This window comes from Xiphias gladius, chromosome 11 (assembly GCF_016859285.1).
Source record: "Xiphias gladius isolate SHS-SW01 ecotype Sanya breed wild chromosome 11, ASM1685928v1, whole genome shotgun sequence".
In the NCBI taxonomy this organism is placed as follows: domain Eukaryota; kingdom Metazoa; phylum Chordata; class Actinopteri; order Istiophoriformes; family Xiphiidae; genus Xiphias; species Xiphias gladius.
In genome coordinates this window covers 17981976-18264636 of record NC_053410.1, presented here as the reverse complement: position 1 = coordinate 18264636, position 282661 = coordinate 17981976, and the positions used below count along the sequence as shown (strand labels likewise).

Below are 282661 nucleotides of genomic sequence, written 5' to 3'. Positions count from 1 at the left end.
CTTCATGGATACCAATTACCCTTGTAACATGGATTGTTGGGCAGGGCAGGGTGGTGCTGGAGGAATGGGAATCACATAGATGTTTCCCTGACTTGATAACAAGGATGCTGAGTTTTTGGTTTGAAAGCCTGGCATCCTAATGAGTTCCCTGATGTACTTATGTCCAAGCAGATGAAAGTGGGGACACCTTAGGTTGTCCTGCAGCTGCACAAACCCAAATTCAGATTTCCAATGAAAGTTAGTTTTATTTTTCAGTACTCTTCATATTAGGCTGGATGTTCAGTTTATTCTTTCTCAGATTGAAGAGAAACATCATAAAGTAATTGCATTTTGATCTCATGCCTGCTGCAGCGAGTCGCTGAAGGGGGCACATGGGAGTTGCTCTCTCCTCAACAGAGCAATAAAGACCTGTGTTACATCCATAAGGCCAATAAACTGATCTGAGGTAGAAGCCCATCCCAGATAAATTAGTTACCAAATTAACCCATGTAGTTTTCACACTGGACATGTGATTGATGTGATCCCAGGTCTGAATTCTGACCCCCTGCTGTAGATAAGATGTCTACCTCTCACCAGCAGACAGCCAATCAGAGGGAGAGAGCCAGCATCAGCCCCCGTATAGCTGAACCTCATGCTGAAACAGCATGATGGTGCTTTTATTAGTTTTTAACGGATTATAATTGTCTGCTAAGTACTAGTCTGTCCGTCACACAGATGGAAGTTGAACCTTAATCCTCATTCTGGAAGCTTTCCTACAGTTTTAGGTGGAGAGGTTTTCACACACGTTTTCTTGTCTTTTCATGAAACGACCAAATCCTCTTTTCCACTCACAAAGCCCTACAGAGTCCAGTAAATATCTCCTGACACCTGGATAGCTGGGCATTTTTATAACAGGCTGTAACCTGGGATGTTTTAATGACACCGTCCAAAGCACATCAACCATCAGCTCTGGAAATGCCTTACAGATGTATGATTTTTATTCTCGGGAATGTTGGCAAGTGAATCCACTAAACGCCAAGGTTGAACAACTCTGAAGTGTAAAACATGTGAGACGATTTATTATTCCTACAAAACACACACAGTCTCACATATGGGCTCGTAGCCTTGTGCCAGTGGGACATCCACAGCTCTTTGCACTAAATCTGAGCCTCTCATATAAACCAGCTAATTAGAATTTGTTTGACTACACTTAAGCTTGTGAAAAGCATATCATGGACGTTTATCCAATGCTTAATTGACACCGTAAAAGAAATACATATTCATAAACACACACCACTGACTGCTCAAAGCTGCCTCATACAGAATGTCAAATTTAATTGGGGCGTGCTGAAAGATAGATGTGCCTGCTAATTTGAAATATAGTATATCCTGTGGTTGTTTTGTTCATTCATATTCATACAGTTGCCACAAATTCCTAAACTGTACCAATTATAGCGCACCATTGTGAAAAGATGAATTTCAATAAGTAAAAAAATGTAAATTTGTGTTATCATTCTAGGTAGTGGCAATTTATACTGCTTCAGCACTAGTGCATTTTCATATTCATGAGATAGTCGAGTTTTTTCTTCTCCCTCAATTTTCAGATCACAAACGCAGCCCTCCACAGTGCCTACAGTATATAACACAGCAGGGGTTACTTTTATCAATTTCCTCTTGGTCTTACAAATACTACCTCACCTATTTCTTTGTAAATTTTATGTGATTTATAGGTGTTTTACTTCTTCAAAGTGAATATTGTAAAGAAAGCAAGGATTTTTGAATCTCTGCTGAGAAGCACAGAGGAAGAAGAGAGACATTATAGTTTTAAAGATAGATGAGAAACTAAATTCCTTCCTGATGGTTGCCCCCCTGTTCACAAAAGTTCAGTTTAATTTTGCAGTAGGCTGGTGCTACAAAAACAAGAGGACAACATGTCATACTGAATCTTAATTAGAAAAAATACAGCAAAAAACAAAGGGATGTTATCCACCAAAACCCATTAAAGCTCAATCAAATGAAATAAGCAAGTGACAATAATGAAAGTGCTGTCAGGCTCAGCGCCTTATCTGTGTAAGTGAAAGCAGGAGAGATATACCTCTGGGTCTGTGTTCCCCCTGTGCCGCTGTGATCTTTTCTCAACTGCTTTTTAAATATGTCTTGGTCATAAAACAGTGACCCACTCTCTTCCTGTGTGCGCAGCATGGGCTGCAATTCTAAAGCTGTCTGTTGACCCTCCCAACCTGCAGTCACAACAACGCAGGAAGTGAGGTCTATTGGAAATTCTCACATGCTGCCATCTGCCTCGATTTTTAAATGCACCTAACCCCACCAAACCATCCTACACCTCCATATCAGCACCCCTCACCCTTCCAACCTTCCATCCCCACGTCAGACAGGCAGCCACCAGCCAAAACACTGCAAGGACCCAGCACAGACACAGCACATGAATTAAAGATTTAGTCACAGCGCACAGGACAGGATGCAAACAGGACAGCATGTTACCGCTGTGTGCACTACTCTCAACATGTACCTCTGTATCTTTAGGTCGCCAAGACAGTAGGACACTGATATCCTGTATGTCAGAACACAGCCACAGCCACATCCCTGTGGAGAGAGAAACATCACAACACGCCACTGTTACACTGAGCTATAAATATCTGATAAAGAGATCTGCTGCAGTCATTTAATGCCTATCGGAATTCCACTGTTTATTTAACCTTCTTTCTTTAAGTTTTCTAGAAACGTGGAATTGCGTTGTGTTCCCGTCTTGGAAGAATTAACAATAATATTGGAGTGGAGATGAGCAGATGAGATGGGGCAGGCAAAACAAAACCATTCCAGGAGAGAAAGGATATCGGACTGGAGATGCATTTGTCGAAATAATTCCATTTTCCTAGCGCACATAGATAAAGGGAGACAGTGTTTAGACCTAAAATGTGTCACAGCCCTCTCATTAGCTTGCCATGCTTCGAGTAAGTATCTTAATTAGATTATTGGAGGAATTATGGGGAATTTGTGGCTCTGTTTGCCTTGGGCTTCTTTACTCTTGGGTACACAGTATTTCCAGCTAATTGTTTTGTTTTGTATCTAAATCAGAGCTGCCTGATATGATTTTGGCCTCTTCCGTGGTCAACTGTAGCTTAGAAACAAAAATTATATTGTATTTTAACTTTTTAATTGGTGAAATTGCTGTGCAATCAATCCCACTATATGCTCTTGTGTACTTACGTGAAAGTGCTCCACATTTTGAAGGAAGTTATGTTGAACATGGACACTGAGGCTCTGTGGCACTGGAACCACAATTGGCAGTCAACCATATTTATTCACAGCACACCAGGATATTGAGCTGGGGACTGACAGTAGGGTTGCCTCTTAGGATAATTACTTCACGTAAGAATATACAGACGGGTGACAAATTAAAGGCAAAAACAACATTAAGTGTCTAAGTAAGGTGTTGTGCCATCACGAGTCACCAGAACAGCTTCAATGCACCTTGGCATTGATTCTACAAGTCTCTGTAACTCTAATGGAGAATGGACACCATTCTTCCAAAAGATATTCCCTCATTTGGTGTTTTTATGATGATGGTGGAGAGCGCTGTCTAACATGTCGGTCCAAAATCCATAGGTGTCCGGTTGGGTTGAGATCTGGTGGCTGCGAAGGCCACATAATATGATTCGCATGATTTTCATACTCATCAAACCATTCAGTAACCCCTCCTTCTCTATGGATGGGGGCATTGTCATCCTGGAAGAGACCACTCCCATTGGGATGGAAAAGTTTCATCATAGGGTAAAGGTGATCACTCAGACTCAGTGACCCTTCCCTCTATGGGGACAAAGTGGACCCAAACCAAGACAGCAAAATGACTCCAGCAGCATACCAGAGTAATGAGAGCCCCTCACTGAAAGGGTGGAGTATTCAGGCCAGTACCATTCTCTTGGTGTATGCCACACTCAACAACTTGTGGAGAATATGGTGAAGAATGACTCATCTGACCATATCACTTTCTCCACATCTCTGTAGACCAGTTCCTTCGGCTTTTGCACCACTGAACTCTCAATCTTGCATTCATCTTTGTGATGAAGGGTTTATGCACTGCAACCCTCCCTATCCCTCTCTACTTAATCGACTGACTGTTCTTGCTGACACCGTCTGATCATCTCCTGCATTGACATTCTCAGTTACCTGAGGAAGAGTTGCTCTTCTGTTTCTCTTCACTTATCGCAGTAATGCACAAGCATCACGGTCATCAAATGTGCCTGTCAACCACAATTTCCGACCCTATTTACTGATATCTTTCCAACTGATCTAAATGCACATGTCACTGTAGTCACTGGTCCTACTGACTCACAAGCCAGGTGAACAGTCTTTGTGACTGAAGCTCCTGCCATCTGTGCCCCAACAACGAACCCTCTTTCGAAGTCACGTAGATCATTTTCTCTTGCCATCCTGATACAAAATTAGAATCAACTGGGCCTGCTTAGTATTTTTAAACATTCCACAGAGCATGATGGGATGTTAATTGCTTAATTGTACCATGCAGTGTACCTATGTGGAAGCATCTGCATTCGTTCTGTTTCTCCACTCATTCATTCAGGTTTTTCCTTTAATTTGTCATCCATCTGTATATTTCTAGACTGTATGGTTAACCATTCATTGTTGGCTCTGCTTTTTCTGGTGCCCCTGTTATTCCAAAGACCCTCATTACCTGCCATCTTGACAGCTTCAGTCATAATCTGAAAAGATGAAAAACCTGGAGGCGGAAAGGTCATGTTCTCAGTTTAGACCCTCAAGGTTAACCCTTTATCCCCAGGCCTTACTTTTGGCTTGAGTAACAATCTTGCTGTCAGTACTTTAATGCAGGTCTTACGATATCTACCTCTAGAGTAACAGATCACGCTATTTTGATAGAGAATTTTGCTCTTATTGAAAGAAATCGCTCAAAAAAAGGTATCAGTTTGAGAGAATATACATTTTATTTCATGAGAAATAATTAAAAATGCAAATGTAATAAAGAGTGATGTTTAAAAAAAACTGATACAACCCCTCCTCAATCAGCGACCAGACTCGGCCTGTAGTAGCTCAGCCCTGTGTTTCAGATGGCCCAGCAAAGACATATCAGAGACTGATTAAATTTTCAGTGGCTCCTGAAAACCATTTTCACCTCTCAAAGCAACCAAGCGATAGGCTTCCTTTTCAGAGATCCCTCTAACCAGTCGTGCCTAAAAAGCTTTTCAAAGTGCTGAGTGGAGGAGCACTTGAGTTTGAGGAAGGGTTATGTTCTACATGCAGCAGGTAGAACAGAACGGTGTGGAAAGCAATGATAAATATGGTTCTTTTAATACAATAGCTTTGTAGGTCACTCTGTGGAGAGGCGAGGTGCGCTCACTCAGCCAGCTGGTCCTGCAGAGCCTGCGCAGCCCACAGACACAGGAACATGCAACCTTTAAAGGGGGATTTGAAAAGGTCAAAGCACAGGCATGTAAAATGGTAATATAGGACTGCGCTTCCAGAGGTCACAGGGTCAGTGTGGGCTTTATTCCTCCATCTTCCTCTCATCCTGGAGAGATGGCTTAATAGAGTATGATAAGATTTTATTTTTGATTTTAGCGGCGTTTGGCAACGTTGTGGTAGATGGTCACAAACATTACAGCATCGTTCTCAACTGCATTATATTATGTATCTCCTTGAGAGTTTTTTTCCTCTCTTGTGTAAGTTGACCCACTTCTTAGAATCTGGGACTGAAGAGAGAGTATGAGTGTCCACCTGGACCTGGTTAGAGGTTTGGTTAAGACAGGCTTACTGGGGGCTGGTGTGTCCCAAATAACCACCCTGATGTTTTTCTTCACTCCCTCAAAGGCCCTGTCCCTGCTCCTCTTTATAGCTCAGATGCTGTTTTAAGTGGCCGTTTGCCACAGAAAGACGAATCGCATTTCATTATTTTACATCTGGTTTTTCCGCTGGTTGTTACTTATGGATCTCAAGGTATTATATTAGCCCTTGGTTTCCTCTTGATGGAGCAGGGAGGATTTCCTTAAGACTGAGCCAGCTGGGTCTCCACCACATGACAGAGTGGGTGCTCTCCCTCTTTACTCGACAGTCCCATGTGATATCACTGCATGCTTAACGGCTTTTCTTGCACTGATCTAATTAGTCCCTCGGCACATTTTTAACAGTGCTTATTTATCAGGAACATTAATTAGTACCTAGACTGGATATATTACTTTGAAAATAGTGAATGTCCTTGTTTATTAAAGTATTAGCAACAGGGGGGAAATACTCTCTTATCCCCCTGTATTAGTCACTTAGTGAGCCTGCTCATTCATCATACCCTTTTTGCATAGGGTTTTTCTTCTCCTACTTATCCTTGTTTGTCTTTTTCTAAGAGCACATATAAAGTGATGTTGGATTAGCATTATTAATTACAGCAACACTCTTTGCCCCATGTTGCACAGTTGTCACATTAACAGAGTGTCACCAATCTCATGTAGATAGTCACTTAGCGACGAGGCTGTGAGATATCTAGTTCTTGCTTTGGTTCCAGTCAGGTTTAAGGAGGCTTACAAGAGACAGAGTGGAAAATAGTGCTAGAAGTGGGGAGGCCATTGATTTTCTAAGCAACAGCTAGACCAAAACAGATACTTTATTGATTGGAGACTTCCTTGGGATAGCTGTAGAAAACTGGAGGAGAGTTTTGAGGCTGAGAAACAACAGTCTGTGGAACTGTGCTGTATAACCGTCCATCATGCCTGACACAGACTACCTCAGCACCTTGCCCTAATGAGGTTACTACATAGAAATGAAACATCCTTTGCTATACAGCTCATTTCCTTCCAGTAAAAGCACTTTGTTATACTGTAGTTCACGTAGATGATTTTGACCTGCTGAAACTCCCAACATGACAAAAATTGTGCCATGTCCAACAATTCTGATTAATATTGTTGACTACTCTCAGCGCATATCTACAGCAGCTCACATCTCCTTGTTTATTTTTTCATAGTAACCCACAGTTATCACGCTAAAGTCAACAAGTCATTGGATATTTTTAAAATTTTTGATGTTTTTATTTGATCTGCCAACAAGTGAAACGGTTTGATTCATATTCAAGAGTTGAGCACAGAGCTTTCTTCTACTAACCATGCTAATTAGACCCACTTTAGCAATTTCACTCTTACTCGGGGGGATCTTTTGAATGTTTTTTTTTGTTGTGGATTGGTGTTTGAAAAGCACAGTGCTGCCTATTTTAGTAACACGCCACACTTATGAGCTCTCTGATCAGTCTGACTAAATTGTGTCCCTAGCGTAAATGACCTTAAAGGCCCTTGTAGGGATCCAGTCTTGTTTTTAAATAGCCTTTGCTGTGGGTTAGGAGCATCTAGCTCTACCCTTAGGTCCAGCACAGCAAACATACATAAGGACACTGACACTAATATAGATATATTACAGTCTTTCATCGAAATCATGCAAATCAGGGAAACTGGAGAATTACCTCTCTCCCCCCTCCCTGCTGCACAGTTACAACTGTGCTAGAATGTCGATGATGACAAAATCCTTGCCTTCATTTGGCTTCTTTGCAGATTTAGCCATAGATTATTTCTAAAAGACTTTAGATTTAGATTGAATTTTGTGTTAAACTCTTCCAGCTCTAAGGTCACGTAGTACAGTGGGATGTGTTTTGTTCCTATTAGTTCCATTAAACCAAAAGCTTTTTGAGTTCTTTAGTCTTCTTTTATACGTAGTTAAAAACTGAGTTTGACAGCACTCTGGTCTCCTCTTGGCATATAACAAAGCTGTTGTCATAGCAGGGCTTGGCTAATTAGAAGTCTTCTTCCTCCCACTACAAACCCTAATCCTAAAGTAGATGATCTTCCCCATGCATGTTTTTGGATCCTCAATGTACCTAGCATTAACACCAAAATGGGTAATCAGATTGTATTTGGATAGAGCAAAGACGCAGCAAATCCATGGATGAGATGAAAATTGATCTAGAGGTTGCCAGTGACACATTGACAAGAACCTCCAAATGACAATTAATAGCACCTGTTTAAACATAATTAAGCTTTCAAATTTAAATCAACAGGAGGCAGGTAGCATGGACAGTACTGTTGGGAGGAAGGGAGGAAGCAAAAAGGACGTAACGAGTAAATATTATCAGAGGAAATCAGCCTACAGCAATTCAGGTTATGTTAAGGGAAAGATATATCAGATTTAAGTGTATGTGCTGGAATAGAATTTTTATTCAGATTTACTATACACATAAATTGAAGCCAGATATTCAGATGTGAGATGTGTGTGATAAGGCCATCTGTAAATGTAACAATTATGTCGTGATAATATAGCAGTCCATGACTGGGCATTTGACTACATCTACTATTACACAGCTGTTTGTCATCAAAAAAAGAAAGACTTCAGTGGGTGACGCTCATTTACACAAATCTCCATGGTTTAACTCTCCTTTAGTTGATTAACGTACTATAAACCTTGTGAGCCACTTAGATGTACAATATCTAATCAGCCCCCCATCTCCTGAGCAATCCCCTTCAGGCAGCTCCTATCAGTCTGCTGCTGCAAGTTAGTGCAACACAGAGGAAACCAAAACCAGACAATATTATCTTAAACACTGCTTTCAAAGACTCGGATTTCCAGCAAATAGTCTGCTATGTTGTCTCTGTATATTAATGATTTATGCATCATGTAATGTTTAACTATTTTCTCTACTTTCGTAGTTATCCTAATCCACTGGCCCCTGAAAAAGCATTTTACCTTGTGCCATTCTGTCACAGTAAATAAATAGCCCTGACACTCTGTACAATTCACAGTGAACGAGAGACTGTAAATTTGCTTGATGCATCTGACAAAGTCCAGATCAGATCGTCATTCCACTTTGTACGTTATGTCAAACAGCACCTCTGCTTTGAGGCCTGCTTCCCTGTTTGAAGTCGCCCACACAGCCATATGGTATCGCTCTCAGGATCAGTTTTTCTGTTTTTTATTTCCTGCCATTACACTTATCCTGTGCTCTATTCAGCAGTGTGTAAATCTGCCATAACCCCACAATGGCTAAAGTGGCATTGTAATGTGAATAGATACCTCTTTTGTTGTAACACATGTTAATTGATATTTATCTATTAATTTCCGGGGTGTTTATTATCCTTTTGTTTTACCCTGTAAGGCACCTAAAGACACCTAAACCCTCCAGTTATTATTAATATATCAATCATTGATATAATGAGAGGATTTAAATTTTGAGTTTGTCTCTGTATGTCAAAAAAATAAGTCCACCCCTCAACTTGAGATGAGCACTACTCAGCTGATTGTGTCGCTGTTTGGTTTTGAAAGCAAAAAGGGCATTAATTAACCTTTTCTTGGAGGGTTCGGTGCCAGCTCTAATGCATACGGTGAATCAGCAGGAGGAAAAGGAAAAAATATTAATATTTCTGCGATCTTGCAGCCTGAACATTATGTTGGCATCGTGTATGGGCTCTGTTATAAAAGAAACAAGCGGTAATAGCTTAAGGTAGAAGCAGAAGCATGTGAAGCAGAGTGCTTTCTAATGTATGTTCCTCGTGACCTTATGGCATTAAGCTCCACATGAAAAAAAAACAAAATGCCACGTGCAGGTAAAACCTTACAGAACCGTACAAAGTTTTGAGCATTTCCATGTAGCAAGGGATAGCACAGCCCACACACTTTCTCACTACAAGTTACAAGGTTGAAGACCATGCTAAATAAGAATGAACAGGACGAAGACATGGCTTGACTGCTAGCTGCTGCTGTTTGTTAGACAAATTGCAGGTAACCGGTGCCTCCTCTGTGTCTTTCAATGGCTCCTGTATGGTCTTTACATACATGGCAGCCAGCACCAGGCTTATATGCAGTTCAGGCATTTTTGCCTTGGGAAGCTTTCGTGTAATACTCAAACTGGAGAGGACTCCAGGAAACCTCCCAGGAAACCTCCCCAAAACCCGTCAGGCTCAGACAGGGCAAACATGCAGCTGTTGTTTGAAAACTTTCTGACAAAAAACACACATTGTGTAATGACTTCTTCAACATGAGCTGGGCGTAACAGGGCCGGCTTAGAGGATGTCTATAACTGGCTGCACACAACCAGCTTTCCTCAGAGAGGGCTGAGTTGTCTCTTATTGGCCTGCTACCAGAGACTGAGCATGTATTGACTAAACAGAAACGGGAAAAATGAAAATGTTAGTGGATTTGACAACCAAGCAGGATAACCCTGGCATTATCCTGGAGAGCAGATGGCCAGACACATAGCCTGACACATCCGCACGAAGCACCAATCCTTCAACTTGACATGTAATTCTGCCTACTGGCGGTCAATATGGGAATCGGGAGTGCAGCTAAGGTGTCAGAGGCCAGTTGTTTGTTTGAAGGGGCTCAACAGGAGGGATAAACTCACGCAGAGGAAGACTGCAAGATCGCAGTGTGCAGAAAACACTGTGAGGCAATGGCATACAACATTTCTTGTTTGAGTTTATTTTAATGATATGCAATAAATTGACGTTTCTAGAATTATTTTATGGTTCTTGAGAAATTGTTTTGACGAGGGGGTCCCCATATTGCCTGTATCTGAAGTTTTACCAGCAAGTGCAAGATGACACACATGCACACCCTGAGCACGGGATGACATGCTAACCTGCAGAGGGACATAATGTATATTGACAGTTGGTGGGCCGTAAAAGCCAGCAATGAACCAATAAAGAGTAGAAAAGGACTGCAAGCTTTTAGAACATCCTAGCAAAGGTTTTATCAGGTAGGTAATGTATTCAACATGTTTATCCCCTTAAGGAAACAAGAAATGCATTTTAGGGAGAAACGCTGAATGTAAACAAAACTAGGCCTGTTGAAAACGCCACAGGACACTTTTAACTAAAAGCAGACAAACTCAGTGATTACTTTTTCACGTCTCTGTGTGCAGTTTGACGGTAGGTATAAACTTCAATAGCATGGACATCTATTAGATCAAATAGAAGATGTCTTAAAGGTAAGAAACACATCATTACATTTCTCTGCAATTTGAGGTCTACTATTTCTGGACTTTAGAGGATTTCCTCGTCCGTCTAAAGACACCCATTAGCTGAGCTGTTGAAAGATAAGTTAATTAAGCACAGCATTCAGCATAGTTTTGAGATGCTCACAGAGACATAAGAAAAGAATCCATGAGTTTTTCTGACTCTGAGCAATAAGGAAAATACTTCATTTGTATTTGTTAAGTTTTGAACTTAAATGTCTTGTATATTTGAACAAGATATCACATTAGCCCTCCAAAGATACGCACATCCATGCACACACATACAAACCTACTCTGTCTCATCAGCAGAGGTTGTTACAGACCAATGGCTGTCCAGAGGTTAGATCATTACCAATGCAGCCATGGATCATAGATACAGCCCTCATATTAGTCCTTTCTTCATCATTCCCCGCTGACCTCGTCCACAGCTGCACCACCTCTCATCTTTATGATTAAAAAATGGCCCAATCTGTCTCCTTCACACTCTCACTATTCCCCATAGACTCAACACAAGTATTCAATCATTATAATTATTTGACCATCCATATTAATTGACAAATCTGTCAGCGGAGTCTATTGCATCATTGGTCATATGCCCAAAAGATGGTGTAGTATTGTGAACCTCAAATCTCTGGAGGCACTGGTGGGGCTGACATTTCCCTTATAACTCCTCCAAGGGACTTACAAGTCCTCTTGTTGGTTGGGAAAGATTTTCATTACTGTCATTGGTTACTAAACATTTAGCTGCAGTCAAGTGATGTCAGTTACTGCTCCTGTGGGAGGTTATTGACATTTTCCTTTACACTGGTGGGGCAGAGCGTGCTGCGATAAAACAGGTGCCATCGAATATTTTCAGCCACTGTGTTTGGTGTTCTTACTGGCAGAATTTACTGCAGAATTTAAAGTCCATAAAGCCTGCCCTTCTCTTTCGGAAAGATTAAATATGAAAACCATACAAAATACGAGGGATGAATTATGAGTGTTTCCTGCTGGAATTGTGTCTGTCTTTTTTTTCTTCCTCTTCTTTTTTTTTTTTTTTTTTTTAATTTTATTTAATTTATTTATTTTATATCAGATAGCACAGTGTTTCCGCTGCTGGCAGCAGAAGCACTGTGGCTGCACTGGCTGGAACACTGGCTGGAACAGCTCAAAGCCTGTGAAAGTCAAATTCTGTGTCTTTCAGTTTGAGAGAACGTTTTTTGAAAATCTGAGCTAAAATGCTAGATGCCTCCAGCATGCTGCACTCCAATTTTTGTCTACAGTGCCGTGCAGCAATAAAGCCTGAATGATACAGTAAGAACTATTTGTTCAGCTCTAATGTGTATAAAATGTTAGGCACACACCGCATTTGTTGAATTAACATACAAATTGCTGATATATTAACTTATGGATTTTTCCAAATCTAGCAAGACAGCATTTTTCTGTCAAAATGTTTTATATTCTGCACTGCATACAGCTGTGGAAGCAGCATGGTGATGTTTACACTGATGAAATAACCAGGTCGCTTACCAGAATGTTATCACTTCTGTTTAGTCACACTGTGCTGAGAACTCATACATAATTGTGTACATAACCATTTACTAAAATTTGTCATCTCTTTTGCAATATTAAGCTGACTCCACTGACTCTTTTATTGCTCTCATTATGATATACTGTAGTGGGAATCTGATGTCGACCGGCTTTGGAAAGTAAGAATATGAGCTCAGCACTTTCTTCTGGGCTTTGGTCGTAACCATGCCTTCTCAAAGTCCAATGTCAGGCTTCTCCTTTGATGTATGGATGGAGGCGTTTTGTTCAAAGGGATAACCTTTTCTGGGCACTTCTTTGAAATGATAATTCACCAGCTTGCTGCAGGTGGAGCTGCAGCTCTCTCGGCAGACAGGGTCAATCAAAGTCAAATGGAGGAGCTGCTCACAGCTTCACCCGAGTAGCAAGTGCCAGTGCCTGGCTGCTGCTGTCCGCCCTGCCACCAACATAATCTCTACCTCTGGTAAATGTCAAAGTTACGAGCACACTTTAGGCAGCACAATGTGGACTGTGTAGCTGTGCTTTCCTGGTCATGAAGGATCTAGGAATGTTTATGTGTGTTTAATTGTTTACATAGCTCTGTCTATAGATACCTGTCACACCCAAGCTGAGGTTTTTGCTGCTTTTCCAAGCTGCAGACTCTGTGTACTAATGGTGAGGGGGGCGCAGGTGTGTGTAATTACATCAGTAATAAGGCCTGGATATGGTCCACCGGCCTTCGAATGAATCTTCTATCCAATCCAGCGCTGCTGACAACAAAGGAGACGGGCGCTCGCTGATTATGGCTTTGATGATGCAGCTAGAAAGCTGTGTTTTATGGGGAGATATTTTTGGCTCGGGAATAATTCGCTGGAATTATTCAATCTGTCTCAAACAATGACATCTACTATCAGTGTATGATCACACGCAGCAATCATGTCATCTATGTCATGTCACAGATGAGTAAATCCTAAACTAAACTAACAAAATATATATTTGCTTTGTGTATATGTGAGTGTATGATATACACAGTTTGTCATGCCCAGCCATTGTGATGGATTTTTGATATGCCCAGGTTCCCTTCCATCCAGCACCATACTGGTGTTTACTCACTATGTGAATGAATGAATCATTTCAGCCAGTGTTAATATTGTATATCCGTCTCCTGTCACTGTTGTCCATCTGGATGCAACCGTTCAGGATTCTACATCAGCTGGTGGCTCGGTAACGAGGCAGCACAGGATACGTAGACACTGATCTCCCTCGGGTTCAGGCTCCAGCTGGAGCAGACATGCTAGGGCAACCTGTCCTTATTATTGTTTGTGACAGAATCAAGAAGGAAATGCAAGTATAAGTTGTGCCTGCACGTCAGATTCTGCTGGCAGTGCCCCCAATGTAATTATGGGCATGGGTGGCCGGCTATGACAGCTCATCTGTTAGCCAGCCAGTAGGAGTCTGGGGCACCTGGTGAGCTAGAATGATGAGCCACAGATAAACACAAAAGACTCATACAGTATTTTATTAAACAAGAGATGAGTGTAAAGGACACTTTCATATGATTTCATGCTGCTCATTAACACTGTGCCACATGCTTCTACCACAAACTGAAAGAACTAGCCACTCCCAAATCTTGTTTCTCTGCATTTCATATCTCTTGCAAATTACTTACAAAGGCGTAGGTTGAACCCCTGGCATTATCATTTTAATTAGTCTCATTTTATCATATATTCAGAACTCAATTAAAACTAAGAGGCATTGGTTTTGAATTGATAAGGTTAGATGAGCAAAGTGTTCTGCAGAGGATTTCAGTGATATAATTGAAATGAGATCTTTAACCTGCATCATTAAGTATCACAGCACAGCATGAGTGTTGACAAATAATGTCGGCACCGTAAATGAATGTCTTTACAGTGTAATTGAAAATAATGTATGCTCTCATCGCACTAGTGAAACTCAGCTGAAGGAGTGAGTTGCTCGACTCATTTGCAAGTTTTAACACACTGTATCTTCTAGGACTCACCAAGGATTAAATAATTAACATGAAATATTTTAAAATATCACTTTGATTTGCACTTACATTAATTAAAGGAATGCATATTTTCCCCAAAAAATCATATTACAATAAGCTCATGCACAATGTCTAAATAAGGCTCTTTTTATATTTTAATGTCCATTTTTTTGAGGAGACACACTGTTTTTGTCAAAAACCTTTTGAGTCCGCTGAACTCTAAAGCTTTTCCCAGAGTTGGATGGGTTTCTGCCAAATACAGCTCAAAGAGTACATGTCAAGCCAGCTACAGTCCCACATCTTATTGTGCAGAACACGTTTCTGTCAAGGCAACCATCTTTCCCATATGCAACCAGGGGACCCGCTCACATTGTCCTCACCCTTTGGCAAAGGCCCTCCAATCAGGGATGAGTAATGACTAGGCAGGATAGCATGCAGTGATCCCAGCTTTCTAATTAGTCTTCCATTAACTTTTTCAACCTTGGCGGCTGCAGGGTGCACACTCAACCTATACATACACACACATACCTCACGCCCTCAGACCAAAATATTTGGCCTCCTCTCCAAAATCAAAAATCTAGAATCAAGTTTTTAGAAACATTTTATACTTTGCAGTGCTCATTTAATTCATTGTCACTTTCATGGCCAGAAGAGTGTTGGGTTTTTTTTTCTGTATTAGTAATTTATATCTTCCACCTTTTAAATATAATTATGCTCCTACAGTATAATACCATTTTGTGTATCATCTTTTCTCTTGTTTTGTATGTTTAATCATGCAAAAATTCATCAATGGAAAGCAGATGGGAAATATAGTGATTTTGTATGTCATCACATGATAACTAACAGTGTATTTTAAAGTATAAATGACTAAAAATGGCTGGTGCATGTGAGCGTGGTTCAGACTAGGTTCACTGGCTCACTGGTATTTCTGGTTTCATTTGGCATCTTGGTCTGGCTGGTATGTGTCAAAAACCATACAATGTGTGTCTGATTTGTAGAATAAAAGAACTTGCCCAAGCCTTCTGCAGAATGTGCAGATGCTGAAACAGAGACTAGACAGAGAGATTGACGGAGAGGGAGAGGGAGCCAGAGAGAAGAGTCTACATGACATGGAATCTAAGATTTTCCATGTGGTTTTGTTTTAGCACAAGTTGTCAGTTAAATCAGACTGATAGTTCTTCTTTGCTTTATCACATCAAACACAAAATAGAAATGTAATCAACAGCATTGGTATCTGTGTACGTATGTGCACATGTGCACCCACCCTGTGTTTCAATGCATGGTGTGAATTCATGATTCATCCTGTTTCAGTGGGCAGTCGGTTTTAGAATGGAGCTCCATAAAAGAGTAATGGAAATTCCTGGGGACCTGCTGTTCTGTGGCCTTCCAGCACCCAGTGGTATGCACTATCTTGGCATATTATCACTTTTTGCACAATCTGTTTGTCACCAAGCCCATGACTTCAAAAGAGACGTAAAGCTTTCTTTCATTTTCTGGTAGGGTTGAGAGGTTGAGAGTGAGTCTACATTTTATGAACAAAGCCCCCCCAAGACATCTTGCAAAATGAAATGTTACCGTCCTGGATTCAGCTCCTAACATTTAGTCCAAAGCATGGATCATAAACTATTAATAGATATATGTCTGTATGAGCACCAGAAGGGTGCCATTTTGAATCGGAATCCTTGTTTTGAGCAGGGTTAGGAATGGGGCTAAAGCTGTTGAGCTCCCTTTATTCCCCCATAACATCACTATCCTGCATGGAGGAGGATGGTGGGTGGATAGCTACCATTAAGGCTGTTGTGTAAAACTGCCATTATTCAGTTAAGCGATTATCTGCTGCCGTGTTATGTAATGCATCTCTGTAACTATGACTGATGTCTGCACATCTAAGACTCCACTGAAGAAGAGTCAAAGTGAAAGAGGTGACCTCTTTTTTTTCTGCAATCTTTCAACAGCTCAGTGTATGACTCTTTTTAGACACATTATTACTGTATGGAAAGTGTATATTGCTAATAGACAGCTTTATATCAGTCTTCAAATAAACCAAAAGTAGTGTACAGTATAAATTACAATACAAAGGGTTAAAGAAAACAACAGGTTCATGAATTCAATCTGTATTATTTGGTTGGTCGTTGTTGGTCATCGATTAAATGAGTGACATGTTTACAAGTCATTTACATGTTCAATTATTTGGCATATGTCTGAATAACTGAAAACACTACAGACCATGATGGTTTCCAGTTTAATCATCCTTTTGTACATTACGGCAAAAATAATTACAAGGTGAAAATAAAATGGCTGTCAAATTTCAACTGAGCCAAAAAACAGACGTAAAATAACTCAAAAATGCTGGAAGTGAATTAATATGTAATAATATGTCATTATAAACTCCTTGTCAAGTCTAAGAGTTTTTGTTTTAAATTACTGTTTGCTATGTTCATCAAACGGAAAGACCTTTTTCACAAATGTAGTAGACTCTTGTCGTTTTAGCAGCTGTCCAGTATACAGTACATAGATTTATTTTAAACAATAAGGACTGAACCCTCTATCACAAGCGTCTGTCATCAACATATAATACATCACAGCTGTTGTTTGGTGTTGACGTCTTCACTTGCTCCAAAGTTGTCATTGACGTAACTGTCACACTACTACACAGCAATGGAAACGAGATGTCAATATAAGGTCATAAAATTAGAATTGGCAAGCTATCTGACTCCAAAAGCATAAAGATATATTATTCCATTATTTGCATTGGTTTTTACCCCACTGAAACAGAAAATAAATCAATTTTTTGTTTTATATTGAAGGTTTTCAACTTCATGAATTGTCTTTTCATGATAGTTGTTTGAGGATTCGATATCACATTTACTTATTCCACCTTGTTTTTCTTTTCAATTTAATTCTGGGTTTATTATCCTTAGGGGTAGGGTAAAATCATTTATTTGCTGATTTTTGTAATTTTCAATTTGGGTGAAACTATGTTCCATTGCTCGTGTTTAAAGTTGCAATTTCATGTCGCTGCACTTTGTGTCATACTGAGGCATATTACTCTGCTCTAACCAATGCATCCATTCAATAATGCTTATCCTGATGTAACGTGCTGTAATATTCTCTAGAAGCTGTGTCAGAGGGTATTGTTTGGGTGGGCTTGACTGGGAGGGGTAATTAGATTTTTTAGATTACTGAATGGCTATGACTGTGTCCTGCTGATGCAGATTGCTACTGTCAGATCTAAACATGTACTGTTTGTTTTTCTGTCATGTAGTTCACCAGAGAGACCTTTTTGCAACGAGCTTGTACACTAATTGCTTTTCCATCTCTTTTTTTCCTGTGCAGATCACACGGGTCATTTTCTGTGTCTTCCTCGAGACCGACTTTGCCATCTACAAGAAGAAAATGTCTGTTGTTTTTCAAGGTATGTGTGTTTCCTTCCAGCTGACTCTGCCGCACATCATTAATACTGTATCATTACATTTCCTCCGTTACCCTTTGCTGTTATGAGCTGAACTAGCTAATGGATTGATGAATGATTAATATACTGTGTTTCTCCAAGGCCTCCTTTCAAAGATTTTGATTATTTTGTGATGTCACTGGCTTAATGACCATCTGTATAGAGCTAGAAAGCATTGCTACCTTGTGTATCCTAGGAAACATCTGCAGCAAGAGATATCTTGTTCCTGGAAACAGTAGTTTAAGGACCTGTCAGGCTTGGATGACACCTTCAAATGTAAACAAATTCAATGCAACCGCACAACCATTTGGGAGATTAACAGTGAGAATTTATGCTGACAGTTTGTAAAACAAGTGTCAGGTTCTCTATGGATTGCCTTAATAGGATTGGAATAGTTAGACGTCTTGTCGGTGAACCAGCAAACTCATATTTAACATAATTGTTGATATTCTGATTTAAAAGACTTTAAAATCAGATTTGATTGACTGTAATAATGGCCCTCAGCAGTGAATTTCTTCTGAACTAAAAAATTCAGGGATGCATAGCAACTACTGATCATTGTTGGTTACTGCTCCTCAATTCTGTATGCAAAATAAACAAACATCCATTATGTATCTCTCTCTCTCAATTCCCTCCCCCCTTTCACGCCATCATCTTTTTTCGGGGGCCAGGAGTAGTCACGAGCTCTGATGGGGGCTCCACGGAGGATTGAGTTGAATAGCTGAAAGAGGCTGGCTGGCTTTACCATCCTGGCTCCCATTTACCTCACTTTTCCCTCCCTACCTCCCCAACGGAATACTGGCTCTCAAGCCTTCATCTCGCTGCTCCCAGATGGAGAGTGTTTTGTTCCCCCTGTGCTCCCGTCATCTGTCCCGCTGCCCGCCCAGGCTCTTCCCTGAAAGATTACATTCTTGGGAGAGACCTTAATTATATAGCCTGCCCCCATGCACCCAGCACCCGTCTCATCATATTAGTGCTCTGAGATGAGAGTCTGGAGCTGTTGTTCTCCAGTTATCACTCTCGCCATTTACAAGTGCTGTCAGTGGATAAATGCCCTACATATCTCCATGACTGGGAACTGGGAGGAAACAAAACAACTGGCTCTGTGTGCGTCACAAAGGGAAAGCAGAAAAGTTTTGAGAGTTACATTATCAGAATATAACTCTTTAAAAACTACTGTTTATCAATATGCAATGAGTTGCTAATGAGGATGCAGAGGTCAGTCTTTGTTTAAATGTGGGGTCATTCCAGAAGGCTACCACAGCACACTTTGTGATGCCAGCCAAGTGTTTTTCCTCATGACAGTGTCTCACCTGTCACGTGCCCTTTGACCTCTGGAGTCAGGACCACCTTTATCATTACTGTGTGTGTATGTGTGGGCTAGAGACGACATTAATTCCATTATAGACCAAGTTGCTAAATAAGTATGACATTACTGCTCGGGGTTGTTGTCTGCAGTGAGGCAGATCTGTTTTTTTTTTTTACACCACACCCGCCTACACCAGCTCCAGTCTTTCACCACATGTGCATGTTCAAAGCTTTTACTATATTCTGTTCCAAAAGGAAAAATTTGAAAATAAAATAATTACTGGTGCTGTGATTGTAGAGTAGACACTCAGACAAGGGAGTGAATTCATATGTTTTATGCACCTAGGCTGCACTGTGTAGATGAGTGTTACAGTAGTTGATAGATGTTCTTTAAAGAAAGAAATACTGATTGGTATTGGGATTGCACCATGTAGAGAATGCATAACATTGCGGTGTGAAAAGACGTGCATTTAGCCTGCGCAGAATGGTAGTGGTGAATCAGAGGCGATGAATTAGCTCTGCGGGTGTACTCGAGCTCTTTCAGAACTTCTCATCATCCTCACTGCCAGAGACAGACAGTCAGATAGATTTTGGGGCAACATTGAAAGCACCACACAGAAGCCTCAGCCCATTCTGTCTCCCGCAACATCCTATCGCTTTCACTGACCCTTTGTCACGTCGACCCTCCCTATTCTCTCTTCCTCTCTTCCTCATTCATTCTCACTTACACCTCTCCTTGTTCCCATGCCACTCATTACCTCATCCTTCCACTTTCTATCATTCTTCCTCATTACCACCTCCTCTATCAGCAGGCTGTTATCAAGCTGTTGTGAATAGTGGCCTTGATCTTTCTGTAATTTGTGAGTGTTTGAGAGAGAGAGAGAGAGAGAGAGAGAGTGTGTGTGTGTGTGTGTGCGTGCGTGCGTGCGTGCGTGCGTGCGTGTGTGCGTGCGTGCGTGCGTGTGGTCGTGTGAAACTCAGGATCTTCCATGTTACATCATTTCAAGCATGTCTAGAGCTGAGAATGGGCACAATAGATTCTTTATTGAAGTCTTACTATTCTCATTTTTCATTGCCTAGCTGCTTTCCTCATATTCAAGCAATCTGTCAAGTGACAAAGACTGGAGCAGGAATGTGTAAACAGGACATTTGCATACAGGAAATTGCTTTATCACAATGTGCAGTCCCACAAGATGTCCCTATGAGAGAGCCAAAGTATGGTTACATCTCTGCAGAAGGAGGAAACTGAAAAATAGCTTGTGTTGACAAGAATACTCATGCACACCAGCACACACAAACACACACATATAAAACGGGAAAGTTGCACCTTGTGGAGTATTAAATATTAGAACATAGAAATCACGGCGAAACACTAAAACAAATGACTGCAGATTTTTTTTGCAGTGGTAGGTGCCCAATATTCAAACAGACTCACCAGAGGAGCAGCTGTTTGATGAGTAATGATGGAGTTCTCACAGACAAACAAAGGTATTTTTATGTAACACCAGCTCAAGGAGCACTTCAGTTTTTTAGAGTCATACATTTTGTAAAGGAGGCCTCTCAAACACACATATGCAAATAGACTAACTAGCTAAAACACACAGCAGCTACACGTAAAGAGTTTTTGTCTCTGTAGTACAATTCGCCATCCATTCTTCTAACCTGCCAACTGAGCTCATAACCAGTGATATAATGACCTATTCATTACTTTGAAAAGCCATAAACTGTACACATCTCAAAAGTGCAGTGACAGTCTTGCTATCTGGTTAATAGGACCATCAGTGTTTGCATCGTTTGTAGGAATACACACCCGTAGAAACAGTAACCAGAAATTTCAAGAAATTACCATGGTTGTATTTTTAAAAATATAAATTAAGTAAAACCATTAATTGATTAACATATAGATCTTAATCAAGGCAATTAATTATTTGACATGATTCTATTAAGTATTCAGATTGGTTCATTGATCATGATTGACCACATGCTTGCCCTGGCACAGATTATTTGCGAGCATGGAAGCAGTCAGGCTGCTGTGGTTGTAGAGAGTAAAAGCATGTTGAAATTGATTCTGGGTACACTCCTCCACTAATATGATCCGGGTGGCTGCCCACAAGCTGGGCTCCATCTCTTCTTCTCCTCAATCAGCCACAGTGCTGACAATATTAACACAACCCACAGATCTGCAGGGGCTGCTGCATTCTCTCCAACTGTTTCACTAACTTTCCAATTGACATTTATTTACATGGCTCTTAATACGCTCCATACTCCGACCCCACAACCCACACACCTACCACCAAATGCATTCCCTCAACCCCCCACTGCTTACAAAGAAGTAAAGCTGTGGTATGCACATGCTTCTATCAAACACATGTAATTTGTTGACAGACGATATGAAAGGCTGCAGGAACCCTATGAGGGGTGAAAATGAAGTCTGTGTTGGTTTCGCGAGGCTATCCCTCGGGGCAGGGAAATGAGACCATGGTGTGTTAGTGATGTGATTGCTAGAAAGCACACTGGCTCAGAGTCTCTCCGTCAGCTTTGGCAGACAAAAGGATCAGATTTAGCTCGTCATGTGTGAAAATGTTCACATGCTTGTGTATAAATCACAGACATGTAGTGCAATGTGAAAATACATGTCCTGACTACCTGTATATCAGCATGTGCAGTGCTGGCTGGACATAGTTACTTTTCGATAATTTAGAGGTTTAGGTCCAAACCACCTCTGACATAATAGCGAGCTATTACAACAAGTGCGTGAAAAATGTAACCCAAAGGAACAGTTCTTTCACTTTCTTGTCAAGACTTTAACGAAAAGATCAGTACTTCTTTCCAAGAGTTAGATGAGAGGATTGATTGAAGTTAATAAATAATAATAATCTTTATTTCATACAAAACCCCAAAACCAAGTTATGGTTTTACAGGGGTTTGTGAGCTGGACCATTTCTGAGTCAGCTGGAGAAGACTCTGGTTCATATAACATGTTAATTAATAGGGTTTAGATCAGTGCTGGAAGGTGGATGTTTTTACCTTTGGACACTGTTCCCAGTCTTAATGCTAAGCAACGCTAACCATCTCTGGGATCTAGTTTTGTATTTGGCGCACAGACATGAGAGTGGTATCAATCCTCTCATCTAACCCACAGCAAGCAAAGAAATAAGCATATTTCTCAAACTGTCAAACAGCTGATAGTTTCTCATCTGTTTTATATAATAAGTTATTAAAGAATCCTTTGTGTGAATGTAACCATGTGATTGTGTTGTTTTTACCCCGAGAAAGAAAGGAAAAGAGTCATATACTGTATTGTTACTCTGAACTAAGTCACATAAGTGTCCTGGGTTGACAGCAGTGTTGAGCGGTGGTAATAATGTTATAGGATGTGACAGCAGCTGATACTCTCCATGTTTCTTGCACTATTGTTACACTGTATCATTGGGCCTTCTTTTGTTTCCCCAAGCAGGGTTAGATTAATGCACTGTACCCTTTTATTCAGTGTTGTACAAAAGAAAAGCCTGTCGCTGGATCCACAGGGAGCACTGATGGTTATACTTCTACAGAACAGATGACAACAGCCTTTCATCAACTCTTGCTCTTGCTTGTTAACCACAGTGCAATCATTGCTCAGGCTCATGCACAGCCATACACACATATGTATCATACACGTTGCCACACTTATACTGAGTATTCCATCCATACAGTATGAACCATGCACATTAATATGCAAGCACGCACATACTGTATATACTGTATGGTGGCATGACTCAAAGCATCTTGAGGAATGCTTAGCTGTTCGAGATCTGAGTGTGTATGAATGTGTGTTTGCATGATGGGAGCTGGGAGCCATGAGCAGGCATCCACAGTTCCTCTGTCTCCATCTCTCACGCTGCAGTTCCTCCTGAAGCAGCATCCAAAGCCTCCTTCTCATCTCCCAATGTGCAACTCAACTCATCCACCCAGAAACACCTCTAGCTCACTCAGTCTGTCTCATGCAGTAAGACCTATAGAGAAAAGAAGAGAAAATCAAAGTTTTTTTTGTTTTTTTTAAAGGCGCAGTTGTCCAACACAGCCTGCAGTCTTTGTAATTTTAGGAAATGGGAGGTTTACTGTCATTTATGCTGAGCATACCAGCATACATTTAAGTGAAAAAGAATGTCTCATGAAACATACACCCACGTACAGTCATTTGGCGTAATAACTCACTAGATCCAAGGCCGTCTGGTGGGGAAATTGAGGCTGTGAGGGGTTGTTGGTATGATTTCAGAGCATAGCATCTGGTGTGATGAGGAGGGAGGAGGTGAAATGTGAATAGGATTCGATTTTTTACAAAAGAAAACCTTTGCAGTCGCATTTTGACGAAACACCGCATGCTCTACTTTCATTGTTGAATGATTTACGCAGACAAAGTACACAGCAGTATGGCATCAAAATACTTTGCTCTAACATTATAATCAAGGAGACAAGTTGTGATGACTCGTTGTATCATGCATTATAAAATACAATGGTTTGACACAATGTCTTCTTCCCCCTCTGCCAGACAATGATGTGGAAGCTACAGAGGACCAGCTGAAGGGAGGTGAGTGACAGAATATTTCATGGTTGCCCTTCACCTTAACACCTCATTTAAAACACACAGAGTCTGAGTGAGTGGCGTAACTTCAACTCATGACAGTGATTTGCTAGGTTTTATACAGCAGATGAAATTTAATGTTTATTCATTTGGTGACAAGTTGAATCCCAGGCCTGACACATGCAGTTAAAAATACTTAATGTCAGGTACATTACATTACAAGAGCTTATATCCACAGCTAATTCCCAACACCATTCTCCTCATCCGGCTTACAGGCACAATGCCTTCAGACCACCTAAAGCGAGTGACAAAGAAACAGCAGAGCAACGTCCCTCGGCTGCATGCGCCAGGCGATAGCAAAACACAACTGTCAGCGCATAATGTTTTTATCACCGCACCATCTTGGCACACGGCCTGAAACTCCCAGATACTGCTTATCGGGATAAACTATTGACATTTGTCTGTGCAGTGATGTCCCGAATAAGGAATGACACGAACAGAAAGCCTCATGGAAGTGTGTATATTGTTTGAATAGCAGGAACAATAGATCCAAAAGAGTTTAGCAGCAGTTACTTTTTTTTTTCCTTGGTAGACAAAAAATGTCATTTTTATGAATGTTTGATGAAATGTACTGCCTCTAGCCGATTTCTCCAAGGCACAGTAGGTCTTAGAAAGCACTTGATGGCAAGTTTTCTTTCCAAGTACAAGGGGATTCAGAGCAGGGGCTTTCCAGGCCTAACTGCTGCGTCCCTCAAAGACGTCAAAGTACACGTGTAACCAACTAAGCAGAGGACAATGTTAGTTTTACTGTCTATCAAAGGAAGTGTTCAGATTACCATAGATGTAGAACCCAGGGTGCTATCAAAATGTTTTTCCTCCCAAAGTCACCCCAATGATTTGCCAATTACACGCATCTGTGTTTTCAATGAGATTTTATTTTAGTTGAACATAAAAGGGTTGTTTTATAAGTGCACTGTAAAATCTGATATTCCAGAGGGAAACAATGTACACATAATGGCTAAATCATAAAGTCTTGGCTGAGAGGAACAGCATTTGAGAGTTTGTCCTATTGTTCGTGCCTGAGTGACTACATTATTTTCTGTCATGTTCCTCACCAGCTATTTTACTCTGAATACAGTATAATAACATAGCACCAGACCATATCAAGCCCACTGAAATAACCCCTGATAATTCCTAGCTCTATTGTATCATCATGCCAGCCCTGCCCTGGTCCAGTTTGGCCTTGTTTGATGGCCCTCTGCACCAGTGCCAAGAATTAGCCTTTTATTCTGCGCCATCAGCCAGAGTTTGAATCAGTGCAGCCTGGAGCTTATTCAGAGGTTCAAATGACTGCCATTCTCACATGGAATAGTGCTTTTGTCCCAGACTGTGCTCTGGAGTTGTCCTCAAAGCCTCACATTCTTCCCTTTTCTCTCACAGGATTCATTTTTTTGTGAGGCAGGTATGAAACCAAACAACGGAAGAGCCATCGAGTTCTCCCGCAGGCTCTCGTAGTGTGGTCAGCCGAGTTAAAATAATCACTGCAATGATGAGTTTGGCTTGCCAAAAGCCAGCTTTACTCACATCATCTCTCATCTAACAGTTCAAATTGACAAGACGTCACGCTCTTTGCATCCCGATGGTGCTAGGGGATAAAGATGTGTCACTCCTATGGCTCTAAATCACCATTTATTCTTTTTTATTTATAGATAACACACCACCATCTACGAAATCCACAACCAAGGAAGAAAGTGAAGATAGCAACAGAGGTATGCCTATTTTTTGAGTGTGTGTGTGTGTGTGTGTGTGTGTGCGTGTGTGTGTGTGTGTGTGTGTGTGTGTGTGTGTGTGTGTGTGTGTGTGTGCTTATATGCGTGTGTTTATTTGAATTCTAATGATATTAATGACAGCTGCTTGTTTAGAGCATGCCAAGTGCCATTACTGGCTGAGGAAACATTGTACAGTGAGTGTGCATGTATGTACAGACAAATTTGTTTTGTGTGTATGAAGTAATGGAGTGTGTTCTTGGTCAGTAATCTCTTGCTCTCTGGTGCCAAGTTCCTCTTTGGGGAAATGAATACAAGATGAAGCTTGGTCTTTTTTAAAATAATGTTTTCTTAGAGGCAAACTTGTTTAAGAAGCCATTATCTGGCTATTCTGCAGTTTCAGCCCCTTTGGATGTGTAATATTGAAACAATTATAGGCCTCTCCGATACGATGGACCAAAGATAATTAGATTCTTACACTGGAGGGTGTTAGTAGGCAATTAAAATCGTACACCATCCATTTGTCTTCAAGCCTTAAGGTTGCAGGGAATTTCTGAAGATAGCAGTCATGGTTGTTTCTTTAGGGAAACGGTTCCTCTCGCTGATTGTGAGAGGCTGGACTAGATAGCGCAGTCACTTCAAGGGCGTCAATACATTTTGTGTTGTTAAACAAAGCACAATAAGTCATTTCTCTCTTCCTATTCGACATACCTTTCCATAATCCACAGCAGTAATTCAATATGATTCACAAATTCAATCACCAGCATTAGGAGGGCATAAGTATTTTGTAATAATCTTTATAAATCCTAATTTATCAGGCCCAGCAGCTTAATAGTAACTAATCCATTCACAAAAGGCCTTGGCACAGCTTTCTAGCATGGGAACACTCAGTCCTTGAGACAACCTCTCTCACAGGAAGAGAAAGAAATGATTTTGTATTGCCTGCACTGTAAAGGTTAGGTGTGGTGCAATCTAGCACACAGGATGGATTAATCATAGAAAACACTCAGATGTCAAGATAGCACAGAGCAGAGGGAACACGAGCTGCAAAAGCAGACGATCAGTGATGTGAGACAGGCATTGTAAGATGCTTGAGAGTCTCATACCACATCTGTACATCTGTGTAAGATCTTCTTTCAACAAAAACACACCATATTCCACCATCGTGTCTATAGAGCCAGCAAAGCAGGTCATCTATTTGGGATAGTCAATATGTGGAGCACTTTTTAAAATAAATTACACTCTGCAGCAGAGTTGGTGGAGTGTGTCTGTCAATATGCCTGAGTGTGATCCATCACATCCATCAAACTCCTCAGGGGATTCACTCTCCCCGGTCCATGGGTCAGGCATGAGGGGCTTTTAGCCATGGCACTGATGAAGAGGAAACATTAGGGCTTTCCCCACTGTTGTTCCATGATAAATACAATGGTTAGTGGACTGGAAATAATTATAGGGCTGCTCAGTTTCACACACAACAACTGCTATATTTACAGTTGTTTTGTCACTGTATGAGCACAATGCTTCTTCAATCTCTGTGGGCTGAAGGAAGAAGACAGTAAAAAGCACAAACTTAACTCAAACCCCCAACTGTATAAACAAGCACATAACCTGTGGTGCAACAAAGCATTCAAACAAGACATCAGCTTCTCGTCTTCTTTTGAACATCAAAACACATCTCACATCTTACTGTGTGTGACTGTATTAAATTTATTTTATTTTATTCTATTTTTAAATGTTATTTCACAATTTTGTACTTTTATCCCTTTTTTTTCTTGTGATCCTATCTAAGTACTTAATGTCTCATAAATGTCTAACGAATGTTTCACAATCTCGACGCTCCTGTCAGTGTTTAAATGCTATATAAATGAAGTTTTAATTTTATTTACTTGAAGACCAACGCATCTGGTGAACAAGGGAGTTGTTCAGTGTTGGAAAAACAGCATTTCAACTCTTGTTCAAAAGAAGCCAAACAACAGTCCCTCGTCAACTACAAATAACCCCGAAGTGTATTTGCAAAAAAGGGTCACAGATTAACTGTGTGTGCGTGTGTGCGTGCGTGCGTGCGTGTGTGTGTGTGTGTGTGTGTGTGTGAGATGAGCTATGCTGTGATGTAATCCACATGAAACAGAGGCACAGCATGCAGATGCTGCGAGAGGGTGGATGAGATACAGAAGTGAATGCTGGCAAAGAGGTCCAGAGCAGAGGATTGCCTTTTCAGAGCACACCTGAGTTGGCAAGCAGCCCCCCAGTGTCTATTATTTGATATCAGATTGGTATTACTGAGATTAGTGGATGTCACAGGGGACAGTAAAATGTGAACATTAAGCCAGAGATCAATGCCTTGGCTGGGTCTGTTTGCCTGGCGTGCTTGTCCTTTTTCCGGGAAAGGCCTGAGAAAGAGAGGGAGATGCTGAGAGATGGCAAAGAGTGTGGATGGACATTCAGATTAATAACGCTACGTGTGGACAGACAGTGAGCTTCTCTATGAGCTGCCATTCTTGACACTGTGGCACCCTGTCAAGCATCGCTCACAAAGACACCTGCACTTTGCTTGCAAACACACATTTCAAATGCAAAAGGTCTTGGAATGATACCTGTTGGCAGTCATCTCAGAGCCCTTTTTCCTTTACACGTATGTCATGAATTTTTCAAGTTTCCCCCGTTTTTTATATGTCCTCTGTTCCAGTTGGCTTCAACAGAAGAAATAGGAGAGACAGGGCTGGGGGAAGGGATAGAGGATAGCTAGACTGTGTGAGTGTGTCAGTGGTTGTGCAAGTTAACTTGTTCACATTTCTATTAATCCCTGAATAGGAAATACTGCTTTTACTTCCTTCAAAGTATCATCTGTAGCCAATGTTTACTCAGCGGTCATGCAAGTAGGACACATGGGGCAGCTTGTATATCAGCTTCTGAATTGTTTATGATCTTGTGATACTGTACCTCTGAGTCTGATGATCACATAAAAAAATCTTAAGTGTGTCTGAGACTAAAAGTGTATTGAGTAAAACAGCACAGTGCTGTCACTCATTCAACTCAAGTGCAGGTTAAGACCTGAAATGTCTTTTGTTGCTAGATTTCTGAAATTGGAATTCCTGGGAGATTTGACACTAACAGCGTTGAGGTGTGGGCTTTGGCTGGAGCCCCTCTGTGCGAAGCATGTCAGACCCAGATTCATGGTGAAGATAGTTTAGTACAGTGAGTATCAGGAAGGAAAGCTGTGGCAATGCTGCCACCTGCTGTTGGCAGCATATGAGTGAGCGGTCTGGTGGAGATGCTGGCTGGGTTCTTACTTTGTGGAGAGAGAGTGTTCTAATCGAACTCAACTTAAGCTATTATGATTCACATGTGCCCTACATAAAATCTTTTGTTGTCCGCTTCGTGCGCGTATGCGTATGTTTGCCCACACTCTTTCCCCTACCATCCTTTATCACAAATTGAATACTGTTCCATTCAATAAGCCAAATACGAATGATCAAATAACCAGGAGGAAATTGCATTCAGCTTTTTGTCATATCTGATATATTGTTGTTTGGGATCACTTTAGACAGATACAACAGCCACACATAATTTTTAAACGCAGAAGAAAGATTTAGGGTGGCCTCATGGCCAGCTAACCATTCATCTTAACCTGTTTTTCCCAATGAAGTATTCTTTTCAGCCCTCTGTCTTTGGCTCCATCTCAAAATGCCAGTCATGATTAATAGAAAGGATTGCCATCTACTGTGTGTCACCAGCATTCTGTGTGATGGACAGAGGCACTTGAGACAAACATGCAGCACTGGTAGAACTGGCCTTTTTCCCATTTAATAGAGGCTGGCATTTTTATTGTTCTGAGTGCAGGGCAAAATTGCATAGATATGAAAAAATGGTTTCTCTCTGCAGCTTGTTAAAAAAGCAATTATGGAAGCTGCACAATGGCCATTGTAGAGCATGTTCTCTTATTGGTGTCATGGCTTTCATTTACTCAATTTGTCCCAAATGTCATTGGTTTGTGTGTCTGACTGTGTGTTTAAGAATTTGTGAGAGCGAGAATATGGTTGAGGAGGGTGGGGGTAACAAATATGATGCAGGGATTAGAGTTGTTTTATGTCGCTTCTAAAATCTGTCTTTTGTGCATGTATTGGACAATTTTTGCCTCTGTGTTGTACAGTAGGTATGTAGTTGTAGTTGGGCAGATGCTCTCATGACTCTAAATAGGAGTGTGATAAGCAATTATGATGTCTGTATGTACACGGTGAGTTTAATACTCCAGTGATATCTGTAGAGACCTCCAATACCTATTTCTATACAAGTTTTTTCATGGATCTCACTGAAAAGATGAAGCATTTTACTTTTCAGTATCATGTTTCATAATGATAAATACTCAGATATACTATACAGCTAAACTATACATATACAATACTGTACTATAGTATCATTCTGTTTTTTAGCCGTGCTTGCTACAATTTTAATTTGTCCAATACTTTGGTTTATGACCAAATAGCTACAATTTAATGGCATTCCCATCAGGCTCAGCTAACACTGTAAACTATAAACTACACTGTAAACTACAATGGTTACCATGTTTAACATAATACTTCCTTTTAACGTCAGCATGTTAGCATTGTCACTGTACATTAGCATTTAGCTCAAAGCAAAGCTGTGCCTACTCACAGCCTGACGGAGCTGTTAGCATGACTATGACCTCTGGTCTGGTCTGGTTCGATGAGTGTCCACCGCTACACATTTGAGACCCCCCTCATTTAACAAAGATATACTGTAACAACGATAAGTCTTTAAGCCTTAAACGACTGACTCTTCAAGCTGATTATGTCACAGAAGCTAAAAAATTAGCTGTTACATTTTAAACAAAATAAGGATTGGTCCAAATGTTATTCGCAAGAGCCTAATAGGTTTCTTTACCAATAACTTTGAACATGGACAGAAAAACACTTTATCACGTTTGAGCGTTTTTTTGATCGATAAATGAAAGAAACCCTCTATGTATAGTCACATTTTGAAAGTGAGGCTACTGAAACAGGAGCTAGACAGGACATTTCTGTTTTAAAATGTGATGCCGGCTCTCACAAGACGAATCTTTTGCCTAGAGATGAACAGTCTATGATCATTAGTATGACTGATAGCTTTGTTTTTTAGAATGAATGACCGGTATTATTCCCATGCATGCTTGTGTATGGCTTATGATTCCTTTCCCTCCCTTTTCAGGTAAAGAGGAAACAGGTGATGAAGAAGAGGGTGACAATGGTAATGTAGCTCTACGGGCCATTAACACATGTACTGAGCCTCTCGGCTCTACCAGTGCTTCTTGATGTCATTTGTCATCAAAAATTGAATTTTCTGTTCGCTCCACTTCAGTCTTTCCATCCTGTGTGCCACTACTCTAAAAAGAAAAAAATTCTCTTATCATAGAAGCATGGAACAAAGAAATCCCTCAATTATGCATGGCTTTAGAAGTGACATTCTTTTTCTCTTCTTTTCTGTCACTTAATTTATGCATGTCTTTGTGGTTCCATTGCTCTCATACTGCAGTACAAAGACAAAGCTACACAAAGAGATGGAATGAAAAGGCTGTTTGAGGTGATATCGAAAGCCAAGTCAATTCAACTCCAGGCTCTAGCACTGAACTCAAATGTTTTCCAGTCTTTTGAATTCCTCTTCTGTTTTTGTAGATGCTTGGGGAAAAGAAGACATGGAGATGGCAAGTCAAAACCCAGGTACAGTACAGTTACAAGTCAAGGCTCCAACATGGATTGGGGTGTGATTTTTGGGTTACTGTTAATGTGCAGATTGCCACTACTCACTACACATCGCTCACTGAGAAGGATGGAGTGCGCATTGATCTGACTATTAGCTCTAGAGGAAATGGGAATTGTTGGAGCTGAGGGACATGCAGCTCATTGCTCTGGTTTTCACTTCAGCTCTGAATTCGATTAAAGATCTGATCAGTCTTGTTAGCAGAAGAAGAATAACTAGTATACAAAGCTCTAGATGCATCTGTATAACAGATCCCGAGATTCTGGTGTGTTTTCTTGTGCTGACAGAGCGGCCCTTAAGTGAAGTAAGAGTGTATGTTTGTGAGTGTGTGTGTGTGTATGTGTTGCAAAGGGGCAACCATTAACTTCAAGCTAGAACAATTTCTCTTCCTCCGAATATCCTCTATGCTGCTGGTATATAATTAGGATTCTGCATTTGCATACTGGCAGTGAGGAGCGACTCGCCTCTCTTCTGTTTTTGTTTTATTCAAATCCCATCCCATTGACAAAGATTTGAAAGATAGAGCCTCTCTGAACATGAATTTTGTAGATATTGTATGAGAGAGTTAAAACAAATGCAGCCTTGGGATGCTATCCAAGACCTGAGATACTATGTAATTACTTTCTCGTGAGACACAAACAGAGAGGAGGAGCATAGACATACGGTGTAAAAACAACACCTGCAGTGTGTGTGTGTGTGTGTGTGTGTGTGTGTGTGTGTGTGTGTGTGTGTGTGTGTGTGTGTGTGTGTGTGTGTGTGTGTGTGTGTGTGCTGCAGCGTGTGTCGTGGCGTGGTGGTGAGTGAAAAGACCTCCAATCCATAAATTTATATGTTGTGTATCTATGTTATTTTGTAAATTTTTTGTTTTATATAAGCTTTTGTTTATATTTATTTTTATGTTTATTTACAGTACTCCTTTTTTTTCTTTCTTTTTTTTTTTTTTTTTTTACATTTTTTTTTTTTTTTTTTTTTCCATTAACTACTAATACTAGACCTATTATAGTTCTAGGACTAGAATTTCCCTTCAAACTTTAGAAACCACACCCTGGCAAACACTTGTTTTTTATAACACCCAAAACCCTTGTAACACCAACCACCAAAATTTTTTATCTCACAAACACAAAAACACAAGAATTGTTGTCCAGCTGCTGTACATTTTTAAACTTTACTGCCTTTTTCAGAATCTTTTTTTTTTTTTTTTTGTTTTTTTTTTTATTTGTTTTTTTTTTTTTTTTCTTTTTTCACTGACAATGACAATGCCTTTAAAAAGTGGAAAAAGAACAACCTATGAAAATGTTTTTGTTTTCTTTCTGAGATTTCTGTCAATATAATTTTCTGCTTCTTGTTTTTTTTGCCTGGCAAATAGCTTTGACTCCCTACGTTTCTGTGCCTACAGAGGAAAATTTAGGAAAAGAGGAGCCAAATCAAGAAAAGGCTACAGAGAAAAAAGAAAACCAAGAGCAAAAGGAAGATATGGACATCAACAACGACAGAGCTGAAGACAAAGGCATCGGCTACGATAAAAATAAAGAAGGAGACAAAGGTATTTACATAAGGGTACATGTGTTTCTTTTATCCCTTTAACATCAAAATCTTTGAAGTACACAGATAATGCCCTCTGAAAAAGATTCAGGTGATTGTCTGATTTCCTCGTATTTAGTTGTATTTTCTCACTGTATGTGGCTAAATATCCATGGGGCACAGAGGCAGACAGATATGAGTAAGTCAGGTTAATGTATGAAACCCCCATGGTTGACTTAATGACAGCATAACTGAAAACATAGATGTTTGCGTTCTTTGGTTTACAATCGGTCTTAAATTACATGGTTGCGCGGTGGAACACGATAAATACACAGTAATGGTTTTCCATGCTAGAGTGTTTATTTCTTCCTGTCAGTGTTAGAATCTATGCAAATTTATCTCTCAGCACAAAATAAGCAGAACCAAGAGAGGAGGAATTGGGGCTGAGATTGTGTGCAGTATTACATATTGGACGTACAATAGTCTATAACTGGAGCCTCAGTCCACACACACACATTAACAACGCTGATCTCACTGAAGACAGCAGGTCGAGCGTCTTCATCAGACATGTGGGTGCGATCACCTGTCTGCAAAGACACTGATGTCAGGTAAACTTGTAGTGTAACAAGCATCACAGCTTTGCTTCCTTTTTCCAGCAGAGGAAGAGCAACCTGCTTCAAAGACAGAAGACGATGACACAGCCAAGTCCACTGTGGAGATGGAAGGCAAGATTTGATTTACTTGGATTTGATATGATTTGGCATGATTTGATTTGACCTGATTGAGAGTCTGACTGACTGGCTGACTATCTATGGGATTTTTCTCATCCAGTTTGGTTTATTTGTATACTTTTGTATTGAATTAATATGGTCACCCTTGTTTTTCTCGTCTGCTGTTTGCCAAGCTAGTTTTCCTCTGGAATCAGTTTCAGCCTCTGTAAAATTTATTTCATCTCCCATGCATCAAAGTGTACAGGAAGTCAAGTGGCATAACTCATCTTAGAAGCCATGATGGAGGTGCAGAGGTCAGCCAATCATAGCAGATTCTAAAATGAACTTTTTTGGCATATGCGCCCACTGAAAAACTTTCATAGGACTGAAAGGGGGACCTTCTTTGAACGCAGTGTCCATTTCCCCTTAACACATCTATGCTTGTACATTTTAACCCAAATGGGCCAGTGTAGCTGTTTTCCTCACATCAAAATATTGTGTGGAGTTAATCTTTAATTCGGCTGATTTGCACAAGAACTGGCTTAACGTAGGGAGTGGCTAGGATTAGTAGTAGCTGTTTGTGCTTCAAAACAGCTTTGTAAAGAATAAGGCTGGAAATATATTCTATATTTTTTTTTTTATTGTCAACAAATGCCTTGAAAAGCGTTGCTTGTGTATCCAAAGCCTAACATATCCTATTTCTCTGTGCCGTAGACATCCACTGTTATCAAAGACTATTAAAAACACATCAACGAGCCAAACAATTGCACTGGGTGACCTGTTCCTTCATCACAATGAATGTGGGCACTGTAGTTTATTTAATGTCAATCCCATATACTCCGTCCTGCTGCTGTAAATACTCACTGTTGCACCAAATCTCTGTTAATCAGCAGCTAAGAAATAGTCCCCATCAAATACAGTTTTTCTAATGTGAGTGTTGTGTGTTGAAAACTGAAGTTCCTGGCTGTTGTAGGAAATTACTTTGCCCTTTGCTTTTTCAGTTACACTGTATATTTGTGACCTGTATTTAAAAAATTACAGGGTGGGGAAGTTGGAAGGCATTAAGATATATGTACTTACACATTGTTGGTTTTGGTCTTTTTGACAATAAGAAAAGTATTAATAATAATAATTCAGGCTAAAGAAAAGACCTTAAGACGGTCAGCTTTAAATTATTTTGTACTGATCTTTTTTCCCCCCTCACTTTTAGCTGGGCTGTTATATATTCAGCCTTTATTCATATTCTCTCCCATTTTGTTACAATCCAACCTCTACTCTTGCTGCCATCATTTATGTTTTCTGGTTGATCGGATGGGACAATCCGTCTTTATTTATCCACATTTTCCTCCGTCTCACACGGTCACTGATTAAGGATATTCTCTGGAGAAGTTGAGGGTTAGATTTGCGAACCCCAGCCTCTCCCACCACTGCACTAACACAAAGGTCTGAGTCACTCTCTCACCTCTATTTCACTTTCTCTTTGACTGACATTCAATTAATTTAGGGTGAGAGTGAACATTCCAGATAGATCTGTCTGAGATAGCCTTCTTCATCCTCTGTGAAAAGCCATTGGAATACGTCCTACAAACACTACAAGCTTTCCATCACTGGAAAGCTTCACTCCAGCCTGTTGATTGTGTCTTGCCTGTGCCCGCCAGTGCCTGTCACTGTCTAGGGTTACCATGGGCTGTGTGCTGAGTGCTGGCACTGTCGAGCGGTAAGCAGCAGTGTCATTCCTGATTGCAGGCAGATTGCATTTTGAATAGAGGAGCAGGGCCATGGACAGAGTGTAGACCCAAACTGTCTCAGATATTGAATCTCATGCAGGCCAACACAGCGGAGCTTAGCCATGCGTATCCTGTTATTCACAGGACAAGACCAAATGATTCCAGAGCCAATACCCTTTATTAAAAATAATAACTGTAATCAGGCTGCCTGCTTGTGGCCATAAAAGTTAAATCTGCTTCATTGAGAGGAGTAATAAAGGAGTAATAATAAAGGAGTAATAATGGCTCGTAATGATGGGAGGAATAAGTAATGAATCAAACAATCAGAGGACACTTGATATGAGGTTGCTACACACATACAAACACACAAATGCATACACCTACTCATGAGTCAGAGTGTGTGCGTGTGTGTTTCTTCTCCACTAAGTCTTACCCACTACCTTATTTTTCATGTTTTTGACGTACTATATTCACAAACAAGTAGTAATTTGCAATCATAAATAACTGAGAGATGGTGGTATATGTTTTGGATTCATTATTTCATTTTGTTTTCTTCTCTTCATACCGTCTTGGATGTCTGATGTTGTCTTTACAGAAACAGGAGAGGGGCTTGTTCTGATTGCGGGCAAAAATGTATACATTTGAGACAAATCTTGCCAATCATTTTATTAAATTATACATTTTTGATATACTGAATTATCTTTCCCTTCTATGCCAAGGACAGACACCTTGCCTCGAACATTAACATTTTATAAATGGGCTAACATTGCCAATATGCTAACAGTGGCAAGAAAGAAAGATAAATCTGATGCTATGATCTGAGCAAGGAAAAGCAAAGAAATCATTTGCTGCCTCTTGTAGTATTTTCTCTTTAATCCTACGGTAAATGATGTTAGATTAATGCTTTCTAATTTGTTATTTGGTTAATTGTTCAGTCATGCTTTCATAGCCCTGTGAGCAGGGCAGACACCAAAGCAGCTACAGTATACTGCACCTGTGGCTGTGGATGCATTTGATTAGAAAATTACCAGCTTGATACTTTCTAGTCCTCTGACCACTGGCACACACAGGGCTTCGCTGATTAACTTCGTAATGAACAGGCTATAGTGTACATATTAGTTATCCCACAATGCAGGATGTGTTACTGACGGCGATGCCTCTACATTGTTCTCAAAAATCATCCTTTGCATTTGCAGATTCATATCCACTCGCTACCAAGTGTCAGCAACGTCTCTTGACACCCTGCTGTTCTCACAAAGCTCAGTATTGCACATATGGAAGTGTGTTTCGCAGCTAAGCATCTCAGTCCCAGCTCAGTCACATGAATAACACAAAGCTAAAGAAAACAGCTTTGTCTTTTATTCATTTTCACTCTCGCCATCATTATAACTTGTTATTGTAAGAATTTACTCAGTCTACACACATTGCCTTGTATTAGATAATTTATAGTTCATATTAGCAATATCTGCCATCTGTTGTTTACATTGCAGGTCTCTTCATATAAATATGCTAATGTTTAAGCCTTTAGTCCTGTTGTTCTTAGTTTTACAAATAACTTAGATTTAATGCATCATTATAAGCAACCACAAGCCATAAGATCCAAACAATATATAACAAATATTATACTCTGGAGATTTAATTTAGCTCTCTAGAATATCTGGATGGAGTAGATGATATGTTAGGAGGTAGGCAGGGGAGATTTTGTATTTTAAATCAGGCTGCGCCTCCACTATATGAATGATATGTATTAAATATCTCCCTGCACAAGCAATGAGATTCTCAGTCTGATATTTGGGATGTTATCAAGGCTCCCCAGATTGAAGTAGGAATCCAAGCAGCCTTTATTTATGAATATTCATAACATACTTTAAAATGGAAATGGAGGCTTCAGTATATTGTTATTGTATTTGAAATATCTTCCCAGTGAGCTTTTTTCTGGTGACTTGTGAGAGTGGGCGCCCGCTTCAGTAAACTCATGGAACACCCATAAATTAAAATAAGACTGTCTTTGCCTAAAGCTAGGAATAAATAAATCTGAGTTGTGAACAGAAATTGTTTTTCCTTCATGCAGTGTGATTCAGGAGTCGATAGCTATTGTCTTAGCTCCAAAGGTAAGATTTAATGGCTGCACAGATTCAGTGTCACTGATTAAAACAAAGCTCTTCCTTCTCTCCAATCAAACTTGGAGTAAGTTTTGACTGTTAAGCATTTGCGATGTCATGCGAAGCACCAACACAAACATGAATAAGGTTTGTAATGTGCACGACTGCACATGTGATAGGAGTTATTATTCCACTGCCAGTCAGTCTAGTATGTGCCTATTATCGACACAGCCTTTTTTAAATGTGAGAGTCCTGTTCCTATAATTCTGCTCTTTGATATAAGCCTAATATAAAGCACAGACAACCTTGCAACTTAGGGAGCCTGAATCTTCAGTATATCACTTTTCCTTATATGTTTCTGCCTTTGATAAAGCCGGCCCCCGCTAGACACTGACTGTGGGATGAAAGCTGCTCCTTGACTACCGAAGGACGGTACAGAGAATACTTTAGAGGGCTGGCCTCTACCTGAGCGTGGCTGGGTGCAGACCAGACAGACGAATAGGGGACAGACTGTAATAGCATACTAAAGCCAGGAAGAACAGACCCTGCAGGGGAGAGAAAGAGGATAGAGAGACAGACAGACTCAGCAGGCCATCACAACAATCTCAGTCTCAACAAAGCAGAGAGACAAGCCACCATTACATCAGCCCAGAGGCTGCTGGAGCTGACATTCCCACTGCTCATCTCTTCCTTGATTTTTCTTTGTTTCCTTTTCTCTCTTTAGACCTGTTGTGAAAAAAAAGCATCACAGTACCTCCAGTAAACTCCAGTTCATCCTCATTATCCACAACTTTTCACTTCTTTATGGTCACGTGATTGTCTCCTAAATTTCATGACTTTCTATCGTCAAATGTTTTTTTTTACCGTGGTAGCCAGGATGTGTTAAGTATTGATGGCTGCAACTGCTTTATTTAGCACCGTGACTCTGCCGCAACTGCTCGCAGCTCACTGTATGCGAGGCTCTGAGCAGAAAGCCCAGCTGCATCCACAAGTACCATCTGGTGCCCAAAAACCACATGCACATCATGTCTCCACCTCTCTCCCTTTTAAGCACCACAAACAATAAAAAAAAAAAAATGCATCAAAATGAAGGTACACAGAATCCCCTTTTAACAGCTGTCATGAGAATTGGTTTTATTCTCTTTTTTGCGAGTGTTATTTAGGGGATGCTATTGATTTCTATGTATTTTACTCTCCCAGTGGTACAGCCTGTGTGTACCAGAACAACAGCCCGACACAAATGGCTCCTCTGAAATCCAGCGGACCTGCCACCGGCAGCGTGACACACAAAACCATCACAGCACAGTGACCCTGTGTGGTCACTCTTTTGTCAAAGCATCAAGTACAAAGAGGGGAATTTCTTAGTAGTCCATTCCAAATCAAAAGAGAGTTTTTTTTCTTCTTCTTTTTAGCATCTTGAATTATTTCTCCCACAATTCATTAATGTATTCTTCTCAGAATTTGTGCAATTTGCATTTATAATCTTTAATCTGCAACAGCAACAAAGATATGAAGCCTTGCTTAAATTGGTTGTTTTGTGCTCTTTTGTCTTGGTCTTTTGTGAACAATGGAATACTGGTGATGTAAATCTAATTCTGGACAGAAATGCGGTCTTTGCTGTGGCTATGAATTGTCAGCACACAATTAACTTTTGGCATAACATTGTACACTGTAACACTGAGTAGCTCCTCAGGGAACAAGCTGCCACTGGCTGAAGACATTAGGCTGTGCTTGTGTTTTATGGCTTTTTACACTGACTTAAAGTCCAGGAACAGCAGCTACACCGATCACAGCCCTGCTGACGCACTGTGTGTAAATGCTGTGAGGAAACTACCCACAGTCTTATCTTTATCTGTATTAATGCAGCTTTTATTGTTTAATTCCATTTGGCTTTGCTCCTCATTCTTAAACTCAACTTGACTCCTTGTTCTGAATTTCTTTGTTAATTTTAGGTCACTGGATATCAAATCGAGCCTTTTTCCTGGCAATTTCAATACGAAAAAGTTTCACTTTTCAAAATAATAATCTTTTTCCAGTCTGTTGATTGCCCTAGAGTCTGAGTGAATTTGGTTTCTTTGCCATCATTCCTCAGCACAACCGCACTCTCCATCATTCTGTAATGACTTCCTACTGATGAGAAACACAGAACCCTGGTCATTTAGCTAGAGATGGAGAATAGACCAACAATGTGCATGATGTCCATTACGTTGGTCACCTCAGTCCCAGAGGCCTACTTCGGGGGTGTGTGGGGGGGGGGTCCTCCAGCAGGCTATAAGGGACAAACTTTTTCTGTCTTCCTCCTTTTTCTGTCCTCCTTTAAAGGTCCTCTTTTGATCAGCTCTCTTATCCTGTTTCCATCCCTCTCTTTTGTTCACAAAAAAAAGCAAACAAATCAACTCTGAGCAGAGGGAGAATTTGTCAGCCAGCAGACATGCAGCAAATGTGTGTGTGAGAAGTCTCAAACACATTTTAGTCTCCATAGCACACACATACAACCTTTAAAAACACACACATACATGGCACTGTTTGAGTGATATGTGATCTCTGTACGGGTTGTCTGTCTCCCTGAGGCAGTGAGGAAGATTTGACGGCGGCGGTACTTCAGTCAGACACAGAAATAAACTGGGACTTTTCAGTCTTTAACCCTTTCGACTGCTAATGTCATTGTGCGCTCAACTCGCTAGTATTTTTCAAATATTGATCTTTTCTCTCATCTCTCCAAGTTCACTCAGAATCCACAGAGTGTATGATGCAATAATAACAATACAACAACATATTAGAACTACAACAAATAGTCCATAAATTGATTGGCAGATCAAAAAAAAATTAATTGGCAACTATTTTAATAATTAACCGATCACTTAAGATTTTTTTAACACAAAAAATACCAAATATTTTATGGTTCCAACTTTACGTTTTGTGAAAAGTTTAAAATAATCGTTAGTTGTAGCTCTAACAATATGATACAATTCAGTATATTATCTCATGCTATGATTAGAAAATGATACATCAGAATAAGTCATCAGAGAAAACACTGCAATTTCAACTTCACTGTACAAAACCGAGCAAAACAACAGCTAACACAGGTGAAGTAAAATCATTTAAACAAGTGTCGTGACAGTAATATCTGATGCAACTTCTTCATTCTCTATAATTACATCTCCATTAGCCCTACAGCACACTGCTGGCACACACACACAGTGCTTCTGCTGAGGTCTACCAATCAAGCTGCTCCCTTGCTGACCTTTAAATAACAGACAGCTGCTCTGCCAGGGCTCCTGGTTTTCACTGCCACCTGGATCAGCTCTGTGGACATACTGACCAGTCCAATCCATGATCTGCTGTGGAAGACCTTCAGCAGCCCAGAAGAAGCATCACTTCATAACTGTTAATCAGTCGGCTAGCCTGAGCCGTGTCCTCGGTGGCACATAAACATCCGGGCATTCCTCTAAAAAACACACTGTTTCTACATCTCCCTCGGCTGTGGTCTGTCTCATTTTTATGGGTTGTGGGGCGTTAGCCGAACCACCGTGTGTCAGATTCACCAGTCCCCTGCAAGACGGTCTGTCTGTGCTTTGATATAGTAAACCACAATAGGTATTGAAGACAGCGGGGCAGCTTCCTGCAGGAGGCCCGCTAGCAGCACAGGGAGCGTCTAAAGATTATGTAAAGTAATTCAGCAAGTGATGAGAGAGGAGCAGGCCACTACTGACAGCAGGTTTAGCAGGTATGTAGGTCACACAGGGGGAGGCCTCTTTTGCATTTTTTCCCTTCCATGTCTATTTTGTGTTGTCTCCCTCTCTCACTTCTTAACTAAATCAGTTATTCACTTGCTGCTTTCATCTCTGTGTATATCAGGGTTCTTGCTCTTTTTTTTTTATCTTCTGAGAGACCACTGTGACTCTCCCACACTTCTTTGGACAAAGTGGGGAATAGAAAAAGACTAAAAAGATAGATCAAGAGTGAAACACGTTGCCAGTGGAGACAACATTTTTTACTGGCTTTCCGGTTTCTTTCAACCCTGTGTCTTATCAAAGGTTTGCCGGTGGTCATTTCCCCTTCACTTTTTACAACATATGTTGTCAGCTGTGCCCTCTCTTTTCTCTTGCCATCTCTCTCTGTCTTTTAATCATCTTCACTGTCTCTGAGTTGTAGCTTAACCCCAAAGCAGATGGTGTCCTGTTCTCTTTTCAGTCTTTCAGGGTACTTTGTGTTTTCTCATCTTGTCAAGCATGGCCTAGGACTGTGTAATGAGCTTGGGCCTTTTCAGTCTGTTTAGAGGACCCTGACCCGACTCATAGCTGCCCCACCACATCCACCACTGCAAGGTTACCCAAACCGGCAGGGGAGCACAATGCTACTTAGTGTCCACAACCCCTGGGCCTTTTCTTAGGGAGAAGAAAGGCGGAATATTAATGAAGACTCATGGCTTTTCAGGAGGATAGCAGTAGAGAGGGGCGGTCATAGTGTTTACTGAGCAGGCTTGTTTTCATCTCCCTAGCCTGCAGGTCACAGCTCAGTGCTCTTTAATTGGTTCAGATTGTCAAACACTGTTCCATCTCATAGCAAAGAAAACCCGGCCATCAAATGCTGACCGCCCCCCCCCCTTCACAAAATCCCTTTTTTCCTGTTTTTAGAATGGCAGCATATGCAGCTAAGCTATTTCTACAAGCCTGCACTATAAATTTGACATTAACATATGAAAATGGGCTGCTTTCCACATTTACCATCTCATTAGTTCTTTTGGTCTGGCACTTGTTGAGGTCCACCCACTCTTGTTTTGCTTGAGCAGGGAGATGTCTTTAATTATCTTTGCAGTGGGCATATCAGTCCTAAAGCTATTAGTCCATGCAAAGTTCAATAGGGCGCTCTTTGATACTTGTTTAATATACATGGCCCAATGCAGACCAAGTCCCTCATAGACCACCCAGTTTGTATGCTGAAATTAATTCTGCTCTCATCTTCTGAAAGGAGAAGGAGCTTCTCAATAGATACTGGTACTGGCCTTGACATTCTCTTATCTTATTCTCTCAAGATGAAGTGCTATTGAGCAACTAGTGGCCCTCTGTCTGCTTCATAAAAGCCACAGAAACCAAGGAGCTTTACCAGATACTGAATTTGATCAACTCAAGTAACATAGAAATAATTTATGCAATCAGCAAGAGATCTTCAGTCAGTAAATGTTTTTCTTTTGTGGTGTATTTAATTAGAGCATACTTTTGTGTGCCTTTCGTAGAAGATACTGTGCAGTTGTTTGGAAGTAAAAGTAGGGTTTTTTTGCAGTTTTCAGCAGCTCCTGGACAGAGATTGCAATAGGTCATGTCCACTGTTTGAGTGAGAGAAGCTGGACACTTGTGTGCGTTGGCTGGGATCAAAGCTCCACGAACTGTTCAGACACAGCAGACCAGCTCACCACGCCATGGTTTGGGGATCAAATGAACAGAAGAAATTCTCCTGGGGAACTGACACTGTAGGGCACAGACACTTCTACACCTCCACACCTCCATCGATTTTCAGTCTTCCACTGCTCAAGAAAAGAGCAGTTGAATAAAAGACAGTGAGATGTCCTGCGGCTGAGGGAGAAAAGGAACCTCCTGTTCTGCTGAAGGCTCCTGTCTGGAACATTAAGCAAGGACGGTTCCCATGCTGCCATGTGGATGACCCACGGCGACTACCTCCCCCGTGGGCTGACGGAGCTGGAGTGACAAGAACATTAAAAGTGGTGTGGAAGCAGAACTGCCGCAGATCGTGACAAACACTGTTCAAGAATGATGCAAAATAATGACAAACCTTATCATACAGAAAATACAGCTAATCAAATGTATATTTCTTTTATTTATATGAGGTTAAAAATCGTAGTTCAAAGACATTTTCTATTATGGCTGAATATTGTGCTGCTGAACACTAATGCTGACCAACAAAACGCTAACTACCTCTTGTCTAATAAATGAATGGAAGGTGGGGGGATGTAATTTTCTGCTTGTCTGCATATGAGGGTGACTTATGCCCAACGCTCTTCCTTCCTTTCCCTTCTCTTATGTGTGTTAATGTGAGCACACACGCACTCGTGCATCCTCCCTCTTGATGGGTTTTCTCTGTGGGATGTTTTCGCTGAACGTCTGAAAGGCTGAAGTGATGGGAAAAGTTAAAGAATGTGAAAGTTCAGCAAATGTTTTAAATGTTTTTGATCTCTTGCATGACCTCTGTTCACTTGTAAATTAATCTGTCGCGAAACCTTCACTGAAATATTATGAATTGACAGATAACAAAAAGATAAACAGATTACTGCTTTCAGATGCAAAAAAAATACAGATTAGATACCCCTTTAAAATTCTCATTAGCATTCAACCTTGCTGAGGTTGCCTAAAGTATCTTCATCGAGAAATATGCACACTTTTGTGTGAGACAGTTAGGTTCGAGTATTTTATTCATTCTTTCTCTAGACCCCCACAATAACCCATACCATATACAAATTTTCTTACAATCATACTGGTAAACTAAACACCAACTTGGAGGGTGGAAGACACTGTCAAGGACCCCTCAGGGTCCTTGGTCCTGGCTTTAAGAACCTTTGGTGTAAGCTGTCTAGTTTCCTGCTGAGGAAGTCAATTCAGTCTACTTTTTTTCTCCTCTTTTCCTTATCAGCTCTCTGTGGACTCTTTCTCTCCTTCAACAGAACCTTGAGAGAGGGCCATTTTTCTCTCTCCCCCCATCTTGTTTATGTGTTTACCACAGCACATCCTCCCGTAAATGATAACCCCTCTACTGTCAGCACACAGGAGTCAAATTAGAGAGCGAGACAGACCAATGTTGCTGTGCCCTCTGAGCTTCAGGCAGGCAGGGGAGGCTGGGGCTGCAATCAATTGAAATTCCGAGCTTTTGGCTTTGTTTTGATCAGTGCTGGATATCAGAGGAAGAGGATGATACCCAAGCACCAAGACTTTGTTGTTATTACCTGAGAGAGAGGAAGAAAGGAGCCTACTGGAATGAGGCCAGTGCTTCAGTGAGCTCCTGCTGCTGCACACAGCCGTGCTATGCTAGCTCATATAAAAAGGCAGGCACGATGAAGGCTCACTTCCAACACGAGTCGCAGCACTACCCACATTCCACATGTCCCGCCATCAGCTTCAATACCCGTAACATAATTACGGCTGTATGCATAATTTTTTGTATCAACATTGATGGCATACGCCTGCCTGTCATACATATGTGGTAAAGTGTGTGTGTGTGTGTGTGTGTGTGTGTGTGTGTGTGTGTGTGTGTGTGTGTGTGTGTGTGTGTGTTTACTGACATTTTTATTCCATTACAGTAAAGAAGTGAATGTGGTGTTGAATCTGCTTCCTTTAATTCATTTATAATAAAGCAGAGGACATTAAAGGATAATTCCAAGTTATTAAAATGTAGCTATTATGCTCGTGGTTTTGGTCATTTCTATCGTTTATGATAACACTGTACTGAGAGTCATTGCTGAGCACACAGTGACATCCCTGCAACAGTCGGGCAAGAAACACAAATGTTAGATAAATTATAAACAAACTGACTTAAGACAGATTATCTAAACTGATATTATTTGGAGGTAAAAACAAAAGTCAGCACAGTTGTTGGTAATAATCCCTCATTGCACAGGAAAACGAACAACTGAACCAAGGGACAGTCTGGGTATTTCTTGCTCCTCTGGATTTCCTGTAGCGATGTTGGCATGTTCCTAGATCTCAGCAATTAGCTTGGTGAGGATGTTATTATTACTGATAGAAATCAATATAAGATCCAATTTGTAAATAACCAGAATTATCCTTTAAATGGTTTTACATTAAAAAAAAAACATTATTTGTAACATTATTTCATCCCCCTGGACAATTCCATGCCTCAGATCAAAAAGTAAAAAAATTAAAAATGAGCAACATTGCTCTTGCTTCATCCTTCCTGCTTTGCACCAGCCCTTGAGTCCCAGTGGTGTCTCAGGGAGGAAAAATGTTCTTCCAAAATGTTGCAACAGATTAAATCCGTTTTATGTTGAAGAAGTAGTGTCACAAATGTTCTCCATAGGTGGCAGCCCACAGGTCCAAACTGTCAGGGATGCAAAGTTAATATGTAATGCCCAAGCTGTCTATATGAAACCTGACATGTATCCAAATCTGCAATTACTACCAGGGAACTTGCATTTCTGTAAGGGGATTAAATGACCTTGGCTGCAGAATTGTAAATATTCCACACGGTGTTCTATCATGCCCAAGCAGTTGTATTTGTTTACATCATCTCTGGACCACCTGGGGAGAGCGGTTATTTTTATTGTGTGCTTTGTTTGGATGATTGTTGTTGCAAAGTGGGGAGTGCAGAGCTTTGCTCAGTGAGTGACGAAGAAGGAGTTGTGTGACTATGGTGGGGGGAAGGGGGGAAGGGGGGGTCTCAGGCTGCCTTTCAGGGCTGGCAGTCTGTAATTAATTTTGCATGCGTCTCTCTCCCTTCTCACATTTATTTGTTCTTTTTTGAAGTATAACTCTTTAGGAAGGCGCCGTATTTCCAAGCATGAGAGCCTGTTAAACATCACCACAAATGTAAATGTGAGGCCACAAATAGGAAGTTGCCTAAATTCCTGGACTTGTTTGGGGATGAGCTACTTTTTTGAGCAGCATGTAGTTTGATTTAAAAAACAAAACAAAAAAACTACCAACCCTTTTAGATAATGCATATGCATGCATGAATTGACTTTCAAGATGAGTAACATGTCTATGTCTATATGTTCTCCACATTACAGATGTCTCTGAGATCAACGACACTGGCACCAGCAATGGAGGTGAGTGTTTTTTTCCTCCATGAACTACCCTCTCTGGGCACTGGGACACATCAATGAAACCTGCCCCCAAACAGAAACCTCCACACCGTCTGTTGCCGTCATCCTTTCTTCCATGTCTTGCTCTCCTGCTTCTGCTACTCACGGGCCAGATATTTCTGTCAACATACCTGCATACATTCATAAAATATCACAGTACATATTAGCACTTTGATTATGTGTTGAATGCACTTCAGTTTCAGTGGTAAGAGCTCCAGCCATCATCAGGGACGTAATGTAGACTCTTCCACTATTGTTAAATAATCAGATGTTCACATTCAGTTTAATCCTGATGTCAGAAAGTTCTTGTTAGCTAGTTTGTAACTATAAACCCACTTGTTTAGGTAAACCGATGCTCTCCTACACAGGTTGAGGAGCAACAGATTGCTTATCATTGTCTCTTCTCATGTTTTCCCCTCATTCCCTCTCTATTCTTCTCTTTTCTCTTCTCCTACACTTGTCTAGAGGAGATGAAAGATCATGTCGAGAGCTCAGAAGAACCTAATTCAATTCCAACTGACAGCATTCAGTCCAAAGGTAACGCCTTGGAGGAAGCACTCACACCGAGCGCTTATCTCGCACTCATCTCTATTTATAAGCAGATTCTTATTAGTACTCACAGCTGCTGAATTAAAATTCACCTCATCCGGAGAATCCTCAGAGCTGCGCAGCCGAGTGTTACCCAGCTTTGCCCTCCTCGTCTCGGTTTCTCTCGTCTGTCTCCATCTCCTCGTCTCTGTAGAGGCAGGTGGCAGGCAGGCAGTTTGTACGTGCTCCTCCAGGGCCAAATGCATTTGTAAATCCTCTCTACCCATTTCAGGTCTGCAGCTATGACCCTGATATTTTGGTATTAACGTGTCAGCGTGTCTTTGGAGATTGAGTGTGATGAATTACCCGCAAACTCAACTATCAGACACTTAATAAATCAAGTATGCAATGCATATTATTTTAACATGCAGCCAACACAGACGCTAGCGGTAATAATCATGCCAATAAATCATATTTGATAAGGATACTACACTGTTGTTATCCTCAGGTCTCCGTTGAGATTTAGGGTAATAAGACGGCATGTAATTTGAAAGTCGAGGAGAGTGCTATGTCTTCATTTGTTCTGTGTGTAGCTCTATATAGTTGTTGAGCCAAACAATGGGATTCAGATTTGGGCATCATGCAGTTTCCAGGTAGAAAAAAAATTCATTAAGCAACTGTTGTGAACAGATTGTCGGGGTAGAATAGATAGGACAGGCTAGCAGCATATGAAATAACTTGGCAGAGACCAACGGGTTGGTGTAGAAAACAGAGAGCTTAAACAATGCCAGACAAAGCACCAGAGAAGAAAAAGCTTGTTGTCGAACAGCCGCGTGGCTCAGGGCTGGATGTAGGGATGTCACAATACCAGGAATTTGGGAGTTGGTACCTATACTGCTGAAATTCCATGATTCTTGATGCACAATTCGATACCACAGCAAAAAATTGAAAACAAAAGAGGTTGCTGTACACACAATGTGCTACCACACACACACACACACACACCTCCATGTAGTCAGTGTGCAAGCATTAGTTTAAATTGAGTGACATAGTGTGAAAATATTGATTTAAGAAGTCGTGTTATATTTTGACTGGCAGAGTTGATGGTGGTAGCCTGCTAACGTTATGAGCTATCGCTACATTAGCCTAAACAAGATAGCGCAAGCGTTTGTGAATGTTGTGTGTGGAGATAAGTTGGAGGTGTTTCTTTCTTTCATTTGAAATACTGTTGTGACACTGTTTGCATGGTTTCCTGTGGTTGTCTATAACTTGTCCCTGATGATCTGCTTCAAAAAAAAAAATCTCCATTCACAACTCTTGGCTTTTTTTTTTTTTCCCCCCACGAGTCAGTACAGACCTGTTGCTGCACCAACACTTGTCGCCAAAATTCAACATTTTGTTACAGTTGTTATAGTATATAGCTTTTCTTCTTTCCTCTTACCTTTGGTACCTATGGTTACTGTAGAAAAACAAGTACCGTCACGTTTTCTGAAGTTTGTCACCAACTTGGCACCGAAGTATCCGTTCTCATGACATCCCTAGTGGGAAAGCTGTATAGGGGAGCTGGGTAACACATAGTGTGCCATTAAAATTAGCTAAAGTACAGTATCGGAACACGTGACAATGGGCAATCACAACAGACTGCTCTGTTTTCTGAACAAAGATGGTGGATTATTTTAAAGATTTACATGGCTACTTGCTGTTCAATTACAAAAGAAAAAATGGATCAGCCTCATTGTCCAGATGTATTTTCAACCTCTGTGTCACATACAATTTCTTGAACATCACAGATTGATTTTTGACTAAATAAATGGGTTATAATGCATGTCACTGCCCTTTATTGGCTTTTATATGTAGATGTTACAAGTTCTGTTTATTGTTAGATACTTACTAAGAGGTGCTGCGGTTGCCAATCTGCCTACTCAACACTATGGTCCAATGCAAAATTTCTTGCTGTGGACCAAATTACGACTGATTAAATTGCCATTAAATTTGGTAAAGATATTTATTTGTCCACCGGCTAGAAACTTTTTGGCCCAAAGTCAAAATCACTTGAGTTTAATGAAATATGTTGTAGATATTCATAATATTCATGGTCTTCAGAAGGACCATTTCCGATGCTTTTAGCATTCTCCCTGAATTTTCCTCTACTGCGAGCATCACATGAATATTTCCACCTCTACACTAGAACTAACGCCACCCTCAGTCAAAAATGACAACATTGCAAATTTCCTGTACTATAGAATGATTACTGTGAAATATCATGACAGTATTCCTATTTCCAACGGGAAAAAAATCCCTTTTGATTAATGACCCCACCATCTTTCTCTAAAGCCAACATTATAATAAACTCTACATTGTACCATTACCATTACTACTGGAGATAAGGCTCTGAGAATAGCAGGGTCATATATTGTTTTATTCTAGGACTGCAACTAACAGTTATTGTCATTGATTATTCCTTTAATAGTGAAAAATCCTCATCAAAATTTCATAAAGCCCAAGGGGGGGTCGTGATATTGCTCTTTATGCCTTACCAGTAGTCCAAACCTTTAAGATTTTCAGTTTACTATCACATATGACAAAAAAAATTAGTAAATCCTCACCCTTTTCCTTTTGTGGCTGCAATGATCATTTCAGCCTAGCAGACCTTGTTCTAAATGAAAGTGCCAAATCTTCATTTCACAGTCATCTCCTCTGCAGCAGTCAGAGAAATGAGAACCAGTCACATACAGTGATATTAAAGATACAGTAATGTGCTCTGGATGTGATTTAATTCTTGAACCAGTAATTCAGCAGGACAAAATCTAAATTCAGACTGTGGATTTGTTTTCCATCCAGACACTGTTGAGAAGAAAGAATGACCAGCTGAGGGAAAGGACAATCAACCTCATCTGACAGCCAGCAAACTGTGCGAAGGCCAACCACACTGGTGTCAGACTGGCTCATGTCAGTATGGGCTCTGACACTGGCCCAGGGCAACCAGTTACTCACAAGATGCTCACATTCCCAACTTTATTTAGCCTTTTCCCTCTTTGTTAAGAAACTACTCATCCCTGAAGTATGTATGTACTGTATGAATATGTATGTATGTACAAAACCTTACTATAGGACTTGAACATATCAACCAGAAAAGATGAGCCATACCTCACTGTGTGTTACAGTCATACATCATTTTTTTAGTGGGGTGCGACGAGATGAACCAGGTTCAAGTCTCTTTGTTTGATCTCAACCCACTGTGAGAGCATGTTGAAGCTGTCACAGGACAACAGCCACAGCACCTACATGTTGACACTCCAGGCTGGGTGATGCTTAACATCAGCCATCCTTTTGTTCTTACAACTCAAATGCCACCGCCACAGTCGCGATGACATCAAACGGTGGAATACCCGACAACACCATGCATTTGTAAGCCTCTTTGGAGTGCAACACACTGACACCTGCCGTGTCTCCTCACACGCTACTGCAGCTCAAGCTCCATTGTTTAGTAAAATCAACCAATACCTTGATTCAGTAAGGCGATGTGCCTCTCCCAGGCCTTTCATCTATGAACATCCCCGATAATGTCTCATCTCCGCCGCTGCTGTATCTGCAGCTTAACCCCTTTTACCAGGAAACTGTTCATCAGCAACCACGCACACTAAAGAGGATGTGTGTCTGTTAACAAATCAATTACTTCTCTTTTTCCCCTTTTTCTTTGCCATTTCCAGTGCATGCCAGAAAATTGCTTTGAACTTCACCAACATAAACAGCAATTACAGTCCTCTTCGCTTTCGCTTGTCACCTTACCAGATTGTCTATAATTGTATTGAAGGAATCTGCCTTATTTCATATTAAACTATAAAATCACAATCACAGACCTAAGGAGGGGGTCCAAGTATGAATTCTTGGTTGTATATTGCTTGCTGATGATTTCTAATTTTAAGCACATCATGTAATGGCTAATACCTGTTGTTAATGGTTTCTTTATTTTCCCTCAGTTGATTTAAAAAAAAATGGTTTTGGTTTCTTTTAATTGTTGGTATGATTCATGAATTATTTTCAGTGGTGCCATACTACAGATCAGATGAATTAAAGTTCTATGAAATGATGCCTTCATACTTTGATGTTTGCTTTGCTAAACTATAACAGAAACAACTAATAAAGTTTAAGGTGGAAGCCATGTCTCAGCTTTTAATGTACCTTGTAGTGTGCCTTGTTTTTACTTGCGTCATGACAGTAGCTAATATTTTATTTCATTTTAGTAGAAGCTCTTACAGTTAATTTTCCCTCAGTTCATATGTGTGAAATTGAACAACTGAAACACAGCGGTCAGTTGCGTGACGCTGGGTAGACAGAAACAATTAGTCTGTCCTGTGATCTCCAGCATGCTGCTTCTCTGGCCCTCAGGCTCCCTCCTGTATCAAATGAGAGGAGATATCTGGCAGACCCTCTCACCCCAAAGCCCTCCCTCCCTCTGAGAAACTCACTAATGGCCAGACACCAAGATGTCTGGCCATTAGTGTTATCGAAGACTCGTCAGCTCTGCAGACCAGAACCTCTCTATCAATCACCTACCTTATCAGTGAAGAAAAATTTTATCCTATTCACTTTTTAAATCACTGGTAGATGTTTACTTGTGTTCATAACTCCTAAAGTCAAACTTCATGAGCAGAACTGCCACATGTCACAAAAATACCACACATATTTTAACAGGGGCATGGATTTTGCATGTTCTCCGGCTTCCTCCTACCGTCCAAAGACATGCGGGTTAGGTTTGAATGTGAGCATGAATGATCGTCTTTATATGTCAGCCCTGAGATACACCACCCACGTGTCCAGGTTGTACCCCATCTCTCGCCCATTGTCAGCTGGGATTGACTCCAGCCCCCCCCGCTGCCCTCAAACGATAAGCAGTATAGCTAATGGATCGAATGGTATAGAAAAGTTGCACCTTTGGCACCCCCCGGTGGCAGTGTTAAAAAAAACTGCTGAATGATGAGGCCAACATGGTGCGGGCAAACAAAAACGTATATATCGGAATAAAAGCTGGAAACAAACCTGGAGACAAACCAAACCCAATAAAGACTTGAAAAACCACAACTTTTTACACAGATAGATTTTTTTAGTCTTTTTACAAACAGAAAGGGGCACATATTTAATGTCTGAAGTAAATGCCAAGGCAACACATTGGGCAGAATGTAGGCTATGATTACAGTCATTTTGCCAGGCAACCAACGTATTCGTGAAAGGACAAATTCTTGCAGGATCATTTACCAAAAAAGAAATGGACATTCATCAAAAAGAGTTTGCCTTGTTAATTTACACAAAAAACACAATTTGGATGTGATGGTGAATGGAGAGATGAGGGCAACACAGGCTGTAAACTCTAAAGGGAGCTGGAGGTGAGATAACTTCATCAGAGTGAAGAACGCTTCAGGTGAGCTGCAGTTCTGCACCAACACCTGAACTTAACTTTAAAACAAAAGGCTCTCTCTCCCTCGCAGCACACACTGAATTGCCAATTGCTCAGTGTTTTCTTCCAAGTATGTTTATATAATTATCTCTCCCGCTAGAGCAACTAGATCAGAAGGCAAACAATCAGAAGCCTTCACCAACACCAAATGACCCCGATTGGAAGAGGCTCGCTCCAACTTGGTCCCGTCAGTCTTCATACCCAAATCATATTTACAATCGGCACAGCAATCATCATGTTTGGTCCCCCCCTTCACTTTTATGATGCTAGAATCACTTAAAATTCCTACACAGTGTTTTTTTTTTTCCTGAGCCTGCTTTAGGGCAAATCAAGTAGTAAAATTTACGCAGTTGTTTGATAGCTTACAGTGTAGAGATTGTCAGGTAACGTGTGCAGAGAGGGAGAGTGGTACAACATGCGCCAAAGGTCGAACTGGGGGAGTTGTGGTTAACCATAAGACTACCAAGACAGCCCAAAACTTCTAATTCATGCCACTACAGGAACATTAGCAACAAGTATCTTTTCACCAGAGAAACATCTATCAAATATAGGAACATGGTGTTTTAAACTTTACCATGTCAAGTGAGTTGTTTATAATTGGTTTATAAAGAATAATATTCAGCCATTGTTATCATTTTTGGTCAACGTAACGGCAAAAAAAACATCAACAGGTTTCTCATCTGTTCACTGTGAAAAGCCAATGACAAGTTTCACATCGCTTTAGCAGCCAACATGTTTACGTTCCATTAACTTGTCGCATGCCAAGTGGATGTCAGGAGTGATTGTCCCTGGAAGGCAGACAGTTTAAATTTTAATGACTTCATTTAAATGTTGCACGTCAGAGCACTGGGTTCCCTGAACTTGAGCATTAGGTAGTGTCAGGGGAAACATCTTCATCGCACAGGCTTGCTGCTATGCACCGGATCCTTGGCATACAAAAACACTTCAGTGCTAAAATAACACACCGCCTACTCCACAGAAATAGCCTGGCGTCCTAATACACCTATCCTAACAATGATGGGGATGGAAAGTTATGAGGCTGAAATTGTTCCCCCACATCCCCGCAAAAGCATCTCACAGACACTGTATCTGTATCTACAAATGAAAATAAAATACATGATAGAGTATTTATGTATCTGGCAGTAGTGTTGATTGACCTGTGTAGTAGCCATGTTTTTGTCAGTTTCTATCCGACAGGTCTTATCAAACAGCAGTGGGCTGATAGGATGCGATGTGCTCCATTTATTCCATTTCCCCGATTGAAAACCCTGTGGACCCCTTCGTATATAAACATGCATTACCATGTTCTCTCTCCTTCTTTCAGCCTTTCCCACTACTCTCCTGCTGTTTACTCCTCCCACTTTCTTCACCCTCCTGCCACACTGCGGCGACCCCGGTGCCACATGAGCTGTTAACACAGCACAAACAAATTGGAGAAAAAGAATTCCAGCTCTAAAGCTTTAAATCCCAGCGCTAGATAAGCCTTTTTTATCTGAGGTACAGTGTTTGTCCTTCATGAAAATTCATCTCCCCCACAAGAGGCAAAGGCAACACTATAGGTGAACTAAACCGAGATAAACACCCTAATTGGGATGAAAATTGACGCGATTCATTATGGATGCCTGTCTTCAAAGGCAGTGAGAGCCACTGGAATGTTGAAAGGAAATTGACTTGCAGCCTTGCTAGTTTGCTTTGAACAAGTGAGAATATGTCGATTAAACTCCACCAGCACAAGACGGTTATGCAGATTACGTTTGTTGTTTGACTAAAAAAGCCCGTTTGTCTCATGCCGATGGCCCCTCATGACAAGAGAACTGAAGAGAAAGAGGATTAATAAACTACTTCTCTCTCTCTCACTCTCACTCTCACTCTCTCTGTTGTTGCTCTAATTATCAACTTGATAGTGTGATGATTCAGGTGATATGGCAAATTCTCTCCATTACTGTAGCTATAGTACAGATAAGGCCAGATGGAAACAGTTTATTGTCTCTAACATACAGTATAAAGTTATCAAAGTTTTCCTATCTTTGTTTGTTTGTTTTGTTTTCTTACATTTTCTGCTTTTTGTTTTTTTTAAATGGCTGAGCGGTAACTTAGGGGTTGAGGTGAACTGTTCTGTAATGTTTTTTCCCTTCAGCTTCCTCAGAATAACAATTTAGCGATAATTCACATGAGTGACATCCACACCTGAATTCATTTCACTGCTGTTTTCAAAACAAAAAAGGGCTTGGTTCAGTGTAAAGTAAGAAATTTCGGTGGGTTATGAAACTAATGTGTGCGCAGTGGCTGTGTAGCAGTAAATTTATCTTGCTGCTTTATGGGTTGAACTGCTTACCACCAAGACTGATAAGGAGCAGCTGGGACCAATAAAAGGCCCTCTTTTTATTTTAATTGGAAACCCATCAACAATATCTGTTGATAAACCTCAGTTAAATTGGCATCGTTAGCTCTGACTGTCCTCGTTATTTATTATTACAGGTCAAAGCTTTTATGCGAGTGAACAAGCTTCCATTTGGATTACATCTGAATAAATGCATGCAGCGTGTTTGTGTGCAGTATGCCCTTTTAGGCAGAGATAAATTGAAACAGAGATTCAAATGATAATATCTCTTTATAGAACACTAATAAATTAAGTGCAGTTGAGAAAGGAATGAAGACTCAATGTGTTGCTCCCCTTGTTAATGAATTTACTTCAGAAGCCATTACATTTTTTCCATGCTGTTCTTCCAACAGGAGAAAACACTCAGAAAGCCTAATGAAAGAAAATGCAAAGCAACGGCTCTAAAATGCTCCGTAATTAAATTGGACATTAATAAAAGCATTAGCCTTATTTAGCTGTAACTTTGTGAGCATTTCGGTTATGGTGATGTTGCCTAACGAAATGTCACCTGGATCTTTAGTTGCCAGGGTTTCCGGGAATGAATAAGCAGTGCATTTAAAGATCAAGAACTTACAAGTCAAGCTGAGGGGAGTGCAAGGTTTCTCCTGGAGCCGTGCTGCTTTTCACTCCAGCCATCTAATGTGAATGCACTTAACTACAAATACTGAACAGGATAGAACACTAGCAGAGCAGCAGGGAAACTGGGGTCAATTGTAAAATAGTTTTTCAATTCCCCCAGTTTTTATAAAATCAGTGGGAGACTTTTTTTTAAAATAAATAACAGATGTAAAGATAAAAAATAAAATATGTATTTGTAAAATTGGTTTCAGCATTATAACTTACCAGAGGGTGACTGAACTTTTCTTAACACATCACCAGGTACAAATTAAACTAGATCGCTATTACCTGTAAAATGATGCTTAATTCTGTCTTACAGAAAAGTATACTTACCCACTGTTGTTTGCAGTAGCTCTCTCTGGCTCTCTCTCTCACACTGCTGATATAGTGTTGAAAGACATGCCAACAGTTTGGGTAAGATACCACTTGAAAAAAGGTTAATTAAGAAGTTTATTTATTACTTATCAGGGCGGGGAACTCCTCTTTAATGCTTCCTTTTGCCCTTCTGTGATGAAGTTTCTCTACCTATTTCTAGGAATGCTGAGAATACGTTCAGTTTTACAGTGTCAGCCATGATAAATCATGTGCTAGCTAATCAGTGCACATGGCACACGCTAACTAAATTAGCTGTCTAATACCTGAACTTGAGCAAAACTTACTAAAACACTCATATCTGCCTCTTATACTCTGATATGCCTTGACATGCTCATGTCTGTCAAAGGGCAGCAGCAACTCCACTCCTCATCCACTTAGTTTTCGGCAACTAGTAGTACGGCAGTGACTCGGTTGAGGGCTTCACCTGTGATCAGGAAATTGGTGTGAGCTGGAATGAGCTATAACATGAAACGTGGCCCAATAACTGGAAATGATGGGCAAGTGCTTCTCAAGAAATTGACTTCAAATTTGATTCACATCTACAACTCAATATACTCTGCAAAAAAGGCCACCATGATCGATTTTTAGCTAATTTACTGTTAACTGCAGTAACATGACATCTACATTTTGGATTTTGACTTGATCAACACCAAATTTGGTATATAGCCTTGCAGGACTGAGATACACAATTCTAATGTAAATGGGCAAGAACGGTCAGAAAACATCAAAAACTTTGCAAAGGGAGGGGTTTAGCAGGAAATTGGCTATAACTCAAGTTGTCTTAGAGCAATCCTGATTTAATTCAGTGGGGGAATTAACTCCAGTCCAATTATTTACTTTTGTTAATTCTCTTTGGAAGAAAATATTAATGAACAGCAGCGAAGTAGATTTTCTTCGTCATTGAGCTCCCCAATGCATTTACTGTATGGTAGAGAAGATAAGATGTTATTTACTACATGGACACGTTGTTGAATTTAGAAATTTTTTTTCTACATACATCGTGATGATGAAACAAGTGTTATTGGTCTCACTCCTTATTCAAACAGAATTAAACTAGCTGAAGTGACTTTGCTAAACTTTAATTTTGGGCGATTGAACTGCTTCGTATTAAATTCAACAAAGTGTCCGCAAACTGTCGCCTGCTTTTTTATTTTGATTTTCTCTTACAGGCTTTGTTTTCCAATATCTCTGGTCCAACATCATAATTCTACTCTCCTATTTTGGCCCTCTGTGCATTTGTTTATGTGTATGTGCACTACCACGAAGCTCAAGGGAAAAACAGTATGAATAGACGTTTACACATGTGAGTCCAGTAATTTGAGTCTGTGATTGTCATTCATGGTCATCTGTGAGTTGCAGCACATACACAATGTTTTTAGTGCCCTTGATTTCAGGGTTTTTTTTAATGGCAAGCCAAAAGTAGTCAAAAAGTGCCATGAGTATCATGGGAAATTAATGCCATCAATTTGGGCAAAACTATATTCCACTTAGTGTTTCTCAACCGTCACAAGTTAAGAAATGGGTTTTTAATGGAACATATGTTTGCCAAAGCTCCAGAATTTGCCAAGAATCTCTAGGAATGGCTCATATTTTCCTAAGCTCCATGAGTATGTTTAATCAAATTAGTGTTTGCTGAATGATCAGTGTCTTTTATATACTGCGGTCATATGTGGTAAAGATTCTTAAGAAAACCTTTTGATGCAGTGGCTACGTTGAATTAGTTTCACCAAAAGAATGAAAATAACATCATTGGTTTGACTGTATTAGGTGTTTCATTGCAGAGAAGCAAACTCACAGCACTAATCAACAAAATGAGTTACTGTCTTAAGAACTATTCAAATTAATCCTGGCAGCAAGCTCTGCCTGTGTGATTAACCTAGACACTCTAGGCAACTTCTTGGCCACTGTTACTAATCACTGTTGCCAAGAAAGTTGCCACAAGCTAAGAGTAACAAACAAACACAGATTCCTGCATGTCAAATAAAATCCACTAGTAATCTGCTGGTAGGTTTGTAGCCTTTTTTTGATGTTGCTGTTGCTGATTGTTGATAGGGCTGTGAAGAATTACATTTACTTGATTATTTTTCCAAACAAATTTGAGATCACATCTTCATGAGAAAAGAGATAGATAAGCTTGATTGCTTTTGCATTTCAGCTTCTTGCCTGTCAGCGCTGACGGAGCCTTTGGGGTGTTCTCTAGTGCTTTGGAGGACTGTTGCCGTAGCAACAGGCTGTAGTAAGTGAGGGCCTTTATGCATTCACAATAAGGTGAATGAAGTTTAGCCACTGACCAGAGTTAAGTGAATGGACAATCCCAACGACTGTCCAACAACTACTGTCCCATTGTGCTTGGCCCATTTCCTAAGAAAATGTCTGGTCAAGTTATGATGAGTTGATTCAATAATAAGATAAAAATATCAGCACAGCTGTGATGGTGGACTACTAAATTTTCCCATTTCACAGGTAAGCTACGGTGCAGTTATGTCCCACTGATCCTGGTAATGGTGGCTGCTGGTTGGTGGTCTTTTTACTTAAGCTATTCTGATTTGCCCATTGTGAAACGCAGAGTAGGGATATCAGACCATTAGATGGTTAAGGTGACATGCTCCTTTCAGAATCCCCTGCCTGCAGACCACCTTTCTCTATTACATATGTGCCATTACATTCATTTCTCACCGGGGAAAGCCTTTAGTTAAGAGTGAGGAATGGCCATCAAGTGTGGTAAGCATACGCCGGAGTGTACAGAGTGTGACCCTTAGTTGCATACTGTATCTGTATCTATTAATTCACAGATAAGGGTGGAGAGCGCTGCTCCTTCTCACCAGGATTCATTATTTTCTGTTCCGAACTCCTGCTGGTTATGTTAATGTATCCTGAATTTCCATAACAAAATAGGCATCAAGGTAGGCAGGAAAATCACTTCAACACAGCATGCAATTTAAACGTGCCATTTCGCAACCAATCATTCAGCAATGAAGTTTGTTCTGGTTCTGGTTACAGATAGACACGCAAGTCATCTCTGCAAGCTAGTGCGGGGCAGGTGGAAGGTAAAGGACAACATGTAAGGAGATTTGCTTGACTGTCAGTAGTTCATCTGCTTTGTCTTCTATATACCCTTCATTCTCATTAAGCTCATTAAGTGTATTCTTCACAATTCATTAAAACTGAAAATTTTCACTCTTGTTCACTACAACAGTAATGGGAAAACAGTTCAGGGTGCAAAATATCGGTGTTGTTCATGTTGATAATGCATAGCTGCATGAACTCCATTAATAAATATGATTCATTTAGCATCATTTTCAAATTGCCTGAGCTTGCTAGAGATGTAAACAACTGTTAACAACTCAAACGAGGTGATAGAGAAGATTAAAATGACACCAAGAAACGCTTTTTAGGCTTTCCTGCCACAGAATGCCACAGCTTCTCTGCAAAATGCAACTCACAAAACACCTAAAACTGTAACATACACGGAGATTTTCTCATTCACTGTTAATTGGCTCATTTATTCCTGCGTGCAGTGGGGGGAAAAAAAGCTTTGTGGAGCTTAAACTTGACTAACAAAGTTTTAGAGCATGTCTGAGGCAAGTTGTGTGGATTGGAACAGACACTGACATTAATGGAGAGAGGCTAGAGCGTCTGCAGACAGTCTATGCCACCCGTCTCTCTCGTCTCCAGGCTAAACGCCTCTTGTCACAGCTGACAACTCCTGCAATTGATTAAGTCAGTCTTGCTGACAGGAAGACACAAGGTCACAATTATGATGAATGCTCTGTTGATTCTTTTGATATTATGGAGCCTGGAAAAAAATACTTTAATTTACTTTTGTTGAGTTTATAATAATTAGATTGGTCAGTCAACATGGGATAATACTGATGACTCAGAGTCAATATGAAAATGAATTTCTGTGAGATACACTTGGATGAATCTCAGAAACGTCAATGAACATTGCAGCAACTTTTCCCATTGGCTGTAGCAAAAGGAATGAAAATTCAATTTCTGGGGCTGAATCACTTTATTCATCATACCATTCCATTGTGCATCTAACAGCTCACCAATCTATTAATGTAACCTGTCAGATCTAAGTTTAGGTCCTTCTCACCTTCAGCATCAGAGCGCCTCAATATCTCCCATCTCTGAAGCTCTTCACGGCTCAACACTCTCTGCTCTAATATATATGACCGATCCTTTCAGAAGCCAATTCATAAGCTAACCACCACATTCCGGGCTTCTATCAGGCCCCGATAACGTGAGGTTTGACCATCTGTCAGCGCTGTGACTGTTGGCTATAAACTTCACACTCTGTCTTTTTATTCATCTGTTTTTCGGTGGAGAGATGCAGCCGGTGCCGGAGAGCCACAGGCGGAATCAGAGAGGAGAGAGAAATCAATTACGGGCTTTGCCTCTGCCTAAAACAAGCTGTGTCGAAGACCATCTACAAAAAGAGGACAAAAGTGGCCGGTGGCCCCTCAAACTCCCAACCCTCTGGAGACAGGTCAGAGAGCAATCCTGTCACAAGCTCTGACATGCAGCCATCACTGCCACCAGCACAAAATAGGCCCCTGTCACACCTCAAAATGGGATCCAGCCACCTCATGTGCAATCAGGCCTACGTCAGTGATTGATGACCACATTGTATATATGAGGGAAGACAGCAGAGAAGTGGCTAAGGCAGAAAAGTGAAACCATTTTGAGTTGTAACCTTTACAAAGCCAATACACTTTAGGATCCGTAATAGTACAATGGATTGAAACAAGTGACTTAGACAATAAACTACTATTATAGAGGTGTAAAAGTAATATGCTGGAATGAGAGAAATCCATATGGCTGTGTGTGCGCAATGTGTATGACCTGTCTTTCTGTCATGACCAATCATATGTTTAATAATTTAGGCTACAATACATGTGCCTGGACAATGATTATCTGTCAGAAATCAAGCCCATTTCTCTTTCTGATAGCCGGTTGACATATAGTGTCAAACCTCTCGAGCACAGTTTGACATTTTATTTGTCAGCAAGTAAGTGCTTTTTCATATGACACGGAAAATCTCATGAGTGACTTTGTTGCGAGTGTTGCATTACATAAAACCTCATGTCTCTGCAGGTCCCTGGACTGCATGTGAGGCAGTTGAAAAGAACCAAAAGCCATTAGAGAAAGAAAATAACGTCAAATCCCTAATCTTTCTCACAGAAAGTAATCTCTCAAACTCATGAAATGACTTTGGGCTGTCACTATTACCACTAAAAGACTTTTCAATATCATATTCCCATGAGCAATAATGAATGCTAAGTGAGTTAATATAAAGCCAGAATGCAGAACTATTTCAATGATACAAGAAATCCACATTGAAAAAGTGAATACCCTTATTGCAGAATGACTAGCGAGCCCCGATTAATCCTGACATTTTGAATGATACCTAATTCCTCCTGCAACCTTGTCTCTAAAGCCAGGATGTGGTTTGAGGGGGTGAGACTTAAGCAGAGCTGTCCTCACTATAGTTCAGCCACTGAGATACGAACTCAATAACAGACTCCTTTATATTCTCCAGCCATTTGGTCCAAACCAGCTGGAGAGGCCAAAGACAAAACACAGCATCTGGCAGGATAGAATGTGGACCGCTTCACCACAGCGTGTGCATTTGTTTGTCTTGGTATGTGTAGATGCAGTAGCCTGAATGTGCCTGCATGGCGTCCACAGAGAGAGGAGTCACAAATCGCTGCTTCCATCCCGCGCGCCATGGACATAGCCCCCATCAGCTTGGCATGATTACGGGCATGAGAGAGGCTCTGATTGTGGGATGCTGGAGCGTGAACCCACTGGAGAGGAACAGAGAGGGACGTGGCAGGGCCAGAGAGGAGGGATGGAAGAATGGAAGGAAAGCCCAGCTGGCGGCTGCTTCTAATTGGGCTGAGCAGGTTTCCATGGCTGACCAGACCCATATGCAGCGTGGATCTAAAGAGAGAGAGGGGCACAAGCAAAGTAGCAGGGCAGGCAAGGCTGTAGGGGTGGAGGAGGGGGGTGAAAGGCGGGCAGGCGGGCGGGCAGGCGGGCGAGAGGATGGTCACACTCCAGCAGTCACAGCCTCTCTGTGACAGTGGGCAGAGAGAGCCAGCTGTCACCCCTTGACAGCAGCACACACACTCCTCCATGTGTATGGATAACACAGGCTCAGTGAACACACAAAAACAGAAGCATAACAAAAAAGACACTTATGAAACAACTACTTTAATCAAGGCATCCGGCACTCACCGAGGGAGGAAATGAATGGGCCAAAAAACAAAAAACATCGAAGACAGAAAGGGACCTGATGAAAAGAACCAGGGGCGGAAAGTGTATTGTATCCTTCCTCCTGGATATTTACTGCGCGCCATTGGAAACAATTAGAAGTGATTAAAATGAGGTGAACTTACAAGGGGAGTGTAGGTTCCCCATCACCACCACCCCAGCCATGCCTGTTAGATGGGGGTGTTAGTGCGTGTCGTGCTCAGGGGGCAAATCGATTCACTTCACACTCTCGGCAGCATTAATTAATGATCTGTTCTCTGTATTGTACACTGACTGGCTGTCACGCTATACTCTCTTCCCTAACTTCACTCCATCCGTACTTGCCCAACTCTCCTGAGTCCTCGCCTTTCATTGCACGTCCTCTTCTCATTTTACAAACGCATAACACAACACAGATGCACTCAAATGCTGACACAAACAATAAATGTACCAATAAGGATTATAATATTGCAACAGAATATATTTTTGCATGGAACATAAATTCTTGGAGCGTCATTCATAGGCCTTTGTTTTTATTTATTCATTCCATTTACAACCGAGCAGATGTCTGGAGGGCAGACCACAATCCTGTTTATGAGAAAGGAGATAGAGAGAAGAGAAATGTAGGAAGTCAAACCTGTTGGTCAACCCATGGCTCACTGCTGCCCCCTACTGTGTTACCAGTAGTAATCCACACATAATGCACTGCGCAGGTTTATCTTCAAAGAAGCTTTAATGCTGTCAGCAAGACAAAAGAAGTTGTATTCTTAATATTTTCTTTTAGCCTTAGGTCTCAGGTTTGATTTTTCTGTGCGCACACAAACTACACATCCAGAGAATATGCGCAGTAACAGCAGTCCCTTGACTGACTTGTCTGGTGTTTGTTCCGTCTACAACCTGCAGCAGTTTGACGTTTTCATTGTGATTCTTTAATTGGCAGTAAATCACTGAAAATTTTACTACAAGATATTACTCAAGAAGCTTAATTATATGTGAAACACCTGTACTACATTATTTTCATATTCCACTCACACTGGCACGTCTGTGCAGGCAGGGAGTTGGAAAGATTGGAGTGACTGCAGGAGTCTCCAGGGGGCTGAGAGAGACAGTATACTAAGCCATGAGAAAAATCAGATCACCTTGAATTTGCATAAACAGTCTTCAAATGGCTGCGCAGAGGGTGTAAGTGTTAGCAATCCAAGCCTGAATAACTCCCAGCCGCGGATTAGTATTGGGTTCACCCAGGTCATTTAACACTTAAGACAGTCTCCGGGGAGCCTATTCATGTTGGACAAATTGTTTTGCCTTTACAGCAGCTCTGCGCTGCACAGGGGTGTTAGTGGAGTTCTGAGGAGTAATTTGCCGCCTGTAGTGAGGGACACATTGCACCCTGTTCCCTCTGTTCAGAAAGCGGGGCCATATCAAAAATACTAAATGGCAACAGGAGTAACATGAGCACCAATTACATGGAAATCCTCCCTATCTGGGTTAGGGTCCCAAGGATGGGCTAAAGATGTTGGGAATAATGAGCGAATACGTTTTGTTCCCTTCTTTTTGCTTTAAGCAGAACAGACACGCAGACTGCAACGGTGGACATAGCTTGTCAAGTTATGAACTTAGGGAAGGGAGTCGGAAGGTTCACAAGAAATTCATTGTGTGTGTGTGTGTGTGTGTGTGTGTGTGTGTGTGTGTGTGTGTGTGTGTGTGTGTGTGTGTGTGTGTGAGAGACCTAGAGAAAATTGCTTTTGTTGGCCAGGAGACACGAGTTTGGCTTTGTGACACTGAAGAGAGCAGGGACAGACATCCCTACAGCATCCTGCCAAGTGGGATTCACTGAGTGTAAATATCCATCCTGTTCTACATGATGCAGTCATTTACACACGAAGGACATCTGAGAGGGCAAAGAGATGCTCGACAGTCAGCAATGTGTTATTCTATTTCTCTGCTTTTCATTCTCTGCTTCAGGTGAGCCAGCACCACTTCTGGTCCGAAGCAGTGATTATTATCCCTGTAGAAAAGCAATTGGAACAAAATGCATCCCCAACTGAATACACTATGACTGTAAAATAGATTTGTTGCTAACTAATTATGAATTTCCCATGCAATTTATAACACAGCAATGCCTCCAGTAACACTTAACTTCTGGAGCTTGATTAATGACACCATGCTGGAAGCTGGAAGCCTAGAAATAGGAGGTGTGGAGAAGGAGCTCACTTCGCCAGCATCAGCAGTCTGGACCCGCTCCGTCTGTCACTGCTCTCACCCGCCTCCCATAAAAGTAAAATGCAGCAGGTTTGGAAAACAGCCTTGTCCTGTTTGTCATGGGGCTTGTCGTAAATATCGTGTTTCTCAAGCCCCAGAGGAGAAAAGTTGGGTGATAGCACTCATCACCACCATGGCACTTCATTTGCTGGTGCCAGCCACACTTACTGCGAAGGATTGTTTCAGATAGTGCTAATTTGTTGTGCCGCAAGGTGATAATCATTTACTTACAGCTTCAATTAGCTTGATTTTTTTTTCTTTTTTTTTTTTTCTTCTTTCTCCCCCCACTTCTACTGCACAATTGACCATGCTGTATCAGCAGTGCTTTGCTTAGGTTCAGGGATTTCAGGCTTTCATAAGTCACTCTGTAATTCTGAAAATTCCAACTAATTCACCTGCTCAATGATGGAGGACCTTGCTACAGTACAATCCAACAATCAGAATAACAGGACATTTAGTCTAAATTACAAAGCACTGTTATTACAGTATATTTCATTCGTGATACATTACCTCTATTTCTCTTGGGTCTTTTCTCTAATTAAGTAGCTTATTCATCTCTATTGTGAATATGTGGCTTTATTATTTGTTTCAATTACAGGCCTCTATAAGCTGTTGACTCAGAAATAATAAAATAATTCTCATGTACTGTTGCAAACCCGGCATATGATGTATTGTGAGCACGCCTAATATTTACCTAGTCATACAAACAGTCCTGTGTTAACTTCATGCTTCCATCCTCAGATGTAATGTAACAATGAGAATTGAAGAAGGCTGTAATTGATAGCGTAAACAGGACAACTCAGATTATTCTTATGGACAATTTACAAATCTAAATTAACAGCACTCCACTGACTTGAGCCTGGGTTGAACCAGCATTAACATGGCAGAAGTGGAAATCCAGTTGCCCCTAAAAAAGAAGTGCGCCTGACAAGTGTGTTCTGAAGGAACCATGTTGACATGAGGTGCATCTACAGGCAGCAGCGCCATTTGACTGTGAACCATTCTTGTCATTCATTAGTCCCTCAGCCTGTTCAATTACGCCGACGTTTTGACTCGAGACCCATAAACAATAGTCAGGAGGACTGAGGTTTAGTGAGGGGCACACAGATACAAAATGTTAAAATTCAATTTCAGCTGGCACCAACCGCGAAAAGGCACATCCTACAAAAAGAAGTCAAACACATGAACCCTCCAAAAGCATATTATGATTGTTGTAAACCAATATAATTCACCAAAAAAACAGTATGTTTCTTACATACAGAATATGCAGTCTTTAAATCCTTTAAAGTTTATTTTGTGGAATATGTGGAAAGCTCTTCCGTTAAGCACTACTCATGAATATTTGAAGTCGCATCCCTTTCTCCAACTTTTACGGGAGTCTTAAGAAAATCATGTAAAAGCGCATCCAATCGGAGCAGTTCCTCGTCTGTGCGACTTGCTGCACAGCACCTCTATCTGCTTTTTTTTTTTGGAATGCAAATCAGAAATATTTGAGCTCTCAAAGGACTGCAGTACCCTGCCAGCAGCACAAATATGAACGGGGCTGCTTTTTCAAGGTGTTACCTTGTACACTGCACATTCAATTTATGAATAAAAAAAGAATTACACAAAAGCAGCCGCATAGGCAAGTCATTAAGTTGAAAGCTAATTAGTATCGAGTGTCACTGAAACAAACAAAGGTAACTAACACATCTGGATCCCTTAGCAATTAAAAAAATGATATGGTTGAATATCTTAACTAACCTTAATTAAAGTCATTCTTAAGTCTCCCTCTTTCTCCCCCTAAGTCTACTCTTTCTTTAATCACTTCCTCTTAAGCTTCTGTATATTTCTACATTTTATCATCTCCCCATTATCTCATCCGAATTCAAGAAACGTCGTCTTCATATCCTCAAATGAAATAACTCTCACTCCTATTACCCACAGGAGCCAATCATTTATCAGTGGGCTTTTTATCAACCAATCAGCAGCACTTATGTAGCATCATCTCAAGCTTACCCCACTGAGGCCAACACCCGATGACCAACACCTGTATCAAGACTCCCTCTGTAATCAGTGCAGCGATGGCCAAGCTTGGGCATTTATGTGGTGAAAAGATACAGTAGAGGCGTTTAATGAGTCTACAGCATAACTACAACAATATTGCCCCCATACACACTGATAAACAACTTCAACAGCCATTTCACAGAAATCAAGATGAAATCAAATGTCTTCATTTAACCTGCCAATTTTCCAGACTTAAAACATTGCATTAGAAAGTTCTGGAGTGCATCTTGAAATAGAGGCTTTAACAACACACTTTAGACAATCCAGTGAGGACTGGAGCTAATCTGAAGATTACGGGCTGGTTCTGACAAAAACCAAAGTAGTCTGACATCTAATAACTTTGTCTTGTTCTTCATATATGCCCAAGAAATACTCAGATTAAAAAAATATATACAGTTTACCTCTTATTCTAGGGCAATCAACTCTCAAATAAATGTTTTTGTCTCTTGTGTAGAAACCAGAATTGTCATAGGACTGAGCAATGGCAGAAAGGCAGCCTCTTATGGAAGTGCCGGGTACAGTCGCAATCAACAGATGGTGAGCACTGCCTCTTCCCCCCAGGGCAACAGTAAAATTGAGATTGTGAAATCTGTCACAATCCATGGTGGTAAATGTCTCACAGTTCCTACAAATGCTAATGAAGCTCATGTGAGGTCCAAAACTGAGCAGGGGTGGGCAGGGAGAGATGGAGTCCAATTTAAAAATGACACTATGTGACAAACTTATCCTTTCAGAGGGCCGAGGGTTTTCTCTAGACCGCTGACAGACATTCACAAATGAGCGCTGCTCAAAGATGCCAGTGACATTAAGGTCGCCACTGTGTCCGTCTCCTCTGAGACTCACTCCCAACACATTCCTTCAGAGGCCCGGATAAAACCTGCCACTGCTGGCAAACACTAGCCTTCATTAGATGGACTATAGTAATGAAGTTAATTACGATGTGCTGCTTTTGAGTGAAATGAATTTAAAACAGTGGGGGTGCACATACTGGAAATTTAAAAGACCTCCACTGAGCTGGAACTGAACTTGAAAAAGAGCCCTTGACATAGCCTTCAAAAACACTGAAGCGATGTGACTTTGGTTTTTATCTACTAATGAACAAACCCAGGCGTCCTACTGTTTCACATCACACATACACACATTGAAGTCTAATAATTAGCACGAGTGTTTCAGTCACTGCTTCAAAGTTTCATATTAATGCAGAATAGTTGATTGATTAATCCTGTAACAAGTGTGTGCACTGTACATGTGATGTATTTCAATCGCCAAATAACGTAGAACTGATTATTATGCGAATGTGCTCAGAGTTGATACTTGCTGACTTTCTTACTAACTATACAACCTGACCTTGTCAGTCCGTACAAAAAAAAAAACAGAAAAAAAAAAACACCTCACTTAGCAAAGCTTAGCATAGCAGAGATCAGGGAGTGACAATTGTGACCTTCACCCAAAAACCTGCATTACATACAGAATCTGATGGATACTCTACTATGTGAGGGTGGGGCGCTTCCTCTCCTATGCACCTCCAACTATGTATGGCACCTAGTGAACTGAAATGGATAAATCTAAACCTCGCAAGGCACCTGATATGCAAGGCACATAAGCAGGTACTTACAGTATTTACTTACACATATTAAAACCACAAATGAAGGGGCTGGAACAAATAATCTCTTCTTATGAATAGTTATGCTTTGTGATAAACAGATAACCATTACTACCTGGGTATATAACATTAAATTGGTAATTGGTGCAGCAGAGTGTAGCAGCAGCATAGACCATAGAACAGGAGCTTAGCAGTTTAGGCGTAACTGAGGTATGTGATGAAAATGTAGCTACCTATCGTGTGTGACAAAAGCCGTGATGACTTCACCATGTAAGTACAGGAAAATGATTATGTCAGTGGCGTGCCAGCAAGACAACAATGTTTACATGACAGCCTCCAAAATCAGCAACAACCTTTAGATGGAATACACTATGTCACAAACCCAGTTTAGAATCCCATAATACTCACTCATGAGTGCACAAGGACTTACAGTAATTCACAACTGATATCAGTACAAATACTGCACATAGCTAGCTAGATAGCAACTAGCATTCAGCATATGCCATGACATTTCGCACAAGCAAATATGCAGGGCAGCAATAACACACATAGCATTGGCAAAATAATCATCGGGAACACTTGATTTATATTATTTATCAGTGCACATTAGTTTATGGCCGACGCCCTTCCAGAAATAGTGGCAACAAAGAACAGGTGTTTGGTAACCTATAGAGGGTACTACTGTATATTGACAGACACGACAGACATTGTGACATGTCTGAGCAAATAAATCATAGTTATAATTAATAAGACTACAAATGATTTTTTTTCAATGCAGTTCAGTTTCAGACCTGCTATTAATATAAATTGAACCGGGCTACCAATAATGTTGTTAAACACCCGTGCTTTTCCTGAAGATGATGTACGCTACATACATCTTGTGAAAAATAAACAAATTTACAGATGACCACAACTTTGTATATTAGTATCTAAAACAGTGTTATTTCAAGTTGGTTGAGTTGCAAAATGTTGGTTTTCAAAATTTAAAAATTAAAGTCCATATTGTTACTTCAGAATTCTGATCAAGGTTTTACAAATCGCCATTTTCCACACACTTTGCCCTATACGCCTTTGCAGTATAGGGCAAACTCACCACCAGCATTGTATTATAAATAGATATGTTCTGTGCGGATCTGCTGGCCTCTTTTGCAAAGGTTTTGTATTAATACCAGGTTTAATTGAAAAGCCAGCCTCTCTGAAAGATTATTTCTTGGCTTAACAAGATGTTTCTATTCTTGAGCAAATCTTAATTTGTAACCAGGAAACTGACTCTCCAAGCAAGAGAAACTAAAGGAGATGGGGTAGTTTTAAGTTTTCCAGTCCAAAAGTTATTTAATGATGAAACATTATATAAACATCATCAGGACCAATTTACAAATGTGCAAGAGGTTGTGGATTAGCCTTCAAAACCTATGTAAGTCAATCACTGAATTTTTTTGACTACTACAGGCTGCCAGAATGATCAAGATTGACATAAAAAAAAAAAAGATTTAGCCCATCAGCTAAGCAGTAAGAGAACTGACTAAGGTCACGTTCACATGCTTCCAAAGGAGGAGGTAAACAAATTATCCTATTACATGCTGTCAATGACGGTGTGTATTAGGGCCGGAGAACCCAGTGGGAAATCACACAGAGTAATGATTAGAGATTCAGAGCCTGCCAGTGGGTATTTATATCTGCAGTCTGAGAGTGAGCACTTCCCCTTAACAAGACTGTGCCCAACAAGAGTTTGGTACTATTTCAGACAAAAACCAGTCAGTGAACGCAACATGAGAATCAGCAGTTTTCCCATTTCAACAGAAAAATTAATTTTGAAACTGATATTTACTTTCATCAGTCCTTTTTGTTTTCAACGTTGAGATATAATTTACCACTAGTATTAAAGATTACTCACTACCCCATAATGTGCATTCTCAAAGGATCGGTCATTGCAAAACAACACACCTAAGGTGTTACACATGGTTCAGGAGAAAGCAGGTTTAGTGAGATGTTATTCAACTGCCTCAAGAAGGAACTCTGCAGCCCCCAGTCCACATCGCAATAGCTAGAACAATCGCTAAAACTTCTAAATCACTAAATCAGTGGTTTATGATATTGGATGAGTAAGCCTGCTGAACCCTCCATTTCCAAATATTGCCACAATTTATGGACCTGCAAGAGGACACTTGCAGCGTCTCCTTTTTAGTTGATATTCAACTATTCATAACTGGAGAAAATATTTGCAATACATTAGCCTTGATGTAATCAGAAAATGTGAAAATCAACCCAAGGAAAATTAAATCTATAATTCTAATCTTTTTCCTGCACACCAGACTACTATCTTCATTTCAATGAATCAGGTTATGATTTGTCTGCCTTTTGTGTTTTATTCACAGGAAGGAATGATACACAGTGCATGGCTTGAATGCTAATTAACTGTCTCGAGCAAAAGGGAGAAAAACAACCCTTTGGCATCCCTGAGCTTTCATCCTGGCTCAAACCTCACTGCTATGAGGTGTGGTGCGTTTCTTCAGTGTCAAGGCCAAATCTCCATCCTTCATGCTGGTGCAGACAAGAGGACTGATTGCTCTATATTGCCTAAGTAATTTTCCATGCTGGATGGGGTCACTCAGTCAAGAAAAGGAGCAGACAGTCTTTAGCTCCAACTCTTGAGCTGTGAATCAAACTCGAGTTCTTTCTCAAATGCAGCATGATCAGCCCACCAAAAATTTACAGCAGCTCCTCCTGGAGTGGAAAGTGTTGACTGGCAGAGGTAAATCCATTGCGCCATCGTGCAGATAACTGTGTAGAGGAAGTTCAGCTTGACCTCAGACACTGAGTGCATCTTTCTAGCAGGGAGTTCAGTAATAAGAGTGGAATATTCATGCAGATTCATTCAGAGTCCTAGACAGTGAGGAAGAGGCTTAAAGTAAAAAAAAGGAGCCTATGCCAAAGCTAACATCAGAGAGGAGGGTAGAGAGAGAAAAGAGGCCTGACGGAGAAGATAGGGAAAAAAAATATTAGACATTAGAAAAAGCACTGAAATGCATCAGAGTCTGAATTCTTTGTTTTCCCAAGTTAAAAGCTCAACTATCAGAGCTTGTCTCCATTCTAAGTGGTAAACAAAACTCCAGAGCAGCAGTGGATTTACCTTCCTTTTTATTTTTACAAACATTCAAACATATCCATTTCAAATTAGCAATTTTTATATAAAATATTTGGAATTGGAAACAAGTTGACATACATATGATATACAATTTTTAAAAACAACCATGACAGTGAGATAATTTGGTCAGATTGGTCACCTAAAATCCTTGAAAAATATTACAAAATAAAGTTTTTAATCCTCAATATTGAACATTCAGTCCCTAATTATCTACAACATTACACATTAAACTGACAACCTCTTTGACAAAAATAATAATGGGGAGGTAGTGGGTAAAGAACAAAAAAAATGCAAGAACAAAGAAATTCAAGTGTTTTACATATTTTATCTTTAAGTACTGAAGCCATGTAACATTAAAATGACCAAAACTTATAGACAAACAAATCAATTTGGAAACTTTAAAGTAGGTCATAGTTTTCACTGTCATTTAACAGTGAAGCTGACTTTTGAACTGTCTGGTTCGGATGAACTTTTGCCATTGCTCCCTGTGAGTGAGAGTTTTCAAGCTGGGCTGTTCATTACTGGCTGTTCAGTTCTTGATCAGACATTTGACAAGTGATTAATCAGGCAGGCAGCATCAGTAGAGCAACTGAAAGTTAATTTCCACACTTCTGCATGTGGAGATGAATTTGAAGCATGTGCGGGAAGGGTAGCTGCTGTCGTCACGCTTTCAGGGTGACCTCTACCCCTTACATTAGCTAGGATTACATCCAGTCTGACAGCTCCATGCTTGTCTTCATCATGCACCAGGACACAGCGCACATCTGAAAGCTTACGAAGAGTTAAGTCATGGAATAGGGGACGGCAGGGCGCTATTGAGCCAGAGCGTGGAGTCGGCTGAAAGACAGCATCCTCCTGCACCAGACCAAGGTGGGTATCAGTAAGCAAAAGCTGGGCAACAGGCTCAGTGTGGATAGTGGGGCTGATGCACACCCCTACACTTGTGTATAGTAGTAGGTGTACATCTCCAAGACTGACTGTTTTTTGATCCATGTTACAATGAAGAAGGTAAACCAGTTTAGAAAGACTCTTCTGAAAGTGGCAGCAAACCCTAAAACCAGCATCTAGCAGAAGGTCAGGTACATATGCCTGCCAGTCTAGAGACATCTTCATCAAGTCTTCGTGGAGCAGTGGGTGCTGAGAGACCCTGCTATCCCCAGGGCAGATGACACCAAGTATGGCCCAGCACAGCTCCCTGGTAAGTTTCTGGCTGTGGGTGTAGACACCCAGGATGCTCTCCTCTGTAGTGCCCATCAAACGCAGACTGTTGCCAGCTAAGCCTATCTGCACCTCCTTCAGCTGCAACAAGGGGAGGTTATGGAACAAAACCAGGGGCCCAGAGTCAGTGGTCAGGGTATAGAGGCCAGTCTCCGCCAGGATCAGGAGTGCAGGACGGGGCTCAGGTTGGCTGTATTTAGCCACATTCAGCCAATAGAGAGCTATAATCTTCTGGGAGGTGATCACTGAGGTGGAGATGATAGAATGTAAAGTATCCATCATGTCTAGCTGTGGCAGAGTTTGCAGGTTCAAAATGGAATCAGGAAATTCTATCAATGTTTGACTGAAGATTTGGACATCCTTTTTGTTCTGCACATTCCTCGAGTTCTCCAGTGCCTGATCTTTGTCTTCAGACGGATGGATAACCTCCAGCTCACCGATGTGTTTTAATGGCAACAGCTCTCTGATCAGTTTGTGTTCTTGTTTTACATGAATATCAGCCATGTCTTTCTCTTGTGGCAGATCCCCAATACTCTTATTCCTTGACCAGATATCTTCTGGGATTAGTGGCACGTCATCTGGCAATTCTTCTGCTTTGCTAAAGGTTTGTGTCGGTGTCATGACAGGGAGTTGTGTGGTTTCAGGATTAATGCAGCCCTGAATCATCCAAGCTGCCTCCTCAGGCTGAAGGTGTTGAGTTATCTCCATCTGGATGTGCTGTATTAGCGGTAGTTCCCTCACTGCAGAAAAAATTTGACTCTCTTTGAACAGAGAGAAGACAAAGATCCCTTTGATCATGGAGAAGACCTGGCAGTCCTTCACTACAGACACAACATTACTTTCCCTGAGCAGAGAGACAACATGACTGGACCAGCGGGCCCCAGCAGGCTGTAGTCCCTCTTCCCTGACCCGCGCCAATACTGTGCGAGAGCTCCAAAGGAGACGCCCTGCATCCTGGATCATACAAGAAACTCTGCTGAACAAGGAGCCCAGACCTGAGTTTTGAGCTGTGGCTGCTAAAGTCTCTGTCACACACCCTCTCGAGATCTCCTTCCAACCTGCAGATTCAACCATCTCTCCACAGCTGAACTGGCCCTCGACAACAGTTTCCTCGGATGGACAGCAGGGTGCCTGACTGCTGAGAGGCTTTCTGTCGAGCTGAGAATGAGTGCTGGTCTGTGGGAGGACAGACACGGCGCTAGTTCCTCCGCCGCTCTGCAGGTGGGACTTGCTGCCTAATGAGCTCCCACCAGAGCCAGGTCTCCCCCTGTAGCAGTGAGCCATGACACCTTGGATCTCGTTAGCATTCCCCTCTGGCTTCAGGCCACATCCATCACCTGGGCCCAGGATACCTGTCTGCTGGAGGCTGGCATCCCCTGACCAAACCTTCTCTCCCTTATAACTTGAAACTCCAGCCCCATTCAGAGCTTTTCTCCACGGTGCCTCAGACATGAGCCCTGGACTTGATTTATGACACGAATCCCTCTCCTGATCTTGTCCATCCCTGGTGCTTACCCCACCCTGTAGTGTCTCTCCATCCAACTCAAAGCTAGTGTGAGGGAAAGGATATTTTCCAGGTATGGCCTAGTTTATATTGGTTTATAAGAAAAAGGAGAAACAATGAGAGAAAATAATAATTTGAAAGATTTTATACAGAGTAATTTTAAAATCCTGTTTAAAAAATTTACTATAAAATAATTAAAGGTCAGTCCTGAGGAGGAGGTAAAATAACCATTTCAACCAGCTCACTTTAAAAGTATAATTTTATTTATGTATCCAATAATATTTGAAAACATAAATGCCTGCATATGAAAATGGAGTAGAGAATAACAAGGTACATGTATATACAGAAATATTTCAAAAGTGCTCATTGCAATATGCTTCAAGTGTCACAAGAGTGTCATTTTCTTTGAAACCCCTACAGGAAAGTTTAATAGGGTTTGAATATGTGCATAATAAACAGAACAAGCTAAGGGGAAATATTTCATGCCTCATAAAAATTTGTATTGGGCCTGGCTGGAGAGGGGGGTAGGTACTGACACGTGCTCTGTTTTGCAAAGACAATAGGGACTAATACCTCAGTTGCATTGTGGTTATATAGTGTCTCAAAGAAAAACTGTAAAACAAAGTCTCACTATATGCACACTGTGTTTTAGCTTTATTCAATTTCTTAAAAACAATTCAAAGTCATATTTAACTCTACCTGTGGCTACTTGATTAAATGCTTATTTCTATTATATTTAATCAAGAGAGTGATTTATTGTAACTGTAGAATTGAATGCGAATACATACTGTTGTCATGAGCTTCTCTGTTGTGGCAGAGGTAATACAGCTGCTTGGCACCTTGGACTCCACTCTCTCTGCAGCCAGCATATCCATCAGACTGAAAAAGGACACAGTGAAGACACAAGAATGAAATAATACATTTCATATTCTATCAAGAAACAAAAATTGCGCCTTGATATGGGAAGGCGTGTGCACAATACGGCTGTGGTTATATTCTTATGGATGCTGCCAGGCTCTTTGTTTTCACAAGCAAATTTAATTATTTGCTGTGGTGTGACACTGGAGACTTCAAACAGTTTGCAGGCAAAAGACAAGACTACAATAACCCCCAGCCCCCCTTCACAAAAACCATCCATTAGATTTGAAAAGCAAACAGTCCAAATGGCTGGATGAGATTAGAGCCACTCTACTAGCTGTGAAATTAAATAGAATCTGTGCATGTTGATTTGAGGATTTATATACAATACTCAGAACTCTGGAGGGGGAAGCTGAAACCAAATATACAGCTCAAAATGATTTCTGACAGTAAACAGAGGCTTTGGCTGAGCTTTGCGCGCTGCAGCAGGTTGATGAGGGGGGAAAGCGGGAGCACTAAAGCCTTGACATCATCAACAATAGGGACACAGTTCAAGTCCTTGTGACGCCTAAAGGATTTTTGCAGATCCTGTGGATCAGTAGAGAGGATGTCCTGAGCTCAGCGATGTTTGTCTACTCGCATGAGTAAATGTAGAAACACTGATCTGGGATTTCAAGTCTACAAAGCAGACAAAATTTTCTTGGTACCATTTTTTTTCCTCTCACACACATCACTCACATGCAGAGGTTTACAGTGTTCTTGCTTTGGAATGACAGTGAACAAAACTGGTAGACAAAAGGATTCATCAACATCACCAAATAGAGAACAGATTGGCTCCCTCTAACTTCTCTAACCTACCCATTACCAGTCTCTTCCATCTCTGCCCCCTTTGTCTTCTCTTCTGCTCTCTGTTGAACAGGAGCCCCGCTGTTTTCCTTTGGAAGTCTTTTGATGTCCTGGTTGCGTCTGTTCAGACTTTCTTGGACCCGCTGCCATGCCACCTCCTGCTGGTTGAGCTTTTCTTCCATCCTCCTAGTCATCACATTATCCATGCACACCCACACACACAGATGTTACAGATTTTATGAGGTACAAATGATACAAGAAGTCCTACACCCTTTCATACACACCTCGTACCGTACTTCCAAACCTTTCCAGATCATTTTGTGGTTGTTTTATGAAACTCCCACCTAGATATTTTAAAGAAGCACCTAGAATGCTGAGTAAAAAGAACAGCTTAAAGTAAAGTGACAAACAAAAAACAGAAAAAAATCAAAATAGCATCCTTCAGAGCTAGGTCATTCAAGCTGCACTAAAGCTTGTTGTATGAGCTGTTAAGTGGCACAGGAGCTCCTAGAGTGATTTCTTTATTTTCTTCCATTCCTCCATTTTGATATACTAAAGCTAATTGTACTGTGTATTGAGTTGCTGTGGAGGGGTTAAATGTGTATTTCCATGTATAAATCTGTGTGTTGATTTAAAAGCTGATTTAAAAAAGGAGCAAATGGACATTAACCAGTATAAAAACGCTATTTCAGGAGATGCAAGTTCCTTATAACAGCCTGTCGGTGGTCAGAGAAGTCAAAGATTAAATTTGTCAAATGAAGGTCTTTCAATGCTAAAGTGGCTATTAAAAGCAGCTCGGGTCTATCATTAACTGGCCCACTCCATCACTGGTTTGCTGGGTTCCCAGTTGCATTTCAACATAGCTTCAACATACTGTATGTTACACAACCAACCCATTTTTAAAGGCTCCTTCAAACAGAACAGAAAAATGCAGAGGGGGGAAATGTGAACAAATTCTTTACTTAAAAAGGACTGTTTGAATTTTAAATTTACAACATTATGTAGACCTGTTGTATCAGTGTTATACATGTTATGCTTAGAGCCAAAGCCTGGTGGGTAAATCTGCATTCAGCTGAAATACATGCACTTTAATATTGCATGCACACAAATTGAATCAAAGATCTGGATAAGTACAAAAATGTGAAGTGGTCCCATGCCCTAAGAGCAGGTCAGACTTTTTGTTAATGCAGTTAGCCTCTTCCTGCCAGAACTCTCAAGTGAGAAATTTTGTGATCCAACTGCTGTAGCTGATAATGGGCAGTTTGCTGTTATTGCTTTGGAATACCCCCGCAAGCTACTGCAGGTCAGTTCATTGATATCTTGTGTCACTCCCAGAGCTGAACAGATATCCACAGCCACCATTTGAATTCAAATTATTTGCTCCTATTTACTACTGAGTGTTATTTCCAAGATGATTGGGCAAACTTTAAGATCAATTCTGTCCTTGCCGCGAGGGAGTTCATGTTATGTGAACAACAAGCTGCACAAGGATGGCACAGACATCTAAGCAAGAGATGACTAGAATATACACCACTGTGGGGGAAATTACATGTCTGACAGCTGTAAAACATCAAGGTTTTCATATCAAGAGAGAAAATGCGTGTGTCTCAAATTGCTCACTACTACTTCAGTAGGTGGTGAATCACTAGAGAGTGAATTGGATTTTGGCCACTAATTCAATGAACACTGGGACACTGACAGATCAATGATCTGTCACACATTTCCAAGGCAGTGGCAGGGTGTAAAGATGTCACATTACCATTATGCCCCTCAGGGGTTGGTAGGCTATAGTGCACACTGTCTTAAATTATCGTGATGGCATTTTTTTTACAGAAGACGACAATCCAGGTGAAAACTGGTGCAGTCTATGTTTTGATTTCAGTCCATTCATTGTGTCACATCATGGTTTTAACTGACCTAAATCCTAATCCAATTTACCTAAATAAGACTCATCCCTTATTTATGTTATCAGTTGCAGTGGTGTCTAATTGTTGAGACTGAAGGTCTTTCTCAGTACAGAGTACGATAAGTTTGAGTTTGCATCCTTGGGAGTTTGAACTTTGTCATTATACTTCAACATATTTGTGTACACCTGTTGTGTGACCAAATAATCTGAACTCAAAGTTCACTTAACTAGCTTTCACAGAGATTTCAGCCATGTTAACTGTGAGATGCAGTCAACAGGCACAGTTGTAATCTTCTAATCATAATGTACATTTACAATAAAAGAAAATTTAATACCAAACACCACACAGCCTCACTTCCAATCAATACTTATTTTTTACATTGCATTGTGGGAGTTTTCTGGGAAACTGAACTTGAGGTCCACTGCAGTGATTTTGGAAATGGAACACGGGGTAGTTCCCTACCTGCTGAACTAGAGGCCGTTTTGGGACATGCCCTTGGCTGTAGGAAAAATGCCTGCTGTGATCCCTGCTGGCTCAGCATCAGGCACTTCAGAATGGCTTTTTGCATGTTATCACCTCTTCTTGAAGAAATGCTGCCATGATTTATGGCTTTGATTTGGTCTCTGCGCCCGACAAATGCAGCTCAATAAGCAAGCATGTTGTGGAGATTGAGGTGGAGTGGGTTCAGTTATGCTTAGGTCACAGAGTGCACACATCTACATAAGTCTCACCCTTGATTTTGCTGCTTCACCTTGGACAGATTCTCAGTAGATGTGGAAGTGTCAGTCAAGGACAAGCTGAAGGCAGACAGCAGCCCACTCTGCAGATAACAGAATGAGACAGCACTGTGAATTGAAAATCTGACAGACAAATGAGTGACAGATGCCTATGGTAGATTTGCAATTATACACTGGTTTAATTAAAGTATACACTGTATGTCCTCAGTGTTCATGACACTGTTTTACAGAACATAAACTGGGAGACTGAAGGACTTTGACAACATTTGGAGAATTGTCTAAATCTAAGTCTATCTGGAATAATCAAAGCCCTTCCAAAAATTAGGATAAGCATCCGAAAACTATTATATATTCCTAAAATAATAGGGGCATACATGTTGGCTGACAGGAGAGCAGCTGTAATGTACAACCTGGTCCTTTATGTGGTTCCATATAGTTTTTACAGTTGATCTGCTCTTTCTGAGTGTTTCCACACTTCCACTCCAAAATTTTCACACTAATTTTCTACTATTGAAATAAACTATTTTAAAAGCCACTTTTTGCACAACAGTTACACACTGCACTCTGGGTGTGCTAGTGTGCACATGTTCAGACTGAGCGAATGTGGAAAGCTTGAGACCATCTCATTTGGAATCAATTTTAAAAATGAATGGCAAAGACTCTTCTTAGAACCACAGCGGGGCCTGGAAGTCCGTATTATACTTGGCTATAAAAGTGTTTTCAATAATGCAGAGAGCAGAAAGCTGTCAAAAAGTACAGCTGTGTCTATACAGTGGTTTGTGAATCCACTTTACAACATAAAAGGTTATGAAGAACAGGAGGAAATGCTTAAAAGGGGACTTAATTTAAGTTGCAGGCTTTACAGTCTATTCACTGACTAAGTCTTTTTCTTTCACATTCTAAAATATCTTTATTTTACTGAAAATGTATACAGGACCATAACTTAATTTTAAAATACAATGAGTATAGCAGTATTATCAGATTCTGTCAACATCAATGCTCGTTCTTAGAAGCCAGTTACCTCAGAATATCATAGTTACTTCATTAACAGAGGTTTAAAAACATCAAGCTTTGATAATCCATTATTCATATATATGATGTGTTTTTTTTTTTTTTCAACAGCAACTTTCACTCTGCCATAGAACTACGAGTAGTGAAGCACCCTGGGCAACAGTATTTGTGTGCACAGTGTTTACCATCTCAGCAACCGAAGCCTGTAGCTCTTTCAGAGAGTGTCAGCCTCTTGGTGACCTGCTTCACTAAGTCTACACTCACCAAGACCCTTAAATTTACGGCTGTACTAATTTTTTCCATTTTTTATGATCAACCTTACTGTATTTTTCTTGTATTTTTTACCTATTCCTTAGTTGGTATTTTTAAGTAAAGGTGACCGCATTGTTTTTGGAATATCTCCATAGCTGTTGCTAGTAAATTGACAAGCCAGCAGTTATACCTTACAGATACTGATTACTAATCAAACTTCAACTGTATACAGAGCTGAATTCAGCTTAAACTGCAACTTTTACGGACAAAATCTGCACAAGTGATGATTTAGGTGTAGAGAGCTCTCTTCGCTTTGACATTAGAGAACTTTTTTCTGTTGATCCATGTCAAAAATCCTAATTACATTTGTGATTTGATTTTGTAAAACAATAAAACATGAAGTCCATGGGGGAAATGCTTTTTATAGGCACTGCTCATAAAAAGACTCTAGACAGTTTGTTGCTGATGTGGCCTCAGTACAAATTTACTGACTACTATTAAAAGCATTTCTCAATATAGCTGTAGATATGGATGGATGGAACAGGAAAAGGAACAGGAAAAGGAAAAGGAAATATATGTAAAAACTGCATTAAACTTGCCATTTTCGAGTTTATATGTTTGACATTTTCAGGCATTGTTTACTAATTTTAAAATGATTTATTTAATTCTTCCCAGCACAAACAATTGAGGGCTTTTATTTCTTACACCCACCCAAGTTTGTGCAATCCAAACTTCAAGAATACTGAAACAGGGAGAAAGGGTGCATTCACACAATGCTTCTTTAAAAAAAACAAAGGTGAATGAAAGCCAAGAGGGAGCTGTTGCAAGATGGACGAAAAGCAACCAGTTTTGAAAGCCACTGCACCTGGCCTCCTCTCCGGAACAGCAGAGCGCTTTAATGAGGTTGAAAATAGTTCAACAGTGTGGCGAGATTGTTCATGATGTGCTGGACTGCCACTTTTTTTTGAGCCAGCTAATCAGAGTTTCACGCTCATCAAACAAACAGTATCAGCTGAGAAAAGGGTGGTAATTCTCATTCTCATCAGAATGAATCTGCATGGATGAAAATTGTGGTGTTTTGGTGGAGTTTCTGATGTGGAGTGAAGTGTGAATCAGAGTTCAACAAGAAACAATGCTGGCTGAAGGAAGCAGGTGTCAACAGTTGGTAATTATGGAAACAAAGTGAATGATGCTGTCTTACCCGCAGAAAATGCAGTTGAGGCAGTATCTTTTCTGAAAGACACTGCCTCAGCTTTACAAAAACAGCACAAGACTATAAGAATACAACAGGGCTTGTCTGTGGTTGTTTTGAGTACTGTCTGTACCTGGCATTTCTCTCTGAGCTGGGCAGCTTCAGTTGGGTGGTTAAATCTTAGTATGGTTCCTCTTCCTAGCTGTATGATGGCACCTGTAGGAAACCGAAGAGGTAAAGCATGAAAAAGTAGCACATCACCAAATGACTTACCAACTTCAACTTCGCTATTTGCTATAAATGCTGCAGAAACCACTGACTTATGCATTACACTGTGAGAATGACTGGCAGAGGTAAAATGTAATGTGCTTCACGACGGATGCAAGTGACAGTAATGGTGTTGAAAGTCTGCCAGTAACCCTTTGTAGGTGTGGCACAGTATCTATAATACATAAAAAGGTGAGGAGCCAAATACTTTGGCCATGGGAATCTTGCTGTCACTGTGGGATTACAGTGAACTGTCTCTGCACTGAACTTGGGGAAACTACACAAATTGTGCAAAAGTTCTCCAACATTCTCCTCTGTTGAGGTAAAATGAATGAATTGCCATGATGAACACAATCCCCAAAGTGATTGGCGGCAACCTGGACCAGGGAAATGATTTACCAGAGAAAATGGTCCAAGGGAACTTTAGAAATCTTGTAAAGCTACAGAATTGAAGTGATATTAGGGTTTATATATCAGACTCACGCTCATATCGCCATATCCACAGATTTGAGAGTCTCCTCTCCATTCTCCACCTCGTCTCTCAGCACTGCAAACACTAATCTTGCTGCTGCTAATGACTTCTGACGAGTGACAAAGCACCTGAGAGGGCAGCCTGTGATGGATTCCAGCTGCTTTTGGACTGAAAATTACTATCATTTGTTCAAGAAAATAGCTTCAGATACAGCCGTTTCTGAAGGGGATATTGGATAAATTGAAATGGTTATAAAAGAGACTAGCATAGCCAGGCCATGCGCTGCCTGGCTCTGTGTGCAGTTTTTATCTCTGGAAAGCAAAGCAGTGTGGATGAGGAGGCAGTAAGCAGTGAAAGCTCCCAGCCTCGGCAAGCAGGGTCGGCTCAGGAGGGCAGGAGTTTCAGCTCAGCTTGGCTCTGTCCTTTGAAAGGTTAATGATCTGGCCCACTTCAAACCTGTCGGCCCTATCAACTCCATCTGCCAATTAAATGGAGGGCCTGGGGCTTTGTCTGGAGCTTTGTCCGGGGCCTCTCGCCCTTCAAAATGTTTAGTAAGAGAAATGGTATCTGCTCTGTGTTCACAATCCACTCATGTCCTGAGTGAGCTGCTGTGGGGGAGCCAGGGACATAAAGTGGATTTCATTTGCAGATGTGATGCAGTGATCTCATAACTGCAATCAAAATGGATGGAAGTGTTATTGCTTCCATCTAGCAAAATAATTGTGAATCTGAGAGAGAAATCTTCCCCCAGGTGCATATTATCTTTGCAGATATGCTTACCCTGAGTCAGCTGGCAGGGACCGGTGACCACAGAGCCATTGACTGAACACAGCGCACCATCCTGAGGGATCAGAGTCACGGTCCCAGCACAGTTCTCAAGCACACAATGTTCACTGAGGAGCCCAAGCCCATGTAGCACTACAATGAAATTAAATATAACAGCACACAAAGAAATACTGCTTATTTTGAGTCCAGTGGATAACACAGCAGCTGGGAATATACTTGACTCACCAGTATCCTGACTGCATGATCCTTTGTGACTCCCGATCAGGGTTCTCCCCTCCTACAGTGGCGAATTGAAAGGTTGTAATACAGCTGCTATTTGACAATCAGAGCAATTAACAAAAGCAGTGGACCTTGGCTGGTGATGATTTCTGAGAACACCATAGAGTAAGGTCCGAATTATATGAAGTTGAAAAGCTGTCATTACCTTCAAATAATAAAGGATGATGCCAGTGCTTAGTAGATCATCTTCAATGCCTATCAGATGAGGTAAGTGGCAGTCCAGGACCACTCCGCTCCCCTGCTTCCTCAGTGCCACAGTCTCCTCCTACAGGACACAAGAGAATATACAGTGAGGGGGTAAAAAAAAAAAAAAAAATCTTTCAGTAGCCTGAAGCTGGAACTGCACATAATAAAAAATAAAAATGCTGACAGACATTTAATGGCAACCAGCAGAAAACTGAATTCTTTATGACTGCTCTTCCTTGCCTGAAGGCCACAGAGAATAGCGCCGTCCCAACCATGTGTCGCCATGAAGCAGTAGAGTGGCTAACGGCGTGAGAGACACCATAAATCATTCAGATTATCGTGGTGAGAGTCAAACTGTACATTGTGTTCAGGGAGCGAAACAGACGCAGTGCCACCACCCACACATACAGGTGGGTTGTATACCATGCATCATTGCCTTTATTGATACATAGTTATCAACACTGTACAGTATGTTGCTATTAAAATACTCCCGGGCTTGTAAAGTATTGTAGGTCAACTTTAAACAGCAACAAACGTCAGCTAGTTCTATGTCATTTACAATGTGTCTGAAAGGATTATTGTATGGAAAGTCAAACTGAAGTGAATCCCTTTGCCTCATGGGCGTACACGAAGTGAAAAGCATGCTATGGCTTACTAAACAAAGCTACAGACCATTTTTTTTTTCCATAAATAGTGTATTATTAGTGGAGGAAAGTGAATAACCGTGGTAAAATGGATCATAAGATAAGGCATTTTCATTTTCAGTCTCATTTGAATGAAAACATGACATGTTGACATAAATGCAAAAGCTCAGCACGCAAATGATGAAAAACATTTCAACCGACTGTATTTCATACATAGGCTATTGATTAATACTGCACTGTAGTAACACATTAAGCAGCATTGCAGTTAGATCATAACTCAGCCAGAAATTCATGTCCACATCAAAAAAAAAAAAAACCCAGTCTGATTCTCCACAAACCCCTGCTAAATAGCCTATGTATTTAATGGTGTTATAGCACCTCTCCACAGAAATGCGATAAGAAGTAGAGAAACTGATTTAATCCTTGAAAGCCATTTCTAAAGCACAGGACTGCAACACTTAAAACCTCTGATCTGCTCCATATACCACTCCACTGCCTCCAACAATTGTTGCTGAGGAAATTTAAAGCATGAGTCACAGCCACCTTAAAGCATGTGTGTCTGTCAAGAAGTGATATTCATTTAACTTCGTATAATGTGTCATTTTAGTATTTCACTTCTAACTTGACTAAAAAAGTATGAATTAAGCTTTTGAAAAGACCAAACAGGCTGCAGTGAGAATTAGTTTGTTGAGCAGTTAATTTGCCAACTATTTAACAAGGAATAAAACACTTAGCCTTAGATGACCCGCTATGTTAAAAAAAACCACTGAATTAAGCCATAAAGAGAAACTTAACTCTTTAAGCAGGTGTTTAAAGTCCAGTAACCTCTTCCTCCCAGGGCAACCGCTGTGGTTTAATAACCCAGAGTCTACCCAAGTATGAGTGGCCCTATCAGAAGTATTCTTCTGTTAAGCTGGTGGACTAATGCCTCACATTGCCATGGATTATCATAAGTACCTCCCCAAGAGGCAGAGCAGAAAATCTCACATATGGAGGATTCAGAGGCAACACTCTGCATAAACTAGTTCCCCTCTCCTTCAACCTCCGCCTGCTCTTTTGTATAGATCGGACCGTGAAGTGAGAGATGTGTCCACCACCAGCACCACCTCACTCATTGCGAGATGGGAGAAATCCTTTTTTCTAATGAAGAAGGAGAGGAGTCGACCCCAGCCCCTGTACTCAATCAAAAGGGATTCTTCAGATACTTCATTAGAGGTGAGGAGTAGCCTGCCAGATTAAGTGTCTGTGTCACTTTCCTCAGACACCAGGAACAGATGAGATCCTCTTAATTTGTCCTCACATTCGCATACATTCCAGAGAAAGTTGCTTTTCACTACACCCAGTCAGTCAGTCTGTGTGTGCACTATGAGGACAAAAAAAGTCAGCTTTCAGATTGAGGCAGCTGGTGAACATACTGTAATTAACTGTGGCCTAGACCAGCAGCCAGGCTCAGGCACCATTTAGGCTTCCATTAAAAGCCATCATCTGTGGTTGGGCAGAATTTTTAATGGATTTTTCTCAGCGCTTTCACAGTTCAGGTTCCCTACTTGGTTAATATGCATTTCGAAACACTGCCATAGCAGGCCAACCAATGATTCTTTGCTGACTGGCCATCGGCCTTGTCAAGGGGAGCAACTTTCAACAGCACAGATACGCAGGTATTGAATCCAGAACAACAGGAAAACTTATGCATTTGAATTGCTCTGCTTCATTAAATGGTTAATTTCCTTGAAAGAGACCCATTTTTTTTTTACACCAGATTGCTGATCCTTAAAAAAGTTGAAAGTTGAATGACTAACGCATAAAGGAGAAAGGCAATTACACGGCCATTTTTCAAAATGTCATGACGCGTTTTGTTTGCAGTGATGGGTTATATTCCACTCACTCACAGAAAAAAAAATTGGCATCGTAGTAACAGTTCCTCCGTTTCTATTTCTTACCCTCCACTTTATGCTATTTGTGTGGGCTACATGGAAAAGCAGAATCTCATCCAGAAAGTTGTTATTCTGGTTAGAATATGAATGTGTCATGTAATTAGCTTGATATGCACTCCAGCCATGAGGATATTGCGATGCACGAAACTGTGGTTAAAAACTAGAGGGGGATTCAAACTACAAAAGAATTTCTGGAGCTCTTCCTCTCCCGCTACATGTCCCATCGCAACTCATGTCAGTTAATGTTTGTCATTTTGCACAGGTGGACAACATATGCTAAAATTTCACATATTCTTTTAATTTGAATCATTCATGTGTTTGAATGTGAAAATCAACTGGACTGTTAACTTACCAATATGTAAAGTACAGTTGATTTTAGGGTCCCAGCATGGAGATTTTAGTCCTTGTATGCACAAATGACACCTATAACATGTGCTCACCATGTGTGTTTCAAACACTGCTGAATAACAACTAATTTTCATGAATTAAATTAAGAAAAAGTTCATCTATTTTGGGGCCAAGAATTACTGGCATGTGAAGAATCAAAGGCAACCTACTGATAAAAATATGTAAGGTCATGAAATGGTATAATGACTATGATGTATAACTGCTGACAGTACAAGGTAAATTGACATTAAACGGAACAAGGCTCAGAGCATTCAGAGCATAAGTTGTGCCTTTGTGCCAATTGTAGCATGTCTGGGAAATACAAAGACGACTAGGATCAAAGAAACACTGTGGCAAATTTTATCTCACTGAAATGGAGGTTCCACCCACCACGCTGCATTACACGAGGACCTGAAAGGGTGGCTGAGGGAGAAGAATGCAACTCCACTTGAGAAGTAACACTACTCTCAAATCTTTGTTTGCGCGTGGATGAATGTGTGTGTGTGTGTGTATATATATATATATATATATTTATTTATTGATTTATTTATTTATTTATTTACACATCCCTGCAGTAGAACAACATTTCACTTTACCCACTTCCTGCCTTTTTTGTTCTCTCAATCTGTTGCGGTCTCTGACTGGTAAGAGGCTGCTCTGGATTCCATCTCATATTAATTACTTTCTCTTCCCCACATGCCCTGTAACCAATCTGGGAAGCTGACGATGAATAACTTTGCATTCTAAATGTGCTATGAATACAGAATTCAAAATTCTGTTTACACCAATTTTGGTCAGCTTGTCTCCATACTTGTCTCCTTAAAGCCAAAGCAGAAATTTTCAACTAGCTCTTAGCAACAGAATCAGCTGAATTAAACACGAAATATATGAAACTGGACCATTCCTTTTAAACAAAACATGTTGAAAGGCCATTTGTTACATTTTTCTTTATTTTAAAAAATTACTTTAAATACATTTCTCCAGTTGATTAGGGTTTTGTATGCCAACTACATGTGCAGAATTTTGAAATGGCCCATTTCAAACTGGGGCTGGATGTGCTTCTCTGTACTGAAATGAGTAAAGACACCGCCTCTAATGTCTTTGCAGCATTCAATGCAGGAATCCCACTTATGATTTTTCACCCAGGCAGAATGCAAATGCACAGGAAGACAAATGTCAAATCCATAAAGTCATTCATCAAACACTTCAGGTTCGGCAATACCAGTGTGCCTGCCGGTCACCAGTACAGTGGCCTTTTCGCCTAGGTGTCACGTTGTAACATGCATCATAACAGGCTCGTTTACATGGATGGGCACAGGTCTTAATGAGGAATATCTTTCAGCTCTGCCAGTAGAGATGAATGATGTTCCCTCTGAACATAAAGTCCTCACCGCTTGAATGCCCAAACAGATTTACAATACAGTGACTTTAATTAATATGCCGGACAGTCAGATACAAAAGTGCCATATGTCAATAATCAAGACCTCTTAATTTGGAGCAGTGACAGCTGCTAATGAGTTCCAATACACTGTCATGAATAAAGGGCTGTCAAGCCACTAAATGTCACCTGCTAAGCACCATACAGAGTAGAATATTAATTGCCCATCATGCACATATATAACCAACATTCATGTACAGGGTATTTAAAATTCTTACAGCGTCCTCTTATATGTGTGGCTTCACAAAAGCAATCTGACCTCTTACTCTAGTAGTCTGGTATAGGGTCACTACTGGCTGCTACGAGTCGGGAATACACAAATCTATTCAGAACTACTTTCAAAGGCCACACCATCACAACTGTTTAAACCCATGCAAAAACTAAGAGAATACTGCTGGTACTGCTGGCATCTATGATGGAGACAAGAAGTCTCTCCATACTCCCCATAGCTGGCACACTTCACAGTTCAATGCATAATGCAACAGGCTACTTTGCTGAACATGATGAGTCCCAAACAGATGACATTTGGTGTTATTTGGGAGTTCGGGCACAAATTCAACAGAGGACAAGTGTTCAGCGTAAACTCTGCTGGCAAACAGTGGCATTTTTTGTTGAAGCTTGGGGTCTTGCAGAGATGCTGCCACCCTGTCCCAGCCTCAGAGAAACCATATTGGGTTGAAGGAGGAGGCATGTCTGTTCTGTTTCTCTTTGTCACACTCCACAAATAGTGTTACACACTAACTTCACAATCATTAAACACAAACTCAGCTTTTGGATGCCATTTAAATCTAAATAGAAGAAAAATTAAATTTAAATGCCAGGTTGACTCTACCCTCATTACCATTTCCAGTGCATGAGGTTGCTGTAGCTGTTCACAAGACTTACAGTGACACCAGCTGGTAGAATGTCTATACTGCAAGCAGCAATGTCTGTCAAAACTGCTGCTGGGAGCTTGCCGTTGATTGTCTGTACTCCGTGGCCTTCCATGCCATGCTTCAAATTGCATAATTTTACATCATTCTTCACCAAGTACAACTTTTTGGACTTGAAAATGAAACATCAAATTATTATAAATTGAAAATGGTGGCACATAAAACAAGGTAGGCAACAAAAACATAAGCAACAAAGGCACCTAACAAACTATTGTCTAGAAACAACAAAGCTCCAAAGAATGTAACTATAGCTAACTGAGGCTACCTCACATGCTCTTATGAGATGTTTGCCTACTCTGTACAAAAGGAAAATAAACTGTGTGTCAAACTACAGGCTTTTACTGAAAGTCTTTGGTTGTCTTTATAATACTGTTGGATTAATTTTAAGAATCACAACAAGCGCAGCTCATCAAGCACTTCTCTCCAGTTACAGTCTTGTTATCCTCTAGCTCATGTCCAAGGATCAAACATACAGTACAAGGCTTCTGAGTCAAACTAACAAATGTTAAATTGGCCCCAGGATATTTACATATTTACATCACTTGGGGTTTTTTTTTTTTTTTTTTTTTAAAAAAAAAAAAAAGTGTTGTTAGGAGTTTTTTTTAACAAAACTGTAAATCAAAGTCCTATTCCTTCTGGCTAAAAGTATTGTGGAGGTTGCTTGATGAGCCCACAAGCTGAAGCACATGTAGGGCCATTTGGTGGGCTTATACAAGTAAGGGACAAAGAAAAAGCAAGAAAGACAAAACAATTATATGAATTATAAAGCCACGAATTTGTAAACTGGGGTTGATCGTTCAATGAAAAGCAAATAATCAAAACTTGTGCAGCCTCCGTGCAATGGCGTATTTTTTGTATAAGGCAGTGTCCAGTTTTACTAAGTTTTATTGATGTTTAAATACACAAATGAATCATTGCTGTACCTGCAGTATACTCTGAGTCTCACCCCATTTGCTGGTCCATTCCTTGGTCAGTGCAAGAGGGGAATAGCAGGGGTAACAGGTGTATTACTTACAGTGGAGAACATCAAAACACCTCTGTTCTCCATTTGACAGGGGATGGCTCACCTTTGCCTCGTTCTGATGCAGCTCCTCCCCTACTTTCAGAGAAGAAGACAGCTCCCCATGGGGGACCTGGAGTAGTTGTGAAAAGACAGCCCAACGTACAATATAACCTTTCAATAAAAGACGGTCAACATATACTGTATATTGTAGTAACCTTGATGGCCTTTTATGTGAGCTTGAACATATGCAGGACCTGACTGGCTTCTCCTAGTAGCCATTGGAGCCTGGCGACCTCTGCCTGCAGCTCTCTGATAACCTTCACACTGCCATCTTCATTCACTGAGGGAGAGTTCACTATGTTTTTAGCTCGGCTGGCATAGCGCAAAGTGCTCAGGGTCTCCCCGTAGTTCACTTCAGCAGGAGAAACAGCTGCCAGGGAGAAATACACACAGATTGAGGTCAAGTGGTGAAATATTACATTAGAAAAAAAAAGGATTATGTGGTTAACGTATTCTTCTATTTTTAAAAACATTTTCAAAAACAGCCTGAAATGTCTTTACAGTACATACTTGCTATCATAGTAGTCATGGAGTTTCCACCCAGGCTGTCTTTTAATAGCCATGTCAGCACAGAGTCTCTGTAAGGAATGAAGATCTGCTTCTTCTTTGTTGACTGTACTCCTACGCTAAGGTCAGCTAGGAGGTCACACAGAAAGATAACACTGACTCAGAGAGGTTGGAGTGTCCCTATAAGATATATATGTTTCATCCTAAAGCTCTATAGATCCATTTTGGGAGCAAAAAGGTCACTAATCAATATGAATCATTAAAATGTTATTAGTTTGTACTAAGGACTTCAGTTTGCTACAATCCTAAATAAAATTCAATAGTGATTTTATGCCCAGCCATAATTTCATCAGGAGAAATTACTACCAGCCGCGACAGCTTGGCTGTTATTGTTTTCACCTTGTGCGTCTGTGTGTCTGTGTGTGTGTGTGTCATGGCAAAATGTGGTCCTGGAGACACCTACTGTAGCGGGAGCTACCACAGAGGTGGTTTTGAGTACTTTGGCAGGTGTCTGTCTGTCTGGTCTGCCAAAGAGTTTGACACCACGATAGCATCACAACTGTGCAAGATAAAGTCATGAAACTTTACAGGTGTGTATTGAGATCACAATCAAGGCTGAGTTCGAAGAGGGGTGTGGTCTGACCCACGACTACTGAGTACACATGTAATAATATAGTAATGACTACTGAGAACTCATGGGTTGGAACGTCAACATGTTGATGGGCATCGCCGCTGGTGCGATCTTATTGCAAGATGGTCTTTAGAACTGAAGAAGCCTTTCGGATGAGAGGCAAAACATCTTCAGGAACTTCAAGCAAGTCCAGATGCCCTCACATAGCACTTACAGAAGATGGTCTCTAGTTTTTCCTTCAAAGAAATAAAATTTATATGGAATAGAACCAACCCCTCAAACTGTAAAATCTCAAACTAGAAAATTAACCCCTATAGTTATACTTTATTTGTTCTCTGTGTACTAATGAAATGACCCTGCACAAAAGCAATTTTAAGCTTTTTAAATATGCTGATGACATGGCTTAAATGGGTCTTTTTAATAAAAATGATAATGTCTCTGATTATTTAGTGCAGGTTTCTAAGCTAGATCAGTGGTGTCAAAGTCCAGCTCATTGTTGATTAATATTGGAAAAAACAAACAAACCTATTTTAAACCAAGCAGACCCGTTCTCATCACTGATACTGTGTGACCAAACCATGGAAACCGCTAACTGTTTCAGTATCTGGGAATACAAATACATGACAAACTGAGTTTCACAGACAATGTTGATTTTAAATGTAAGAAAGCCTGTCAGAAACTGTTTTTAATTAGGAAACTGAAGGGGTTTGGGGTCAGTCCTAACAATCTGGAAGAGAGCTCTGACAATCATCAATGACAACCCCCCCTCCACCCTGAGTTTGAGTTTCTTTATGCTCATTGGAAGTTCGATTTGTGGTGGGTGGGCCTGCGAGCTTGACTTGTGACATAACGGATGGTTTGGATGTTTACGATCTCTGTGGTTAATGCGATGTGATGCAACTTGTTTATTTGTTTACTTTTCTGGGTGAGGTCAAAGACTAATTTACTGCCTCAGCTGGACAATAAAGTTTATTCTATTCTATTCTTACTTTAAAATAGTTGGAGTAACGCCACAGTGAACAAAACACAGTCCCCGCCTAATACAATCATTTTCCCATCTATTGAGCTGACTATCTCGTTACTAGATAAAGATGTTGTATCATGTTGAGTCAGGCATTCTGTAACTGCCATTTACCCAAAGCTGAGATCACACTGCCCAGGGTGACCAGAGATTTGTTGATGTTGGCACCTTCCTTCAGCCTGGTGCCTGTGGTGCGTGTTGCGTCAGCTCTCTCACTGCCTGCGAGGTCTACCAGGTGGATCTTACTCAGTGTCTCACGTGGCATCTCTGCATCAAACCACGCCTGTGGCATGAAAAAAATATTACTGAGCAACCCTCGTTTATTTCAAAAGAGGCACCGTCACAGGGGAATACTTGGGCAATATCAAGACAGAAAGTGCTACTTAAGATGGAAAAAATTAAGAAGCCTTTGAAGATGAAAAGACATTTAACAAATTATCACAACACAAAACGGATACAGGACTAATTAGAGTTCTTGTGATGACCTTTATTAACACCCAAAGAGTTGTCAGGGAAACTTTAAAAAAAATTTTTTTTACCCAAATTCCCACTGACAACATGGGACAATGGAAGCAAGGAGAACTTCTGAACACTGCAGTTCACCTGTGTGAAGCTGATGGTTAAGATGGCATGGGAGCGGCTGCTGAAGTCATTCATGCCCGTGCTGGCTGTGGTGCGGTTGGCATTGCCGAAAATGATCAGGTCCTCCATGTCACTGTGGTTATGTATCAAGTGCTTGGACAGATCTACACATAAATTGTAGTTTTCTGTATTAGATTTTCTGCATTTCTTACAAACTCAGCTCAGATAGTTTTGGGATGGAGAATAAAAACTCTGTCTTACTCTCAACATAGGGCCCATCTCTGGGGTGCTCTCTCACTCTCAAGCATCCAACGTCTGCAGGTGTAGTTCTCTTCTTGAGAAGGTCCTGCACACGTTCATTATAGATCTCTAAATAGCTAGTGCCAAGACAGAAACGCAAATGCAAAAATCTGATCCAAGACAGCACCAAGGCCACAAAGGCACAAACTAATGAGGGGTTTCGGTGTTGATATAGGAATGGTATAGCACCAGATGAGGACAAAACAAGTTGCAAGTCACTGTCTAATATAAAAAGAGATGCACAGTAGGCTTACATCCAAATGTTTGTGCTTGCATTGTTCTGCCTGCATTGGCTATAAATACGCAAACATATGCAAAGAAGGTTTTGGCAGAACACCTCAGTACTGTGGTTGGTATGTGCAAAAAGCAAAAGGACTAGTCTGAGTGGCTGATTCAAAAACAATGCAAGTTAGGGAGCAATTAGGCTTTACGAGAGCGTGACAGTAATGAAATGGCAGGGACCATATCCTGTGGATGTTGCCATGCAGGTTATTTTCTGGCACAGTGTTGAGAACTCAAACAGGTTACAATACTAGATGGTTTCTAAGTGACAAGAGGCATAGGTGCCATTATTACAATCACAAAACAGGCAGGATTATTAAACCACTTACATATGATTCCAACTATCATAACTTCATTACAGACTACAAAATATATGATGATGTTTTACAATATTGGGATGAAATGGCTTTCATGGAAGCTAGACACACCACTAACATCACAAAGCCAAAAAAAAAAAAAGTCATAGGTTTAAGAAGAAAGCAAAACCGAAAGATTAAAGTCCTCATTCTCATTCATGGAGACTGTAACCTTAGGACATGACAGAAAAACTGACAAGTGGGAGATGAACAATACTGTTCTACTGAGCAAGTAAAGAAAAGGACTCTTTTAGGACTTACACACACACACGCACATCCTTAACAGGAATTGCTCAGAATTTGGAGCCCCACGGGGTTGTGACCAGTAAGTAATAAAGGAAACCATATTCTATGAAACCATAATCTATGTTGTGTGTATCACAAATTTTAAAGTATTTTTAAATCATTACCATATTCTGTCTACTTAAACCAAACACTGAAATTTCTGTGTTTTTCATGTTGTGTACAAGTAAGAGGTGTTTCTTGCAACACTGACAGTAATATTTTAATTTCACTAATGATAACATAAAATTTATTTGCAGAGCAATGTGTAAGTCACACCTCTGCTGGGTATATCCCAAATATTACAGTACAAATTTGTTATTTGTCAAAAGCCATCCCTTACTCATTTTCAAGCTACTCGGCCTTTGTAAAGCAAGGCCTGGCAGAGCCAGTCAAATAAAAACCCTATTTCTGGAGTTGAATTAAACCTAACAAACGTGCCAACAGCACAGAGGATACTAAATGGGTGAGTAATGGTTTCACATTAGCTCGACAGGCTTAAAATCCTCAATTTTATCTCCGCACATAATCATTTAGAAGCAGAGCTGAGACATGAAACGGATATCGTGATGAAACTAGATATCTGCTTGGATTTTGATTACTTCTACAAAATATAACTCATTAACCAGAAACTGCATTATAGTTGTCAAGCTTTGTCATTCTTTTTAGGTCTAAGTCACTGTCAGTTAACTGAAGTAGAAAGTAGCACAAGGTGCACTTGTTTTTTTCCAAGTGTGCTCTCCTTTTGGCTGGTCACAAAAAAATCCTTACATTAAAAGATCTGTGGAGGCAATACAATTATCACCAGGTTTGCCTTTGTCTTTTAGCATTAGTAGTATTTGTTTAGTCTTTCTCAGTATAGTAATAGATCAGCAAATAACTCACAGTATCAGCCCGGCATAAGCTACAAAATTTTTGGATTCAGTACTGTTACTGGACCACGTTTTCCTTGCCAGCTCTAAATGCTCAGTACCAAAAAAATATATCCAACCGCCCACCCCCTGCTGCTACTCTCTAATACCTACATGAGCAAAATACTGTCCTGAAATTAATTTGTAACGTTTGAAAGCTTAATAATTGATTAAATGTGCGAAACTGTTACAGTCCTGCACCACGGCTTTGAGATAAAAAGTATCGCTGTCTTGTATGTTGGTCCCTTACCTGACCTCTGTACGGAATGACACAGCATCGCTCTTGCTTCTATGAGACATCTCCCCGAACAAGCCTTCACAGATCCGTGGGATTAAACCTTTATCTTCCTGGCGCATTAAAAGGAGAAAATGTTGCATTTAGAACTCTTATTACAAAATGATAACGTTACATACAGTGTACGTTTCAACAACAGTTTCATTTTGCTCTCATTATGTTCTCTTAATTTGAGTGTCTATGCTATGCCGTGACCACAATTCAGCAGATGCAAAGACTGCTGAACAACACAAACAGCAGCTCATCTGATATGGAGTTACTGAAGCATAAAAGCAATTCCACTCTGAGCTGAATGCTCTCTTGTTTTAATTACAAAGTAACAGATAGTACGCATTAAGAGGCATATATAATTATCTGGGATGTTGTCAGCAGCTCTGCTGATGACCTTGCACAAGTCTCCTGGTAGACAAGCAGAAACCTCATTGGTAATGTGAAATTTCCATTGCTTTGCAAGGTGAGGAGGGAAAAGATGTGGGTTGCTGCCCTCATCACATTTTCTGATTAGTGGGGAGAAACATGGAGATAAATGGAGAGAAGGGGGGGGGTGTGTGATGAGGGTGCCAACAGTCGGTTTCTAATGTGGTGAGGAGTCAGTGCTACGTACACAATGGGTTAGCACTACTGGGGTATTCTGGGATGCAAACTCTACAATGTTGGGAATATTTTTGACATCTTGCTTGATGATTCCTGATGAATGAAGGGATTCAAGTTGGAAATAAGCAAAAAAAAAAAAAAAGTTTCTAGGATGGCTATCCGAGAGGTTAAATTAAAAATTGCACTTTAACCTTATAGTGCTGTGAAGGCCGACAAGGCCTTACTTACTGTATGACCCATCATGGTGTAAGATTTTCCTGAGCCTGTTTGGCCATAGGCAAACATACAGGCATTGAAACCCTCAAATGCAGCTTTCAGTACATCAGACCCCAAGTCATGAAAAATCTAAATCAGCAGAGGAAAGAGTTAATAAAGAAATGAAGAAATAAAGAAATCTCAGGTTAAAAAACACCAAATAAAAACCACATAGGACTCTTGTTTGACGAATAAAACTAAACCGGAACAAGTCAGATACCCTCTCCTGGGATGCAAACGTGGGGCTTCCTCTGTCAGTTGAATCATATGCGAAGTCAAAAGAAAAGGACTTCCCTCTGTCCTTCAGCTCGTCCCCTCGCATAGGTGAAGGCTAGAATTTCAAATGAAAAAAAAAAAACAATTTAGCTCTATATAAAAATTTCAGGAAGTGCAGTACAGTGTATTTTTATTTCGTGATAAAATACCTTATGGATGGATGTAGTGCTCCCGTTCACATGGATTATCACCTTCGACGGTAACTGCCTTTCTCTGTGGAAACGCGAACGTGAGTGACATCATTCGGCGTTCACTCTGAAAGCTTGGACAACATAAGACCGGTCTTTCTATCTACCTTTTGCTCAGTGGACGGACTCGGACCGCCACTCTCAGCGATGCCATTATTAATCAAAATCAGAGAGAACACAGCCAGTTCTCCCAGCCTGTTTCTCCGTCGTTGAAAAAAACAAGTGTGCCTCGGCGTGATCATCAACGCAACGTATTCCGCACCTAATTATCACACCTGGGGCCTGCCCTTACTCTTTCAATGCACTTTTTTTTTTTAATGCACTGATATTCTACAAGAATAAACTGCAGGTAGATAGTGTCAGTGTAATTGCTGACCAAATATCATATCCACTTATGGAAATGGAAAGAGACTCACCCAAACATTACACACTTTAGCAATGTAGTAATGGCTATTTATATTTTGCGCTGATAATCAATAAACCCGTCGTATGCCATTAAAAATCCATATGTGCCAATAATTTGAATGTCTGGCTCAATATGCTGCATTTGAAACACACGGGAAAAACACAACGCCAATGAGTGGCGTTATTGGTGTAATTGGTTAAACTGATTTTAGGACGTCAAACTACTTAAGTTATCCGAGAAGTTGTGTTATCTTGTGATCCTTGTTCTTATATACGCGAAACATAATTTTGGGGCTGGTTGTCACGGTCTGTTGAGTTGTTACGAAATGGCACAATCAATGCGCTTAATTCAAAGTCTCATTCCAAGTTCCAGGTTTTTCTTTTTTGCCAGTGACGTTCAAAATTCAGCAAGCTTTAAAAAAATATATCATGGGTCAGCTACAAACCCCTTCCCTCACGCCCGCAACAGTAAACGGATTTCAATGTATTTAGTAGCACATTATAGTCCGATAAACATCAATTTCAAAAGGGAATCCTGTTTTTCCGAATCTTTCCATGTAACGTGAAAGCGGCATTGGAGTCGATCAACGTGTCCCATGATGCAGTGCGGTCAAGACCCGGCGGGGACATTCAAAACTATGGCAGAAGTTTCGAATGTATTTAAACGAACATCAAAATCAGAAGATACGGAAAATACGACCCCTGTTTACAGCGGAGACAATGGGATAAATAGGCGTAGCCTGTCGTTTTCGTCAGAAAGGGATATTAGCACACTGGAGGAACCGAATGTGACATGTAAAGTCTCAACGTTACAAAGTGTTCCCGACAACCCGAATTCATGCCGACCTTCTGCGGAAATCGCCGAGCAGCTCTCACCACAGGGCGTAAACACATGTTTAAAGGCGCAAAATGCTACTGAATTGAAAGATGCCTCCGTTGAATATCAATCAAATTCCAAACAGCATAGTGTAAACAATACTGAAGACAAGGAAAACTCCGCTACGCCTTCTACAACCATCACTCCAGGTAAGTAATGTTAAGACAACCGGTGTGTGGGTCCCCGTGTTTTCACAACGAAGGCGACATTACAGCAATGTTACTAATTTCTGGTACGTTTCTGATATCCAGCGAGGAAGATTTAGTGTAAAGCATCAGATGTTGCATTTTAAAAACACTGCATTTTTTATTTTGAAAGTTGGAAAAAAAAAATCATTCTTTCAGAGGGAGCTGAAGCGACTAGTCGATTAGTCAGCACCTATTTTGATGAATGATTAATGGTTTGAAGTCGTTAGTGAAGCGAAAGCGCCAACACTATGATTCCAATGTCCTAATTGTGATGGTTTGCAGCTTCTTCTTTTTTTTCTTACTAAAAATTAAGGTCAACATTAAGATCAACAAAGAAAATATGATTCTTTGATTAAACTATCCAGCAGTATATACATTAGTTAAAATTAGCCCCACCTTGACTAGCTGCATTAAAATGCTGCTTACACATTAACACATCAGTTATTATATTCCAGTAATATAATATGACTCCAAAAAGAACCATTCTAAATTATGAGTTCTTTGATTTTGATGCGTTGAGTACATTTTTCTGCTGACACTTATGAACCAAAGCGTAAATTTTGAGTATATACTACTTAAGCAAAGGATGTGAGCAATTCTTCCACCACAGCCAGACAGTAGCTATATGTGAATTTTATGAGAAAAATGGGAACAATGGCTTCATTGGGAAACTGGCCTTGCTAGATTTCATTAACACTTAACTAGCTAAAATTGAGCAAGACATGTCCATTGCTCACTCTAATGACATTATTCTGGTCCTTATTTGGACAGATAATACCCACGAAGAAGACACGTCTGGTCAGAGAACTTTGCAAGATTCCAGTGTGACTGCCAGTAAACAACATAGTAACACAGGGGACAGTGATGCTGAAGTGGTGAGAAGAGCACAGGAGGAGGGCTTTGTGAACGTCGTCTTCCCTGGCACTGTAACTCAGGAAGGCTGCTGCCGCTTCGTCAGCGAGATCCTCAAGTGCATTCTCTATCAGAGACAGCAGCTACCCATGACATATGACCAGCTGGTGTATTCCCAGAAGAAACAACAAGCCTCAGTGCAGGTGAACTGGAAACATCATCGTAGTGCACATCCAATGTTCATAAATAAAGAAATGTTGTTGATTTAGGTTTTAGGTTAATTAAATGTGTTTCGTAAATGTTTTGCCTTTCAGGATAAAGAAATAGTGAGTCAGAGGCCGGTGCAGTCTGCAGACATGGGCTGGCGGAAGTGTCAGCAAACCCTTAAGGAGCTAGAGGAGGTGCTGCAGCAGCTGGAGGTGCTATTTTCCCTTAGCAGGGTGCCGCGTGTAATGCTCCTAATGGGTGGCTCCCTTGTCCTGCCCAAAGAGCTATATGAGATCAACATGGAGGAACTGGTATTGGCTGGTGGAGATCAATGTCTACGGGTATCTTCGTGCTTACGGCAACTTTTCCGCACTCTTTTTGTGGCGGACCTTTTGTCTGACACCAGACCTGTTCGTTTAATGCCCACTACTGTCTTAGTGCTGGCTCACAGGGATTGCGGCGTAGGTTGGTTCCGCCCTAAACTACAATTTAAAGTGCCAACTCGTGTAAAAAACCAAATTATTGCTCTTTCTACTGATCCCAGCACTTGTAAGGAACCATGGGCGGAAGGGTCAGACTGGCAGGATTATGTGTGGTTCCAGGCACCCATGACTATCAAGGGCTTCAGAAACTGACCCAAAAAGATGGGGGTGCATAGTCTGAGATGAGAGCTCTCTTTCTGTATACTACAATTAAATTTTAATAGTGGTTCAAGTGAATTTGGATTGAGCTGTATATGTTTTAATGAATTATGAGTTTAATTTTTTCTACATGTGATTAAAAGTATGTCGATTCAAAAAATAGTGGGTTTGTTGACACAAGCAGTATAGTCTATTATCCTTTTTTTTTTTTTTTTTTTTTTTTTTAAATCATCTTCTGAAATATTGAGAAAATGTGTTCTCAGGATGCTTTGCTGGCATGTGACAATATCTGTTTGAGAACATTGTGTATTGTTTATATTTATAAAGAATGTTTTACATCTTTTGCATCAAATACCACTAATTTTTAAGGACATTTAACACAGAACAACACACAATATTTGTGCAATAGATTTTCAATAACTTGAGGTTTAATTCATTATATTGCTTTCTTTAATACAATCTGTGTACACGTTGGACTGCCAGTATCATCTGTGTATATGTTTACATTTATTAAAACCTTTATGATTTCAGCAGTATTGCAATTTGTAGGGATATCAAGCAATAAGATGTATTGTGGTGTGGGAGGGCTCATAGAAACAAGGATTTGTGTACTTGTCCCATTTGGAAAGATTACTCACAATCAAACACAACAGCATTCATAAAAAAAAAAAAAGACCAATTTAATAATGGTATGATTGAGAGCGCATCAAAGGGTTCAGAGCTTTTCCACTTTTTTGACAAACTGGACAAGGTCGTTGGCTAGCAACTGGGGCTCCTCAAAAGCTGCAAAATGACCACCTCGAGGCATGAAAGTGTAGGAGTAGATGTTTTGATACCTATTTTGCGCCCACGATTTAGGGCAGTGCATCAGCTCCCCAGGGAAGGCAGCCAGACCAGTGGGCACATATATCCCCGTCCTAAATCAAAAAAAACAAAATCTTATTAGGGTCATCGCATGATAGGATAGAAAGGTTATCAGATCTGCAAAGTAAAAGTCTGTGTTTTGAGAGTATGAGCACTTGGCCACATACTTTGCATCCACTCTTTTTTCCGGATTACTCTTAAAGTTCTCTTTGTAGAAGCGCATGGAGGAGACCATGGAGCCTGTGGTCCAGTAGATCATGACATTTGTAAAGAGGTCATCCAGGCTGAATTTCCTGTATAAATGCAGTCATTTATAATTAATTACAGCCAGCAACAATCACATAAACCTTGTTGAATCTATCCCTATATAATTTTTATGCTGCCAATACTAAAAAGGTGAGAAGGAATGGCCTTCATGTACCTCTCCAGTCCACCATCGGCCAGATCGCTGTTCCTCAGATCAGTCCAGGTGGAGAATTTCTCCAGAATGTAGGCAACCAAACCTACAGGAGAGTCATTCACTCCGCAACCTGTAAACACAATTTAAAGTATATTAAGAGCTGAAATGATAGAATAATGAGATTGCCAAATATTAGTAACATTTGGATTGTTTCAGGTGGTTTCTCATAAATGCTTTGAAGACCAGTGATTTTGTGTTTAATCCATAAGCAGTGTCAGTGTGATTATCAGAATCAGTGAGCTTGTTTCCTGGTTGCATATGTCCCCCACCTGCAGTGTCTGGTTTAGTGGCCTGAATGTGAAAGTAGCCTGTTTCCCTCAGGATGTTCCAGACATTCTTCTCGAAGAAAGGGAACAAACGGCGGACATCTTCCAGACTTAAGCCCACCAGGAAGGGAAAATAAGGACCAATCACAAGGGACAACAGCACTTTGAACCCCCTTCTTGACGTAAACATGTTTAAGTGGAGACCTTTCACACACCTGGAAGGATAGGTTGTGAAACAGATCACAAAAAATGTCAGTTTTACCTAAGATTAGAGGTCTTCACACTTTTTAATCCGATTAAGAATTAATTTATAGCTATAAAATGTTCATGTATTTCTTGTGTCAAAATATCTTCTAGTTGCTCCAGTCTCCAGGAATTTGTATTGTCTGTGATTTTTGGTCATTTGTGCACTTTGTACACAGCAAACACTGTTTCACAGTTTAAGTAAGAATGTCACAATGCTTGTGTTTCTAAACAAGTGGGTGGGGAAATTTCCACTGCAGTAATAACTTGTTTTAAAGTAAGGCCTTGTTTTGCTGACTGCCTTACTGGGGCTTCATCTGTGCCATGTTGGTAGTGATGAAGGAGCCCCAGTCTCCTCCCTGCAGATAGAACTGGGAGAACCCTAAACGCTCCATCAGTGTCAGGAAAACTCGGGCAGCAGCGAGACTGTCAAATCCTGAAACAATACAGGAAGCAAAACTGTAAACATCTGCCGCTCAAGCTGACATACGAACATACATACATGTGTTTAGAATCATCTACCTTGTTTATGAGGGGCCTCTGAGAAACCATAGCCTGGGATAGATGGGCATATGACCTCAAACACAACACCGTCCTGGTTCTCTGTGAGAAGTGGTAGAATCTTGTAGAACTCATAGAAGGAGCCAGGCCAGCCGTGAACAAGCATAAGAGGCAGAACCTTCTGATTCTCACGGCGTGGTGGCCGCACATGGATGAAATGCACGTCCAATCCTGCATTAAAGCAAACGCGTTGGAAGCACTGAAAAGAGGGAAATGATGATTCTTGGCCAAATATCCGAATTATTAGGGATTACTGTAGAGCAAAGCAAACCATGCTAATTCAGCATGGGGCTGTGTGTACCTTCTATTCTGGTTTTGAAGTGTGGATACTTGTTAAGCACTGCCACCTGCTTTTTCCAGTCAAACTTGTGTCTCCAGTAGGAAACCACTTCCTTGAGGTAAGTGGAATTGAAGCCATATTGGAAGCCGCTATCTTCTAAAGGATCAGTGTAGCGGGTTCTGTCAATGCGCTCATGAAGGTCCTGTTCAACAAGAGCACTGCTTATTACTTCAGGTTAACACTTTACTGTCTTGTTATCGGGACCTTGAACTACTTTTACTACTGAAAATTACCTCAATCTCTTCATCTGAGGTTTGCACTTCAAAGGGATAGATTTTGTCATCCTCTGACAGTGGTCTCTCTCCAGCTCCCCACCAACCTTCACCAAGAGGAATAGTTTGGACTTGTCTTCTTTTGTGTACTATGTATCCCAGTATCCCCCCTGCTGCCACAGCTGTACCTATTACAAGCTGCTGCTGGACAGCATCCAAGCCAAAGAAAGTTTCCCTGCAGAGTGTGGAAAAATGAGGAAAAACCCATTGCAGATCATTACAGTTCTAATATCATTACACATATTTGAATCTCGATGGAATTACAGTGTTAAAAAGGTAAAAGCCTACTTACTTCAACAGCTGCAGTCTTTGCATGTTGCGGCGAGTTTTTTCCACACCTGCACTGGGACAAAGGTCAGAAATGCTTCATTCATTCGCACTTTGAAAGTTATGTACAAGCACGCGAACAAAACAACCAAAAGAAATCCATCCACGGTGTATTTCAACATACCTCGGTTGCCCGTTTTTTTTTTTTTTTTTTTGGCGTGCCTTGAGATAATGTTGGTGTCCACCGACGGAAGGGACGAGCTCACTCGCGAAGGGGCCGGTGAAGCAGACACCCCCAGGTCAGACGCGGGGTTTGCGTGGCAGAGATTGTTGATTGGCTGCGAGATGCGCCACTCCGATTACAGCCGTGACGTCGCCGTTTACATAACAGGGAGGCACCGACGGCGGTTGTTGTTGTTGTTTTCGTGCCCGGGCTCGTAGTTGTCGTCCGCAGAAACATGATGTGGAAGCTTGTCTTCGCCGCCCTCGCGGCCGTTTTCGCCGTCGGGCTAGGCGGTATGGTGGGGGGATTCCAGGACGCAGATGTCAATGAGGCCGGGGTACAAAATGCCATCAACTTCGCCGTCGTCCAACACAACAGAGGCACCAACGACCTGTACCTCAGGCAAGTGGCAGAGGTGGTTAAGGTTAAGAGACAGGTCAGTAACTTTCAGTTTTGGTCTTGTGAGTGTCTGCTGACTGTATTGTAGTGAGACGAAAAAAATCAAGATAATCCAGTGTACGTTTAGACCCGGTTGTGACAAGGCAGTTTACAGTAGGCCCCTTACGCCTGTGCCCGTTAAAGGCACAGGCGCCATTATCCTAACTAATCGAATCCCTATCCTTTCCGTCAAGCTTCTCCAGTGGGGAAGTTTGTGTGCCTCACTGATATGTCGAGCCAGCTGCAGCCCCCCCAGCCCACAACAGTCTTTTCCACACAAATAAATGATCGGAAAACCTGTTCTTTACAACCCCGCCGAAGGGCAACAAAAGGAACCTGAAAAGAAGCTCTCCTTTGCTGCAGGTCAAGGTAGTCATTTGGCAGTGTTTTTGTGCCCGTCTTGACACCTCAAAAGAGGTAGAACATGGAGCTGCATCATTTATTTGTGTGTTGGTGTGAACTTCATTTTTTTGTTTGACTGACACAAGCTGATAATGGAAAGTGTTAATATTTGAGGTATGTGTTCATTTAAAGTGAAACTTTATGGCCGGGATGTCCTGAACTCGCCGGAGGATGGCTACGGGGCTTTATTATTGAGGTTTACCATGATCAGTATTTACAGTATTTCTCACCCACTTCTCGCTCCAGGTGGTTGCTGGCACCAAGTATGTAATAACTGCGATAATGGCAAAGACCCCCTGCAGAAAGGACCTTGTGAATGAAGTGTGTGCCATCCACCAAGACCCACAATTGGCTCAGGTAATGACTTTATTAGAGGGCTACAACTGCGCTTCTGGGGCAGGGGTCCACACAATGTTTAAATGCCATACAGTAGATCTGCTCTTAAACGCTTAAACAGTAGATCACAATGTGTTTCACCAGATTTTGAAACAACTGTGTACTTACCCTCTTTGAACTCTGGAACCTTGGACCTCTGTTGATGCTGGCATAGAGAGAAGCTTGAACTAGACAGAGTAGAGCCAAGGGGAATTGGCCTGCAGCACTCATCAGTAACGCCATACCAAAATCTGACAATATGTCCCTCTCCTTGCATGATTAAACTGGGTGTAAAATAAATCAAATGCATTTCTTTGATGACAATAATGAAACACAAAGGTGGTAAACCGTAGTCATTTTTAACCAGAGAGAAGTTTAACAAATAATTCAGCGTTAGTCTTATTAACATTGATAGTGTGTTGTAAGAGGAAAATATTTAATTAAAAAATTAAACAATGTAATGAAAACTGATGTGTATTCTTAACTTTTTCCCCTCAGCCTTACCAGTGCACTTTTACCGTGTGGAGTCGCCCATGGATGAATGACATCAAGTTGTTGAATCAGCAATGCTAGACGGAGAACTGTGTGGCAAATCATCAGTGGTGGCATTGTTTGCAAAATAAAATGAATTAAAAAATGTGTTTTCTTGTCAACAAATCATAAAAGTATTAACATCAAAATTTTTCTAATTCTATTTCACTATTCTAGAGTAAAAGACCTCTGAAAGTCACATTGTGTCTAACTTCAGCATATCCTATGCACTGCAGAGGTACAGTACCTTAAACTTAAGAGGAGCAGCTTTGTAATATGTAGTCTTTTAATCAAGTCAATAACAAATTATTGTGTACCGAATTATTAAATGAAAACCACATGCTGTTTAAAAATGAAATTAAAGTAGCACGTGAACTTAATGAATGTGTCCATGTGTGAATTTGTTTTTCAGGTCCACCACTGGTAAATACACACAGGTGTTAAGTATCTTTTGGTGTTCAGATGTCAGATTTAAATGTTATTTTTTTTTACCATCTATGTCATCTGATATTGACCAAAAAGGTATGAATGCTGTTAAGGGTATAATATAGACAGGAAGAACTACATTTTTATAAATACTGAAAATTAACACAGAGTTTTGTAAAAACTTTTTTTTTTATTCTTCCATGTAATATTTCATTCATTTTATTTTATTTTATTTATTTATTTTATAAGTCTCTTCAGCGTAGACTTCCAAGATAAACTTTTACACGGAATATGAGCCGTCATCTGTAAGGAAATGAAACGCATGCAATGATCGAAAAGGAAGCGGGAGAGAGGAAAAACACATTTTAACTCCTTCCCGTAATGACATTATGTGGACGTGTTTTTGTCGATACGGATTTCATTTTGAAAGCCAAAAGTGGACCACATGCCTCTAAAATAAAGCTTTTATTTTTAAGTTTCAGAGGGGAAGCAGCCTGCTGCTCGGGGTTAGAGCGGAGAAGCGCGGGCGGTGTGAGGCGTGGAGTAAAAAAACGGCGATGATGGACTTTAGATGATATTTTAAAAAAAGGCTGAACCCTGTAGGCAGTTTTTACTAGAACAGATGAGTCCAAAGCGTCAGGCAAGGAAAGCGTGTGTTCTCGGCGAGGAAGCTCTATCACCCGAACATGAAGGTCCTAAACAAAGACGAGCTGCAGACTGCTGAAGGAGTTCTGCTGAAACACTTACCGAGGAGTTTGATGGTAGACTGCTGCAGGCTATTGAAAAGTAGATTCTTCAGTTTGTAAGCATTTAATCGCAGTGCACGTGTAAACCATTGCTTTTTTTCCCCCCCGTATTTTAAGGTCTACGGATTACTATATGGTATCAACAGGAACAACCCAAGTACGCTGGAGGTAGTCGTTGATACGTGGCCTGATTTTAAGCTCATCCTCTGCCGACCTGATCCTGAGGTGGGTTCGTATCCCATTGCTGTATTGGGTGCGTGGTTGCCTTACCAGACTGAGGGAAATGTTTGTGTGCCACGCGATCGTTGAATTTTGTGTTTACTCCACATAAGAAGCGGGCCCTGGAGCTGAGGAATCAGGTGACATACTACAGCACGGATGAACAGATTTTATGGAAAATGCTGAGAGAGGAGAATGCAGTTGACTGGAGTCATTATTTCCTACTTGGAGGTGAGTTAAGAGTCCTGCAGAGAACAAGTGCTTCTTTATTCAGTCATGATAGGACACAACAACACAGGTTCATTGTTGGAGTGTGTCACTCATCGGTGTAATGTACCTTAATAAATTTACTCAAGAACTGTACATAACTGTACAACTGTACAATTTATTATACTTGTTTCTTTTTCATGCCACCTTCTACTTCCACAGTTCAGAGGTAGATATTGTAGCTTTTACTTGACTACAGTCGTTTGAAAGCTGTAGTTACTACTTTAAAGAGTTTAGACACGAAACACAGGGTATGATAAACTTATAAAATATGATGCATTATTATTATAACAATGAAATGATAGTTAGACTTTAATGCATCAGTAATAATAATCTATATAACACAATATATAAAACAAAATATACCAAAGTACTGTCTGCATAGAGTACTTTTAATTTTGATACTTTAAGTACATTTCTCTAACACTATTGTGTACATTTCAACATTTTCAGTGCTGGTCTTTGACTAGTAATGGAGTATTTTCGCATTATGTGTTAGGGATGTGAATACTTCCTCCGCTACTGGTGTAACCCCTTGAAAAGACAAACAAAAGAATAATATTAACATGTGAATCTTTTTTGTCCTAAAGGATGTGACTTTTCCCACGCCCCCATGTTCAAAGAATTGTCTTCTGAAAGATGCGTTAACAGCAAATGCTATACTCTGGTGCATCTTCTGTATTTGCCAGACATCAGTCATCTTCTCACGCCAACAGTTGACAGGTATGCTCAGAATAAAAAAATGCAGATATAATGATATATTTCACTTAAATCTGAGAAATCAGAGAAAAGTCAAATACAATTTTTTCTCCTCTCAGGTGCAAGGCTATCATTAATATTTTCTCTCGACAGTGAGCTTGAATCAAGGATTTCATCTCTTAACCTTTCCCATGTTGACTTGGTGAATGAAACCTGGAAGTTTGGAGGAAATGAGCAGAGTTACAGTAACATTACAAACTTCATCAGCAACTTCCCATCATGCTGCATCACTGATGGCCAGGGTAAGCCGTTGTCCTGGATTCTGGTTTATGATTACTGTGCCATGGGCATACTGTACACTCTACCGGAGCACAGAGGGAAAGGCTATGCCAAAGTGTTGATCAGCACCATGGCCAAGAGACTCCATGCTGAGGGCTACCCTGTCTACTGCTTCATAGAGGAAGAAAACGTGGTCTCCTACAGGCTCTTTAAAAACCTGGGCTTCATTGAGGATCCCTCGTACAGGGCGGCATGGTTGGATTTCAACTTCTGATTTTGTAACTGGTGTGACTTCAAACAAGTTTTGAAAATGTATAGCTGACATATAAACATAACTTGTATCTAAATGGACAAAAAAATGACTGAAATGTACCGTGAACAAAGGTAATTATTAACACTTACTGTCATTGCTGTAGCACGTTTTCTTTGCTTGTACATTTCAAAGATATTTTAAAGTAACTGTAGTCCTCTTGGTCATATATTGATTGTGCATTGTCACAATCAATATATGTTAAGATGTGGTATTACAGAGTCCAAATATTTCAGACTCTCTAAAGCATTGCATCCAAATGTGGATTGTAATAATGGAGGTGTGAGTGAAAGAGGCATTAACTGGCATAAATAATACGGTAATACTGTCATCTTTTTGTAATAGGTACAGGTATTTAGAGAAGAGCCAAAAGAAATTTAGCTATGTTGATTATGCTGTCAGCACTGAGCAATGATCAAATTGTCTACAAACATACATACAGTATAGCCACTGTATATGGAGGCTACCTCATTTTATACACACAATGCAATTATTATTAACCATGGGTTCCTGAAATAAATAGCCAATATGTCATGCATTCTGTGTTTTATTCCTGTTTAAACAAGTGTGTTCTCCTTTTCACATTACTACTTAAGGTTTCAAAAGTCTGCTGCAACATTTCGATTTCAAAGTACTCTATCTATATATCTATCGATGTTATTAGGCCTGTCCCTTAAGAGTCCATGCATCAGTCGATAAGTTCCTGAGTCGACTCACGACACTTGTAATAATGTAATACACCGGGCATTCGAGAAAATGGAAGAGATTTCCTTTGCAAGTCTGCCCTCAGATCACTAGTGGAAAGTGCGAATGGAAAGCCAACTACAGCCGGTTGCCCACCCAGTCGGCCTTTTGTTTTTTCGTCCCTCTGCAGGCTTCCATGATCTCCCAAACGGCACGCTTCTCCAGTGCAGGCTCCCTGGGAATATATCACCAAGAACTACCATTGAACTGACCGGAGAGCAGCTGAGAATGGCTGAGACCCAGCTGAAAAGATATTTACCGCGGTCACAACAGGTGTGTTAAGTCATAGCTACGATACAGTAAATTCTGTAGGCTATTGACAGTCAGTGTTAGCCAAATACCGGCGGGTGAGAAATTAAAGGAAAAGCCAAGAAAAAGTGACTTCCTATGGTGTTGGTGCCACTACGAGCCACAGGAACAGCTTCAGTGCACCTTGGCATCGATTCTCCAAGTGTCTGTAACTCTACTGGAGGGATGGGCACCCTTCTTCCAAGAGATAATCCCTCATCTGGTGTTTTTTGGGTCCAAAAGCTCCCACAAGTGCTCAACTGGGTTGAGATCTGGTGACTGTGACGGCCACAGCATATGATTCACATCATTTTCAGAACTCATCAAACCGTTCAGTGACCCCCTACTCCTTTATGGATGGGGGCATTGTCATCCTGTTCCTCTACTCATTTTTCAGGTTTTTTGTCACCCGTCCGTATAAGCTTATCTTGTTGGTGTCACTTTTGAATACACACTGCCTCATTAATAATTGATTGAACTAGTAGTTGGATCACAATGTAGCTATTTGGTTCATTTTTTTTAAGGTTTACGGTAATTTGGTCCTCAGAAAAAGAGTCAGGTCAGCCCCTGTAAAGGTTTTAGTGGACAGATGGCCAGAGTTCAGTGTAATTGTCTGCAATCCACAATGTGAGCAGGTAAATGTTTATCTATGTATATCTATCTATAGATATATATATATACATATAATGGCAATAAGAACTTTTGTTCTTCTTATTGTTAATTTGAATAACAACTTGGAAGTCAGTTCATTTAACTCATATTCTGTTCTTTTCTGAGCACATTGCTCTTACATAACAGCCCTATAGGGTCATTGGATTACTATCATGGTAGTAATACACTGATCTTTGCATTCCTATCATTCATCTGTATTTTTAAATGAAGATTTTGCCATTAAATGATCATACCTACATCACTCAATGACAAGATACAACAATGGAAAGTAAGTTAAAAAACTTGGAGATCTGATATTATATTGGACCTGAGTTTTGCACTGCTGCCTTAAAGGTATAAATGTAGCTGTGTTTTGAACTTTTTTCTTTCATTGTGTTCGAAGTCCTCCCATTGTTGGCAGGGATCCGAGAAAGATATGACATCATTTTATATCACGCTCCTATACAACACAAAGTACCTTGGAACCATAACTGTGTTTAAAAGACTGTAGGGCTGCCCTATAAAAGCAAAGTACTAGGAAAAGAAACAGGCAAATAAGAAAGGAGAAATTTGGGAGATATGATGAAAGGGGATTCAGAAACCCTTTATTCTAAGATGGCTATGTAAAAATGTACAGTATTATTGATGGCTATATCACAGCAACTTTTTGATCTTTTTGTCTTCCAAATATATCAACATTTGCACATTTAAGGTTTCAAAGTAGGGTGGAAATCATTTCTGACACTAGAATCCTGTTTGAAAAAATACAGTTTCTCAGTACTCAAAAGAAATACAAATACCAAATTTAGTTTCACACATTTGTTAATAGCTTTTCGATTTAAAAAAAACCCCAAAATCTTCATTTCCTCTGTCCAAGGAATCAATCTTCACCACATGGAGATATTCAAAGCAGTGGCATCAGAAAAAAAATGTGCCCAGCAACAAACTCGCAGTGCGTCCATAGACAGGTAGAGCCTATCCATGCAGATATATCTTAATTCTAGTGTGAGACAACATCATTATCTCAGATTTAATAGTTCATTATTAAAACAGGATTCGGCTCTTTCTCTTCTCCGTTTTGTATCGGCTCAGGGATCTCCCTAAGCTCTCTGGATGAATCACACACTGGCTTGGTGAATCAGACATGGAAGTTGGGAATGGATGAGGTGGCTTTGAGGATGATCCGCAACGTGACTGCGAACTTCCGCTCCTGCTGCGTGCTGGATGTAGAGCGAAAGTCTGTGTCCTGGATCCTGACCTATGCGTTGTGTGCCATGGGGATGTTGCACAATCTGCCAGAGCACAGAGGGAAAGGCTATGCCAAAGTCCTGGTCAGCACCATGGCCAAGAGACTCCACGCAAAGGACTGCCTTGTCTACTGCTTGATAGAGGAGGAGAACATGGTCTCCTACAGGCTCTTTAAATACTTGGGCTTTACTGAAGATCCCTCTTACAGGGAATTCTGGTTTGCATTCAATGATTTTTAGATAGTTCAAGGAAGGGTCATATATATATATATATATATATATATATATGATTATTCTAATTAAAGGATGAGGCCCCTATATTAACGTATTAGGTCCAGAATGTGAGCATAATCGTTCACACTTGTTGCACAGTAAAGGGGTGAGATGAACTGGACATGCTAGTCAAAAGTTGGGGTAAAAAAGACAATGTTTTTGCCCTCCTTCTGCACTGGAGCATGTTATATTCTGACTTCAAGTACAGTTGCCCTAAACTGAAATAACCTGCTTCGTGGACAAGCTCTTGCAGATCTCTTTTCAAACATCTCATCTCTTTTCTGAAAAAGAACTTGCTGCATTACTGGATCTGAAATGAAAAAAGAAATCTTAACGTCAATAATGTGCCTATTTGTTACCTTATGTTTAACAAAGGGAAAATAGTGGGACACTTTAGTCAACAGATTATTTATTATCCAGGCTGCTCTGGTGCTGGGTGAAAATTCAATTAAAACTTGTGTTAGAAAATACCAATGGTCATTATTGAAAGTTTTTTCAATTATTAATCTGGTTTATTTAAAGGTTAAATATAAGAAGAAACTGCCATAAAAATTAACTACAGTAACTCCAAACTACTACCCAGTTAATCAATTATTAATTTGATTTGAAATTCTTCTTGATTCAGGTTAATAAGTACATAATCAAACTCTGTGAATGTATATATTTCTGAGTAAAAGCCATGACTTATTAAAAAACAAAGTGAAAATGAAACTGAAATTATTTTTTGAAACGATTAAGAAAAAACTGTTCTGACTGCTTCACCTCTTTTCTGTGAACTCCTCAAGGCGTAGCAACCAGGTTTTCCAGTACTCTAGCATCAGCTCTGAGCTCAGCTGATGAGCATGGGCAGGTGAGCCGTCCTTGTAAGCCACAACAATGAGTCCATTTTCAACCTGCAGTGAGAACAGATCAATGGCATATGAAGTTTTGCCTGAGTGTGACACACTGTGACAGACAGGGTAATCACAAAGTTTAAGGGTTTGTTGTTGTTTTTTAAAGATTCTATAATTTATCTTTTAAATAAGGAATCTGGCATCAGGCTGAGAGACCATTACACAATTTTTGTGAAAAATCAGAGAATTACAAGGTCATCAAATCCTTTATCTCAATGGAAAACCTGGTATTTGTAGTTGCCATCACTGTTCAAAGCCCCAGCGTAGGCAGCCACTTGAATAGGGTTGTCATATGTGTTGCTCAGGAATGGCTTGGGCTTTTCTGATGTCTTCCAGTCAATAACACACAGGACACCTCTGCAGACAAAAAAAAAAGGCCAGTGTAGTGAAGGTAGTGTGGTAAGTCAAGTACAGTCTACCTGTGTCTGCATGATTTACCACATTTACCTGTAGCGAGCGACACAATCCACAACTCCCAGATAGTTCAGGGTGTCATGTTGTACAGTGCTTTCAGTGGCTCTCACTGCACTGACATCCCCCAGGATGTGATGGATGCTCTCCATGTATCCCTGTACCTCGGGCGGATACTCTGGCGTGTCTGAAGCATGTTGGTTCTCCCGTGTTGCACCCGACGTCAGAGTGTCCTCCAACACTGAATGGAAAAGCTGCCCTTGCCTGAATAAATCTGATCGAAAACAGTTGTGGGTCTCGTGAGAATCTCACCTCAACCATACGATACATAACGATACATACGAATACACAACCAACGATTTGAAGTTACCACAGACACACACGTGTTATAGAGGCAGGTTACAGAGCTTACTCTGGGTGTACTCTTTGAAGCCAGGCTCCCCAAGCTCTGCGATCATCCTCCTCTTCCATCTCTCCAGGTAGAAGATCTGCTCTGGGGAAAGCGTCTGCTGAAGAATGCGGGTCACACTCGGTACGGACCTGCCTTGGCCCCTTTGAAACAAAATCCGGACCGGGGGTCCCGACTCTTGCTCCTCCGTCTCCGGAGTCTTCTCGCGGTTTAAGAGGGGCTGAAGGGTTTTCGGTTCCCTCATCTCTGGTCTTGTGGAGGCCGTTTGAGCTTTGACAACACGTCCATAAATGTAATCGTCTTCCGCCTGGAGGGTCTCTGGGGTTTGGGAACTGACTCTGGACGACATGATGGACTTCACGAGAGAAGAAAAGCGCTCACTGTCCACTAAGCTGTATGGGCTGCGTCTTTTGGGGGATCTTAGGCAATGCCAAGCAGAGAAGTTCCTGCCAGTGAGGGAGGTGCACCGAGGGACCACGATGCCCCCAACAGACGCCACACGTTTAAGTGTGAACATGTTGGCGACTTTTACACAACAAGCTTGAAAAACAATGACGTTTTCGCTACCTCACTACATCCAACCGCAGTGGTTTCATTGATTGGACAGAATATTTCAGCGATGGTACTTGCCTCGACGTGTTCCCGGGCGACTCGTCCAAACACACACAGAACTGTTTCTAAACGAGTCGCCTCTTCGGTTGCACAAACTTCCGTAGCCGGAATTTGGAGTTCCGGATATTCATTCACGATCACATTTGAAACGGCAAAAACTACACTACCCATGAGGTGCGATGTATCATTGAAATACCTCCCCGTGGCCATTGACTCGGCGGCGGTACTCATTTTAGTTACCTTCATTTACCTTTTCCGCTCCACGTGTCTCATCCGTTCGTTACAAACGGTAACATTGCTGTTTAAAAACATGTTACCATAAACCATTTGCTGTATCAAACCACGAGTACAGGAATGTGATATGACTGACTAGGTCAAAAACCAATCGTAGCTTTGTAAATTTGACGTTGTCCAGTCAAATTCACCGTAAGGCGGGATTTAATCTTTCATTACCAGGACGTGGACGAAAAAAAAAAAACAAAAAAAAAAAACGATTTGACAGCTCGTCGGACAGCTAACCAGTCAGCGGAGGGAGAGCTTCCTGCACATAGTTTTGTTATTTGGGTTGTTGGCCTGTTCTTTCCATTCCGTCGATTTCAGTCCTATCATGACATCCACCTTAGACGAAAACAACAAGGAAAAGGTAAGGTAAAGGGGTCGTGGCATGTAAACCTCACCAAAAGTCAGCCTTGGTAACATAACGGTAGCTAACAATAACGGTTGTTTTCTGGCAAGTTGTTACTGCTAACTTTTCTGCCTACATAACGCTAGCCTCCGGCTAAAGCTAGCCAACGTCTTATCGGTAAAGCTATCAATAGTTGTGTAGCGTTAACGTTGAATGAATATTGTCAGTCTGCATGTATGCAGAAAAAAATGTGTTGTTTGCTAATGCTACCTAACTTACTAGACGTGTTAAAACATGCGACGGTTAACGCTAATTGTTCGTTACAACGTATAACGTTAAAGTTAGACAAACGTAACATCCCCTGTATGGCATTAATGTGTCTCTTAGACTACGCTTTTACTCCATTAGACAGACCAGTTTGCATAGCTGTGCAGCAAACTGGCCTGTGACAACTCAATGGACTGAGCTAAAATGATTAGCATTCTGACGAGTGTCAAAAAATGTTAACTATGCCATGACCTTCTTAATTTATTGTAGCAGGCTCTGTGTTTGAGAGGTGCTGATTCAACGGTTTGGTCATTTTGTTAGATGTAGTTAGAGGTGCTTTTGAATTGTACTGTTATACTAGGATGGATTTCTTATATTTTGTCCATCCCATATACACGAAAGAGTTCAGACTGCAAACTGCAGACCCCAAAATGACCACAACTTTGTATCAACACTTCTCTAAAATAGTTGGCAACTGGAATGTAAGGTGTATTCTTTCACCAGCAAGAGAGTAAATAGTCAAGACTATATTTATTCTTTATTTCATAATATAACAGATCATCAAGGGTGTGGAATTAACTCATAAAACAAAACACTGGAGTCTGTATCTACTGTCAGATCCAAAATATAACTGCCTCCAGACTATTTATCCAGCAACACCCGGGCCCCTGAAACTCTAAAGTCTTGGAAGAATGATTAGCAGTGCTGCAGTTTTGTGCATTTCTGAATTCTGAATCTCCGTTTGCACATTAGGATTTTTTTAAGTATTGATGACCTCTGGATTAAGACCGAGTTAAATGGACTGAGATTTCCCGGTCTGGAATATTTTCCTTTAGTATTTTTTAACTTCGAACCTCAGTTTGTCCTCAATTGGAAGTTTCCGCCATTCAGGTTTGATGGGCGTTGAATCAGGTAGAGGGTGGTGGCTATAGGCTGTCAGCATTGTAGATGATAACACTACCCATATATTGTCAAGATAGGATAGATTCCAGTCACAAAGGATTTGTATTGTTGCCTTGCTGGCGAAGATTTTGGTGATACTGTTACATGAATACTGACCCTTAAATACAAATATTAGTATTAAACTTCAAAATGCTACAGTTGTGAGCTGTGACTAGTGTTTCTGCTACATGCAGTCCCACTTTTTATATGGGACCCCACAGAAACATCAGAGGCAAGACGGTTATATCAAACCAAAATAAAGATACTCAAATGGCATTTATGATACAGTCCAGAATGATGACTAAATGCTCTGTGAACATCGGCATTAAAAACGAAGTGACCATAAACAAAGAAAAATTTTGTATTTGTACGTGAAAACTGACGTTTTTTGTCATTTCACATATGATCAGTTGGCTAAATGTTTTGGATAAGCCTGGTGTGTTTTGTTTTTTTTTTTTTTTCTCCTTAGATGCGCTCTGTGTCTGTGGATCTAAACAACGATGCCTCTCTTCTCATTGACATTCCTGATGCACTCTGTGAAAGGGACAAAGTCAAGTTTACTGTCCATACAAAGGTAAAAAAAAAAAATGTTTGTACTCAAACACTAAACTTACTCCTTACCTTAAAAATATTCTGTAAGTGTATTTACTGATATGTCGACAGTTTTCCTTGCTAAATTCTATTAAATCAACTCTGGCCCCAGACCACACTTAGCTCTTTCCAGAAGCCAGAGTTCTCCGTTCCCAGGCAGCATGAAGACTTCATCTGGCTACATGACACTCTGGTTGAGACAGAGGACTACGCTGGCCTGATAGTGAGTGGGACTACGTGCCGACATGACTTGCATACATAGACAGAGACTGTAATATCACTATTTGTCTTTGGTGTCTGTGTACTCAATGAAGAAAGGAGAAGTTAAAACACGGACACACAGGAAAAATATTCTGCCAAAAGTTTAAGAGTATGTTACACATTAAGACCGTTTAACCTGTCATGAATCTTTAAAGTAATTTATATCCTGCTTTATCATTCATAGATTCCTCCAGCGCCCCCAAAGCCTGACTTTGAGAGCCCGAGAGAGAAGATGCACAAACTGGGAGAAGGTGAAGCCACTATGACCAAAGAGGAGTACGCTAAAATGAAGCAGGAGCTAGAAGCGTAAGTGTGACGCTCAAACAAAACCCAAATATATTGTATTGTATCCTTTTGACAAGGGTCATATTAGATCATTTACAAAAACTCTTTTGTCTGTGTTTTATCTTCTTTTCAGTGAATACCTGGCTGTATTCAAGAAGACTGTCCAAGTGCATGAAATCTTCCTGCAGAGATTGTCCTCTCACCCCATTTTAAGCAGGGACAGAAACTTCCAAATTTTCTTAGAGTATGATCAGGATGTGAGTTCCCCATAATGCTTACTTCCTTTCCCGAGTTGTCTGTTGGAAAGAGAGGAAGTAGAGTTTACTGGACACTTGTGACACATGGCTTACATCCTGCTGTGATCAGCATTTATGGCTATCTATGTAGTCTTTGTCAGTCAATAAGGGTGGTGTTTACTTAAAGAACTCAGCTAAGAGTTTAACACTTTATATATTTGGGTATCAGTCTGTAGCAGAACAGAGCAGAGCACAGGCTAAATGTATTTGTGGACCATACTGTGACACATAATGATACAGAAAAAATTTACTTTTTTGGTAAAAGTGCAAAAATTACTCGATTTCATATTTAGTTCCACTACATCACAGACTAAGCTTTAATAAATAAATCATGTTCCTCTCATAGACTTAATATGTATCCTTTCTAAATTCTGACATTTTAGCTGAGTGTGAGAAGAAAGAATGCCAAGGAAATGTTTGGAGGATTCTTTAAAAACATGGTGAAGTCAGCTGATGAGGTCCTTATCTCAGGAGTAAAGGTGGGGCTTCTGCACACTCTGCTTACAGTATTTGTATGACAGCATTATAGATCCAGTGTCGTAGCCACTTTCCAGATTACCTTTGTCTGTGTGTTTGTTTCCTATACAGGAAGTGGATGACTTTTTTGAGCAGGAGAAGACATTCCTGCTTGACTACTACAGCAAGATAAAAGACTCCACTGCCAAAGCAGAAAAGATGACCCGCTCGCACAAAAGTATGGAAGTGTTTTGCAGTTCCATATCGAATTAGATTTTTGAGTGGTACAGAACTCTTCAAACTGAGCTCAATTTGAAGGGGATCTGTGCTGTGGAATGAATTCATTTATATTTGGAATTTGTTTAGTTTTGATTGATAATTTCTGTTGTTGCAGATATTGCGGATGATTATATTCACATCTCTGCCACTCTGAACAGTCTTTCTGCTGATGATAGTACAGCAAATAAGAAGTGAGTGTAATATATAATTCAATGTTGTTGTGTTTTGTTTTGTTTTTTGTAAAGACCTACTGTACTTGGTGTTGAACATTTAAAGAAGTGGTTCTCATTTGGCCTTATCTTGTGGACTGTAACAAATCAGCACGTTTGGGTAATTTTCAAGATGTTGGGTTATGATGGTAATTGTATTTGTATGTATTTGTATTCACATCTTTATCAAAGACATAATGGCAGAGGTTTTCCTGTTATGTTTTTAATTTTTTTTCTCAGACACCTGGAGAAGCTGTCAGACCTGTTTGAGAAGCTCAGGGTGAGTAAGACGTCATGTCTCAACAAACTGAGACCATTTTATATTTAGTATTTTTTCCTGATTTGTTAGTACACTGTGGTAGCTACTGTATGTCTTTATATTTCCCTGCAGAAAGTGGAGGGAAGAGTAGCATCTGATCAGGAGCTGAAACTGACAGAGCTGCTGAGATACTACATGAGAGACATTCAGGCCGCTAAGGTGAGACTTGTTTATTTTCTGCCTTAATACAAGATTCAGATTCAAAATCATGCTGCCTGTTTATGCAGTTCACACATCACTGTATTTCAAAAACTTAATGTGTCCCGTGACAACCAGACATAATAGAAAAGATTGCATTAACAAATGCTCTGCTATTTACCAGAGATCAGGGCTCAGTATTATTCCTCACTAATTTTTATAAGTAAATCTGTATGACTGAAGGATAAACATAAAGTGAAAATAATCTGCATTACTTAGAGCAGCAAGCCAGCCATTTTCCATTCATCATAGTATTAGAGATATTCATTCTTGTTATATTCAGCACGAGAACCCAATTGGTATTTATTCAAATCTGAATAATTGCATTTGAGGAGCAATAAAATCCCTGATATATAAATCAAATAATGTGTTTCTCAATGACTATTATTTGCTGTCCAACACATTTACTGTTAAAATCTGTCTTTTGCAAACATGAAATTAGATGTTGAATTATTAGCTGTTCAGCTCAATCGATTGGTAGATTATTTTCCAAATGAAGGCAAATTATTTTTTAAAGTTCTTGAGTTGCAATTTCTTTTTTCAGTTCCCTATTTGTGCCTTTATCTATCATGTTTAACTATCCAGAACATGTCTATTAGGACCTTTTATACAGGCGAGCCCGGGCGTTAGCTGACTATGAGACCTCTAACAAGGCTTTGGATAAGGCTCGGCTGAAAAGCAAGGACATTCCCCAGGCAGAGGAGCACCAGCAGCAGTGCCTGCAGAAATTTGACAAGCTTTCAGAGTCTGGGAAGAAAGGTTTGTAAAACCATGCGTAATAAATGGAGCCTCATTCTGTACTTGTTTATTTGTGTGTAAAATGGTATGCATTGCGCAAGCCCTTTTTAAACTGCACAATGTTTTCCTCCCAGAGCTCACCGGGTTCAAGGGCCGGCGAGTTGTGGCCTTCAGGAAGAACCTCATCGAGATGGCTGAGCTTGAGATAAAACATGCCAAGGTGAGCAGCACAATACAGTTGAGTGCCGCATGAGATAACCAACCATTCTTAGATACTTTTATACTTTGTAATATGGTCTGATGATATTTACACTGATGAAAAATACTTTCATAACATTCCTGAGGAAGCATACACTCACTTAGCACTTTATTAGGAACACACTACTAATACCAGGTAGGGTCTCCCTTTGCTCTCAAAAGAGCCTCAATTCTTCATTGGAAGAAATGTTAATTATGGGCATAAAGGGATGCACATAGTTGGCAACAATACTCAAATGGGCTTTGACATTCAAACAACAATTGATTGGTATTAAGGGGCCCAAAGTGTGCCCAGAAAACAACCTTACACCACCACCAACGGCCTGGACTGTTGAAACAAGGTGAGCATGTGTCCCCTGCAGCCTCAGATTTCTGTTGGTTGAACTAGATGTAATCTTCTGCCATTGTAGCCTGTCTGCTCAAGGTTCGACATGTTGCGCATTCAGAAATGCTTTTCTGCTCACCACAGTTTAAAAGAGTGGTAATCTGAGTTCTGTCAGCTCCAACCAGTCCCTTTCTGAACTGCATGAATAAGCGGGCGTACAGATGTTCCTGATCAAGTGCTCAGTGAGTGTACACAGCATTTTAGAACTGTGATGGTGTATACACTACAGTATCCCTGTTTCTTCTCATAATTACCCATCATGGATCCTCGGGTTACTCAAAATCAGGATAATGTTTCTTTCAGGTTTCCATGAGTAAGATATGTTGTTTACACATGCAAACACATTAGATAAGATACTCAAAAAGCTCATTTTAACTGGGATACAAGTGTGCATGTCAGTGTTGTGTTTGGTGAGATATTGTTGGAATTTAAATAATAACATGCACCGCAATGTAACAAAATGAACCCACAATGTAAAGAACTGTGCCAACAGTGGGTATTTTAAGTGTTTTTTCTGTTTAAAATGAGAAAAGTCAGGAAATTGGATTAAAAGAGGATATAGTACTACCACTTGGCTAGTCTGGGCTTGAACCCACTGGCAATAATGTGATATAAAGTGTATATAGTGAGTATTATTAATACTATAGGAGTATTAATACTATTTTCTTCTGTCTCCACAGAACAATGTGACTCTATTGCAAGGATGCATCGACCTGCTCAAGAGCAACTGACATGTTTTCAAAAGTGTTCCTGTCCTAGCATCACCAAGTGACCAGTCAAAACAAATGGAAACCTGACGTCCCCGGGGCCTTGCATGGATATGAACCCAAGCCCGATCTCCGCTTCCACCCAGGGGTCTGATGCCACTTTAAAACCCTGCAAAAGACCGAGTGTCTTGTAAGCAGAATGTCTTCATGTTTACAGAGTCCCTGTCCTCTTGTCTGTGGTCCATCTTTTTCCATTGTTGATGGAAGTCAAACTCAATGTGAATGCCTTCAGAGAATCAGGCTGCCACCATTTAAGGTCTTCCATATTATTGTAGCACCAGCAGAAGTGACTTTCCTTTTTTGGTAATTTTTTGATTTCTCATTTTTACATTATGCACATAGTAGAAATCTTGCCTTTTTGATCATATTTCTGCCTCCATAAATTTGGACTCTAACCATCCCCCTCATGTAAATACCTTTTTAGAAAGGCTTAGAGAATGTTTTTCATATAGCCATAACCTAATTTTTATGATTCTTATGCTTAATCTTTTGGGGCTTTTTGTTTGCTAATGGAACAGTTTTACAGAAGCAAAACTAGTGCCTGGAAAAAACGTCTTCATGCTCTGCATTCCTGGGCTCTGAGATTAGTGAGCAGTCAAACCAACACTCTGGAAATGAAACTCATGACTGACTTAGAAGACAAGACAGATCATCTTCAAGTGTTCAAGCATAGCTGCACTTCTCCTCATGAACGGACAGCTCGATTGGTTCCTGTAGTCTTGTAACAAGTGGCCTCAGATCCCACAGTTATCAAAGATGCACATTACTTTTGTGAATATGGATGAATCAGGAGATTTCAGCAAGAGATGGTAGGAGAATAAGTCAAACAATAGGCTATTTGAGAATTAGCATTTTCATCTAAGAAAAATCAACATTAGTAAAGACTATGAGTCTGCAGTTTGGTTTTATTTACACAGTGAACCCATTATACCCCTGCACTACATGTATTATGTTCTCAGCAGCTTCCTACACCCAACCAACTCTGCACATTTATGCTTTAATTTTCAGTGTGTAATTATTGGGTTTTTTTCCTTATTTTGCCATAAATTCCCCTTTGTTATTGACAGGCGCTCTTGTATCAGACCTGATATATTTACCAGATCTTCTAAACAGTTTGTTTATTTAAACCATTTAGAAAAAGATGCACTAAAAAGGTGAAAAATACTTTACAATCATGACCAGGCTCAGTGGAGTGTTTAAAATGGATAATAGTTTTTTAAGAAATTGAATGTATTTCTAATGGATTCCAACTGTGTGAATTCCTTTACATGATGCTTTTCGTATAGAACATTAGCATTTTATAAATTTGTAATAATGGCATTGAATAAATCCTTTTTTCCCAAGTTTCATCTTTTTTTTCTGTATTTGTATTTAGGGTTTGTGGCTTATTTTGGTTTGGTTTTATGCTATATATGGAATCTGTGACAGTTAACCGTTTGTATTTACAAGTTTTCTTCTGTACGAAAATACACAGAATTTGTATTTTAAAAAGCCCCCCCTGCCAACATACACTAGGTGGCAGTATCCATCTATACATTTTATCCAGTTTCCACCAAGGTTTATTGTGTGGGCCTTTGAATTTAAACGCAGCTGCATCCATGTTTGTGTCAAATCCATTGACCACAGTGCATCCTGGGATGGGACAGTGTGGTGTATTAGGTAAGCTTTGAGGAAATGCCAGAGTGCTCATGGGAATCACAACCACCAAAATGCACATTTCATATCCTACTTTATGAGCAGCACTAAGCAACATGACCTAAACAAATATGCGGTGAAACACTACAGCCCGACACTTTCTGCTAGTCTTTGCATTATAGTCAATGTATTTTATCTATGATGTGTATACAAAGACCATTTACAAGTGCTTGAATAATTCCACACATACAGAAGTGAAGGGTGTACCTGAATGAGACAAGAAGAAGGAAAGTTGTAGTAATCGTGTGCATAGACAGAGTATACTGTACCTGTCCACAATGGATTTTTGTCAATATTTACATCACTAGGCGTGCAGACACAGTGACCTGTAGGGTTTGGTCGATTCACTGATTGGATGAAACTGCAGAGAAGAGCCAATGAGATCATAACACACTATCAATACAGGTTAGTTTGCCAACTGCGATCAGAGCAAACAGGATTTGAAGGCATGACATGAAAGAATTACAGCTATGGTGGAGAACAAGGCCTCTTTTTGGAATGTGTGATAAAAGGCCCAAATTTCAACCTACGGTGTCTAGGCATGTACTTATATAGAGCTTATTTCACTTTGCTGTCCAGATACTGATTGTATCTGTGTGAAACAGGAAAGTATCAGTCACAAATTTAGTCTTTTTTCATATGCCTTTTCTGAAGCTGCTGTGTTACAATGATAAAGAATTTCCTTAGTTCTCGCTCGAATCTCAGAAACAAAACTTTTGGGGCAATGATGCACTGTGTGAAATTTGTCTGCAATGGTGTAAGGCAACAAATCTGCTTCCTTCAAAGACTTATTTTGCTGATTTTTATGAATTTCCTTATCATCACTAAGGCACGCTGAGATCATTTACAGGCTTTAAATGCATGATAAGAACTGAGATTGTACACTTTTTGAGAGCTTTTGGAGACATTATCACTCATTACTGATATCACTGCCATAATAATTAATTCAACACCGTCTTTATGATCCCAAATCTTTTTACTATTGTGTGAAAATCCTCAATCATACACACACACCTGTCTTACAGAAACAGGCCTAGGAATTTGTGAATGTATAATGAATGGCAATCACAAAAAGGATAGAGCAAAAAGTAGGAAAAAAGGAATCCTTCGAATGTACTTTCTTCTGTTGTGACGTCATGATATAAAAGTGTTTCTGAATCTGCTACCACTTTGGTTGTGGTCATGGAAAGGTGAACTGCAAAGAGCCAACATGCAAACATCTTATTTATGATGACTGAGCCTGTGAAAGCACCTGCCTTATGTCCTATGGCCCTATCATTGGTCAACTGAAAAGTCATGGTAAGTGCAGACAGAAGACTTGGATAAGGACTGGAGGCATAAATCATGAAGGCCGCTGCACATAGAAACCGTGTCCCCTGAAGGGACTCACTGTAGAAAAGCGCACCTGCACAGCTTGCTAGCACAACTGAACTGTCTGCTCTTCCTTAGTGAAACAGAACAGAATCCTACTTCCTGGTGCCCATCAGGTAAAATTTGCACACAGCTACAGATTTCTACCTCCTGAGTTGCATGGTATACAGCACATGTAAAGACAGACCACCAACACCAAGGCTCACTCAGAAAATCCCTCCAACACCCTTCCTGCCCAGAGGCCTACTGTACAACACAAGTGTTTCTTACAACATTGTTCTTCTTTGGTGTGAAATGTTGCAAATTGGAGGTTAAATCTTAAGGAAAACAAATCACTAGTGTTCTCCATGGTTGCCTCTTGTCAGTTTCAGTATTCAAGATTTAGCAATCAAGTGACAAATGAGCAGCTTCTTCATGTCCTCCTTAAGATCAAGATCTACATATGGGAACATATTTAATGAGAATTAACATAATACTGAGGGGAATCACACATTTTTTTCAGATTCTCACTGATTCTCACAGCCATCTCATGGCCAAACAATGTCTATTCTACCTTCAATGCAATTCTGTTATTAACACAACACTAAAAAGCTCAAAGTTGCATGCTACGGCCAAACCTTTCCTAGGTTAGTGTGCCCTGCCCTGCTCAGACAGTCATTTGCTTTCATGCATGCAATACAAATATGTCATCTCAAATTCTAAGTGATCCACATGCATAGATCATCAAGACAAGTCTTTTATCTCATCACACAACAGAATTACTTTGAATGTAATTATTTATATTTCACAGCTGTTTTATCTCATGTTGTATAAGTAAAAGGCTACTTATCCTCTTGATTGTCAGATTATACAAAAACAAGCAAGAGAGAGTTGATTGAGCAAATTTGACCAATGCTGAACTTTCAGTAGCTGAGAGAATGCAGTTAGAGTGAGAAAAGGGAGTGAAAATGCCACACATCAGTTACAGCGGCAATGCAAAGTGAAGGCAAAGTCACTGACTCTGGTTAGTGTGCATAAGTGGGAAAGAAAAAACAGCTGTTCGTTTTGAGAAAGAATTGGTTCGAAACTAGAAGACAAACTGCAATTAGACGTGCAGGGGAACAAAACTGAATGTCAGTCAAGTATACTTGGTACAGCAGTGCATAGGAAATCACACTTGGTTGTGCATACTGTAAATGAGGCTTAAAAAACAAAATTTTCCCAGTTATATTTTAGAGCTGACAGCAATAGCTAGATCTCACATTGGAAACTGGAAAGTAAGAGTTGAGTAAAATTCCATTTATCAAGTATCATGAAGTTAACGTGACGTTTGTTTAAGGCTGACAAGAACATCTGTGACTAGACTTTAGCAACAAGTGCCTCCACTTAACAAACTGTTTTCTCAAGCAGTTTGAGGAGAGGTTGTGTCAAGAATGCCTATAAAAACAGTTTTCAAGTGAGGGGCCTGGAGTGTGGAGAGAGAAATGTTCCATTATTAGTGTGGAGGAGCTCCACATTTTAGTGATAGAACCTCATACTTAATTAATCGCTTACACAGGTACACATTATGTAAATGTATTACATTAGTACAACGTCATCAAAATATACCTGTGATTGTTTTATAGGTGTTAAAATAATGGTGTGGTAAACAAGCCTAAGTCTTGAACGTCACTAATGCTAACAATGTTATCCTGCAATTTGTAGGTGACCTTTAAGGAGTGGCTGATGACGATCATTTCTGGGATGCCTCTGGCCCTCCTTGAAAAGCTTACATTTGAATGTGAAATGATCCTGATGCTCTGCGCTGTCCTGTAGTGGAAAAAAACAAAAACATATAATATAAAGCAGCGACACAATATCAGAAAATTTTGAATAAAAGTAGAAGGCCTGCTTTCGCAAAAAATTACTTGGGTAACAATAGGGAATATTATGGTATCAGTGTATTTATGCATCAGAGATACTCATTGTAAAGAATGCCCCTGTATTGAACATGTACTGTTCAAAACCCCACAGAACTCTATTTGAAATTCTGTGAAGACACCAAACATTCCAAAGATACCAGATGAAATTTTGGGGAAATTTGTATAAAGTGATGCACAAGATATCTTGAATATTTCCATTTGATGGAATGGTGCAACCCATAAAAAAAAATCCTGGGATATGCTTATCTCTCTCAGTGTGTATACAGTTTTGTTTGCAAAAACCAAATGGTTTCCCCATTGGTTTGCTCTTTATTAGCCTTAAGGCAGTTCTGTTCCAGCTCTTCTGATACATCAATAAGCATCTATGATACAGACAGACAGTCTGGAATACTATGATTTTAACAACCTTAAGGCTAATAAAGAGAAAACCAGTGGGGAAACCACATGGTTTCTGCAGAAAAAACTACTACTGTTACTAACTGTATACAAATGTAATAGAGTTTTAAAAAATGCAGCGTTCTCTTGGAAATGTATGAAGTATAATATTTCTCAAAGTTGCTAAAACACTAAAGAAAAAGGTCGGTAGCCTAATTCACAAATGGTAACTTAAGCGCTTTACTTAAGTAAGTGTACTTAGTTACTCTCCATTTCAAACAAACCACTTTTGTTTGACTGAAAACTGACCGACTCAATGAGCCTTTCATGTATGTAGGATACTACAGCTCCCAGCGTGCTCATTTCCGGCCTGAGTGCATTCCAGCCAATCAGAAGCCTTGTGGATTCATGGTAGCTATCTGGGGCACGGGGCCAGTACGTCTAGCCAGCTCGAAGTGCCACGACTTCACAGCAGTCCACGGATTCTCCAGTGGAGTGAGGGGGGGGAAAAAAAAAAGCAACTTAGCTACGTAGCTGGATAAATAGGTAGCTTTGCACTTAAGTCACTTCATCTACAACTCAAAGCTTTCAGCCCTTTCTCTATTCCCTTTCAGGCCAACTGACGTAGCTACATCCCCAGCGAGGTAAGTGTGGGAATCTTAGATTTTTTTATTCATTGAGCCAGCGTTAGCTAGCTTGGAAAGCTAACTTCTGCTAACTACTAGTACAGAAAGACAGCAGATTAAAGTTATCTAAAATTATTTTAGACTTTTTTCCTCACCAGCTATTTAGTTTCCAGTTTTGTTGTAGCTTTTGGAGCACAGTTTTGTTACGTAAACCGACACTTGATACCACAATGTGCAGGACGTTAGCCAAGTTCATTGATTCATAGTGTTAGCTATAAACCTAGCTTGCAAGTAATGATTAAAAGCATATCAGATAAGAAAATTACAGTATTACACACTCTCTGGTTGTTTTAATGCATGTTTGAAAGGGTAACGATGCTAGGTGTCCTTGATGCCTCATAAATCTTCAAGGCCTGTTTCAATTGTGTTCTCAGTATAATAAATTTACTGTTAGCTTGATGTTAATTGAACTATCTTGGAAGTTCTTGGAAGTCAATGCTCTCGTATTAAAGTATGGAATAAAAAGTGGGTGTACGAACATTTGTTGTCCGTACAGTATGTCTAACACCAACCGTCATGAAAGACTAGTTCCCTCTGTAAAGGAAAGAAAATAGATGCATTTACACATTTTACCTCCATGGCTTAGCAAAGTTAGGGCAAAGTTTTGGCTGAAGACTATTCTATGTACCGAGGCACCCCCCGTAGGTGTTCCACTGCCCAGATATTTTAAACCTTAGGGATCTATAGTTTGTAGTTTCCTCTTTTAGTCCTGTCTCTTGTGGATCTTGATACACTCATCTTTAGAGTCACACTGAGTCAGTTTTCTTGAGGTCATCTTTTTTCAGTTCAGTCTGAGTGGAGTTCCACTGACGTGTGACATCACAGATTAGGAGGCAGTACAAACTCTTCCCCTCTGCTTCAAGCTTTTAGACCCTGCAATGAACAGGGACTCTGGACTCCTGCTTCAGTTATACTGAAGCAGCTCAGCCACTTTCCTCTACCACGTCACAATGTTGGTCTGTTGTAAAGCAATAAAGCTCCACATTGTCTTTCTTTTGCATTTGTATATTTATTGATAGGATAACATCCTCGTCCATAAAATAAACAAGGATATAACTGATAGTGGTGGAAAAACAAAATCAACAAAAGGGTTTTCGTATCCCTACACTGCCAGCTTCTCACAGCCAACTTTCCGCCCCTGCAGGCTAAACATTGTCCTTTGTGACAGGAGCCTTTAAGAGCATTAAAGGGATCGTTGAAAGACTCTTTAGGGTATGTTTTTTTTGCACAGCAGGAAATTAACAATAACCACCAGCTAACTGCTGGAAATTTTAGCAGTTGCTGATAACTTTGTATACTTATTCACTTTTGTTTAACACTTTTTGCCTCTATGGTTTGGGTTTCTTTTCCTTCCTTAAATTCATACTTAGGTTTAATAGTGTACGTAGCTGATGTATCTTAACCCTCTTTCACACCCTCTTTCAGAGCTATTATCATAGCTCTGATAATTTTAGCATCTGAATCAAATGTGAAAAAGTGACGAGTCATTTTTTTGTAATAGTTGCTCTGGCACTTTACCTACACAGGATCTACTAACGTTTCCATAACTCTTTGTTGATGGTTGAATATGAATTATGGCAGCAACATTGGCAGAAACAGCAGTTATGATGATGTCAATAAAATATAATCAATATTACTAATCATGACTAGTAGTAATAAGTGTTTGATTTGTTTTCTGAAAAAACTTCGGTGCATTTCTGTTTGTATAGCCAAAATGATGGGGCTTAATGCAGATGTGTATAATTAGATTTAGGACCACTGTGTTTTTGCTTAATCTTGTGCCTTTTTACAAAAGCAGTGTAAAAATACAAAACTATCATTTTAATGTGCAAAGAAATCAAATCTGATCTGCTAAACAAGACACTTGAAAAAAATAATATTGTGAATTAGATGTTTCAAGATGTAAACCATGTTTTTTTTTAAGGAATGTTTCCTAGAGAATTTTCTTCATTGTTTGTTTTTGGGGAAGGGGGTTCTTATCCTGATGCTGGCATTTATTTGTGTTTACTTTGGCTCAGTTTGTTTCCGTGCTTGAACTAAATCAGAAAGCTTAGTGCTGGACTTTCAAATTAAGCAGTGTATTAGATTTAACTTTGAGGGTGATTTTGAGCTATATGAACACGTTTTACCTTTTGATAGAAGTCCATACGACAAGGGGGTTTGACCAGCTGCTATTTGCCACACAGTTTCATGATGAGATGTGCTGTTCTGCATTATGTAGCCAGCCTCAAGGCAAAAGTCTATGGGGATAACAGAGACACCCTGAGGCTGTTGAAGGTAAAGGCTGTGGTTATCATCAGAATTCTGTCTCATCAGCTGCTCTTAATACAGTCACTGTCAGTTTCATTTTGCCCAGGCACAGAAGAATATTGTTGGTATAACAGTTTTGGCTCACCTATGAATTACTACATGAACTTCTTTCTCCCCTCATAGAAATTCCGGGTCTTGGTTGTCCACAGTAAGCTGTTACTTTTAGAAAAATAATCTTTTTAGTTTGTGTTGTGTTGACAAGTCTTCAACTCTCTTTTCAGGTTTACTGAAATTGAACAATGGATATCTATGACCCCCAGACCCTTGGGATAATGGTGTTTGGTGGATTCATGGTGATCTCGGCTGTCGGGATTGCTCTTGTCTCCACCTTCTCCATGAAAGAGACCTCTTATGAGGAGGCTCTGGCTAAACAACGCAGAGAGTTAGGTAAGATACAGTCTGTTCGCTCTGAGAAAAAGAAGAAGGACAAAGTATCTGAGAAGAAGAGCCGTGGAAAGAAGAAAGAAGAAAAGCCCAATGGAAAGATCCCAGAGCAAGAAAAAATTGAAGAGGCTGCTGATGCTGAGGCAGTCATTGAGCCTGCGGCTGCCCCAGTTGTAGCTGCTGCTCCTGCTCCTGTCCCTGATATCCCAGCTTTTGAGGCTAAGCCAACTGCAGCCCCAACGCCAGCAGATACCCAGCCCAAGACAGCTGCTGAACCAAGCCCTGCTGCTGAGCCCTCACCTGCACCCTCACCTAAAGAGAAGAAGAAGAAGAAGGTGGCTAAGGTCGAACCAGCCTCAACCCAACCAGCTGTACTTGTGTCTGTCCCTGCACCAGTCAAGTCCTCCGCAGTCCCTGCATCAACCCAGGCCCCTGTGTCTGCCCCAGCTAAAGCAACCACCCCACCCTCTACACCTGCCCCGGCATTGGCTAAGGCTGCCCCGGCATCGGCTAAGGCTGCCCCGGCATCGGCTAAGGCTGCCCCTGCCCCGGCATCGGCTAAGGCTGCCCCTGCCCCTGCATCGGCTAAGGCTGCCCCTGCCCCTGCATCGGCTAAGGCTGCCCCTGCCCCTGCATCGGCTAAGGCTGCCCCTGCCCCTACATCGGCTAAGGCTGCCCCTGCCCCTACATCAGCTAAAGCTGCCCCTGCATCAGCCAAATCTGCCCCTTCCGCTGCTCTTGCATCAGCTAAGTCTGCCTCTGCCCAAGCCAAATCTGCCCCAGCACCAGCAAAGGCTGCAGCAGTCCCAACAAAGTCCTCCGTAGCCACAGCCAAGTCTTCACCAGCTCCATCCAAGACTGGCCCGGTGCTGGAGGCTGTCACTAAAGACGTCCCAGTGATGGCTGTGCCTCCAGTGGGATCGCAGCAGACTCCTGCTGTTGCACCTAAAGCACAGGAGACTAAGAAGAAGTCCTCAAAGAAAAAGACTGAGTCTGGTAAGCAGATGTGTTTAAGAGATATCTACTTACCATTTTGCAGTTTTAACTCTACGTTATTTTTTTTTAAATGTTATCTCATTTTATTTTATTTTATCATTTCTTGTTTTGAAGTGGGCAGGCAAGATAACACAGCTGCCAATATGTTGAAATCTACAGATAACCTCAGCATGGGAAGAGAGTAATACACATACTGTAGCTCAACAGTCATAAGAATCCCATCTGTTGTGTGCTTAACCAAGACCCTTAAGGGTATCACATAAACCGCCATTTCAATGGGTGCCATTATGCCAAAATCACAGCACAGCTCTACACTATCTTTAGGTGCTCGGGAACTTTCCCTCTGTCAGTACCTCATCTGTCAGTATTCTTACTCAGGTTTATGAGGCTTTTTAAACCAATAATTTAACTCAATTAAAAAATATATATATATCAAAGATGCCTGTTGTTTGTTCTTTGCTAACCCTGCTGCCAGAAATCTTCCCCTGTTGAACCCCTCATTGTTTGTTTGATGCACAGGACTGCAAACTAGACTTACTGGCAACCCCGTCTCTGCATAGCAAGGATCAAAGCCACCGTAGTCTATCAATATGTTGTTACACTAGGACTGTCATTGTTAAAGTTAGCCTTCTCCCTTGAATTGATGGAAGTTGTTGTCTAGCCAGGAACTACATTAGCCATAACATTGGTGACAGTCCGACTTGAATGTTTGGAGGTGGAATGGGGGCATGTCTGTACAGTTGGGTCCCACTCATACACTCACAATCTAAGGCAGTAATACCCTGTCAGTACTGATGAGCCTCTAACTGTGTATCCATGAAAAGTTGTGCCAATGGCAGTGGTGGGTAATGTCTGGCACTCAGTTCTGGAGGGCATAGAGCAAGCAGGCTTGTCCAAACACCGCTGCCCTGTTTTGTTAGCTTACAAAGGCTCTCAGTGCCCTGACAATGGGTAGGGATGGGGGGTGGAGTTCTCCCTTGCCTGAGGCTTGTCTCCGCCTGGTGCCACAGTGCCCCATCATTTTGCCATCCGAAGCCGCCCAGGGCCCCAGACCCAAAGGACAAGTCGCAACCTTGTCCTTTTCCTGAGGCCGTGTCGTAATTCAGACTTCACTGTCACAGCCTAATGAGCTTTAAAACTGTCTGGCTTTTTCGTTTTAAACATGATATAAACTCTGAATTCCATATCTGTGCACTTCATTGAAATGTTTTGTGTTTGTTTCTTTAGTGGCAGCCGTGGATTCTGCTGATGCTCCCCTGTACCTGCCCTACAAAGCTCTGGTGTCCACTATCAGTAGCATGGTGTTTAGTGAGGGAGAAGCTCATAGGCTCATTGAGATCCTGTCGGAGAAAGTTGGCATCATTCAGGACACCTGGCACATGGTATGAAAAACTGCTCTCAATGATTAGGAAAAAGACACCTGCTAGACCAGCTGGAGTGCACAGGCACTTATAGTTCACTGACTGCATTTGAGACTTGAAAGGAGATTCACTCTGTTTTTACTGTCTTTCTGTGTACGTTTATGTTGTCAGGCCACTCAGAAAGGAGACCCAGTGGCCGTGCTGAAGAAACAACTGGAGGAGAAGGAGAAACAGCTGGCGGCAGAACAAGAGGACGCTTCTGCAGCAAAGAACCGTCTGAGAGAACTCACCAAGGTTAGACTTTGATGGTGCCAAATTCTTGCCACAACACATCATCTGGTCTATGGCGATGTTGGCAGCCCTGTGAGACTCCAATACTCATTGACTCAGAAAACAAAATTGTTGAATGAATGAAAATCTTTGCTCTTCTTAGATATTTACTTACCTTGCTACTAGTGAGAGCAGAAAACGTAGTTTGGCCTGAAGGTGGCAGCAGAGGAAAAAGCCATGTTGTTGCCTAAATTAAAAGGGTTAAATCTTTGTTAAGCATGTGTAGTGATATTGGGACTGCAGTCTTCTTATCTTTTGTCCTGATGGGGGCACTAAAAGAAACAAGGTGATCATAATGCATAGATCACATCCATTAAGAAGCATAGGCTCACTCAATTTCATGGTATCCCATACATTAAATAATGTTACATATCTCATGTAATATCTATGTTAGCCTATGGGTGACAGCAAATGTCATGGCAGCCTGTCCTGTATATTTTAAGATATTGTGTATACAGAGTAAACACTAAGGTCAGTGCTCAAGGAAAGGTCAGGAGGTTGTCATATTCTTGAAACAAGTTTTACAGAAGCCCATTCTCATAATTAGGACTCCAAGCAGCAAAACACATTTTTATAATTAGGTTTTCTTATTATAATTTTTTTTTCACCACTAAAAGTGTAAATGAAACTTGATGAAATGGTCCCAAGTTGCCCCCACTACTCAGGCTCCAAAATGTGTACCGTACCCATAAGTGGCGCTGTAATAATCAAGTCTGCGTTTTTGGCTCATATTTTAAGAACAGTGTGACCTAAAGTCAAAATTCTTTCTTCATATCAATCTCTGAAGTCATCTGCATCTTTTTCTCCACTGTACTTCTGTTCTAAAAATGTATGATTTTGCAACCTTTTCTCCATTTTTCTCAAAATTATACTAGTCAATGAATCCTCGTCACAATGTCTAAGTAAAAGTGATGTCTTATATCTCGCCAATGTATTATTTGATTTTCACAAAACTTAATATGTTAGGTCTTTACAGCATTCTGTGGACAATCCCCAAGTTTCATACAAATAGACCACTAGAAGAGGCTATAACTGAAAATTGCTCGTGTTGTTTCATTGACAAATTATCAGAGGGTTCAGATTTGGTAAAGTTACTCATAGGAACATTTTCCAACTTTTCTCAAAATATTGCTTTGATTAGTAATTTCCACTTTGAATGTAAAGACAACATGAAAATTGGTAATTAGGTTTACGATTTCATGAAGAAGGGATGTACTAAAATATAGGGCAAAAATCCTCAAGGTGGTGCTACAACAAAGACTGTATCTCTGCAATTACATGACCTAAATTCAAAATTCCTTTTTTTCCTGCTTCCTTAAATATTTATATCCTTTTATCCGGTTGCATCATAAATTTTCCTTTTATGCAAATTAACCTTCCTGCCTTTTCACACTGTCTGAAATACCTAGTTTATTCAACTTGTCCGAGACTGTCAGATTCTTCTGAAAGTCATTGTGAATCATCTAAAGACCATCCTTGCCAAAAGCTTTGCAACAAAATTGGACATGTCAAACCATTTTAAAGAAATAAACAAATGCATCATAACAGCATTGTTTGAACCGAGAATATAAGATGCTTTTCTGAAAAGAAATAATCTGTCATGACATAACTTTGCATGTGTCACCATAAAGATAGTACGAGCAACACTGCAAAATGTCAGGAACATCGTCTTAAAGCGAATCGCTTAATATCCTTAAGATATGTTTAACATTGCTTGGAGCCTTTACAATTCAGCAGTTTGAATACAGCTCAAGGATACGTGGCGGAGGTCCCCAGTTTGAATCCTGATATGGGCTTGGCCCTCTGAATGACTGCTGAAAGGTAATCCACACTGCTCCATCAGTGAGATTATCACAGCCAGCTTCTGTTATTTTAGTAAAGCGTATGATATTTTCAAATATCAGCAATGACCCACAATATTGCTCCTTATCCCATTTGACTCCAACAACTGGAATGACCAGGGACTTCCAAATCTAAACCACCCATTTTCCAGTGCCAAATCTCCAATCTCTAATTTGCACCAAATTGCACAAAGAGTATTTATCCCAAGTGCCAAGGCTATAAAATGAAAAGTTACACAATAATAGGTCAGCGGTAAGCTGTTTGTCTCTCAATCCAAAGGTTGAGTCTTCAAATCCTGGTGGAGGCATGCATTCATGAGAACCACATTTCATTTTATTTCAACAATTAAGTAAGAAACAGATATCCTAATGCTACCAATCTGCTTGGACCTCGATCATTGCCAATTGTGGTTATATATTATCATTTGGTCCCGAACTGTTGTGTGAAAACCCTGAAAAATGTGTCCTCATAGTGGTGTTAGAGGGGAAGCCACGGAACCCTCACAAAAATTTAAATTCGTCCTCTGGGGCACGTTAAATGACTTCACTAAAAATTCATGACAATAGTTGTGGAGACATTTCCCTCTGTAATGGCTCTTTGGCCACAGACACATCACAATGAATCAGAATCTGCTCACTGACTGTGCTGTCTGTTTATCAGGAGCTGTCTGCTGAGAAGTCTAAGGTGGCCAATGTGGAGACCAGGCTGAGTTCCCAGCTGAGTAAGAGGGAACAAGAAATGATTGCTCTGCAAGCTCGCATGCAGGCCAGTTACCAGGACCATGTAGCCCAGACCCAGAGGCTCAATGCAAAGGTTAGTTCTCATACACAAGTATTACATTTTTTAATGTACAATTAAGATTAATAAACTTTGACCCTGTTCATACCCGACATTAACACGCATCTTGGGTGATGTGATCCCAAGTGGACGGCTCTAAGTATGTCAGATCACAACTGGCATTAGAATGCCATTAGTGATCTGATCTCACCTCCCTGCTCTACATGCAAATAAACATGATACATCGTTTCCATTTGCAAAGACCAAATGCATTTTTGTTTTTAACCAGAAGGAGGCAGCAATGCACTTTCCATACCTAGTCTGATGGAAATTAAAAGAAGAATAGGAAGAGATCAAAACAATACAGACTGGGTCTATTCCTCGGTGTGTTCCAAGCAAACCAAATCACCCAAGATGTTTGATGCACTCGTAACATATCTCTATGGACTTTTCGTGATTTTCAAACAACATGGACAGTGCTAAAACAACCTGGCTGTATGCGGCCCAGACCACCTCCGAATGTTGTCCGAGCAATCGGATCTCAATGCATATTGGGTGCATTCACACCTGTACTTAGAGCTGTCCAGTTGTGAACGGATCACCCAAGACGCGTGTTAATGACAGGTATGAACAGGGCCTTTACTTTTCATTTTTTTCTTGTGTTGCACTCTTGGTGATCTGGCTTATAATTATAAGTAAAGATGCCATTTTTCTTCTATCGTAATTCGTTGTTCTTAAGCTAGATTTAATGCCAAGCAGCTGCCCAAGGTGCAAAAGTCTGGTATGTTTAGGTGATTAAAAAAAACAAAAAAAACCCCAAAAACTTAAAAATTACTCTTTCAGATTGTCAGCCTGCAGGACCAGCTGGAAAAAGGCCCAAATGCCCAACTTGCCCGTTTACAGCAGGAGAACTCCATTCTCCGTGATGCCCTCAACCAAGCTACCAGTCAGGCCGAGAGCAAGTGAGTCTTTCCCTGACAAGCAGTGATGCATTATGATATGCATTTAGCTCTTTATATTGAGATTATTATCACTTAAAATGAAAATTGAGTGCAGTGTGTACAAATTCAGAGAGATGTTTGGAGTACCAGACTTGAAGGTTGGCCTCTGTTTGTGAGGCGTGTGTCCTGACTCTTTCTCCCTGTGTCTCTCGCTCTCTGTCATTTTGTCCTTAGACAAAATGCGGACCTGGCCAAGCTGCGACAGGAATGTGCAAAGTTAACCAAGGAACTTGGAGAGAAGACAGAAAGTCTGCTTGCTGATGAGCACATCAGAAAAGGGCTGGAGGCCAAGGTCTCCGCTGCTGAGAAGCAACTCTCCCTGCTGCAGGTTGGCCTTGCTTGTGGGAAAACCACATCATCTCTATTAAAATTACATTGGACAAAATCAAGTTTGCACATGGAAACAAACTTATTCTAGCTTTTTTTTGTTTTGTTTTGTTTTTTAATGCTGTTTCTCATTTGAGCAGCCATTTAGTTATAGGCTCTACAAAATGCAAGCCTAAACCTTTCCCAGCTATCCCCCAACCCTCTAATGTTATGGGAAGTTTAATTGCCTTGTAATCACAGAGACCAGGGCTGGGCTGGAATGCAGCCATACAATAATGGGGCAACAGGGAAAATGCTTCACAGCACCAGCTGGAATGTGTGCATGTCTAAGCATCTCTCCTCTCCATCCTTCTGTAACTGGCTGAAGATCAGGAACAGCCTGATGCTGTTTACAATATGTGGCTTTCAGACATGTACTACATCCCTGTCTTACATTATTTGTTATTTGCTATTATTTGTTTAATTGCTGTTCTCGCATATATGTACTATCAGCCTACGCAGTCTCTCACTGATGGAATGCTGTTGGTCTGTACTGTTATGGGTTATGTGAAGCAAGTGAGTCAGCACTTCCTGACAGTCAAGGGCTCATTTAGTTTAATCATTTACCAACATCCCCTCCAGCAGTTTAAAGTCTTTAAACATGTTATGCAGTAGCTCAGGCCATCAGTCAATATACAGTAGATATGCTCAAACTATGAAAGTTGTCGGTTTTTTTTGTTTTTTTTCCCCCTGTTTTCTTGGACTTGAGATGAGTGTTTGCTGCCTTTGTGAAAGTTTTATGTGTTGCTGGACTGTGACCAGTGTTCAGTCGTCATCGACAATTAGTTGCTTTGACAGAATCTGTTGTAAAGGCACAGGCATGATAATCATCTCAAAATCCCCTCAAACGCAAAGCACTTCCTTCAGAACACTTCCTTAAAAAAATCAAAACAAATAGCTTGACATGCTGTGAAAATTTATATTTTTATTTTCATGTTACACAACCTCAAGCCAGAGGATTTTCTGGATGTCCCATAGGTGGATTATCGGTGAATATACTATACCTGCTTTTTCTTTAAAATGTGTGGAAATACGATATTTGAAGGATTCTTTACAGAAATGGGATGTGGACCACATGCACCGATATTACCTTGTGAATTAATGCTTTATGTAAGATAATTTAGCGAGTCTTTGCTGCCCTCTGCTGTTTGACACATTTTGATCAATTTTGTTTTCAGGCCAGCCATGCGGAGAGTGAGCAGGCCTTACAGAGGAGGTTGGAGGAGGTGTGCGAAGAGCTCAGAACAACACAAAGTAAAAACAGCAGCCTGCAGGCCACCTTGGACAAGGCCCAGCAGGATAGCAGCACACTCTCAGGTCAGAGATTGGGGGAACAAGGTCTTAAGGGTTTCAACATGTTAGGGCATTGGACTTAATTTGGCATCTTGATAGTAAAAATGAAAATAGGAAATAGAAACTACATCTTAGACATTTATGGAATTTCTCTGTGACAATTGGCTAGAACACAGACTGTAAAATATGGAATAAGTTGTGATTGCTGTGCTTTGTCTCTGCAGAGTTTCAAGTTCGTACAGGGAGATTAGAGGCTGAGATCAGGGAGCACTCTGCTAAGGTAGATACCCTCACTGCCCAACTGGAGGAGACACAGGCAGAGAAAAGCCAGCTCGTACAGCAGGTGGCCTCCATCAACTCACTGCTGGAGGCCAGTCAGAACAAAAAGGAGGAGGATAACAATCAGGTAGGGCATACTTTGGCAATATGACTTTTCTGAAATGGCCAGACAGCTGACCCCACATAGTCACCCCTAAGGATTTTTGTCATTTCTGATGCGGCAGGTGAATGCTACAGAACTGGAACAGGTAAAGCTCAGGTAAGTGTGTTGATCCTCCTTTCTTCAGAGTCAATGTCAGATCCAGAGCTGATCCATTTATGGATTTTTACATACTACGCCCCCTCTATAGCCTTCAGGACAGAGACAGCCAGTTGAGTGCGCTTAACGAGGAACTGAAGCAACTGCAGCTAAAGCAGGAAGCTGCCGTAAGTGTTGCAAACATATTTGGTTAAATCTGTTACCAAATAGTATCACTTCTCGATTGCTTAAGGAGACTTTTTTTAATCACACCAAGATGTGGATCATTTCACAGCTAATCACAAATAATGTTCTGTTCTAACAGGAGAACACTATTGTTGAGCTTGAGCAAAGAAATAAGAGGTATGTTGCTTGTTACTATCCATCGGGCTCAAATCTTACCCACTTGCCACACCTCTGTTTATCTTTGTCATCATTTATATTTTTCTATCTGAATATAAATTGTCTCTTTTTAGAGAGGATGCCAGCCTTATCACATCACTTCAGGGTGAACTTGAAAACCTCAAAGAAGAGATGGTGCAACTTAAGAGCACACCAGTAAGTGTATCTCTCGATGTGTCGCCCTGCAGAACAAAGAATTGTGTACTTGACTCATTTGCATGTCCTCTCTGTTTCAACAGTCAGATAGCTCCGCAGAGCTTGGGCAACTACAGAACAGGTAAACGAGTTTGGAAAGTTTTATGAAGAGATCAGTCTCACATATTGTGAGGTCTGTCATTTAGATCTTTGTTTTGTCTTTTTTGGTCCTGTGGCTAGTCTGACTGAGAAGGATGCCCTTGTAACATTACTACAAGAGCAGCTGAGAGAAGTGAAAGAAAAGATGACCACTGATGCAGTAAGACTCTCCTTACACACTTGTAGCTAATCAGTTGAACACTACTTTGCTCTTAATCCCCTTATTGACACTGTTGTCCATTATTTTCGCAGAACGCTGAGGCACTACTGTCAGCTTTTCAAACTGAAACCAAAGAAACTCTCCAGACACTCTTCCCACAGATACACTTAGAGACAGAGCAGGTAAGAAAGGGGTTGAGTTGCTGAATGTGATGATTTTGGTTGTTATTCTGTAGAAGAAAGCTCACCAGGTTTTTATATCTGCTTTTCTCCTCACTTAGGCCAACTGGTTACAAGTATTTATGCAGAAAGCTCAGGAGGCTCTTAGCCAGCAGAGCCAGGAGTCTCAGTCAAGCACAGCGTTGCCAGTAAGCCATATTGTTACACTCTTACCGTGTACTGGTTTGAATTGACCTGGCAGAAGAATTTCTGAATGTGTTTTGTTTGTTTCAGGAGTTGCTGGAGAAACTGAAGGAGGCTGAGGAGAGCCATGGCTCCCTGCAGGCTGAATGTGAACAGTACAGGACAGTCCTGGCTGAAACGGTAAGTGGCTGAGATCATTATATTAATACCTATCATATTGTATGCAAGTTTTGTGAATAGGCGGTAAATTTAAACAGCTCATTTGTTCCTGGTTCCCTTCTACTTTAGGAAGGAATGCTGAAACATCTGCAGAAGAGTGTAGAAGAGGAAGAGCTGGTATGGAAGTCCAAGATGGCTGACTCAGAGGAACAGCTGACGTTGGTAAGTTATAATATCAACTGTGACATTGACTTTTTTTTTTTTTTCACCATGTGTAGCTCCCCCTGCATTATTTTTAAAATCTAATAATAGTCCCTCTCGTACACTATCAGGCTTTGGAGAAAGTCAGCAAGCTGGAGGCAGAAAACCAGAGTGTAGAACAGGTGGGGATTTTTCACACACACACACACACACACACACACACACACACACACACACACACACACACACACACACACACACACACACACACACACACACACACACACACACACACACACACACACACATTTAAATAGCCCCTTGAGGTGAGCTAATGGGCCAGAATTTTTTTCGTTCTCTGCAGCTGAAGGAGCAGATGATGCTTCTTGAAGCCCAGCTGGAGAAGCAGTCAGACAACCAGGGGATCTCAGAGGAGATGGAGCAGGTACATGAGCAGCATTTTGTATTTCTTTGTGTAAGTTCACCTGATACGGAGGTGGACTCGCATTTTTTTGTAAATTTTAGTCTTGTATTCTAAAAAGAAATTTTTCTGAAGGTGGTAAATTAACTCTCTTCTATATTTGTATTGACTGCACTCTTCTAATAGTAGTTCAATATTACAAACAATGAGTAATGGTTTCTTATTTTGTGTGTTGTACTTTGAGTTACACTGTTGGTTATTTGGGTAGTTTGTGGCACAAATATCCAGATTCAGACAACATTTTGTGTTTAATTAATGAAATGTTATAGAAGCACTGGTCAGTATAAAGAATTGGCAATCCATACTTGATACAGTATAACACTCTGAGTTTTATATGGATCTTAGAAACACATTTTACATGTGTAAAGGTTTCAACGTCTTGTGCTACCTTTAAAACATCTGTTCATTCCACTGCTGTGCTCTGTTTTCAGCTGAAGCTGCAGCTGTCGGAGTGTCAGAGTCAGCTGGATTTGGCCCAGAAGGAATCCCAGGCACACGAGGAGGAGCTTACAAAGGTGAATTTATTGACTTGTCCTGCTTTCCCATCCACCAGACAATAATATTTACTTATTCATATACCAGTGACTTTGATTTTACCATTTTATTTTCTGAGATGTCACATGTTAAAGAATGTGTTTAAATCCCTCCGAAACCTACAAAGCCAGCTAGGTAAGGTTAGCTCAGTGACATGTTAACACAAAGGCGATTCATGGATGGAGGTTATGCAACCAGTGACTAGCGACGGCTTCCTGTTTCAGGTCAGAGAGCAACTGGGCGAGATCACGATGCTGGCTCAGCGCGAACAGAATGGCCCAGCTGAGGCTCAACCCAGTCAGGTCAGGGTGCAAAGGTCACAGGGCACCCTTCACTTCCTGTCAGAGAGTACTGGACCGTGACTAAGAAATTTCTCCAAAAATCTCCTTTATTTTCTGTTTGCTTGTTAATTATTTTTCAACTCAGCTTGGTTCAATTTAATTGAAAATCCAAAAGATACATTTGTTACTGACTCGTCACTCCGTCTTTATTAAGACAGGTTCTTTGTGATCTGGCTTATACAGAAAGCACATAGTCAAACCCATGTCATAAATCAAGGATGTGGCCACGATACACGGATACTGAGCAACAGATAATAAAGAAATGCTGTATTTCCAGTCTGTCCAGTTCTACTCCGACAATGCGGCTATTATTGCTAACCATTATTTGCACTGACTGAGTGGATACAAGTCTAACACTGCTTTTTCTCACCTTTTTTGGCATGCTCACCTCTCTTCCTTTGTTTTGCAAATATTTGTTTGTGGGATTCTAACCAGCAGCAGAAATTTCGTGTTTAAAGCTGGGCTCCGATTTACAGGAGTTTTGGGATGATTTAGCATCCCAAAATGATTTCACCCCTCCCGACAATCAGAGGTGAAACCTGGTCTGGGACCTTGGTCGGTAGCGATGTTCGGCCCATATTTACAGATCCAGTCTTAAACGTCCCAAACTACTTGCAGACTCATATTAATAGTAACGCTGAATTCTCACCTCCAGTTCTCACTGAAGAATAGACAACCCGTGTTGAGCGCGTCTCCTTAACCCTTTTTCTCGTCAAGACTTGTTTAGCCTCCTGCTACTATTTATTTATTTTTTTCCCTCACTGCAAAGTATTTCTAATGTTACAGCAAGTCGTTGCTCCACAGTCTCCATTTTGTTTAAATCTGCTTCCCCTTCCCGGGTTGCTCCCTCTGGCATGAGAATCTTAATAACATCCTGTAGTGTGTGATGCGCCACTATTTTCAAATCTTGGAGTCTGTGCATGTTTGAGATTAGAGAGAAGAACATCTGGAAAGTTTCTCCTCATGTGCATGATGCAACCCGATTTGAAGATCTGTTTTAAAACTTCTGTAGTCTGAGTCCGGCTTAACTTGAGCCTTCACCTGAAATAGTGAGAAGAAAAAAACTAACTTGGCACACAGATCGAGTAGAGTGAGTGAGTGAGTGAGTGAGTGAGTGAGTGAGTGAGTGAGTGAGTGAGTGAGTGAGTGAGTGAGTGAGTGAGTGAGTGAGTGAGTGAGTGAGTGAGTAGTTCTGCTGCCTTTGGAACAACAATGTTTGCGTACACGTATGTATGTGTTAACTGCTTCCTGTGTGCGTTTTTATTGTGTGTTTGTCTACCATCAGTTCGAGAACAAGTTGAGTCAGACAACTGAAAAGCTGCAGGAAGAGGCAACTCAGAGGCAGCAGCTCTCTGAAGAGTTTGAGCAGGTAACAGCCGTTTTTAGTCTTGTCACAAAAGAAGATTATTTAAAAAAACTCTGTGAATAACATGTTTGTGTGTTGTCAAACTAGGCCCAGAAAACAATCACGGAACTTCAGGCTCAGCTGGATCTGCTGAAGGTTTCTGCAGAGTCACCACAAACTGACACGGAGGATGTTGCTCAGCTCAAGGTGCGTTAACAAGTAACACAGAGAATCCAAACTTCAGCTTCATTGTTCATTCTCCCTGTGATTCAGTATCATGTTTGAAGTTGTAATGATCACTTTGAAAGCTCTATATTTCCAACTGTCATTGAACAAAATATTTTCTTTTCTTCAGAAGTACATATTTGAAGTCTCTAAAGCACACATCCTCACTTGGTTTATGGAGACACAAATTTTATATTAAATTTTATATTAAATAGATAAGACATTATAAAATAAATATATAACCATCAATTAGGGCAATAATCTAATCTAATCTCAGATCATTATCATTATTGTCTTGCTTATTTTTACAATAGCATGTTGATTTGATTTAATTTTTATCTCAAAATGTCCCTTTTCAAAGACTGTTTTTACCTCACAACGTTTTTTCCCAGTGACAGCTGTATTTCATGATGCCAGTTGGCTGTTGCTTCGGTCTGAATGAGTGGACAGCTGGTTACATAACTGGCTCTGCCATGGGTGTCTTGACCGATAAGACTTTTGGACGAAAAGTGCCATTATGAAAATAAAATGGTCATTGGGAAAAATGGTGCTGTGAAATAAAAAAATTTTGGAAAAAAACTAAAACTGACATGCAACAAACTCCTATTTTTTATTTATTTATTTAAAGTAAAATTTCATAATAATAGGCTGAGTTATAAAAGGTTACAGAATTATTTTACAATTTAATGGTTACAGGATGTAGTTTATAGTTTCATCATAGTATTTATTTCGCTACTCATTTATTTAATGTCGAACACGTTGGTTCTCCATATTGATTTGTCATTTTTGCCTTGAAGTAAAGTTTGCTACTGCTGTCGCCACAGGAGCGCCTGGAGAAGGAGAAGAAGCTGTCCAAAGACCTGGGCCAGGCAGCCACCAAGCTCCAGCAGCTTCTCAAAGCCACTCAGGAGCAGCTGACCAAAGAGAGAGACACAGTGAGAACACTACAGGAGCACCTGGAAGGCAAGGTGAGTCAACACATACACATTTCTAAGCTCAAAGTATTTTTAATTTTTTTTTATGCTTGTGTATTTTGACACTAATCTTCTTATTTCCATTTTCAAGGGAGATTACGTAGAGCTGAAGGAAGGAACGTCCGTCTGACAGGAAGCTTACTGTGGACACTACACAAAACTGCCAAATATGCCTTATGATTACCATAGTTATGCATTCCAAAACCATTTCTTTCTTGTACTGTAGTAGATTGCATTTGTTGCAACTGTAGGAATTATGTTTGATAATATGAACATTTTAAAGTAAGATTAGAGGAGAGAGTCCTGCGGCAATCTTTACTGAAACCCACATTCCATCAACAATTCTGGCTATGTCAGAAGTTATTTATCCCCCTGCCTTATATTCCAAACTTTCCCCCATAGTTCAGTGTTAAAAGGGAAACCGATTGTACGTCAAACGTACAACAACCTGTGCAATTACTTTGTATGTCTTTTCTATGTGGTTGAATGACATGAACATTTTATGGTTCAATGATGCAGTACCTTTAGGGCCCGCTTTCCTCTGTAGCTGGCTGCCAATAACACACATTGAATTTGAATTTGTATGAATGAATAAACTACGGTGTCACTCTGTCATTCCTGTCCAGTGTCTGTCTTACATGCTGTAAAGGTGCAATGAATGCGGACGCGAAGCAAAGTAAAAGTTGGCTATTGCCAGTACGTTATGTTTTGACTTAATCTCAGATCTGGTGTGCATCAATAGGCAAATCTGCAAGTAGGTGCACCGTACATCTGCCTCATGGTGCTCAAAAGTTTGGCTCATGATTACTACACAGTCATTTTAATACCATCCTTCCTGTGGAAAAAAAAAAAAGCTGTTCACAGAAACCTGTTACAACTCTGCTGTCTGAAGAGCAGTCCTGGTTTCTGACAGGAAGTATTACCACAGAGCAACATCCTCACAATATATCATCATACGGCAAAATGGAGGGTTATGAATTTCCCCCCATAGGACAATAGCAGATCCAGTCTCTTTGATATCCTTTAAAACACGACTAGTTGTTTTTAAAGCGTGTTTAAAAATGTTGAACTACTCAAAGCGTTATACACGGTAATGTTCAGCTTGCATCAAAGGTTAGACACCAGGAAGGATCTTACAAGGTGGGGTCCGTTCGAGGGCTTTTTCAAAAGCCAGTTAGTTTTGTTTCAGAGATGATCTATATCTGTCTTTGTGTCGCCCCTCCCTAACACAGCCACACTACCATGCTCCTTCAAAAAAAAAAAAAAAGAAAGAGGCGAGGTTGAGTAAAAAAGCAAATCTGAACAGAAACAAACTATTTGGTCCTTATTTCATTGTGGCCACTTGCAAAATGAAGCAGACCTGCCAGGTTTTGCATTATTTAGATATTTCAAACAAGTAAATGTTTGTGACAAAACTATTTGGGGAAGTAAAAGTAAACTGCTGTGGAATATTGAGTAAAAGATACAAATAAACTCACTAGTGAATGAGAAAAAAATAGAAACAAACAATCACTATGGCAGTGGTTTAACATTTGGGTTCATATGTGACGACAACTTTTAAAAGCACTACAAAACATGAAAGGAATAGTTTGACATTTTGGGAAATATGCTCATTTGCTGTCTTGCTGAGTGTAAGATGAGAAGATTGATACCACTCTCATGTCTCTATGATAAATATGAAGCTGGAGCCGGTTAGCTGGAGCTTAGCATAAAGACCGGAAACAGTAAAATGGGTACTTTTGCTTGGTCTGAAGGTAACAAAAGCCACTACCAGCATGTCTAAACATACCAGCACAATTAATTAGCATAGTATATCTTGTTTTGGTTTTTTCTTTTTAATCTGTGGAGAAATGTGCTTAAAAAAGTGTTAAAATGGCAATTCACTTTTTTTTTTCTTAAACAAGGATTTACATATAAACTTCATGGAGTCTCCGCTGGTTTTGCAAGTTTTTATGCTAAGCTAAGCTAAGCAGCTAACAGCTCCAGCTCCAGCACATATTTAGTGAACAGACACGAGAGTGGTACCAATTTTCTCATCTGACTCTCGCCAAGAAAGCCAGTTAGCGCATTTCCCAAAATGTCAAACTATTCCTTTAAACTAAATGGTGACGCTGGCTGTCAGTACTTCGTTTAACTCAAGCTACACCTTAAAACCTGGGTTAAGCCCAGAGTCATTTGGGTGACCCAGTAAATCTGGCCTGACACTGACAGAATCGTGCTATACATCCAGGCACGAAGACCGGCTTCCAAGTATCTGTTAATGATAGCCTCCATCAGTACTTGTTTTTTTTTGGAAGGCTTCATTTTCACCGAATAACTAGACACCAGCAGTAAACATGGGTTGTAATTTAAATGACTCCTGCAAAACCAATCTCATGGTGCAAATAAAGGCCAGAGTACCAGTATTACTTTGTCAGTCCTTAAATTAACTCATTTAAAAATGGAGACTCGGTAGCAAAAAAAAAAAAAAAAAAAAAAAAAGAAAACAGCACACAATTGATTGCATTTTTATTTGACAATACTCAGACAGTGCACCATATGCTGCATTTTCATGAAAACATTTATTTTTCTTTGTAAAAGTCATACTATTGTTTATAGGGGTCCCTCAAAGTGTAACAGTCTAGAAAAACAGATACATGTCAAACCTACAGGCCCAGCCATTTTGACCTAGTAAACTTTAGTAGGGTGTCCAGGCTATTTTACAGGATATAGTTATATGCCAGTGAAAAAGTCCTTATTAACCAATCTAAAAGGAAGACGAGACACTGGGATTCAAACAGTATGTATATACATAAAAACAGCAAATTACTCAGTCAAGTGACAGACAATAGTATCAATATATGGGTATGTCAAATAATGACTAAAATCACATCTGAACAAGGCTGATTTCACAGCCAAACTGGTGTGACTGGACATTTTAGTAGGACATAGACATCAGAGGTTACAGGAATTTAATTCCATTCAGAGCCCAACCCTGCCCTTAAGGCTTTGTGGAACTGATCAAAAAAAAAAAAACTTTGGTGTTATCATCTCAAATTCCTTTAAAGTGACCTTGTCATGAAATAGGGGAAAGATGGTTCAATCAGTACTTAGCCCCACCTAACACAGGTTTCACAGTGTGGCCCTCAACTTTGATGACGCCTTTCCCCACTTTTTCTGCAAAATGATCCCTGTCGCCGTAATCTGCAAAGTCATTCATCTGCAGCTCGTGTTTGATACCTGTTGAAGACATTAAAAAAAAAAAAAAAAAAGACCACTCAACTTGAATGTAAACAATATCACCATCTAGAAAAGTCTAATAAATACAGTGTTTGTAAAAGTTTATCAATGTAGTGAAATAAAGCTGTGATTGTAGAATCTTGAATTGTGGAGATTGTGCCAGAGTCAGTGTATTAAGGAAAGAAAAAAAAAAGAAAAAAAAAGGAGGGAAGTATGATTTGACAAAATTCAACAAAGTGGAAAAACATTTACCTGTCAGGACCTTCCTTATGGATTCTTTTGAGCTAGCGTAGTTCATTTTTTCTTTGATGGTTGCTTCTTCGGGAGCCCTGAAATGAAGAGAAATCATTATCTTTGTTATGTCATTAACTGTTTACTGTAACATAAACACACAAGAATATGCCTCCTCAGCACAAGATTGGCTCTTGAAGACGTGTGAGAATTTTCCCAAGATCATATTGCTAGCCAACTCTCTGCAGTCTCCAATCAGTTGAGGATGCAGCTGGCAAAATAAATTTACGAGTAGCTACGCTTCAGCTGCAATACGAGGACCTACCACATCACAAAGACCAGTTCTTCTTTCCTACTAGATTCCTTGGTTTCAAAGTGGCAGTCATACAGCATGTAGCGGCACTGATGTGGATCCAGCAGACTCAGGAAGAACTTGAATACATCTTCCACCTCTTCCAGATCCTTTTCCCGGAAGATTTTGCCCTTCTCCACTTCAATGTAACCATTGTTGATTTCAAATACCACCAATCTTATGCGTTCGCTCTGATCAGCATCACTTTTCACGACTTTCATTTCATTGTAGATGTCCTTCACTTTGTCAGAGACTTGTACCCCAGACGTCTGTTTTGAGAAAACACAAAACATTGAATATCAGTATTTAGTGCAAAAAAAAAAAAAAAAAAAAAAAAGACGATCAAACCCCTTGTCATGACTGGTTTTGTCAACACGTCTTAACCCAACAGGTCACATGTCGGTGAACTACAGAAATTCAAAATGTCTCTTATGTTCCACGTACCAATGCTTTAAGACAGATCATTAGAGAAACACAACAGAAAAGAAAAAAAAAGTAGATATAATTGCTTTTGTAACTTATATGTACTTGAGTTTTACTGCTGCAACCGTAAGATTGTGCGTTTTGAATGACAGTAGGAACGGTACGTCTAAAGAAAATGCAAATGGTTGAATTTCATTCATTTCAATACTTTTCTCTCAAGAGTACCACCTTAAATCAATTTAATCTTGGGATTTAGGATGTCAAGCACCGAGTCTAATTTGCCAGGTACGTGTATACGTTCTCGTCAAATGGGAAAAACGATGTAAGGCTATCGCACTATGAACACGTTGGAGAAGATTTGGGCCTTGGCTCATATTTCAGCAGATGATGTTCACTTGTACTTTGGTTTTGAGACGGAAAGCAGAACTGAAAGATGAAGAAACAGGAAGTTCTTCAAAACTAGACTTTGGAGAGAAGTGTTAACGCTATTGAAGCACTTCAGTGTGCAAATATTCTACCAGCTTTTTAGCAGTAACATGTCACGTATGTTGCTTCCCTATGAATTTTCAAGGCCTTGGCTCTGTCACATTCCAGTCATTGTGGAACAAGTTAGCACAAGAAAGACCGCCCCAAGGGATTCTCTCAGACAAAAAGTTTGAAGCACGAACAAAGCTCCCACCATTTTGGAGGCAAAACCACACCTTGAACAAGCCCTTTCAAGCACTAAACTCTCCTTTCACTCAAACCTTTTTTCTCAAAAGAAAAAAAAAAAAAAAAAAAAAAAAAAAAACCCATCAAACTAAAATTAGACTCTAGATACACTGACAACCCAGCTTCTCTGAGGTTACACATTGGTTGTTTTTTCTGTTTGTTTGTTTTTTTCCAAAATGAAAATATGGCATTTCAAATGTCATCTTTTCTAGATTACAAATGTCCAGTGGTGCACTCAAATCACAAAGAAGTTGTTAACTGACACAGCAGAAGTTAATCCAGCCAAATTCTTTGTGAAAGCTACTCACCATTTTGCTTCTGATGTGTGAGGGAGCAGGCAGCAGAGAAAAAAATGGCAGCAGTAGTCAAAATGCTGAAGGGTCACAAGGAAGGAGAGCAGGTTGACTCATGGAGGAGGAGCTGTGGTAAATGAGCACACCTCCAAAAGTAGGCCCACCCCTCTCTTCCCAGGTGTGACAGTTTTCAGCTGCACCCTCAGCAAATGCATTTAATCACATTACATTTGAAGCCTAAATCACAATGAATATATGTGCTTCATTGCCTGGCAAAGTACACACATTTCTGTCCCCTTTTACATCTGCTTTAGCTTAGCAGAGGTAGAGATCTTCCTTTTTAGGTAGTAACTCCAGGTGAGCTTGAGCCCGTCATGGGTGGGTGGGAGCGGCAAATAAAATCCTTATATGGAGAACAACCATGTCCACATTTCTAACTCATCGGCTGCTTAGATCCATTTCAATGGCCTTATAAGGTAAAAGGTAGGATGAGTGCACAGATGTGCCAGAAGTTTTTATCTACCTGTGGAAAGAGGGATGTTACGTCTCTATCAGATTCCAATAGTCAGTAGTCAGATAGACGGAGATTTGATTGGTTTCAGTCCAGTTCTACACTAAACGCAGCAAACGTTACACATATTTACCACCTAAGAGCATCGGTGTGAATGATATGAACTTGGAATGATAATTTTCGTTTGTCAACTCAACTTTCATGGATGTTTTTCTGCAGTCACGTTCTGTGAAGACTGATGAGTCAGTGCAGTTTGCATGTCTCACCAAAAGTGACTCTGGTGTGCTCAAAATGGGAGTGCAGACTCTGCGCCAGGCCCGTTCTTCCCTCTGTTTCAGAGGCCAAAAGTATGTCCCATAAAAAAAGAGTGGAATTATACATATATGGCATGCAGGTGCCTGGCTGTTGGAAAAACTGCAGCAATTCAAAGACTGTATAGACAAGTAAAAGGACAACAGTTTGACCCCGGTCAGATTTTCATCGGGTCAAATAAGAAAACAAGAAACAAAAAGGAAAATGCATTATAACTGGGCATTTTGACGTTATAATTACTCTTGTTCATGTCTGTCTTTACAGTAATAAAATCTGGAACTTCTCTGTAAATTCCAGGAGCGTGGCTAGGAATTAGCGGCCCAGTTCACAGGAGGGGGACCTTGGACCCCTGCCACTTTCCTCTGCTCCCACACCATGCCTTTTAATTAAAATTAGCCCCACATTTAGCAGCTGCAACATTAAAGTGATGTACACTTTACTAAATCAATATTTATAATCAAATAATATATTATACATTATTCTGAAATGGGTCATTCTGCATTATGAATGCTTTTACTTTGGGTACTTTAAGTATATATTGATGCTTATACATTTGCACATTTACTTAACTACACTTTTTACCTAATTACGAACCATGCCAAATGGGATTTTATTATTTAGGTCCGTGTGTTTTTTCTGTACTGCTCCTTTAGAATTACGTAAAAGATAAGTCTAAGAAGAAATTTGTGAGTTTTCACCCAACATATTTATTCATTCATAGGTTACTTTTTTCTTGGCTGGTAGCACCCTGATGGACTAGTGATCTAAAATACAAACAATGAATAAGTAGAGCTTATTCTCTCTGTTATGCCCAAATATTTGTTGCGTATAACTTAAAAATAGCTACATTCAGAATGTCAGTCAGATGTGATCACTTGGGAGTAAAGATCTTAGAATATTTAGGGCTCACACACCCTCCCATAAAGTACTTCCTCAGCGCTCTGATGAGGAAAATGTGTAGTCCAAAATTTGCAATGCTGTTACAACATGCTTTGGTTGGCACCACTAAATGAAAAAACCCCAACTGCCAACGATTATACATTTTCATGTATAAACTGCAGAACTGGCTTATTGGCAGGCGAGAGAATAATATTGATCTTTTTTTTAAATAAAACACATAGTTTAGGTCCTTTTGCTGGAGAGTTTAGTTCATATTAACCCCCTCCTCTACAGTGACTATTTTTAAATACCAATACTCTTCTTCAGCATCACAGTAGCTTTCCTTCTTCTGTGTGGATTAGTGGTTTACATAGTCAGAGGCCCATCCCACATCCTGTTCCAAAAGCAGATTGTTTAAATGTCAGCACATGCCATAGCTTACTGGCTGACACTTGCATAAGAAGCACTAGAATCTGTGAATCATTAGGAAAAACAGAAATATCAGTAATATATGTCAAACAGTTTAGCAAAAGTATGAAAGAGTTATCCACAGAAAGCTCTCATTTGGTGGCTGGAGGGTTGTTTTTTAGGTTTAGTATCCTAACTGTGGTAAGGTCTGACTACCAGAGCCAGTGGCAACCAGCAGCAAATTTTCAGAGTAGTGAAGGAGGAAACACAACCCTGAACCACACGGGGCAGGAAATGGCTGCTGCATAGCTCTCTGTGACTAGAAAACTTCATGCTGCTACACGCAAGGTTGGCCACAACCCGGTCAGTGACGTCAAAGCAGCAAGCCCAAGTCCATGACAACTCTGACATCTGCTGGTTAATTACTGAAGTACTCAAGTACTGAATTTGCCACGTTACATGAGATGTTTAAATCTGTCGTACTCTGTGGAGAATGATAAAATCTGCCGCCAAAGACCAGGGCCGGCGTGTATGAAGAGGTAAATTTGTGCATCAGTGTTCTGAAAGAAAGACAATGAATAAGAAAATAGATGGCAAATACATAAATGTAACTTTTTAAGGAAAGGATTCATTTCTCAGGTTGACTCCTGTTTTCTCTGTTTTGGAAAAAAAACAGTATCAATCAAAGGCGTATCTAATTAACATACAAACATTGTAGAAGACCTCCACAGATGGTTCCTACTTAAAATGGTTCCTTTGTCCTTCTTGAATTCATTTAAGAATTTTTTGAATAATTTCCCACATATTGTATGTATTAAATGATATATAGCAAAGTCTTGCATAATGCAATGTATTGAAGCATATTAAATTTGGATAGAATGAATGAAGAGTAGCCGTAATCATGTCACCTTTGGAGGCCTGCCATTGGATGAGTCAACTTTGCTAAATTTGCTTTTAGCCTCTTTATATGAGTCTTACTTTTTACTTTAGAGCTTTTTGACTCTTAAGTCAATGTAAGATTGTTCTTAAGGTCATGTCTAAGACACCCCAGGACAGTTGCGAACCCTGCTTTCTCCCATACGTTACGCTGCACACAGATTTGTGGGGGTCTGATTATTGTACAGATCAAATAAATGCGGTATAACTTGTCAATTAGTGAGTTTGAGAGGTGCTGTTGGGAGGATGTTGGTACCCGTTTGGACAGAGCCAGGCTAGCTGTATCCCAGTATTTATGCTAAGCTTAGCTAATCAGCTACTGGCTGTAGCTTACCATACTGATACAGGAGTGGTATCAATCTTCTCTTTAACTCTTGGCAAGAAAGTGAATATTTCCATAAATGTCGAACTAGGTCCTTTAAGTTACCACTTGAAAGAACAGAGGCCATACAAACCTAACTATCTTTTTTATTGAGTACTAAATAAACATGTTATTATTTGGGGGAGATTGTGGCCTCATTGTATTTGTGGATAATCAAAGCATCAATAATTATTTTCTCTCAAAACGGGTATCCATTGATTGAGTTGCACACAAGAGACAAACTGACATTCACTAGAAAACGTTAAGCAAATCTTCAAATATAGTGAATGTTCAACACAAGTCTGGATTCTTCAACTGTAAACAGTCAGAGCTCCTCTACACCATCGCCAGAGTCAGCCACTGTAGATGAAAACACAAGCATTAGTCACTTTGTGATCCAAAAACCATCGCTTAATTCCCCCCCCCCATCACAAATAGGCTCTTACCTGCATAAAACTCAGCTCTATCTCACCAGACCCATCCTTGTTCAGGGTCTGGAAGGTGTCTGTCGTGAATGAAAGTAAGCATCAGAACTCTACATGACGTCTGCATGGGCAGTAGGATAAGAATGTGGTGACAAGGACAAAAACTCACTGAAGAGAGACTCTAAGCGGATCAGGCTGCCCACAAAGTTGTCAAAGTCAATGGTGAGGTTTGGTTCACTGTAGCGGGCCACAATGATCTGATGCAGAGCGTTGTTGAGAAAGAAACCTGTCAAAATGCAACAAGATGAACTGACGGGTAAGATGCAGAAACACACCATGGCCAAGAAATTCACACACCTGACTGTTTCATGTAAATCTTTGAGTTTCCCCAAACCTCACCAGTATCCTCTACTCACTTAAGTGGTGGAGGAACAAGTGTACAGTGGTGAGGACGCAAAATAGAATTAGTGAGACAGACTTTTCACCTGCAGCCTCAACAGCCATCCGCATCTCAGAGGCGCTCATACTGCCACTTTGGTCTGTGTCTCTCTCTTTGTACAGATCCTATTAGAGAGCACAACATGTTCATGGGCCATCACAATTCTACTAATAATCTAATGTATGTTACACACTGTATGTTAATGTCAATCCAGACAATTAAGGAGCACACCATGAACTTCTCTATCTTTGTCCACAGGATCTTAAATTCTACCAATCCCAGCTTGCCGCTTCCATCTTTCTGTGGAGGAAAAATGTTAAGGAAAGCTGTAACATGCCCCCACACGGAGTAATGTGTGGCAGGTTCTGGCCCCCTATCAGACATGACTTTGCTGGTGGGTCAGTCAGTAAACTTGTTCCGTGCAGCCATTGTTTTCAGTGTTTGTCGCAAGCTAAACTAACTGGCTGCTCGCAGTAGCCGTATACTGCATTTCACGCATGGAACTCTATTCTTTTGAAGCAACTTAAGGGATAGCAAAAAGGGGAGAACTTGATGTTAAGAGGTGAAAGATTCCGTGAATTTCTCCTCTCATAACTATGAACAGGAAGGAAGGATACATCCAGCAGATTGACCATGTTGTGGCAAGTCGCCAGGCTAAACCCATTGGTTTTGATGTCATCTCCTGAGAATGAATAAAACACGGGGATACATTGCTGTGAGTGTCAGATGCACATACATTAATGCACATACTGAACTTGCCTGAAAGAAGAGAAAGAAATCATTTCGCTTACGCTTCACCACCACTCTGTTGAGAATTCTCTGCAGCTCAAATACAGAAATCTCCACATCCTAAGGAGCATATGACAGGGAGACTGTGTAAATCCAATCATAGGAACAATGACTGGAGACCATAAGATGACGTATCAAATCTTAAACTTCCTTACATGTCCAGCAAGCTTTCCGAACAATCTCTTGAATCTGTCACTGATGTCATCTTCATCAATATCAATCTAGAAATGACAAAGTAATACATTTTTCTTCTTTGTTAAAATATTAACATCAATATTAATCTTAAAAAGCATGCATCAAGGGATAGATTTTACCTGCTCAACATGGCAGTCCACAGGATCATCAATCTCTCTGAAAGCGAGAAGTTACAGTTTTATGATCATCTTGATTATCTTTGTCATAACGGAAATTGCATTTATTTGTGAAACTAACATACTGGAAATGAGCCTGTTTCTCAGAGAACACCCGCATATAAAAGTCTCCATTCTTGTTGGGCTCAAAGGTGGAGGGGACGATGAGGTATTCTCCAGGGGGCAGACAGAAGCGGTTGCACACTTCGCGCAGGTTGGTGAAGTTCCCGGAGCGTGCAGCCGAACGGTTGTACAGGAAAAAGTTTTTCTTCAGGTGCACCTGCCTTTTGCCAGAGTACTGGAAAATGAAACACGTGCAGTATGGTCACATGAGGGCACTGTATACCTTCCATCTGACTGCCTACTTTTTTTTTAATTTTTTATAATGTGTAAGTATCTGCATGACACTTTTAATTTTCAGGGCTGAAAAATGAAAGATAATGTAACATCTGAATACTCATTCTTAATGAAAAATGAGGGCTCCCATCAACAAGTTCATCAAGTGTCTTCATCTTTGCATACATACCTCCTCAGGCAGCTAGAAAAAGATAAAAACAAAATCAAATTTAAGAAGAGGTGAACAGGTTACAAATACTGACACAAGTATTATCACTGACATTATCATCTTAAAGACTGCTCCTTACCTCATAGATGGCAAAGCCGATGGTCTCCAATTCCTCCCCTATTTTCCTCATACAGCGCTTGTTCTTCTGCATCAAGCCCACAATGAAAGTGCAGCCCTCCTCACCATCATCAGGGTCATCGTCCACCTCACCCAGCTTTATGACAAACTGGGGATTCATCCAGAAGGAATCTAGGAAGGGAAGCTAGGGTTAGTAGGGTCTGTATGTTGGTTTATGAACCGTGTAAACCAAAATCTGGAGGGAAGATTTTGAAACGGGTTGTACTTGGATAGTTTCTGCAGCCACCGGCTGACACGCTCCTTCTCCATGACTCTTCGAACTCGCGCTCTGCCCATTTCTTGAACTCATCGCCCGTGAGAGCATCAGGGGTGAGGTTGCAAATCTCAAGGCGAGAATATTGGCGCAGGAAGTCAGAAAATGACATCCTGTGGAAAAAGCAGTATGAGGAAAATGGAAAAACTAATCACCTCCTTTAATTAGATTAAACTGCATTGTAGACCAACTTTTGGTGTACGGAGTTTGGTTAGGAAAAGTGTTTCAGCGAGATTTACCAGAACTCCCCGTCCTCAGAACGGTTGGTCAGTCTCTGCCGATCATCACCATTCACATAAATCCAATTGGAAGAACTAGAAACAAAAGAAACATGGAAAAGATAAACAATAGGACTGCACCTAACTCTGAATTGTAATTTGTATAGCTTTTTGCACAAATAAAAAGGCTCACTCTTGGAGCTAAAAAAAGTCAGGAGTAGTTAGTTAAACAGTTGGAAGCAGTAAAATTCAAAATTTAATTGATACTCCTGTCACAGTTCCACAGCTCAGTCTAATATGGAGTCGAGCCACATTTTAAACAATTGAAATGACCTTTCAGTATAGAGGAGGTAAAAAATTAGCTCGTATCTCTTTAAGATTGGCATGATAGTTATTGAAAGTGCACTTGCGTTCGTATGTGGCCAGTAACAAGACTATAGTGTCTACATCCATGCTAATCTCTACCTAGGCACACTGGTTCTTTCAACTCAATGCTAATGTCAGCGTGCTAACATGCTCACAATAGATATATTAATATGCTGATATTTAGCAGGTATAATATTTCCATGTTCACAATCTTAGTTTTGCATGTAATCGTGCTAACATTTGGTGATTAGCAGTAAAACACAAAGTACAGCTGAGGCTGATGGGAATGTCATAAGTTCTGCAGGTGTCTGGTCCTTAAAAAAAAAAAAAAAAAAAACTGTAATGGACTAATTTAAATGTTTAACCATGAATGTCTGCACCTATTTCATGGTAATCCATCCAATAGTTGTTGAGATATTTCACTCAAAACCACAAATGTCAATCTGCCGATGGTTCTAGAGGAGGTCAGGGGATCACCAAAGTCATTAGTACACATTATCCAGGAATCATGCATGTCCTTCAAAAATACACCCAATACAATTTGAGATATTTCAAGTGAAAACTTTGTTTGCTAATGGCATTCAGTGTAAAGTCAGGGGATCAATAAAGTCATTAGGATTCATCCTCTGGGGACCACGGATATTTGTACCAAATGACATGGCATCTATCCAATAATTGTTGTGATATTTCATTCTAGACCCAAGTAATGGACTCACTGAGCAACCCACACTGGCATCCCTAGATCCACACACTGCTAATTTGGCTAAAATCTCTCTGGAGTGGTTGCCAATCATAACAAGTAGAGCTCACTTGGAGCTAATATAAGTGTGTTTATTTCATTTCCTGCTCTTAAAAGTCCCCACAAGTACACAACACTCACTTGTCACTCCAGGGTCCATTCCACTCCACCTGACCCCATGGGTTTCTAATCCTGATCAGCTGCACCATGTCTCCCCTGTACTCCACCTGACACAGAATAAGGTGTCAATTACTCTCAATCAGAAAAAAAGATGAAGGGTAAACTGTAAAAACAATATAAATAAGATAAAAGGGGTAAACCTAGCAAATAAATCATACTGCTGCTAAACAAATTGTAAAATCTATTACAATATACAGCATATTTGCCAAAGTAGCCACTGCAGCTTCACTTGTACCTGGACTTAATATACAGTAGACATACACATTTGCTCACCTGCTCCGCTCCTGTCACCGAATAGGCATGGCCCTTCACCAGCTTGCAATATGTGACAGCTTCGGAGTCAGCCGTGCTGCTGATCTGGGATGGAGAGGAAAAACTTGTGGGGTAAAAACTACCAGATGCCATGACTATACCCGCCAGGCTGCATGAGAGTAAAACGAGAAGCTCAAACAAACATTAATGGAGCATCCCACAAGGGAGCCTCTGTCCAAGGCCTTCTTAATGATTTTGAAGAGATGGGGATCTGCCCTGCTCAAGTCATGCCTCTCAGCTATGCCTCCGGTGAAGTCCTCGAAACCCTCAATGGTGCTGCCTCCAGAAAGAGCTTCGTAGCATCCATTTAGCCTAAAGGGGAAAGGATTCATGATGGACTAGACCAGAAAGAGACACTGAAACGGACAGAAAGATATCCAGATGTTCTATTCCTCCATACTTGGCGTAGGCCTTCTCCAGCAGTGCACTCCAAAACTCGGAGCCCTCCTCCGAGTGGACAAACAGCAGCTTGCCATCTCTGGTGGGCAAACGGTCATCGACCACCACATCCACCCACTCGCCAAACTGCCAGAACTGAGAACCACAGAGAAGACACGAGTAAAATCCAGGCTGTTTGCGCCTCTTTGGCTCTAAAAGAATAAAGCAGTGGTGTGTCAAAGTACTGTACCTCAAAGTGAAAGATGCCAGCATAGTTCTCCTCAAAGCTTTGGTCATGGGGGACAACCCGAGACAAAACCTGCTTGTTGAGAGTCAAGGAGGCGATAGCTGCCAGGAGCCAGCAGTCACCTGACCACAAGTTAACAGTCTTAGAATAAAGGGAACTCCTGTGTAAAAGCTCGTATAAAATACAGAAGATTTCATGTTTACATGCTATAATCATTTTGTCATTATGAGACATCTCCAAAACTTAGTAGATATGCAGCTTGTTTGCACACACACCTCAGCTGTGCAAAGTTATGGCTCTCTCACATTGCCCACATTGCTCAGCAGCTGCAAACAAACTTCAGTCCTACGCACATTCTGTATGCATCCATTCTGCCGGACTGGGTGTAGACAGGGAAGACTGAAGGAGGTCTGACAAGACGCTTTTTACACAGTGACAGCTGATTTCAGTGCGCAGGAATTTACTAAGAGTTATGACGTTTAGATGTCATTTCAGTGTAAAGTCCCAGACATACAAGCAAACATCCCAGATAAGCAAGATGGCAGTGATGTACAGAAGCGAGTCGACATGAGCGGATGCCTTACTCATATCTGCTAACTGTGATGGTCTGAGATATGCATGCAAAGCCATTCAAATGTTTTGGAATTTCTGAAGATGGAAATATATGGAAACAAATAATGTCGATATCTAACTCTGCCATCTGAATGCGTGTCTCACCAAGTGCTCCTTGACAAATATCAGTCCTGGTAGCATTTTCAGCTATGAATTTTGGTTTGGAACATAACTCCTGAGGGAAAAAGAGGAGAAACAAATGAGTGAAAACACTTTTAATTTGGTTTATAATTTGCTATCCACCGTCATTGTGTTTTGCTGGATATCACAATTGTGCATTTCTTTACTCATATAGCTATGGTGTGATAGGTAGCATTTTTTGGGTGCTAACATGCTGCAGGAAAACAACACAATTGCATTGAATCACACCTAAACAAGATTAAACAAGATTGCAGTTTTGTGTTTGTTTTGTTTTTTTATCCTTCATAGCCAAAATGGACACGTCTTTCACTTTTTCATAACAAGAAACGGAAATATTCGCTTATAAAAATCAAGATAAAAACTACAAAAAAACCCCCCAAAAAAAACCCCATCTGAAATGTTGATAAACGGGGACTGGCTTGCATCACTGAACTGCAGCAGTAAGCATTGATTATAAAACCAGTGTTTCACCATATGTGACTTCACATATACATACATACATACATACATACACACACACACACACACACACACACACACACACACACACATACACATACACATACACATACACATATATATATATATATATATATATATATATATATATATATATTTTTTTTTTTTTTTTTTTTTTTTTTTAAAGTACTCCCACAAACCTTCATTCAGAATAATACTCATTAAGCTGTTTACAGTGCACATAGGACATAAATGATCGCTGGTTTTCGGCTTTCAAGAAACACATGGCGGTAGCCACCTGCCGCAGCCACTGTACCCACCGTGGGCCTCTTCCAGGTGATGCCAAGGACCTTGTCGGAATTTGGTCCCAGTTCATTGAACCCTAAGGATGAGGGCAGAGCTTCAAAGCAGTCGTCCTCGAACAGCTGGCCCCTCGCCAGACAGCCGCTCCTCAGCGACTCAAAGTCCTGGTTCAGGTGCCTCACCGCTTGAGAGTTGGATCCGATGCCGAGCGACCGCTCTCGGCTGTGCTGGAGTTTTGCTACAATTCCCGACATTTTAGAGGCTTGTAAGACCTGCCGTCTTTCTGCGACTGTCTTTTCGTGTGCCTGTGTGGTCTGTGTCATCTGTTATATATGCAGATAAGCTGTCCCCACACCCTCACCAGACAGCGTGTACTGGCTCACCTGTCTCACCCCCCCACCTGGCTTTGAGTGATGGCCCATGATGACTGGCCCAGGTGTAGCCCACATTCTCTGGAGCTGAAACTTGTGCTGGTCCACAAAAAAAACTGATCAGTGGAATTAGGTCTCAACAAAATTTCTGCCTCATCTGGCCCCACTAAACATTGTTGTTGCATTAATAATTTCTTACCAACAATTAGAAACAGTAAAAAAAACAAAAACAAAACAACAACAAAAAACTGAGGCACAGACCACATGAATATCTCCTATTTCACACTATTTTAACCGCTTCATTTGTGTAATCTGTGCAAAATTTCATAAAGAGGAATAGTCCAGAGGCCTTAGTTTCTTAGTTTCTTTATTTTCTACCATTTGACATAAGTTGCGTGACAGCTATAAAAGCAAAAACACCAATGGAAAAAAAATCAGTTAAAGTTATTCCAAACATGGGAGTGGTACAACACATCTCCAAAAAAAAACTGTTTTTTTCTCCATAGACATGTTCAGCAAAAATCATTGAAATTTACAAATAAACTCTAGCCATCTAAAGCATTTGGCTCGTATACAATGTATAGGAAATGCCTATCTCATTGGGTTTACTTAATTTCTAAAATTAAATGTGAGTTGTAATGGATTGTCAACTGATTGAAATTCGTCCTCCCGCTGATATCGCAAATGGGTCCTCGCTTTTGTGGTCTCCGGAGCTAGTAGATTGCCAGGCAGAGCCACTGTAAAAGAAAACAAAATGATTCAATGAGCTGTCTAAACTACGAGTGCCGACAAACCAGCAGCTCTTGTTATTCCCCTACAGACCTGTTGAATGTCCAGCTCAATCTTCCCTGAGTCAGCCCTTTCCAGAGCCTTAAACATTTCTGGTTGAGAGACAGAAAATAAAAAATACTGGTAATGCAAACATGCCACAGCTCTCTGATACAGATCAGTATGAAGTACAGTACGTTGAAGTGACACTGCCGTGTGTGCTGACACTTACTGAAGAGCATTTCCAGTTTAATGAGACAGCCCACAAAACTGTCAAAGTCAATGGCATACTGAGCATCAGCATAACGACTGACGATGGCCTGCAGCACAGCACTGTTGACGTGGAAACCTGCGGAAGAAAAACAGCCGTCATTTATCATCACTTCCTGTTAGTTCGTTGGGTCGGTTTCATCGATGTGGATTATTTCTGATCCTGGGGGAGCACCGTTTTTTAAAAAAGCTGTCAGATATTTGCAGGGTGATAATGGAGGAGTTATGTTACAAAGCCTCGCCCATGCTTGTTTGGTTCCTGTGTTAAAGTGTACATGAATGACATCTATGCGCAGGGAGGGAGTCCCCTAGCCGGTTTATCCAGTCTGCCAGTAACTGGTTTCACATGTTACACATACAAACATGCTATCAGTTATGCCAACATTTGGTTATTTTGTTCCTGCTCAGTGGTCAGATATTTCATAAACATGCCATAGGCATGCCTATTTCTAATATGTGTCTCATAACTTGGTGAAAAAGTATGTCAACTGTAGTGGCATACTCTGTTCAAAGATAACTCGAGTCTGAGGGCAATATTTTTACATAGCTAATTTTTATTCTTATCAGACAAGTAAATATTATCCTTGAATCTCAGGCCAAGAAACTGTTTTGCAACCTTTTGCCAAAAGTCAGGTGCAGCAGAGGATGATATAGAGGATGATAGTAAGGTAATGATAAAATAGAAGTAATTTGTCTTTTAAGGTGTGTAAATGACCAGTGGGACTTAATTTACAACCGTTTGTTGGATTTTACTTTGAGAGAATCCTCATGTGATGTTTGTTACCGGCTTCAGTGGCAGCGCCTCTCATCTCATGGGAGCTCATGGTGCCAGAGTTGTCTGTGTCATGATTCTTGAAGATCTCCTGTAGGACGCAGGCACCCATGAGTTGTGTTAACAGGTGCTGCCAGGTATTCCAACATGACCGTAATTCATTTCAAACCACAGTAAGCGCAACTTACCAGATATTTCTGGATTTTGTTCCAAAGCAAGTGGAATTCCATCAGTCCCAGCATGGAACTTTCATCTTTCTGGAGAATGTTAAGAGTTATAAAAAACGCTCACTAGGCTACATAAAGCCTTTGATTATTCATGTTTTAGTCACTTACATATCTTAACTCCAAGGCTATAGTGCAGCAATATCCTACATTATCACAGAGGGGGGACATTTTCGGATTTGAGATGCTATTTCGCACTATAACAAAATCAGCGTATCGATCATTTTTCATATTTTAAAGAGGATACATCCAGCAGACTGACAATAAGCCGACCTGTCTCAAGGCTGAATCCATCTGTCTTGATATCAGACCCTGCAAGAAAGTGACAAAACATAGCTAGCACCAGGTCTTAAGTCAATGAAAATAAAGATCCAACACTTAACGTAATCAGACCTTCCAAAGTACTTACGGTGAGAGATGACATTGTTCAAAATTTTAACCAGTTCAAAGACAGATATCTCCATGTCCTATTGGAAAAAAATGAATATTAGGACATGAATTTTAATTGGTAAGCCAGGTTTCCAGCTGTTTATGCATTTCATATACTGTCTGTTCTCCCTCTACCTACATTGCCAGCAATCTGCTTGAAGAGATACTTGAAGTGAGGATCCACATCCCTCTCAGATATCTCCTCCTGTGAGAGAGACACCAGTAAGTCTGTGTCACTATTGTCAAATAAAATCATTGCCTCTTCAAGTTTTGGGCATTTCCAAATATCTGTGCATGTTAAATTTAACATACAGTATATAAAGCAATATGCGACAAATATTCTTGAAGCTCGGTACTGTGGTGGAAAAACAGTGACTCACATTGAAGCAAGCAAGAGCAGCTTATCATTCTATGGATTTTCTTACCGCCTCTATTTTAGCATCAATGTCCTCCTCCAGTTGACTAAAAAAAATAGAAATGCACAGTTTGAGCACTCTGTGTTGGTGTGTAAGGACGTAACATGTAGTTATGACTGTCAATTTGAGACTATTCTGTGGCTAAAGAAGGAGCCACTGAGCTTTGTCCACTTGATGGCTGTATAAGCTAAAACTCTGAGGTCTACTTTAGCCTAGAGACATCAGTCACTCTGCGTATTACTGTAACACAGATACCTGGTTGCAGCCCGTTTCTCTGTGAACACCCTGAGAATGAAGCTGCTGTTCTTGTGAGGGCGGAAGGTTGAGGGAATTATGGCGTATTCCCCTGGAGGAAGTTTGAAGCGGTCACACACTTCACGTGTGTTGATGAAGGTGCTGCTCATGGCCACAGCTCTCTGCCGCAGCAGGACATCCGGACCTAGATGAACATTGCAGCGGCCCTTGTACTGAACATTAACAGGAGAAAAATGTTATTACTGGAATACAATCAAGAAATCCTTTTGATACCTGTGATGTCTATTTTGCATTTAAAATGTGAATTTTAAGTAAGGAATCATTACTGGCATGTACCAGTACAAATACAGACCTCATCTGGGACCTGTAAAAAAGAAACAGACAAGGTTTTATTGAATATCAGCCAGTTATTAAAAAAAGTCAAATACAGAGTATTCATTTCATATGAAATATCAAATTATTCTGAGACACCTCATAAATGGCAAAGCCAATGGTCTCAATCTTGCAGTGAAGCATCTTCTTCTGTCGTCCATTCTTTTGCATCAGCCCCACCAGAAATGTGCATCCATCCTCCCCATCCAGAGGGTCATCATCCACATCCTCCAGACGCACCACAAACTGCGGGTTGGACGAGAATGTGGCTGGAACACATTAAAAAAAAAAAGTGTCAACCTTTATATGACGTAGTGTAACAGAACATTTGGCTCAGACATACATTCGATTTCTCGCTTACATGGGTGATTGCGGCAGCCGCCAGCAGTGGAGCCGACCCTCCACATCCCTTCAAACTGGTAGTGGTTCCAATGGCCCACGTTATCGCTCATGAGCGTGTCTGGGGTCAAGTTACAGATCTCCAGCCTGGAGAACTGCTTGATGAAGTCTGAGTAAGAGATCCTGAGAAGAAAAACGCATTTCTCAACAAAGAAAATAGTCTTATTTCTCACAAACTAACTTCTGAGTCTGAGCGTTAATAGTTGCTGTGGTGATATAGAAGATTATGATTATTAATCCATTTTTCTAGTATCAACAAAATGTCTTAAATATCACGTGTTTTAATGTAAATAAAATGTTAAACATAGTAGATTTACCAGAACTCTCCATCTTCAGCCACATGGTTCAAGTTTAATTTCTCATCTTCACTGATGTACTTCCATTCATTGGATCTAATTTTGATAAACAATCATACTTTCATGAAAATCCTGGAATTAACCAATCGCAGCTGACTGTTTATGTATACAGAATATAGGTAATTCACCCATCACTCCAAGGCCCCGTCCACTCCACCTGACCCCACGGGTTCCTAATGCGGACCAGCTGAACCACCCTGCCTTGGTAATGGACCTGAAGGAGGAAGCGAGAGATGGCGATTTAATTTGCATGCAGTAAAATGAAAAGGAAAAAAAAAAAGTGAAATTGTACCTCTTCTGCACCAGTGACTGAGTATGCATGTCCTTTTACAAGTTTGCGAGCCGTAACTGCCTCTGTCTCATAGGTGCTGGTTATCTAAAAGCACAAAGAACGCACATTTCAATCTGATGCCGTCAGCACTCTATTATTGTTGGCGTGTTTGTTCGCAGATCGGCATGCAAATCAGAAGGAAAATAAGACTTACATTAATAGAGCAGCCCAGCAGTGAACCCTGGCTCAATGCCCTCTGTATGATTTGGAAGAGCTTTGGTGGAGCCTTGTCTAAGGCGTATATTTCTGCAATTCCTCCTGTGAAATCCTCAAAACCCTCAATAGTGTTTCCACCGGCCAGGGCCTCATAGCAGCCATTCACCCTGTCAGACACAGAGGGATGTGAATATATTCGCCAACTGTATACTGTACATTCACACTGCATTAACGTTTTGATGAAGCAGAAGATGTAACAGGAATAATCCATACTTAGCATAGGCCTTCTCCATCAGAGCACTCCAAAACTCGGAGCCCTCCGCCGAGTGGACAAACAGCAGCTTGCCATCTCTGGTGGGCAAACGGTCATCGACCACCACATCCACCCACTCGCCAAACTGCCAGAACTGAGAGGGAAATATTCCCATCAGTAAACTGAACCTCAAATCCTTCTTAAACTCGTTCATTTAGCTGTCCTGCATTATGAGCCATGAGCAGGACAGTTGTGTGATCCTTGGATTATATGCTCAGTATGTCACACTACAGGTGACATGGGGAAACTGCTTTAAAGCTCAGATCAAACACAAATGTAAATCATGTACAGTTTCATTGTTTTTTAAATTTATTGTCACAAAGCTTTTGTCATGAAACAGTGTAACACTGTTGTATTAAATGCAGTTTGCTGGACTTTAGGTACAAAACTCTGCATGACCTAAACCTTTACCTGGTGGTGGTGCTAAAAAAATGTGTGCAAGCACAAGATAGTTGCTTTCAGATATGGTGAAGTATTGATCACTTCTGTATGAGGACAAGTAGAAAATGTTTTTGGCATCACTCATTTATTCGTGAGTGAACTGACTGAAAAAAACAGAAATTTTAACAGAACTTATTTTGACAAAAGGAACTTGTCGATGCGGTTCATCGGTTACAGAACAAAATATGAGTTGACATTTTGACTTAGTGGCACTAGACAGATCATCACATTTTCCCCCAAATCTCTACTTGCGTATCTTGGATTGTCCTATACCAGTGTGCAAGTTTTCATTAAAATAACTCATCATTCTGTGGTCTGTATGGCAGGTAAAAAGTGAGAAAAAACTGAAAGAAAGAAAAAAAGAAAGAAAAAAGCCCCCTAGAAGGTCGGGGTTAGTGGTCAGATGAGAGAAGTCTGACCTGGAAGTGAAATATCCCGGCATAATCTTTGGTGAAACTCTGTCCAGGGGGCACCACACGAGCCAGGATTCGGTGGTCTAGAGTCAGAGAGGCTATTGCAGCCAGAAGCCAGCAGTCACCTGCACAGTGAGAGCAGAGACATGCTCCGAGATTGGGCAACATGTGCTGTTCACCACAGCGCAACAGTGCTGTAAACAACACGTGCCAACAAACCTCCTCCTTTTGCAAGCTTAATGGCAGAGTAGGTGGAGGATTTGTCATCCATCCATCTTCTTGCCCTTCACTTACCCAGATCTCCTTGGCAAATGTCCGTCCTTGTGGCTCCATCATTGATGAACTTTGGATTGGAACACAGCTCCTATAAAGAGCAACAGACAATGACAAAGAGTTGAACACTTGATAGTAGATTTGAGAAATATTTTCTTCAATAATGGGGAGCTAAATTAGACACCTGGATGAAACACTGTAGCTGCTGAACTGCCATCACACATACACAGGGATCTCTACAAATTTTTAATCTGACAGGGGATTGCTCAACTCTCCAGTTGCCCAGTTTCCCCTCACTCCTCATTGCTGTAGAAGTTTAATATTAATTATTATAATGGTTACTATCATATTATATTGTAGTGTATATAATGATTATTATATTACTAGTATATTACTATCATATTATTGCATTATTATTATTATACAGACACTGTCGTTACATCATATATTTATTATCACTATAACAAAAACACTATGTTTTCTCCCCCACACATGCCGTAGTCTTTACTCCACACACAAACCTGTCCAGGATCACTACACAAGGATACATACCACTGCCTCTCAAACGAACATCCAAACACACACACACACACACACACACACACACACACACACACACACACACACACACACACACACACACACACACACACACACACACACACACACACACTACAAAGACATACTCTAATCTAATCTTTATCATATCACCACATACAGTGGGGTCCAAAAGTCTGAGTCCACTTTCCCATTCAAGTCAATGGGAAGGTGGACTCAGACTGTCTGAGCGTTCACATACAAATCAGCTTTGTTTCATCTACAAACAGATCAGAAAAAGCAGGATAACTCCTCACAAACCACTGTTTGCCACTCATAGCTTCTTTGATCACTTTGATTATTACTGTGTTGAAGGGAGTATTGAGCCCTTTTTACCTGATAGAACAGTATTTGGTGCAAAAGTCCTGCAGTTGAGTTAAAAAAACATTGAATACTCAATGGAAAATCACTATCAAGCTGACCATCCACAGTATAAGATTACATTACAAACTGTGTTACTGTTTTGATTTCATTGCTTTATGTTTTTTTTTTCAGTATCTTCCTACCTTTGGCCTCTTCCAAACCACACCCCTGGTCTTGGATGAGTATGGTCCCAGTTCACTGTAGCCCAGGGATCTAATCTCTGCTGGAAAGCAGCTGTCCTCAAACAGACGACCACTCTCCAGACACTGCTGGCGCAAAGTTTCATAATCCTGCTGGGAGAACTTCACTGCATGCTGTTTGGTGCCAATGCCTTGTTGCCTGTCCTGCTGACGGGCCAGTCGATCTGCTGTGGATGTCATCCTCACCTCTCAATTGTACAGTATTTAGACTCTCCGGATGGTGGGCTCGGATTTCCCTTGTTGTGAGCTGAGTTGAGCTGATTTGTGAGCTGATCTTCCACCAGCTGAACACCATCCAGACGTGTTTTTGTCCCAGCATCCTTTATAGCTGCCACAGGTGATGGGAAGACAGGGTGGGATCACAGACAGGGAGGGGCCTCTAATGGGCAGCTGAGACAAACAGAGCAGACAACAGCAACCCTATGCAAAACTGCAACGAGATGCAGCTGAAATACAAACAGAGGCACGCCTAAGGTAAGCACTCCTCTCATTTGGATTTTAAGTATGTCTATTAGTGGTTGACAAAGCATCAGGCATTCTGTAACGATATATATAAAAAAGACATCTCACAAAAATAAAAGAAAAAAGTAGATGTGTTTTGTTTTCCAAGTTTTTGGAAGGCATTACATGCAGTACACACAGCTGAGAGTTGAGACAGATAAGCTTAAATGCATTTAATGGAGCAACTGTTACATTGAGCAAGTGGGATATTTATGACAATGCAACACTAAGCCTGCAGGATGGATGTCTGCGTCCAGTCAGCTTCGGATCATATACATTATGCTCCAAAGTGTGAGCTTATCCTAAATCCGTTCTTACATGATCTATGCTAAAGTAAAATAAAAAGCTAATCCTTAGTCAAACAATTCTCAAAGTCAGCTTGATCAGTCAGAAGCTACACTGAGTAGTGACTGTTGAATGCAACACTGATATGTTTGTTTTAAACAAAGATGATTCATGTTTAAACATCAGCAGGATCGCATACATTCAATAGGGATTCATAAAAGGTAGTGAATGGGTAGCGGGTCCACCCTTATTTAAGGTTCCTCAGAGTTGAGTTAGACAATAAAAAACAAAAAACACAGTTACTATAAGGGTCAAATATAGAGGAGTCACTAAAGGGCAGACCAGTGCTGGTGGTGCAGGGTGGCCCTCCACACCAAGTGAACCTATGGGATATCATTAAAAAAAAATTAAAAAAAATCTGAGGTTATCCACAGTGTATCCAAGGCTCTCTGAGGGGAAGCTGGTAGAAGGGTGGGCCATAAACCATTGAATGCTGTGTGTACACAGTGTTGTTTGTGAACATTATATAACAAATGAGTGCCAATATTAACCATACCCCTCTGCTTTTCAGGTATAGTCGGAATACTTGTGGGGATTTGCACAGTAACCATACATCCGTGCACTGTGATCACTGACCTATCTGTATGGTTTCTAAGTTGAAGTGGTGGTAACTACTGCGAGTGATGACTTATGCATGAACGCAAAAAGGACATGAATTGTTTCAATTAAACAAGAACAAACTCAAGTAACGGTTCAAAAATGTAGACTAAGCAGAAAAAAACCCTCTACTGGTTATTGATCTTTTGAGGCAGTTTGTTGACATACTACACAATCCCTTCTCAGTGAGTGATTAAAAACACGAATAATACTCTAATGAAAGCATGTTGTATAGTGAATTATAATGTCTTATAAGCCATGACAACTGTTATCATCAGTACTATCATGATTTATGTCTCTCCTTATATTAGTAACTGCTTAACTATGGCTATAATGTAATGCCATTGTCAATAGATTACATTATTACTGGACTTATGTGGCACATGTGTACTGTTGTTTTTAACCAAACATCTAAGTAAAGCTAATGCTGGCCTGAATGCAACATTCACTTCTAAATTTGGTTCCTATTCTGAGCAGTTTTGGTTGAATTAGCTATTCAGCATAGTAAAACAAAAAAAAGTGCTCTATCTTCAACGTTACAAGAATTCATGAACTCGACTTATTTGATTTGAAATGAAACACTGACTGAGGTTAAAGTGCCACCTTTCAGCTTTAATTTCAGGGTGTTTACATCCACAACATTTTAACAAAAAATCTCTTTTAGGGGACAAAAAGTAATTGGGCAAATTAACGTTTTTCAGTATTTTTAAAATACAAAATGCCTCTCTTTCCTCTTTTTGTAATACATACAAATATGTTTTCATGACTCATACTGCGCTCGGAGGTGGGTCTATGAATTTGTCCAATCAAATGTGGGTGACTAGCTAACCCCATCCACCATATGTACCATACCCGACCGTTGGCAAGGGGTTTGGCTAGCAGGGCAATATCACAGTAGTAAGTGTGTGTTTGATTTTCAGCTGTCAAACCTGTGATGTAAAACTATACATTACTGAAGATAAAGAAACTTTAATTTCCATTTCACTTTAACATTTATTTGGAACATTATACTTTTTATCTTGACACTCTCATGCTCATCTATCTGTCAATGAGTACACTGAGCATGTTTTATTTCTAATAACACAACATTATTTATAAGTCATGGCAAGAGAATCTGAGAAAACCTGCAGAAGGTCCTGATGTTGGGGATTCCTTGTGTGTTTTAAAATAATATTTTAAAACTGTGAATTATGAATATTTTCAGTGATTTCCAGTGGCATTTATAGACTTTCAATTAAAAAAAAGGACATAAATGAGTTTGTAACATTTTTCTGCTGTAATTGTGTGTATAAATTGAGAAACAATATTTTTTACTTGAAGTGGAGGCTGCTGTCTGGCCTGCTGCGACATGGTAGAGAGGATTATAAACTTTTGAATGAGTGTCTCATGTCTGTATGATGAATATTCAGCTAGAGTCACCAGGTAATTTGTCTAGGCTGGCATAAAGGGTACATCCCAATTCCCTTAGTCTCTCTACACTGAAGACATGAGGAGAGATGCACAGACAAGAGGAAACACGTTTTTCTAAAAAAGGAGACATCCTTTCCAAATAGACTTGAATTGCAAACATACGCTTTGGGTCATATTTGTACGCGCTTTTCATAGCCTGTGTAAACACCTGGATTGTTAAAGAGTTTATTCCAACAGACATGTGTGGGATGGAAGAGTGAAAAATGAAGCTAAAATGCCTCCTCCTGGAAAGCACATAAGGGTCCCTGATCTAAGCAAATATATGACGTTTACTTCTTAGTGAGAGTCTGATGTCTTCAAATCCCAAATATGTTTATAAATCTTTTACCTATCACTGAATCTGAGAGGAGGAACATTATAGGATTTCTAATTTAACACATGGTGCATTATTTGGAATTGTATTAGATGAATCCACGCTTTTTAATTGAGGCTTTTGTAAAGATTTCGTTGAGGAGTTGAACTTTTGGATGGAAAAATAGCTTTATTTTAAAGTAGGTATAATGTTTATCATGTCCTCCATTGTAATTTAGTCTGTTAGCATGCTAACATTTGCTAATTACTACAGCTGAGGCTGATGTGAGTATTTAGTCAAAAACCAAGAGCAGTCACCAAGACACACAAATTATTAACAGGCCTGTGTGATCGTAACATGACATTCATTGTTAGAAAATGTATGAAAAAAGATTTACAGAGCTGTCTTTATGGACCTATAGTTCACATTTAGCAAAAAATTTTAGCAGAAAATACCTCAGTTTGAAATGAGTTGAAAAATATAAATTGGGAAAATGTACTACAAATTGTTGACTTAAATGAATACTCTGATGGACACACTTTATAATTCAGAAGTTCACCTCTCTCTTTAAAAGTAACTGGGGAATAGAATCTTCGTCTAGGATGAAAAGAGATATTCATCAGCTAATGGAAAAACGGGATCATGCACAAGAAAAATCCATATAAACAAAAACTCAAACAGGTATGTGCTGTCCAAATACTAACAAGGGTGCACAGCGTTCTGTGCTCAGGTGAATTAAACCACGGTGTGTCACTGTACTGCATTAAGTGTCTGAGCTGAGCAGGATCACTGCTTTTTGACTGGGTGATGAGCCACAAAAACAAATAAAATCTAAAAAGAGTTATACCTGGAGGCTCTGCTATTCGTCTGTCAACTTTGCTATACAACTGTGCCAACGTGCGTTTTCAGAGCAGTCTGCTCAGTTGCAGCGTCCAATCACTAAAAGATTTCCAGTAAAAGGGTGCGTTGGCCCAGTTACTCGTGTATGCTCACTCATGGCTTCTCAGGGATCTCTCCTCGTTGTTCAATCCTCGCTCCGCAGAGTACGAATAAAGAGCACAGGAATATCATTCGTGATGGTGGACTACAACAATTTCCATGTCAAGCAGGGTTAAAGCCAGGAACGATTGAATTATAGATAAGACATGTATCCAATCACTGGAAGCAAAGGGGAAACAATTAGCTCAGTTACACCTACCAGAATCATTAAATTTGACTAATTAATATGTTTAATCTTGTTTACATTTCTGTTTGTGTATTGATTAACAAACAACATATACCATGTTAATCAGTCAACAAGAAAAAGAATAAGCATATTTCCCAAACTACCACATGCATAAAATGAACCCTTACTGCAACCTAGCCAGACCTAACCTAACCCCAAGTAAATGTCAACCCCATAATTTAATGGTTAACCCTATGGAGATCAGGTTTTTCTGAGCTAATGTGAGGTGAGACCCAACAACACATTTCTGTAGTTTTTTCCCATTTACTGTCTATGCAATGTGATTTCATAGAAGTGTGGGTTGGGGTAATGGAAACAGATGTGAGAGGTCACAGCTGGGAGGTTGAGTGACGTTTCTGTCCACCTGCTAAATGGATGTCTGTCATTCACTCTACTCACTTTTTGCTCTGTTTTGCTCTCGACCAACTCCTGAGGGAGTTTTCTGGCTTTTTAGCAGTTATGTGTTCCACTATATTCACCAACAGCTGTAAATTGTCTAACTGCCTTTTGGTGCTGGGCAGGTAGTTTATCCAAGCTTTTTCCGTTGTCAACACCTGCCTCCTTTGTCTGGTAAACACGCTGATGAGAGCAGAGAGGATGAACCAAAACAGTAAAGCAGCGAGTTGCAAAACCAAAACAACGCTGCTCGTTCAGCATCGAACTTCAATCCTTTACTCGCCAAGAGCTGTCTCCAATGGTGGAAAGCAACACCAGTGTTAACTCTTGTTTTGCTTCTGTATCTGTCAATTCTTTTCTTCTAATGAGGTTAGCATGCTAACCAGCTAGCCCCCGCGTGGCTGGCCCCTGATCACTTTCAGATAGCAAATCACTTATAAGTGATTATTATTATTATTATAACCTTTTGTATTGTAAATGCAACAATGGGTGAAGCTCTTGACAAGCGACCATCAACACCACCCGCTCCTGGCAAGAAACCACGTTCGGCGGCATGACCAAAACTGGGGGAACTTTTTTTTTTTTTTTGCTGGCGGCTTATTCATCCAGACTCAGTGTTAACTAAAATTCCACTCTACATTTTTATATCAGAAACATTATGTGTTATTAAACACATTAATCGAAGAATTCTGCCACTTCTTTGGATTGAAATGGACTTTTTCTTTTTTTTTTTTAATTGAATCTTTCTGTCTTTGACCATAAGGTATTTGGTATCCCATATATGTATATACTGGTTGTGTATGATATACTATACATCCAGAATATAAATATATGTATATCATATACGTACAGTACATAAAGCATGACATAAAAGATATAATTACATTAGCATCTTGCATACAATATTAGTTCATTTAATATTATTCCTTGATGTATTTATTGCCAATCACGCATAGTTCTTAAGCTTTGTGATTACAGTTATTTACACATTATTATTCTTGTATTATTGTTTATTTGTTGAACTGAATTTAATTGAATGATATGGCTCTGACTATATGCTCCAAATCATAAAATAATTTGTATTTATTTGTAATTTTAATCTTACGCTGTCTCATAGCATAATCTTTATATTTGTTTTCCACGCTCTGTTTCGGCCTATTAGAGATACTGACTTTTTGGTCTAGGTAGCGTATCTTTTATTGCATCCCCATTATCTTCCGCACCTCTAGCGGCAGTGTGTGGTGCTGGCTCCGAGCAGTGGCCCCTCCTCCAGCAGGGACCGGTGCTTTCTGCAGGGTGTGTGTGTGTGTGTGTGTGTGTGTGTGTGTGTGTGTGCGTGTGTGCGCATAGCGGAGAGGACTGGACCTGCGCTCCTGGCCTCCAAACCACCACCAGCCCCCCTCTCCCCGATTTACACCATTATCACCCTCGGACTCATTTTGGAGGAGCGGAAAGTCGCCTCTGAAGCGGTCGGTGAGTGTAGTCGTCCTGATTATTTTAAATACGGGGACCGTGCTGATCAAACGGGCTTCGGGGTTAACGGTAACGCGAGGTTTTTTTTTTTTTATCGCGGCGTAGGCCTCCAGTTCGGTGTGTTTGATTGCGTGTACTGACATGCTGTAGCACTGATATAGTCGGCGCGGTCGCAGCTGTCACGTTCCGACGCACCGATTTGATTCACCTGGGACGTCCGGGGTTGCGTGAGTGGGATTCTGCTGTAAAAGACCTACTGTTGTCAGAAATCTCTTGAGGCGGACCGCGGGACTGTGCGCATAAAAAGACAGGCCTGCTTTTACATCTGAACAGGTGCCGTAAACAGTCTGAGCCCGTATTACATGCCTGACATACTGTGACTTTTTTGATAGTAACGGGGCAACCGGTTCACAAAGTAGCCAGCAAAAGGTGCAGCGTTTTTCGGGTCTTTTGAGGGGAGACCCCGGTGTTGGTGCCGGTGCCGTACTTTGATTGAGAGGGTGGTGGGATGGTTTAGGGAATTATTGAGGTTGAAGTCGTATGGATGACATCATCACCGCAGGACTGCATGGATCAGCTTTTCTCTGCACATTGGGGGGGGTGGGGTATCGTGTTGGTCATTAGCCAGCAGTAGCCTCTCTCTAGCTGTTTGACAGAGCAGAGGGACATTCCTGCAGACTCTATAGGCATGTGGGGCCTCAGTGGGGGGGGGGGGCTGGCCCATATAAACAATGTCCTTGCCCATAGAATTGTTTCTGTCAAAAGCATAGCCAGTTTTGCACAGCAACACGTTTGATTTAAAAAAAAAAGTTCTAACTCCATCATTTGTCTTGTGTCTCTCCCGGTCCCTCACCTCTGGAGCTCCATCCAAGTCTTCCCTTGTTACTTTGCTCGCCTGGACTGTTTACTGAACTCAGCCCATTAGGATTCCTGTCGTGTGGAGCAGAGCGGCACAAAAGACCATCCCATGTCCCAGTTTTTCCAGCGCTGATTCAGACAAGGATAGCCACTTAACAACTTTAAATCCAGCCAGCTTCTTGACGTGTTTGGTTCTATTTAATTCCTGGTTGCCTCACAAAGCTGTTATGTCCTCACTTGAGAAGGACGTTGGGGGAAGACAAAAAGACCCCTACTGTGTTGTAAATCTAATGTCCATTAGGGCCTGCTTTTCCTAGCATGGCTGTGCAAGAGTCATCAACTCTGGGACATGCAAATTATTTGAACCCCCCCCCCCCCCACACACACACACTTTGTCTTTACCAGTGCCAAAACATCAAAAAATGACCTTTCTCTTTCTTTTTTTGTCTCATTCTCCCTCTCAGCCTACCTATACAGCCAAGGTATCATTTTTCTAACTTGTTTTGTTATTCCTGGGTTTGCTCTGTTTGAGGTGGTGGTGTGCTGTTCTTGTCTCACATTTCTCAGTAATCACTCTTCTTCTGTACATGATTTCTGTATGTCTATTGTTTCTTCGCTGGGCTTTTATATATATTGGTTTCTAACTGAAATTTCCAGAGCATCACATTTACTTTGATTTTGTATGTCACCACTCCCCATCACTGTCCACTCACCATTATTGTTGCTAAGAGGCCTGAATTATTGCTATTTTCATGCCAGGACTTTGGAAATACTGAGGTCATGAGGCCAGAAAAGTTTAACCAGAGACCAAAAATCAGATCCCTAAATCTTTTTAGTTAAACTTTTTACATTTTATTTACTCAGTTAACTGCTCAATTATACTTTACATGAAAGTCATATAGGTGTTCTCCACACTCTCAGGAACAAAACTCCTTTATTTATTTATTATTATTTTTGTTGACCTAAAAATGGTCGGATCTAAATATATTGAGTCTGAAAATAATGAATTACCTTAGAAAATACCCATTATATCTAAGTTTTTAATTGTCAAATGTAAGATCCCCTCAGGTTGCTAAACCTACACATTCAGCAAATGAATGAATAGAATACCAAGGACCTGACCTCAGTTTCTTCAGTGGCTACAGCCTTGGCTTTTTGTGATAATTTTTCAAAGTAAACAGCTTTGTAGTTGTAGGCTAAAAGCATAATGTAGTATCCACATGGAGTCAGACTAATTAGTTGAAGGCTGATTCATTCCAATCAGCAGGAAGAAAATCCATCTTTCTCACTAGTAGAAACATAGTTTTTCTACACACACACACTCAAACCTGATTGGTGTGCTGAAGCTCTTAAGACAAGAGTGTGCCACTGATTTCTGCTATCTATAGACAGCACTTGGAATACCCACCCACCAGCACCATTATTTTTATCTTGCGACAGTATGTATCCAGCTGGAGGGATATCTGCAACAATATACACCAACAGGCTCCGGGCAGAAGGCATGGGCTCCAAGGAGCAGGCCGTGCTCTTCGCCAACCAGGACTATGAGGCACTGAAACAACAGTGTGTGGAGTCGGGCTGCCTGTTTGAAGACCCCTCTTTCCCAGCCGAGCCTCCATCCCTGGGCTTTAAGGAGCTTGCCCCCTATTCCTCCAAAACTAGAGATGTGGAGTGGATGAGACCCACGGTGAGAAAACTGAGCCGGAGAGTTAATTGATTTGCATATTCAAAGATTTGTTAATAACTTGCTACAAATCCAGCAAACTGTTAGATTTAATATGTTAAGTAGGACACAAAATAATAAACAATTTATACACACATTTACAGATAAATTGGTGTTTTTAAGACACAGACTCCAGACTTCAAGCTTGAAATACTTGGAAATAACTCACTCATTATTCTGTAGAACGCCTTTCAGAATATTTCACAACAGCTATTTCTTGCTGTTAATGACTTGGATTTAACAGAGCGTCATATGTAAACAAACATATCAGTGACACTATTTCGATTCCTTTCTGCAACCTCGGACAGAATAGGACAAGCAGGGACAGGAACTACTCAGACCACTGTCTGCAGCTGTCGGCATCTCATGGCATTCTCTGAGCACTCCCTGCTGTGACATGTGTTTACAGTGCCTCATTCAAAGGAAGTTGATGCGTGGATGCAGAAATAGCAGTGGTTTGAAAGATGTGTCGCCTTAAAGTAGATCCTAAGAAGTGTTGACTGGACTGAATTCTGTGTTTTTAATTTGATTGTCTTCATCCAGAAATTTGATTTCTCCATAGGATCTGACAGATGACCCTCAGTTCATTGTGGGTGGTGCCACCAGAACAGACATATGTCAGGGAGCGCTGGGTGCGTCCTTGTTGGTTAAGTCATTAATGTTAAAGTTGCCATGAAAAGCCTGTAGACAAAACGGTAGTAATTGGATGGAGGTTCCTAAATGCTCCTTCTCACTTGCAGGTGACTGCTGGCTCTTGGCAGCCATCGCCTCTCTCACCCTGAACGAGAGGCTTCTCCATCGGGTTGTCCCACATGGGCAGTCCTTCCAAGATGACTATGCTGGAATCTTCCACTTTCAGGTACTTCATCCTCTAGTCTTTGCCGTTCCTTTTTCAAGAGAAAGGCAAGTAATTTAGATAAACGGAGTTCTTCATTACTGCTCTGTGTTGTAGTTCTGGCAGTTCGGCGAATGGGTGGATGTTGTGATTGATGATAGACTGCCTGTCAAAGATGGGGAGCTCATGTTTGTCCATTCGGCCGAGGGCAATGAATTCTGGAGTGCACTCCTGGAGAAGGCGTATGCTAAGTAGGTATTAAAAGAGCCCGGCCAGTTGCTAAATTATTCAGTTTGAGTGTATTTGGTAGGAAGGTGTAAGTCATATTCTGAAGTAGTGCTGTTGATGACAATCAAACTCTTGTGTTTTTTAATGTGGTATCAGGCTGAATGGCTCCTATGAGGCTCTGTCTGGCGGAAGCACCACTGAAGGGTTTGAGGACTTCACCGGTGGTGTGTCTGAGATGTACGAGCTCCGCAGGGCTCCCAGACATCTGTACAGGATAATCGGCAAAGCTCTGGACAGAGGCTCCCTGCTGGGCTGCTCCATCGATGCAAGTGCTGGACACGCTGGCACACCGCCAAGACACGCAGATCAATGTTGCGCCATCTTGAGAAAGTCAATTACATCAAAAGCACTTCTGCTTAGTCTTGGCTAGGCAATTCATACTAAGATGCAGTTATCGTGTTTTTACATTAATACAGATCACCAGTGCCTTCGACATGGAGGCTGTTACATTCAGGAAGCTCGTGAAGGGCCACGCCTACTCAGTCACTGGACTGAAGGAGGTCTGTCTTTGTTATGACACTGTTGTCTTTAATAGGTAGCCATTATGAATCCCAGTTATGGTTCTAAGTTTCCCATCCCTCCGGTGTTATGTAGGTGGATTTCCGCGGAAATATGGAACGCCTAATCCGAGTACGTAACCCCTGGGGCCAGGTGGAGTGGACTGGTGCCTGGAGTGACAAGTGAGTGCGTCAAAGCATAATGTCCGTGGTGTACTAAAAACTTTACACCACTAGATTCTTTTTCTTAATGTCTTCTTTTATGAGTATTATATCTCATCCTCAGTATTTATTCCTGTGTCTTTGTCTTGTCATGTTTAGTTCACCTGAATGGGATGAGATCGACCCTTCTGAACGAGAGGACTTGCATCTTAAGATGGAAGATGGGGAGTTTTGGTAAGATCCCCCATCATGGGAATTTGATGAATTTAATGCACCATTGCTTCTTTCCCAAGAGTCAGATGAGAAGATTGGTACACCTCTTAGGACTTTATGCTAAATATTAAGCTACAGCCAGGAAACAGTTAGTTTAGCTTAGCACCAAGACTGGAAACAGGGGGAAACAGCTTGCCTGGCTCTGTCCATAGGTAACAAAATCCATCCATCAACGTTTAACTAATAAAAACGTTATCTTAAAAAACAGGGTTTTTACGTGGGGTCATGTGCGGGACTATTTCTTGGCCAGAAGTAGTGACTTCCCTGTCATCCCTTTAAAACTGCAACTTGTTGTTTTTACATTTTTATTTTTGTAAGGATTATGCAAACAAGGATACAAGATGTGTTTAGCTGTTTCCCCCATTTCCATTCTTAATTCTAAGATAAACTAATCACCTCCTGGCTCCATTTTTATTATTAACAGATAAGAGATTGGTGTCAATCTTTTCATCTAACTTTTAACCAGAACTGACCGAATACAGTGTTGAAATATTCACCTGAAAAGTTGCACTCAGGTTTTTGACTCAAACCTTAATTGGAATCTTCCAGGATGTCCTTCAGTGATTTCACGAGGCAGTTTTCTCGGCTAGAGATCTGTAACTTGACTCCTGATGCCCTGAGCGAGGACAGTCTCAGCCACTGGAACACCATAAAGTTCTTTGGCACATGGAGGAGAGGCAGCAGCGCCGGAGGCTGCAGGAACCATCCCAGTGAGTCCCAACTGTACGGCCACCGGAAAAGTGTCTTTCATGCATAAGTGAACACACTGCCATAGCTAATATTGCCGCTAAAGTAATTAAGTGATGACATTTCTCTCAAACAACAAAAACAGACAGGTCCTGTAATGCTACGGTGAATATGAAACAGGCTAACACATTTGCACCGTCTGTGTAGACACGTTTTGGATCAACCCTCAGTATAAGATCACGTTGCTGGAGGAAGACGACGACCCGGAGGATGATGAGGTGGCGTGCAGTTTTTTAGTAGCTCTCATGCAGAAGGACCGCCGCAGATATCGGCGCCATGGTCAGGACATGCACACCATTGGCTTTGCTCTCTATGAGGTGAGAGCCATGATGAAAATCACGATTGTCTCCTTGCCCTTCTGATGGTTCATTCACCTGTTTACTACATTACTCTTCAGAATTTTGCCTCAGCTTATACATATTAATTTTTCCCTTTATCTTTTTTTTGCAGATACCAGAAGAGGTAGGCCAAGCATTAAATACTACAACATTTAAACAAGAGTTTTGATTACAATCTTGACTTACAGCAGCATGCTGCTGATTTGGCTCCCTTCTACCCACTTACAACAAATGGTTTATATTTTACAGTACTGCTGATCATGTATTAGATTTTTAAAAATAAACTCTGTTATGCTGTGCAAAATGTTTGGCAGTGATATAAAGTGAAACATGCAATGCATGTCAACTGCTGTATTATATCCTACTGCCCTTAGTACAGAGGGTGCCAGAATGTCCACTTGAAGAAAAATTTCTTTTTGAGCCATTCATCGTGTGCACGCTCAGAGACCTTCATTAACCTGAGAGAGGTGAGCACGCGGCTGCGTCTGCCCCCTGGAGAGTACCTCATCGTCCCCTCCACCTTTGAGCCCGGTAAAGAGGCTGACTTTGTCCTCAGAGTCTTCACTGAGAAGCAATCAGAAACAGAGTATGTGTCTTTTGTATGTCATGTTAATGTCAGTTTATGGATTTGTAATGCGTAGAAATGGAAATCATCTTCTAAACATGTTCTTGACCATTGCAGAGAACTGGATGATGAAGTCTCTGCCGATTTAGAAGAGGATGTACGTACAAGTGACACATGACTAACACTGAAGGAAAAAATAATTCACAATATGAATATCATGAAATAACTAGGATCCTCATTATAAATCAGTAACCTGTTTTTCTCTCCTACAGGAGGAAATAACTGAAGAGGATATTGATGACTCCTTTAAGTCCATGTTTGCCCAACTAGCAGGAGAGGTAGGTTCTGAAAAACCATTTTGAATCGTTGTTTGCATATGTACTTGCTAACACTCCTTAAATAATTTTTAAATAGTAATATGGTAGTGATAATAAAGGTGATTGTTGTGCTCTGATACTTTTTAGTGTGGTTTTAGAAAATATCTAAAGCTTAAAAGATCCAAAATGTATCACCCTTGTTATTGAATACAGTAAAGTCAATGAAGCTGCTATTACTTGAACTGAAAACGTGCAAATTCTCTTTTCTTTTCCATTGTGCTTTCCAGGATATGGAGATTTCTATTCGTGAACTTAGGACCATTCTAAACAGAGTCGTCTCCCGGCGTGAGTTTTAATTTTAATTAAGAAATCATAGATGCTGGAAAGTTTAGATATTAGTCACACATCTACCATTGCTGTATTAGACTCCGCTGTGGAGTGTAGACCTGGACTGCCTCTCTTTCGGGCCTCTGTGTAACTGAGTCATTGTAGATCAGACTGTTTCAGATGAGTGTCTTTGCTATTTCAGACAAAGATCTAAAGACTGATGGCTTCAGTATGGAGTCATGTAGGACCATGGTCAACCTGATGGACGTATCTTTTCAAGTTATCAGGCATGAATTGATCAAAAAATGTATTAAACTGATTTTATTAGAAACAAAAAAATATGCATTTAGGATGCTTGTCTGTGTGTAGTTTCATCCCTTGACACCGTGTTTACCAGAAAGATGGTAGTGCCCGTTTAGGGCTGGTGGAGTTTCAGATCCTCTGGAACAAGATCCGAAAGTGGCTGGTAAGAATGAGTAAAGTAGTTACAATGTCAAAGCAAGATTATGCACATTTAGACTCTCTGTATTTCCATTGACATTTCTGTAACTGTCTCTCAGGTCATTTTTCGACAGTTTGACCTTGACAAGTCGGGGGCCATGAGCTCATACGAGATGCGTCTTGCTGTGGAGGCAGCAGGTATAAATGCTCGAGTGGCTTTTCCATATTCATATACAGCACACACAGGCACAGATGAGAACTGTAGCCCTTTCTTTTTATTTTTGCTTTGTTCCTTTTGTAGGTTTTAAACTGAACAACAGACTGAACCAGATTCTGGTAGCCCGGTATGCCGAGAATGAGATGATTGACTTTGACAACTTCATTTGCTGCTTGGTCAAGCTTGAAGCCATGTTTAGTGAGTAATATTTCCTTAGATTTTACTAGAAATATATACACCATATGTTAGCCCCGTATTAATACAGTGGGAATTACAACACGATTGACAAATAATGTAAACTTTTTTTGCAGGGTCTTTCCAGCAGTTCGACAAGGAGGGATCAGGAGTGGCTGAACTGAATCTCACAGAGGTGAGCTCCGTTTAAAAAGAAAACCTCAGTACATTTTGTCACTCTTTTCTGTTCGTCTAACTTCATTTCTCACATTGCTAGTGGCTTTACCTGACAATGTGTGGTTGAAGAGGAGTCTTTACGGGAGGAGCGTATACATCAAAGGTACAGACTGCCACGAGCCAGGAGCCCTGAAGACACCTCAGCCTTAGCGACCTGCTGATCCTTTAACACATCCCACCTCAGCGTCTAAAGTAGCAAAGAGCTGTATAACGAAAAAACAAACTATGCAAACCTACAGTATGAAGCAGTTGCTGTGCCACATTAATCTGTTATCTCTGTAAGACAGCATGAGTCTGTGCATGACAAAAATCACTAGCTGTAATGTGCATTCTACCAGTTGATTTTATACTTTTACATTTTAGTTTTGCTGTCTGTATGAATATCAACTGATTTACTGTTTTTTTTTTTTTTTTAATCTTAAATTGACATCTCACAACAGGCTTTTTTCCACAAAGGAGGATAACAAAAATAGATTAAATTTTAAGTCTGTTACTGTAGTGCTTTAAAAAGTCTTATAGATTCTCTTAATAATTCTGCACTCATAGTCCCATTTCCCCTTGATTTTATTACTGAAATATCTTTTTACAGGAAATCATCACCTCAGTGTTGTTGGTAGTTTCATTCTTGCACCTGTAGGTGGCAGTACAGATGTAATTGGTGTCAGTGAGGATTTTCTTTTAATTTTTTGGCATTTGATACTGAAGTTAAGCTTGTTTATACTGTATAATACAAAAAAATCTTTTTCTTCAGTTGAAGTCAAGCAGCTGACCTTTATTGTTTTTATTTTACACTATGATTTTAGATTAAGGAGGCTGTTAGTGAAGTTACTTCACATTAGTGAGAAATACTCAGTTCACTCAAGTGACATTTGCAGGGATCACATGATACTGAATGCCTTATACATAACACCACGATGTTGAAACAGCTATTAAGAATGTGCCAGTCATGTGTTTTGTGTTGTGAATGTATGTTGTGCCTTCAATAAATATTTCCCCTCATGGTTCATGCTTTTTCATTTTGTTCATTGTGTTCCTGATAAAATGAACTTACCCCAAATTTAGCTGCTCAGATTGCACCAGAATCTCCTGTACGTTCATGGTAAAGTTTATATTTATTGTAAGTATAGAGAGGCCTCATTTAAGGTCAAACATGTTGACGAAGACTCGAGTCTATTACATACATTAGGTGACAATGGAATACTGTATAGAGACAATAACTGTGACTGGGTGTGCTCCTTTTAAAGGTTGCTGAACAAAAAAAGCAAATACAAACAAGCATAACATGTTCATATACCCCCCAGCAGACATCAAATATACAGTGTATACTGTTTATATTTAAAAAAAACAAAAAAAAGAAAAACAACAGCTGAATGATGCAGTCATCAAACAAATGAACTAGCAATTGCTAACAATTTAGAGTAGTCTCCATCCAGTTTCCGTAGATGTGTGGGCATAGGAACCTTAATCCTTGTTCCTGTAGGATTCCCATTGTCCTCAATCAGAACGACATTGTTTGAATCAAAGCGTGGACTCATGCGTTCTCCAGGCATTTTGTGTCCAACGATTAATGCTTTCTTCTTCTGTCCTTTAATGGCAAGCAACACTCTGTCACCAACTTTCCCGACGCCATTCTTAGTGTAGACATGGATCACTCTTGGTGAACGGTGATATGGTGTATTTCCAAGAGAGCTGTTGTCCACTACTCGGACTCTTGTCATTTTCTGAATGGCTGCCGCAGCAGTGGACACACTGGCAAGGCAAAATGCAAATAGGTCATCTTCAACTTACAGGACCTGCCGGGGCACTACCCATTACCAAATATCATAGATCATGCTAATGATTGCAGTTTTCCTTCAGAGATCGCCCTCACTCTGCAGGCATGCAAGAAATTAACTTTCCTATGGGGCAAAGTTTAAAGAAAAAATTCACCCTATGACAGAATAACTGAACAAGTTGCATAACTCTAGTATCTCACCCCCACCTATTTTTTGATAACCCTCATACGAAATAACGCCACAGAATTATGACAGCATCTATGGTGACTTCGCTGGGATGGGGGGGGACACAAAATTCCAAGACATCAGAGTTGCTATTGCTATATCAATATACAAACGCAAGCACTACCTTACAATGACAACATACAGTAACAACAAAAACTAGCTACCTGGTGACATCATCCCTTAAAAAACATCCCCACACTTTATTAAGATTTACATAACTAAAAATAATCTAAAAATAAATATTTAAAGTGATGCATGATTATCCCTGCTGACAGCACAACATTAGTATGTGAAATGATGTTCTGCAGTTTGGTATATCTTGCATATAATTCTTTAAGATCCACACCAGAAAAATCAAATGCCCTGCTTTGAGTGAGAATTTGTGCCAAGTATGGTTTTTCAATATTATTATTATTAATAATAATAATAATAATAATAATAATAATAAAACAAACAAACAAACTAGTTTAAAACTATCAAAAGCAAATGTACTTCTCCCTCACTGAATAATCCAGAATCTATAAATTTGCATGTATTTTTTATTTAAAACATTTACATGTTGGACGTAAGATGACACGGATGTGAAAACAGCCACGATAAAGGTCAAACATTCGTCCACTTTAAGTTACAATAAAGAACATTTTGGCGTGTAGAGGGACTTTATTGATTCACTGAGATATACTGAAGCATATCACTATGCCAATAAATTGTTTAAACTGAGTTTAGTTGGTTTAACAACTTCAGTAAAATCTATCAAGTTAACAGTTAACCAGACCACACCGACTTTAACTTACTAGCTGTAAAGTCATACACAAGATTTGGCTCTAAAGCAGACAGAAAATTCTCTTACCTAAAAAACCTCTGATGAATTATGGACGATGCATCTACAAGGAGTCCAGTAAGGGATCTTGAAAGCTGGGGGAAAGCCATAACTACAGCGAGTACTGTGTCAGCTGGAGAAAGAAAGTATGCATGGTTAGCTGCTAATAAGCTAAATGGTTTGCTAATGATATCGCTAGCATCCGCTAAAAAAACAAACAAATCACAAGTCCAAACAACAGAGCCGAATTACTTTTGGTTTATATTCTTTACCGGATGAATAATAACACAAATACAAGACTAGGTGCATCGTAAAGCGCCACAGTTTAAGTTTAAAACGTCTGTCTTGTTAGTGTTACCCTTCTATCACGCTCCATGCCAATGTCAAAGATGTGGCGTCAGCAACATGCGACTGGCTGCCTTTAGGTGAGCTATCTGATAAACACAGTATTCATTAGCATATAAGAAATAGATATTCCTCACTGAAAATAAGTAGACCCCCTTTGGTTTGATAATTGTTGCTGAATGTCAACCATTTGTGCTCGAACAAACAAGACCACCTAAAGAAATCAAAAAAGCAGCTACCGGCCCTAGTTAGCTTGTTTGTTACTTTGTTGTACGTCATAAGAACGCGCTGGTGGGGAAACATAGAAATAGCAGAACATAGAATCTAAGAAACGACGACTCTGCGAAGAGTCATCGTTCATTGCGTTTAAGATGTGTCGTCTCTCTACGCGGTCGTCTTCTATGTACGTCACGCTGTAAACCCTACTGACTTCGCCTGCAGGTGGACTGGTCGGGTTAGCGATAGTTGTCCAACCGGCTGACAGAAGTAACAGAGGCAGCGGAGACTTTTCTGTCATTATTAACAGTTTGACCGCTTGACTGACTAGCTCCATCTGGATAGCTTCAGTGTTGTGGTCGGGGAGATTAAACGAAATCTAATTTGATGCGGGAAAAAGCCACCGATCGCTAGACACCCTCCACCTGTTATTTGCTACAACGAGGGGGCTAAGTTAGCTAACGTCAACGTTACTGCTGACTTTTAGCTCACATAAGCTAATTGTGACAGTTTCTGCCCCTGGTGCGTATTATAGCAAGGTAAGTTGGATTACTTATTTATTAATTATGTTTTTATTGGTATTTCACCGCAAACGTGTTTTTTTTCTGTACAGTTTCTACAGTTAACCGCAGATAATATGTGCGTTACTTCGCTGGTGAACTTAATGGTTGCTGTCAGAACAATAAAGGAGTAAACATCCCATTACCATTAGCGTTAGGCTAACTCAGCGAACGTTTACGAGCTCCAGTAAGGTCACCAGCAATGTGAACTAGTTTTCATTGTTGATGCAAGTTAGACTCAATAAACGAAAGTAGGTTGGTTAATTGTGAGGACTGTAGTTTTGTTTTAAAACAGGTGACTGTGACATTCATGATTATTTTATTATTTGCCACCCTCGAGCCACGAGCCGCAGATTAAGTTCCCCTGCTGGTCCTCATCAGACGCGGGGATGTTTGGTTTGTTATAACTGATCATATTCTGCTGTTCATGATGAGGCAGATATCTTAAGGCGAGAGTGTCAGGATATTTTTCAAAGAATTTAGAAAAACAGTTACTTTTGCATGGACGTTAGGATACTAGCAGCGGTTAGACAATGCAGCTATAGTTTTAAAGTCTGTCTATTTAGCTGTAGGGCTCATGCCAGTATTTTGACACACCTTTAGATAACCAGCGGAAGACCAGAAATTCCAAACATATCTCAGCTATCTAGCTAACGCTAGTGGTTAAGCACTGCCGTATTGAGAGAATCTCTTGAAAGTGATAGTGTAAACTGTGCTGGATTACCGGACATGGGCTTCATCATGGACTGGTCAAAGCTTGGCTGTGACAGTTAATGCCCTAAGTGCTTCCTTGTGCATAGCCTATAACGGGATAAACATGAGCTGGCTGTTAGCAGTCTTAATATTTTGTTCATCACCCATACCGTGCTCCAGTGACATCGATGAATATTGATGGCAAGACTTTCAAGAAGAAGTACCGTTCTGACGTGCCTCTACTCATACCGATTTCACACAAGATTAAAAAAAACAAACCCCAAAAAGTAAGGGCTTCACTAGCTTCACTTCTTACCAAATGCTGAGAGTATGTGTGGTTTTCCTACATGAATAATGTGTTTACATTTACCATGAAAAAAACAAAACAACTGTTGACTATTTGTGAACTTATTAAATTTTCTTTGGCATCAATCAATCAATGCATCTATGATTTTGAAAAACGGTGATTGAAGCCCATTGCAAGCTGAATGCAAAGTGATGCCATACAATTGCCTAATTAGCTTGACCACCTGCCTAACCCTTGAATTCATAATGGCAGTGAAACGTCTAATAGAAATCCATTCTTCACATTACACTAAGCCTCACATTCATAAGACTGCAACTCCTTAGTGCGTTGTATTCTTACTTTATAAATCACGAACAAGTGCAGTTATTCAATCAATTATTTTTTTTAGTTGTCTTTTAGACTTAAATCACTTCAGGCTTCCCTTGACAATCAAAAGATGGGATGAAACACACCTCCGTCTTTTGAAGGTAGAATTAAATTACAGTACTAAGATTACTTTTACATATATAACATAATTCATTGGATTTATACAACAGTGAGTAGGACCCTATGTTGTGCTGCTGATTTTAGATGAGAAGCTAGGTGCACTTGTGTTCTATACAGTCTAGTAGTCTTTTATCTTATAGCATCAACTTTGATTTGTCATTCAACTAATCTTAATTTTGGTATGATCTCTCTATTGTTGAATTTATGAGGTTTCAGTGTAAACATTTTGGACCAACAAATACTGATTATGTTAGCAGGAGTCTATGTCAGCAGGGAAAGATATTTTAATTGAACTCCAACATTGAACTTTTTTTCTCATATCCTTTTTTTGGATTGTGTGTAATCTTAATTTTACATACATGATCTGACATGATTATGAAACGTACTCTGATATCATAAAAATCTGTGATAATAAAAACTCAGCCACCAGGCAGTTGTCAGTGATATACAGGCTAATAGCAACAAGGTTAAAATGTCAAATTAGGATTATCAGACATCAGCATTGTTGGAGAATTAATGCCAAATTTGATATTCTTGTGAAACAGAATAAATATATATTGAAATATAAAGTAGGTTTATGAATTCACAAGATGAACAGGGCTCATAATTGATTTACAACAGTTAACATACAGTATTAATTCTGTGAAATGTAAGTACAGTTTGATTACATTTGAATAAAGGTATGTGGAAATATGTAATTAATATCTACTCTGGCAAGGGGTCGTTGGCACTTTCTCATGGGATGCACTAGTTCTGAACACAAATTTATTGAGGATAGGTTATTAAGGTCAAGTATTTCGTCTTATACAATAGATGTACTTACATTGTGTGTCGTGAAAAGAATGTATGATCTCAGAGTCTTTACCCCTTTTACAGTTGTAAATATCTGTAAATGAGTTGTTGTTGTTGTTGTTGTTGTTGTTGTTGTTGTTGGAGGAAGTACAAGTGAACATCCTAGGAGAAATATAATTGGAAGTAGAACTTTCATAGATTGCTTATAACTTTACTGCATGGAACACACAATAGTTTTCCATTTAAAGGGGGTGGCTGCCTTGACTTATTCAACCTCATAATCATAAAACACATACTACATCTAAGTTTTCTGATCATTATCTGGATTATAGTTTAGTGTAAAAGAGTTGAACAAAACCTTTTAAAAAATGTTTTTAACAAAATTAAATTTACTGTTGGCACCTAGTGTGTGTCCCTCCTTTTGTTATATTTTGGTTTTATTTAGTTGGGCAAGCAAGGTGCAGCATCTCAAGTAGGTGTTGCTTGACTACTGCTAACCTAATTCTTTACCCACTGTTAGTATTGGACAAAGCCAGTTTAAATATTTAATTTACGAAGATTAAAGGAATAATGACTCACACACTGATGGAAAACAGTCTAGGTTTAAATGCACAAGGTCATCAATATGTGTTCAGTTGCTAATTGTAGGTGGAGAGCAGGAGTGTTGTGTAGTTTCAATTTCAATTTGTCCATGCATTAAGATGGAGCTACACTAGGCTTAAAAAGGTCAGCATCTGTATTATTAGCATATTATAAACATGCAGCTGGCTGTATAAAACTGAATGATCCACTGTACTGTATGACTTTTTTCATTTCATTTTTCCTGGTGGATGTTTTATTATTTCTGACGATCAAACACACAACATTGTGTTGTCTCTCTCTGCTGCAGAGCAAGGGGCAGACTCACTCTAGATAGAGTTTCAAATGGAAAAGCGTGGGATTTTCTTCCTCACTGCCTTCATCCACTTTATGTTTATTTGTATTTTGAGAATGTGTGCCAGTCTGATGGTACGATAGCAATTAGCATCAGGGGGAAAGGTGGCACAGTATTTCTCTGCCGCTTAGTCAAGCTCTAATTGCACAGTGCTGTTAAAAAAAAAAAAGACATTGAAATGACAAAAAAAAAAAATCAAAATTATTTTTAGTACAAGACTGTTGTCTGCAATGCTAGCTGTTACACTGAAGTCATAGAATATGAAAATCTGTTTTATTGATTAAATTATGAAGTTAAAATGGATAGATTTTCAGAAATGTACAAAAAAATCACCACATCTTTCAACAGGGTATAATCATATCACAGAAAAATATTTGATCAATATTTCATATGATTGCTTCCTAAATTTTAAGGTTGTAACTGTAGGCTTTTAACATTGTTTACAATATAGGATTTTATTTATTTATTTATTTTTTTTAAGCCAACTGGAGCTGAATACAAATCTCAGCAGTTAAGAATGGATTCAAGTTGGTGTTAAATGTGAGGGATACTGATTGTAATTATGGTATTCACTATTTCAGCGGAGATGTTCCACGTAAATTGTACTTGTTTGCTGTCAGGAGTCATCGTCCAAATTCATGTATCGCACTTTTAGTAGCATCTTTAAAAGACAACATGGCTTCCTGTTTTGCGTGGATCATGCTTGTGCACAAGGACATGCTAGAGCGTGCTAGCATGTGCACGACAACATACAAATGCACCAACAAAGGCAATGTAACAGAAGACTGCAAGTAAACATGGATGTATACAAATGATGATTTAAAATATTTTTAAGAATCAGCTTTGCAAATATGATGTGAGGATGGAAATGCACTCAAAACGTTTGTGCGACCTTAGTGATACACATTGTGTTTCGTCGAGAAACACTGAATGTAAACATAAGTTTTGTTTGTTTAAAAGAAAACCCCATATGCCACCTTTTAAACAGAGAAAAATGGCCAGGAAAACTATTCAAGGCAAGACAAAAGTTGTGAATGAAATATTGTGACCGGTCAGTGTAATGCAATCCTGTCATAAATACCACCTTAAAAAAACTTTTATTTTGCTCAGTTTTTGAGTCAAAGAGCTGTTGACACAGCTCTACTCTACCAATCAATAAGTCTCAAACAGATAGGCGGCTTTATTGCAGTGCTGTTGCATTGTATCATCAGGTGTTTGTGTTGTTGTGTCCAACCCCTGTAGATTAAAAGCAAGTACAAATGACATAACAATTAGAAATGTATAGATATAAACTGTATACATTTTAAAAGTAGCCATGTCTCTCAAGAAGATATGTAATACTTGACCTCACTTTAAATTTTCTTTTGATAAAAGTGTCTGCCAAACGAGTAAATGTAAATGACCTATTTTGGTATTTCCATGACACTGACATTACGGCCAAGAGGTGTGAGCTTGCTGTACCCTAAATAACACATATAACTTAGGTGTTATATTAAGTTGTTTTTGAGGTGTGTTTAAGTCCTTTTTAAGATGTTCGTGTTGAATCTTAAACAGCTGGAGCTGCGGCGATGGGTCCAGGATGTGCAGCACTGTTGCTGAAGGCATAGGGGTGTATGTTGTGTCCTCCTTGGGTTGACACCGGTCCATTTGAACCCTGCGGTCTCTATTGGCTTATTGTTCAGCTCTGGCTGCGTCCCTCTCCACTGATGTCACAGCATTCCAGGGAGCGGATAAATGAGTTAGTGTTAGGGCAGATGAGCAGCATCGTGAATGCTGCTGGTAATAGTGGGTCGAAGGGCACGAGTATAGCAGTGCAACTGTGCAAACACACTCGCCAGCACTCTCCAGGACACCTACGCGCCTTCTCTAAGCGCTTTGTTCAGTCTGTGTGAAATACGATGACTTTAAAGTGTAATAGCCTGTAGATAAGGATAGATCCATTATTTTACAAGATGGAGAAGGTACTTAAGTTTTCAGGGTTTTTTTTTTTATCTCAACATCTCAAACCAATGCTTTTTTGGCTCACTTCTGTTCAAGCTTAAGTCAGTGGGATATCTCTCATGTTTTGCACCTCCAGTGCTACTGTATAGGATGTTGGGTATACTTATGTTGATGTGTCATCAGATCTCATCAGATGCCTACAGATATTGATTGGATGGCTAGTGTTTTATCTAAGCAATATTTTTGTCCTGTCCCTCATATTTGCTATAGACTTTAAATGGTCATCTAAGTCTGTTTCCTGACCAAGAGCATCCCCGCCTGTGGCAATGAATGGGGACCTTGGTGTTAGGAGGCCAAATCAAGATGGCCTCATTTGTACTGTGTGCCGGGGTCAGGAGATCGGACTATTTCGGCTTACTCAGGATAAAGATACATTTCTCATATGACTCATAATCTCTCCTACACTATTCATGTTTTGTCAACGGTATCTATCATTGCCCTTTGGTAGCTTGTTTGGTCATCTGCTTTTTGTTTCTTACTGAAATGCATCAAAGATTAGTAGGAGGAGGGTAAAGTAACAGAATATAAAGGTAGCCAATGTATGATTTATCCCATCAGGCCACATCTGTTGAGTATGACTCGTCAGGGTTAGACACACTCTACTCCCAAAACTGCATTAAGAGTTAAATGACCCAATGTAAAGTGAAAGGGTTTATCCAAATTTTCAGTGGCTCTGTGGCTTTTAGGTCATTGCTTTGGTCCTCACATTTGGACCCAAATATAGCGTGAGTCACTGTTCTCATCAAACCCTAATAACTGGCTGTGTCCAGCAGTGTCCAGCAAACAAGCACAGGCAGGCTGAGTGTATGCTGTCTGCTTGAGACAAAACGAAGGATGTGACCGCTGAAGAAAGTTGAACATCTTGCAAGCTAAAGACCCAGATATTTTTTTGAGCTGTTGGAGGACAGAATCAGAACTAATAGAAGAGTGAATATTGGACTTTGAAATTCATCATATGGCTAGAAACATGTCTCCAACGGGATGCCAGTGTTGCTTTTTGTCTACTAAATAGGGACAGGAATTGCTTGTTGGTAATGTGACGGCCTCAATACTGTGACAAATTTTCAGTGTCATTTTACTACAGTCATTCTCCTTGAAATCGGAGCAAAGTTAGCTGTGTCTAATTGGCACGTATAGTGGCCACAGATTTTTAAAACAAGCAGATTTCAGTTGTCATGCATGTGGTCAAAAGCAACAGCCGATCATATGACTAATGACAGGACAGAAAAGTCAGCCTCAAGTTTCCAGTTATTTCCATCTTCTCTGCATTTCTCTCTATGTAATGGAGGGCGGTACTGTTCACAATTTGTCAATGATAGAATTGAATGGAATAGTAATCCGCATATTTAGTGTTTTAACACTTTTGCCTCTTCGTTACAGGTTGTCAAGATGCTGCAGTGAGTGATGCACCGCGTGTTGATATTAATAATGGCCATTTGGGGGGCGGAAGGATGCTCCAATTCAGAGAGCTGCCCGACATCCCCGCCCAATTCCACCAAGGACTACTGTTACTCGGCCAGAATTCTAAGTACAGTACTCCAGGGCTTGCCTTTCGGGGGGGTACCAACTGTCCTTGCCCTTGATTTTATGTGCTTCTTGGTGAGTCCTTTTTTCTGTCAAATGGAGTGCCCAGTTACTACAGTTGATTAGTATATTTTTGCACCTTTCAACAATACTGTATATCCTAATCATGATGCAGTGCTATAGCCCTTCAATTTTTGTGTTTTCTCCATTACTCACAGAATTGAGGTGAAATACTTCCAGGAATGTGTTTTTAAATGACAAACACCTTCAAGTAGTTATGTAACTTTTGTTCAGTAGGTTTCTGTAATGTAAATAAATGAACTAGAGGTGTTGACAGCCACTGTTTATTTTGTCCTTGTAGGGGCTGCTGTTTGTGTTCTCCTTCTTGAGAAAAGTAGCATGGGACTACGGGCGCCTCGCTTTGGTGACCGACGCTGACAGGTAATTAGAACACATTGGTCCAGACTGGAAGTACAAGTACCAAGGCTTTTTGACTGACTTGTTGTGATTCATGAAAAACAATAACACTATGACCAACATGCACTGATATATCAGATATGTTTGGAATTTGATATGTTAACATTGCAATTTGTGTTTCAAGTGTTTTCAGCACTTGTTATATATGTAACAAGTGCTGAATACACAGTAGTGGTTAATGGTAAATATTTGGTTTGATACCATTGTCCAAAGTTACCTGTTTGGCACACAGACCAAAAGATGCCAACCTAAATTACCTTCCAAAAATTATTTTTTTCTCCGCTAAAATAATTACTTACGCATTTCCCTCAAAAGTGTTTTTAGTACATTTAGGAAGAGAATTTTGACAAACACACATTTATTGTCATGTTATGATAGGCTAGTTACAAACAGTATATATTAATATATATTTCAATAGAGCCAGTGTAGCAGGCAGCAAGTGAGGAGCCTGCTTGATATAGAGCCATTGTTAGGCATTGATGTAATTTGCTTATATTCACAAAGTGTATGGTGATCAAAGGGGGCAAAATATGAAAAAAAAGCTTAACACCAAAGGGTTTCAGCATTCATATTGTAGTGTCTCAGGAGGTACTAGCCATTGTGGCTGTCAACCCATATTTATTTATTTGCCAAAGACAAATTTTAATATCATCTGGTACTTGGTGGCTGTTCATTCTGGATGTTAGTTAACACAGAAAAAGCCTGTGTTCTTGTTCTGGGGGTGGAGTGATGTACTTTTCCAACAGAAGCAGGCACCACAAGGGTGGTAGTCCAGACAGGAAGTCAGCATCAGCAGTTTTCCTTTTAATGGCAATAAAGCACATTGACATTTTCATGCTTTGGCACTTGTTAAATAATTTGGTCAGTTTTAGATGGAAAGGCCAGACTGCTGTTGGAATAAGCCTGAAATGGAGGAAGAAACAAATGAGTAGTAACTATTCTCAACTTAAAAACCCCTTTAGATACACTTTAAAACCACAGCTGCATCTAAGCCCCATGAACTTTAGATCCCTGATATTATATGATAATATCCTGCCAGATATATTAATGGGTATGGATAATTTGAGATTGATGTCTGCACACTGATTGAATAAAGAGAATAGTTGTGTGAAGCACCCAAAGAGACACCTGTCAACAAGGACTGATGCCACTGCTCCTTTTTAAATTACTAAACCATGAGATGAAACAAAGGACTGATCAAAATTGGGAGAGAGGGAGACCAGACATCGCTACAGACCTAATTGACTGTGAACCCTCGAAAGTACATGACACAGTGCTCCATCACCTACATCCCTCTGCTGTGTTTGTGTGATGTTGAAGCTACACTATTTTTGCAGCTGCATGTGAGCAGAGAATGAGGTTGCAGCGTGGTGGGAGGATGGGAGGGGGGTGGCAGCATGGGACACTTTTGTAACAGACAGGAAATGTAGTTTGTTGTCTCATGACCCTGTGCTGACTTGAGATCAGCACTTTTAAATTCCTTTAAATTCTGAAAAATGAATGCAGCCTTACTAAGAAGCGTGGTTAGTCAAAAAAAATCCAAAAATGCGTTATAAATTTGATGCCACTGTTGTTCAGCTACACAAGCAATGACCCCCAACTAAAAATGAATCAAATCATAGGCCATAGATGCATTTATATGGCTGGATAATGTATACCAGAATGAACAAGAACCTTCATTGGTATGCCTGTGGTGTAATATGCTTCCCCAGATTTTCTTTGAACCGGCACCCATACTGGCCGACAGGGACATTTCCTCTTAACTGAGCTGAATGGCTTTGTTTTGCTTCTCTTTTTACCAGACGAATGGATCAACGGTACAGTCGCCTGGATGATCGGGAATAGTATGTTATTTCTCCATATTGTAGACTCACTGCCTTTTTCTTCTCTCATTTTGTCTCTATGTACTTAACCTAACTCGTAACTCTTGTTCATTCTACCCAGGCCGCTGTGGGTTACAGTCTGTTTTCACTCTTGACGGTTTAGTTTTTTTTTTTTTTTTTTTTTTCTTTCTTTTCTTTCTTCTCCAGGCGTTTCCCAGTGCCGGCTCCTAATTATTCTCCCTCTCCTTGTCACTCTTGTACTTCTGCTGTTGGATGTCCCTGTCCTCTCTCACCATCCTAATCAGATCTGTGTGTTCTAATCTGTGTATTGACCTCTTTATGAAGCATGGACTTCTTCTGTGTGAGCGCACAGCATGAGCCGCACAGACAGGATGCATACAGGGAAAGGTAATGCTTCCCTGATCTGTGGTTGTTCATAGACAGGCCCTAACATGGTGCACTTACAGTATATCCTGTTTCCTAGAGCTGTGATGAGCCATTCCTACTTCTCAAAGGAATGTGGGAGAGGAAACTGACGGTGGATTAGAGCCACAGACTCTCTCCTCATTCCATTAGAAATCTCTTAGAGCCCTGGGTGACGTCATCCTTTCATGTAGTATTCAACACTGAGCCAGTGTTGGAGTACTAGCAGAGCCTGGCTTCTCTTCATATTTTTCAGTTATGTATAAATTGAACTGACATGACCTCCCTTAGGAGTGCAATTAATTTGTATAAAGTAAATAATAAGGTCTACATGCTGTTTTGAAGTCCAGGAGAACCTTCGGCTCTGCTAGACAAACATAAATCTGCCTCTTGATGATCACTGGGTTTCTGTTGTTTTCTCGGCGAATGCTCTTATGTGTAGAGCTTTCCCTTCTATCTTTTTTTATTGCAACCTTTCCTCTGACAGTGATGGTGTCCTCAGCCTAGGTAAAGTAGGCTCTTTACTCCTAACGCTGCATGAAATGCGGCTGCAGAGGTTGTTCCTGTGGTTGACTGGTTCACCAACCCAAACCCTGTGTGCAATCCACACAGGGTAAAAAGGGATGACTCTCTTCAGTCCATTTCAGGGCGTGTGTGCGTGCGTGTGTGCGTGATTTGTGTTGTCAACTTTTCCATACTGATGGTAATCCCACTGTCCTGAGACGCCAAGAACTAACATTCTGGTACATGCTGATGATTGGTAGTTGTGTACCATCATGCAAGTACTATGTGTTGTTTTTCCTGCATACAGTGTGGCCTCTGCCATGACATCAGAGACACCTGAACGCTACGAACGCCTCACATCAGTTTCCAGCTCTGTGGACATTGATCAGAGAGACACAGTAAGTATGCTTTTTTTCTTATAGGATGAAATATGATGTTCATTCATATAGAACATACTGTATGGTGCAACTTCACTAGCAACACTTTCAGTTCTTTGTTGTGTTCTTTCTTAGGGTTTCTGTTCCTGGCTAACTGCTATCTTCCGCATCAAGTGAGTCAAGCTACTTAGTGGAAATAACAATTGGTGTAACGCTGATTTAAAATAGATATAACATTTTTGTCTGCTTTGTATTGCTCTTAAAAAGCTGACTTTGTTGGTGTGATCTCGCTGTAGGGATGAAGAGATAAGGGAGAAGTGTGGTGAGGATGCAGTACATTACTTGTCCTTTCAGCGCCACATCATTGGCCTGCTGGTAGTGGTGGGCGTGCTCTCAGTGGGCATCATCTTGCCTGTTAACTTCTCGGGAAACCTACTTGGTGAGTCAGTTGGAATTTACTACTAGAGGATCGTTGTAAATTTAGAGAATAGTTGCATTTTTTTTCCCCTCAGTTTTGCTGTCACCGTTTGAGTAGGGGTTGCTGTCTTGTCATCATTATATTCGTTTCAGCTGGTTTATTTATTTTTTTTGATTCTTAGTTTTTTTTTCTTGTTCTTCTTTTATGTCTTTGTTGCTTTTTCTGTCCTGTGAATAAAAGTGCCTTCACATGAACAAAAGTATACAAAGCTTTGCAACCTACTCAAGCATGTAGACCCAAAAAATTGGAAGCTTTTAGAAGCATGTACAGAACTGTATAACCTATAATGCCATGCTTTTATTCTGTAAAAATAATAAGAACACACCGATTAAATATGTTGTAAGATTTACACTTGGATTGAGAATTTGCACATACAGAAATATCAATTTCTTTTAAATTTCTTTGTGACTAAATGGCTCAAGTTGGAACCTAGGAACTGTACTCTGCCTGTAGCTATAATCCAAGTTTATTACTTGCATATAAAATTACTTGCCCTAAAAATGTATGTTAGTCTTTATCATACCTGTGTCTTCTCTTTTTTTCTTTTTATAATGTTTCACAAGTTTGCTCTGCCTTCTATGAAAGCATGCTTTTCATTTTGTGTAGTTAATCGGAAATTACACTACCAAATGTCCTTTTACTTAACCACGAATTGAAACCATGTTCCACATTCCTTGCTGTATTATGTGCAGTGCAGTCTAATATAATACAATACAATGAATGATATTTTATCTACAGAAAACAACGCCTATAGTTTTGGGCGAACCACTATAGCAAATTTGGATGCTGAGTGAGTAGTTCTTATACCTTCACTTTATTCATAATATATTCTACTTTGAATCTTTATGTTGTACTGTTGTACTTTCTAACCCTCTCACTAAATCCTTTTTACCCTTTATTTTCCCCTAGTAATACACTACTGTGGCTGCATACCACCTTTGCATTTCTCTACCTGTTACTGACGGTGTATAGCATGAGACGGCACACCTCCAAGATGCACTACAAGGAGGATGACCTGGTGGGTGGCATGCTTTCAGAAAATCCTCCTTTTTTTGCAACACATAGGTCTGAATGGTGTTGGTAATTACTTCCCTGTCTTTATTTCCGTGCAGGTAAAACGCACTTTATTTGTCAATGGAATCTCCAAATATGCAGAGGAGACTGAGATAAAGCAACACTTTGAGTAAGCACTCGTCAGGATCTTTCTCACAGGTGTCCTGGCTCCACAGTTCATATCTCAAAAATTCTTAAAACATTCTGCTTATAAAAATGGTACAGCGCACTGTCGTCATGGGATTCAGCTGTGCAGTAACTGTATTAAGGTGTATGAAAGCCATGCCTTTTTCTTTCAAAAGCAGCTGTTTTGTCCTAGCCCTTATGGCTGGGATCAGACAATGGTCGGTCCTATATGTGTAATTGCCCATAATAGAAGCCCGATGATTAGGCTTATGCAAGTCATGTGTCAAAACTGAGGAGGGAGTGTTTGGCTCAATTCCTACTCAACCAAATAGTATTAAACAAAATCTTGTCTTTGTTCATGAACTGCAAAAAGCCCTCCACAGTTGAGTACAACCCCCGACCCACCCAAAACCACAAGTGAAAAAGAAAAATGGTGAAAGCATTTTACAATATGTGGCTGTTGCATTCTTACCTTTTTTTTAACTTGCCAAAGTTCTAATAATGTGGCAGAGAGATGTCATCTACTTTAAATAAGCTGCTGTTGTTGTCAAGAATGTGTAAGTACTGCACTCTGTGTACATTTGTGCTTCTGTAAATTTATCTAGCCTTTCAATTTCTCCTTCCCTGCCTTTCTTTCATAGGCATGCATATGAAAACTGTGTTGTACTTGAAGCTCGAATCTGTTACGATGTGGCCAGGCTGATGTATCTTAACTCTGAAAGGTAACAATGTTTTAAGCGTGTTTGTCTGTGTCTGTGTCTGTGTCAGTGTCTGTGTCAGTGTCAGTGTCAGTGTCTGTGTCTGTGTCTGTGTCTGTGTCTGTGTTTTTTCATAGCATTTTGGGACATATTTAGGTAAGGTCTTATTGGCTTCAGGACCTGAGCATGTTTCACTGAAATAGCCCTTCTTCAGTCTGACAAAGCTGATGTTTTGTTTGCAGGAAGAAGACAGAGCGCAGCAAGAAATTCTTCCTTGACCTACAGGCCAAGGAACATATTACCACCATGATCAACCCAAAGCCCTGTGGTCACCTTTGCTGTTGCATCATCAAAGGCTGTGAGCAGGTCAGACTGTCATATTGCAACTTTATCTCAAAATAACACACTCCTAAAACTAGTTTACAAACTGATACCAACAGCATTTCTGAGGGGAAGATAAGGAAGACATCGGATTTTTGATTTGTGAAAAGGCAGGGCTAAGCAGGAAACACATAAGCAATGTAACATGCTGTATCTGCTCCTAGAATAGCCACAGAAATTACATATTTGTACTAGTACATTTTGTAGCCACTATCTATGTTTCAGTCATGATGCTCCTTGAGCTGTTTATGTATTTATTTATTTTTTTTAATTATTATTATTATTTATGGCTGTACTTTAAAGTTGCAGTTATTTTTGTATCACTGACATACATTAAAAGTAACAACGCCAGCAGCTATCTGTATATATTTAGATGTAGAACATGTGACTTGCGAAATGATTGAATGAGGAAAGCAGATTAGCGTAAATATGATGAATACATAAATGGGGGAATTTTTATGATACCTTTTGATGAAGCCAAATTGGCTATTACCATCTTATTAGTGAAATAGTGCACAACACTGTGTTTCTTTATTTTTTAAAATTGGATTAGATTTTAATCGGTTTATTTATCAAGTACAATGGTCCCACGATGTTGGAAATCAGGACTTCATCAAAACCCCAGTAATGTTTAAAATTAAGCTTTAAAAACCTTTAAGATCTACACTACATTGATAGAGGCTAATTCATCTCAAGATGCTAAAATCCAGCATTAACAACCATGTAGTTGATAAAACTAGGAACCTTTCTTGTTCACAATAGTATCACAGTAGCAGGTTTAGCTTGCTGCAATTTCACATTATCTAGCTTGTGATCTGATGAAACTGATACTTGCTCATATAAATGATCTCCAAACCAACTAATTGCAGACAGTTGTTAGTTAATCCCAGAAACTATCTAGTATTATAGACGTAAAATGTACTAAAGGTAGTATTGGTTTCCGCATTAGTTAAGTGTAGTGTCTTTTCTTAAATTATTACATATAAAAAGGCAAGTCATAGTTTGACATTCATATAATTATTAATTATTTATAGCCAATAATGTGGTTAACCCTGTGTATTAACTGATTTTCAACATTATTGTAATGTAAGGTAATGGCAATTAGAATTAAAGTAAAATAAAAACAAATATAACAGACTCTGATTAAATTTGTATGTCCTTCATAGGAAGAGGCAGTGAGTTACTACACCAAGCTGGAGGGACAACTAAAAGAGGACTACAGGAAGGAGAAAGAGAAGGTCAACAGGAAACCTTTAGGAATGGCCTTTGTCACCTTTCAAAACGAGTCCATAACTGCCATGTAAGTACATTTACACATGGTAAAATATGTGAACGTGTATCTGTGAGATTGTTTTTGAATTGACATCTTACATGGCTCTTGACCCATCGCAACATCTGTTCTTTGATTGCACGGATGTTTGTTCTCAGCATTTTGAAGGACTTTAATGCTTGCAAGTGTCAGGGCTGTCAGTGTCGTCGGGAGCCCAAGAGCTCTCAGTTCAGTGCCAAGCTACACACACACAACTGGACTGTCAGCTACGCCCCTGATCCACAAAATGTCTACTGGTGAGAGCACATTCAAGTTACATATTCTTCACTATATTCTTAATATCACACTGAGATATAATTCAATTTCAGTCCACTTTGAAGAGACTTCATATACCAGATGACAAACCGCATTTTCAGCTACAGTATCAGTTTACTGGCCAGCTGTGTCGAAAACTGCGGTTCATGACCCAGTGTCAGTCTAACCGCTACATAACCTTTATCCCACAGGGAGCATCTGTCAGTGGGAGGATTCTCCTGGTGGATCCGCTGCTTGATCATCAACTGTGTCCTCTTCCTCCTCCTGTTCTTCCTCACCACCCCAGCCATCATCATCTCCACCATGGACAAGTTCAATGTTACCAAACCAGTGGAGTACCTAAATGTGAGTGTTCAAAGTTCAGTTCGGCCATCTTTGACCTTAGCATACCGATACAGGGGAATCATTGCAAGAGAGAATGAAGGAGAAGAAATAAGCTTTAACAGGGTTTAAATCAGAGCCATCACAAGTCTGAATGCTGTCGCAGAGGCGCAGGAATTCACCGCTCTATTTCTTGACGCATTGTGTCCATGTCTTTCTGATCTGTCCTTCAGAATCCGATCATCACCCAGTTCTTCCCCACCCTCCTTCTGTGGTCCTTCTCCGCCTTACTTCCCACCATTGTCTACTACTCTGCCTTCTTCGAAGCCCACTGGACCCGGTACGATTCCCACTTTCTGCAGTCAATAGTTTAGTAATCAGGGTCATGTTGTCTTGATTCTCATTTGATGGTTAGGTTGTTTGAGTGTGTTGTGTCTGTGTGTGTAAATATTTCATTTGGTTACAGCTCAGGAGAGAACAGGACCACAATGCACAAATGCTACACTTTCTTGATCTTCATGGTCCTGTTGCTGCCCTCCCTAGGACTCAGCAGGTATAGCATTTTTTTATATTTATTCCCTGTAATACAATTAAATGTTAAATTATACATCAGTTCGTTTTTGCCAGCCTAAATATTTTATTTGATTCCTTTCTTTCCTTGTACCTTTGCAGTTTGGATGTTTTCTTCCGTTGGCTTTTTGACAAGAGATTCTTGGCAGATGCTAAAGTGAGATTTGAGTAAGTGGCATGTTTTTTTGTACAGCCTTAACAGTCCAGTTTGTTTGGTGCCATAACTAGTTTAAATATATTTTGAAAAATCATTATTTAATACTTACCCCAACTAGGTCTCATATAGTTAAATTAATTTGGAATTAAATTGGCTTCTGTAATATGCGACTTCAGTGTGAGCCTATCTTTTTCAGTCTTTGGTGGTACCGACCTTTTTCTTTGCTCTTTAGGTGTGTGTTCCTTCCTGACAATGGGGCCTTCTTCGTGAACTATGTCATTGCATCTGCATTCATTGGAAATGCCATGGACCTGCTAAGGATCCCCGGTCTACTTATGTACATGATCCGCCTCTGCCTGGCTCGCTCTGCAGCTGAGCGGAGGAACGTCAAAAGGGTTAGTTGCTGCCCTGGTTACCAAGTTACCAAGAAATCATTTATGGGTCCATGTGAAATATATTAATTTAAGACTTGCTAGCTGGATATAAGTGATCTCTTACATGAACATATACTCTGAAACTGAATGGGGAAGTAATTGTTTAATTGTTGTGTGCATGAGCAAGTCAATTAAGCAGCTAAAAATCAGAAAGCCAACACTTGAATGTCATACAATACATAATAAATGGGGAATCTCTGCCATGATTTTAGGTTGGAAATGTTTTTTTTATCATGTTAATCAATTAAATATGTTAATAACTACATAGATATGTAGATATTGAAATTAGGATGTTTAGATTTTGAATTTTCTTCAATATCCTGTCATTTTGTCTCCATAGCACCAAGCATATGAGTTCCAGTTCGGGGCAGCTTATGCCTGGATGATGTGTGTCTTCACTGTGGTTATGACCTACAGCATCACCTGCCCAATCATCGTCCCTTTTGGTGGGTGCTACCATTTACTATCCCTGCAGGGTTACTGCTGCTTCATATCATGATAGTGTGCTGATTAAATGACTGCAGGAGAAACATACAGAGGCCGGGTAGCATACGGTGGTTCTGTTCTTTATCCAGAAGCTTATCAGTAGGCCTAATTGGATTACTTCCCCTGATTCTCTTGTCTCCCTTGTCTGTGCAGGGCTGATGTACATGCTGCTGAAACACCTAGCAGACAGGTACAACATGTACTACGCCTATCTGCCATCTAAACTGGACAAGAAGATCCATTCTGGAGCTGTCAACCAAGTGGTGGCTGCTCCTATTCTCTGTCTCTTTTGGCTTCTGTTCTTCTCCACTGTTCGCTCGGGTAAGAAAGGACTCCATCTACAGGCCACTAATGTCCTAACACATGCCCAGATTTATCTACAGATAATCTGCCACTTTGAAGTACAAGCACCTGGTAAACAAATGGCCCTCTGCTTTCCTTCCCCCAGGGTTTTCAGCTGCAACGTCCATGTTCACGTTCATAGTTTTGATCATCACAATCATTGTCTGCCTCTCTCACGTCTGCTTCGGACATTTTAAATATCTCAGTGCTCACAACTACAAGGTAACAAAATAGTCACCCTTTTTTACTTTTTTTTGCTTAGTACTGATGTTTTCTAGAATCTCCATGTCAGACAAGCTTTATTTTGCTTATGTTAAATGTGTGTTTTCTGTCCCAGATTGACACCCAGGAGATTGATGGATTGGAGAATGGACCTCCAGTGTGCACTTCTGCCGACAGCAAGGCAGCAGTATGTATTGGGTCATGTTTATTTAATATCAATGTGTGCCTCAGCATCAAGCAGAGGAAAAAGGCAGACTCTGTTAAGAACAAAGATTCGATGTAGCAAAGAGATAGAAATCAATATGTTCCACTCTTTTAGAAAAGAAAACATGAGGAGGTACATTAAATATCTTAAACAAGCATGGATCTTTTTTAAGATATGCCAATATTTTAACGATTTTTATTTTTTTCTTATTTTATTTTTCAACTTCAGCCATATTTTGTGATAAAAAGATGGCTTTTTTTTAATTTACAGGGCACAAAATTTATGCCATTGGTTTGTTGCCAATTTTATTAATAGTCAAAAAAGTGCAGGACGTGTTAGAACCCACAGAAAAAACCTTTTGCTGTAAGGAGAGCTTATTCTGAAACATGAACTAGCATTCAGACTTTAACATTCTGTTTCATTTCATTTTCTCCCCTACAGCAAATGTACATTGCTCTAGTACTTCAAGACCCAAATTCAGAGGAGGCTGGTTCAGGCAGTGGCGAGGACGACGGCCAGGCGTCCTCGCAGGATGAGGAAATAATCAACGTCGAAAACGGCCTGAATGAGGACTTCCAGTCTGGTGAGGACAGCCTCATTGATAATGAAGTGCGGCAGTGATACTGCCTAGAGCAGAAAAAGATCCCCTAAGTTAACTTGAGGAATGCACTGAACATGTGAATGAAACCAGGAACTGTACCAACGGTTCTCCAAAGTATCTCAACCTCCACCGAGGGACTTCTCACTAACATAAGCACACTGTCTACTAAGGATTAAACGGATTGTCGCTCAAGGACTCTTGCGTTTCCTTCACTGGGCCCCACCAAACCACATCTTCTGGTACCTGCAGAGAGAAATGTTCAAGGGTAGCAACATCTTTCTGCCCCCATGGAGCTGAGGCACACCTTAAAACCCATGGACCCATGAAAGAAAGACACTAATGCACAAATGAAGAACTTTTGCCTTGTCTTGTAAGAGGAGCGATATTCTGTCTGTATTTCCTTAACATTATTGCACTTCAAAGAGAGGACCTATCCAATAACCTTGAGTTTCACCTAAGGTACTGTAGCAAAGCATGCCTTCAATTTCAAAGGGTGAAGGGATTTTCCCATAATCCTTTGCCAGTATCTCTAATTGTCTGCACTACATGCTTCCCCTGAATAAGCATCTTAAGAGAGAGGAGAGCATTAGAGTTTTCCCGTGCCAGCACATAGCTTGGTCTGTGCAGATGTGGTCTCAAGATGGTTCTTCCAATTCCATAAAAGCTTTCGAAAAAACCACAAAAAAATCATTGCTACTAACACTCCTGGATGCTTTGAAACTCTACAGCTACAAAACTCTAGATTTGTTAAATAACCTTTTTTGTCGTGGTATTTATTTGTAGGCATGGAATTATAAATGCCATTAAGCTTGATACATCCCTAAACTGGGGAAGAAGATAATTCATATCTTGGCACACTACACTGATGTTGATCTCTTTGGTGTTCAGTCTCTGAGCCTTTGTTGGTACTGCTGTTGGACTGCTGCTACTGATGCTGTCCCCAGTAGGGGACAATCCTTGCACGGCTGCTGCAAATGGACTGTAGGCCAAGGGCCTGCTGATCCTTTTGTGCTGCTCAGAGGATGGACAGAAAGGCCTTCTGGGTTTTTTTCTGGGTCAGTTTCAGATGATACTCATTGTGACCAGTTCTCTATTTCTGTTGTCTTCATTGTTATCTTTTTTTCCCCATATGTTTACATATGTATGTAGAGATTTTCAAATTAGCATTAAGCTTAGGTGGCTACTGGATAGTTTTATGAAAGACGTAATCCATATCTTACCAATCTGTGTAAGGTCCTCTTCAATGTTTTATGTAGACGATCCATCACGTAGGTAGCATATTCTAAGTTCTAGTTGTTAGTGAGCATTGTTACAGTTTTCCATTTACCTGTACTCAATGTCGAGTTTTAGATTATATAACTCAAAGTGCGCAATTTTGGTGATAACATATCAAATCTTGGGCTAGGTTACACAAGAGATTTGAACAGTTACACCAGTAGATGAGGTTCAATTACATTTATCATCATACTCATTTTCAAAGCTTAACTTGATGCTATGGAACACTGCCCCCACCGCCACCCCCAACACCCACTGATAAGAAAATAGAAAATCTATGGAAAATATATTCATTCTGTTGCTTCATGAGTTGTCATGAAGTTAATGAACATTCCATTTGCAGAAGCAGTTACCAGCTTTGTAAGGCCTCTGGCAGAGCAACATTGATGTACTACAACTGCATACTTGATCTTGGAACACGCAGATTCAATTAACATCTCCCTGATCTGCCTCAGCCATACGAAGCAGCCTCTCTTAAGGTTCAGGAACTCAGACAAAAATACATACTGTAACAAAACAAAGTTTGTTAGGTAACACATTCTCATGTGAAATGCAGTGTCCATGCAGTTATGACCTTACTCAGGATTTAAGAAGCATCTTTTTTTTTTTTTTTTTTTTGTACACTATGAGCTGCCCCATTAAACATAAAGAAGATTGTTGGTAAAGCAAGGCAAAACGCTGCAGACAAAGTATCACTACAGTCTGTCATTATGGACCAATTATTATTATTGGACCATAATATGAAAAATGTATAATCCAGCTGCTCAGAGAACCATTGTAGGAAATGTGCACTAATCGTACTTTCACTTATATGATTGACAGAGAAGGGCACGCCCCATGTGGGTGTGACGACGATAATGGTGAACATAAACTGTTTCCATAATTTGTCCATGGGTATATGATTTAGGATAATAACGAGAATTTTTTTACACCATTGAGTCTGGAACTCTTCTAGTCATGATAAGGTGATTTTATTTTTTATACCTCTTCATTTTTATACCTCTGAGATGTCTAGAAATCTGAATGTGTCCTGTCAAAAAACATATACTGTCCAGCTCTAAGGGAGATACTTAAAAAATCTCATCTTGTCCAACAGCTTCAGTTTTTAAACACTGAATGTAGGTTAATTCCATAACTTTTGGTAAGTTGAAAGTGGCTAAAGTAATAGTGTGATCACTGTATTTAAACAGCTTCTAAAGGACTGTTCACTAGCTAACCAGAAATTTAAAGTTTTATACTCTACAACAAAACTTAGCGGTGTCCAGTCCCATGTTAAGGCATTTCATTTGTCAGTCTGATGGTTGCAATGACTTCTGGTAGTCTTTCGCTAATTCCAGGTCTAGGATCATCATGATGAGTTGCTTTATTTTACATTCTCTTCACAAGATCTGTATCCATAGAGGGACTCACTGGGAATATATGCATTGTTTTTGTCAACAACAGTCAAACACTCTCTAATAGAAGTTCTCAGCTTGCTTCTACCATGTATTCAGAATGGGCAGTAAAATGTCTGCATCTCAAAACTGTGCACAATTTAGAATGTGTTTTGTGTGCTTTGCCTTTTTTTTTTTTTTTTAGTTTTACATTTTTCTAGATAGGAAGAATAACACTAGCAGATCTCAGCATTTGACTGTCTCATTTCCTCATTCTGTCCAAAGGGCCGTCTGTACAACAGATATACAGTATGTGCTGTGTATCTCTACTTCCTCCCCCAGCTCTTTGAAAAAAATAAATCTGTATTTAATCAAGTTTGTCGACGGTAAGAGTTTCTGTTTAACAGCGACGGCATGTAACACATTTCCCCTCTCACGTTTAAAGTTAAATGAACAGGGAATAAAACGTACTGTCCAGGAGCGTTTGCTGCTACAGCTAGTCGGTCTAGTCTGACCAGTAGCTTATAGTGGCTAATGTTGCTGTGTAACGGACATTACTTAGTCTCCTGACTTTATAAACTCTTCCCTACTTGTTCCTCTCTTGCACGGTTTCTTTCCTCTCGACTGTTTCTGTGGACCTGAAGAGGTAGGCTCCTCTAAGAGTTCACCAGCAGGAGAGGGAAAAGCGTGAAGTCCGTCCGTGGTCCGGTCCTGTTAACCACCTTGCGACCCGTCAGCTACATCGGCCGACGTCGTTTGGGGGTTCCCGACCCCGAGGTTGGGAACCGCATTGGCTTAAACTATATCGTGGATTGGGCGTGTGAAACGTTTCAAACATCTTGAGAGAGAGAGAGAGAGAGAGAGAGAGATTGGGCGGGGGTGGGGGGTGGAGGTAGACGATTGGACGGCCAGAGGTTGGCGGGGGCGGGAGGGTGCCGTTCCCAGCGTCCGACACTGGACGCTGCGTGCTGCTCGGGAGGGAAGTGCCGCGGTGGTGCGCAAGAGCAGGGAGACGGAGGTGCGACGTGGAAAAGACAGCATGGCACGTATGTGTCCTGTGGTCCAGCATCGGAAACCCAGAGACTCCGTGAGAACGGACCGTGGGATTTCAGCAGGACGCTAGGATGTAGCACATCGGCAAGCCGACTCGCCACTCGTGTTAGAAAGAAGTCGTCGCCATGGACGAGGGCTTGACTATTACTTTTATATCGGTTGCGATGTTTGTAGGCTGTTTTTTACTTGGATTCATCCCACTGTTGTTCAGACTTTCTGAGGTAAGTGTTTTTTTTAATTACTATTATTTTATTTTTAACTCCCCTTGAAAAAACAGTCCTCCGACGACTCAGTCACGGTGCCACGGCGAGGGAGAGGACATCCAACTTTGTTGTAACCTGCAGTGTTTGCCCTTATTCCTGCCCGCATACACTTCATGCTGTTTAAAGAGTTTCTTCTGAATGAGACTGGGCGCAGAATTATGCGCCTGTTGTCACGGAAAACTGTCCCGCTGATCAGCTGAAATCGTGTGCCCGTTCCCAGAAAAGCCTGCAGTTTGTCTCCATCCTGGGGGCAGGACTCCTGTGTGGGACTGCGCTGGCAATCACCATCCCAGAGGGAGTGGGCTTACTGGAAGAGTCGTGGAGAGGTGAGCAGGGTGTACTACCCATCCCCGGAAAAGTAGGAACACGAAAATGAGCTCAATGAGGACCTTGCAGTATTTATCTGGATGGCCCCCTTTTCTTGGTGGCATTGCCAACTGATCAGACATAATCCGCGCCACCCCCACGCACGAAATTCACACCTGTGTTTGATTGGAGCCCTTTGAAAAGAGTGGCGAAGCGCATGAGGATCAAAGGGGCTCCGTAATTTAAATGTGTGCCTCTCTTTTTTTGTGTGTGGATGTGATCAAACGCTCCTCCTGTCCCTCATCTTCGTTCTGCAGCATCCTCCGGCTCTGACGTGCCATGTGGTCTGAATGGCAGTGAGAAAAATACAAGATCCACAGAGAGTGGCCCTCCGCCTCGCTTCTTCATCGGAGTGGCTTTGACCTTCGGGTTCACCTTCATGTTTGTAGTGGATCAGATCGGAAGTTACATTTCCATGCGTGGCAAGTTGGCAGAGCTCTAGTATCAGCTTCACTTTGCAGAATGTCCACTCCATGTGTATCGTTTTACTTATCCCCACAACATGTGCAACGTCTCATTTCAGACCAAACCACTCGTTTGCCCAACAGTGTCGGCATCACAGCCACTTTGGGGCTGGTTATTCATGCTGCAGGTACTTATACAGCAAGATTTGTACGGCATATTTTGATTAACTTGTGTTTGCTCAAGATGTTTCGAGGAGCTCCAGGCCACAGGCAAGGAAAATTCCAAACAAAGGACTGGATTTGTTAAAGTCTCCCATGACTCTGCATGTGATCCCTTCACTGTTTCTGTCTTTTATGTTTCAATTGACATCTTTTTTTTGCGTTTAAAGCATAGCCTGGAGCCTTTAGCTCAATGCACGGACATCAATCGAACAAGTAGATTGTTGTGACGATTGACAAGATTTTTGTTTGCATATAGCTGATGGATTTGCTCTGGGCGCTGCCGTGGCCACGGGTCAAGTGACAGTGCAAGTCGTAGTATTTTTTGCCGTGATTCTACACAAGGTGAGGTTCCCTGAGAGAACATTTCTGTGAAATATACAGCAGCACTGATCCAAAACAAGATGTAATAGACCTGACCATCCTTCTACTCTCCTAGGCGCCTGCAGCTTTTGGTTTGGTCTCCTTTCTGATGCATGCAGGCCTCGAAAAGAAGTACATTCAGGGACATTTGCTGGCCTTCTCAGCTGCATCACCTATAGTTGCCATCACAACCTACTTCATATTACATGCGGTAAGAAAGCAGCTAAAAGATTATATCTCAGCATTATACAGTTTCAGTCAGGGGCTTGGTTTTATTTGATTGGATGTGTTTGTGTGTGCAGTCTGGCAGTTCATCTCAGAGCCAGCTCAGTGCAACAGGTGTGGGAATGCTCTTCTCAGCTGGGACCTTCCTCTACGTGGCCACGGTGCATGTTCTCCCAGAGATCAGCGGCGGCGGCGGCGGCAGCGGCACAGGCCAGCCCTCCTCTGACCTCCAGCAGTGCACTGCAGCCGAGGCCCACCAGCAGCGCTACCTGGGGCTCCTGGAGAGCCTAACTCTCATCCTCGGGGTCGGGCTCCCGATGGTGCTGGCTCTCGGGCTGCGTGACGACTGATAAAGGAATGTCAGGGCTAACGAGTTTAGTAAGAAATGGCACGGTGCCACCACGCCTCAAAGGAAAATTGTGAGCACCTGTCTCATGACTCTAGATTGTAAACTACCCTGTATGGCGCAATGATGGAGCAGACGAAATATGCCTTGACAGAGTTTGCTTTGGTGTGTTCTGATCTCAGTGAAACTTCCCTTTGTGTCCAACTTTTGTTTTCTTATCAAAAGAGCTTTGCAGTACGTATAAAGAATCTGATAATATATTGTCCTCAGTGGACTTGAGTTTCCATTCCCAGAAAACAAAAAGGGTTACCCTGTTGCCAAGGCTCTCCGAGGACATGGCATGTTCAGTGATGGAATCCAAGTAACTGGATAGATTTACATGAACAACCTAAAAATTTGATACTCTCTGTTACCCAAACAATAAGAGAACTAGGGTGTGATTTTTTTATTTCTTCTTAGTTTTATTTGTATAATCAGGAGCTGTAACACAGGTCCAGACTTTCAGTATATTAATGTGCAATAGTGCAAATTATCATGACAAATGATGGGACGTTTTTGTGCAATTGTGTATATATAGTTTTATAGTTTTGAAGGTGAGAGTTTTCATTAGTACAACTGACATAGCCTGTTGGATATCTTCTGGAATGTGTGTAAGAATATGTAGCAACGTCTGTTCGATGATATGTGAGTCAGACGGAAACTGTGAGGCGGCTGACAGTAGGTGCTGAACACAACTGAAATTGTCAAGTGGGCACTTCCAATCACAAATGTCTCACTGAATTTATACCCATGTCTCGTAAAGTCACACTAGTGTTATCTAAATTTTGATGATACCGATATTCTTTAGTGAACGCAGGAGTTTATATTAAATAAAAACACGTCTGCTCATGTTCTTGTGGCTATTTGACTGCTTCACGTCTTGCTGTTTTTAGTTTTCACCATGCGACGCATAATTTGACACAGAGGTAAACTGTCTGATGCTAATTCATTTTTAATTGTCAAAGTGTCATGTTGCACCTGCCTTTTATCAACTACCCCAGAGAGCCGGACGTAGAAGAACCATGCCAGTGTTAAATACAGATATGGAAACAAAATGTCAAGACATTTTTCAAAGTGTGATTTATTCATTAAGATATAATAAAACATTCTTGTAACAAGTTACAAGAAATAATGAAACATACAGAACACCGTCTGTGCTATACATCCTCACACCACTAATGGCTAAATTCATTGCAATATTTCATTGCAATTCATTAGCCTGTTATTTAATTAAAAGTTTAGCTTTATCCGCCCTGCTTAATACATACAAAAAAAAAAAAAAAAAAAAAAGCTTCTAGTGAGACTTTGTGATATGATCAGACACTGACACAGGTCAAAGGAGCAGGAAAAAAAAAACATCACAATGGTGAGCTACACATTAACCAGCATTCTGGCCTCCTACGCCCTCACAGCTCACCCAGAGCGCTGCAGCTTGGCTCATCTTCAACCTCCCGAAATTCTCCCATAACCCCTCCTCCCCCATCTGCAGTCCGCTGGCTGCTAATGGCTGCTTTATATCACATTCAAAACACTGACGTCAGCCTTCAAGCACCCCAGTGGCCACGGACCACAGTTCAACCCCCCCGCTCTCTGGTCCGCAGCCTCTCACCTACACTGCTCGGCTTCCCACTGGCTCAAAACTCAACCTTTCTCCCCTAACTCCCTTAACTGATCTAACCCCTATCTCACCAGTAAGATAAAGCTGTAATACTACACAGTGTCATGTGGGGTCAAACAGTAGTACAAACAGCACTGCACTGCATGGTGGTTATTATCCTGATGGGAGGTCACAACAAGATCAAGCAGAACTCCAACTTGATTCTAAACTTTTATACATTTAAATATCCTGAACTGAAACCATGGGAAATATGTGCCACAGTCTCATGGACTTTAGAGTTACATATCAAGTCGCACTGTGACCTGGTGAGTCATCAGCACCCTGGTTATAACACATTCACATACTTGTATGGCACGTCCTTGCTACATTTGTAGATTGCTGATGGGGGGGGTTGTTGTTTTTACAACTCTCTGAACTCACTATTTTTACTGGAGCTCTGGAGGGATGTGCCAGTTATTGCCAGAACTGTACTCAAGCCCACGAGAGAGATAGAGAGTCGTTCTGAAATCAGGATGGGAGCAAATCATCTCTTTCATAGTTTCATGTGGCTCATGGAGGCGGTCAGCTGAGCCTCAAGAGCCATCTGATCAAAGGTTCGACTGTGCGTCTGCTGTCTCACTCTCTCCCTCATGTGAAAGGAGGCCCGAGCCAGCGTCTGCGCCTCCCCCAGGATTTGCTCTCGCTGTCTCCGCAGCCTCTCCCTCCTCCACTCCTTCATGGAGATGTAGCTCTCTCTGGCCTTCCTCATTGCCTCCTCCTCTCTTTGCATCCTCTCTCTGAGCCTCTGGTGGCAGAGCCTCCTGTGCTTGTTGCGTTGATGTGTCTGCTGAGCTCTGTTCCTGTGCTGTGCCGAGGCGTGCAAGGCGGCTCTCTCCATGCGACGCTGGCTCAGTTGGACCAGGATCTGTTTGTGTGAGAGCTGCTGGATGGTCTGCAGCTTGGCCCTCAGCTGCGCTCTGTGAATCTGCTCCTCCTCCCGGGCCGCCCGCTCGCGCAGCTCCCTCAGCCGTGCCCCTACAACCTGGGCGCGTTTCTCACAGGAGTTCTGCAGCTTCTTCTCAAAGGTGCTCCTCATCTGTGCCTCCCCTTCCTCCACCTGCTGCTCTGCCTGCTGTGTCAGCAGGATGTGTCTTAGCAGCTCCCTGTGATTTTCCTCCTGCAGCCTCTTCCTCTCCTTCTTCTCCTGCAACACTTTGCTCCTCCTGGCCTTCTGCTCCCTCTCCACTGCTACCTGTCTCTCCTTCTCTCGTTCCCTTTTCTCAACCTCTCGCTTCTCTCCCAGCAGCTTCTCCTGGTAGCGTTTGCGCCCCTCTGCCTCTTTCTGTGCAGACTCTATCTTTTCTCTGCGTTGCGCGTCCACCTCCTCTTTCAGCCTCCTCCAGCGGTCTTCTTGCAGCAGTACCTCCCGTTCGAGTTGTCCCGCTTTCTCTTTCTCCTGACACTCCCTCAGCCTCCTGCGGGCCTCCAGCTCCTCGTGCCAGCGTTGCATACTCCTCTTCAGTTTCTTCCTCCTCTTTTTCTCTTCCTGAGCCCGTTGAGCCTCCTGCTGCCTACGGGCCTCCTCTCGTTCCTGTTCCTCCTGCTGACAGAGCTTCAGGCGAGCCTGCTCCTCCTGGTGCTTCACCAGCATCAGAGCTGCTATCTTGCGGTCTCTCTCGGACACTGTGACACTCATCTCCTTTTCGATGTCCTGGGTGAGCCTCTGCAGTTTCATCTCAGCAGCCGTGGAGCGTCCGAGGTCTCCCAGACTGAAGCTGCAGACTGTGCTCCGGTCTGGGTCTTTGTTACCAGCAGCAGAACAGGGGGACGTGCGGACAGGTTTCTCTTTAAAGCACAGCTCTGCATATGGGATGGACACCGTTTTCTGCCTCTGCGTTGAGAGATCCTTCAGGTTGGGGACAGGCGCCGCTTCCGGGCCTGAGACTCTGTTAGTGCCTGGCCACCCGTCTTCAGCCGCCTGGATAATCCTCTTCCTCTCCTCTCGGCACAGTTGTAGAAGCTTCATTCTCTCCTTTTCGTAGGATTCGTGCATAACCCTCACCGCCTCAAAGGGCACGTCGCTCTGTTCAGCAATGAACTCGTTTAGTGATTTAATCAGAAGTTTAACAGGTCGGATGCCGAGCCTTGCACAGGAGTCCAGTGAGCGGGGGCTGGTTAAAACGTACGGACTCGTCTCCGCTTCGGCCAAGTCAAAGTTGTTCAGGTCCAAACGAAGCACAGGAGCGATGGACCTCGGCTCGGCCATGATAAGACAAGGGTTAAAAACCACCTGGATGCGAAGCTCAGGTGCTCAGAGTCTCTCCCGCTGCCGCGCTCCTGCGCATTCTTTCGGCTTTCCAACACGGAGAGGTCACGGAGGGATTATGGCTGCGTCTCTGCCCCGGCTGTAACAAATGACAGACAGGGAGAATGGAAATGGTCCCTCCAAATATTCAAAAACAGCTTTATTCATACAAACGCGAGAAAACGTTAAAGAAAGGATGGCATGGTGGAATCCGGACAGCTGGCTCACCCGAATTTTTGATTGTCGACAAATAGGAATTTTAATTTACCATTTTAACAAGTAATACATTTCACTTTGTCACTACAACAGCTGTACATGTGCATGCAAATTATAATGCATAAATTATAAATACTTATAATAGGCAGGGTATAAAATAATAAATAATATAATGGTAAATAAACAGGAAGCCTAAAACAAATGACGATAAAATCAAGAAAGACCCCACGAAAAGGGAAATGTTTAGAAATTTTTATTAGACTAATCTTTTAAACCTTATAACTTAACTTTCATGTAATTTTTTTTACGCTAGAATAAAATCGTGGTAAACTTATAACTAAATATTTTTTTATTTACTCCCTTTATTAAAAAAAAGGAAAAGAAAAAAACATCAATAACAAAAAAATTAAAAAATAATACTAACCATTTTAAACTCGTGCCGTTGTAAAGAAACAGTAAAAACAAGGCCGGCAACAGCTGAAAGTGACGGAGGGGACGCTTCTGGTTACCACGACAACGACACAACGAATTGAAACTAGAGCGGCTCGCCTACGTCAGGCTATGAGCGCGCCATCTGTCGGTACGTCCCGCTGGGACGACGTCTCGCTGCCGACGTGCGGTGACTGCCGCCCCACAAGGCTGATGCAGCGGACCGTTACTGAAGCCGGTTCCACCTTCGTCCGACGCTTGCAACTCTGAAGTTCAGCGGAGAAAATGCGATTTGAAGCTTGTCATAAATAAATAAATACATTTTTCTTCTAAATCCACGCGATGATTTTGGATCTTGTGCGGTACAAAAGTCAATATTACAAGTTTTCTGTTGTATATTTACTTGTGAATAATTTGTATTTCAGTTGTTTTCATCTAAGAAAAATTAGCCAACATTTTAGGCAGGTGCCTTTTGAATGGGCTATTTTTTTAATGGCAGTTTCGCGTGGCAGAAGTATTCCCTCCAATGACTGAAGCGGTGGTATTTATGAGTGTACAGTAATACTGCAAATTCGATTTTAAGCATGGAAGCAGTTCTGTGTGGCAGCCAGCCGGTCAAGACCAGTTTGCTGTCTTTGGCATGTCTGCTGCAAGTTTTTTTTTAAATTTTCATTTTTTTTTGATGCACTGTTGAGGACACCTGACGATGTATTATTCAGGGGATTCTTGTCCAGAAATGGGGCAAAAGCTCTTTATTAATAGAGAAGTTTGCTCAGCTTTACTGTAAACTGTAGTAGCTGCCAGCATGCAGCTTTTCACATGTATGGAAAAACGTGTCTAGTCTAACTGGTAAATATTCTCCAAATGAATTAGCTGGTAGAACAGGAAAAAGACCAGGAATTCTGATAAAAGAATATCAGTTTAGCAGCACACGATGCATTATTTTAGCTCAATTATGGACAGACTTAGTGTTGGTCCAGGATAGTGTTCAAACCTGGGGTTCAGAACATCTTACATCAATATTTTATATCCATTTCATTTAAAACATCAACACTGAGCTCAGATGTTTAGAGGCATGGGGTTTGATAACAATATCACAGATTTTTATCTTGAAACAAAATCTTTTCAAACCCATTTCCCATCCACTAAACAAGTGTTCTTTTCTTTATTCCTTGACTATCTGTGCTTTTATGGCATTCATACTCATGTGATATTTCAGTATTGTTGCTTGATGTATGCATTTTCTTGGTTTTATGTGTTTTTGAGACAAAGGTAACTCATTTTTTAATTGAAGTTGTATTATGATTATTATTATTTTTGTCGTCATTATTATCGAATTTCCACTTTCACTTTCCTTTTTCTCTTAGATAACAACGTAGCAATACAAAACAAACTTCGTTTTTAACATCGACGAAATGCTCCTGGCGAGCTCTGCATCTTTGTGCCAAGCAGGTAGGCTTAAGATACCTAAAGTAAAATGGGTAGACCAAGTAGAACAACAGCCGGAGCATACTATGAGTTTACTTTTAGCGTGGCCTTTGCTATGACACGAGTCTCAAAGCAGAGCTAAGCTACTAGCACAACTGATGTTGCTAGCTAAGCTCAGCTAACGTTAGACTAAAGATGCAGGCGACAGAAACGAGATGTTGAACTGCTCGGTACTTCCGTTTTCACGTTGGCTGTCGGCCCGGCAGAAGTCCGCTTCTGGTTTGGCCAGTAGTCAACAAGAGTTTGGTCCATTTTATTTGTTTTATTTTGATATTTGATAATCGCCGTATTAAATCTATTTGCAGCAACATCAGTGGCGTGTTTCCTTGAGGTTTAACGTGCCGTTCGCTGAACAATTAACACCATTAGCTAGCGTAGGGACATCGTTTTGCAGTAGCTGACGTTAGCTGTGGTTAGTTCACGTTTACTGTTTATGCAGCACGACACCGGTAAGTGTAATGCATTATATTGATCACAATGCGTCACTCGACTTTTACTTAATCTGACACTTGCAACGGCGGATTGTTATCTTGACTTTTGTAACGTTTTTGGCTAAACTTGAAGAAAACGTTGAATAACGTTCAACAGCTTGATACCGTCGTCAAGAATCGGACTGTCTCTATTCTCTCTCTTGGAGAATTGTTGTCAGCGTGTCGTTAATCCGCTATAACATCCACGAACAGAAACACACCTTGTTTATAGTGGCTCTGTTTCGCGTCAGCGTGATTCCCTCTCACGCCGCACAGCTCATCCACTGCCCGAGCAAAGATGAAGAGAGCCAGGGGCAGCAGTGACGAGGAGGGTCCCCGGCAGAACGGCCCTGCCGGCCGCAGGAGGGGAGACCAACAGCAAAGCAATGGGGGCGACGACGACTCTGCCCTCGGCCCGGCTGACCTGCAAGACGACGACAATGACCCGGGCCTCAGGAGAGAGATACGGAGCAAGTACAGAGACCTCATCAACTCGGTGCAACGTGAGTAAAACGGACAGGCAGAGTGAGTTTGTTGTGTTTTATTTCTGTCAAGTCTCTGATGGATGTGTCTCTTGTGTTTGTTTTTGTTTTTGTTTTTGTTTTTTTTTCAGAGAACAGAGAAGACATGCTGAGTCCTGCCAACAACAAACTCACAGAAGTTTTAGAACAGGCAAACAAGCTTTTTAAAGATGGTATGTGCGATGCAACTACAGAAATTTTGAATGTGGGCTGCAGTCCTGTGACTGTGCCTGTAAAGAGGTGTGGACAGACTGCAGGGCTGTGCATTTGATAAACTGAAAGTGTCAAGGTGAGCCACAGTGCTGCGCTACACAGCGAGATACAGGATAAGGAATTTGCTCTGACTGAGCAAATTCTTTATTCTAGCCTCTCCATTGAAATAAATATAATTAGGAGGAGCAAGTACTTGCAGGTTCTCCCCATGCCTGATTGCGTTTCCCCTGGGTGCTCTGGTTTTCCTTCCACATTCCAGGGATGTGCAAAAGTTAGGTTAATTGGCGACTCTAAACTGCCTGTTTGAACTGCTCATTTATTTGTAGTGCAATTTTGTATTTATTGTATCCAGAGTAACAATTGACACGTGAATCAAATATCTTCATCATCCCCCAGTGCTATAGATTGCTCAGTTTGACTTCACTGTGTTCCTTGGCAGTTCGGCAGGCGAGGGAAGCAGCTCTGGATGCCCAGCTCCTTGTTGTGGCCACAGACCTGGGAAAGGAGAAAGCCAGCCAACTGTTTGCTGAGGGCACCGCTTTCGATCCCGCCACTTTTGCTGAGCATCTTGTGAGTATATTTATTGTGTGTACACATCATGTCTATGTGCATGAAATGTTTCACATTTGTACACAAACATATACTGTTGAGGTGGCCCATTGACTGGAGGAAGTGTCCTGTAACTGGAATGAAGATCTGAATGTCCATGCAGTCACACTCCTTTCTGTTCAGGAGTCATGACTGCTGCAGATGCGCATGTTATCCTGCTACCTAGCCTTGTGTACGGGGAAAAAAAAAAAACAAGGAGGCCAAAACATAGCTGAAAGGAGAGTCTATAGTGGACTTACTTTCATCAGGTGGCCAGAAACAGAAACTCGAAATGAATGCAAACTGTTTGCTAGATATGTAAATGCGCAAATGTAACACATCAGCCATAACAGCTTTATAAGAGTATAAATATAAACCAACATAATAGCTTCACAGTCGTATTATAGTGCTTAGGTTGTTTTTATCGCTACGCTTATCTTGTATTTTATCCAAAACAGTAGCCCAGTGCCTAGGACCTGCAATTTACATATAGTATAATAGGTGGAGATATTCTCTGTTCATTTGAGTGAATAAGAGCAGCTATGTAAATGTATAACATAAATGTAATGTCTTTTAATATTAAAAAAAAAATCAACATTCCATTTCTGTTAAAGTAACTAAAAACACCTAAACCAAAAATACGGCATAAACACTGTATGATTATAGGGTACCTCCTTGTTCTAACCTGAGCCCATTGGTCTTATTACCTAAAAATCTCACTTCAATTTCAGTTTTTTGAATAATAAAATGATCCCAATATCTTGCGGTATATTTTGTATCATAATTGCCATATTTCTTAAATTACATTTTTATGGGCTGATTATTGTCAGATTTTTCTTGTTGAGATTAAAAATTCCTTTTCCAAGACATGACAGAGCTTTTTACTCACTGCTGATGAAGACAAAGAAAGCAGCAACATGATAAAAATATAATATTATACAATGTTAAAAAAATCAGAATGCTCTTGTTTGTAATGCAAGCACCAGGGCATCATACATTGCAGTGGTCATGTGGAGGTGTCTCTGCTTCTCTGACAGTTGTCCTTCATGGGTCTCAACCGACTAGAAGACGGGGAGGAAGAGCAGAATGGAGGTGCGGTTGATGGCTACCTGCCCCAGGACGCCTGGCACAGAGTGGCCAGGAGAGCAGAGTGCTGTTTCAGGACAGCACCCTCCTTCCATTACATGTGAGTGCCTCAGCATGTTAAGCACAACCAAATTAAAAAGGGAACGGCACAATCATGGTGTCATGAATTCTCTCAAAAACACAACATATTGTCGTTAATCAAATTCTACAGTTAAAAACCAAAGAAGTGAGTGCACATCAAGCCTAAAATTAAAAACTGTTAATTTGTAACAGGTTTATTATTACTGTCGTTATTATTTTTAACTTATTTATTGCATTTACCCTGGTTTATTACTGTCCCTCAGCAGTATTTAGTCACAAACTTTTTTTTCCTGCCGTTTTTTTCATCAGGATGGGCTCATTCCATGCGGAGCCGCCTCCTCCAAAGCAAAGGATAGAACGGCAAAGGAAAGAATCCAGCAAGGAAGCCAAAAGGATAATGCCCACTCAGGTAGCTAAACTTACACTTCCATGGCTGCATGCATGCGACTGTGACTTTGCAAACAGTTACCTGTATGAGCAATTTCTCATCTACTATGTACTGTGTCATGTTCATTTTGTCTGTCAGCTGAAGAAAATGGAACAGTCCCATCAAGAAGCAACGGAGAAAGAGGTGGAAAGGATCCTAGGATACCTGAAGAGTTATTACCAAGATGATCGTGAGTTTAAAGTTGACCTCGCGGCCATTGACATTTCATCATTGTGTAATTATTATTTGCTCATGTGCCTCTGTTTCTATGTCAGCAACATCACCAATATCGTATTACGAGTTTGTCATCGACCCCAACTCGTTTTCCCGGACAGTAGAGAACATTTTCCACACGTCTTTTCTAATCAGGGTGAGCTACCTGTGCTGAAGTTTGTTTAAAATGAACTTTTCTGCCCTCTAGTGACTGTTAGCAGGTGTGACAACATTGTCTGTGTTGCAGGATGGTTTGGCACGGATGTATCTGGATAATGCCAAATTGCCTTATATAGGTGAGCAGATGTAACATTTACAGTAGCTGTATTATCCTGGCTGGGGAATAACAAAGGAAATACCTTTAGGTAAATGTCTTATGTGTTTTTGTTTCCCAGCCCCTGTAGAGGAGGGGGAGGTGGAAGCTGGAGGATCATACAGCCGGAAACAGTGCATCATCTCTATCAGCCCAAAGATGTGGAAGGTTATACAGTTTTGGCCTGAACAAAAAAGACTTAATCTAGCAACAATACAAGACCTACTATAAATATTTTTGTCGTACGTCTTTGGTTCTAATTTTATTATTATAAATGTTTGTTCTTTCCCAGGAGCTCATAGATGCCTTCGACATCAGAGACACAATGATTCAGCCTCCAAACACAGAGAATGAGTGAGGGACGACGCCACTTTTCCTAAGCTGGAATCAAAATTGTTTTTAGGTGTGCTGCTTTTTCTTTTTTCTTTTTTTCTTTTTTTTTTGTGGAAATTTCTAAATATAAAAGACAAATATTTAGAAATTTGCAAAGGCAAATTTTCAATGTAGATTATACACTTTGTTTTAATTTTTTAACTGATTTTAGAAGTTTGAATAATAAAAGAGAAAAGAAAAGAATGCTGGTACTGTTTTCATTTATTTTAAGCATGTGTAAATAGCAGGTGTTTAACATTATTGATTAGCGTCAACATAATATACTGTCTCTATTTCTGATATACTGACCTTAACATAACGTTTTCTATAATTGTTAGTAGAAAATGAGTGAATACTGTATTTGGAATAGTTTGATATGTATGTAGTTAACACCTGGTCAAGCTTGTGCATTAAATACAGTATTTAAAAATGATGGGCAGTTTCCCAGAAGACAAAGAACAAACAGCACCTGTGTGCATATTAAGTCCATGACTCATTTCCAGACAAATTGTTAGTATTGCCAACAAATAATAATTCTACTTTTAACTCTTAATTAAATGACTTTGCCGAAGGATTTTTCTAATCAAAACAATAATCAATTGATAAACAGCTTAAGATTTTAAGAGAACCGTACAAACATTATTTAATTTGTCATGATTAATCATTTTCAAATGCACAAAAAAATCTGACTTCAATTCAAATCCATTCAACTTTATTTATATAGCGCCACATCATAGCAGGGGTTATCTCAGGGCATGTTTAATATAAAGCAGGTCAAGACCGTACTCTTTATAGTTATATTTCCGGAGACCCAACATTCACCCATGAGCAAGCACTTGGCGACAGCGGCAAGGAAAAACTCCCTTTTAACAGGTGGAAACCTTGAGCAGGAGGGAGGAAAGAGAACATAGCACAGTACAGGTACCATATAAAGATGTATGATAATAATGAGACTGTTAATAAAACTAGGAATTATAATAAGAGGGTGAGTAATAGTACTTACAATGGTTAATATAAGAATAGTAATGATAATAATTGAAGCAGCGGGTGTTGAAAGGGATCATGGGGGATCCAGACTCTGCATCACCGGGGGCAGAAATACCCGCAGAAAGCAACAGGAGGAGAGCGGAGAGGGACAGCAGTGGTTCCCAGCCTAGGATAATTCTGAGGGGTTTTGGGACAATGAACAGGATAGGAAAACGGAAAAAAAACGTGGATTTTAAATAAGATTATCTATAGTTGTTTAAGGTTTCTCAAATATTTGCTTTTTTCTTAGGAGTTACATAATAATTTCCCTCTTGAGGTCTCTAAAATGATTCAAATAGAGCAGGAGGGGAAATATCACTGTTTGGTTGACTTAGTCATAACCCACAGACGTGGTGAGAATGGGTAGAGATTGCTTCATTTTACGGGGTCACAAGGTTAAAAGACTGGGAAATACTGCCTAACAGTAATAGCGAGGCGCAGCTTATAGCATATGGTTGAATTGAGAATAAATGATAAAGTAGCTCTGGCCTGGTTGCGACAATTTTATTCGTGCAAGATGCAGTGCTATTGTGCGGAAAATTTGCCAGCAGTTGTTCAATTTTTTTTGCTCTTGAATGGCAAGGACAAGTAGGTAGAGGGAAGTGAAAACCAAGAAAAGAAAAAAAGAATGCATTTACTCATGTAGTCTAAATTCTGTACCACTTTGGGTGGTTAAACTGAGTCTTGTGGTACGTTGGGAAAATATATTTCTGCTCTCATTATACATACTGTATATGTAGGGAACAAAAGACAGCGTGGAACAGACAAAACACATCAAATTATTCAGTCTGTTTCTTTTCCTGCTCCATTTTGAATGGTGGAACCTCACTGTGATCAGGTTTAGTTGGACGAACACACTGGTATCTTCGCGTGTTTACATCATAGTGATGTACCACCGTCCTTGCCATCTCCTGGGTCTTTTAAAGGCACAGGCGCCCTTTATGCTGCCTCCCATCTCTTCCTCGCTCCCTCTCTGAGCATTTTTTCCCTCCAAAGCAGCGCTTCAGTCTGCTCACCGGTGCATCGGTCTGAGGCTGAGCTGCATATGAGGCTGGAAAGAGTAGCTCCCTTTTTCAAACTCATTTCATTAGGTCAGAATCCTTATGTAATGTATATTTTTATATAACAATGGCTTGAAAATGTATGTCACGGGCGCACCACGGGCAATGCAGTGCCGAGCATTTATTAGTCACTGAGGCACACGCTCATACAGACACAGAGGCGTGCACACACTCACTCTGTAGCTCCAGCAGAGATCTGCCTGCTTTGGCAATGCTGAGTCTGACTGATAACGATGCAGTTCTGCAGAAAGGTGCTCTGCCAGCCGTGTAGTGCCAGAGTCACTTCACCAGAGGAGGACATGGAATACAAGATGGGGAGCTGCATCGGAATCTCACACAGCCAGGTAAACAGAGGAGAGGGGAGTGTGCTGAGCAGGGGCTGTGTGGGGCGTAGCGCCAATGCCTGACTGACTGAGCAGGGAGAGTGTGCAAGAGGAGGCAGAATGGATGTTACAGCTCAGGAGCTAAGTCTTTACGCAGGCAAAGGCAGAGAGAGAGAGAAGGTGTAATCTAGTGTTGGAGGAGGGGCGACGTCAGCGGGGAAAAGGAGCTGTGGAGATGGAGAGCAGGGGGTGAGGAAGGGAGCAGAGTATAAAAGGGTGACAGGGTGACGCTGATTGTAGTGGATGAAGGTGCGAGGCAGCTTGACAGATCCTAAAGCGAATGGATAACGTTGAGTCGTTTAGACAAAAGCCTGAGTGGCAGTTGAGAAAGGAGAAACCTGCAAGGCAAAATGGAAGGGATGTTTGAGCTGAGAGTGTGCTGTGGTGTCTGTCAGAAACAGAGCTGATCAAATCAGTGCTATTTATGGGGATAATAAGCCTGCTCGCTCCTAAGACTGGGCACTCAGCTGAAGACGGCCTGTGATGAAGGCAGATAATAGAGGACCCAAAATACATCTTACATCTGTAAATTTTGCTCCCGTCTGCATGGTTCCTTTTTTTTTTTTTTTCAATTCTTTGTTACAGCAGGTTAGTGGTTGTGCGAGTGCGTTTCAGCTGCTGTCCCTACGTGTCAATCACTGCCAAATCTAGAGAGACATGAAGCAAAGCTGCGCGTGGGATGAATATTGACACAGCATCTGCAGCCTTTGACATGATCAGTCAGGGAGCTAGGACGCCTGACTCCTCGTCCTCCTGTCCATCTAAGGTGCCTGTTTGTTTACAGTGTTGCCTTAGAACTTGTGTCCCCCCCAGCTGACGGACAGCCCTCCTCAGCTGGTCAGAGCAGGTGACCCCCCCTGCCCCTCCTCCACCGTTCCCACCACCACCACCACCACCCCTACTACCCTAAAGTAGACATGGCTTCCCCAGCTCCAGTTCGGTCTCCTCCCCTCGGTCCTGTCCCCACTTTTGCTCCTGTCCTGTGTACACCCTCCGTCCTCTCCTCCCACTCAACGTGCAATGCAAAAATAGCAACAGAGACACTGGGGCTCCTCAGAAGACAGGACAGAAACAAACATTGGCCTTGAGTTTGCCAGTAAACAGATTGAAGGGGTTTGTCAAAAGCCTAAGGCCGACACTGTGTGTGGAAAAACCTCTTGTTTGCAGTGGTGAGTAGTTTATGAGTTTCAGCACTGGTACAGATTTTGGATTATTTGTTTGGTTTCTGGTAGTCCTTCAGATGGACGAGAGTCAATATATGACAATGGAGGGTAAAAGGGTAAAGGGTGGGGACTGTCAAAGCTTGTATTGAAATTTGTGTGACTGTGTTTTGCTTTGATCAACATTTTGTTTGATGTAGTTTGATGATTTCAGTGTATTTACTATAGATGCCTAGGCTAGGTGGATGAACATGGTTTAAACCACAACAACATCTACTGCACAGTATGTTCATCTGCTTTCCCTGGTCTCTTATCTTGCTGAATTATATTATTTATATTATCTGAAACGTACTATATTATACGCTATTAAAAATGATATTGCAAATACAGCATTCAGTTTAGTTTGGAGGCCAGTGGAGGGGTCAGATGCGGGGCAGGAACCTCATACTGTAGGTGTCTAAGCAAAGACATACAGTGCTCATCCAAACCCGAGCGTTTAATAGATGGCTCATGTTGAGTGATGGACAGGCTGATGATGAGGTGAGAAGAGACCTGGCAAGGGTCTAATCATATGATTTGCCCCCAGTGCTTTCGGTGCTGCCAGAACGCTCAGAAACACTGCTGCCAGTTGAAGCGCACATGCGTCCACAGTGTGCAGGCTGAAATTACACCCCATTCACCCAAATACCAAGAGGGCAGGCAGGCATGGGAGACGAGTCGCCACACTACAGAATATAAGGGGAAAAACAGATATTCATTTTCTCATGGCATTATCGCTGAAAATCCTCACAATCTAAAGATAATAATTCAAGAGTCAAAAAATGAATGAATGGCTAACTCGAATATACAGCCTCTACATTTGGCTGGAAATGAAGTCTGATTGACAAATTGTGCACAAGACTGGAAAAAAGTCTAACAGTGGTGGACAGGGTACATCTCTATTTATAAAGTCTTACATATTCAGGTCAGCGCTTTCTGACTAAACACAGTCCCTACAGTCATATGAAGAATGCACAAACAGCCTCTCTATGACCCTGAATGCTTAGCGCTCAGCTACAGTACTTACAATAAAAAAATGTACATATGAGAGAAAGAAAAATGACCATCAGAGATAAGGTTATGAAAGTGGCTCCGCTCATATTTGACATAAAGCCAGTCCATGGTCCAAAGCTGCTGTGCTTTTTCTTCAAATAATTCAAATGTTTCTACATTGTCTTCCTAAAATATAGTGTTTATGTAGAGATGACAAATTAGAGTAGAGGAGCTCCTGGATAATTTTAATAGCCTCGATGCTACCTTGGGTCAGTCACGGACTGAACACTGCCCGAATCCAAGAGATGCCACAATCTGTGGGGATTACTTTACGGGGTTTACCCAGCCTCAGTCACTGTGTCAGTATGCTACAGTCACTCAGTCACATGCACAAGAACAAAATGACAGACTGCACATGTAGATGTTCTTATTCCAGGGCCTTTACACCATAGGGGGCCTGCTGGTCATGGTATTTTATTTCAGCAGGAATTGAATTTGTCTAATGTACCTTTAATGTACTCTGTAAAAAACTTTTTTAACTACATGATAGTTATTCTATTGCTGAAGATGCTGCTCCTGCTTTTAAGCCCACATCAGCAGAGGTAAAGCCTGCACTTTGGTCCTGGTAGGAGGTCTTGCATCACAGGTCTCTAATCACTAAAGCAACACACACACTTACCGTTTTCTCTCTCTCTGCTAGTTCAACCCCATACCAAAGACCTTTAATCCTGTGGAGTCTGAGTCTGTGACTGCTGAGGGACCACAGCTCCCCTATTCACTCTGTCCCTCTCTCTCAGTCTCTCTTTGTCAAACCTGCGAATGGCTGAATGCTGATGGTCCGTCTGTGCTGGTGTTTTTCAGCCAGCCGACGCGAGGGGCCGTTGGTTTGGCCAGTTGTGGCCCTGCAGCTGGCTGAGCCATGGGGAACGAGAGCAGCACAACTGAGGCGTTGGTAAGGCCAAGCTTGCAGGCACTGGATGGCTGGGATTGCTACTTGCTGGCCCCCTGGCTGCTATACTGTACCTTGAACTCTTTCGTGCACGGACGACTAGCAAAACTAACACTTACTCGCATGATTACAGACTGTTGGCTCCAGCAAAACACACGTGATGCCCATGGAGCTGTAGACTCTGTATACATTCCAAAGCTTTATTGAGGCTTGTATAATACGCATTGTGCCTTGTTCTATTTTGTGGTTTTGTGTAGAGAAGAGTTCATCATTAGATGCTTATGCCATGACTTGCAAGACGTGCCATGATACAGGTTTACTGCTACACACTACGATACTCCTAAGTTTTGCTTTCTTGCAGCTTACAAAATCCATCATTCCTATGATGGTTGGAAGGCCATTATACAGTATATGCCTCCAGTTTGCACGTAGAGGTTTTGTTGCAATTAACCTGCTTTAAGATTATTTTTTTTTGTACGAGTAATTGCAAAAAAGTCAGCTATAGAAAAACAGATGTCCACATGTGACTGGAGGACTTCAGCAGAGGAATTCAGGATTATCTTAATACGATTAACATAAACATTTTTCTCATGTGCTATAGACTCTACAGACCATGCATGCTAGAGCTTATTGGCTGTGATTGTAGGGTGGCGTTTCGCACTGTAACTCCTGCCTCAAAATAACAATGGTGATTTGTTTTCAGTGCATTAGTGCATACCACTACATATATATATGTTACAATAGGCTTTTCCCTTAAAGATCTCTTATTGAACTCTTTCATTTCCCATTACAGTCAGAAGAGGGCGCTCCAGAAAATTTAGTTCTATTCCCACCACAGGAAAATCAAAATGACTCCTTACAGGTATAATATTAGTGTGTGTGTGTGTGTGTGTGTGTGTGTGTGTGTGTGTGTGTGTGTGTGTGTGTGTGTGTGTGTGTGTGTGAGAGAGAGAGCGAGTGTGTCAAAGCCTGAGAGAGTATTAGCATGTGTGCAGAGGTGGGTGATATATTCAATGCATCTTTTCACAAAAAACATGAAACTGTTATTGTTATAGTGCTCATATGGTGCAATTAAAATACCAAAACTTCCCACTTCTTGATGATGATATTTTGAAACTCAAAATCAGAAAGTGTGTCTTTAAACGTACCTTAAAAAGTGAGCAGACATGACGTTACGTTTGTGTTTCTTACCTGAGAGCCAGCTAAGAGTAAAACTGGCTGTTTAAATGGTGAGTGGGAACTGTCATGTCCATGTGTACTGATGAAGGCAGTAATGATGTCGGACCTTAGCAACACCGAAGGGGGTCAAAGTTAGACGAGAAAGGAGCTTCTATGATGGAGGAGGATGTTGTGTGTCACTGTGTGCATGTACCCATGTGTCCATGTAACCAAAGCTTCTTGGAGTGTAACCTGATCCTCTCAGAGGGGGTCACTACAGGTCCGACCCTTGGCCTAATTCCCAGCATTCACCTGCAGAGGCACTGTCAGTCAGTGCAACCAGCCAGAAGACACAGCAGCAAGGGGCGGGGGAGGCTGGAGCAAAGGTGGATAGAGAAGGAGTGAAGAAAGAGAAGAGGGAAGGGAGATAGAGGAGGAGGAGGGGATAGAAAGAGAGCTGAGTGGAAAGAGTTTACAGTAGAGGGGGAGGAGAATCGTCTGCTCTGCCCTGTGGCCAGTCCAGTCAGTCAGTCTCAGCAGCAAGCACTGTGTTTGTCAGTGCGTGGTAGTGTAGTGTTTCCAGACTCTATACACACACACACACACACACACACACACACACACAGACCGCAAAAAACAGAGGAGGCTCATGGAAATTTAACAGGGGAACGGCAGCAACAAAGGACAGGACAGGACTGTGGGGAGGAGGAGAAGGAGGAGGAGGAAGTTAGCTGAGTCAGTACAGGAGAGGAGTGGGAGCGTCAGCAGCATGTGTTGGAGCATGCTTGTGTCGTCGTCTGCCCCCTCCGAAACACAGACCTCTACAAAGGCTGCCCGTACACTGAGCAAGGTAGAGGGCCAGCAGAGGAGCTGCACTGCACTATAGAATCAGCGTCAGCACAGGGGAGCACACTGCTGGGTAAGTGCAACACAGAGCTGGTGGGGTGAAACAAGCAAGGGAGAGATGTGTGTTATTTTACACAGGATAGTGGCCAGGATAGAGAGAGTGGACAAGCGGAATCTGTTTAATGTCTCTGTTTATGTGAGGGCCGGTTCCTGCTTAGCACTGTCCTCTCTGTCCTCTTTACAACAGTCATGTGTAAAGCTGTAAAGTTTTGCTAGCACTTGGACACTGACACGTTCAATTAACAGTAAGTCTTACTTACTGGCTACTGGACAAGTAGTAATTTCCAGGCAACCTCTGCTTTTCTGTTTTGATCCTGTGGGTTAATTAATAACAGGCAGCCCTTTGTGTGCGGGGGTCAAACCAACTGAAACAAGGCCTGAGCTTTCCCACCTCACCGAGCTTCCACATGGTTATACAATGACCCCCAAAATGTAGTATGGAGAATGAGTGTTAGCTGTGAACCTGGGCATGCTTTGCCTACTGGTGCTGTTCCTCATCATTCTGTCTCAACATGTCTGAGTTGATACCAGTGGAGAGGTTAGTCTGTTGTTTGCATCGTACATTTACAGTTTCCACCCTGACAAGGTGAGAGAATTCAGGCAGGAAACAGGAAACCCGAGACACATCAACATGCAGCAATCTTATGACAAAACTGTTAATCTCTGCATGCATGACTAATAAAGTGTGGAAGGATTTTTTTATTTTTTTTTACCTGATTATGTAACACTAATAGAGAAATGACAGCAGTAGGGAGATCACAGGCATTCAGAGAGACACTCTCTCTTGCAGAAGCACTTTGTTTGGGTTCAGTTTCTTTCTCACTGTGGTTCTTGAATGTTTTATGTTTTCTGTTTTTGTTTGCTAAAAAGAAGCATAGCAATAGTAGTCTAAAATAGGCCCTTTAAAAATAACCTAATATGGCTTGAGCTCTGCATACACACATGTGAAGAGAGAGGCTTCACGTAACTGGCCAGCATTTTTATAAAATCAGTCTTAAAGGCCTAGCGCAGTCAAGATTTGAACTAGTTATTGTTCATGTGTTCGTGTCAGTGCACAATTATGTTTTTGCAAAAGCAAAGAGATCCTCCATCTGTGCTGAATGTGCCACACACAGGAAGCTCTTTGTAGTGGTGACACAGGTGAGGCCAGTGACTCAGAGCCTCCCCACTACACACACAGCTTTACTTGTTAATCTGTCTCCAGTAACTGCATCCAGTAGCTACACCACTGAGGTGAAACTAGAGCAAGCGCTGGCATTTTGTAGTCCTTCCTGAAAGAGGAGTACATTTGACTGTTTTTTAATTGTTTAAATTTTTTAAATTTAGTCAGTGCAATGTAAATTTGGCTTGAAAATATTTTGCTGCATTAATGTAATAGTAATGTACATGAGTTTAACAAAACAAAACAAAAAACAGGTATATGTAACAGGTAAAAGCTAAATTTATATATTTTTCTCGAAAAAGGGTTTTAACGATTCAATCTAATCTTAATTTCCACTTGTCATGATAGTCACCTCTTGTCTTGTGTGCAGCCATGCTGTCTACTACTGTTTCATAAATAATGAATGAACAGATTCAATTCTGAATCTCAGCGGACCCTCAACGGACTGCATTACCACAGCCATGTTATATCCTCCTGCGCTCACGATGTCAAATCAACTCACACCCTAATTTACTAAAAAAAACAGGCTCTCTCAGAAAGAAACAGGTTATACACACATGTTCCAGACACACTGAGTGTTAAAGGTCTGCTTTAAATCTGCACATTTGCATGTGTCTGTGTAAGTGCAGATTTGTTTGCCTGCACCTGCACACCGCTGTTCATATCTGAGTGGGTGAGGTTGAAATCAAGGGAAAACTTTTCCTCTCTGTAAACTGAGGCAGCCTAAGCGGGCACATAGTGGGTCCGCAGCTGAAAGTTGTGTGTTTGTGAGGGCAGTGTTGCTGCAGCACGATGCCACAGCCAAATGTTTCGGTGTGTGGCTGGACGCTGTCGGCCTACTCGACAGTCAGACAGACAGAGAGAAAAACAGATGAGGTTTGAAGACAGATTAAGTCACGTTTTGTGTGTGTTCTTTCCAGGGTATTCAGGGAAGTGACTGGCTGAGATTAAGGGACATCTCAATTATTTACTCAAGATAACAGAAAGATTTAAAGAGTGAAAACGTCATCTGAATTATCGACCCCAGACAACTATTAAATCACATGTCTGATTGTGCTTGTCGCAATCTTGCAGGACTGGTTTGTCTTTAATGATTATTCTTACTCACCGGGTAAAAATGTTTAGACGCCCTGGGAAGAAACATTATAGCAGACTTCCTTGAAAGGTGTTTCTATGGTGCAAAACAACAACATGTTGTTTTAATTAGCTGCTTTTTTCTCTCAGAATAAAAGTTTTGTGATGCTCAAGTAGAATAACACACAAAACTGCAGAGATTAGGTGCATACTCCAGCAGGAAGAGGCACACTCCAGTCTATATGACCTATGCAGTACTATACAAGCAACACTTAATAGTTTAACATGTGGGTGGAGTTATTTCTTCATGATGTTTGGCTTTGAGCATTAAATCTGTCCGTGTTGCCATGTTTGCACGCAACATGCTGAGACTTGTTTAAATACACACTCCATCATGCATAGTGCAGCAGAGACTCCTGCGTGTAGCTCACTACGGTTATGTCTCACCGCCCCACAGGCTGAGGCTCACGCGGAGAGTTTGACCCAGAGGGACGACACAGCACTGCTAGCTGAAGCCTCGACCAGCCAGCAGAATCTGCTGTCTCAACCAGTGCTCCTAGACGTCCCAGTCATCACCGGAGTGGAGGAGAGCAGAGGTGCGGCTGGAGACGAGGAGGACAAAGAGGAGCTTGAGTTTCCCCATGATCTGCTGCCCAGTCTAGACTTCAGCAGTGAGCTCAACATCTGGGAGTCCTCGCTAGGGTAAGTTGAAGGGTTATAAACCTGCACGCACACACACACACGCGCGCACACACACACACACACACACACACACACACACACACTCTAATACGCATGCATAAACAATTGTGCAGGTAATGACTATCAAAGTTTCTCTCATTATGTCAAAATAAAACCTGACTGGACCGAAAGAAGAAAGACAAGTTCCTGCCTTGCTGCTGGTTACAGTTCTGAGGACGTGTGAATCCTGTAAATAAATACAGCTGTATCCATTCCTTCCCTACTTCCTGAAAAAAAAAAAAAAAACAGCGTAGAGAGTTAAACCTAGTGTGTGTTCTTGGAACTAATTTCTCAACCAGCTTCTTTTTTTACTAGCAATGAGGTCCAACATGAACTATCAGTTTTCTGCCATGGTTTCATGAAGGATATCTATATTTGAGTTTTTGACCTTGCTTTCCTGACTGTTTTAAAGTGGGTGGTGTTCAGTACGAAAAAGGTGATTTTCATATTTCTGGGCACCAGTAAAGGTTTGGCAAGTTATGGATGAAACGATGATCAAAATGTGATAAAAGTTGTGGAGTTATTCCTTTTTTTTTTAGTGCTTAACTATTCATAAAAAATAACAGTGACGTTTTCCCCAGCGCTTTAACTTTTATTGTCTATTTAGTAAAAAATATAAATTTTATAGAGAAATAGTGAAGATTTGAAACCGCCGGCTTTGAATTGCAATTTGTCAGAAAGGGAAGGCAGACTCATTCCCAGATAAGTCTTTATATTCACATTGAACGTCATGGTGGGACTGGAGCCTATCCCAGCATGCATTAGGTGAGAGGCACGGAAAGACCCCTGGATAGGTCACCAATAAATTGCAGGACTAACATATAGACACATAATTACAATGTGACTGAAGCTTTAGTTTCAACTTGCATTCAAATGTCTAACTTTACTTTGATCACAATAAGAACTATATCATACTTAATGTTTAAATTACCAACTTGGTCATTTTCCATATTTAGATAAACCAGCCTTCACTGGAAGATTTGTGTTCGCCATCAATAAAGATTTCCGTTATTATTACATTAATGTTTAATGATGTATTGTATATTTATTTTTGCCCGGTTCATGAATGTAAGGGACCAGATTTGTACCAATTACTAAATCAAGGTGAAAGTTCATCTGATGTTGATTTGTTGCATGTGTGAATGTGTGTGCAGAACTCAGACTAGCTCAGGTGGGAGGAAATGTGAGCAGGCGAACCCCCTGCTGGCGGGCCTGCAGCATCACGCTGAAGCCAGTCGACCACTAGTGGTTCTAGACACGAGGTACAACAGAGACTCAGCATGATGGGGGATAGCGGGGCGTCTGATGTGGGAGTGTGTTCAGCAGTAGAATGCTTGATAAGGATTAAAAGTAGGGAGCATGGAGTGGAACCAAAACATGACAGAATGAGGGTGATGGATATGGATTAGTTTGGCTGTTGTCTGTCTAAGCAGGCTTGGCTTGAGGTGTGGTCATTTGTTTTGTTTCATGCTTGGGTGAATTATCTGCAGACTGACTTTATGTTCTGCCTCAAGTGTTGCCTGGCATCTGCTTTCGTCTGAGTGCTGACGTCTGTTGCACTAATTTGTCTAAGGCCTTCATGTTTTCTGCCATCCTGACTCACTGCAGAAGTATAATTATTATTGCTTGTTGTGTAAAACTATGAATTCAAAATAACTATTGTGAAAGCTCTCAATGGACTGATTAAAATTCTCAACCTGCAGAAAGGACAAATAAAAAAAGAAAAAATGTCCTGCTTTTTAAGCCAAACACTGCAAAGTAACAGGACATACGCAGTCTTAAATGCAATACTGCGAGAAGCACCTGTTCTTTTCCACCTCAGGTAGATATGAAAGGCAACAGTTAGTTGCATAGCAACACTTGCCAACTGCAGACAGTTTAATTTTGCTGCTCTGCCCTTTAGTAGGGAGTGCCAAGTGAATTAGATACATGCTTGAGTGGCAGGTGGCAGGTTGGTGAGTTGATGATGCAGGCGGAGGCTGTGCTTACAAGGAAATGACAGAGCCCTTATGGAGCAATCATGCGAGGTTTGTATTAACCAGTCACACGCAGTGATGCACACAAAGTGATGTTATTTCTCACTTGATTTATTTACATCTGGACATGAATAATGACTTTTGTCATAGTAGTTGCTGTATGTATTAAAAAAATAGATAAAGAGATGTGTGGGGCAGATTTCCAGATACCAGTTGTTTGTATTGAGTAGGATTCTTATACCTAAATACTGATGATGGATCTATAAACTCAATAGGACTCAAAGATTAAGATGACTCCACATCATTTTTCTGTACTGCAAGCTAATGGCTTAGCAGTGACTAATCTGAAAGGGAAATAGCTAGCGTGACTGTTAAAGGCATTTATTCCGAGCACTCTAACATCATGACCCTGCGTACTTCGGGGAGTATTTTGCGGGGCAATGTCACTGCTTTGATATCGGATTTATGAGGCAGTATTTGTATATGAGCATGTGTAAGGTTTTTTCCCTTTTTTCTTAAGGGAATAACTTTAAGGCTGTAACTATTTATATAACATGGTCCATGTAGCATTCACTATTACAATTTAATAATTGCTATCCTTTACATAAAATGTGTGTTTTAGGCTTAAAACCAAAGACTATTCATTACTGTGATCAGGAGGGAACAGACAGTCTTGCTATGTTTACATAATCACAGTACACAACAGCCTGACAGGAATAAAGACTCTTCATAGCAGTAGAACTAGGTTCAAGCTTTAAAAGTTAGCATGAAAAAAAATAAAGCATAGTTCCAACACATCATTAACCATCATTAATCAAGTTATTTTAATCAAACTACTTTTTATTGTTAACCTTGTGTTACAATTAGAAATTCAGGCTCGTTGCTTGGGAGTTTGCAATAAATGTTAATTTGGAAAACTGAATAGGTGCTACTGTACTTAAGGTAATGCCTAAATAAACCACGTGTTTGGGTGTGTATGAATTGACTTGCATGTTCATTAACAACTATATGCTTAGAAACAGCTGGTATTATTTCTTGTAGGGGGATGCATATCTCAGAATAGGCATCCCAAGTACAGTTGTACGTGCAAATCATATAGTGCAGTGTCTGAGCATGGGCCTCCGCTCTGGCGATAGCAGTGCTCTGTGGCATCGTGGAATGACCAGCTGTTTGTCCTTACTCCTTATAACTCTGTCACCCTACCCTCATCTCAGGCCTCATGACAGCGACCCAGTTCTCACAGATGCCCAGCCTTCACCTCGGCCCCCTGCCACACCTTACCCGGGTGTCTGCCCTCAGACCCCTCCCCCATCAGTGCTCATAGATTGGGAGCTCCAAGAGGCTTTCCAGGAATGTGAAGAGCAAATGGCCTCACTGGGCATACTTACTCCCACAGAGGTCCCCAACACCACGCATGAGACAGTTCATGATGTAGGGAAGAAAACTGGAGACGTGGTGGTTAATAAGTCCGATGAGTCATCGTCACTGCCTCCAATCATAGTCCAGCCAGGACATAGCAACCGGGGCCATGGAAACAAGAGTACACACGGAAACAGTGAGGCAGCAAACAGTCAGATGGATACAGTTGTGTTTAGTTTTAGGAATTACACACTGGGTACTGAGGATAATGGCAGAGCATCAGAGACAGAGAGTGAAATGAAATCAACACAGAGCCTGGATGAATGTCCAGATATTAAGCCAGAAAAAGAAACAGAGATAGATGAGCAAAACAAAACCCCCCTGCATACACTATTAGAAATGGCAACAAAGACAGATTGGTTTAAAGAAACCCCCAAAGATGTTGCATTCACTGAGCAGGGAGACAATCTAAGAGAGGAACATGTTGATTTTAATGCAGCCATTGAGGAAAATAGCAGTCTAGACTATAGCACAGTGGTTAAGTACAAAGGCACAGAGGCAATAACAGAGACTGCAGACATAAAGAAAGAAAATGATAGTGATAAATGCAGTATTAATGTTTGTATAGTTGAAACTGAAAAGAAATTAGATTCGGTTAATGAAATACTGGGCTGCAATATCCTTCATTCAAAGGATAAAGATGCGTTATCAGAGTTGCAGTCAGAAGCCCGGACGGGAACAGGCAAGCACACCGAGGAGAATCAGTCAGAGTCAAAAACACACAAACAGATGAATTCAGCAAGTGACAGACAGGCTGGGCAGGACAAGGGGGCCAAAAGGAAAGGTAAAAAGAAACAAAGGAAAAAGAAAAAGATGGAGAAGAAAGCACAGACAGTAGTAAAATCTGAAAATGATTTACAGGCTGAGTCACTCATAAATGCAGGCGTTCAAGCAGATTCAGAGGCACATGTACAATCAGTGTCACAGGCAGACACACCGATTGTGATTTGTGGGGCACAGCCTGATAATGGGTTTGATTACAAGCAACAGCTGAGTCCCGTGGGAAAGCTCAGCCCCAGCCCCCCACTATCATCCTCTCATAGCAAGCAGGATCATCTTACTGACTCTGCCTGTTCACCTGCATTCAACCAGGCTCTGTCACAGAGGCCTCATCAGTCAGATAACCACAGCCATACAGATCCCCCATGTGGCATGAATCAGAGCTCTGACAAGAACCCACAGCAGAAGCAACATACAACCGGAGCTGTCATCCACAACCCAAGTACACCCATGACATATGTCAAAACTACAGTTATCAATCCATTTGCTTCTGCTGATAAGAGATCAGATGTACAAACACAGGAGGCTATAGTTACCACAGAAGCAGCAATACTCACACAGGAGAATTGGAGCCCACTCACCAACAGCCAAACTTGTGTGGGAGAGAGTTGCGTGGAGAGTGCCCTTGAAGAGGCTATAGTGGAGGTTGCTGCGTTGCCACTGACAACACCCACGATGCAAGAAGTGATGGAAAGCAATGGAGAGGGAGAAAGTGTGAGGCGTGATTCACTGGAGAGACTAGCTACTGTGGCAAATGCAGAGAGTGAGGAAGCATTAGGAGAGAAGGATTTGGGAGGAACAGAAAAGTGCATTGGCTCTGCAGACGGAGAGAGAGAAGGACTCCTGGACAGCCTTCCTCAGCTCTCATTAATCTGTTCACAGGGAAAATGCTCACTTGCATTCTCGGCCAAAGACGGACAGGCTGCATCTGAAAAAAGCTGCGGCAGCAAAATGCCACACAACTCAGCTGAGACTGAAATGAAGGGACTGAGAGAGACAACCGTTCACGGTGCAGACGAAGAGATCCCACCAGCTGAAGAGGGAGACAGAGAAAAGGAGCCACTCCGGTTAGAAGCCTATATCAATACTTCTCCCCTAGGGCTACTCACTGGTTCTGATTGTCAAGCTCACAGTGCTGTTGGATTGGAGGGAGCAGGAGAGGGAGGAGGAGGAGCAGGAGGAGGAGAGGAGGTGGGAGAGAAAGGAAGGCTGGCTAGAGAGCACAGTTCATTCAGCCAGCCAGAAGGCTCTGCTAGTGGGGTGTCATCAGCTGAGACTGAGACGTGTCCGCCCATCGATGTTGCCGAGTCACAGCTGAAGTCACAGAGCTGGAGTGAGCCGACTGCTACCATCACTGAGAGCATCTGCACTGAACAGGACCGTCTCTCTCACCCCTGTCACGAGCAGCATGGCGCAGCAATTTCACCTCTCCCTACTCTCCCTGAGCAGAGGTCCAGCAATACAAACGGAGGCATAAGGGCTGATCGCAAACAGAATTCGATTTCAGAGGAATCACTGTCTTTGGGACACACTTGTGAGGAGTCATCCATCACAGAGACAGAGAGGAGGTACGGCCAAGTCTCTCTGCCTTTAATTAAACCTCAGCCTTTGACTTCACAACAAATTCCAGTCAAGCGACAAGCGAGCAACAATCAACAGGTCCAACCTGAAAGTAGCACAACAGAAGCCAGGACAACCCAAAGTGCTGCTGAGTTCCAAGTCCTAGCCCAGGCCCAGAACAATAGTGGTAGTCCTGCTATGTCTGGCGTTGGTGGGTATGTATGTGGCAGCAGTGGAGGCAATAACAGAGTTCATTTTGCAGACACTGTGAAACAAGAGGGCAGTTCCTCTGTGGATCTCAGGAACATGGTGGTGCCGGCGATGGACTGCGCATCTTTGCCTCCACTGACCGTACATGAGCGTTTGCATCATCCTGTTGTTGAGGCCAGTTACATCTTCCCAGACTTCCTCAGCTTGAAGGGGCAAGAAATCCTCACGAATGCAGCTCTTACCAAGGAGGAACCAGCAAAACAGAGCTCAGCCGAATTTCCAAAGCCACAGAAAAATGTCCAGGTGGAAAAAGGAGATTTGGAGACTAAAGATACCAAGGAGAACATTGCCATAAATCAGTCAGGTAACGACAACTTGGTGACAAACACTGTGGATTTACAGTCAGTGACCGAGGCCTGCACAAAACAGCTTCCCTGTCCTACAGAGAAGAGTCAGACTGGTAATGAAGAATGTTTTGACCTTTTACAAACGGCAGGAAGTGCCATCTCTAAGGCTCATCATGTAACAGCTCAGAAGCTGTCAGCAAAGGTGATAAAGCAAGATGAGGCAGAAACAATAAAGGGTCCTATAAATCTGTGTTTGTCAAGGGAGAAAGAGCTAAACAAGTTCGATGCTGAGTCTACAGGCTTAATCAAAACTGACCAGCCTCAGGAGTCACCTTTAATAAGTGATGCTATTGTCACTCTTGAAGAAAAAGAAGGTAACCAACTTCCTCTCTCTTCACGTTCTGTGCTTCCAGCTAATGATGTTACCTGCAAGCCTTTAAGTGATGTCGCGACCCTGTTGCCTGTTGGGCAGCTCTCTACTGACCTTGATCCCAGTTCAAAACCTGAAAATGTCACCTTGACCTGCACAGCCTCTCTTCAGACAAAGCCTACTGACCCCATTTATCAGCTTCCCAGCCAATTAGATCAAACACCCACTGGTGGATTAGTTATCGCTGATCCAATGAAAGCTAGTGAAGGGCTTAAGTCCAAAATTCACTCTGCTGATCTGACAAAGGATGAATCGGTGACTTCAGAAGTGACGGCCTCTTGCCAGTCAAAGCCTGTTATTGAGCAATCTGCCAGTAATCCTACTTTTGTACTGCAGCCTCCTGGCCCAATGTTGAGTCACTTGGAGTTCATTACTGACTGTGATATGGCTCTTCCTGAGCATACAGATAGGCGCAGTACTGATGTTGACAGCATCAAAGTCTCCAGAGAGGTGGATGGTAACAAGAGCAGAGAAATTACACAAATGTCTTTAGCGCAGGATCTGGAGCACATTGATGTCAGTGTTGAAGCAGAGGAGACTTGTCCAAAACTGGAGGAGAGAAATAATGCTACGGAGTCTTTCGTTGAGCTTGGCAATTCTGCGATTCAAAATGTAAATATTCCATTTTCACAAGAGGAAAATCTGTCTCTTTCAATTCAGCCTCCTGGAGCAGTGGGTGCGCTGGCAAAGGATGAATCCAATAACGTAATTTCTCTTTCTCAAACTGAGCCAGACTCTATTGCCATTAAACCTGTTATTTGTGAAGCATCCATTAGGGATAGCCTCATAAATGTTATCTGCCCACTTAGCTCTGACCTGCTTACCAGTGAGGCTCATGATGAATTTGAAAAAGACAATATGAAAGAGAAACACAAAATGGGAGATCAGACCTCCATGCTGTTTGAAGAAGACAAGAAACAAGTTGGAAAAGCAACAATGGATAATCAAAAGGAAACAGCGATCGGCAGCAAGCCGCAGACAGGAAAGACAGGCACAACACCACAACAGAGTAATGGGCCAGATAAAGAGGCTGTAGGGGAAATTGGAGAACTGCAGCCGCCACATAAAGTACAAAAGAGTGAATCCCAAATGAGGGATACAAAAGAGAAAGGAGAAAGGAAGATTGGGATTGCATCTAAAAGTGAGACAGAGACTTCTTCCTTAACTCCCAACAGACCTGCAGGGTCATCTGAGGACATGCTAAGAACTGAGGTCAGAACTGAATCTGGTAGTGAACCTCAGACTGTCTACGATCAGAGTTTGCGCCAAACTCCAACAGCAACACTGGAACGTAGCTCTGACAGTGACACGGCAGCAGATTTGAGTGCAGCTCTTGGCCAATCACTGTCCACACCAGATCCAAACTGTTTTGCTCAGCAACAGGAGCAACAGCAGCAGCGTCTGGGATCCAGACATCCCACAGAAGATTTGTTAGGTGGCTGTCTAGAGGGGGTAGAAAAGATTAAAAGTCAGGTCAGGCAGACCCAAGCACTGGTTCCAGGGGTAAAAGGGTTAGCAGAAGAACGAGACGGCTCTGTGTGGAGTTTGTGCCAGTCAGGAAGCAGGGATGAGTTGACTAGTAATGACAGCAGAGGCAATGAACAAGTGTTAGGTCTAGAGAAAGGAGACGGATCGGGAGCACAAGCTGTAAAAGGTGTTGACAGGGTTGATGTGCCATCTCACTTTGGCAGTGGTTTTAATGAGAGTGTAAGGGATGCTGAGAGAAATGCCTCAGCTGATATAGTGATAGTAACAGCTTGCTCTCATGTAGGTGAGACAATACAGGCGACCGATGAGAATAAAAGCCCCGGGTTAGGGGTAGTTGGTTCAGATGCAGATTTAATGCCAGGCACTGAGTTTGTGAGTGATATGGGTGGTAAAGGTCAGCAAAAAAGCAATCTATCAGCTGCATGTCAGTACCAACATGGAAAACCTGAGACCTCAACAAACACTGCTGTATCTGTTGAGTCTGCATCACAGGATCATGAGACTTCACCTTTCCAAATCTTTGTTTCATCAAAGGTCAGCACAGATAGTCAAGACATTACTACAGAAGTTATTCCATGTGCAAGCCAGGATGAAGAAATTCATACAAAAATATTCAGTGCCATGCCAGATACTGTTGGGCAACCAGAATCTGTGGAAAACGATTTTAGTGCTGCCATGGCTGTGAAAAGCAACAGCAGTGAGACTGAAGAGTGTGAAATTCTGGATACAGCGTGCGAGCCTCTTGAGCTACAAAGCCCCAATAAAACCTCAGCTACACAAAGCAGCCCAGTAGTACAAACACCCATAAAAGGCCCTGATGTAGAGGAGATCACAAGGGAAGATAAAGTAGCTTTGGACATAGAGAAAGCTAGCAGCCAGGGGAGGGGACAAAGTGAGATAAAAGCAATAAACAGTGAATCAGCGGAAAAACAGGGGGTCGTAAATCAAACTCTGAGTGCTAAAGACAGTGGCTCAGGATCAGTTAATGCTTCAGACCTCTGTGAAAGTGTAGTGTCACCCAACAGCACCGAGACCACTGTTTGTAATTCTGAGTGGAGCGTTGGTCTTTATAAGGCAGCAGATGATAAAATAACTCCTGATGTTATCACAGTCCCATCAGTTGTTACATCGAAGTGCCCGGAAGATTTTCCATCACTCCGTCTTCCAACTCTTACCCAGCCAGAGAAGCCACATGATCAGGTGTCGTTGTCAAAGCCCCTAGATGTTACTGTGGTAAGCCCCATTGTTGCTGCTTCCCAGTGTGAGGGGAAATCACTTGATGAAGCTCCTGCTTGCATCTCTCCTGCTGAACAACATTCTGTGAATGCAGAGGGTGCTGATGTGTCAGAGAGTCCTGTTCCTGGACTAACAGCCCAAGAACCAGATACAAACTGGATAAAAGCCCTAAAAGAAGCTGCGTCCCATTTTAAGAGTGAACAAGTGAACACAGCGGGGACCTCAAGGTAAAAACAAGAGCACGTGTTTGAAGCTATTATATCAGCAAAATGCCTTAAGAATTTGAGATTGGAGAAGCACAAACACACACACACACACACACACACACACACACACACACACACACACACACACACACACACACACACACAAGATTTCACTTTGATAAAACTATGTTAATGGCATCTGAAAGGTCAGTGGAGGTCATCGGGCCCCCCCCCAATGTGTTTCACAAAGTAGTATGTTAGTTTGCTGTCACATATCATCTGTTCAAGTACATCACACAGAGAAAGGCACTTACATAGTCTGTTTTGGGTTTGTGTCAGTAGCCACAACAATCAGAGCCATGACTAAGAAATAAGGAAGTGGGTAGATGAATATCTTCATTTTCATTAACATTTCCATGGGTTGTAAATCTGAGAAGGTTCAGCCTATTTACCAGTCGTTTAGTATTAATTTCTGGATTTCTGCAGTTTTTTTTTAACTTAGCATTCCAGCAACATCGTGTTCAGGACTTGTTTGGAGTGATACTACAGAGAGCAGTGGGACAATGAATATGAATGAGGAGGTAAACACAGAGCTGCACTTTGTCTTGACTCAAGCTCGGGTCAGATGACTGTGCCTGTTGAAGTCTAATGGGAGTAGTGCAGCCCTTTATATTAAAAGGATGACATCAGCTGTGACATCGTCCCCGCTCTCCACGGCAAGAATGAGCCTTTTTCTCACCCAAAACACGCTACTCAACACAATGCAACAACAACAACACAAGCACACACACACACCCTCTTGTAGGGACACAAGCTCCCACAGCCACGCAAAAACTCACATTTGTCATTTGTCAGTCATTGCTTGTGCATATGCTGTAAACTAAACAACAAACCCCCAACCACCCCTTCTCTTGTATTGTTTTACCAGAGTCCTCCCATATCTGGAGTCTCCTCAACTAGAGTTTCTTACTCCGACTGAGGAGATAGCTGCTCCTCTGAGACAGGAGGAGATCCCACCACCGGAGCAGGCAGCAGAGGAGACAACAGAGATCCCACCGCTAAATCTTGTGGAAAGGCCAGTGGATCTCCCTGAACCTTTAAAGAAATCAGCAGAGCTCCCAGACCCAACACAGCAGACAGCAGAGCACAAAACAAAGAGTACAGTAGCAGAGCTTTCAGAACTAACCAAGAAAGAAGAGGAGCCTCCAGAAGAACATCCAGAACCCAAAGAGCAGCCAGTAACTTCTTCAGAAATAGTAGATAAGCCAGCTGAGATCCTAGAACCAGCAAAAAGCACAGAAGAGCTCCCAGAGCCAACGAAAAATGAAGAACCAGAACCAACAAAGGTGACAACAGAGCCCCTAGAACCAGAGAAGAAGCTGATCAGTGGGCTGCCAGAAGACCTGGTGGAGAAACCTGTAGAGATCCCACCCGAGGAGCCATTTAAAGTGCCATCTGAGGAAACTTCAGTGACAGAAACAGTCCAGGATCCTGCTGAGGAGATACAGGATAGCAGGTGAGTGTCTTTGTAAAATCTTGAGACTAATATGTAATCAATTACAATGCGTGTTTTGACAGTTATGTTGGTTAATCTTTACATTTTGAAAATTTTGTCATCTGTGAAATAATGGAAACAGCAAACAAGACAAACTTCCACAGATCGTTCTACTACTTTGCTGTTTAATGTACCTGACTATTGTCTATTCATTCATTTGTTATGAATTGATAGCTACAGTTTCCAGTGAAAGCCTACCTTACCTTTTTTGAATAAAGTAATGTTTCCCTGTAACGCTTCTGCCCAGGGTCTGTTCTCTCTAAAAACTCAGTCAGAGTCTGGATTAAAAAAGCATGTCCCTTTAATCCTTGGTGGACTAAAATCTAAGGATTATAGCCTTTTACCATTAAGAATAACAGTTTTACAGTGAGACTGGTAATTTTGTTGATGACTGGTTTTCCAACAGGAAACCAGACATCTGAATGATTTCTGTATGACTTTTTAGACCTGATAGTTTCCTAAAACCTATCATAACATTTCCATTACAGTGATCCAGCAAGGATATTTTACTTCTGCTATCTTATTTGTAAAAGGGGGGATCTCAGGGGGGGGGGGCATGTGCTTTTCAGCGCAGCAGCTCACCCACTGCCCTGCCTGAAACACATTTAAAATGGATTTCCATGCGCTTAGAGAGTCCCCTTGGTGGCTTTGTTTGCCCTTCAGACACCTTGAGGGCGTCTGGTAGGTCGTTGCTGTCTGCACTGGTATAACGGTGTCTGATTGGATGAATGAGAGGGAGTCTCACCGATTTGTCCTGGTCGCTGTAATGGCAGTGAACCCTTTATGTTGTTAAAACTCCTAACTAAGTTAAATACACATAGTGAACCAGTGTGTCGTTCAGTACGACTTCCATGTGGGCATTCAGTATTTATTTTAACAGCTCTAGCTAGACTAAATTTCCATGTATGTCATTCTTTTTCTGAAAAGCTGGAGTGTTTGTTTTGCATCTAAGGATGTGTTAATACAGTGAGTCTCTCCTGACTCTCTCCTGCAGTTTGCTGCATGCCAAGGAGCCATCCCACATGCCTGCGTAGCACTTGCTGCCTGTCAGTCACAACATTTGCCCCATCACTGCTGTTGTGGACATAAAGGTTTGTTCAGAGTAGGAGAGAGGAGGAGTGACAGTGGTATTTCCACTATAGGTTTCATCAATAGATAAAGTTACACTTGCATATGTGTGGCAGAGACAGAAATGTGACTGCATGGTCAATGGTGTGTGTGTGTGTGCGTGTGCGTGTGTGTGTGTGTGTGTGTGTGTGTGTGTGTGTTTGTGTGTTTGTGCACATGTGTTTTTTTACCCCGCCCCGAGAGGCTGTCCTAGCTGTCAGTCCCGCTCAGCCTGTGAGGCTTTGTGAAATGAAGCCTGTAGTGGGAGGAATTTGGGCAGGCACTCAGCCCCACTGAAGTCATTTGCACAGACCAGACAGAGTGAAACAAAAGCCAGAGTTCAGGGAAAGACTTGAGCATGTGCCGCGGCGTGAGTGTGTATGACAGTCAGTCAGAATCACAGACAGGGAGAGAAGGACTGGGACGTACAGTTATTGGCACTGGTGTTTTGGAGTGCAGTAGGAGCAGAAGTCATTTCCATCACTTATTGTAGTTTCCTTCTGAAGTTGTGTGATGGATTCCTCCATGGCTGAAATCTGGGTGAGTTGGCAAGAAGTAGCTGCCCTATTTTTTCTGTGTGTGTACTGTATGTCTACAGTAGGTGTTTGTGTTTAAGTCCCTCCAGGTGGATGCAGCAGATGGTGTGTAGGTAACTAGTGCTAATTACACTCTGCCTGTGCTGACCTCACCAGATGGTCGGAGGGGAGGGATAATAGAAAAGACGAAGGGACAGAAGGCGGAAAAGAAGGAACAAAGTTGCGAAAAACTGTCTACAGGTTAGAGCATGTTGTGCTCTCCTCCCCTGTCTGATTGACAGCTGGCAAGAAATCTCCTCAGTAGTAGTAAAACTAAGGTTTAACCACCATCTGTGAGTTTTTCAAAAATCTTGTTGGTGTGGTTGACTTTTAAAATGAGGATGTGAATTAATAAGTGATTTTGGGCCTAGCAGGAAATGTAGAGAGCAACTAACTGACTTTAAGTATGACATGAAAGATGAAAAATCCTTTTTTTGAAAATGTTACACAGCTAGTTTGAATTAAAAAAATCTTTTGTAAGGCCATTTTTAATTGTGAAGCTGCACGGGAATGACTGTGACTCTTTAGCTTGGTATGTAGGATATTTCACATCCATGTTTTCACAGTAAAAATGAAGTAGGATGTGCTACAGACCTCATTGTACTGTAAATAGACTAGTTGCCATGGCGATTGTAGTTTCATATGCCTTTTCTGGCATAAGTTAAGTGGATAATCCCATGTCTGTCATTTAGTCAACCACACTAGACTAATTAATAATTTGATCTCACTAGTGGCGGAAACAAATTAGTGCATTATTTATGATGTCTGTGTTTGTGATATATACAGTGTGCTCCTGAATGTACAGTACATTCACAGTGTGTGTCTGTGTGTGTGTCAGTGTGTATCAGGACAGTATGAGCAAGCTGCTGCTTGCAAGACAGATATGGTTTTATTTACAATTGTTTATCATTTAACACCCTGCCTGAACTTTCTGGCTTTTGCGTCCAGCTGTTTCCTGTAGTTTACACTAAGTGTGCATGTGTAAGGCTTGAATACAGTTCAGGCAAAGTCACTTTTATTTATTTGTTTTATTAAATACTCAGCCATGAAAGTGGAGGTGTGACAATCAGATCGCCTTGTAAAATCTGGACACACTTTCTCGAGAACTGCTCATTGGGTGCCCTCAAGTAAAGCCCTGCACGCTGCTGAATCACTGACAGTAGAAAACGTAATTGGAAAGCCTCCAGCTGTTAATTCTAACAGTAAAATTACACTGACGTGAAGAGGTGTCTTGCTGAAAAAGACCACGTGCTCACTCGTACTTGTTGCATTCATCCTGTTATGGTAATAAAACCTCTGCTAGTTCATACGGATCATATCTGGAAGCATGACTGGAAAGCTCCAGCTGTTATCCTGAGTGGGTCATTATCTCCACATAAAAGCCACTGAACCAGTAAATACTCAACACTTCCCCAGTGTCCAGGATAATCTTATTTTCTGCCAGTTGGTTCTTCTCTCTTAGCTTGTTTTTGTCCATCTTTGGAGGCACCAGTGAGTCTTAAGCAAGTTTGCTCAGACTATGTTGTGACTTGATTGTTTCTATTTCCAGGCTGCATGTGCCAAGTTGGCCACAGATGCTGACATATGTATAGCTTTGGCCTGCTGGTTTAACTCACTCACTGAGGATTTGTAATGAGAGGAATGGGACCAAATAAAAATTCACGAGGTATTGTAGGATGTTTCCTCTTCATGCAACCATCCTGCATCAATTAAAAATTCGGTTATTTAAAATGCAATGATAGGAACCAGACCTGTGTTAAATGTAAACCATAACGTCTAACGCCCTTAAGAAAAGCACATGCCCTCATTAAATGTTATGAAGTTCTGACTTTACTGTAGAGAGAGGTGGAGAATAACATAGCTAAGTTTCAGTCTGGAATGAGCTGGAAGAGATGTTTGGACGGTGCAGTTCAACAGACAGCTGCCTTGATGCTTGATTACTGTAAATGTGCTTTACTTGACGGAGGTATTGTTGAAGCTCTGTTCTGCAGAAGAGGCTGCTGGGGTATTTTTAGAGCTAAACAGGAGGCATGCCCCAAGTGGGGAACAGCTGCATGGGCATCCATCGCATTGCCTGTCAGATTAGAGAACCTACCACTCCTGATAAGACTGGCCTGGATCGGGGCCAAATCCACTCCACCAGGTGGCCAATGATGACAGAGCCAGAAACCCTCAGACAGGCTACTTCACTGCAGAGGGCAAGTAGAGCAAGCAAGTGAAACATGGACTATCATGTAAGGGGACTGATGAGTGGAGTCACGTATTCAGTTTCATGTAATTTAAAAGACAAACCGTTCTTAGGATGGTTGAAGTGAGCATTTTATTTTTCAAGTCACTACTGGGTTTAGGCACCGAGCAGAGTGCTCCATCTCTCTCTGATTTGAGGTAAGTTTATTTGATGGTTCATTTGTATCGAGGGAAATGGAGTGTGTCCTCAGAGGGCTTCCCAAATCGCCATACTTGGCTGCCTTGTTTCGGTCTGTGTGTTGATGTTTTGCATTCCCTCCCCTGCAGGCCCTCCCTTGCTGTGCAAGCAGAGAGAAGTGACCGTCTCCCTGCCTCTCCCCTGCCTCCTACTTCCGAATACCACTTCTTGCCTGCCCCCCGCCCTCACCTCCACGGCAGTACAGAGTTCCCCACTCCTCCTCCCACACCCCCAGAGAGGCACACACCTGAAGTTCTACCAACCCCACCTGCATCCCCGCGCCTTCCTCCTCCTCCTCCAGCCCCTGCCTCCCCTCCTGCACCTTCTGCTTACCAGTGTGAGGACCCCTGCCCTGCTTCTGTACTTCAACACCCCCTTTTAAGGTATGAACATGAACTCTGCCTGACTGTCGCTGTCCCCCGAACCTGTTCGTTAGGTCATTTCACATTTCACTGTGAAGCAGTCATCATTTGTTCTGTGAAAAAATGTGAAGTGAATGTGTGTGTGTTTCCTCGTGTGCCTCTGTTCTGCTTCATTTGTAGGACCTTATAGTAGATTAAACCTTTTAGCCTCCTTGTCGAAAAGTAGCCATCTCCTTATCCTTCCAACCCCGGTTAAGGTCAAATTAGAGCATTAAATCGACATCTGCCACACTGATTTACCTTGTAGATGTTGATTCTCAGAGCTCCTGAACAGAGAGAGAAACTACACTAAATGTGGTCCTCCATGCTGGTTCCTTTTTCTAACCTAAAGGAATAGTTTGACATTTGGGGAAATGTGCTCATTCCCTTTCTTGCCAGAAACTACACGAGAAGATTGACACCACTCTCATGTCTACATGGCAAATATGTAGCTGGAGCAGGCAGGTGGTTAGCGTAGCTTAGCATAAAGACCGGAAACATGGGGAAACAGCTAGCCTGGCTCTGTCCAAAGGAAATAAAACTTTTCTTTAATGTTGAATTATTCCTAATGAGGATTTGTGAAATGTAATTCTAACAATACATGACATACAGCATTATTACCACAGCACCACAGCAACTGTCAGCGACCCTTCCTATTACCCCACTCACAAAATTACAGATTAGCGTTGCTGTGTACATCTACCACAGTAACTCAAAGGAAACAGGACTTGCTAATGTATGAACTTAGTGGTTATGGAAACTCTAATGTATACTGTATAATTGTGGCTTGTTAATGGTGGATATTGCAAAAGCATAAGGCTCAATTTTTTATGTGGATCTTTTACGGGATAAAGTAGAGCACTTGCATCTTTTCACAATTAGCACAATCTGCCCTATCATAACCACTTTATGGCTGCTTGTGCAGTACTCTCCGGATGGCACAAAACTGCTGTTTCATCCCAAAACACAATGATTTCCATTCAAACCACTGATGCTGATTACATTGAAATGTTCCTCATTATTTTGCTATCTGCACAGTTTACCCCCGTATAATACTAAACATTCATTTGCAGTACTCCCTGGCTTCGCAGTTAATTTCACAGACTTTCTTTTATAGGAGGGAATGACTCAGCCACTTTCACAGGGCAGTGTTATGTACAACCAGCAGAGGGTGTCTTTCCCCTTCGCAGAGTCCAGTGTTCACCCTACTGCCAGTCTGTGTCTGCACTCTGCTGTCTGAGTGCTGCAGTCACCTGGTGCATACATGAATGAACACAGGGAGACACACGCCAGCTCTCATGCATCTCACTATACATCGGCGTTGACCTGGGAAAGACTCTGTATTGATTTCTAGGTAAATTTATACATATTTGCTCGTGACTTCGTATGTTTTGGCTTTATAACCGCCTTCCTTGCAGAGAGAAGACCAGAATTTTGAGAGGGCTTGGCAAGCATAGTGTTATATTATTTATGATATCTGAGAGGACTGTTAGACGGCAGTGGAGAGGAGTACCAACACAGTAACATGGACTGATTATTCTGATTGGATGTCACAGATTGTCCTCTTTGCCTGCAGACACACAGAGGCGCGACCTTGCCCACATATGTGCAGGTAAAAACTATGCTTGTAATAAAGTACATTAGTTTGAGTATGAAGGTCAAAGAGCAGAAAACACTAATCTTTACTGATTACAAAGTGATGAACTATCAGTCCCCGTTGAGGCTAAACAACTCCCTTGAAGCTGCTAGACATTTATTATCTCGCTCAAATGCACTTCAGGTGGTCAAAGGCTTACCCCAGCACAAGGCCTTGAACATTCCCCCTCAACTGAAAACTGGCGTCCTTCAGCATGTGCTAATCACAGAGTTAGTCATTCAAAATCAAACATCTTTTATGTGCTTTTTCCTGAATGATTCATTCAGAGTTGCATGAGTAATAATTAAATCCTGCTGTGGACAAAAAAAAAAAAAAATAAGGCTGCTTTCCTTTTTTGAATAAATAATTGTTCAAAATAATTAATCCATCAGGGACTCCCACACATTGCGAAGAAAATCCCTGACAGCTAAGAAGTGAAGAGCGTCCTGGCTCTTGTGTTTTTCTGGATTCCCATAAAAACTGCCAAACCAATCAGCTCCTCCGCTGTCTACTTAATTTGCGATTATGCTAAGCGCACTCTCCTCTTCTATTTGAGACTGTAGAGGGAGCCAGATCTAAAGCATTACAAACTACAATATTTCAACAGCTAAGCCTTCTCATTTATCTGTATTTGTGACATTATGTGACGTTTCACTGGATCTTTATTTTTGAGGTGTCCCATTGAAGGGCCCTGATTACTCCACTGATTGCTTTTGTCATTTTCTTCGATGATACAGAGAGAAGGATTGCCCCTGAATCTCAGTATATGTTGTGAGAAGATAAATTGTAAATGCAGATTAAATCTGAGAGTAGATGTTTTTTAGACCCTGCTTCAGGAAATCGGTCCCATGTGTGATTGTTTATGGGAGCAATGCAGCTTTTTCTTGGCAGATGAAAAACAAAGCTCCAGGCCCTTAACCTCTCTGATCAGCAGCTGTTCAGCAAGATGATCCGAGGGGAAAATCGGCAATAAGTACAGATATTTAAAACCAGGATTCCCCAAACCGTGTCTTTGAACTGCTTACCACGTGCGCAGCTGCTTCACTGTGCATTCTGCTTATTGAGTATTTGAGCCTTTCTACACATAGCAACAATGATCTTTCTTACATTTTTTTAGTTAGTGGCCCAAGTGTGGTCAGTGATGTGGTAACAGCAGTTTCATGTTTTACAGCAAAGCCTGTTTTCCAATCCATAACATTGTATTAACTCACAGAAATAGAACTTTTTCAGTTTAGCTTCAGAACTTTTCAGCATCTATTGTATGTTATTAGCTGTTGAGCTCATCAGAAACTCTTATCTTTATACTGTCATTGTGATAGTGTACTCTTATTTTTTTATTTTGTAATAACCCACTAATCAGCACCTATTTGAACAGCTTTGATGAATCTGTGTCTTCTTAAGTCATATTAACTCTGACTAAACTGTATGTTTTAGATTTGTTTAGCATAACTAAAACACTTTTCACAGGCACAAAGAGGTTATATGTTGTCTACTGCCATCTTCTTAAGTCTTGCAGACTAGATGTATTGCATATGGGTTGCGGTGACCCTGATTCTTCTTGAGTGCCGTTATGAATCTTTTAGAAATAACTGTCACAGCCATATCTTCCAGTGCCTGAGTTTGCTGAATTTTTTATTTCTTCATAATTTTCACTCTAGAGTAGAGATGGCAGTGTAAGGGTAGGCTCTTAAAGCAGCAACAAAGAGAGGATGTTGATGTTGGTCATTCAATAAAACAGGAACTTGTACTTCACACATACTGAACATGCTCTGTTGCCCTAGATACATCTTTGGACGTGTCTGGATGGAAATAGCAATCAATATTTTTGCTTTAGCAGGGGTCCATGCCTGGAGTTGTGGGTAGGCAGCATTTCTACTTGTCCCCCTCGGGTTGTGAAACATTGACCGACGGGCCCATCCGAGACTAGAATCACATGAACATCAGTTAATGGACTTCATGTTTACATGCAAACACTCCTCCTTTTTAAATGTGGTGTTAGGTTGCACGTGGACACTGGCTTTTGTGTTTTACATTGTGCAGTGGAACTATGTTTCACTCTGTCTTTTTGGCCATTTTAGGCGGAGTTGCGACACCTGAACCCTGTATGAAGCCAGTTTGTGCCGCTGCAAGTGCTTCAGGCTGGAGTCTCTATTGTAGTGAGCCTTCTTTTCCTCACTTTCCCATGATTGTACAATAGATTTATTCTTCTCATATTTCCAGCAAGTCGCTTTCCCATTACTCCTTGACAATCAATGGGGAATGTGTAGAACCTGTTCCTGCTCTTATTTCAGTCCCACAGGACACATTCTCTGCATATGTCAAACACAAATGACTAAAAAAAAAAAAAAAGTGAAATTGGAAGACACAGCTCGACAGATATCACTATTGCTCTTCCGGTCTTTGATGCAGTTTAAGGTTCGGTGAGAGTGCCAGTCCAGCCTGCTGCCCAGGTCTTCGACACAGACACACTTTTCACTTACAAATGTAGATGCTCATATGTCAGGAAGAACACGTCCCTGCGTCTTTGTCTCTGAGTTTGATAATGGGTTGTAAAGGTTTCTTTGCCATCTTATTGGATGCAGAAAAAAATCTTTCAGTAATGTAATATAATATTTTAAAAGTGTGATTTTTGTCTCTTTTTTCGGTCTTGTAACATCAGTTTTGTTAATGTGTGCTGGCACAGAATGGCTCGAATGAAAGTGAATGTAATAGGGTCCGAGTTGAATAATATACATACGTACTAGTTTCTCAGAGTCTATTGTTTACCTCAGGCAAAACTCTGGTTGGCCACGCTGAGTGCTGGAAGCTTCTATTGTGGGAAAAGAAGGCAAAAAAATGACATTTTCACAATGCAACACACAGAGTAAGAAAGGGGGATCCTGGCAGGACAAAAGCAAAGTGGAGAGGTACGGTTACTGTGGGAGGGAGGAAGAAGAGGATTGACCGAGTGAAAGAGAAAGCGCTCGTGGTGTTTGGGGGTCTGCTATTGTTTGGCTCCCCTGCATAGTCGCGGTAGCAGCCGAGGAAAAAGCTGCTTGTCTTTTTAAAGGCACAGGAGGCTGGTGTCAGGGAGAGAGTGGAAGAGAGAGGGGGGAGGAGGCAGTGAGAACAGCAACACAGCTCAGCGATATCAGCAACCAAACAGAGAGGAGGCACCTCAGACACCCATGCAAGACAACAAGAAAGCAGGATTCATATTTCACTCCCATTTGTTGGGGATTATTCTCTTCTTGACATTTTTCTCTTGGAGATTTTATTCCTCCTGGTGTTGCATCATTTTACCACCAGATGAGACGCAGGAATATTCATAGTCTGTAGAGGACCGGAGGATCGGGGATGCTGTGCATAAACTGAGGAGCCCTTAATCATCCACAGCTTTGCTCCTGATGCAAGGAGGGCTCGCTCATCCTCTGCACTGCAGCGCAGTAAGCTCAGCCGGCGCACACCTCCTCTGACACCGGCTGCCTCCTCTGCAAGGATCAGAGCGAGGGAGCTTTTTGGGGGGAGCCGGTGGATGTGGAGGGTGGCTAGAGAGCAGGAGCAGGAAGGGGGGGCAGGGGGGTCAGAGCTAGCTGAGGATGGGAGCCAACGAGTCCATGGAGCAAGGACAGACCCCTTGTCCCTCTCAAGAGCACATGTGAGTTTGAGTTAACCTGCATTCCTGCTCAGTGTTCTGTCTGGAAATGTTCAGGGGTTTGATTGAGCAAATTAAGCAGCAGAAGAAAATAACTTTATTGAAAGCTGCAGGTCTGGAAACAACTCCAGCTGCTTCTGCTTCACTGTTGTATGTAGTCTTTTATTTATTCATGGCTTTAAATTGGTCTCCCATGCAACATAAATGTTGATAGTGGGTGCAGGGTGATTACAAGGTTTATTATGCAGAATGTAGTCACCTGTGAGTAATATTATGGGTATGCTTGCCATTTGTGATGTCAGTTACTGTTGCCAAATGAATCCTTGCAAACATCTCTGTGAGACATGGTGTTCTGGTACCTCTCTCTGTTTTTAATGCATTTTTGCTTTCTCTTATTCCATCTTTCTGCATACTGTCATAAAAACCTTTCACACTATAAAATCCAATGCGACCAACTGAGCACGTCATCATTGTTGTTTGGTTTTGCAAACAACAATGATGACGTGTATGAATGTGCGTCAGTGTGCCTTCGACTACAGTACTATACGCATGGATGAAACATAATAATGCTACAGGGGAGCCTGTGGGAACCAGAATAAGGCAATGAGTACAGTGGATGCCGCTGGGACGCTGGTGGGGTGATGTTTTGCTTTGTGGGAAGGAGGACGTGACTGCCGCGCTGGGAGCAGGAGCTGGTGACGGTGCTCAAATAGAACATGCAGTGTGGGGGTGGAAGAAGATAATTTAGGAATATTAGTGGATGAGAGAGACAGAGAGTTAGAGTTAGAGAGGGAAAGAGAAGGAGCAAGAGTGCTCCACTTTGCTGTGTTTTATTTATATCTCAGACACACTACTGCACAGGGGAAGAAGGACCTGTGGAGAAACAGGAGAGGGAGAAGGGAAATGGAATGAATGTGTGTGTTTGTGTTTGTGCCGTGTGTAATGCAGAAATGAATTATTTATAGCATAACACAGTCATTTTCATCTCAAAGCTCCACTAAAGTCAGATCTCAGAGGACTGAATACTTACAAAAATGCCAGCAAAGTACGTGTCCTTATTGCAGGAAGGTTCAGGTAGAAGCTGTTTGTCTACAGGTGTGCAGGACAGAGGCACCATGCTCACTATCCCAACCATTACTAATAAGGCTTTTAATGAGTTCACCCCCTCAGTTGTGTAACACTGTCAAAAGTACTTACAGTACATGAAGCATTAACATATCAAAGCACTGTAGGGCTCTGATCTAGAAGTGTTAAGTGTGAGGACCAAAATTCAGTTTACTTTTTATTTCTTTCATTTTTATTTCATTATGAAACCTAAAATGTGGCCGGTTTGTGTTGTTGTCTGTATTCATGGGGGATGGGGATACTCCCATGTCTTTAATGATTTTAATGAACCTAACATCTGATCTCATCATCAAAATGGAGAGAAATGTTAACTCCCTCTGCTCTTGTGCTCCAAATCACAGACCTGGCCTGTTGTTGTTTAATGTGCCATCTGCTTAAAGTCAGAGTCTCAGATTAGGCTAGATGAGGTATTACACGTAGAGATTATCTTAGTCTGACACTCTTTTGTCTGTGGCGGTGGCTTCTTTGTTTTGGAGTTGGACTGAGTGGATTTCCCGGACAAAGGGGATACCGGACTACAGAGGGGAGGTTTCTTGCTGATTGAAGTTGGCATCAGTCTGGATGGAGATGAGAGACAGATACTGCAAGACACCTGCTCTAAAAAACAGTTTTTTTTTTTTTTCAAGGTTCTGTTTTCATGACCTGCAGAGAGTGCAGAGTGATTGTCCATAAGATTTCATTCCCCGGAGAGGCTCTTGTAAAATCATAGTAGGTTGTTGTGGTGCTTCAGAGGGTGTACAGTGGCTATGATGTAATACTTTATATCTAGACACTCATTCATCAGGGGGATAAAAGCACAGGAGCTCCCTCTGTTGGTCTCTTCATCTCTAGTTTATAGGAGACCATAGACTGTATACAGTGTAATGAAGAACAGACACACAGTATAACTCTCTCCCTTCTTTTCACAATACAGAACAAATCAGACATTTCTTAATGTAAAGCGTGTGACGAAATCTATCCCCGACTAAGCTGCTCTTTCCCTTTTTATCTGACAGGCGGTAGATTCTTTAATGCCTAAAATTTCTAACAGCAGATCACACATCAACCTGATACTGAAAGCTCCAAAGCAACTGAGAGGGAAGTGATTGCTGAATGAGGAGAAGATAAAAAAAAAAAGATGATGAAGAATTTTAGAGGTAGAGCAGGAGGTGTGGGAAAGCAAGGGATCTAAAGGTAAAGGAAGAGTGGAATGGAAAGCGGTAGATGACATTCGGTGTCCAGACAGAGACGGGTGTTTAAATGTGTTTGGCAGCCAAGAGACGATGGAAGGCGCGTGCGGCAGCTAATCCACTGAGGTTAAACACACAGCTGTTTTGAGACCAGCAGCCAGCCGCCATTCATCCATCCTTACTTCATCTATTTCCATCAGCTCTCATCTAATCACAGTTGCCTGCCAATCACTCTTCAGTGTTGTCATCAAATTTAGCATTTTTTGCAAAGACTAGATCTTCATTTGCAATGCCAACATCTTAAAATATCTTGTTTTTTGGAAGAATGTGTGTGTGTGTATATTTTTGGATATATATATATATATATATATATATATCTAAATATATATAGGACAGACAGGTGGTGTAGGGTTTATGTATTAGTGTAGCCCAGTTTCCCCCTCTTCCCTGGGGCTGGCGATGGCTCTCCCTCCAGCACTGTGAAAGCTGTTTAGACAGACTGAGTTGGATTTGTCTTTGAAAGCAGAGACACGTCTGACTGTCTGAAATAAAGCGTCTCCCTGCCTCACGCTGCAGAGTTTCTGTCTCCAGGCAGTCATCTCAGCCTGTGAGAGGCTGCTATTAACTGCTGCTCTCTTTTGTTTCTATTCGCCCCCTATACCCTGACTGCTCACCCACATGCTGCTTTTCCTCTTTCTATGTTTTATCTACCGCTGGATAAACATAAGAGCGGCTGAAGATGGGACAATACTCCATTAAGTGTATGATTTCATCTCTGTTAACCGTTTGGAAGCTGTTTGCTTTATTTCCAAACCACTGGCATGTAGCATCACTGAATAAAGATGACTGATTTTGGGAGGATTAGAAGTGTGGAACAAACACAAAAATGATGCTGTTTTTCTTTATTTTTATTTCAACAAGCTCTGGAGATTTGAGCAGAATGATGCTGATGCAGCAGCTGCTCGATTCATGGATGTGCCATGTTCCTTTATTTGTCTTCTATATCATTTAATACACATCACAGTTCCCCGTTGGTTAGGCAAGCCTCGGTTGTGTGTGTGCGTTGGACTTGTGCTCCACCATAGCGGAGCATATGGCGGGGACAACCTCCAGTTACCATAGCAACACAGTGTTTGCAGTTGCATGAAAAATCTCCGTGTAAGGACATAAAGTGGGCACTGATATTAGCCCTAATTACTTTATTGTTTCACTGTTTTCAGTTTTATTTCCATCCGTTCTCAAAGAAGCTGCTAATTTGTTTGCTTGACTTCATAAATATTTATAAACAGCTAAATCATTTTTCACAGATGAATTTGTTGAGTAGTTTTATTCCATATTTTTAACTTGGTGTGGTGGATGCTTATTTGGTCTTTGCATATTACACGCTGTATGTAGGTCCTGTCCTAGGAGTAGTCTGTGTCACTGCCACTTACCATTTGACAGTGTGATCCTGGTTCCCAGTGAGTGATCCAGATGGATCTCCAGGCAGACCAGTCTTATCCTGCTGGGACACCCTGGGCCCTCACAGAGATTACAGCTCTGGCTCATTCCTTAGCCATGTGCTGTCTTGTCTCGCATCACACCAGCCTGAGAAAAATGGGGTTGTTTTTAAGGCTTTTTAACTGAGCCAGTATCAGACTTAATATATAAAAATGTAATAAATGGGTACCACTTGTTATTTTATACCCTATCAGAACACATTGCTGTGCAAGTAGACTATGTTACTCCTTTCATATTGTTGTCTTAGAAGAACCAATAGCGCTGCTGTGATATGACCCCAGGGATAGTGGACATATTGACCATGACAGCAATTTTTGTTGCATTGGCCATATTGGCTGTATTGATGGCTAGATGCTGTTTCAGGCCCCCCATGTCTGTCATGGTACAGGCTTTTATTTGAACCATTTTTGTGTCTGTCACAAAGGAGCCCCACAAGATGCTGAAAAGCCTCAGCAATGCTTTGAGGTGAATCCCTATGGATTAACTAGATCAATATAGTGTATAGACATGGAGTTGTCGTTTAACTGCGGGGGTCCACAATAATGGCAGCATTTCCTCTGGGCATTCATGATACTGTGTATGTGTTGGACAAGCCACCTCCAACACAATCCTTTGCATTGACCAAGATGTGTGTCTATTTTCTTATGTAATTCAGGCATAAAAGGACAATATGATTAAGCTAAAGAGACAGTAAATATGTATCAGATGCAGTGGTGGTATATGTAATGAGCAAGCTTTATCAGGACAGGTTTGGCTGCTGGGCAGTAGACTACCTTTTCCTCTGTGTGAATACAGCAAAGTGGTTCAAAAGCAAGCGAGGGAGAGAGAGAGGTGGGGGGTAGAGAGAGAGAGAGTAAGGCTGGGAGAGAGAGAGAGTGAGCCAGAGAGAGAGAGCCAGAATATACAGTATGCAGACGGTGGGCTTCTGCAGCCAGTCTCATTTAGATTGGGAGACATCATTTCCTACTGGGGAGGAGTGGAGACTTACTGATATGGATGCAGATGACAAAGACGAGCAGTGGGAAAGGACTGTAGATTGGAAACAAAGAGAGCTGGATATTAGACTGTAGAGAAAGGCAGAGAGAAGGCAGAGGAAAGGTTAGATCCCGTGGTCTTAGTCATCATCTGGGGAAGAGGCGGTGAGCGTCCACCTGTCTGTCAGGCAGTAGCATTCTGGTGGTGTAGCCTGCCGGCAGCCATGGCAGTGAGTGCGTGGCAGGCTCTGTCTCCACTGCAGTGGGCTCGCTGGGGCTGGGACACACTGCTGGGAGGGGCAGGAGACGGGGACAGCCCAGGCTCGGATCCGGCTCTGGGGCTCCTCCGGCGTCTCTCCTGGGGCTCACGTCATGATAGCATGATCAAAGCTGCCGGGGACCCGGTCAGACAGAGGTGAGACGGGACGGGAGGCTGGGCCACACACCGTCATATAATACACCAATCAATGGAGCATTGAGCGTGGTAGTCAGGGTGTGTGTTGAGCTTTGCTACAATACAGCATGTGTATGTGTGTGTGGTTTGAGGAATACCAATCAATATTGTCAATGTATAACATTGTGATTTTTATTTTTAGCCTGTTGTCATTTCTACATTTGTGACTTCATGTTTTCCTCAACCAACCCCTGTCTATTTCACAGCCTTGACATCTTTGGATCTCAAGGTGTTTTCCTGTGTGTTAGTGTGGTTGTTGGATGTGTGTGGAGGTGGGGGGATTCTCTGTCTCAGATGTGCTGTTATCTGTCACCTCGCTGCAGAGCCATTAAAGTCCACTAGAAATGAAAAAGAGAAACGCACTCACACTACAAGAGGTAGATCTTGCTGCCATTCCTACTTCATGTTCTGTAAATACATAGCATAATATTGAATTTTTATGATAACATATTAACACAATAGATTGCCTCAGCAAATTATATTTGACCTGCTTACTTGGGAAATAAATGTGTGGTTTGTGATATGACGTGGAGAGAAGTTAGTTCAGCTCCATGTGACGTCACTATAAATGGTGCGGATTCAGTCGCTGGAATCATTACAGTTCAAGTGATACCAGTCTGGTTCAAAGCTGCCTTGACTTAGTGTGTCCTTATCTTTTGTTGTAGGAGCTCAGACTCTGATGGAGCATTTGAGACCCCTGAATCCACAACCCCAGTGAAGGCTGTTTCTCCAACAGATCCCCAGGCCCAGCAACTGACGTCTGATGACAAAGGTACAGTAAGAAGTGGGTATTCTATGATGTGTGCCTAGCTCAGTATAATCTTCTGTTACACTACTGTAAGCTGATCAATAAGGAAGAAAAAAAGAACAGGTAAAGCAAAGTCTTGTTGCACCATCTAGTGGGATTAGGTAGTATTTCACATCTGGTTTAGTTTGCTGAGACAAGCATCTCCATTGCACAAAAGGCTTTGGGGATATCCAAGAGAGGCCTACCAATCAAGTTCACTCTCCCTCTAATGTGTGTTTTTTTTTCTTTTCAGTTTGGTGTGTGTGTGTGTGTGTGTGTGTGTGTGTGTGTGTGTGTGTGTGTGTGTGTGTGTGTGTGTGTGTTTTTAAGTTTATCTCACAACTTTCTGTGTAGCTGAGATATTCACTGAATTATTTACAGTGCATTCATCTCTATAATTGGATCTGTCTAAAGCCAGCTGCAGCTTTTATCTACATGCAGGCTTTCTTGTTCACACCTAAACCCTCCCAAACAACAGCTAAAACTTATTATCAACCCAATTTCATTTCAAATGTTATATTTTGCTTTGATTTTGCATTTCTAACATCTGGATAAAACCTCTTTACATGTCACATGTATCTCCATCTTTTGCAGTAGCAGACTCCTCTGTCAGTGATCCTGCTTCAGAATTGACTTCAGGTGACCCACCCTGCCGTTCTCCGTCCACTGCTTTTGATGAAAACAAACCCATTGCAGCCAGCGGCACATACAACATAGACCTTTTTCCTGCAGATTCAGCAAGTCACACACTGACTCGTTCCCTCAGCCTCCAGGGAGGAGAACTAGACAGCTCTGGTTTGTTGGACGTATCCGCAACAGGAGGTTTCCGACCACATTCTGAATCCTTCAGCGTAGGCACTGAGAGTGCCCCAGGCACACTCCACAGGCCCAAGAAAGTCCGTTCTGGGTCTTTGAAGAAGAAGCCTCTTCTCAGACAAAACTCCAACCCAGAGAGTCCAAGACCAGCTTCATCCAGCAGTACCCCAGAGATCAAGAAGCGGGCAAAGCCTCGAACTGCCAGCCCTCTCCAGGCTCAGGAGGAAGCTGAAGGAGGATCTGCAACCCCTAGCCCTGGAGGAACCCTCCGAAGGACCAGGAAGAGCTGTGTTGAAACTCCACCTCCTCTCCCAGAGGAGACGAATCATACCAGCCAAGAGGAAAGCCTTGTCGTCTCTTTCTTACCCTTGTGCCACGAGGAGACACCTCTCCGTGGCAGTGATACAGGTGAAGACGAACCCCCCATCCCCCCTAGTGGCTCCTACAAATGGGATCCAGATAATTTTGAGAACATTGACCCGTTCAAGACTGGAGGTAGTAAACTTGCCAACTCCCCGGTTCTGGGTCGTAAGGGTACGGTGTGCGCCCCCATTGCTACCTCTGCAGAGAGTCCCCCTGTCCCTGCTGTGGAACCACGTCACCCCAGTCCTCCAGCTCCTCTTGACGAGCCAATCACCGAGCCTGAAGAGCAACCCATCATCTCCAAGCGTCAATCAGTAAGGCTGGAGTTTGACTACTCTGAGGAGAGCAGCGAGGCATCACACCAGGCCTCTCCCCCACCCAAGAAAGTGGGCAAGAAGCTCGGTGCCAAGATGCCTCTGAGGAAACCAAAGCTGGGGCTGAAGAAGCCCCCTGCAACGCAGACGGAGCAGCTGGACAACGACCCTCCAGCAACCCACAATGGTAACGAGGATGAAATCCCTGTCCCTAAAGCATCCTACAACTTTGATACTGACAAATGGGATGATCCGAATTTCAATCCATTTAATTCCAAGAAAGGAATCACAAACTCCCCTAAACTGTCCAGGCCGTCTTATAGCTTTGACCCCAATAACTTTGATGACACCATAGACCCTTTCAAATCCTCCAATAAGATGGCCATCTCCCCTCCTAAGGCCTCTGCATCATTTGAACTGTCATCCAATGACTATGACAATGAAAATGACAATGACAACATAGGGGAACTGGAGGACCAAAATCAGAACAAACCTGCCAAGAAGAAGAAAACTCCTATCAAATCGTAAGTTCCCATAGTATTACCAAAGCACCATACTTTTATGGGAAAGTCCAAAATCACGTATAGAACATTGTGTTCATGTGTAGGAATGTCTTAATCTCTGTCAGTGTGATTTTTCAGGTTAGTCTGTGTGTTTGTGGTCCACTTGTCTACTATGCCTGTGTCCTCTGTCTGTCTCTCTGTCACCTGTGTCTGTGTATTCTCATATGTCACAGGAAGACCAGGGGTGTGTCCTCTCTATGTTGTCTGTTGTAAGTACAGGGGCAACACAACCATCCACCATTTTTGACCCTTAATTCCATGTGGCTCCTTTTCAGTCAGCATGTTGCCCTGTTGTCCCTCTTCCTAATAACAGAAACATCACAATCCCTGTACCCACTATCAAACAATCCCACTTAAACTTTCTTAATTCTGCCCATTTTGAGTGGAGGACAAAGGTTTTCAGTTTTGTTTTAAATTATGTATAAAGTCCGGTACGATCCCATCTATGAAAGTGCCAATTGAAAAACATTACAATTGTTATAATTGCCAGGTTTATTATCTCAGTAAGTGCTGAAGTGAGTTTAAAATGTTAAAAACAGGCTAGAAATTGTACTTCTACTTTCACTGTGTTCAGCAGCGTAAAAGGTTTGAAACGTTGTACCAATACCAAGAGAGGTCAGTGCAGCAGTGCTCAATGAGGTGCTGTTGAATGACTAAGAAATTATGGTGGCAAATGTAACACATGGAGATGTGTTATTGTGTTTGTTGTGTTGTGCTTCTATCAGCACTTTTTCTAAAACAAGTGTCACAACTCCTATCTTTTTCTATTGAAACTGACAAAATATCTTTCTTTTATAGATATATCTAAATAAAAGAAAGATATTTTGTAACAGATATATATGTATGTATATATATATATATATATGTATGTATATGTATGTATGTATGTGTATCTATATATATATATCTATACATATATAGATAGATATGTGTATATGTGTTTTTAATGACATGCCAGTGTGTAACAAAGGAGGTGCTTGTGCTCCCTCTTATGTTCATTTTTGAAAGAACTAAAACTTTATGATAATGGTTATATTTTTATAGAGATATGAAGGTTTCTGGCCGTTGTATATATTCATCCAAAATGAATTCAACATTGCAACCATGAAACACTGCCTGAAAGTGTTTATTTGTGATAGGGTGGAGAAATGTACAGAATTTAGTAAGCACTGGCTCAGATCTATCAGATATATCTCTATTCACAGGAGAGAACAGGATTACTCATCCTTAAAGTTGTCGTGATTTGCTATCCAAGGTCTTCCCACCTATACAGTCACTGAAAATCCATGCATTATGGGATCTATAAGTTGAAAACTGAAGTAACAAAAGGAAATACCAGCCACTAACAGTTAATCAGCAGTAATGGATTAGGTTTGCATCAGTGTCATAACTAACCTACTACATGACTAAATACATTCCTGTCTAGGAGCTGTCTTATTTGTTAGTATGCGTGAACATTAAACTCTTCATAACATGACGTTGATTTACCACTCCTCACTGTTTAGTTACTAAACAGATTAAACCCTCTTCACAAACATTTCACTGTTTGGTCATTTCAGCCACACATAGATTACAGTAAGTAGAACTGTTTAGGTAGTGCATATTAGGTAATGTTGCTCTAAGCAAATTATGCTGCCATTGTATGCAAAAGCATTAATGTTATTTACAGAGCCAGTGTCACACTTTAGCATTTGTGTCTAGTCACATGTTGGAGATATATGGCATATTCAGTATACTTGGAGTTAGCCAGTGAAAGTGGGATCTAATAAAGAGTTGTGCACTGAAGACTGAGTGACTCTGGATCTTGATGATTGATCATTTTTCTTTTTCTCAGTAATACTTTCAGAGTGAAGAGATCGCCAAAGAAGTCACCATTGTCAGACCCATGCCAGGTGTGTAACTAATGCTCCACATTTGTATTTTCCCGTTTGACTCTATTGATTTTTTTTCTGTATTTTTCCCTCTTCCCTCTGACCCTGTCACTGCCACCTCTTTTGTGTTGCAGGATCCTGCTTCTGCAGATGAACCTCCCTCACTCCTCCCGCAGGACGACCATGCCACGGACGAGGAGAAGCTGGCCTCCTCCACCAGTCATAAGTGGGCAGCCCTGAATGACATGGATGCAGATTTTAACTCTGACCAACAAGACTTCCCTCAGCCATGCGACCTTACTTCCTTCGTTAATGAGAACAGTCTTCCTCATCAGACTCTAGGTGAGGCATTGCTGTCTGACTCCCTTGGATCCCTTTTTGCTCCTCCAGCCACCTGTGTCTAAACAAATGCTAACACAGATCAAAGCATACCAGAGACAGGAAGTGCTGAAAGGAAATTCAAAGCTTATGTTTGGATTGACCCTCATGTACAGCAATAAGCCACTTTACTCTTTATTCATCTGGCAGCGTTATTGATTTTTCTTGTAGCAGTGAATAAGCCTGCTGGCCCAGTTCTCTACTGCCCTCTGACCCCTAGAATTGCCACCTCTTCCCAGAGGCTGTCTGGCTCAACCCATCTGGGTCAGAGATGAAACAGAGAACAGACAGCCTGCCTCAGCCTCTGATCCCATCAGTCCAGAGCTCAACACTGGCTGAAATCTCTTCCCATTTGTTCCTCTGCATCTAAAACTTTGTTTTGTCTCTCTGTGTCAATGCAAGACTATGAAATTGAGTACATGGAGAAGATTGGCTCCGCCTCACCTGTGAGTATTTGATATAATTCAGAGATTTTGTTTGTTTGTCTAATTTTTACTGCTTTGCTTTCTTCATTTATAGCTGCATGTCTTGTATGTTGTATGTGATTTTGGCCACCAAAAACCAGGTGAAATTAAGATTCAGTCATGTTTTATTCTCGGGTGTGTTTCACAGCCACTGTCTGTGAAGAAGCCGTCTTTGTACCTGAAGCTGGATTCAGTATCTGACAACTTAACCAAGAATACTTGTGCACATGGATCTGAGCCCACCTCCCCCTGCACAGGGTACAAGACACTCTACTACTTCTCTACTGCACCATGTTTTTTTGTAAATATGTGTTCTTACTCTGCAGTATTTCATATGTTGTATGTTCACTGCATAGGAACTTGTACAGGGCAAATTTTCAGTACTTTACCGGTATATCAAGTTTTCTAAGTGTAAACCCCAATGGATTCTGATTGCATAATGCATGCAGCTCAGCTCTTCTAGCAATGTTTTTCATTAACACTCTCATCCATTAAACACAGTATGTTACAGTTCATGTGCCCTTTTCACCCTCTCTCTCTCTCTCTCTCTCTCTCTCTCTCTCTCTCTCTCTTTCTTTCTCTCTCCTTTCTTTCTCTCATTCTGTGCAGGAGTTTTGAGGAGATGGAGGCCCAGATAACAGCAGGTATGAAGACACCAGTGCTGAGCTCTCGGCCTGGTCCTGAGGGCTCTGCTGGGGACAAAGGCAGGAAGAGAGAAAGCGAGTCACTTAGCCGAACACAGAGCACAGAGAGGGATGAACAGGTGAGACAAATCCTTTATAAAGATTCAAACCCAGTAGTCAATTATCACATATGTCATTTCTGTGTCTTGTCACCATCATGTGAAGAGAATATGTCAGTTTTGATTTTATAACATTTACACCATGTCATTGTTTAGTCACAAGGGGGAGACAGAGTGCCACACTACATATGCTTTATTGTACTCCATGACTTGGCCCTCCAATATGAACACCATCAGTCATAATGATTCTCATTAAAGCCATGTCACTGATAAAAAAAATAGCCAGTTCACCACACCAAGTTTCCAGCTTGAACTCAGTGACTCAGGTCCCAATGCTGCCACTCAAACAAACACTCAGCGCTTGCTTTTCCATGCTGACCCCTGCGCTCCTCCCTGCCCTCTGCCTACTCCTCCTGGTGCCCTTGTAGTCCCCTAGCCAGGGCCCCCTGGAGGCCCCTGCTCCCGCCCTGGCCATGCCACTGTTAGACAGGCTGGCTGAGTGTGACGACCCCCTGCAGTACCTGGAGCCTGACCTGGCTGAGACCAACCCCACCGCATTCGCCCAAAAACTACAGGTGTGTTGACAGACCACACATGACCGCTCTTGATAAACCTTGTAGGCCTTGCCTTTGATGGCCCATTTGCTGCCCTGATGTGTGATGGTGTGTGTTTTTGTAGGAATGTTAATCCCGTTGTGTCACCTTATTACATCCTGTGTACTCATTTTCCCACTTTTTTTTTTCCTCCTTACTTTGTGATATAGTTTGATGGTGTGTGAAATGTAGACAGCAGCAAGTGTGTGTGCTCAACTTTCTATATGTTTTCCCTTTGCTCTCTCATCCCTGGGCCGCAACCCTCCTCCCTACACCTGAAATCCATCAATCCCCCCAAACCCCCACATGAGTGCGGCCCAGGAGGAGCTGGTACTTGCTGCCCTGAGGATAGAGGCTCTGCAGGTAGCCAAAAACATCTCTCAGTGTCCCTCCCTCACCACTGTAACCCCCCAGGTACTGCGCTGAGTCAGCCTGCACCTGCTGTACTTGTGTGTGAATATGTGTGAGCGTGTCTGTGCAAGAGCACAGATGCATCTTCAGTGAGCGATTGCGTAGTAGCAGGTGTGTGTAGAGGCATATGCGCGTGACGGATGTGTGTGCATGAGTGTGTCTCAGCCTGCCTACTATCCTCCTCCCTCAACACACCATTCTGAGTGTGACTGTGAACCCATGCCCTTATCAACATGGTGGCTGCACCGCTAAATCCACAGTCCTGCCGCCTTCCGAGTCCCCACATATGAAATCTCTAACATGGCTTAATCCGTCCAGCTCCCATCCCCTACTAGCAGTGAGCACTTCCAGTTTGACTCGTCAGGAACAGAGTGCTGTGCCCTCTTAGTCCCTGCCCTTTATTGTGCATGTTGGGCAATATCCATGTTGCCTGTTCATGAGATGCTTATATTAGCATGAATGTGACTGGGAATGTTTCACCCTTGAATTAATGTCAGCAGCTGAGAAGTTATATGGATATAAGTGGATTAGATGTATTTGTTGATGCTTTGCTATCACCACACAAGATCCCAGTCACATTCTTGTTTTGTGATTTGGTCCTTTTCCCAGACTAACAGCACTAACAAACAGCTGCTTCAGGTAGATGTCAGTGTTCAGTTTGGCTGGTATTTGGCTGGAACTTGGGAATCTGCTGGTTGGACGGCCTGTGTTGAAACAGCACATGCCTAGATATCGGAATACTGAAATTTTATTTTTCCGTTGCTTAATGATCAGTGGTGAATCTGCAGTTTTTGCTCAGTGGAAAAACTCTCAAGAGTTAGAGCAGGGCAGGCACTTCCCAGTCCCCTTTCCTTCCATTTCTCATGCTGTCGTCCCACACATTTTACAGTCTCGACTCAAGAAACCCAGCACTCGGCGGTGGAATATCAATGGTTCGCCCTTATTCAAAGTAAGAGTAACATTATCCATGTGATCTGTCCACGTTTTGATCCGACTACAGTGCAGTCCAAGTATTTGGTCATAATCACATATTTCATTGCGTCTGGCTCAGTTCACAAGCATACTGGATTTGAAATAACTATGAGGTTAAAGTACTGACTTTCATCTTTAAAGGTGACTAAAGGCATTCACATCTAAATTGGTTAAGAGTGTAGGAACGGGCCTTTAATACATAGTACTCCAATTTTTTTTACAGTGTAGCAAATGATAGGGCTACCATTCCTACACATTTTACCCAGTTTTGATATAAATGCCCCATAATTAAAGCTGAAATTCAGCACTTTACCCTCCTAGTGCTGGAGTACAGTGCAAAAATGACTGTCCAAATACCTACAGACTGCACTGTATATTCTAGCTCCTGTAGACCCCAGAAGTCCAAGATACAGAAAGTCTGAGCCCCTTTTCAAGGTCTCCCTTCATTTGCCGTCTGGTGTCTTCATTAAATAGCTTTTCCTCAAGTCTGTGTGATTTTTGTCCATAGTTCTCCTGAAAGCGACGTTAAAATGTTTGCAGTTTACTAGACATGTGATCCAGGATGATCTGGAGGGTAAGCCCATTCAGTACCTGGCTAAAAGCAAAAGAGGTCCATGGTTACCTGAACTTGACCAGTCTTTACCTTCAGTGGAATGATGGTATTACTGCTCCAGCCAGACCAAACACTTCACTCTCGTTTCCACGTATTAGTGGATCTCAGTCTTTTTGTCCCCCGTGAGCCCCCACCATTTCATCAAATCCTCCAGTAATCCAGCTCTCCCAAGGATCACTAAATCCCTTTCAGAACAGAGTTTGAGGGGACCAGAAATGGCAGTAGAACAAACACTGTTTTTGCATTTCGGCATAATGTTTTGTGTGAGGAGTTGTTGTTAGTAGAGTACTGTCATAAATTGCAATGGTCACATGAACATATGAGTAAATACTTTGGTTTGTAGTGTCTCACAGTCCACTTCAACACTCTATCTAAAGTCAAAGTCTTTCTAATGATAAATCCTATGAATTTTCTGGTTCACCTAACACCATTGTTAGGTGAACCAGTTCACCTAACACCATAGTCTTTGTAATTGTAAAAAAAACTTGGCAATAATTCTAGCAGTAACAGGTAAGACCAGCTCAGTATGGTGCTGTTTGCTTTAAAATGAGACTAACATCTATTTCCCATGCTGCCAAGTTCGCTACCCCATCCTCCCCGTATATGATGCAGTCCTTGCTGTATCAACTGCTGCCCTCCTTCTCCTGTGCCTTGCCTGGACCCAATCACATTCAAGCTACTGCAATTAGCAGGTGATCATAACCGCTCAGCTGGGGGCAGCATCAGCCAATCACTTGGCTAATACTGTGGCTATGAAGACTGTTCATCCAATCATGTGGCAGCTGGCCAAGTCTTCAGGACCATCACTACCCTGCCTCATTTACATATTGATTTTGCTGTGTGGTACATTTTGATATAGTTAGATGCTGCCTTGCGGTTTGGTTCAGGAATCCTGTTGAGAATGTGCGTGCGGGCCGAGGTGAGGGTGTCCCATCTGTAGCTCAGTCTGGTTTGTAACTGGTTATGTTTCCTTTCCTCTCCCTCCTCTCCTTTGATTCCTGGAAGAAGCACAGAGATGTGTCATCTCCAGTAGAGAGTGCTGTGTCCAAGAACTCGCTGTACACCAGGACCACCAGCACCAGCTACATCGAAGGGGAGAGCCCCCACCTGCCCAGGGATCTGGACCACTCGTTGGGAATTGCACGAGAAGAGGTGCCCCAAAAATACGTTTTATTCTACAAGTCATAATTACTGTTTATACTTCAATTTAACTTATCACACTTTACTTGACAATTTTGGCACCCTCCTCAGATTGTGGCAAAGGAGAAAGAAGTGCTGGAGTGGCAGAGGAAGTATGAAGACAGCCGGCAGGAAGTGGTGGAGATGAGGTAAGAAGTAGCACCTTGGGTTGTCATCACTTACATCACAGTGAGGTCCCACCCATACACAACAGCATGGATTTAACACCTTCCTGTGTTTCTGTCGAACAGTACTGTGTCATGATGCTTAGTGCCTTCATCCATTATCACCATTTATCGGTGATAATGGATTATTCAGTTGGTTTATCAAGCATAAACTGACAAATAAAGCCATGGTTAACTGCAGAGTGGAGAGCCAGTCAAACAAGTCCATCTTATAATCAGCACTAGTGTTAGTGGTAGAGAATAGAGAAATAGATGTGGCTGATATCTTTTAAAAGTTAAAAAGTCTGCGCTGCATGGGAAAATATTACATCCCCCAGCAACTAGTTGCTGTTATTTGGATTATAAACCACCGACCGCCTGACGACAGCTCAAAACTGGGATTAACTACAGATCATCAATCTATGTCTCACAAAAGGAGATAGAGATATGCAGTGCTGAAACCATCTTCTCTGTCAGCAGGTGGTGGGTGTGGGTCCAGCTGGCCACAGCTCAGTTAGTGTGGATAAAACAGAGCTTACTTCATTTGACTGATTGGGTCCGGGGGGGGGGGCTAAGAGGCTAAAGGGGAGGCATGGCTAATTAATCCTCTTACCTCTTACCTCCTTGGCTTGGAGGGTAGACTCAGATGGAAACTGGAGGCAAAGTGTAGACAAATAAAAAAATAAAAACTTAACTTGGTCAACAGAGCTTGGTCTTTCTAATATCAGATGTTGCCAGCAGCATATGAGCGTTATATCAAAATTATGACCCACAGCACAAATTGTCTGGCTGTAGTGTCAGATCCAGAGCTATCTGACTAATACCCACCCAATTCCAGCTGTATGTTTTTACTTAGGTATTTTGCTAATGGACAGGTGTATAAACAAATCTCTATAATCATTGGTGGAGGCAAATATATGAATTGCATAAAATAAGATTGTTTTAGAGACATGTATATTTATACTGATATAAACCCATCTATATACTGATGATCTACAATTTCTCATCCATAGGAGAATTGTTGCGGAGTATGAGAAGACAATTGCACAGATGATAGGTGAGTTCAATTTTAAATACAGGTTTCCATTTGCTAACAAGACCCAAGTACTGGTCACAGGTTTCTGTACCCTCTGCCTTTTCATTGCACATGAATTTTATTTTTAAATCAATTACTTTTGTTCCCCAATCTCTGCTGCACTTGTTTATTTGCAAACTGAGCAAAATATACGTACAAGTTCTTTTTTGTACCTTACTCCATTGCCACTGATTTCAGAGAGCAAAGTATTTTTTTATCCTCTGATACAAGCTAGCTTTGCTATTTGCTTGCTTTTATGTTTGATCGATATGAACTGAATCCTAATGTCACTGGAGGGGGAAGGGCTCACCTTTTGCCCACTCGTGTCCAGCTTCTCTGGACTCATTAAATTCCACTGCAAGCTGACTCTGTGTATTATTCCTGTCCTCACATACATCTTCTACGCCACCTCTGGACATTCTTGATGATTTTATTTTCGCTGCCATCTAATTTTTTTCCTGTTCTCATTAAAGCACTGTCACAAAAAGGAACAATCTGTCTCTGCTTGTGTCTAACACTCGGCTCTCTCACGTGTCTTGCCCTCCCAGCTTGACTTAACACAGTCCCTTCTTTTCTGTTTTGCTCCTATCTTTGCCCTTTACTATTTGATAACCCTGACAGGCATGCCAGGTGAGTAATGAGGACTTGTCCTTCATTGGTTTGTGTCAGCTCACATCTCTCCATCCGTCCGTCAGAGAGGGGAGCAGATGTGCTCACTTTCTTCATCTCATCCAGTGTCATTTGTTTGTCCATTTTGTTGCATTTCATCCTGTATGTTGAGACGTATTTATTTTTTAATGGGTGAAAAGGACAGAAGCTTTTGGCATTTTCTATTCAGCTGCCCTTTATGTGATCTCTCATTTGCTGATATTCAGTACAACATTATAGAAATTTGATCGAAACCTTTTTGATGTACATATTTACACTGGAAACCTTTACGGGCAAATCTGCACTTTGTTTCTGTACTATAGAGGGTTGCGTCATTCATGCAGTTAGTAAAGCAGGTTGGCCATCTACGCTTGTGATAGGACAGGAAAGGGAAGGCTTGGAGGGGGTTGACATACTGTGGGAGTTTTTTCATGATACTGAAGGGTCTAGAAGCCACTCAAAGCAAACCAGTCTCCAGCTCTGTCTCTGTAGTTTGCAGGTCTCTTTAACTTTCCCATTGTCCAGTGTTTTTGTTTGCATGCTGCACTGGTTTAACAGAAATATTTCTAAGTGTAGTATAAAATGCTGTTGAATCATACCAATTCACAAGTCCATTTCAATATATCGTCAAAAATAAAGTGCTTGTTTGTACGTATGTGTGTTGGTGTAGGTCTTTAAACTGTGTATGTGCCCACTACAGCAGACTCCTCAGTAAATAGATTGGTGATCTGATCTACAGTATATTTGTGTGTGTCCGTCAGAGGATGACCAGAAAGAGAAGTCTCTCTCCCACCACACCATCCAGCAGCTGATCATGGAGAAGGACCAGGCCTTGGCCGACCTCAACTCCGTAGAAAAGTCTCTGGCTGACCTCTTCCGACGTTATGAGAAGATGAAAGATGTGCTGGAGGGCTTCCGCAAGGTGACTAATAAGTGTTTTCAGCATGACCGGCCTTGTAACTCATGTCGACAGCCTTATGGCAAGCAATTAAATTATTTCTCACTCTGTTCAGAATGAAGAGGTTCTGAAGAAGTGTGCTCAGGAGTATCTGTCCAGAGTCCGTAAGGAGGAACAGCGCTATCAAGCCCTGAAGATTCATGCAGAGGAGAAACTAGACAAGTAAGTCTGTGCAGACTCTCATTATCTCATTTTTGTTCTAAAACAACTGTGTAGTTTTTCCCCAAAGGGAAATCACCACAATACACTAACTACACAATAACTCAATACCCAGCGGAAATGTTCTGATATGCCAATGTAATTAGCTGTTTCTATACATTACATATATTTCATCTGTTTGGAATTTCTAAAGATTAATTCTCTATTGGGTTTGCAAATGTGAGGTTTTGCTTTCATAAGACATCAAAAACTTGTGGGAGTTATGGAGAGGTGACTTGATTCTCACTGTATTACTACTACTGTGTTTCCAGGGCCAATGCAGAGATAGCTCAGGTACGAACCAAGGCAAAGCAGGAGCAGGCTGCCTACCAGGCCAGTCTGAGGAAGGAGCAGATGAAAGTGGACTCTCTGGAGCGCACTCTGGAGCAAAAAGTCAGTGGTGGGGTCGGATGTAAAAAGATATGAATTCAGAAAAAAAAAATCCCTTCAAACAAGTATATAAACTGTAATTTAACTATTGTTTTACAGAACAAAGAGATCGAGGAGCTGACAAAGATCTGTGATGAGCTGATCGCCAAGATGGGGAAGAGTTAGGGCCACGCCACACCAAGGCCAAATCTCAAAGAGAAGAGGAGTGGTTGTGGAAAAACTACTGGGAAAATGAACCAGATCAGTAATATTTATTGCTCTTCCATGGACTGATGGACATCTAAGGCCAAAGTGGTCTTGGGATTTTATTTCCTACTGACTTTGTGTATACAGATCCACAGGAATGGCTTCTTCTTAGTCACTCTGTACATTTTTGATGTGTCAGTGTATCGTACTGTATCAGGGGTCTGGTTTAAAGTTTTAGAAAATTTACCATATCACTAATGAGTGTGTCTGTGTGGCCGTGTGTATGATAACGAGAAAGTGAGAGTGTCGTTTTTGGGTGAAATGATCTATAACGATGTTGCCATGACAGCCATTGAGGGAGAAGACTGTTTACCCACTCTTGTTGTTGTCTCCTCATTACATAAGAGAAAGATAGACTTTGATAAAAGAGTACCAGAGAGTTAGATTCATTCATAATATGTTGATATACCACTAAGAGAACACAAACTATCACACTGGCTTATTGCATGTGAAAGAGAAAGGAAAAGTTGTAATGTTAATGTTTGTATATACTGTAGGGAGTTCCAAGTATCTGCATTTTTGATAGTTATTCTGTCATCCTCAGTCTGCTTTCCTCATGTAACCTTGTAGATATTTGTCATACTTGTCATAGCTTTCTCGATGAAATCGTGGGACTTTATTTTTTGGATTTTATTTTGATATAAAGCAAACTAATCGTGACTGTATTCAGTTGTGACCAGGAGTAATTTAATTTTGGATGGATATGTCCTAGTCCTTCTATGGTCGTTGTGTTGCACTGAGGAATAACTTCTCTGCACAGCTACTGTACAGCATCTGCTTACAAAGTGCAATAAAAGATGGCAATACAGCATACTGGATATACTCTGCTTCTTTCCCTGCATAACATTTTAGATGGGCCTCCATGTAAAATATTGCACTCCATGATCCAATGGCTCATATTTTTTTTTCCTGCATTTGTGTTTTGTTGGAAATTTGGTGAAAGTGAGTTCAGTTGACGTGTCATGACCACTAATAAATCAGGATGAAGATGTGATTACGATCATTTGACAAAAGCCTTCTTCCACTCAGCTTCTGAGGAAACAAGATATGTACACGTACCACAGTGGATACTTCTGCCGTTCCCCGGGGACTATCTGGAAAGATGCTAATTTGAAAGAACAAAAATTATGATTGGGTAAAATATACACATTTGTTGACATTTTTGTGTGTAGGAGGAAAAAACAAACACAAATAGAATTACAAATTGATGTGAGGATGATCTTTAGGATATTACATTATTGCCACAACAACCAATAAACAACCAGCTACAACAACCCAACTGCACAGAACATGTCGTCACACCAAGTGTTGTGACTGACTTTGTGAAAACTACTTAAAAGCAAGCAGCGAAGTTGAAATAGATCACCGAAAATGATGGATAAAGTTTTGAAAATCAAACTTCTGCAACTGGAAGTCGTAGCAGTATAAACTTCCAGACCAAGCATAAACATAAACAATTCAAAGATCACACAGTCTGGTATGAAGAGGAAGTACTGACGGTATTTCAGCTTTTATTTAATAAATAGTGGTAAATAAGATCCAGTTGAAAATCCAGTCGAAAGAACATATTTAGAACATGATCAGTGGTGTCACTGAGCGAGTACTTGACTTCAACTGACAGGGCTGTGGGGGTATGTCAGATAAAGAGATGATAGCAATGTTTATAAAGTTTTTGACAAATACAGCAGCACTGTATCGTGGCAGCAACTAGTATGACATATTTACAAAAAGCGTCATTTGGACAGATGACAGCCAACCTGAAATGATTTACTGCAATTCTCGGAACTGTAATGCACAATCTCTGACTTGTAACTCTAGATACAGAATTAATCTTTCCAAATGTCCAACTGAAGTAGCTGCAACATTTACATCAGATACATCCCTATGGAATAAAGGCATATCTACATAAGCGGTGACAAAATGTTGCCAAATACAGTTTACACTGTTCTCTCACAGACAAATTAAAGGACAAGAATCATCCCATGGCAAATCAACCTGGCCCTGAAAAAAACAAATGGACACCTTTAGGGCCACAATGCAGCTAAATGAAGAGATCGGTTTCGTAGTGGTCACACCTGGTGCAGCAGTGTGACGTATGTAAGGGCGGGACCAGGTGGGGACAGGGACAAGAAAGGCAGGAGCCAGACTCAGGATGGGTGTGGCTAGAACAGAGTGGTCAGGTGAAAGGTGCAGGATGAATCCTAGTGCGCATCTTTTGCCCATCAAGGCTGAAGAAGCAACTACGGACACGGCGGGCCCCAGTGGAGGGGCTGGTAATCTCCTGGTCGGTGCAGGAGGGGGATATTAGCTCATCTGATAGCGCAGATTAAGCTCAGGGGGAGCAAACAACCTGCTTTTTATTGTGTGATCAGGACGACCAAGGAAAACCGGCGCCATGAGAGCTGTCCAGTACTGTCCGCTGCTCCTGCTTTCCCTGATCCTGCTAGTAACCAACAGTAAGGACTTGGGGTTTTCTTCTATATCCCTTCTTTTTTCATCTTCTTTTTTATCCTTTCCTCCTCACTGCTAGATCCTCCGTCCACCTGTCATTTGAACTTGGTTGGTTGTCTCTCTTCAGGGACTCTTCTCCCTTGCCACTCTTGAATTTCCGAGTATAGTAAACACTTATTGCTCTTCTGAATTTTAGTTTTTTTGTGAGAGGCATGAACCTTTTGAGTCAGTAACTGTCCAATATGGCTCTGCTTTCAGACCTCGGGACAGGAAATATTGGACATAACAGTGCTACAGTTCTTTATTTCTCAGAAAATGCCTGGCATGTTTTGTAACTCTAATCACACTATTTTACTGTAAGGCCCAATGATGACACTTTATTAATGACAAGTTTGCTAATTGCTGTTAATTTCTCTGGTAATGCTCCTGCATTTTGCCTCACTACAGACTGTCATCCTCTAACTAGCATGCAATCCCAGCAGTTAATCTCTTAATAGGCCTGGAGGCTAATACTTAAAGCATGTGTGTAGAGCGGCTGTGCTGTAGGGATAGATTGGGGTCATCTACAAACAGCAGGCAACATTTATATGCCATGTTAAAGCACAGAAGAGCACACAAGCAGCCAAATAGAAAAAAAGACCAACCACTCAAATTCATACAAGAATTATGGTTTTCTGTTGTTGTGACCGTTTAACTATGAATGTTGTGATTTTGTCAGTAAAAGGATTGAAAGTCTGACATTTCGGCAATTTCTTACTGGATTTGTTGGTTTGATTAGAAAATTTCACCTCTCTGGTCTATAACTGTATGGAAACAACACTTTGTGTGTCTGTTCAACTTTTTAAGTTCTCCCGCCAACAGAACTGAATGTTAAAAGACACTTTTGCTCTCGAAGGATTTTATTTTGATTGCTGAAACAAGAGAGGTGCTGCAGTCAAGAATGTTTTTCCTATAAGTCCAGCTTTGTTTGATCCTCTTAAGAAGCGGAATTAAAGGCAGTTTCTGAAGGCCCATTTTAGAATTTAGGAGAAAGATAGAGGTTTTCAAAAGTAAGCGTTACAGTGATATTTCAAAGGTCAGTTAGTTCTCAAACAACCACCTCCTTCCTCTGGAGAGCTTTAGAGAGACATTTAAGTGTTTTACGTGCTGCAGTGGACCCATTAAACTTTAGCTCAAGGTTAGAAACGTGTTTTTTAATCTGACGGCACCTGTTTAATTCTTTATTTGGAAAGATTTGTGTGAAGAAAGTGAGTAACTAGTTCTCTCTCCTCACTTTACTCTCACTGTTCCTGTGGAACAATGTCACACATCCGAGCCAGCCATGTGGGAATTTTACTATGCCTGTGTCTACCTGCTCGTCAAACCCATAGATCCTGAGTTAATAAAGGAGTTGGGGCCCTGAATTTATGATGAATGGGACTTTTTTACTGTCACTGAGATATATGGTGAAGAATCTTTCAATAGCCTAATTACCAGTTCACATCAACTGAAGCAATAACATCAGGTCCAGATAAATTAACAGTGGTTTATATGGTTTTATGTGACTTTAATTCATTCAAAATTAAGTTATTCACATATTCCTGATCATTGACTATTACATTATGGTTGTATTTTTTTAATAAAATGTTTGAGTTAAAAACCACGGAAAGAACCTTCTTTCATCTTCAATGCCACACATCTCTACTTCATCAAGATAAAACAAAGCTTTAGAGATCCCTGAACTGTTTTCTGTCAACATGCCATGACATTTGATTGTACCGGTCCAGTCAGTGTACATCTTGTGCTGTAGCAGCATTTCTCTTCTGTTTCCGTCAGGCGAGGCTCTGAGATGTTATACCTGTATGGGCTCCAATAATGATGACTGCAACCGGCAAGGCTCCAAATCCTGTCCCAGCTACTCTGATGCCTGCGCTGTGGTGGTGGGCCATGACAGTGAGTCCAACAGTGACAGTGTAGTAGCCTTTTTTTTTTTTTTTTTACTGGTTTACTTTCTACCTTTATTCTACCAAAACTAAAAATACATAAAACTCTTTTTGTATCATCATGTGTGGGTCTGTTTGTGTGTGTTTAATGGCGGAGAGGCTGCTGTCTGGGGACACATCTCGGTCAGCAGGGGGTCTGAGGCTTTTAAGGGAACGTACAGCTTTGCTACTTCTTCTCGATCAATAGCCATATTTAGGACACCATGTGTTCATGGCACCAAGACAATTCATCCTCACAAAATAAGTTAATTTATATTCCTAATTTAAACCTGCACAAGGCAGGAGTTTGACATATAATATATATCTTATTAATAATCAAACGCTGGGGCAACAGCAGAAATCATCATCCTGTCTGTAAATGATACATTGTAGATGCAACAGTTTCCCCATATTAAATTCTGGTGTCAGGCACGTAGTGTGGGTATACTGAACACCCACAGGCAAAGTCACAGAATAAAAAATTGAAAATGAAAAACAAGACTATAGCTCTGTAGCCCGACCAAACCAGTCAGCCAGGGATGTTTTACTATTGAACACGTTTAATTAAATGTATAATGGTTGTTCTGTGTAAGCCAGATGCTAAACCAGTCTAGCTGACCTGTATTTCTGTCTGTTTGTCAGGTGGGGTGATGAAGTCATGCTCCTACAAGTCTTTCTGCAGTCAGGCCAACAGCCAGGGCTACAGAGCACCAGGTGTCAGAGTTCACTGCTGCTACAGCGATGACTGCAATGTGACAAGCTTCGCCTCCCAGCTCCCAGGACTCAACTATCTGCTGCTGTTTCTGCCTCTGCTGTTCCACCTCTTTTTCAAATAACGTAGATGTATGGCTCGGCTTCATCATGCCAGCATGCATCCATCCACAACACAAATATCAACTACCGTTGTTCGACCTTTCTCAAAAAAAATGCCACCTAACTCTGCCTAATTCAACACTACATTCTGTCCTACTTTCTACCATTCCAGTCCACTGTTGTTTATCTAAACATAAACATAGACATCAAGGAGTTACTGTACATAGAAGAGCTTGAGGTGCTGGGTGTGACTGTGTGGATTATATTCACCATGTTCAATTGAATCCATTAAGCAGTACTCAAGTAGATGCGACTTTCAATGGATTTCACTAAGCCAATAAGTAGAGGATCCTAAGGGATGCGCTGAAATAACAAGCAGAGATAATTTATCATTTGCTTCCTACATTAAAGAGGAAGATTTGCTGTTTGAATTCATTAGTTTCACCACCTTGGTTTGATGCGCAGGATACAATTTGTGCAATTACAGAACAATAGGATCAAGACTATCTCTCTAAGTTTTTACTCATCACCTTTTAAGTTACATTTTACTGAATCCATTGTCTTTTTTACCTAGCTACCTATATGCCAAAGTATTTCAGCATAGCTCATGAAGATGTTTCTGTGGCTAAATAGGGCACTAAGAATTCAGTCGCCCGGGTGTGTCGTTACATCATTAGCCTTCTACCTGTCAAACACGCATCTGACGAGCTGTGTGAGATAATTTGAAAGGTGGTGAGAGAAGACTTCTCACACACTGCAAATCCATATAAGCCTTTTACATGGCCAGGTGCGGTACACTGATGACGTTAATCCACTGCGTTTGAAGTCGCTTAAAGAATTACTGAGTTTATAAACAGACTCTGAGCACACCTCACTGGAGGATGGCCTACTGTATAAGTAGAGACTACTGTATACACTGTACAAACAATATCTGTACATGAAAACCACAGGACATGTCCAGTGGTTGACAATCCACACTGCTTATTGTGGTACTCATTTTGAGATGTGCATTAAACCCGTAACCTGCAGCAGCTGTAGTCTTTTTACATTTTAGTTCTATCATTTATTTTAAAAAATGTAAGTGAGAAGTTACAGTATACTGTATTGTACTAATCCTAGCATGTCTAACCTAAACTGCACACTCAAATCTTTTGGTATGTTCATTATTTGACTTGTTTTATGTACATTTGTCATTATGAATTCGATTTAAATGTAATTTAAACAAAGGAAAGTAGGGATTTCCATCCTTTGTCCACTGTATATATAATATTGTAAGGAAGTATATTCTACTAATGAATGGCACAATGCAGTTACGTCTGGATGTACAGACTAATTCATCATAATTCTATGTAAATACAAACAATATAAAGGTCATTTTGTAACTGCCCCTGTGTGAAATGATTCTTTCAGTTCTAAAAGTCAAAACAACATGAAAACTGTCAACGGTGAGAGGTTGTTTTAACCTGCACCGGGAGCGCGTGGATTAACCTCATGTCATCTGACAGAATTTATTCCATGGTATATTGTATCATTCTTAGTTAGTGATCAGTGGTGCGATTGAGCAAAAGCCAGTAGAAGACAAACCTACAGTATCACAGTATTCATGTATTTATCAAATTTATGCCCACATCGATCACTTATAATGACTTAACTATAAGATTTTCAAAATAGTGTTACTGTGCTATTCAGCTAAAGGTTGATAGTGATTTCATATGGTGTTTATAGTGGTTAGTGATCAATCTAAAAGTTACTTTTATTAGTGTGAATCCTGAGCATTCACACTAATTAAAGTAACTTTTCACCACTGTTAGCCTGCTCCGCCATTTTTTTTCTTCTGTACTTTTTTTTCGGTAGCTAACTTCCTCCGCATACTTTCAGCTGCAGAAACCATTCATTAAAATTTGCAGCCTTTTCAGGACAAATCTGCTTGTATTCAACTTTTTTCTACAAGTTATAATTTTTTAAATATTAAGCTTTTTCTAAATAAATTTCTGCCATTCAAATGAATGGAGAGAACGTTCAGATCCTCTAAAACTTTCTCCACTTTGAAATTCAGCTACGTTGGCATACTTTCAGCTAGGGACTACATTTAAGCTTTAAACGGGTAACAACTAAACTTGTATTGAGCTTTTTGATATCTTGTGCAGTTTTTCAAACCTAAACATCTTTTAGGTTTCATGTTTATTTCTGACAGTTTTTGAGTTAATAATGTTGGTCTATGGGAGCGGTTTAGACAGCTGAACAGCTGAAGTTTAGAGTGGGTGCGTGACGTCACCCACTCTAAACTTTAGCTGCTCTGCTTCTATAAAAATTTTGTTCCTCAGCTCACACATCTTTCACTTCTCACACACAATTTATACATCAAATTGTGGACTATTTTGTGCTCTTTCAAACAGTGTGACTTCTTAAGCAATAAGGACACACACGGTTTTTGAATTGTCAACCTTTGGGCAACAAGAGGAGCCCTCAGCTGCTCCATAGACTCCAAAGTTGACTGACCTCTCCCACTCTTGAACAAAAACACAAATGTGGACACTTTTAAAACTGTGATAGCTCAGTCAATTTTTCACATTATAGACAGAAATGATACATGAACATCTTCAGCAAAGCCTTCTGAAGCTCACTGTTAAGAAATTCCAGCAGTATGAAATCCATATAATATTTGAGTCGAGGTGTCTTGTTTGAGTGGTACCTCAGTTCTGCCCTGACAATAACAACATTGAGCCGTTTCTATCTCCACACACACAAACAATCACACACACACACACACACGCACACACACACACGCACACACACACACACACACACACACAACTCAGACATATTTTTTTCCATTTTAGTGGTTAAGAAATTCAAACCTTCAGCTCTTTCCGGATGCAGTTCATCTGTCTGATATTAATACAAAGGATTTCTACTTTCATAGTTTTAAGGCATTTTATTTCTACTTCCAGCTTTGGCAGTATATATATTTCCTTTCAGCTGTTTCAACCTCATGTTTCAGGTCTCAGCTCCTTCAGCTAATGGACTCTTTCAGCTCCAGTTTTAAATTTCAGCTCCCAAGTTTTCTAAACAGTGTATTTCAGTTGATATCAGACATTTTTCAACATTATTCAGGCATTTGTCAGCATTACTTCAGCAGTTTCCTTCAGCGTTCAGCCTTCACACTGCATTTCTTCAGGAAGTGCAATTTCTAGTTGATTTTAGTTCTTTAGCTTAATTTCTTTCTTTTTTTTAATATAATGCCTGACAATGATATAACAGGGATTTGACCAGCTGAACGAGGAAAACATGAGTGTACATTCAAATCATAGTCCCTTTTCAAGAAGATGCAGACAGATTATGGAGCAAACATATACTAAATTGATTAACATGTTAAATTATGAGCCATCTTAAATTATTTGAATTATATGGCAATAACATGAAATACAAGTCTGAAGTTCTATGTAAGATGTGATTGGTCTAAAACAAGATAGTAAAATCTAGTAAAACATAGCCCATGTTTGAAGCTATCTATCCGAATTCCTCCAGTGAATATGTTTACATGCACATTAGTAAACATGGAGCACTCATACATCGCTAACAAGAGCTGGTGCATTTTAGCAGTTTCTTGACACAATCCCAATATTTGCAAAACAAATATAACAGCTGGATACAGCAGCTGCTCACAGGCTGAACCATGTTGATGTGTTATAATCATACTGGGGGAAAATATAAGACTGACATCTGTTGGACTGATGACATTCACTGCTTACAGAACAGATACATTAGTGAAGTGGCTATAAAGGTATTGCAATAAACACGTAATTAACATGAATGTGAGGCTCACAACATATTAACCACATATTAAACATTTATACAACATATGGAATACTTTGCATTGTTTAAGTGAAGCTAAACACAATCAGCATTCAGCTCCCTATGCAGTCATGTGTGAGTGTGCAGATTTCGATAGCATCTTTTTCCCTTGAATGTCTGCTTGTAGTTCACACAGCCTCCACCACGAGGTAGTCTAGCCACACTGTTGACCTCAGCAGCCGCAAAATCCATGTAACAAAGACTGTTGCAATTCATGTTGACCAACCACACCTCATAGGTACTGCTGAGATTGGCTTGAGTCAATAATGACAATAATTGTACTGTTTTATTGCTGTCTGCTGGGGTTTGTGCTTTTTAAAAAAAACATGAAAACTCTCTCCCTCTGCCTCTTGCTTTGAAAGACTCTCTCTCTCTCTCTCTCTGTTCTCTCTCCGGTAATTTCCTGCTGCTCTCTCCTTTGACAGGCAGGTGTGAGAGTGTGAACGGACTGCCCTGGAGGGGGATAGACACTGACCCCAAACCGTGAGTCTCCGGGCCTGTGCAGCCAGAGCCTATTCTGGATGCTCACATCCACAGACAGCCAAGAGAGTGACCCCATGTCAGCCCTCATCAGCTTTTTTTTTAACAGATTCTTTCTTCTTTAATTAGGACTGGAGGGGAAGGTTTGCCTAAACTTGAAGGGCTTATGGAGGGTCGACAGGTCAAGGTGCTGCTGAGGTGTAGGTGGGGGTGTCTAAAGTTTGTCTTTTAAGGCCCATAGTTCAATTCAGACTGTTCAACAGTGTTACGGTCATGATTCACTGAAGTGGGACTGTTTGTGCACTGTGCAATTTCCCCGCTGCATGACTGCTGTGTGAAATGTCACCTACACTTTACACCAATAGACGTATATTCTAGGACAGAGTTTATAATTTGATATAGAGTATTTGATAGAGTATTTGCAATCGTGGCCAAAGCTTCCCACTGAACTGGAGTGTCTCTGGACAATAACAGCAGTCACTTTATTCCCCACGTGTACATGTACACCACCTGAGCTAAAACTTAAGGTCATTGCCATGGCAACTTTGCTGTTTAAATTCGAGTATGTTTAATCCCAATCCTCTGGCACTTGAAGACATTATCAGCGCAAATCCCACTGTCAGTCATCAAAGGAATGAGCCAGCTGCCCTTTAAGGGAGGCTGCACAAAAGCAACAAGGCTGCAAAAGAAACTCACATCTACAGTGGTTTCTAAAGTAAACTAGACAGGTTTCATTCCTTGAGAATGCCACTGAATGTCCCACACACTGACATATCCGTGCCGATTTTGTGTGTGGGTGGGTTTGTGTGTGTTTTGCTGTTATCAGAGAGTATTTATCATTTGTTGAGTGTGTTTCTATTTGGCAGTGCCCTGGAAAGATTGATGTCTTTCTGAGAAAACTTGCCTGCCTTCACAAACAATTATGCTTCCCCATTTCTGCTGTGAGATTGTCTGTTAAGGCCTTCACTGGATTTTTCTTATGATTTTCATTTGCCTGGTCTATTGATTGCATGACCTGTTATTAAGCAGGCTGCAGCAAAACCGATTAGACTTCTCAATGCAAGAGGTAAAACAAAACTTTAACTCTTGGAAGGCTATTGTTTTATGTAATCATCAAATTTTTGCTTGCGCTCAAATCATTGCCACATAAATTGGGATGATGACATCAGGCAGATAGCTCTGGTTGGAGGCTCCTCCGAAACAGGGAAATGAACTTATGAACCATCGGTGCAATCCTGGCCCACATAAGCAAACCTGTTCATCTAGGACAGTTGCCTCTCTGGAGAAAGAGCAGTTTTCAGTTCTTCCAGGATGGGTCAGACTGTCTTGGTAATGCTGAGCTTAGGTCGCAGTCCCTCAAAATAACCAGCAGTGAAAGAAAAACAACTTAATAAGTTGTGTGTCGAGGGCAGCAATCTACCTTTGAAACATTGATCAGCTGCTCTCAGCCAAGTGACAGCCAATATCACTGACGTAGATAAACATGATGACCAGTCGTTTCAAAAACAAACAAACACATCCAAGCTAAAAGAACACACACTGCTCAACATCAAATACTATGCCATTGTGGGGAGGGAACAAAAGCGCTCGGGGGGAATGCGAGCGTTAGACGATGGCTGTGTTTACAAGTGTCCGGGTCCTGGCTGGTCGGCCCGGGTTCACCCAACGGTCACCGGTTCTGAGGTCTCCGGGTCTTGGGTCTTTTTGAAAAAGATCTGTGAAGCAGAATTAAAGTGATCTACCTCCGGACTCCGGACGAAGGACCATGAGGGCTTTTGGTCTTTGAAACAGGGAAGAGGAGAGATACAGAGAGCGAGAGGGGGAGAGTGGGGCGACTAAAGAGGGAGCTGGGGGGAAAGAGGAGAAGAAGAATTATCTGTAATGAGTGTGTTCCCCTGCCTGAGCTACTTTGAAATGTGACTAAATGGCCCACCTTCTGTGAGGCTGGTCCCTGGCTTGAGGGCAGCGCGGAGCCCATTGAGAAAACCTGAAGTTGACAGGAAACACAGTGTATAGACTTCAAGAAGTTTGGAGCAAGTTTAGACATTTTTAGAATATTTCCTCCATTAAACCTTTTCAAGAAATGTAAAACAAAATTATTAGCATGGATACAATGGAGTTCCTGCGGGATATTAAGTCATTACACATGCTTTACCGCTGACTTTATAATGTCTAAGATGTAGATGATAATTATTTCCTTTAAAAGACTTTGTATTTGCACTAAAAGCAGTACCATAAAGAACAATGCTCTGCAAATAGATTTCATGAGCAATATGAGCAATTTTCTTCATAAACAACATATTTCAGATGTCATGGCTACTCATTAGTGGATAGATTCCAAGTAAACAAGTTTTGAGCCAATATACAGCATCTAGCGACTCCACCATATGTTCTCTGCAGTTTTCACCTCCTTCCCCATCTCCTCTCATGAGAAGACAGTGTTTGCACCATTTCTGTTTCAGCTATAGCTGTGGTACAGGCTGTCTATTTTTGTGATCCCCCACAGAATGAACAAAGGAACAGGATTATATAGAGAGCGGGCTCCTATGATGGGCTTTTTGTAGAATTACCACAGTTCTGCTCATTCTGTGTGTCTTACAGGAGGAACAAGATCTGCATCTCTTGTATACGTAGGGGCTCTTAGTTTTTAGTGGGAAAAATTGATAATACGAGCATGACAAGTCTTCATTAACAATTTTTAAAAAATACACAGAAGGTCAACAATATTATGGAGAGCTGTAGAAAGGGAATGGGCTATACTGAGATGCTGGGGTAGACTGTGTTCAATGAGTATAGAGGGGAAGGAGGACAACAAAAGAGAGGAGAGGAAAGCAGACCTTGGAGCCAAAACTAAATCACATCAGTAACCGCTGTGCCCTGGGGTGAGGGCAGGCGCAGTCAGCCATACCATGCAACTGGGATAATTAGTTTTGGAAAGGAATATCAACTGATATAATTGAGCATTCTCCACTAATGAAGATCCTCTGTGTTGTCACTGGTGAGGCGCTAATTGACGTGAGAGGGATGGGTGGGGTGCGTGCAGGGAGGGGGTGAAGGGTTGTGCAGGATATGATGGTGGAAGTGCTGCCTGTGCTGGCAACCAAAAGTTTTTCAGGTTTGTTGATCTATATTAGGGTTTTATTTAGCAGTCAGTGACTCACTGTCTGACTACTACGCCTGTTGAGCGTGTGTATGACACACACTCATAACGTCCGTGGAGTGTGTGTATGACAGGCTCACTCACCACTGTTTGCTGCGTTCCCTCTAAAGGTTTGTCAGAGAAAGAAAAGAAACTCGCCACAGCATTTAGACAGATAAGACTGGAAGAGGGCAGGGTCTAAAAAAATCGCCGGAGTCCACAGGATGGGGGTGGAGGGAGTTTAGGGGTTGCACAGGTCGTGTTGGGAGTTTTCGATTGAGGGTAGCAGAGGGTCGAGGATTTGTGGAGGGAGGGCTGTGAGGAGGGGTCATTGTGAAATCAGTTGAGGGAATAATAGGAAAGCAAATTGGTTTTGACAAGTCTGGGGAGCTGGAAGTAATGCAGTCCTTTAAAGGGGAGACGAGGGAATATCCAGCAGAACTATGAGATAATCAGGGGTACCATTCGGGAGTGGGGTGAGGGGAAGGACCCGAGCCAGAACACGGGGCTTGCTGATGAACCTGAAGGTCCTGTGGAACAGGGTCGATGCTCATGTGCAGCCTACAGGGGGCGACAGGTTGAAAAGAGTTGAACATTTAAGGAAAAGTGAAAGTTGTGTTGAAGCTTTCGAAGTTGGTGTAATCCTTACCATATGAACGACTTAGATAATGAGGTGTAAGGTTAAATATGCAGCGCTAAATGTATATGTTCTCATAGAGGCCCTAGGTCGGGGGGGACCTCAGAGGGTGCCCCCCAGTCTGAAAAGGGAGTTAATGCTTTGTGATTGAAACCATACGTTAGTGACATTTCGTAGGAAAACAACTGCCTTATTTAAGAGTCGGCGGTCCAGGCTGATTTTCAGAGTGGTTCATTGCCTTCACACCCTCTCACGAGCAGATCTGCAGATGTTTGATTTGAAGCTGTACTTCTTTTTTAATAAACCTTTATAGGCAATCAAGACGGTGTCAGCGGAGTCTCCTTCATCCTCTTCACATCATCATCACCACCTAATAAACTACAATAACTTTCTCATAACCTCCAGTCTTCCAAGAAACAATCTTCAAAACATTTCAGGAGGTGAATTTTGTATTGATTAACCATATTTTCAGTCATGAATAAATCAATCAAAGAAAAGCTTGACAAATTGATAATGCTTTTTATCAATATGCTTGCAACTCAGACACCAACAGGCAGGCAGATGAGTGGAGAGACAGAAAAATAAGATGTGACCAGTAATAGACGGACAAATATTCAAAGAGATAGACAGAAATGCAGGCAGCAGGGAGGACAGACAATATCTACTATCCGCTATAACACATCTCTGGAATCAGGCATCGTCCCCAACAGCAGGCTGCCTGCCAGATCAGCTCCACTGGCGGCCAGCTAGACGGACTGCTCACAGCAGCCAGCACAGAGACAGACTGACACAGAGCAACCAGCTAAGGTGTTTGAACACAAACAGAGGATTAACAGAGTTCTGGGCATGGAGGTGACAGTAAATAAAACACCAAACATCCCCTCTCCACAGGACAGCAGGTCCAAACAGACAAATGATTTCACACTCATTTCAAATTAATGTCAGTGGATAATGGAGTCACAGTTCAGCTATATGCTGCCCCGTTTGCCGGGGCTGATTTAATATGCAGAGCAGGAAGGAATGCATCCTGTCAGGCTTGTGCTTTTAAAAAAGTAAATATTATACTTTCCCCAGCTAGACAGGAAAGGCACAGCATGATCTTTTGTTGGGTTGAAATTGAAAATTCCTGATAGGGTCAACACAGAAGTAAACGGTTGAGATAAAGTCAAATATCCTCCCCACGCCTGCTGACACATCCA

At 41.1% G+C, this 282661-nt stretch overlaps 19 protein-coding genes and 1 pseudogene across 38 annotated transcripts in view; 12 read left to right on the top strand and 8 right to left on the bottom strand.

The window, feature by feature from the left end:
• The window catches only part of macrod2 (mono-ADP ribosylhydrolase 2), a 393753-nt gene extending 342809 nt beyond the window's left edge, over positions 1 to 50944 (top strand). For 2 of the 4 annotated variants that reach the window (XM_040139127.1, XM_040139125.1), the window contains 10 exons: positions 17862 to 17940; positions 23816 to 23854; positions 25558 to 25617; positions 30820 to 30858; positions 31284 to 31328; positions 32765 to 32911; positions 33546 to 33614; positions 46184 to 46222; positions 46724 to 46795; positions 49628 to 50944. In XM_040139127.1, the coding sequence (XP_039995061.1) occupies positions 17862 to 17940; positions 23816 to 23854; positions 25558 to 25617; positions 30820 to 30858; positions 31284 to 31328; positions 32765 to 32911; positions 33546 to 33614; positions 46184 to 46222; positions 46724 to 46795; positions 49628 to 49650 (612 nt within the window). In that variant the 3' untranslated portion in view covers positions 49651 to 50944. The remainder of the gene's footprint in view (positions 1 to 17861; positions 17941 to 23815; positions 23855 to 25557; positions 25618 to 30819; positions 30859 to 31283; positions 31329 to 32764; positions 32912 to 33545; positions 33615 to 46183; positions 46223 to 46723; positions 46796 to 49627) is intronic. The other 2 variants (XM_040139126.1, XM_040139128.1) reach the window with 2 other exon arrangements.
• A 19978-nt stretch (positions 50945 to 70922) lies between these two features.
• Positions 70923 to 96173, bottom strand: kif16bb (kinesin family member 16Bb). Of its 2 annotated transcripts, XM_040138940.1 has the most exons (20): positions 95742 to 96173; positions 95432 to 95532; positions 95286 to 95349; positions 95081 to 95191; positions 94834 to 94950; positions 93967 to 94064; positions 91847 to 91962; positions 91607 to 91749; positions 91118 to 91286; positions 89355 to 89480; positions 89039 to 89214; positions 88849 to 88914; positions 82406 to 82525; positions 82207 to 82258; positions 81976 to 82113; positions 80590 to 80672; positions 77996 to 78084; positions 75370 to 75543; positions 74442 to 74532; positions 70923 to 73733 (listed from the first exon to the last, which is right to left on the bottom strand). In XM_040138940.1, the coding sequence occupies exons 2-20, from the start codon at positions 95476 to 95478 to the stop codon at positions 71472 to 71474; spliced, it is 4242 nt and encodes a 1413-aa protein (XP_039994874.1). In that variant the 5' UTR covers positions 95479 to 95532; positions 95742 to 96173; the 3' UTR covers positions 70923 to 71471. The 2 variants fall into 2 exon arrangements, with proteins under 2 accessions (XP_039994874.1, XP_039994875.1); XM_040138941.1 differs by lacking the exons at positions 94834 to 94950; positions 95081 to 95191; positions 95286 to 95349; positions 95432 to 95532; positions 95742 to 96173 and having other exon boundaries at positions 91847 to 91931.
• Positions 96122 to 99154, top strand: LOC120796291 (MAD2L1 binding protein). Its single transcript, XM_040138946.1, has 3 exons — positions 96122 to 96755; positions 97566 to 97849; positions 97961 to 99154. Exons 1-3 carry the CDS (start codon positions 96326 to 96328, stop codon positions 98486 to 98488), a joined length of 1242 nt encoding a protein of 413 aa, XP_039994880.1. The 5' UTR covers positions 96122 to 96325; the 3' UTR covers positions 98489 to 99154.
• A 1-nt stretch (position 99155) lies between these two features.
• Positions 99156 to 102053, bottom strand: ephx5 (epoxide hydrolase 5). Of its 2 annotated transcripts, none has more exons than XM_040138944.1 (10): positions 101952 to 102053; positions 101793 to 101843; positions 101462 to 101675; positions 101190 to 101370; positions 100850 to 101059; positions 100634 to 100763; positions 100088 to 100299; positions 99780 to 99888; positions 99526 to 99651; positions 99156 to 99411 (listed from the first exon to the last, which is right to left on the bottom strand). In XM_040138944.1, exons 2-10 carry the CDS (start codon positions 101813 to 101815, stop codon positions 99210 to 99212), a joined length of 1407 nt encoding a protein of 468 aa, XP_039994878.1. In that variant the 5' UTR covers positions 101816 to 101843; positions 101952 to 102053; the 3' UTR covers positions 99156 to 99209. The 2 variants fall into 2 exon arrangements, with proteins under 2 accessions (XP_039994878.1, XP_039994879.1); XM_040138945.1 differs by having other exon boundaries at positions 101793 to 101838.
• Positions 102054 to 102125: 72 nt separating this feature from the next.
• Positions 102126 to 104114, top strand: cst3 (cystatin C (amyloid angiopathy and cerebral hemorrhage)). Its single transcript, XM_040138951.1, has 3 exons — positions 102126 to 102426; positions 103077 to 103187; positions 103704 to 104114. The coding sequence occupies exons 1-3, from the start codon at positions 102226 to 102228 to the stop codon at positions 103776 to 103778; spliced, it is 387 nt and encodes a 128-aa protein (XP_039994885.1). The 5' UTR covers positions 102126 to 102225; the 3' UTR covers positions 103779 to 104114.
• A 278-nt stretch (positions 104115 to 104392) lies between these two features.
• LOC120796294 (glycine N-acyltransferase-like protein 3) lies at positions 104393 to 107200 on the top strand. Of its 3 annotated transcripts, XR_005708359.1 has the most exons (6): positions 104393 to 104923; positions 105026 to 105133; positions 105241 to 105358; positions 105985 to 106117; positions 106247 to 106708; positions 106858 to 107200. XR_005708359.1 is itself a non-coding variant. In XM_040138949.1 (5 exons), exons 1-5 carry the CDS (start codon positions 104849 to 104851, stop codon positions 106644 to 106646), a joined length of 831 nt encoding a protein of 276 aa, XP_039994883.1. In that variant the 5' UTR covers positions 104393 to 104848; the 3' UTR covers positions 106647 to 107200. The 3 variants fall into 3 exon arrangements, 2 of the variants coding, with proteins under 2 accessions (XP_039994883.1, XP_039994882.1); XM_040138949.1 differs by having other exon boundaries at positions 105244 to 105358; positions 106247 to 107200; XM_040138948.1 differs by having other exon boundaries at positions 106247 to 107200.
• Positions 107201 to 109125: 1925 nt separating this feature from the next.
• On the top strand, positions 109126 to 109852 carry LOC120796295 (annotated as a pseudogene).
• On the bottom strand, positions 109286 to 112138 carry mgme1 (mitochondrial genome maintenance exonuclease 1). The gene is made up of 5 exons (XM_040138947.1): positions 111602 to 112138; positions 111226 to 111463; positions 111003 to 111135; positions 110648 to 110778; positions 109286 to 110195 (listed from the first exon to the last, which is right to left on the bottom strand). The coding sequence occupies exons 1-5, from the start codon at positions 112113 to 112115 to the stop codon at positions 110156 to 110158; spliced, it is 1056 nt and encodes a 351-aa protein (XP_039994881.1). The 5' UTR covers positions 112116 to 112138; the 3' UTR covers positions 109286 to 110155.
• A 79-nt stretch (positions 112139 to 112217) lies between these two features.
• On the top strand, positions 112218 to 120429 carry snx5 (sorting nexin 5). 2 transcript variants are annotated; one of them, XM_040138942.1, is made up of 13 exons: positions 112218 to 112499; positions 114514 to 114618; positions 114748 to 114858; positions 115081 to 115202; positions 115315 to 115438; positions 115861 to 115956; positions 116066 to 116171; positions 116328 to 116403; positions 116662 to 116701; positions 116813 to 116899; positions 117538 to 117697; positions 117811 to 117896; positions 119000 to 120429. In XM_040138942.1, exons 1-13 carry the CDS (start codon positions 112218 to 112220, stop codon positions 119048 to 119050), a joined length of 1446 nt encoding a protein of 481 aa, XP_039994876.1. In that variant the 3' UTR covers positions 119051 to 120429. The 2 variants fall into 2 exon arrangements, with proteins under 2 accessions (XP_039994876.1, XP_039994877.1); XM_040138943.1 differs by lacking the exon at positions 112218 to 112499 and adding an exon at positions 112506 to 112853.
• A 4404-nt stretch (positions 120430 to 124833) lies between these two features.
• On the top strand, positions 124834 to 142388 carry rrbp1a (ribosome binding protein 1a). Of its 2 annotated transcripts, XM_040139356.1 has the most exons (27): positions 124834 to 125072; positions 127646 to 128804; positions 130032 to 130186; positions 130337 to 130459; positions 132998 to 133150; positions 133958 to 134076; positions 134290 to 134443; positions 135660 to 135798; positions 135999 to 136180; positions 136278 to 136312; positions 136404 to 136479; positions 136617 to 136654; positions 136768 to 136849; positions 136933 to 136970; positions 137069 to 137147; positions 137240 to 137329; positions 137428 to 137514; positions 137600 to 137689; positions 137798 to 137890; positions 138001 to 138051; positions 138234 to 138314; positions 138782 to 138865; positions 139109 to 139186; positions 140511 to 140594; positions 140679 to 140777; positions 141620 to 141763; positions 141861 to 142388. In XM_040139356.1, exons 2-27 carry the CDS (start codon positions 127664 to 127666, stop codon positions 141897 to 141899), a joined length of 3534 nt encoding a protein of 1177 aa, XP_039995290.1. In that variant the 5' UTR covers positions 124834 to 125072; positions 127646 to 127663; the 3' UTR covers positions 141900 to 142388. The 2 variants fall into 2 exon arrangements, with proteins under 2 accessions (XP_039995290.1, XP_039995291.1); XM_040139357.1 differs by lacking the exon at positions 139109 to 139186.
• A 1872-nt stretch (positions 142389 to 144260) lies between these two features.
• cfl1l (cofilin 1 (non-muscle), like) lies at positions 144261 to 147146 on the bottom strand. The gene is made up of 4 exons (XM_040138607.1): positions 147014 to 147146; positions 145545 to 145840; positions 145241 to 145317; positions 144261 to 144988 (listed from the first exon to the last, which is right to left on the bottom strand). Exons 1-4 carry the CDS (start codon positions 147014 to 147016, stop codon positions 144852 to 144854), a joined length of 513 nt encoding a protein of 170 aa, XP_039994541.1. The 5' UTR covers positions 147017 to 147146; the 3' UTR covers positions 144261 to 144851.
• Positions 147147 to 150494: 3348 nt separating this feature from the next.
• Positions 150495 to 157722, bottom strand: LOC120796274 (calpain-2 catalytic subunit-like). The gene is made up of 21 exons (XM_040138908.1): positions 157337 to 157722; positions 156522 to 156591; positions 155808 to 155926; positions 155580 to 155713; positions 155323 to 155491; positions 155141 to 155224; positions 154829 to 154914; positions 153604 to 153678; positions 153317 to 153477; positions 153053 to 153222; positions 152935 to 152946; positions 152495 to 152706; positions 152373 to 152409; positions 152214 to 152279; positions 152061 to 152118; positions 151887 to 151951; positions 151501 to 151569; positions 151316 to 151394; positions 151000 to 151116; positions 150852 to 150910; positions 150495 to 150765 (listed from the first exon to the last, which is right to left on the bottom strand). Exons 1-21 carry the CDS (start codon positions 157640 to 157642, stop codon positions 150742 to 150744), a joined length of 2172 nt encoding a protein of 723 aa, XP_039994842.1. The 5' UTR covers positions 157643 to 157722; the 3' UTR covers positions 150495 to 150741.
• A 610-nt stretch (positions 157723 to 158332) lies between these two features.
• On the bottom strand, positions 158333 to 165218 carry LOC120796275 (calpain-2 catalytic subunit-like). The gene is made up of 20 exons (XM_040138909.1): positions 164982 to 165218; positions 163900 to 163969; positions 163612 to 163730; positions 162712 to 162845; positions 162437 to 162605; positions 162244 to 162327; positions 162080 to 162165; positions 161913 to 161987; positions 161558 to 161718; positions 161296 to 161465; positions 161177 to 161188; positions 160819 to 161036; positions 160293 to 160389; positions 160134 to 160191; positions 159972 to 160036; positions 159689 to 159757; positions 159513 to 159591; positions 158691 to 158807; positions 158513 to 158571; positions 158333 to 158427 (listed from the first exon to the last, which is right to left on the bottom strand). The coding sequence occupies exons 1-20, from the start codon at positions 165216 to 165218 to the stop codon at positions 158404 to 158406; spliced, it is 2103 nt and encodes a 700-aa protein (XP_039994843.1). The 3' UTR covers positions 158333 to 158403.
• A 6007-nt stretch (positions 165219 to 171225) lies between these two features.
• LOC120796298 (calpain-1 catalytic subunit-like) lies at positions 171226 to 180326 on the top strand. 2 transcript variants are annotated; one of them, XM_040138954.1, is made up of 23 exons: positions 171226 to 171337; positions 172660 to 172677; positions 173636 to 173882; positions 174481 to 174550; positions 174659 to 174777; positions 174871 to 175004; positions 175138 to 175306; positions 175458 to 175541; positions 175636 to 175721; positions 175860 to 175934; positions 176523 to 176683; positions 176868 to 177037; positions 177171 to 177182; positions 177433 to 177644; positions 177741 to 177780; positions 177896 to 177961; positions 178228 to 178285; positions 178470 to 178534; positions 178665 to 178733; positions 178828 to 178906; positions 179010 to 179123; positions 179237 to 179295; positions 179377 to 180326. In XM_040138954.1, exons 3-23 carry the CDS (start codon positions 173637 to 173639, stop codon positions 179401 to 179403), a joined length of 2115 nt encoding a protein of 704 aa, XP_039994888.1. In that variant the 5' UTR covers positions 171226 to 171337; positions 172660 to 172677; position 173636; the 3' UTR covers positions 179404 to 180326. The 2 variants fall into 2 exon arrangements, with proteins under 2 accessions (XP_039994888.1, XP_039994889.1); XM_040138955.1 differs by lacking the exon at positions 172660 to 172677.
• Positions 180327 to 180429: 103 nt separating this feature from the next.
• mrpl14 (mitochondrial ribosomal protein L14) lies at positions 180430 to 182840 on the bottom strand. 3 transcript variants are annotated; one of them, XM_040138963.1, is made up of 3 exons: positions 182639 to 182840; positions 182187 to 182289; positions 180430 to 181085 (listed from the first exon to the last, which is right to left on the bottom strand). In XM_040138963.1, exons 1-3 carry the CDS (start codon positions 182802 to 182804, stop codon positions 180719 to 180721), a joined length of 636 nt encoding a protein of 211 aa, XP_039994897.1. In that variant the 5' UTR covers positions 182805 to 182840; the 3' UTR covers positions 180430 to 180718. The 3 variants fall into 3 exon arrangements, with proteins under 3 accessions (XP_039994897.1, XP_039994898.1, XP_039994899.1); XM_040138964.1 differs by lacking the exon at positions 182639 to 182840 and adding an exon at positions 182515 to 182632; XM_040138965.1 differs by lacking the exon at positions 182639 to 182840 and adding an exon at positions 182409 to 182521.
• Positions 182822 to 208288, top strand: LOC120796297 (CSC1-like protein 2). Of its 2 annotated transcripts, XM_040138952.1 has the most exons (27): positions 182823 to 183256; positions 189871 to 190089; positions 190376 to 190455; positions 192294 to 192335; positions 193549 to 193639; positions 193754 to 193791; positions 193915 to 194057; positions 194835 to 194886; positions 195006 to 195114; positions 195209 to 195279; positions 195917 to 195997; positions 196216 to 196339; positions 197521 to 197654; positions 197783 to 197920; positions 198131 to 198284; positions 198494 to 198600; positions 198727 to 198813; positions 198933 to 198998; positions 199220 to 199382; positions 199762 to 199867; positions 200061 to 200228; positions 200356 to 200471; positions 200587 to 200658; positions 201118 to 201259; positions 206490 to 206575; positions 206670 to 206804; positions 206896 to 208287. In XM_040138952.1, the coding sequence occupies exons 2-27, from the start codon at positions 189895 to 189897 to the stop codon at positions 207166 to 207168; spliced, it is 2973 nt and encodes a 990-aa protein (XP_039994886.1). In that variant the 5' UTR covers positions 182823 to 183256; positions 189871 to 189894; the 3' UTR covers positions 207169 to 208287. The 2 variants fall into 2 exon arrangements, with proteins under 2 accessions (XP_039994887.1, XP_039994886.1); XM_040138953.1 differs by lacking the exon at positions 192294 to 192335 and having other exon boundaries at positions 182822 to 183256; positions 206896 to 208288.
• A 10-nt stretch (positions 208289 to 208298) lies between these two features.
• LOC120796299 (coiled-coil domain-containing protein 177) lies at positions 208299 to 213971 on the bottom strand. Its single transcript, XM_040138956.1, has 2 exons — positions 213930 to 213971; positions 208299 to 211205 (listed from the first exon to the last, which is right to left on the bottom strand). The coding sequence occupies exon 2, from the start codon at positions 211064 to 211066 to the stop codon at positions 209354 to 209356; it is 1713 nt and encodes a 570-aa protein (XP_039994890.1). The 5' UTR covers positions 211067 to 211205; positions 213930 to 213971; the 3' UTR covers positions 208299 to 209353.
• On the top strand, positions 211999 to 217674 carry nsmce4a (NSE4 homolog A, SMC5-SMC6 complex component). 5 transcript variants are annotated; one of them, XM_040138959.1, is made up of 12 exons: positions 211999 to 212107; positions 213118 to 213202; positions 213985 to 214211; positions 214322 to 214402; positions 214882 to 215012; positions 216068 to 216216; positions 216507 to 216606; positions 216724 to 216814; positions 216900 to 216994; positions 217085 to 217133; positions 217233 to 217318; positions 217443 to 217673. In XM_040138959.1, the coding sequence occupies exons 3-12, from the start codon at positions 214007 to 214009 to the stop codon at positions 217506 to 217508; spliced, it is 1053 nt and encodes a 350-aa protein (XP_039994893.1). In that variant the 5' UTR covers positions 211999 to 212107; positions 213118 to 213202; positions 213985 to 214006; the 3' UTR covers positions 217509 to 217673. The 5 variants fall into 5 exon arrangements, with proteins under 5 accessions (XP_039994893.1, XP_039994892.1, XP_039994895.1 ...); XM_040138958.1 differs by having other exon boundaries at positions 213960 to 214211; XM_040138961.1 differs by lacking the exon at positions 211999 to 212107 and having other exon boundaries at positions 213151 to 213202; positions 213941 to 214211.
• Positions 217675 to 222987: 5313 nt separating this feature from the next.
• tacc2 (transforming, acidic coiled-coil containing protein 2) lies at positions 222988 to 268972 on the top strand. 3 transcript variants are annotated; one of them, XM_040139199.1, is made up of 20 exons: positions 222988 to 223136; positions 227891 to 228135; positions 238755 to 239342; positions 243578 to 243871; positions 255047 to 255165; positions 255763 to 257185; positions 259059 to 259116; positions 259230 to 259437; positions 259876 to 259919; positions 260086 to 260195; positions 260547 to 260700; positions 261108 to 261254; positions 261594 to 261686; positions 264274 to 264420; positions 264520 to 264596; positions 265625 to 265668; positions 267096 to 267256; positions 267348 to 267454; positions 267763 to 267883; positions 267980 to 268972. In XM_040139199.1, the coding sequence occupies exons 1-20, from the start codon at positions 223104 to 223106 to the stop codon at positions 268043 to 268045; spliced, it is 4239 nt and encodes a 1412-aa protein (XP_039995133.1). In that variant the 5' UTR covers positions 222988 to 223103; the 3' UTR covers positions 268046 to 268972. The 3 variants fall into 3 exon arrangements, with proteins under 3 accessions (XP_039995133.1, XP_039995135.1, XP_039995134.1); XM_040139201.1 differs by lacking the exons at positions 222988 to 223136; positions 227891 to 228135; positions 238755 to 239342 and adding exons at positions 243263 to 243297; positions 243396 to 243448; positions 257398 to 257433 and having other exon boundaries at positions 267980 to 268971; XM_040139200.1 differs by lacking the exons at positions 222988 to 223136; positions 227891 to 228135; positions 238755 to 239342 and adding exons at positions 243278 to 243448; positions 257398 to 257433 and having other exon boundaries at positions 267980 to 268971.
• Positions 268973 to 270521: 1549 nt separating this feature from the next.
• ly6pge (lymphocyte antigen 6 family member pge) lies at positions 270522 to 273374 on the top strand. The gene is made up of 3 exons (XM_040139751.1): positions 270522 to 270582; positions 272393 to 272509; positions 273181 to 273374. The coding sequence occupies exons 1-3, from the start codon at positions 270522 to 270524 to the stop codon at positions 273372 to 273374; spliced, it is 372 nt and encodes a 123-aa protein (XP_039995685.1).
• Positions 273375 to 282661: the final 9287 nt, after the last annotated feature.

What these genes read in the sequence shown, in the direction of transcription:
- kif16bb (XM_040138940.1), bottom strand. Translation starts at nt 95,478, where the DNA reads ATGGCATCGCTGAGAGTGGCGGTCCGAGTCCGTCCACTGAGCAAAAG. An exon ending in TCATTCCGTACAGAGGTCAG is followed by an intron (nt 91,963 to 93,966) that starts GTAAGGGACCAA and finishes TCTTGGCACTAG; the next exon opens with CTATTTAGAGATCTATAATG. An exon ending in AGCTCAGAGAGAAATGCCAG is followed by an intron (nt 78,085 to 80,589) that starts GTACAGACAGTA and finishes TGTTATCTGCAG; the next exon opens with AGTGGGCTGCTGTCTGCCTT.
- LOC120796291 (XM_040138946.1), top strand. Translation starts at nt 96,326, where the DNA reads ATGATGCAGTGCGGTCAAGACCCGGCGGGGACATTCAAAACTATGGCA. An exon ending in TTCTACAACCATCACTCCAG is followed by an intron (nt 96,756 to 97,565) that starts GTAAGTAATGTT and finishes TTATTTGGACAG; the next exon opens with ATAATACCCACGAAGAAGAC. An exon ending in AACAACAAGCCTCAGTGCAG is followed by an intron (nt 97,850 to 97,960) that starts GTGAACTGGAAA and finishes TTTGCCTTTCAG; the next exon opens with GATAAAGAAATAGTGAGTCA.
- ephx5 (XM_040138944.1), bottom strand. Translation starts at nt 101,815, where the DNA reads ATGCAAAGACTGCAGCTGTTGAA. An exon ending in ATGGCACAGATGAAGCCCCA is followed by an intron (nt 100,300 to 100,633) that starts GTAAGGCAGTCA and finishes CTATCCTTCCAG; the next exon opens with GTGTGTGAAAGGTCTCCACT. An exon ending in CACTAAACCAGACACTGCAG is followed by an intron (nt 99,889 to 100,087) that starts GTGGGGGACATA and finishes TTGTGTTTACAG; the next exon opens with GTTGCGGAGTGAATGACTCT.
- cst3 (XM_040138951.1), top strand. Translation starts at nt 102,226, where the DNA reads ATGATGTGGAAGCTTGTCTTCGCCGCCCTCGCGGCCGTTTTCGCCGTC. An exon ending in TGGTTAAGGTTAAGAGACAG is followed by an intron (nt 102,427 to 103,076) that starts GTCAGTAACTTT and finishes TTCTCGCTCCAG; the next exon opens with GTGGTTGCTGGCACCAAGTA. An exon ending in AAGACCCACAATTGGCTCAG is followed by an intron (nt 103,188 to 103,703) that starts GTAATGACTTTA and finishes TTTTCCCCTCAG; the next exon opens with CCTTACCAGTGCACTTTTAC.
- LOC120796294 (XM_040138948.1), top strand. Translation starts at nt 104,849, where the DNA reads ATGAAGGTCCTAAACAAAGACGAGCTGCAGACTGCTGAAGGAGTTCTG. An exon ending in ACTTACCGAGGAGTTTGATG is followed by an intron (nt 104,924 to 105,025) that starts GTAGACTGCTGC and finishes CCGTATTTTAAG; the next exon opens with GTCTACGGATTACTATATGG. An exon ending in TCTGCCGACCTGATCCTGAG is followed by an intron (nt 105,134 to 105,240) that starts GTGGGTTCGTAT and finishes ACTCCACATAAG; the next exon opens with AAGCGGGCCCTGGAGCTGAG.
- mgme1 (XM_040138947.1), bottom strand. Translation starts at nt 112,115, where the DNA reads ATGTTCACACTTAAACGTGTGGCGTCTGTTGGGGGCATCGTGGTCCCT. An exon ending in GATTGTGTCGCTCGCTACAG is followed by an intron (nt 111,136 to 111,225) that starts GTAAATGTGGTA and finishes TTTTGTCTGCAG; the next exon opens with AGGTGTCCTGTGTGTTATTG. An exon ending in ATGGCAACTACAAATACCAG is followed by an intron (nt 110,779 to 111,002) that starts GTTTTCCATTGA and finishes TTCTCACTGCAG; the next exon opens with GTTGAAAATGGACTCATTGT.
- snx5 (XM_040138942.1), top strand. Translation starts at nt 112,218, where the DNA reads ATGGTACTTGCCTCGACGTGTTCCCGGGCGACTCGTCCAAACACACAC. An exon ending in ATGAAGCAGGAGCTAGAAGC is followed by an intron (nt 115,203 to 115,314) that starts GTAAGTGTGACG and finishes TCTTCTTTTCAG; the next exon opens with TGAATACCTGGCTGTATTCA. An exon ending in GAGACATTCAGGCCGCTAAG is followed by an intron (nt 116,900 to 117,537) that starts GTGAGACTTGTT and finishes CATGTCTATTAG; the next exon opens with GACCTTTTATACAGGCGAGC.
- rrbp1a (XM_040139356.1), top strand. Translation starts at nt 127,664, where the DNA reads ATGGATATCTATGACCCCCAGACCCTTGGGATAATGGTGTTTGGTGGA. An exon ending in CTGGAACAGGTAAAGCTCAG is followed by an intron (nt 136,313 to 136,403) that starts GTAAGTGTGTTG and finishes CCCCCTCTATAG; the next exon opens with CCTTCAGGACAGAGACAGCC. An exon ending in AGGAGCACCTGGAAGGCAAG is followed by an intron (nt 141,764 to 141,860) that starts GTGAGTCAACAC and finishes TCCATTTTCAAG; the next exon opens with GGAGATTACGTAGAGCTGAA.
- cfl1l (XM_040138607.1), bottom strand. An exon ending in GAACTGGTCTTTGTGATGTG is followed by an intron (nt 145,318 to 145,544) that starts GTAGGTCCTCGT and finishes TCTTCATTTCAG; the next exon opens with GGCTCCCGAAGAAGCAACCA. An exon ending in CATAAGGAAGGTCCTGACAG is followed by an intron (nt 144,989 to 145,240) that starts GTAAATGTTTTT and finishes TGTCTTCAACAG; the next exon opens with GTATCAAACACGAGCTGCAG.
- LOC120796274 (XM_040138908.1), bottom strand. Translation starts at nt 157,642, where the DNA reads ATGACACAGACCACACAGGCACACGAAAAGACAGTCGCAGAAAGACGG. An exon ending in TTGTGGGATGCTCCATTAAT is followed by an intron (nt 155,225 to 155,322) that starts GTTTGTTTGAGC and finishes TCTCCATCCCAG; the next exon opens with ATCAGCAGCACGGCTGACTC. An exon ending in CAACAGAGTGGTGGTGAAGC is followed by an intron (nt 151,952 to 152,060) that starts GTAAGCGAAATG and finishes ATTCATTCTCAG; the next exon opens with GAGATGACATCAAAACCAAT.
- LOC120796275 (XM_040138909.1), bottom strand. Translation starts at nt 165,218, where the DNA reads ATGACATCCACAGCAGATCGACTGGCCCGTCAGCAGGACAGGCAACAA. An exon ending in AGGCGCTGCCACTGAAGCCG is followed by an intron (nt 158,808 to 159,512) that starts GTAACAAACATC and finishes TTTCTTCCGCAG; the next exon opens with GTTTCCACGTCAACAGTGCT. An exon ending in TTGAGCTGGACATTCAACAG is followed by an intron (nt 158,428 to 158,512) that starts GTCTGTAGGGGA and finishes TTTCTTTTACAG; the next exon opens with TGGCTCTGCCTGGCAATCTA.
- LOC120796298 (XM_040138955.1), top strand. Translation starts at nt 173,637, where the DNA reads ATGTATCCAGCTGGAGGGATATCTGCAACAATATACACCAACAGGCTC. An exon ending in TGGAGTGGATGAGACCCACG is followed by an intron (nt 173,883 to 174,480) that starts GTGAGAAAACTG and finishes ATTTCTCCATAG; the next exon opens with GATCTGACAGATGACCCTCA. An exon ending in TGCTGGGCTGCTCCATCGAT is followed by an intron (nt 175,307 to 175,457) that starts GCAAGTGCTGGA and finishes ACATTAATACAG; the next exon opens with ATCACCAGTGCCTTCGACAT.
- mrpl14 (XM_040138963.1), bottom strand. Translation starts at nt 182,804, where the DNA reads ATGTTTCCCCACCAGCGCGTTCTTATGACGTACAACAAAGTAACAAAC. An exon ending in AGGGGGTCTACTTATTTTCA is followed by an intron (nt 182,290 to 182,638) that starts GTGAGGAATATC and finishes TTCTTTCTCCAG; the next exon opens with CTGACACAGTACTCGCTGTA. An exon ending in ATTCATCAGAGGTTTTTTAG is followed by an intron (nt 181,086 to 182,186) that starts GTAAGAGAATTT and finishes TTGCCTTGCCAG; the next exon opens with TGTGTCCACTGCTGCGGCAG.
- LOC120796297 (XM_040138952.1), top strand. Translation starts at nt 189,895, where the DNA reads ATGCACCGCGTGTTGATATTAATAATGGCCATTTGGGGGGCGGAAGGA. An exon ending in ATGTATCTTAACTCTGAAAG is followed by an intron (nt 195,998 to 196,215) that starts GTAACAATGTTT and finishes TTTTGTTTGCAG; the next exon opens with GAAGAAGACAGAGCGCAGCA. An exon ending in TCATCAAAGGCTGTGAGCAG is followed by an intron (nt 196,340 to 197,520) that starts GTCAGACTGTCA and finishes TGTCCTTCATAG; the next exon opens with GAAGAGGCAGTGAGTTACTA.
- LOC120796299 (XM_040138956.1), bottom strand. Translation starts at nt 211,066, where the DNA reads ATGGCCGAGCCGAGGTCCATCGCTCCTGTGCTTCGTTTGGACCTGAAC.
- nsmce4a (XM_040138962.1), top strand. Translation starts at nt 214,007, where the DNA reads ATGAAGAGAGCCAGGGGCAGCAGTGACGAGGAGGGTCCCCGGCAGAAC. An exon ending in CCTCATCAACTCGGTGCAAC is followed by an intron (nt 214,212 to 214,321) that starts GTGAGTAAAACG and finishes TTTTTTTTTCAG; the next exon opens with AGAACAGAGAAGACATGCTG. An exon ending in ACACGTCTTTTCTAATCAGG is followed by an intron (nt 216,995 to 217,084) that starts GTGAGCTACCTG and finishes TCTGTGTTGCAG; the next exon opens with GATGGTTTGGCACGGATGTA.
- tacc2 (XM_040139199.1), top strand. Translation starts at nt 223,104, where the DNA reads ATGGGGAACGAGAGCAGCACAACTGAGGCGTTG. An exon ending in AAGAAAACTCCTATCAAATC is followed by an intron (nt 257,186 to 259,058) that starts GTAAGTTCCCAT and finishes TCTTTTTCTCAG; the next exon opens with TAATACTTTCAGAGTGAAGA. An exon ending in TGGGAATTGCACGAGAAGAG is followed by an intron (nt 264,421 to 264,519) that starts GTGCCCCAAAAA and finishes CACCCTCCTCAG; the next exon opens with ATTGTGGCAAAGGAGAAAGA.
- ly6pge (XM_040139751.1), top strand. Translation starts at nt 270,522, where the DNA reads ATGAGAGCTGTCCAGTACTGTCCGCTGCTCCTGCTTTCCCTGATCCTG. An exon ending in GATCCTGCTAGTAACCAACA is followed by an intron (nt 270,583 to 272,392) that starts GTAAGGACTTGG and finishes TGTTTCCGTCAG; the next exon opens with GCGAGGCTCTGAGATGTTAT. An exon ending in TGTGGTGGTGGGCCATGACA is followed by an intron (nt 272,510 to 273,180) that starts GTGAGTCCAACA and finishes TCTGTTTGTCAG; the next exon opens with GTGGGGTGATGAAGTCATGC.